The following is a 288358-nucleotide window of genomic DNA, read 5'->3' as shown; positions in this document are numbered from 1 at the left end:
TGTACCCAGTTTAGAGCTAGTATTAGCAATAGTTCTATTGTGGACCTTATCCCACATGTCTTTTGGTGAGAATACATTTCTGTCGGGCATAGAAATATGGGGTTGGAATTACTGGCCATAGATCATCTTTCAGCTCTCCATAGGTACCATGAGCTTTCCAAAGTCCTTTTCTCAATTTACATATTAAATAGCACTGTGTTCTAGCTGTTTCACCTCCTTGATAAAATTTATTATTACCCATCTTCTATGTTTGCTTTTCCAGTGAGTTATATACTAGTTATCACATTATCACTTTATTTTTGTCGCTGATAACTGGCAAAGATGAGCACCTTTTCATATCTTTAGTGGTATTTGAAAATGCTTTCTTGTGATATGCCTCTTCAAACGCCCTTTTATCCATTGGATTGTCTTTTTCAGTTTTATATACACTCATATTCTGGATATAGTCATTTGTTGGAAATAAGAATTGCAAATAATTTTTTGTAAGTCCACCATCTGCTTTTAGACTTCATTAACAATGTCTTTTTAAGGAACATCTAATTAATATTAAACGTTTTTAACTGTAGTCCATTTTATCAAATTTTTCTTTTATGGTTAGTGCATTTTACAAAATCTTTGCCGGCTCCAAGTTTGGGAAGGTATTCCAAATTTTCTTCTAAGAGCTTTATTGTTATACATTTCTCATTTACATCTGCAATTCATCTGGAATTGATATTTGTGTATAGTGTGTTAGGAGTCAAGATTATTTTTTAAAAAAATCTGAATGGATTCACTTTTTAAAAATATTACGCAATATAATTTACTGAAAAGGCCATCATTTACTCACTGCATTAGACTTAACAAATATCTCTCTTATACTCTGAGGTCATTACATTTCTCAACCATTGTCTTATGTTCCCAATACTCATGTTTTTTAATTCATTCAAAAATTATTGAGTGCTATCTAGGTGCTAGGAATAAAATATTGAACATCAGGTAATAATCCCTGATTTCATTTTCATGAATAAAAGCAGAGAAAAAGGAAACTGTAATGTTATATAGTAATAGGTAGTAATAGTTGGTAATAGTTGCTATGCAGAAAAAAATGAGAGAGGATTCTCATCTGTTGGTGGATTGGGTGGGGGGGTGCGCAATATTGCAATTCTTAATAAAATGCTCTGAGGGGATCCCTGGGTGGCGCAGCTGTTTGAAGCCTGCCTTTGGCCCAGGGCGCGATCCTGGAGGCCCGGGATCGAATCCCACGTCGGGCTCCCAGTGCATGGAGCCTGCTTCTCCCTCTGCCTGTGTCTCTGCCTCTTTCTCTCTCTCTGTGACTATCATAAAATTAAAAAAAAAAAATATATGCTCTGGGACATTTTCCCAGGGAAGGTAAAATGAGAGCAAAGACCTATGCAAGGTGAGAGTATGAGTTATATTGAGACAAACAAAGTGCCCCAGGGAGAGGGAGCAAAATAAGTGATGTCCCCTGTGAGGTGAAAGCATGTATTGGGTTAGCCGGTGACCCAGATGAGGTATGTCCATGTCTTAATCCTGAGAAACTGAATGTGACTTTATTTGGAAAATGTACTTTGTAGATGTGATTAAGTTAATAATCTTGAGCTGAGATAATCCTAAATCATCCAGTGGGGCCTAAGTCTAATGACCATGTCCTTAACAGAGGAAGGCCAGGAGGTAATTTGACACAGAGACAGAGGAGAAGGTCGTGTGAAAATGGAGGCAGAGAATGGACTTTTACGTCTACGAACCAAGGAATACCTGGAACCACGTGACTCTGGAAGGAGTAAGAAAGGGGTCTCCCCTAGAATGTTTGGAAGAGCACCACCCTGGGATTGCATAGCTCTGGTCTCCAGAACTGTGAGAAAATCTATTTCTGTGTTTTCAGCCACCAAGTTTGTGGTAATTTGTCACAGCTGCCCTAGTAAATGAACACATGCAGGGGATTTGTATAAGACCATACAGGTTATATGCCTTCATGGGTAAAACCTACAGGGGAGATGTTAGAGATGTGGCTGGAAAAAGAAGGAGCCAGACATATGGAGGCTAATGGATTTTGGATTTTTTTCACAAGTGAGTTAGAAAGTCAATTGGTTTGCATTTTTAAAACATTTTGAACACTGTAATTGAGGTGTAATTAATATGCAAAGAATTGCACATATGTGTACAATGAGTTTGGACAAATATACACACCTTTGATACCATGACCACAATCAAAGCAATGAATGAAACCAACTTTCTTTGTGCTCCTTTTTATTTTTTTGTTGTTTTGTGGTAAGAACACTTAACATGAGTTCTCCCCTCTTAACAAACTTTGAAGTGCACAGTACTCTATTAATTATAAACCCCATGTTGTACAGCAGTTCTCGAGAAATTATCCAGAATAACAAATGTTAAACCTACTGAACGACAATACCACATATTCTCAACCCCAAGCCTCCAGCAACTACTACTGTAATCTCACTTCAATGAGTCTGACTACTTTAGATATGTCATGTAAGTGAAATCACGGAGTAATTGTCCTGTGACTGGCTTACTTCACCTAGGACAGTGTTCTCCAGATTCGTCCATGTTGTCACAAAAGGCAGAATTTTTCCTTCTTTAAAGTTGAATAATATTCCGTTGTATGTATGTATGTGCATGTGTGGGTGTGTATATTAGCACATTTTCTCTATTTGTCTATGGACACTTGAGTTGTTATCTTGGCTATTGTGAATATTGCTGCAATAGACATGGGAATGCAAATGTTTCTTTGTGATTCTGATTTCAATGATTTATTTTAGATGTATACAGAAGTGGGGTTGCTGGATCGTATGTTCTATTTTTTAATTTTCTGAGGAAACTTTACTCTGTTTTCCATAACTGCTGCATTATTTTACATTCCCATCAATAGTAAATAAGGGTTCTGGTTTCTACACATCCTTTCTAATATTCGTTTTTGTGTATGTGTGAAAGCTATATTAACAAAATGAAGTGATATCTCATTGTAGTTTTGATTTACATTTCCCTGATAAATGAAAAGATGGTCAACAACATTGTCTGTTGGCCATTTGTATGTTTTCAGAGAAATGTCTATTTTAGTCCTTTACCCATCTTTTAATCAGGTTATTTTTTTTTAAACTTTTTAAAAAATTTTTATTTATTTATGATAGTCACAGAGAGAGAGAGAGAGAGAGAGAGAGAGAGGCAGAGACACAGGCAGAGGGAGAAGCAGGCTCCATGCACCAGGAGCCCGACGTGGGATTTGATCCCGGGTCTCCAGGATCGCGCCCTGGGCCAAAGGCAGGCGCTAAACCGCTGCGCCACCCAGGGATCCCCAGGTTATTTTTTAAATTTATTTTTTGCTACTGAGTTGCAGGAGTTCCTTATGTTTTAGAAAATAATCCTTTATCAGATATATGGCTTGCAAATATCTTTCATTCCGTAAGTTTGCTTTTCAATCTGTTGATTCTTTTGCTGTGCAGAAGCTTTTTAGTCGGATGTCATTCCACTTAACTATTATTCTTTTTTGCTTGTATTTTTGTTTTTTCACTTATTTTTAGCCTTTAAGTCTCCTAGGCTTTCTTCACTTTTTTTTTTTAAATTTTGCTGTAGTTCATGGAATCTCTTTTTTTGTTTGACCAAGTCTGTTGTTGAAGCCCTCTATGAATTTTTTAGTTCAGTTATTGTAGCCTCTGGAATTTTTGTTTCTTTTTTCAGATTCTATCTCTGTTGATATTCTCATTTTATTCCTGTATCTTTACTTCAAATTTTATTTATCTTGAGAGAGAGCGCACATGCATGTGGGGGAGAGGGAGAGAGAGCATTTTAAGCAGGCTCTATGCCCTATGCAGAGCACAATACTGGGCTGGATCTCATGACCCAGAGCTCATGATCTGAGATGAAATAAAGACTTAGATGCTTAACCAACTGAGCCACCCAGGAGCTCACCCATGTATCCTTTGTTGGTTTTGTTGATTGTCTATCTCTTCTAGTGTTCTCTTATAGTTTACGGAGTTCTTTGAAATGATTATTGTGAATTCTTTATCAGGCAATTCATAGATATCCATTTCTTTAGAGTTGTGTACTGAAGATTTGTTTTGTTGTTTTGGTAGTATCTTAGTTCTTGGATTATTTGTGCTCCTTGTAGTTTTGCATTGGTTGGCACATTTCAAGAAGCAGCCAACTCTTCAAGTCTTTATGAACTGTTTTTGGCAGGGAAAGAACTTCCCAACAACCCAGTTAGACATTCTGGGGGTCTCTCAAATGTTTTCTGTGGATGTGTACACTGTCTCCCGGCTGAGGGAAAAGTTTTAAGGTTGTATTCTTTTTCCCAATCTTGCAGAGCTATGGAGGCTGCCTTAAGGCTCCTGCCCTTTTTCTCTAGAGAAGTGCACATAAATACGGGACATTGGGAACAAGTTCTACTTCTTTCCTTTCCTCCTTTTTTTTTTTTTTAAAGATTTTATTTATTTATGAGAGAGAGAGAGAGAGAGAGGCAGAGACACAGGAAGAGGGAGAAGCAGGCTCCATGCAAGGGAGCCTGATATGGGACTTGATCCCGGGACTTCAGGATCATGCCCTGGGCCTGAAGGCAGGTGCTAAACCACTGAGCCACCCAGGGATCTCCTTCCTTTCCTCTTGAAGGAGAAGATTTTATGTTTGTGCCTTCTCTCTACTCCAGAGCTGTGTCAGCTGCTGAGAGCCACCTGCCCCTTTTCCCTGGGAGAATGTATTAAAATGCCAGGACATTGAGGACAAGCTCTACTTCTCTTCTTCCTTCCTGGGAGAGGTCTCAGGATTGTGTGGTTGGTTTGTATTTTGGAATACCCTTGTATCAAAATGCTTGAAGGAGTCTGGCCCATTTCCTTTTACAAATCAAACCTACTGCACATTTTTTTTTTCCTGCTTATTCATTGCCCATTTCTAGAGTCTAGGGATCTACCAAATCCTGTTAAGGATTTGCCACCTATTCATTCATGTTGCATTTTTCTTACCTCTGAAACTTTTGTGCTTAGGCTATCATATCTGTGGCTCTAGACTTCTGGCTCCATGCTTCCTTGTCCTGGATTAAGTTTGAATTATCAACAACACAGAGATAGTAATATATCCCACTTTAGCCTCAGAAGTTTTCTGAAACATCTCATAAATTTTTGGATTTTTGTATCATAAGTAAACTAAATTGCAGTAGCATCTCTGAACTTTAGTGCTGTTTCACAGTCTATAATAAGATCAACTCATTCTAATTTGAAATATAACACTAGATCCATGGTTTCCTAACAGCAAGATGGCACCATCTGGCACGCTATTAGTGCAAGACACTAAGGTTTTATGTGACATGAATATCATTGGGATATATACAAGTTTTTATCCAAAAGCTGACATTTTACTATGATTAGTTTGTCAACTTACTACAACTCATTATAATAATAGAAAAATATTATGGCTTTGCAAAAATGCAAATAATATGAGTGTCATTTTCTTGATGAGAATTAGTTACACCACATGCAGACCTCACTGATCTTCCCTGGGGGACCTGTGAAAAAAATCAAGAGCAATGAGGAGACTATTGTCTATTAAATTAGTATCACAGTCATATTGTCTAGCAGGAAGGTCAGGAAAACAGGGTAAGTTTTCTGTTGTTTCAAAGTTTTAAGAATTGCCCTCAAAACCATGAAATGGGTGTGACATACTTTCAAATTCAAAATTATAATAGGTTCATTAACTTCCCAATTTCCTCATGTCTTCTGTGCTTATCTTACTCAGCTGTGGCTGAGCTGTGGCTATTTGGCAGTTGTTTTGCCTCAGACATTAGATCTTCAATGCTTGATATTTTTTCCTTAGAGGCCTGAAATAAGTATGACTTAATGAAGTTTCTGGTTTCATCTTGATTTATTTAATTTCAAATATGAAGTTTGGAAAATGCAAAAAAAAAACAAGAGAAAATATATTAGAAGGAGAAAAGCCTAAAAATTTATAGTAAGTAGTTTTATTAAGGTAAAATATTTTTTGAATTTTTTTGAGGAAAGAGAGCATTATTCTTCTGTACATAATTACCTGAAAAATAGGATTACTGAAATAACCCACAGACATTTTTTTTTTTCTTCTAAAATGCTATGAAGATAGCCAGAGGTGAAGGATGGTATTTCCACTTGTCTCTTAGTGATTTTTTTCCCATATAACTCTAAGAGATAGGAGGAAAATATTGATAATTTTGTTAGAGTAGCAGATAAACTTAATTTATAAATCTGTAATCTCCCTCCCCCCCCCCCATACTGGTATCTAGAAGTAGGAAGAATTTGAATGTAAAAAAAATGTTTATGGTAAAATTTTAGTTGGTGCTGATTTCTGAAAAGTGCATTTTATTCAAATTGTGTATTTAAATGTTCTATTTAGCTATCAGGATGATACAGTAGCAAAAAGTATTAGATTCATTTTTGAGATAACGTCATCTATTGACTGTGTTTTCCCATACTCTAGTGAGTTTATTTATTGGTCATTTTCCTCTCTCTAAGGATTTGCTCTAAGAGGCAGGTTTACAGAACAAAATTCTATTAAAGAGAACTGAATGCATTTATGAACAGAGAAAAGCTATAATGTATCCCTGACTCTTTAGACATCAGTATGTCGTGAACCTTCAGTTTGGCATCCTTTTTCTGCTGCATAAGACGAACATATTGGCCCAAACTTTCACTGGGGAGAACACAAAAGTATCACACATTAAATTTCCTCAGATGACTTGTGTTCTTTCTTCATTAAATTTTTTTTTTCATGTAAGAAGGGGAAATAATGAAGACGAAACAAAAATTAACCATTGACCTGTGACATCTGAAAATTAAGAAGAAAGATATGCAGTGGTAATTGATATTTATAAATATGTACATATCATGAATATCACATTATTAAACACATTTAGAGTTAAGTCACAGAAAAATGCTATTGCATAAATTTCAATACTATAGAATGAAAAATATGAGTATTTTCAATGTAACATGAATTATGACCCAAGACCTTAGGGAAGAGAAAGAGCCAACATAGATGTAATATGGATCATCTCAGGAGAGAAGGTGGGACAGTTCTTTTGATTTTTCTCTTAAAACACCATAGTTTTACTTGATAAATTTTGTTGGTACTTTCTGTCTCAGCTAGAGTGAGGAACATGCCCTTTCCCCAAAAAGTTCACAGCTTTGTAATACCTCTCCTTTGAAGTAAACATTAAAGTCCTTGAGGAAACTACAATCCATGTATCTCCTTTCATTGTCTCCAATTTAGCAAACATTTCTAGAGTTGCATAGAGCTAAATATTTTCCTGCTCAATTTGCTGCCCATAAGATGGCTTAGTCCAACCTTCGGGAGATTCTTCTGATAAGATCACATTGAATGCAAACTTTTTGGAGCAGGTATTTGGTCTATCAAATGCCCGTCAAAGTGACTGACCTATAGTGGTCATTGAATAAGTGCTCATTAAAGAGATACCTTGCTGGATCAGCCATTGGGAAGCTGAATTGTAAGAAATGTTTGTTTTTCAGGATCATATACTGGATTGACAGTTTTCATAATTAATGCTATCTAGGTCCCTTTCTTTTAAGTTATCTCTCTCTCATCCTTCATTTCTTTTAAAAGGATTTCCAAGTGATGTTCTTTCACTCCTGTTCACCAGTTGAATTTCTGTAGGTAGTTTTCATTCCAAAATCCCATTATTCCGAACAGGTTCTACATAATATTTTGCCATCTCTGAGTGGTCCCCAGTGTTCTACTCACAGAAGATGAGAGGAAATATATAATCTCCTAGTGACAAGAGTGATTACATAGTCATATAAACTCAATTATCTTAACGTGATCTATAATAGACCACTATAACCAAAACAAAGCTCACATGTCTGTACCAGTCCTTAAGGAGTAAACCCAATGAAGCAATTCCAGGAGTTATAGTAAGTGATGGAGGAAATTAGTCAAAGATTATTTCAAGGGATAGCTGCTGATGTTGGCAAATCGTGGTTTTGTTGCCTCCATTATGCAAACAGGGAATATTATCCATTATTCAAATAGAAAATTAATGGTAATATCTCCATCATCATATTCTTAGAGGATTCTTTCTTCCCTTCCCATATCCTACTTTCAGTTCTGAAAGCCAGAACTGTTACTATCGTTCCTCATTTGGCAATAAGACATTTCATTTAATGTTTGACAAAACATTGACGCTATGCTACTGTGGAGGGAGGTGGGTATTAAGGAGGACACTTGTGATGAGCACTGGGTGTGGTATGCAAGTGATGAATCCCTGAATTCTACTCCTGAAACCAATGTTGCACTGTATGTTAACTAACTAAAAAAACAACAAAAAAACCATGATGCTACTGACAATACTAACAAATAGCATCAATGACTATAGGTGAAATTTATTAAGTGATGGTATGTTCTAAGCACTGCTCTAACTTCTGCTAGATGTAGTTTATCGGTATACAAATACAAAAATCCTATCGTGAAGTATAAATTATTACATACCCATTTTATATTTACAGGTGAGAAACCGAAACATATTAATTACATTCACTTTCACATTTGCTTATTTAATGAGCAAACTATTTATTAATTATACAAATATAATTGGATTCTGGGGAATACAGCTCTAAAACTCATGATATACCCAATACAGCACTATTAATTCCAAGTACCAAAAATCACTGAGACTCCCAAAGTTTAGAAGTAGGCGTCAAATCAGATTTGTACTGCCATATAATTCCTGTGATAGTCCATGCATTCTTAGAATTCTGTACATGTTTTATAATAAGAATGACAATTTTCCAAATGTGCTTTGATCCATTACCGTTTTCCATCTAGATTAGCTTCCTACTGGCTTCTCTATCTTTACTAATGTTCCAGATTTTATGGCTTTAACTTCACCTTCACTCTCATTTACATGATTAAATCACCACTTGGTTCTTGAGTCTTTACATTATGCCTGGCCAGTGACTCTCTCATTTCTCTTAGAGGTTATTAAAACTACTGTTTCCTCAATAGTTCTTACGCTATCCCAATTCTCCTCTCAAAAGATCAACATATGCACTTCACAAATATTGCCAAAGTTCTCAGGTATGAGGGCTCTTGACTCCTCCTCCCATCTGCTCTCCAATAAATTTTTCATATTTTCTCATATTTTCTTTCTAATCTTCTAGTAGGTGAAAATCTTCTTCCTTAATCAAAACTAAGGGTCACCTTATCCCCTTGAACCTATTTATTTCCTCAGGATTTTAATTTTTTTCTATTTCCCTCTCTCGAGTCATATTCAAAATCTCCCTCCGTGCTAGCTTTCTCTTTTCTGCCAATATGCATGTTAAATTATATAGAAGAAAACTCCCACTCCATCCCACATCACCACAGACTCTGTTCTCTTCTTGCCTTCATAGCCAAGCATCTTGAAATTGTAGACTACTTCTTTTCTCTTTCCACTCCTTTGCCTCCCATAAACCTTTCATACATGTAGAATTTGACTTCTGAATTTACCACCTTGTGAGAACTGCTCTTACGAAGATTGATATTTTCTAATTGTTAAAGCCACTGGTTGCTTTTTAGCTTTTTTTTCCACTTGACATCTCTTCTGCATTTGACAATTGAGAAATCTTTGTTCTTTAAATACTTTTTAAAATTTTCTTGGTCAACACAAGTATAATACTTAGTTTTGAAAACTCTCATTAGATTATATCACTAGCTTTTTTTTCTCCCTGTCTTAAGATGTAATATTTCTTTGGTTCTGTTCTTAACTCCCTTTTTACTCAAACTGTGTCCTTGGATGAGTCCATATACATTCATGATATCATGTAAATACATGTGCTGATTACTCCCCAATATTTTTTTGTGATAAAAATTCATCTACCCAATCTACTTTAGATATCTGACCTGGATATACCAATGACTTTAAATGTTTATAATATCTTTGTATTATTTTCTTAAATATCGTACTAGTTTACTTTCCACATAAAACAATGATGACAAAAAACTCTACCTTACGCTGTACTTGATGCACTAAGAAAGTATTACCTGAGAGTTGTTTTACCTATTACACCTATAATAGCATCTGTGTCTCATGTTTGTCTGATGATAATACCTACAGTTCCACATGAAAAAGCATCCCCTTTAAGCTGTTTTATCTTGCTCTTTCATGGTAGATTTTTATTCAGGGCCTTTAAGAAGATGCTTACCTTTCTTTTGTTTAATGGCACTGGATTAGTTTTCTATTACTGCCATAATAAATTACCACAAATTTAGTGGCTTAAGTAACACAAATTTATCATCCAACAATCTAGTAGGTCAGAAATGCAACACCAGTCTCACTGGGCTGACACTAAGGTGTTGGTAGCTGTATTTCTTTCTGGATATTCTAGAGAAGACCTACTTTTTTGCTCATTCGAGTTGTTGGTAGAATTAATTTCCATGTGGAAGTGAGCTCTCTTTTTTTTCTGAGAGAGGCTTGTTGCTCCCAGAGACCTCTTCCCAGTCTGCGCACATTGTTTCTCACCTCTGCAACAGCAACAGGGGCTTTGAATCCTTCTCATATTATCATCTCTCTGACTCAGCCCAGAAAGAATCTTTCTTTTTAAAGACTCATGATTAGATTGGGTCACCCCTGATAACCAAGGAAAATCTCCTGATTTCAGGGTCCTATGCATAATCACACTTGGAAGATTTCTTTTCCCGTGTGTGATACTGAATTCATAGATGCCAGGAATTAGGGTAAGAACATCTTTGGGAGACCATTATTTTGCCGGCCATAGTCTGCTTCCTGATCCCCAACACTTTGCAACTACCATAAAGATTTCTCATTCAAAAGTCATGTAAGGTCTCAACCCATTATTACATCATTAACTCAAGGTCCAAAAATTTCTAAATCTTATCAGCTCAAAAGTTCCAAATTTCATCCTCTATATCCCATAATATGGATATAAATGAAGCTCTGCTTATAATGTCATTATAATTGGGATATAATTTCTACTTGTGCCCCTGTGAAACTAGAGAAATAAATGATCTATTCCCAAATGATGAGAGGCATAGAATGACATTCATAGATATCCCAGCTCTAAAAGAGAGAAAATGGAAAGAATAAGGGAGTTACAGTCCCAACCAATTCCAAATATGTTTAAGATAACTCCATTGGGTATCAAGGCCTGGGAATAACTTTCTACGGCTTCAGGCTTTGCTGGGTTCACAGCTCCACCCTCTGAGCTGTCAAGAGGCTGGTCCACAGACCTTTGGCTTTTTCTGAGATTGTTGAAAGACAATGCCTTTAAGCTTTCTAGATATTATCTGTTTGATTGACAAGATCTGAGTCACACCCTCGATCTGTTCAAAGAGTCTTTCCTATTATTGAAAACTCTGTTCTTTTGATCTTTCTGAGGCACTAGAAGATGATTATTTAGCCAAACTCAACTATTTCTTTAAGGCATGGTTTCTGGATAGTGAATATCTTAGAGTTTTCTGCCTTCTGGTTAGCCTAAAAATTTCCCAAATTATTAAGGCTTGGTTTTGTTTGTTTGTTTTTATTTGATAGTTATTGCTTCAATTTATCTTTCTCTTTTCACATTTTATTTTAGGCATTAAGAATAAACAAGGCCACATCTTTAATACTTTGCTTGGAAATTTCCTCCCCTCTTAGCACTTATATTTCATTTTTATTTGTACATCAACATCTACCATTAGACTGTAGGCTCCCTGTGAATAGGCAATGGGTCTTGGGAATTCCTGGCACCTATCATTGCTTAATAAACACTTTTAATAGAACATTGCTTAATAAAAAGTTTATTGAATAAATACAAATCATTTAATAGCCCTTCTCTGCTTCCATTCTTCCATTGGCTATGATAATCAATTATTTCAACTGAGAATAGTTTTAAGGGTAATCTCTCTAATTTGAGAGGTTATTATAAGCATGCCAAATTTGAAATTACAATCCAAAGAATCTATATAATTCTTAATCATTAATTAATGATTAATCATTAATTCTTAGTCATTTATTCAACTGATATAAATGTGTGTGAAAACTAAAATTTCTTTCTTTAAAAATGCTGTATACTCACTATAAGAAACTTTTAGTTCAATACAACTTTATTGGGTAGTATAAACACACAAATCCAGTAAAGGCTGGATTTTTAAATAGATTTATTTATTTTTTCTTAACGCCATTTTAGGATGGATTTTAATATTCAAAAGAGAATAGCAAAAGTATACAATTGAGCAGCCTTTGTCAGTTGAATCCTTTTATTCACTATAAAATAAAACTTTATAATTCCCTGAGACTTTCTCAATCCTCAAATGATAAATTCTATACTAAATGTAGAATGGAGGTCATCTTGCGCTTTCAAGATGTGTAAAAGAGTGTAACACATGCCTGCCCAAAAGCAAATAATGCAATCAGATTTTTATTCAGTTTTTTATTTAATTTTATATTTTAAGATTATATTTGAGAGAGAGTGTGCATGTGAGAGAGCATGAGCTGGGGGAGAGGCAGGTGGAGAGAGAGAGAGGCAGACTCCCCACTGAGCAGGACGCCTCCATGTGGGGCTCCATCCCAGGACCCCGGGATCATGACCTGAGCCAAAGGCAGTTGCTTAAACTGGCTGAGCCACCCAGGTGCCCTAGTGGTTTGTTCTGTTTAAAGTTTTTCCCTCCTATTTACTCATTTTATAAATACAACTATTAGATATGGAGTTATAGAACATAGTTTTTATTTAATATAAATTTTCTTTGGGGTGCCTGGGTGGCTCAGTTGGTTATGCCTCTTCCTTTGGCTCAGGTCATGCTCTTCGAGTCCTGGGATGGAGACTGGAGTCCTGCTTCCTGCTCAGTGGGGAGTCTGTTTCTTCTTCTTCCTCTGCTCATTCCCTCTCTTCTCCCCTCCGCCCCTGCATTCCTGTTCTTTCTCTCTAATAAGTAAATAAAAATTTAAAAAAAGAAATTTAAATTTTCTTTACCCCAAGTAGAAGGAAGTTTGTTAAACTAAACCTCTATGGTAGTTTATTTTTCAGTAACAAAATATCTTTGAAATATATTAACACTAATTTCATGTGCCATTCAGAATTATTTTATATTTACCAGTAAGAGTATATTTACTTATTTGAAAATTTTATATATATGTTCACATTAAAGAATGGTATATTAGATATAACAGACTTAGAGATTTTAGATATTTTTTTAATTTAAAAAAATTTTTTTAAAATTTTTATTTATTTATGATAGTCACACATTGAGAGAGAGAGAGAGGTGGAGACATAGGCAGAGGGAGAAGCAGGCTCCATGCACCGGGAGCCCAATGTGGGATTCGATCCCGGGTCTCCAGGATCGCGCCCTGGGCCAAAGGCAGGCGCCAAACTGCTGCGCCACCCAGGGATCCCAGATTTTAGATATATAAAAACATTTTAAATAAAAGTAATTTTTAAGTTATTTATGAAAATCAGAATATAACTTTATTCACTTGGTTTATTCCATGTAAAATATATGGTGTATTCTTTATATCACAATCTTTCTGCTAATCAACTAAGTTGATGTTTGTTGATTGTATAGCATTAAGGTGTGACTACTGGTGATTATTAACCTAAGTGGCTATAATATCTGAATCCAGCAGAATGAAATAAATAAAATGAAACCAATAACAAAAAAATTTACGGAGGACAAAGGATTTAACCTTTCCTTAGAAACCGTTAAATGTGGAGAATTAAAAAAGAATATCTACATTAAAAAGGACGTCTTTCCTGCTACTGAATATGTTTCTCAGTTCAGAGGGGGTGGCATTCCATCCTACATCCTAGCTCTACGGCAATCTGTTGCTGACAGGACCATCCATCTGTTTAGCCTGAAGAACCCTGCAGTTGCTTATGTGCTTATTCACAGATGTAAGTAGGAGGTTGACTACAGGTTTTCTGACTTATACTTGAATCCAAGCTAATGTGACACATTTGCAAGCATAGCTGCACATGTTCTGGTTTAATTGGGAAATCTCTCCTTTGACTTTCAGAATAGCACAGAAGCAGAGACTGAGTCTAAACAGACCTACATTCTGAACAGATCTGATGCTGCTTGAAGAATACTGGAGGTGTGGTAAGGAAACAAGGGCTGTCAGGAAGCAGGGATGGCTCTGGAAGGGGGTGAGCAGCTGGCCTCCTTTGTACGTTCTCTGTTCAGCATTCATGGGAGGGTGGGAATCTTGGGAAGAGTCTGTTGATTTAATATGGACTATAAATGATCCAAAATGTCCTAAAGGTACAAAGTAATTAGGGCCCACTTTGTTCCCATAGCTGTGAGAGACTTCTAAAATTCCTGTGATACTCTAGCCACTTTCATTTGATATTTTTGGATCCTAGAATTATTTACACAGTTGGAATAGCATTTTTTGGTTGGAAAATTTAAATGTCTGATGCATAAATCAGCGGACTTCATTCACATTTCTCCTGTAGATCTTAATGAAGACCTCCTATAAGCAATGTTGGACATCACATAACGTTTACAAGTGCAAAATGTACCGAACATGTGTCAAGCATTAAAAAAAAAAAAAAATCTGCCACTGTGGAGCAGCACTTCAGTGTGATTTATAATAATGCATTCTGCCTCTAAAATGTTTTGACTACTGGTGGGAATTGCTTTACAAGTGAAAGCTAGCCTTCTTAGTTCTCAGAATACTTGTAATCCAAGCATATCATACCTTCACATCTTTGCTCATGCTCCTTTCTCTGTAACTTTTATCTTCTTAGGGTATTTAAATAGTTTAAGTCCCAGCTCAAATGTCATCTACTCCATGAAGCCTTCCTTGATCCTGTCAGTCAATATTAATCACTTACCACCTCTGTACTCTGCTAGCGCTTTGTTTTTATCTGTCATATCAGACATCATCACAGGCTAAATTGGGTCATTGCTGTAACTTGTTTACATTTTCTGGTAGACGCGGAGATCTTATTTCTGTTTGTGTAACTCTGTTGCTTAGTAAAGAATCTCAAAGTATGTTCTCTATAAATGCTGATTAAGTTGAATTTTAGGTATTCATAAAATGCAAGTTCCAGTAAAGCTTTGGTGCAATTGTGTCTGGATAGTTCAGTTTTACAAGCAAGTAGAATTCTTATAATTCTTACGATACTTAAATTTGCTTACCCTTTTATGTTTTGAAACTACTTCTATAATAAATATGTATAGGCAAATGTAAGAGTCCATTTAAAAAATAAAAAGAAAACAAAGTTGTTACTAATGCTAGAGTGAGTAGCATGCAATGTGACCTGGGAAAGGAAAAAAAAAGTAGAAATCTAGGAAATGGAGGACTATTGTTTTTCAGGGAGTTCTCAGAATATCAGTTCTTTTCCTCACTAATATTTGGAAAATATGGGAGATGGAGAACTGTAAAATAGCAGAGGGTAGACCATATTCCCCCGTTCTCATCAACTTTACCAAACCTTCCTGCTAAGTTTCCATTAGAGGACATTCACACCTCAGAAGTCCCTGCATTTCCATGGTGGTGTGAGATGACAAGGAACAACAGAAGTAGAGCCCTTCTTTGTAAATCATTCTCTGGGAGGTAAGCTCTAAGAGTTCATAAGATGTACTTCAGCATTTCCCACGGGAAAGGGAGAGGAAAAGGTAGGATTCCAGATATTTGTAACACGCGCACACACACACGCACACACCTCTACTTCAATTTGGGAGCATTCAGTATGTTGATCTCCCTCTTAAAATACATTCAAAGAAATGGTTTCTTGACTAAAAATTGTACAAACCATTGGCCTAAGGGTAATGAAGATACAATTATGACATTCTTAAGTAATCTTAAGTATTATTGCAGCTTCTAGAAAGCAAAGCTCAGGCAAAGGTTGACAGGCTGAAGCTTCATCAGGGAGAATGATGAGGGAAAGGCAAGGGGAGGTTAGGAAAGATGCAGAACAGTGGGAAGCTTGACTCTCTTCACAAGGAGCAGCAAAGGATATACAGGCCACTCAAGGGGTGACCGTTTGTTTACAGAAACCCCTGTAAGAGTCCCTCACTAGCAAAAGGTAGGAGAACTTACCTGCCCTGTGTTCCTTCACACACATTCCATTGCTTGTTTCATTCCACAGTGAGTTGACTCACTGCACCTCCCAGTTGCATCATCACGTTCCTGGATAGTGGTTTTCAAAGGCAGCTCCCACGTCCATGGTGGGCATTTCTTCTAAGCCTAGAAGAAAAGAGACAACCCAGCAAAAGTGGAGCTTCAACCAAGAGAAATAGAGACAGCAGTTGAGGGAATGTGGGAAAAAGCACAGGTCTGCGTCCAATGTAAGTATAATTCTAAGAAAATTTGAATTGTAGAAGGAAATAGATTTACTTGAATAGATGTCAAACAGCACAACATGTAGATTGGCATTATATGGTTAGATGTTGTGGAAGAAATACAGGTAAATGGAAAAGCACAGAGGGTGCCTGGGTGTCTCAGTCGATTAAGCATCTGCCTTCAGCTCAGCTCATGATCCTAGGATCTGATCAGTACCTGTTCTGGCTCCTTGCTCAGTGCAGATTTTGCTTCTTCCACTGTCCCTCTCCTGCTCATGCTTTCTCTCATGCTCTCTCAAATTAAATAAAAAAATAAAAAATAATAAAAAAATAAAAAATAATAAATTATATATATATATATATATATATATATTTTTTTTTTTTTTTTTTTAAAGGAAAGTTGCACAAGGAAAGGCAAAGAGATACCAAAATAACCCATTAAATTGGAATGGGAAATTTTTGGCTTGTCTGAAGTATAGACAATATATTATGCTTGGTTATATCTTCACTTGATTGGATAGTATCTAGGAAAAAAGAAAAACCATATTACGGGTTGGTCAAGTTCATGTAAGGCTGGGACAAAGCCAGTGCTTTAACCATAACTGCCTGGGGCCTACCTAAATGCCTGAATGCCTTATTAAAGAGAGGATGGCCTTTGATACGGAAACAAGTTTCGGAGATGTACTGAGCATTGTGCCAAGTACTAGGGATTCAGGTATAACAGTTCACAGTTCTTACCATTAGTTTTTGAAGCGTTTTACGATAGCTTACACAAAAATATGCTTATCCCCCCATGCCGCTTCCATATACCCAGTCTTACATGGCGTCTGCTAATGGTTTAAAGATGGGTTGGCCCGAATTTGGTTCCCAACTCTTCCACTTTGAGTGTCTTACTCTGCATCATAGTAGAGTAAGCAGCGAAATAGTGATTGGAATACCTAAGCATAATGTTACAGAAAATTCAGAAAGGATCTATAGTAGTGTTCTATCACAGGGTTTAATGGATGATAGATATTATTATTTCATGTTACCTAATATTGTCTCCTCATTTTGTAACTATTTTCATACTTAGGTTAAATACGTGCTATTCTGTGTATAGTTAATTATTGGCGGAAGTTACATTCTGCTCAAGTAAGTAATAACTTTATATTGTCTTTGTGAAATGATGAGAAATAAAAAGTAAAATTACAATGTATCATGATAGGAGAATTTCTTTCTTTTTTTTTTAAGATTTTTTAATTTATCTATTCATGAGAGACACAGAGAGAGATGATGGGAGAATTTCAGAACTGAATTGTCCCACGCGATCTCTGTAGTCACAATCCTTGTGTCCCTGGTGTGAGCTGTTCAGAGGCCAACATTAGACTACAAACTGAAGCAAGTCTCTTCACATCTTACATGGTTCATATTTACATATATTATTTATTGTAGCTTTTACAAGGCTATGTGAAGTGGGTAGGCTAGTTATTGTTGCCTCCTTTTAATAGAAATGATGACCTGAATTATGTTTACCAGCTATTTCTGGGCAAACTCTGATTTCAGAATCAGTGTTTGGAGCTCACAGTACAGTGTGTCTTATCAGAAGCCTCAGATGCAATAATTGCTTTAAATGTAAGGTATAATTAGTCAGCACTCTGAAGTTCCTGGGCAGTTGCTGTTCTAGACACAGAAAATGAAGTAGCACTCCCTTAGAACAGTAGCACTGAAGAACCAGAAGTGTTACATAACAGGCCTATTGTGACCTGCCCTTTTGTGGACTGGATGATTACTAGGGAGTTAATCGAAAATAATTTTTTTCTGTAAACAAACTCTTTAGCAATCCAGGGAAACATAAGCTAACTTTTCAAATTCAGTACATTAAATTCTGGTATAATGACCTGTCTGGTTCCTTGCTTCTAAATTCATCAAATTAAGCCCTAACTGTAGGCACAGATGAATCTGGAGCAGGCTATGGATTTGACATCATTTTTTATACAAAGTAATAAAGAAAAACCCAGCAACTTCAGCAGTACAACAATTTAGCACAATCATATCTTTATTCTTTGTCTCTGACCTTATACTCTAGCTAAATTACTGTGTTCCTATTTTTACGAATTCATTTTAGTCAACATTTATAGTAAAACTATTTGACGAATTTTATCCTAGGCTCTGAAGCCATCCTTAAATTCTAAAAGTTCTTGCTAGACCTCCATGGATATAGGACTCTTTCTCCTAAATTCTGGTTCCTAAGACTTCTTTCCAGAATTTAGTTATGCACTGCTTTAATTGTTCCATTTGGATATAATCTCTACTTTAGATATATTGCTGATTTAGATATAATTGCTAAGATTGCCAAATATTACTCCATCATTATCTAAACCTACCAATCAACTAGCATGGCTGCCTTTGTTATTGATTTTAAATTTTCTTGATGTTAGTGATCTATCTGAACTATTTAATTATCTTCCACCATGGTTATCTGATATTATGCAATATTTGTGAATACTGTTGTATTCTCTTTTATATACCTCAGTTAACAATTTGTAACAGCTGAATTATCTGGGAAAATGTGGGCTCCATCATAATTAAGTTAGGAGTACATGTAGCTGGTTTTGCAACTGTAGCAGAGTGGTGTGCTAAGTAGATAACCCGGAGGGAAGAAAAATCTAGAAACAGAGACGGCATGTTTATCAAATGTGTGCTGAATTCAAAGCTAAAAGAAATAGTACTTGTTTTAAATAATAGTAAATTTTAAAAATTCTTTGTGAAGTTATAATGATGAGTGTTACTAATGCTTTTTTAAAAGGGAAATCTACAGCTTTAATTACATAACTCAAAATGAAAATAATAGTAATCTCTTCAGTAGAAATGTTTAAACAGATAGGAATGTGGTGGGAATCCAGTAGAAAACATTTATTGGAAAGGAGACCAGCCAGGATGCTATCTCGGGTGACTTCCACCAGTCAGATCCTCCAGTTCTATAATTCATGGGAGCCTCATACTAGCCATATGTGGAATAATATTATAGTCATTAGTCCAGTGGAACTAGAACATGTGCTCCTCTTATCATCCCATCTGTTCTTCTATTAAGATTATTTTTACTTATCTAAATGCATAAAGTTGAATTCTCTATCTGAAGGGAAGTCAACTCACAGCTATCCAAAATGGAAAATGCCAGATACTGTTCCCAACATACCAAGGGAACTGCCTTTAAATAGAAGAGAGAACATGTAACCTCAACAAAAAAGATCATACTATGATCTCAGGTTTTCCCAAACTACTATATTTTTTTCATGAGAGAGACACACAGAGAGAGGCAGAGACACAGGCAGAGGGAGGAGCAGGCTCCCTGTGGGGAGCCTGATGTGAGACTCTATCCTAGACCCTGAATCATGCTGTGAGCCCAAGGCAGACAGTCAACTGCTGAACCGCCGCCCCCCCCTCGCCCCCCCGCCCCCAGGTGTTCCCAAACCATTATATTCTTAAGTGTACTTTCTCGTCATCTTATTTGCAAGACAAATGCATTTTTAGACTTGGAAAGTCTTGAATTTTGAAAACGTTTAAATAAGAGAACGTGTTGTACGAGATACTGAAAACGCGATCCAAAAAGCAATGAATTAAGTAATAGGAAATGACTGAATTAATGATATATAGCATGGTGGGAAAATGAAATAAATTACCCTGTAAGGATCAAATGCCATCGGCTCTGATTCTCTTGGCAGTAGACCTATTGGATAACCATCCAATCTCTTCTAGTTGGCCTGGGAAGAATTCCAATTGAGGGCCATTTCCCCAATGGCCATATAGCTTTTCCAGTAATGCTTTACTTTTATAGCCACAGAGAGATACGGTATTTTCCATGGGGGAGTGAGGGTCTTCGTATAAAAATCACCTGAAAATCTCTGATCAAAGGAGTTTTCCCTCAATCCACTATAGCTATCTTCATTTTCACCACCTTCTGAAGTCTGGGTTCTCCCAGGAACTTTAGTTAACTTTATCCAGAAGGTGGGAATATTGGAAACTAAATTTTCCGAACATTCTGAAGAGTCCCTCAGATATACAAGACAAAATTCTAACCAATATACACTTTGAGGGGAGAACTTTATCCGTATCCTGCCATCAGTATTTTCTACCTCTACCATCTTTGGTCCCTGGTGAAAACGCAAGGTAATCTAATCAGCTGTTCTTTCATGCACACTAACCATTTTACTCTAGTATTTCCTCCCTCTGATTGTATCTTTACCCCATTGTTCTCCCAAACCTTCCTGTTTTGAACAAACTCTTCCGTATCTTCAGGATATAAATGAACTATTTCCTTCATCTTTTGCTTCAAGACCCAATTCTGTCTTGTGAGTGATATTAGCTCTCTTACCTTCTAGAGTGGAAATGGCTCAGTCTCCCACTCTAACACACTACAGGGCCAGAGAGAATTACTGGTACTGCTGTTGTTTAATTAACTTTTTTTTCTTACTCAATTGTTATTTCTTCATTCTTATTCATTTCTTCTTATTTTTTTTTTCATGCTGTAGAATCTTTAATTAAGCATAAAGACTTCCAATCACGTCACCTAGGGACCATTTTACCCACTGCTCTGCTTGGCTGCCAGTCTCTTGTCTCTTTCCTCAGCAACGGTGAGGCAGATACCCTTTCCACGGGGAAGAGAAATCCATGGTTTGTTGCCTTTGCCAATAACAAAAATGTTGGAGAGTCAGGTGGCAAAGCTGTTGCCGTTGGCATCTTTCACGTGAACTACATCAAAAGAACCAGGGTGTCTCTCTCGGTTGGTGATCACACCAATTCTTCCCAGGTTGGCACCTCCAGTCACCATACACAGATTACCAGTATCAAACTTGATGAAATCCGTAATCTTTCCAGTGTCCAAATCAATCTGAATGGTGTCATTCACTTTGATGAGGGGATCAGGATAGCCGGTGGTGAGAGCATCAGGAGTCACCAGGTGAGGGATTCCTTTTGTTCCCACAAAGATCTTTCTCACTTTGCACAACTTATACTTGGCCTCCTCAGGTGTAATCCGATGAACAGCAAAGCGACCCTTGGTGTCATAGATTAGGCGGAAATTCTCCCCAGTCTTGTCAATGCTGATGACATCCATAAAACCAGCAGGGTAGGTGGTATCAGTTCGGACCTTGCCATCAATCTTAATAAAATGCTGCATCCAGATCTTCTTCACTTCATCCCCTGTTAGGGCATACTTAAGTCTGTTCCTTAGGAAAATGATGAGAGGAAGACATTCTTTCAGCTTATGGTGGCCAGTAGATGGGCGAGGGGCAAACACACCAGTCAGTTTATCCAGCATCCAGGGCTTTGGAGCTGCTACACGCTTCACATACTTCTTGGGACTATGAGCCATGGCTGCGATAGGAACGAAAAGAGGACCGCCTCTTTCCAGTACATGAGAAAAGAGGGTCCTTATTCATTATTTTTGTTTGTTCATTCTTTATGGACACTTATGAAATGCAGCTTTAGAGTATTTTAAAATTTCCTTTACCATTGTGTCTAGTCCTCCAATTTTGTTTTCCATGTATTGAAGATGGGAGTGAGTTTCCACTTATAAACTTTTTGATGCTACTTCCTACTGCAGTCAGGGAAATAGTCTAACATCCGTGTAGGAAACATACCCAATATTGTACTTGTAAAGATTGACTTAATCTTAAGGTGATAGCCTAGACTCCATTTCAACAGCCTACCTCATGGGTATACCTCGGAACTTAGGGGCTCTGGAGACTCTTCCATTTTTTCCTCTTGATCTCTAAAATCTAAAATAGATGTATTCCCCCAACAAACTTCCTAAATCATTACTACAGCTGAATACTGCTTCAGGAAATTATAGTAGTTTATAAACTGGTGACAGCACAAATTCATCATCTCTAACCTAGTTTAGCTATCACTATCCCTAATCCTGGGTAATCAAACATTTTCTGAGATTTTGGCTAGCTTCTTTTCTCATTTCCTAAAGTATTTATTTCAAACTTCAAATCTTTCATTGTTCTATTCAACTGTCCTACTTCTTTCTTTTTTGCATGTCCTGACATAAAACTGTATGAAAAACATTGATATTTTCAGGAGTAAAAGTTACTAAATCTTCTAAAAGGATAAACCTTGGAAACAGGATCCCTCCAGAATGCAAAGAATGCTTACCTGAGGAAATGCTGCTCCATGCACAATGCTTTGGAAGGAAGACCGGGAGACAGGAGAATGACAAAGAGTCATGCCTGACTGGAATATTTTATACAGTATTATCTGGCAGGAGAAGAGGCTAGAAGGGTAGGTTGGAAGCAAATAGAGCAAATTTCAACTTGCTATATTTACCATATATGCCTTTCACAAAGATAAATATTACCTTTTTGAACTTCTTGTTATCCGTATGAGTAAAGTAAATTTATACAGATCCAAAGAATATTGGATTAACACCATGGACATTTTAGTACCAGGGAACATTGGGGATGTCAGAACAAAAATTTATCAGTTTACAGAGAGAAAGAGAAGGTAGAAAACCTGAGGTAATTTAGCAGTTATATTATTTGAGGCCATTTCAGTGTAGTTATTCATTTAAAAGGTCAGTTTGCGATTTACTTTGTAAATGGAACAAATTAAGAAAATGATAGGCTGAGAGGAGATTACACACTGAATGTTAGCCAAGGGTTCCTGCCAGCAGGGCATTGAGACTTTGAATAGAAGGGGATTAGAAAGTGATTTTTCAGCTGTTAAAATGGTAGCAAAGCAGGTAAACAAGATTGTGTGGTTTGGAACAAAGCTTCATGAATAGCTTCTTTTTATGCTTAATTATTTCTCCTTTTGTAAGTGCTCTGTTACTAAAGCCTGCAATGCTATTTAGTAATTTCTTTTAATAAGGCTTCTCAAAGCATCTTTGAAATTATATTCCATTTGAAATGAAAATAATTGACTGCATAAAAGAATTAGGGAACACCATATTAGAACCACATGTTTAAGGACAATCATTGTGTTCCTTTACTGCTTTCAAAGCATATTCTGTTAAGAAATAAATTAAAACTGACAGAAATGCAATAAATTAACCTGGTTATTTAAATATATAACGGGTAACAAAATTATTTTGTAACAGTAGGATTAAAAAACCGTTCTTTCAGTTGACAAAGTACATACTATTGTGCAATATAAGGTGTTAGGAAAGAAGAGTAATCGAGACATGTTGCTGTTAGAGTATCTTGGTAGCTGATAAAAATGTTTATTTGTCTGAATACATTTTTAACTAAAATGGCACTAAGCTAGATTTGCAATAGCATGTCTTGTCACCTTCTTTCTACCAGTGATAAAAAGGTGTAATGTTTAAGACAGCTTGGAATAAATTAGTGCACTTATTTTTCACGGAGTTTAGTAGACACCCATTATTTTGTCTGTCCAGCATTCATTCATTTTCTTTCCTCCTAAGTGCCCTCCAATTTTCCTTGAGGATCCAGATCCATTAACTGTTTGTGAGGTCTAGGTGATGACATTGGTTCCAGGGATGATCACAGGACATATGAAAAGCTGAAAAGCTGTGGTGATTAGATAAAAGGTGGGTGGGGAGATACCATCATGTGATTCAGAACCAATGAGATTCAATTTGTGGACGGACATAATATGAGCAGTAAGATCCAGGCCTAATGTAAGAAAATATAAACTGAGTACTTCTTTGCTTAGGCCAATTTGAGCTCAATTGCTTTTTTCTTTTTTCTAAAATCGAGTGACTGAACCATTATAGAGGACTTCATGGAAAGAAAAATGTCCTGATATACTATAGTGTTTTATTTTTATTTAAAATTTAAGGTTTTTTAAAGTTATGTTTATGCCCGATGCAGGGCTCAAAATCATGGCCCTATGATCAAGAGCCCCATGCTCCTCCAAATCAACCAGCCAAGTGCCCCTACTATGGTTTCAATTCTTATTCTCTTAAAGGGGAACAGGCTCATTCCTCTCACTTCTTTCTATCGTGACGCTTGGTCTTGATTCTGTTTATGGGAAAGAAATTTAGGGTAATGGCTAGTCCCTTTTTATAATCTTTCATTTATAAGGTTGGATAATGCTTTTAAGTAAATAGATATCTGATACAGGGTGTTGATTCTAAAATTATTCACTTAGTGCAATTAATCTGTGTTTATTCTAATGTTAGTACCTCTATTCTTTTCCCCACTTTGAACTTTATTTACTTCATTTACTTATCAACATGATTCAAAACATAATCAGAGCTTTTAAGAGCGATTCTATCAGATATCATATTGCAAAATCAAATCATTCTAAGGTTAGATTAAATTAAGTATAAGAAGGCTCATCTCTGTTCGTAATCAAATGGTGGGAGAAAAAGAGATTTTGGATGTGATGAAATAGGAAACTACAGAATCAAATCACAGGTAGTTTTCTTAGTACAGGCAAAGAAATGAAAGAAACAAAAGAATAAATAAATAAAACAGTAATATCTGGAAAATATGTGAGAGAAGAACCTGATATATTGACCAAAGTCATTAGCTGGTTTCATCCTAATGAGATGGATTTAAATATCCAATTATTACATTGAGTAATGACAAGGAAAAACAGATATAGGGCCCACAGTGAAACTAACTTAAAATACTTGAGCGGTTTCTTAATCTACTCTTAAACCTCTTTGATAACCTAGAAATGGAAATTGATCTTTTCTTCTAATAAACCTTGGTCTTCAGACAAAGCTTGAATGATTTTCCACTAGATATAATGTGGTAAAAAAGAAACCTTTTAAAAAAAGACTACTCAGTCCGCACTTCATCTTTCTTCAGACAGTTGAAGAAAGCACTCATGCTGCATTTCCATTAAAACATACTTGATAGACAGTAAGCTTCCTGCTAAGTCCTTAAATTAACAATTGAACTTTTGGAATTAGACCTAGAGTCGTCTTCTCATGATGATGTGCTTATCCTTTTTCTTCAACTTTATTACCACCATTGTCATGACATCATTAGCGAAAGAATTTAATTTTGCAATACTCATTATTATTAATTTTAAGTTCTATTAAATATGGCTTTCTCCTTATTCAATTCAATTAAATGATACTGTAAACTTATTAGCATTATGTCTATTTCCATGTAGACTAAAAATATTACTATTATTTTTTCTTTTTGGGTCTTTTTAAAAATAGTAAAGCATACATAATGCAGTATACGGAAAGTGGAATAGGCCTATTTTTGAATCCTTGGATTCTGAATCTTGGCTACAATTTTGGGCAAATTATGTCTTTTAATCTTATTTTTCTCAACAGAAAGAACAATAAAGTATTTAGTTTTTTTTTTTTTTAAGATTTTATCTATTTATTCATGAGAGACCCAGAGAGAGGCAGAGACACAGGTAGAGGGAGAAACAGGCTCCCCGCAGGGAGCTGGATCTGGAACTCAATCCCAGGACCCAGGGATCATGATTTGAGCAGACGGCAGATGCTGAAGCACTGAGCCACCCAGGCACCCAAAGTATTTACTTATTTTAGTGACATAATCCACCCAAAGAATTTAGTGCAGTATTTGATCTTAGTAAGCATCGATAATCATAAAAGTAACAATAATATTCTTTAGACCATTTTATTTTAATGAATGTAAAGTATTTTTTTGAATGTAAAGTATTTATAAATGTTTTGACAGATTAAATTTGGACCGTCTTTCTTCAAGATTTTATTTAGTTTTATTTTGTTAAAAAAACAAACCCATAAGATCAGAAACCTTCAGTCTTTAATTTCTTACCTTTCCTTTAGGAATCTAACTTTAGCAGTAGGGGAAGGTCTACTCTCTATATAACATAGAAATATAAAGGTGGATAGATAGCAAATATAGATATTTGCTATCATCTTTTTGTTTATGAAAAGTTCTTTCGTGAAGAGTGGTAAACAAATGCTCTCCATAGTCTTAGAAGGCTGTATAAATATATGTTGAAATAATGTGCTGGATGAACGATTTACTGGAGAGTGAAAGGAAATATTTGAGATGAAAAGAGTTAACTGTGTATTAAAATAGTCCCTTGAATAATCTGTTTGAAGTTATGGTGACAGATAAGGACCTAAGCCCACATCCTCTATTTGTGAAATTAAAAATTACACCTTAAAAAAATTTACACCTTACACCTTAATAAAAATTAAGGTTTTCAATTAGTGCTCTAATACATATGAACTGTTGACAACTAAATGTACCACAGACCTTATTGTCATATGTTTCTTCAAGATGTTGGTGTGTGAGATTAAGGTTCTCTAATACTTGCAAAAACAGTTTTAGAGCGTGAAACATAATTGTTTACTTGCTCACCTAGTCCACACTGAATTACACCATTTTCAAGGACAAGGAATGATGGTTTGTCTTTTTTCAAATATTTTACTAAAAAATCTTTTATTTTTTTTAAAGATGTTATTTATTTATTTATGAGAGAGACAGAGAGAGAGAGAAGCAGAGACATAGGCAGGGGAATAAGCAGGCTCCACACAGGGAGCCCAATGTGGGACTCGATCTCAGGTCTCCAGGATCACGCCCTGGGCTGAAGGCAGTGCTAAACCGCTGAGCCACCCGGGCTGCTGCTAAAAAATCTTTTTAAAATGATTTTATTAATTTGAGAGAGAAATACAGAGATAGTGACAGAGAGCATGAGCAGGAAGGAGAGGGGGAAGCAGACTCTCTACTGAACAGGGAGCCTGACGTGGGGCTCAATCCCAGGACCTTGGGATCATGACCTGAACGGAAGGCAGATGTTTAACTGAGTGGCACCCCAGCGATGATTTATCTTAATGCCTTTATTTTCCCGCAGGCATTTTAATTTTATACCAAATTTAGTGAGCTATACTTTACATACCATAAAATACAACTATTTAAATTGTACAATTTAGAGGAAAAATTGTACAACTTAGTATTCACAGTGCTGTGCAACTCTCCCCCTTTCTCTTACTCCAGAACATTTTCATCATCTCCCCAAAGAGACCCCATACTCCTTAACAGTCACTCCTCGCCCTCCCCTCAGCCCTGGCAACTACTAATCTATTTTTGGTTTCTAGGGATTTGCCTCTTCAGGTCATTTTGTATATTGGAATAATATAATACCGTAGTGTCCCTTATCCACAGTCTCGTTTTTCCCATTAAACCACAGACACAGTATCACAAGGTCAGTGGTAACTTAATGCTATTCCGCAATGCCTGTGTCATTCTCCGCACTCTATCCCATCGTAGAGGCATTTTATCTTCTCCCATCGTTACAAGAAGAGTAAATGTAATACCATAAGGTATTTTAAGAAAGGCTATATTCATATAACCTTTACTCTAGTGCATTGCTATAATTCTATTTATTATTAGCTATTGTTAATCTTTTACTGGGCCTAATCTGTAAATTAAACTTTATCGTAGGGACATATGTATAGGAAAAAGCAGTGTATATAGGATTCACTGCTGTCTCTGGTTTCTGGCTTCCACCTGGGGTCTTAGAATGTAGCCCTGTGGATAAGGGGAGCTACTGTATGTGTTTTCAGTGACTTATTTCACCTAACATGTTTTCTAGTTTTGCCATATTATGGCCTATATTAGTATTTCACCCCTTTTTATGGCTAAATAATATCCCACTGTATGGATATAATTATTGGCTTACTTATACACCAGATGATGGATATTGGGTTGCTTCAACTTTTTCAGCTATTTTTTTTCAGCTATTATAAATAATGCTAGTGTGAATATTCATGTGTAATTTTCATTTAGATTTATGTTTTGATTTATTCTGGATATACGTCTGGGAGCGTAATTGCCAAGTCATATAATAACTCCACATTTAACATTTTGAGAGCCTGCTAAACTGATTACCAAAGTGACTGCACCATTTTACAATCTCTGCAGCAATGTATGAGAATTCCAATTTCTCTGCATCCTCACCAACATTTACTGTTTTCTGTCTTTTTGATTATAGCTGTGCTGGTGCGTCTGAAGTGGGATCACTTTGTGCTTTTTATTTCCTTTTTCCTGATGACAAATATCTTAAATCATCTTTTTATGTGCTAATCTGGCCATTTATGTATCTTCTCTGGAGAAATGTGTGTTCATATTCTTTGTCCATTTTTAAATTGGGCTATTTATCTTTTTTAGTGGTTGAGCTGTAATAGTTATTTATATGTTTTGGATACATGTCCTTTATCCATTATTTCATTTGCAAATATTTTCTCCGCATTTGTAGGTGCCACTAAATATTGCACAATAAGCATATAGCAAACACAGAATTATTTTTTTGAATAATCGAAATTCCATACATTTCCCCTATTCAGTAAGGAATTCACAAACTGGCGTAAACTCCATGGTATCTATTGCAGGGATGTTTAGTTATGTCCCAAGAGCCTTTCTATGTTTTCTTCTCTGAAATTCAGAAATCTACAATTTTTAGTGAACCTTTTCCAAAAAGAGAACCTTTCCAGCTTCTCTTTTAAAAAAATAACTATTTGATTAAGTTATCGTCGTGAAGATACAAATGAAAGTATTGTGTAGCACTTCAGAGAGATTTTGAAAAATGACAGGGTATAGACTTTCTTCTATCCTGCTGCCTGGAATGCAATTGAGGTAGCTTGAACTCTTGCAGCCCTCCTATCTCCTAGGATTCAAAGCCGTATCCTAGGGTCTGTAGGAGAGAGAAACTAGAGAAACTAGAAGGATGCCTGAACCTAATTTCTTCTTGGAAATCTCAAACCAGTCTATACAACCTACTTAGATACTTCTTTCGCCTGAGAGAAAGAAAGAAATTCCAGTACTTTTTAAGCCACTTTTGTGGGGATCTTCATTATTTTTATTACTGTCATAACCAAGTCGGCATCTGAGAAGGTGTATCCAGTAATTTTCTCCTTTATTTCTAATCAAATGAGCTTTTGACTAGCTAAAAGGTTAAGTAACAAAAGGGCAGGCTTCCCTGATTTCACTCAAACTACAAGACTTTGCATATACTTCTTCATTTAGTTTTGATGGGTAGTAGTACACTGTATTTAGTTGCGTATTGATTCTTCTGTGCCTGAAGTGAAACCTTGTCTATTAAAGAATAAAAGAGGTGGTAGGGAAGGAGTAGAATAAGTGAGAGAATGAGAAAGCTTTCATCAGATGAATTAAGATAAAATGAAGCCCAATTTTCTTATCTTAAAAGGTCTCCCAAAATAAAAAATGGTCTCTGGCAGTAAGTTTTAGTTTAACAAGGTGCAAAAATCAATACCACATCTAAGTTTGAAAACTGGGGCAACATGAAGGATTTGGGTTTCTTCCTCGGTGTTAATGTAATCAAGTTTTTCTTCTGCTGCTGCACTTATTTTATACAAATGAAATTCACTTTTATATCCTTACCATATGTTGTATTTTGGTTACTCCAAGAATTAAATGTATCAGTTTATTAATGACTTGAAATCCATTTGCAAAACTATAAGGTACATTGCTGACCGTATGTCCATTATAAGTTAGATATGGGCAATATATATGAACACCATCCTGGATAGTTTAGACATATATCAATTGTTAGATTGAGTTTAAAGATACAGTGTCTGCTTTTAATAATATTGATGCTTTTTTTTTTTTTTTTTTTTTTTTGTAATTTAAGAACTATTTCTTGGGGGGCAGCCTGGGTGGCTCAGCGGTTTAGCGCAGCCTTTGGCCTAGCACATGATCCTGGAGATGGGGGATCGAGTCCCACGTCGGCCTCCCTGCATGGAGCCTGCTTCTCCTTCTGCCTGTGTCTCTGCCTCTTTCTCTCTCTGTGTCTCTCATGAATAAATAAATAAAATCTTAAAAAAGGGACTATTTCTTGGGTGCTATATACTTAGCACTGTCCTAGCATTTAAGAATAGAAGCAATATTGTTATCTTGTAGAGGATGCATGGCTTATTTTCTCCTAAGCGGCATTTTTTTGAACTTTCTATTTGGAAATAATTATAGATTTACAGGAAGTTGCCAGGAAATGTGTGGGTGGGTCCCTGATGTTAACAACTTGCATAGCTATGGTATAGTATCAGAATCAGGAAATTGGCATGGGTACAATCCACAGGCCTTAGTCATATTTCCCCAGCTCTATATACACTGGTTAGTGTGTCTTATGCCATAAACTGTGTTCCCTCAGAATTCACATGTTGAAACCTAATCCCCGGTATAATGGAATAGAGGTGTGGGGCCTTTGGGAAGTAATTAGGACATAAGGGTTCCTCCCTCATGGAGGGAATGGAATTGGTAGAGACTCCAGACAGCTCTCTTGCCCCTTCTGCTGTGTGAGGACACAGAGAAAAGATAGTGTCTATGAACCAGGAAGCAAGCTCTCACCAGACTCTGAATCTGCTGGCACCTCGAGAACTGTGACAAATAAATCTGTGTTGTTTAAACCACTCAATCTATAGTATTTTTGTCACAGTAGCCCAAATGGACTAAGTGAAATTTTATCACATGTGTAATTTAGTCTAAGTGCTGTGAGAATCAAGACCTAGGCTGTACCATCATCACAAGGCTCTTTGCTCTGCCGACTAACAGCTAGGCAAATACCTGCACCAACCCCCGTCCTAACTTCTGGCAACCACTATCTTGTTTTCTATTTCTGTAATTTTGTCATATCAAGGATGCTATATAAATGGAATCATTACAATATGTAGCCACTCAAGGCTGGCTTTTCCCACTCAGCATAACTGCCCTGAAGTTCACTCAGGTGGTTTTATGTGTCAATAATCTGTGCTTGTTCTGTGTCTCAGCCTATTGATAACTAGCGTTGTTCCTGACTGGGCCTTGTGGTTCTCATTACGGTTCCAAGACATCCTAAGCCATAACTATCAGGAAACATTGGAAGAGGACAAGGTTTATTACAAGTCCTGGAAAGCACACTACTCATCTGGTTCCACACAGTGAGGTTGCAGGTAGAGAGAGAAAGTAGACGTGTGGACCTGGGCCTCTGCTTTTATTGGAATTGGGTGAGAGGTCTAGGGTTTCCCAAGGTCACTCTTTATTGGTATATTCAAAACATGTAAGTGGGAATTTACAAGTGCAGGAAGAGAAAAATGAGCAGTCCAAATGGTCATTATCTAAATCAACATCTCTAAAACAAAGGAGCCTTAATGGGGAGCGGTGGGAGGACGGGGAGGACGGTACCTGGCTCTTGATGTAATGTGGATGGCAATGTGTTTTTGAGATGGTAGTCTTTGAAGAAGACGCCTCACCAATCAAAGCTGAAGTCAGGCACTTAGATTAAAAAAAAAAAAATCAATGGTCAGGGCTTACCCTACAATTCTTTTTATTGCTGAATAGTATTCCATGGTTAGTTTGTATTTTATATAACCATCTACCTCTAGAAGGATATCCTGATTGTTTCCAGTTTTTGACTATTTCATATGTGAACATTCATGTACAGGCTTCCGTGTGAACATAGATTTCATTTTTCTGGGGTAAATGCCTAAGAGTGCAATTACAGAGTCTTATATTAAGATTTATTTATTTTTTTTTTTTTAAAGATTTTTTTTTTTAAAGAAATTGGTGAACTATGTTTCAGGGGGGCTGCAGCATTGTATATTCTCACCAGCAACATATGGAGTGAACAGCTTTCTTTACCAGCATCTGGAGTTATCACAAGCTCTTTATTTAGCTGTTCTGATAAGTATGTGTTGATGGCTCATTGTGGCTTTATTTTACATTTTCCTGATGGCTAATGGTATAGAACACCTTTCCTTCTCCCCAGATTTACTGAGATATTATAGACATGGAACATGTAAGTTTAAGGTATACAACATGATAATTTATATATATATATATATATATATATATAGATATATTATGAAATGATTACCACGATAAGGTTACTGACCACCTCCATCCCCGCACATAATTTACCTTTTTTTTGGAGTGATAAAATTTAAGATTTAGTCTCCTAACAACTTCAAGTATATCATACATCATTGTTAATGATAGTCACCAATGGTGTACATTAGATCTCCAGAATTTACTCACCTTCTAGCTGGAAGTTTGCATCCTTTGACCAACATCTTCCCATTTTTCCCTATTCCCAGCCCTTGTCATTTAGCATTTTGCTCTCTATTTCTATGAATTTGGCTTTTTTGGATTCTACATATAAGTGAAAACATACAGTATTTGTCATTCTCTGTCTCGTATACTTAGCAGAATGCCCTCAAGTTCCATCCATGCTGTTGCAAACAGAATTTTTCTTTTTTTATGGAAGAATAACATTCCATTATACACAAACATTTACATATATGTATATATATATTCCATTATTAATATATATATGTGTACATCACATTTTTTTATTCATGCATTCTTCAATGAATACTTGGATTGTATGTTTCTGTATCTTGGCTATTGTAAATAATGCTGCAACGAACACGGGAATGCAGATGTCCTATTGAGATCCTGATTTCATTTATTTTGGATATATGCCAAAGGGATTGCTGGATCATACAGTAGTTCAATTTTTAATTTTTTGAAAAAACACACTGTTTTACCTAGTGGCTATTATCAATGTACATTCTCACAAAGTTTCTAGTTTCTTCACATCCTCTTTAAGACTTATCTTTTGTTTTTTGATAAAAGCTGTGCCAACAAAGTAAGATGACAAATTTTAATTTGCATTTTCTTGTTAACTAATGATGTTACATTATTTCATATATCTGTTGGCCATTTGAATGTTTGGGGGAAATGTCTGTTCAGGTCCTTTGCTCAATTTTTAAGTGGGTTATTTGTTTATGTTTTGTTTTGTTGTTGAAGTGTAGGAGTTCTTTACGTACTTTGGAAATTAACCCTTTATCAGCTATATGGTTTGAAAATATTGTGTCCCATTCCTTATGTTGCCTTTTCATTCTGTTGATTATTTCCTTTGATGCACAGATATTTTTTAGTTTAATATAATCTCACTTGTCTATTTTTACCTGTGCTTTCCTGGACTTTTGGTGTCATATCCGAGAAATTATTGCCAAGACCAATGTTAAGAATATTTTCCTAAAAAAAAAAAAAAAAGAATATTTTCCTTATGTTTTCTTAAAGGAGTTTTATAGTTTCAGGCCTTACATTTAAGTCTTTTAATTCATTTTGACATGAGTTTTGTGTATGGTTGTAAGGTAGAAGTTCATTTTTTTTTTTTTAAGTGTGAATATCCAGTTTCCCCAGCAGCATTTCTTAGAGGGTTCTCCCTCCTTTGTATATTCTTGGCATCCTAGTTAACGATGAGTTGACCATATTTGCTTGGATTTAAATATAGGCTTTCCCTTCCATTCTGGTGATCTGTAGTTCCGTTTACATGCTAGTGCCATTCTCTTGAAGATACAGTAGCTTTGTGAAATATTTTGAAATCAGAAAGCGAGATCTTTACAATTTTGTTCTTGATCAAATTGCTTTGGCTACTCGGGGTCTTCTGTGGTTCCCTATTTTAGGATTTTTTTTCTATAGAAAAAATAGATATTTTTTCTATTCTATTTTATTTTCTTCCGCAGGGAAAAAACAAAAGATCATGATTTTGATGAGTACTATATTGAATTTGTAGATCACTTTGGTTAGTATGGGTGTTTTATTTTTTATTTTGTTTTTGTTTTTGTTTTTTAGTATGGGTGTTTTAATAATATTAAGTCTTTGAATCTGTGAGCACAGGGTTTCTTTCCATTTTTTTGTACCTCTTTTAATTTCTTTCATTATTGTCTTGTTCTTAGGATACAAGTCTTTGAATACCTTTGTTATTTCATTCTTTTTGGAGTTACTGTAAATAAAACTGTTTTTCTTAATTTATTTTTTAAAATAGTTCTTTGTTAGTGTGTAGGAACAATTGATTTTGTGTGTTGATTTTATACCCCTGAAATTTTCTGAATTTGATTATGAATTCTAAAATATTGGTGTGTGTGTGTGTGTGTGTGTGTGTGTGACAGAAGTCTTTAAGGTTTTTAAAATAAATATAAATATTTATTTCTAGGACTTCCAGTACTGTGTTGAATAGAAGTTTTAAGAATGGATATCCTTGACTTGTTTCTGATGTTTTAGGTATTCACCATTCAGTCCAACGTTAGCTGTGAGCTTGAGGTTTCTTGAGAGAAAGCTAATATTCTGTAGGTTGGCATGTGCTTCATGTATTCATTCATTCTGTAAATACATCTTGAATGGCTACAGTGTGCCAGATACCATTAAGACCTGGTGGACATGTTGGTACAATCTTCAAGATAATAAAAAATACTTTCCAAAATGTAATTTGAATCCTATTCTTATTTTTTTTTATTTTTTTAAAGATTTTATTTATGAGAGAGAGAGCGAGAGAGAGAGAGAGAGAGAGAAAGAGACAGAGACACAGGCAGAGGGAGAAGCAGGCTCCATGCAGGGAGCCTGACATGGGACTCCAGCATCACGCCCTGGGCCAAAGGCAGGCACTAAACCACTGTGATAAATTGGAGTGGAATGCATCACTAGGTAGTAAGTTATCTTTTTGGTTTGATCATGAAAGTATATACTTTTAGGGAAATTTTAAGTATCATATTTAATTACTTAAGTTGTATTTCTATGTTTCCATGTAGTCTTTCACATTTATTTCATATTTTTTTTTAGAGATTTTGTTTTATTTTCAGGGACTCAGCAGTTTGCACTGAGTCATGATGTTTCTTCTAAAGGATTGATGACTGCTATATGCAGAGCAAGTATGTATAACAACAACAAACTACTAATATTAGGAATACCCTTATGTGGCTATGAAATCATCAGAGCTGTGAAAAAATCTAGGGGTATTGTGACATCAATACATAACTTCACAATGTTTGCAAATAATTTCTGGAAATATGTATCATACTGCTTTTATTAGATAAATACTACATTATGGAATGATGGCATAATGTAAAAAGTGAGAATTCTAATCCAAAATAATAAAATTAAAACATGAGTTTAAGTTTCCTACATATTTTTGACTGATCAATTTCTCTTCACAGAAGTCAATGATTTAAAAAAAAAATAAGATATCTTCCCATTAAACATTTTTCCTTCTTCATATTTACCAATAAACACTTCCTAAAGAGGGTACCATCAAACCTTGATGTGTTTCTCATAATAAGCAAATGTGTTGGCAAATTCTTCCTATTTAACCTATTAGTATATTAGAATCTCTGAGGAGGCTTTCAGCCAAGAAACTTATTTTACCTTATTTTGTTCAAACTTAACGGATCACTGAACTTGTTTTTAGAACAACAAATTTCCCCCAAATCATGTAGTCACACAACGTATTATTTTTACAATACCTCAATTAATAAGGTGAATGTTTATGTATCTGTTCATTTTTCATATTTTTCATGTAAAGTACAATAATTCTGGAATATAGACAGCTCTGATTTGCTTAGTAAACATTATGTGCCAGGGACTCTGCCAAGTAATTTAAAAATATTACATCGATAAATGCTCATACTCATTTTATATCCTAAAGACTCTTAAAATTCCATCCTAAAGTTTGGAACTGTACTCAGAAATTTAGGCTAGTTGACTAAAGTTGTACAGTCCACAGATGTAAACTCAAACCATGGCAATCTGACTCAAGAACAAGTAAAATATAGAGAATGTTGAAAAAGAGAAGATTTGGGCTAATGATTAAAAATATATATATTATTGTAAGATTAAGAAAAAAAACCTAAAAACCTTTCTTCAATATTGAAGTAGTGTTTGTTTCTGAGCAAAAGCTTCCCAATGGGAATTATAAAATTCTTTTTTTTAAATGTAAAAACATATTCCAGGATAAAAAAATTGTAAACATTTCATAGAAAGGAGGGGAAAAGGGACACCTGGGTGGCTCAGTGGTTGCACGTCTGCCTTTGGCTCAGGTCATGAACCTTTGGCTCATCCCCGGGATCCTGGGAATGAGTCCCACATTGGGCTCCTCACAGGGAAACTGCTTCTCCCTCCACCTACGTTTCTGCTTCTCTCTCTGTGCCTCTCAAGAATAAATAAATATTAAATCTTGAAAAAAATGTTTGAGACAAAAACATGCAATGATAAAAGTAACTGACACATAATCTGCCAAGGCAGCTAAAGGAAACGTTTAAGATAAAGGGACAGGTATAATCATCTATATATGGAATATAAGGAGATGGCAAAAAAAATTAGGAAGAATCTTTGTTAAAAAAAAAAAAAAGAAGGCTATGTGCTTATATACCAGTAATGAACAAGTGAAATTTAAAATGAAAACCCCAATTTACATTAGTTACCCCAAAATGAAATGCTGAGATGTAGATCTTGCACTATTTTGTTAGATTTACAATGAGGAAAACTATAAATGTCTGATGAATGAAATCAAAGAACAAAATAAATGGAGAGAAATTTCATGTTCATGGGTAGAAATATTCAATATTGTCAAGATGTCAGTTTTTCCTGACTTGAACTATAGATTCAGTGTGATCCTAGTCAAAACCCCAGTGAGTTATTTTGCAAAGTACAAACAGATTCTAAAGTTGATATGGACAGGCCAGAATTGCCAAGTCAATACTGAAGGAGAAGAACAAAGTTGGAAAACTAAAACTACTTGACTTTAAGACTTGCTATAAACCTACAGTGATAATGACAATGTGGTGTTGGTGAAAGAACAAATAGAGCAATGGAATGGAATAGAGCCCAGAAATAGATCTACATAGACACAGTCAACTGCTCTTTGACAAAGGAGTAAAGGCAATACAGGAGCAAAGATAATCTTATTCCAATGGCGTGAGAACAACTGGACATCCACATGCAATAAAACCTAGACACAAGCCTAACACCCTTTACAAAGATTAACTCGAAATGGATCAAAGACCTAAATGTAAATGCAAAATTATCAAACTCCTAGAAGATAACAAGAGTAGGTCTCGATGTCTTTGGGTGTGACCATGACTTTTTAGGCAAACACCAAAGGCACATTTTTTTTTTAATTAAAATTAAAAGAAATTCTCTTTTTGTGAAAGACATAAAAGTCTGAGAACACAAGCCACAGACTGGGAGAGAAATATTTGCAAGAAACACATCTGGTAAAAAAAAAACTGCAATCCAAAATACACAAAGAACTTTTAAAACTCAATAAGACCAACATCCTGACAAAGATCTTAACAGACACTTCACTGAATAAAATATACAGATGGTAAATAAGCATATGAAAGGATGTTTCACATCATAGGTCATCAGAGAAATGAAAATTGAAGCAACAGTGAGATACCACTACACATTTATCAGAATGACCAGAATCTGGAACATTGACAACACCAAATGTTAACAAGGAAGGAAATAACAGGAATACAAGATTGTTACAGATACTGTGGAAGAAGCCTGGTGGTGGTTTCTTATAAAACTGAACATATTCTTGCCATAAAATCCAGCAGTCATGCTCCTTGGTATTTACTCAAAGGAGTTGAAAATTTGTCCCACACAAAACCTACCCATATACAATATTTATAGCAACTTTATTCCTAGTTGCCAAAACTTGGGAGCAATCAAGGTGTCCTTTAGTAGGTGAATGAGTAAAAACAAAAACAAAACGTGGCATCCAAACAATGGAATATTATTCACTAAAAATCAATGAGCTGTGAGGCTATGGAAAGATATGGAGGAGACTGAAGGGTTGATTACTGAGTGAAAGAAACCAACCTCAAAAGGTTAAATATTGTGTGATTCCAACCACATGGCAGTCTGGAAAAGGCAATACTGTAAAAGGATTAGTGGTTGCCAGGGGTTGAGAGTAAGAGAGTGATGATCAGTAGGTGGAGTACAAAAGAATTTTAGGGCAGTGACAATATTCTGAACAATATCATAACGATGGATGCGTGTCACTGTGTTTGCCCACACTCGTAGAATGTACAACACCAAGAGTGACTCATCGTGTAAATTATGGACCTTGGTATTTATGTTATACTTATCAGTTGTAGCAAATATACCCCTCTGGTGGGAGTATTAATTTATTTTAATTTTAATTTTTATTTTATTTAATTTTATTTTTTTGGTGGGAGTATTAATAATGAGAGAGGCTGTGATGTATATGAGGGAGCAGAAGGTATATGGAAAATCTCTGTCCCTTCCCTTTGATTTTGCTGTGAATCTAAAGCTACTCTAAAGTCTTAATATATATATTTTAAATGGATGATATAAAACTTGAATACTTAGAGAAAATGATGGATCAGATTCAAATTAGTGTCTCCTAAAAAGACCAAAAATAAAAGGGGTCTCAATGAAACATTTACTATCAATGGCAGCACTGCCACCTCATACCCCTCCTGTAGACATTATTCCACCTGGAACTGTCTAATGGGGTGGCTTTAATCACAGGTTTTTTGTACCTCAAAAAATGTTGAGGGTATAAGTTTTACTACAAGAATATAATTAAGGAAAAATAAATTGGTACTTATATGTAAAGTAACAAAAGAGAACACACAACGTCTAGAAAAGAAAGTTGTGCTTGTTTGGCAAAAACACAGACTAGTTTGGAAATCTCAAAGAATATCACAGAAATTACAGGTAGTAAACATTGAAGAAAGATCTAAATATGATGGAGTTAAAACAGATCATAATAATCATAGGAAAGATGAACATGGATAGAAGAATCGTTCTACGGACTTAAGATTAATTGTTCAGTAGTATTTGTTAAAAGCCTGAATAAAATCCAGTGTGAGATGGTACAAGTGGAATATGGTTTGTTCCAATACGGAGGATGAATGAAGAAGAATAGCTAATTTTGCCCGCACTTGCGTCTGGAAAATTAATGACATTTCAAACACAAAATGCATGACGGCTTAAAAGAAATAATGGGCCACGAAAGTTCTAGATCTGGGGGTGAAAGTGCCAATTGTTGAATACGGTGATTAAGGGGGAAAATGATTCTTTATTCTAGGAAACTAGATGATTATGCAATGATGTACTTATGACCTGCAGCAGAAAATCCAAGCAAATCAATATGAAGTATTCTGTTTTATGTGATTTCCCATATTTGGCCTATGATCCTTTAATTTTTTTCATTTACATTAAACCTGAGCCTTCATATAAATACTTAATCAGGTTTGAACTGGCTGGAACCAAAGTTCCAAACCAAAGTTTTGCCAAGTTCCTCTGACTTATCATTCTTAAAGAATCTCTCTATGTGGGAATAAATATTTCTAACTTAGGGCACTACTATTCTAGTTGTTGGGCAGGAAACAAGGATTATGGCAATGGGACTACATAGATGTTACAACAAAATGTCCTCAAGAGTTGGTAAGAGCAGATCTGCTCTGAGAGGTGACACAGCTTCCTGAGTTCACCTCCACCATGCTTTTAGATCTGCTACTGTTGGGTTTTCCATCATAATAGACTTTTTTGAAATCACACCTGTTCCCTCAACTTGCTCAAAAGGCCTCAAAGAAAGAAATCTTTCTTTCCTTATCTCTCTATGCCCAAAGCCAGTAAAATGACATTGAAAAAGTATTTGAGTTAAACTAATTTAACTGGATGATTCTGAGGGAGTTTGGAGTACATATGTTCTGAGAAGAGGCTTTTCTCAGAAGATGACGAGAGTTAAGCCAGGTCAGGTAATGGGATGGAAGATTCTGTTCTGTTTTAGAGGTAGTGCCACCCAGAGAGAGTCTTGCATTATTTGGGGCAGGAAATTGCATTGCTGGAGTTGTTGTTCATCTGAGAACTTTTCTTCTTAAAGCCCGAGGCTTATTCTATAAGCTCAGATCTTTCTCCTAAATACTTTAGTTTTATGAAAGTGGCTTTCCACCTTTTATCTTTGCAAAAATCTGTAAGCAGCTAGGGAGTTTTCACCCCAAATGAGATTTCCATCACTGTTTTGAAAAAGAAGACCACATCTGCAGTGCTAGGGTTTTTGTTGTTGTTGTTGTTGTTTGCTTTTTTTTTTTTTTAATAAGGGCAGTACAACTTTAGGATTATGGGAGTTGAGCAGAGGTGTCTTCTGGAAACTGATTTTTCTGGAGAGAGAGAATGGAGTTTGGCCCTAGTGTAGGACTTAATAATAAAATTCATCCTTTTGTTATTTTTGTAATGTTAATTGATCTGTGGAAAACTCTATATATTTTGTTTTTAGGCATATGGTGCATTAAAATTGCATTAAAGTCCACTTCCTGTATTTCTTTTGGAAGTCACTTTTTTAAATATCTGCATCAAAAAAAAAAAGACATTTTAAAGTATTTAAGTGGGTGATTAAAGAATATGTATATTTCATATGAGTTATAAATAGATGTACAGTTGTTTTATTTGCTACTTTGGAGGATAAATATTGCTCCCTACTCATACAAACAATTCTTGAACACCTAAGATTTGCACAGTGCAGTGAAATTTCTCTTTAAAAGTTTTTAATGAAACAAAAACCACCTTGAATTGTTCAGAAATGTTTTTTTCTTGCTGTTACCAAATCTAAATATTCTAAGCATACTTGATAAAAATAGATATTAAACTATTGATAAGCAGTATTTTTTTTACAAAAAAAAAGATTTATTTATTCATGAGAGACACACACAGAGGCAGAGACACAGGCAGAGGGAGAAGCAGGCTCCACGCAGGGAGCCCGATGTGGGACTCGATCCCAGGACCCTGGAATCATGCCCTGAGCCAAAGGCAGACGTTCCCGCCGAGCCACCAGGTATCCCTAAACATACTATCTTTTAATAAAGTCTTCATGTATAGTTTAGAAAAAAACTTTTAAATTTTCATAAGACCTACAAGTTTATCTTAACAGATTTTCCATGACACCATCCCACTCTCAACTGATGCCACCCTGAGACAATCTACTCCCTCCACTTTGTACTCTTTTCGACTCTGATGTGCAAGCATGATTTATACAAAATCTTTGCTCTCTGCAAATATTTTTTACAAACCACCACATTTTAATAGGACTAAATGTACCTACAGAATCACATATATGCCAAAATTGTACATATTGTTTTGAGTTTGTATTTATTTTTTTAGACTCCACATATAAGTGATAGTATTTTGTCTTCCTCTGTCTCACTTCTTTCACTTAGCATTAGTGCCTTTGAGATCCCTCCACACTGTCACAAATGGCAAGATTTCTTTAAATGGGTGAATAATATTCCACTGTGTTATACTGGATCTTCTTTTTATTCATCTGTCGATGAAAAACTCCGTTGTTTCCTGACCTTGGGTATTATAAATAATGGTGCAGTAACTATAGGGGTGCATATAGGTTTTCAAGTCAGTGTTCATTTCTTCAGATAATACCCAGAAGTGAAATTGCTGAATCAGATAGTAGTTCTATTTTTAATTTTTTCACAGTGGCCACACCAATTTACATTCTCACCATCAATGTGCAAGTCTTTTTTTTTTTCTACATCCTTGTCAACTCTTGTTATTCCTAGTCTTTTTGATAATAGCTATTCTATCAGGTGCTTATAATCAACTATAAATTATATATTTGATTATAATTTCTTGTCGAAAAGGCAAGAGAAGATATCAATATTGGATCAACTAGCAAAACAAATGTGTTTTTTTATAATGTAAATTTGGGTAGATGAGAATTTCCTGTATTTAACAAGATACATTCCATTACAAAGGCAATGATTGCCTGCTCAATGCATCTATTTCATTGCTTTTATTTTATTATTATTTTTTAAAGATTTTATTTATTTATTCTAGAGAGACACACAGAGGCAGAGACATAGGCAGAGAGAGAAGCAGGATCCATTCAGGGAGCCAGATGTGGGATGCAATACTGAGACTCCAGGATTACACATTGGGCCAAAGGCAGATGCTCAACCGTGGAGCCACCCAGGCATCCCTCATGTCTTTGCTTTTAAAACATTTTTTTTTTTTCTAAACATTTCTGTTCCTTACAATGAAAAGAACTCTGGCTTGATCCTGAAATCTACTAATCTTTGATAAATCATTTAGTTTCTTTGTAATCCAATTTAAATTTCTGTACATCAGGGATTTGGATGAGATAGATACCATACAACAGCTCAAATTCTTCTATCTTTGAGGTGTTACCTTAGATAGAATAGAGAAAATTGCCACTAAACAGTCTCAGCCTGAAGCTGTGGACTCACTGTCACAGGGTGTAACACAGGAGGAAATAGGTCATGCATCTGAGTTTATTACTGAAGGAGAAGAGGCTGTGGTGTTCACTCATCAACTCTGTTCTGTGTTGGTCAAGGACTTCCCTGGGGTGGTGGAAGCCAAGTATCCCGTAATTCTATGTAGCACATGTACATAGGCTAAATGGTGGTCTATGCATCTGGAGCAAATCTTGAGGCAGGAAAGTAGGGAGTAGACCTGGTAGTGAGTACATGAGAAAGAGCATAGGAGATAAGAGGAGGGCTGAAGAGATGTGATGAGGACATAAAAATGCCATTTACATTGCCTGATTAAGCAGCCAATATCTGAGAGTCTTGTGTGTGGGGGCCACCTGCACACCTTTATGCTGCCAAGAGAAAGAATGCTGTAATCTAGAAGGCCTGAGTAGCTAGAAAATTCTGAAATTTATTGCTTCAGTTCAAATCCATATGACTTCTCACAGAAATTAACTCAATATCTGTAAATTCTTCTATGTTTATAGAGGAGTAGTGAGAGTTCTCACTCTTCATCCCGCTCCTGCCATTAGCCTAACTAAATCCAGTATCATGAAGAATGCAGTTATCAGCATCATAAATTCCTTGTTCTTTGATGACTTCCAATCCATTGATCATCTCTCCCATTCCATTTCAGCAGACCTTTCACCGACACACCAATGTCTAATTAATTGAAACTTCACCACTATAGACTTTAATACATGACTCTTTCCCCATACTTCCTTGTTTATGGCTCATTTCCCAGTACCTCTAATCATGTAACCCACTTAGAAATACAGTTTTGTGACTTCTCCACTTTCTCCCAACTTCCCCCAACCCTTTCTAATACTTATTTTCCCCTCAGTATAATCTGTACCAGTGATCGATGGATATATATCCTATCCTATATATAGGATGGTACAGATTACCACTGGTACCATTATCACTGGTACAGATTATACTGAGGGGAAAATATATAAATCCTTATATATATATAAAAAATATATATTTTATATTTTTATATTTATATATCTATAAATATATAGATATATAAAAGCATATTTAGTTATATATATATATACATATAAAAGCATATTTAGTTCTCTGACTCTAGGATCATTCATTCATTGTGTATTCCTTCATCCATTTAACATTCCAAGTTGCAGAGCTAGGTACTGGGGATATGAAGATGAATGCGAAATTATCGCACAAGCTGCTCATAGTCTAGAAAAAATAGAGGAAAGCAGGCTTCACAAAAAAATAGTGAAAAAACAGTGTGGTAAGTGAAATATAGAGACATGAACAGTATGCATTAGAGCACCATGGGGCACTTAGCCTGGTGAGATCAAGGAAGACTTCCTAGCAGTAGTGCTCAGTGACCTGGGTTATAAATAGTGAGTCGCAATTATCCAGCTAAGGAAAAGGGTGAGGATATTCTGGTTGAAGGACAGAGTGTTAATCAAAACAAAGGCAATATCACAGCATGTGGAGAGCAGAGATTTATAAGCAGGTCAGTATTTCTGGTTACATGAAGAGTTGAGAAGAGGCTAGTAAGAGATAAGGAAATCATGACTTTGGGGAGTTATTTGAATGTCCTGTTATGGGACTAGGGCTTCAGCTTTTAAGCGGTTTTCCATACTCATTTTCTATTTCCTAATGGCTTCACTAAACTTCTTTATTCTGTATGTTGGTAAATTGAACACCAATAAAAAAATAAAAATAAAAAAAAATAAATTAAAAAAAAATAAAAAAAATAAAAAGTCTTCAAAGGTTTTGAATTGCTACCTCCAGTGGAAATTTTCACTTAAAAATGTTTCTCCAGTGCTACTCCCTCTTTCTTAATTTTTTTTTTTTTCCTTTCCCAGCTCCGTGGTCATAAAATCATATCAGAGGGGTTAAGGTGAGGTAAACAGTTTAAGAAAATGGACCAAATCAATCTACTCAAATCTCACACATGGAGGGATTTGGCAGAGGAAATTACCTAATCAAGGTGGACAAGATCAGAGCTCTGAGAGCTCCTCTGGGAGAAAGAAGTGAGTTCATGAGTGAAATGGTAATTTGTCAGCATTTGCTTAGAAGTTCCTTTCACACAGATGTTTGATTCAGAAAACTAGAAATAATCTTAGTCTCTACCCTCTGCGTCTCACATCAACGTATCAATCACAAAAATCCACCTTATATTCTTCACCATTCTTCCTCCCATGGCCTCACTGCATATCACAGAATCTTTGAAACAAAGCTTCTCACACAGTTGTTATTTGAAAAAATAAAGGGATACATTAATGAACTTTATAGAATTTTAGAATAACTGCCTTCAGGGTAATATGGACAGATTTGTAAGTGACATAAACTTGGTCTCGAACTTGACTTTAATATAGAGGCCATCATATTTAGTGATTGTGGCCAAGGTGGTTGACACATTTTTCCCTTTACTAAAAATAAAATGGTTAATAATAAAAAAAGTTCATTAAGTATTAAGCTCCACATCACCAAATTAACCATCCAGACCCCTATTCTCCTTTAAGGACAATGTATAGTTGTTTTTTCATTGTGTTTCATCAGTAACTTTCACTGTTCATTTTAATGGTTGGCATTTAAACAAGGGTGAAGTAGAAAATTATAAATAATGTATGATGCAGATTTATAGCATGATGCAAACGATGTGCAACAGTTAGGGGACAGTTAATCAGGTACTATATAGTTTGAGAACAGTTGTATTGGTTAGTTTAATTATTTATGTGAGCACAGCATAGGAAATGGTATTTAATTAATTCACATTTCTATTTCCCTGTATTTCAAAATGCCCTACACAAATGAAGTTCAATGACCTGCATGTCCTTAGGAAATCTTAGTTCATGTAGCTGTTCTCTATTAAGATTACATTTCTTATTATGGAGACTTATGTATTTTAAAGGTCACCTTTACTTAAAGCATGACTTGAAAAGGATGCATAAAATCTACCAAAGGGAAAGTGCTAGATATGTAGAAAAATATTAACATAAGGATAAGAAAGTAATGGTAATTTTAAAAGACATACACAGGTGGGAGAAATCCATTGTGATAAGAAAGCAATCTTGCTTACTACCACACTGACATAAATTTAAAATATTTAAAAATGATTGTACAAGTTGCTGACAAGCAACTTGGATATAAACAACAAAAAATGTGTCAAAGAACTTTAAATTACATTCTAAGTAACCAGAAAATGGATTTAGGTCTTTTGTGCTTTTGCAGCATCAGCCATGGCTAATAATTTTGATATAAAATGAAGCTTCTTCATAGTATAGAGAAGTAAATATTTCTGAAATACAAAATATAAAGTTATGTTGTAGTTATGGTTGGCAGATCACCAGTTTTATAAAACTTCACAAAATCAAAAACATTCTCAGAATGTTGTTTTTTCTATTAGCACCACTGTTTGCGATCAACCAAATGCTGTGAGCTAGCTTTACTAGAGATTAGGAGGCTATATTAAAAATTAATTAGGAGGCTAGATAGTAAAAACAATAGGGAATGTCAGCACTCAGGGTTTTTTAAGGTTGTGTTTAGATGGATTCATATGTTCACCCAAAGAGTTAGGAACTGCTTTGATGCAATTCCTTGTTATATGCCATTCCCTGTGTTTGGCATTTTGTTAGGGACATCTAAATTTTTTTTTAAGATTTTATTTATTCATGAGAGAGACAGAGAGAAAGAGAGAGAGAGGGGTGGGAGGTAAAGAGAGAAGTAGAGACAGGCAGAGGGAGAAGCAGGCTCCATGCAGGGAGCCCGATGTGGGACTCGATTCCAGGACTCCAGGATCACGCCCTGGGCCGAAGGTAGGTGCTAAACCTCTGAGCCACTCAGGTATCCCAGGGACATTTAATTTAATACTCATAACTTTATGGAGTAGAGACTATTATTATTTCTATTTCATAGATAAGAGAAATGAAGTCTAGTTTGAACTCAGGTCAGCCTTACCACACAGCTATGCTCTTAACCATAACACTACACTGTTTTATGGCCCCATATCACCTATCAAGTCTGACAAATATATTACGTCTATAACACTACAAGCTTAGCTTTTATTTAAATAAGTAAACAAAACTTGTAGTTGTTAGGAATTCCTTATATTAATCTGATACCTAAGCCATGAAACTTTTGAAACTCAGTATCTTCAGTGAGCTCATAAATATGCATGTGCGTGATGTATTAAGGCCTTGGGGTGTTAGGGTTTACATGTATCACTTTCTGCCAATCCATAAGGGAGGTGCTATCATTATCCTGGTTTTGCAGATAATTAAAATGCAACTGAGAGGTCAAATGATTTACTTAGGATCATAAAGCAACAAAATTTGGGGGCTAGCATTCATAAGCACTTTGTTATGTTATGGTGTCTATCCTATAACACAATTTTCTAGGATTTGGAAGTGTAGTCATGAAGCAAATTACATATGACCAAAGCACCAATATTTTGACAATAATGTTAATTTTCATATAGGTATAATTTTTCGAGTTGCTGAAGAACTTTGAATACTCTGCCTAGATGGGACATACAGATATCACACTGCTGGTTGCCCATGATTTCCACATAACTACCTATTATTTTCTGTTGAAGTTTACAGCCTTTGGGGTTCAGAGAAACTTGTACCACAGACGCCTTGGCCAAATTTAATTTCTCTAGATTTGCCCGGGACAGAATTGTATCTTCTCCTCCTATGTATATCATAGTATATACATATTCATTAAAAACATGTCCCTTTGTGAGGTGCCTGTGTGGCTTAGTTGTTTAATTGTCCTACACTTGATCTTGACTTAGGTCTTGATCTCATGGTTATGGGTTTAACCCCTGTGTCTGGCTCCATGCTGAGTATGGAGCTACTTAAAAAAAATGATCCTTTAGAAATTTGGGATAATATCTTGGGGATTATTTTGTGATTCAAGAGTTGCTCATCCTAATAAACATAATGATTTTGTTATTGTTTAAGGGACGAAATGAGTTAATAAGCTGTTAAAATACACCAATTAACTTTTCTATAGTACATGGTATCTCAAATTTTTTTTTGAATGAATAGAATTGGTTTTCATTTTAGTTCATAAACGCTAGCCCTTGAAAACCAATCAGTCTGGTAGTATAGTACAAATGTATCTTTCCTCTCTTTGTGAATTCCTAAGGGTGATTTTTTTTTCCCTCTCCTAACAGTTATATTACTTGACTCTTCTGATGAAAAAAAAATCAGTCATATGATACGTCTGGCAAGAGTTTCATTTTATTATCATTAATTGTCTAGGCCTCAGTGAAGATGGTTTTTGTTTTTTCCCCCCATTTTATACCTTTCCTTTAATCTTGATTTTTTTTCATGTTTCCTGATTTTTGTCTTAGCAACTATATTCAAGGATAATGTGATTAATTAATAAGCAGGAAAAGAGAAAGGATGGTATATATTGTTTTTTTTAATGTTTTGTAGTTGTAATCAGTGGTCTCCAGGCCATATAATCCTAAAATACTTAATATTAAGTAACAATAACAATGATAAAACTATGATACTCTGATTTTCAATTAAAATTTTTCTAGAGCATTCTGGAAAATCTTTAAGGTATTTTATGTGTTTTATGATATCATTCTTTTCCGAGTTTTGATAGTGACATACAGCACTAAATAAGTTCAAGGTCTACAGCGTAATTATTTGACCTACATATACTGTGAAATGATGATAATAACAAACTTATTAACATCCATTTTCTCATAGATAAATGTTTTTTTTCTTGTGATGAGAACACCTAGAATTTGCTCTCTTATCAATATATATATATTCTACATCATATGGAGTATCATGTATATATATTGAGTCAACATATTGTACATTATATCCCTGGTACTTCTTTATCTTGAAAATGGAAATTTGTACCTTTAAACACCTTCTTCCGTTTCCTCCTCCTTCAACTTTCCACCTCTGGCAACTCTAAATCTGATCTCTTTTTCTATGATTTTTTTTTTTTTTTAAGATTCCACATATAGGTGATATTATACAGTATTTATCTGATTTATTTCACTTAGCATAATGTTCTCAGAGTCCATCTATGTTGTTACAAATGGCAGGAGTTCTGCATTTTTTTATGGATGAATAATTTTCCATGGGTTGGGTGGGTTGAAGGCTGTTTTTGGCAATTGTGGGACTATGAATTAGTTTCCTTGCTCAGGCAGATCATAAGAACCAGTTCTGAGACTAGCAAGAATTTTTGTCTGTGGTCTTGACTCAAGCCAACCACATCCCTAGTTTCTTAACTAAAGAGGGCCACTGGCCTTGCTTTGTGAACAATCAGCTCTAACTATCATATTCTCTGCTCAAAAGTGTTGGGATGCACAGCAACTGGGCATTCTGACCAGCTTTTTTGGTGAGACCACGAGATATACTCACCAGTGAGGCAGTTTATGCCTCAGCTTTCCTGTCTGAGTGGGGGCAACACTAGTTTGTAGAGCCAGCAAAACTCTTTATTTGAGGACCTACATCAGGCAAACCTGTACCCTACTGAGTTCCCTGGTCAGACTGTACCAATGTCTTGGTACTGCTGATGAGCAAAAGTGCTGGTTGGGACTGCTAAATGGGTGCTATTGGTAGGAACTCAGTCTGCTAGGATCTGAGTGCTGGACATTTTGAACTTCTACCCCTCTTCTCCATCACATTCAGATTCCTAGTGGTTGAGCTCGGCAGATTCCCCTGCATGCTTGTGGTGTGAGACAAGAATGGAGGCTCCCAAGAGGCAACCCACAATGTTGGAGGAGATGGACATCCATGCTGGGCTCTTTTTCCACTGTAGGAACCATAAGATTATGGATATTTCTTGGTATGATGCTATGCTGGCCTGGAGGTGAGGCAACACGATGAGTACGTAGCTGTTCTGCTTTTGTAATGCAGTCTGTATTGGTCTCTGTGGTGCAGTGGGGTATTTCATCATCTCTTTCATGTTGTAGGATTCTTTCAGTGTTGTCTTGTCCATAAATTGTTGTTAGTTCTCTTTGTGAGAGGAAGTAAAGTCAGGAATGACCTTTGTTGCAATCTTGATGATATCACTCTCCTCTCCTGATGTATTCTAATGAATATCTCTTGAAAATTTTTATTTCCCATTGGGGTTTAAGAAGCATACCCAAATGCAATTGTGCTGAACCATGTTCACTAACCTGAAGGTCAAGAGAAACAGCTTTTATTAGCACATATTCCTTTTCTCTTTGTATCTTTAGAGCTGAATGTTTAAGCTTTTAAAAACGTTTTTGCATTTTATCATTAATATCAATCTGATACCAACATCATTGGATCTGATCCTCACCCAATGATTTTCTTATCTGCATTCTGTTTTTTGATTGAATGTTTAGCCATTATTTTCAGCACTGAGATTTTACTATTTGCTATAAAATAACTATATAATTTTTGAGTTTTTCTCTTTTATTGATGTTGTTCCTAAAATATGTACTTACCCTAAGATGTCACTTGCATCTGTTTTGACCAAAGGGTTTTCCATGGGTGGGTGTTTTGGGTCATGAGACTGTAAAAATCCATGAGAAAATGAGACTACCAACTAAGACTATATAAGGGACCAACATTTCTGCACTGGAGGTAACTTTTACACTACTCTGCTTATTTTTTTCTGCCTCTAATGATACACTACTTATAAAACATAGATTGCTGTGGAGATTGAAAAGAGCAAGTTGAATGTTGAAAGCATAGGACAAATGGAAAGAAATATATCACCCACATAAAATGTTATCAAAGTTTACCCTTCTGCATTGGATTTAAGACATTTAACCGTCATTCCTATGATACAGGCCAGTAAATTTTCCTCATAATCTGAGAGCCATAGAAGTTTGTGTTTTCTCCTCACAAGCTCAGGATACTAGGGAGTTTGGGTCTCCTAAGTAGATGAGGTAATAGGAATAAGTGGATTAAATGGAAATGATCTTGGTAATGGCAACACCTTTTCTTCTACTTCTGTACCCCTCTTTAGTGATGTCTTCTCCCTACCAGTGTGCGTGCACACACACACATGCATGTACACACATACATGCACACACACGCAGCCTCTGATATCATACTTTCTGAAAATGCTACTGGTGCTCCTGAAAACCAGTACCTCTTCTAGTGGAATTTGAGGGTGCTGCTATTACGTTATTAATTGCCAGAAGCAGGGACAATGAAGCAAACGCTGCCTATGTCAGAAGCTGACCGAGGTACCAAGAGTGTTGATTTATGCCATTACTGAAATCATGAAAAACTGCTTTTTCTTTTTTTTTTAAGATGAAGAAATTGAAGCTTGGAAAATTTAAATAGCCTCCTACTGATTACATGTTTATTAGTGTCAAAAGCAGGTTTTTATAGTTCTACTTTGGACTAATTCTAGCCTCCCAAATGCCATTTATTTAGTCCATAACCTTCTATATTTTTAAGAACCATCTCTATTTTGTTTTTGCCTCAGTTTCCTAATCTTCCTCTCCCCCACACACCTCCATTGTAATCTAGTTACAGACAGAACTAGACCGATAGCTCCTAGAAACTATAACCTCCACCTACCCATGTTAACAAGTTATTTTCCTGTGATCCACAACTGTAGGCAGTGATGAATGTGTAGTTCAATGGACTCTTTTTATATCCTGAGCTTAAATTCATAATGGAACTGTCACTCAATAAGACAGTATTTGGTGGTCACATTCTAAATGAAAAATTTCTTTTCTGACTGTCCGTATGTCCCCAAAGATAAAGTCTTAAACTTCTGAATGCTTGGTATATGCCTTTAATGGCATACATTAGCAACCTAACCCATAGATTTCTATAGCTATATTTTCCCCCAGAAATAGTCTGATAAATATTTTTATAACATGAATACTGATCAAAAATATCCAAGTTGTATAGGAAATCACTTTCAAGAATAAGGATAAATGTTCTGTTAAACACAGTTTCTCAGAAAGCACGGCAAATAGGCTTCCTGGGTGTGGAGAAGAGGTTTTTAGGACTGAGCCCAGAAAAAAAATAGCATTTCTGAGTATCATTTATAATCATAGAAATAAATGAAATTGAACTGAAGAGGATATTAAGGTATCTTCTCAGGTTCTCAAGTATAATGGGAAGAGAGACAACAGTCTCCAAAGATACACAAAAGAATTATATCTGTTTTGCTTTGCCCACTGGTACATTGCACATTTTATATTTCAATTAAATTTTTTAATTAGGAAATTTCAACTGTTGTAAGCACACTTTACAACTAACATATTCCTATGACCTCTAAATAAAGTAAGTCTTTAGTAGGAAGTAATGAACTTGAATATTAACAGGATTCTGATCAAAAGATATGGAAATATATTTAAATTAAAATTATGTTGACATTATGTTAATGTAAAATGGTAACTCTCATCTAGTTTGAGGCTGTTTTAATCAGTATATTAAAATGCATTTTAACATTTCACTACTCTAAATCCATGTAAATATGAGAAATTCTGAACTTTGATACTCTTTTAAATAATTTTAATACATAAAAATTTAAAAATAACTTGTGATTTTTTTTTGTCAATTGTAGTACCTGGAGCAAGGATTCACTGAATGTAATGTATGTGTTTTAATGTTACATATTAATGTATTTTTATAAATTTCATCTATAATGCATCATCCTGACCTATCCCTGCCCAAGATATGTCTTAACTTTCCAGTGGGCTGACCTTTCTATCTACATGGTAACTTTACTCCATCTCCTACCTCCTTCATTCATTTCATTCATCAATCATTAATAGCCATCAGTTAAAGAAGTCACAGTCTGTTTTGGGAAGTGGACAGCTGGGCAAATAAAATACTGCCAGTTCCAAAGAACTTGCCCATCCCATGGCTTCCTTCTCTGAACTGACCACCACTTGTATGAATGGTGGGCATGGCCCCTGAAACCAGGTTTTGGTAACTATCCATTACTGTACAATCCTGAGGACAAGTGCTTCCCAATGTCCCAAAAGACATTCTTTTTTTTTTTTTTTTAAGATTTTTATTTATTTATTCATGAGAGACACAGAGAGAAAGAGAAAGAGAGGCAGAGACACAGAGGGAGAAGCAGGCTCCATGTAGGGAGCCCTACATGGGACTCGAACCCGGGTCTCTAGGATCACTCCCTGGGCTGAAGGTGGCACTAAACCCCTGAGCCACTCAGGCTGCCCGCCAAAAGACATTCTTAAGCGTTTTATTAGTACTGCATAAATAGACTCTTGATTTTATTTTCAGGTTATTATTTTGTGGTAATTTTGACTGCAAAAACAAAAAAAATCAAATATCACAGTATTCACATATCCAACAGCTGTGTTAAGTCTACTGCTTTCTATTTCCAAAACAAAATTTGGTCTTTGAATCATTTTTTAACACAATATATTTCCCCCAAGCACTGACTTGGCATTTACCTTCAGTATTATTTCTCCTATTTATCAATTTAACTCAAAATATTAGAGAATCCCAGTTTTTCTGACATGGAGATTTCTTTTCTAATAGAGACTATATTCTTTCTCAGATAATCTTTCTTCCTAAAAGACTGTTAAAAATACTGTAAGAAAATATCCCAAGTTGCTGCAGTATTTACTGACAAGACCTGCTATTAGAATTAAGATAGGAGAGAGTTTAGGTTTCAGGCAGGGCATTTAACTACTAGTGAATTTGAACCTAAGATTCCTCACCAGTAGAAATGATACTTACCTTACTACTTAGCTGTGAGGAATAAACCAGGTTACATGTATAACTGTACCTATGCAGTGCCCAACTTATATTAGAATCTCAATAAATGAAAATATCTTATCTTCTACTTGTGTGAGTTTGCTTCTAATTTGTAAATTATTGGAACATTTATTGAAAGAATTATTTTCTGTGCCCTCTTGGACACATTAGTTGACCTTATTGCCCTCTGTTTTCTTACTTAGTAAGAAACTGAATCAAATAATATTCTCAGTATCCTTCTATCTCAAAAATTCCTTTTTGAATAGGGATATAAAGAAGACTCACATTAGAGAAGAAATGTAACTAATATTCTAGAATAAGAAAGTTCTGGATTTGAATGTAAAATTTATCACTAACTATGAAGCTTTGGATCCGTCGTTAATTTCACTAAGCACCAAGTCTTCTCCTTAATGAAATACAGGTAAATAATATTATATACCTTATAAGTTTCCCTTGAATATTAAATGGCTTAATGTTAGCAGTTGAGGGCTTTTCAATTAATAATAATTATTATAATATTATGCTAATACTATAGTCATTATCATTAACCATTGCCATATCCTTATTGTTATATCAGTATCTCAATTTTAGAATAGAGGCTTGAAAAATAATTAAGTTTATTGTAAGTTTAGTAAAATGATTGTCTAAACAATATGTATATTCAAAATCTTAGGGACTGTGAGCCATTAAGGAAACACATGTTCCTTCATATTTAATTCAGGGCAATATTTATCTAAAAACATTTTAAAAATTTTTATGTATTCTAAAAGAAGTTATTGAAAATCTGAAATTTTCCATACATTGGGGCAACAGTGGGGCGGGGGGAAGCAAACAAACAACTGCTCACAAATAGCTTATAGTCTAGTGTTAGGATTGGGTGATATAATCTATATCAGTTAGATTTTGCCAAGTAACAAACCACTCCACAATTAGTGTTTTAAGACAATAAATTATTATTTCTCATCAATTCTGTGGGTTCAGCCAGGAAATTCTTCTCGTCTGTGCTGGTTCAGCTTGTGGGGGATGATCTAAAACTCGCATGTCTAGAATTTGGATGGAGGTATAGGGGCAATGAGGATGACTTGACCAAGGGTCTTATTTTTTAAATATATATAACAAACTTTCCTTAGGCCTCCTCCACATACTACTGGGTGTAGGATTCCATAAACAGCAAGACAGAGTGAGTCCCATGTGTAAGAAAACTGTTAAGTCTCCACTTATATCATGTTTATAGTTGTCTAACTGAATAAGCAAAGGACCTGGGCAAACTCTGAACTACTATGGGGGTAGAGTACTCAATCTACTATATAACCGGTTGACATGAGATTCAAAACCGGGGAAACTCAGGACAAGGAAAGTGAGCTTAGACTATATGAGCACATGGTCCACCTAAGCCCCATGGTCTGAGGTTGTATGAAAAAAAACAAAAAACAAAAAACAAAAACAAAACCCAGCTACCTCCTAAGGGACCTTAGCAATAAAGAATCATCAATGAAGAGTCAGGTTTTAATTGGGGCAAGAAAGGGAGCAAAATTTTATAAATTGGTGAACAAGAAAAAGTTGAAGGAGTAGGGAATTTTGATAAGGAGTGACAAAGGATTCTCTGAGGAGAATGAGAACAAATGAAGAGATTAAAAGCCACGTGATACAGAGTGATAGAGTTCAGGATTTATTTGGAGATCAATATAAGAGGAATAAATGTGTATAATAAAAGTTTTTCACTTAGAGTTACCTTGCTGAGAAGACATCAAAATGAGATATTATGTTTGCCATAATTGATTCTACCAGATAAAATTATTAGGGGACCAGACAAAAAGTCATTTCAAATTTGTCAGGCTCTTAGTGGACCTAATTGAAGACTTTTCATGACCCTTAACAAATGCTTAAACTAACAAAAAAACAAAAAAACAAAAAAACAAAACAAAACAAAAAAACAAATGCTGAAACTACTGTGTGTCACCCTTGAACATTCTTTTCCATCCAGAGTGCTACTTTTTACCCCTACATAAGCACAGCTACCATAGACTCTCCACCATTCTAGAACTTCAAAGTGTACATTTTATCCCCTTAGTGAACGGAGTGTATTTCTTTATTCAAGTATATGTTCACTTGACTGATAAGTAAAAAACAGCTTTGTCTTTTTTTTTTTTTTTTTTTTTTTTTTTTGAGAGTCTTGTTTATTTTTTGGTAAGAGCCTTATAAGATGGTCACAGATCCAGTGCTCCTGGTCACTTGCTGAGTGTTCCTGGCGGGGGTGGGAAGGGCATCTTTTCAGAGCCTGCAGATGTCAGAAGGGAAAGTTGAGAGCATTCAGACCCCTAAGCCTCATGCCTAACATCCAGAGCACAAAGAAAACTTTTTTTTTCTAGAGGATATCTTTTATAGTGCTCACTTTGGCAGCACATATGCTAAAATTGGAATGATACAGAGATTAGCGTGGCCTCTGCACAAGGATGACATGCAAATTCGCGAAGGTGTCTTTTATAAAATATATGCTTCTTAGTGCCAACAGAATGTTGTATAGAGTTAGACGTTTTATGTATATAGGCAAAGAACAAATCCTCCTGATTTATTTATCCCTACCTTTAGACCTGTATGTCTAAACATTCTTATTTTATCTTCATAGTCAAATATAGCTTAGTCATCTATGAATCTATCTAAAATAATGCAGTTTTACATGCATGAACTACTATTTATTGCTCCATATAAATAGATGATTTTCAATTGAACAGTTCTAATGTTATTTTTAATTAATTCTCTAGAAGTGCCCCTGATTTTAGCAGACTAAAATTTTGAGAATAAGTTCATGCCTACCTATCCATAAACTTCGTGATTTTAAAAGTCTTTATCTGACTCCTCAGCCCTTATCTTTCCAGTTAAAGGAATCCTCATTTGTAGTCTGTCATTATCCAGAAGGTTCCCCATACCCTTGATCAACAGTGGAAAGGTTAAGCTTCACTTTCTAAATCGGGACCTGAAGGAACTTGATAAGAGACAGCTAGAGTCAGGGATCATTAATCACTATCATGCTAGAAAAATTGAGAAAAGTATCAAGAAATACAGCATTGTAATTTGAGACTTTTCTTCCTTTCAAAATTTGAACAATATAGGTTAAGAGAATTATGTTTTAAAATTGAGTTACTAAATCTTGTGATAAAAATATGTATTTGAAATGATATAGTCTTTCAAAATAGCACAGATTTTGTATGATGTCTTATTGGTAAACTTGAGGGTATATTATTTCTCTTCAGGTATGATAGACTCACACAAAGACTTGAAAATCTGGAATTTTCTTATATCCCTCCTTGCCTCTCCATATCCCTTTATATCACTCCCTATCTCCGTCGCCCAGCTGCCAAAAAGCCAACTATCAAATTATATCTAATGTCTGCATGATATTTTTCATACCTGTTTAGGATCTGAGGGGAAAAAACTTTTACAAATTCACTTGCATAACATGTTGTTTGAAGTAAATGATGGGTTATAACGTGCCTGCAACCAGACTGGCACGAGATTGTGGTTGGGGAAAGAGAGGAAAGGAAGGGGTATGTGCATATGCATATGTATATGTTTATGTTAGAGAAAGAGCAAAAGTGGGAGCAAAAGATATTAAGGGTTTTCAAAGGATATAGCACCTCTGTTGGATATGCGGTGCTGGAGAATTTAAACAATTGGGAGATGATGCATGGAAGATTGCTGACGCTATGGGTGTGGTGAGGCGCATTCAAGGAAAGTGTGTGGCATGAGACTAGGAAATAATCAGGAACAATTTTTGTTCACAAATATCAAAACAAGAAGTTTTAAGTACTGAGAGCTTGATCTGGACCCATAGGCAGAAAACTGCTGTCTGGTCACTAAGATATATGAATTTAAAAACAAAGATTTTCTTCAGGTTTCAATGATAGTTATGAAAAACATGGGGAAAAGCAAATGTTAAACATAATTATTGAACATTCCCTACATGCTTTGAAGCATTTAAATCATATCCTATTGGTTCAAAATGAACATAAAACCTAAAATGGATCGTTGGAATAGAAGCAAATATTGCGAAGCGTATTCCGGATCCTTTCCATAAGTAAGCTGAAGGACGAGTAGATGTTCATTTGCAAAGAGGTGGTGATGCTCTTTGATTCTTGATCAATTATCAAAACGTCTGTTTAATAAAATCTCGTACACGTATAAGCAAATACACATAGTGGCTAGCAACATGTAGTTGATTTATATATTTAATATATATGGATTTTATGGATATGTATTTGATACACAGGATTACATTAGTTTCAGGTGCACAACATGGTAATTTGACAAGTTTATACATCTTTATACCATGAAGGTAGCTGCCATCGGTCACCTATTGGCTGTGTTTCCTAAATTGAATAATTTATTCATCCCGTAATTGGAAGCCTGTATCTTCCACTCCCCTTCACCTATCTTGCCCACTCACCAGCCCTTTGGCAGTCAAAAGTTCTCTGTAGTTCTGGGTCTGTTACTAGTTCTTGGTCTGTTTATTCATTTCTTTTTTTTTTCAGATTCCACATACAAGTGAAATCATATAGTATTTGTCTTTTTCAGTTTGACTTATTTCATTTAGCATAATACCCTTTGATCTGAACACTTGTTGCAAAGGGCAAGATCTCATAGTTGTTTTTTTTTTTTTTTTTTATGGCCGAGCAATATTCCATTGTGTGTGTGTATAGATATATATCACATCTTCTTTATCCATTTATCTATGGATGGACATTTATGTTGCTTCCATATCTTGGCTATTGTAAATAATGCTGCGATAAACATGGAGGTGCATTTATCTTTTTTGAATTAGCGTTTTCATATTCTTTGGATAAATAGTAGAATTGCTGGATCATATGGTGATTCTTTTTTTACTTTTTTGAGGAATGTCCATATAGTTTTCCATAGAGGCTGTACCAGTTTGCATTCCCACCAACAGTGTAGGAGGGTTCCCTTTCCCTACATCCTTGCAAACACTTATCACTTCTTATCTTTTTGCTACTAGCCGTTTTAACCAGTATGAGGTCTCTCATTGTGGTTTTGATTTGCATTTTCCTGATGATTAATGATGTTGAGCATCTTTTTTATGTGGCTGTTGACTGTCTTTATGTCTTAGGGATAATGTCTATTCTGGTCTTCCCATTTAAAAAATTAGATCATTTGTTTTGTTGGGTTTATATGTGTGTATGTGTGTGTTGAGTTTTTGGATATTAGCCCTTTATTAGCTATATCACTTGCAAATATCTTTCCCCATTCACTAGGTTGCTTTTTGTTATATTGATGGTTTCATGAAAGGGTTTTTTATTTTAGTATAGTCCCAATAGTTTGATTTTACTTTTGTTTCTCTTGCCCGAGGAGGTATATCTAGAAAAATGTTTCTATGGCCAGTGTCAAAGAAATTAATGACTAAATTTCCTTCTAGGGTTTTTATGGTTTCAGGTCTCATCATTAGGGCTTTAATCCATTTTGAGCTTATTCTTGTGTATAGTACAAGAAAGTGGTCCAGTTTTATTGTTTTTCCAGCACCTTTTGAAGAGACGTTTTCCCCCATTGCATATTCTTGCCTCCTTTGTCTCAGATTAATTGATCATATAAGCATGGGTTTATATCTGGGCTCTGTATTCTGTTCCATTGAACTGTTTGTCTATTTTTTTGTGCCAGTACCATACTATTTTGATTACTACAGCTTTGTAGTATAACTTTAAATCTAGAATTGTGATTTATTTTTCGTCTTCAAAATTCCTTTGGTGTAATGGGTTCTTTTGTGGTTTCATACAAATTTTAGGATTATTTATTCTAGTTCTGTGAAAAATACCGTTGGTATTTTGAAAGGGGCTGCATTAAATCTATAGATTGCTCTGGGTAGTATGGACATTTTACCAATATTTCTTCTCCCAAAACGTGAATGTGGAATATCTTTCTATTTGTCTGTGTCATCTTTAATTTATTTCATGAGTGTTTTTATAGTTTTCAGAGTACAGGTCTTTCACCTCCATACGTTTAATCCTGGGTATTTTACTATTTTTGGTGCAATTACAAATGGGATTGCTTTCTCAATTTCCCTTTCTGTTGCTTCCTTATTAGTGCATAGAAATGCAATGAATTTCTGTACTTTGTTTTTGTATCCTGCAACCTTGCTGAATTCATTTATCAGTTCTAGTAGTTTTTGTTGGTCTTTAAGATTTTCTGTATATAGTATTATGTCATCTCCAAATAGTCAAAGTTTTACTTTTTTCTAATTTGATGGCTTTTCTTTTTTTTGAGTGATTACTGTGACTAGTATTTCCAGTAATAGGTTGATAAAAGTGGTGGGAGTGGACATCCTTGTGTTGTTCCTGACTTTAGGGGGGAAAACTCTAAATTTTTACTTTTGATTATAATATTAACTATGTGTTTTGCATATATGGCTTTTATTATATAGAGGTATGTTCTCTCTGAACCTACTTTGTTGAAGGATTTTATCATGCTATTGGACTTTTTAGTCATGATATTGAACTTTGTCAAGTGCATTTTCTGCATCTATTGAAATGATTATATATTGTTATCTTTTATTGGTGTGATCTGTCACATTGATTTGTAAATATCGAACCACTCTTGCATCCTGGTAATTAATTCCACCTGATTGTGGTGAATTTTTTTTTAACATATTGTTGCATTTAGTTTGCTAATATTTTGCTGAGGATTCTGTATTCATCAGAGATACTGGCCTGTAGGTCTCTTTTTTTATATAGTTGATTTTTGTAAGTTTTTGGTATCCAGGTAATACATTTCTTATCAAATGAATTTGGAAATTTTCCTTCCTCTTTTATTTTTTGGAAGAGTTTGAGAAGAACAAGTATTAACTCTTCTTTAAAGGTTGGTAGACATTCCTGTGTGGAACTTTCTGATCCTGGACTTTTGTGTATTGTGACTTTTTAAAAAAAATTACTGCTTTACTTTTATTGCTCATGATCAATCTGTTCAAATTTAATGTTTCTTCCTGATTCAGTTTTCAGAGGTTATGTATTTCTAGGAAGTTATCAATTTTTCTAGTTTATCCCATTTGTTGGCATATGATTTTTCATAATATTCTTTTATAATCCTTTGTATTTCTGTGGTGTCATCTGTTTCTTTCATTTCTGATTTTGAGTCATCTCTCTCTCTCTCTCTCTCTCTTTTTAAAATGAATCTGGGCTAAAGTTTATTATCAATTTTGTTGATCTTTTCAAAGAACCAGCTCCTGGTTTCATTGATCTGTTCTATTGAGGGGTTGGTGTGTGTGTGTGCGCACGTGCATGTGTTTTTGTTTTTTAGTTTTAGTATCATTTATTTCTACTCTAATATTTATTTCTTCTATTGATTTGGGGCCTTGTTCTTTTTTTTCTAGCTCCTTTAGCTATGAGGTTAGGTTGTTTTTCTGAAATTTTTCTTTCTTCTTGAGGTAGGCCTGTATTGCCGTAAAATTCCCTCTTAGAACTATTTTGCTGCATCCCAAAGATTTCAGACCACTGTATTTTCATACTCGTTTGTATTATAGTTTTTTAATTTCCTCCTTGATTTCTTGGTTGACCCATTCATTGCTTAGTAGCATGTTATTCAGCTTGCAAGTATTTTTCCTCTTTACAGATTTTTTTTAAATGGTTGATTTTTAGTTTCATAGTGTTATGATCAGAAAAAATACATGGAATGAATTTGATCTTTTTGAATTTCTTGAGACCTCTTTTCTGGCCTAATATGTGATCTTCTAGAGGATATTCCATGTGCTCTTAAAAAGAATCTGTATTCTGCTGTTTTACAATGGAATATTCTGAATGTATCTGTTAAAATCATCTGGTCCAATATGTCATTCATTTTTCCTTACTGATTTTCTGTTCAGATGATCTGTCAATGTAAGTTGGTTGTTAAAGTACTCTGCTATTATTGTTTTACTATTGAGTACTTCCTTTATATTTGTTATTAACTTTAAGTATTTGAATGCTCCCATATTGGGTGCATAAATATCTACAATTCTTATATCTTTTTGTTGGATTGTCCCCTTAATTATTATATCATTCTTTCTTTGTCTTTACCCTGGCTTTCTCCTCCCATCCATCTACGTGATCAATACTTCTCTATCCCTTCACTTTCAATCTGCATCTTGTGTTTAGTTCTGAATTGAGTCTCTTATAGGCAGCATATAGATGGTTCTTGTTTTTTTATCCATTCTGTCACCCTATGTCTTTTGATTGGTGCATTTAGAACAATTACTTTGAACGTAATTATTGATAGGGTATGTATTGCATTCTGTTACCTGTTTTATGATTTTTGTAGTTTCTATCCATTCCTTCTCTTGCTTTCTTCTCTCATGATAGTTGCTCTCTTCAGTGATATCTTTGTATCTTTTTTTCTCTCTCTCCTTTTTTCCACATATCTATCACTGGGTTTTGATTTGTGGTTTTCACTTGGTGTGTGTGTAACATCTTCTTATATAGGAGTTTATATTAACTTGATGTTTGCTTAAGTTTGAATCCATTCTTTGCTTCTCTCCCCTCATTCACATTTTAGCTATAGTTAGTATATGGTGTTCTACTTTACATCCTTCAATTTTGTGAGTCCCTTAACTGATTTTTATAGACACACATTTTTTTTACTGTTTTTGTGCTTCCTACTTTCCGTACTCTTGCTTATGGTCTTTCCTTTCTACTCAGATTCCCCTTTAACATTTCTTATACGGCTGGTTTAGAGCCCTTTAACTTTTATTGTCAGAAACTTTATCCCTCTTTCTATTATGATTGATAACCTCATTGGATAGAGTATTCTGGACTGCAGCCTTTTTCCCTTCAGCACTGTCAATACATAATGCCACTTTCTTCTGGATGGTAAAGTTTCTGCTAAAAAAAAAAAAAAATCAGCTGATAGCCTTATGGAGTTTCTTTTGTATGTAACTGCTTTCTTCTCTCTTGCTGCTTTTAAAATTTTGTGCCACTACTTTCTGTCATCTTAATTACTATGTGTCTTGGTGTGGGCCTCCTTGGGTTGATTTTGATTGGCAATCTCTGTGCCTCCTGGATTTAGATTTTTATTTTCTTACCCTGATTAGGGGAGTTTTCAGCTATTTCTTCAGATAAATGTTCTGCCCCCTTTTCTTTCTCTTTACCTTCTGGGATCTCTATAATGCTAATATTATTTTGTTTGATGGTGTCACTGAGGTCTCTACTTGTACTCTCATTTTGCTTACTTTTTTTTTTTCTTCCCACTTAATCAGATTGATTATTTTTTCTTTTTCCTCCAGGTTGTGGATTTGTTCTTCTGCTTCGTCTACTATTTATTCTATCTAGTGTGTTTTTAGTTTTATTGTGTTCTTCATCTCTGATTGGTTCTTTTTAATCTCATTGTGATGGGTCTCACTGATATCCTCCAATCTTTTCTTTAATTCAGTGAGCATCTTAATCATTACTTTGAATTTTCTATCAAGCATATTACTTCATTTTACTTAGGTCTCTTGTGATTTTGTACTGTTCTTTCATTTGGGACATATTCCTCTGTTTCCTCATTTTGCCTAACTCTCTATTTCTGTGTGTTAAGAAAGATAGCTATGTCTCCTGCATTTAAGAGTAATGGCCTTATGAAGAAGAGGTCCAGCAGTTCCCTGCTGTGTAGTTCTCCTGTTCACTAGAACCTGGTTCTTCAGGTATGTCTCTTATGTGTCGTCTGTGTGCTCTGCTGTTGTGGCTGGACATTTTTTCCTTTAGTCATCTGTTGCCTCTCTTTTCCTGCCGTGTGCAGTGCTTGCTTCCTGTGGTGTTATTGGACTAGTCAGAGGCCACTTTAGGCTAGAATTGAATCAGACCAGGTGTTTGGAAGAGATGCATGAGCAGGAAACTGTCAGGCACTTTCCCTGTGATATCTCCTACAAAGCTTTCATTGATGGACCAGGACCTGTAGTCTATTTGTTTTCTTTTCTTTTTAAATATATTTTATGTATTCATGAAACACACACACACACACACACACACACACACACACACACACACAGAAAAAGGGAGACAGAGACACAAGCAGAGGGAGAAGCAGGCTCCATGCAGGAGCCCAATGTGGGACTCAATCCTGGGACTCCAGGATCACACTCTGAGCTGAAGGCAGATGCTCAACTGCTGAGCCACCCAGGTGTCCCTAGTTTCCTTCAGCCTTTGCTGGGGCTGTAGTCTGACTGGTATGTGTGATTATCTTTCCTTCTCTCTGCGGCAATGGTCACTTTGTAGTGGTACTGGCCACTGTACCACCATGGCTTGCACACTGCCATGCTAGGAGCACTGCCCTGGATGGGGTCTGGCCAAGAGTATGGGAGAGGGTGGATCTACACCATTTGGGAGGCTGGACAGCAGAACTAGCAAGCTTTGCATGCCTGTCCTGTGCAGGAAGGGCCTTGTGCCCTGGGACTGAGATGGGCTGTCTGGAGGGGTGGATCCCTGGAAGTACATTGCAGGGAGATATGGGGCACAGTGCTGGTGCTAGCAGGCTTTGTGTGGCCCAGTCCTCAGTGGGAGTTGCCCTGTAGCACCTGGACTGAGGTGAGTTGTCCAGAGGGGTAGATTGGCAGAAGCACACACAGGGAGGTGGAGCAGTATGCTAGCAACCTAGGTAGGCACCTTTCAAATGGCTGCTTGGATGCTGTACCTCTGAGACTCTTTGTTGTGCTGTCTCTTTAAGGCAAGGACTCAGTTTCCTCTTACCTCCCAGCTCCCCCAGAGCTGAGCTTGCTGATTTTTAGGAATTCCATGTTTTAAGTCCTGCTGGTTGTAAGAATTCATGAAAGTCAGCCCCTCTTATATAAGAAGCCAAATGTTATGAGGAATTGTCTTCCCCATGTGGTCTCCCTGGTGTCGGTGTCTGTTTCTCCCCATTTGCCCTGCCAATGATGTCACTCCTCCCAGTGCACAGTTCCACAGTTTTGCTTAGTTCCTGGCCCTGTCTCTACCCTTCCCACCTTCTTCCATGTGGCCTCTTTACATTTAGTTGTGGAGTTTATTCTGCAAATTTTGGTGTAATTTTCTTGGTGATTTACACTGATGGAAGTGTTATCTAGTTGCATCCATTGGAGGAGGTGAGCCTAGGGTGCTACTACTTTGGCATCTTCCCTGGATGTCCCCGATCCTATGATTTTTATCCTTAGTTTTGTTGATATGTTAGATCATGTCAGTTGATTTGCAAATATTGAAACATTTTTGCATCCTTGGAGTTGATCCTACTTGATCATATTAAATGACTCTTAAAATATCGTTAAATGTGGTTTGCTAATATTTTGTTGAGGATTTTTGCATCTATGTATGTGAAGAATATTGGCCTGTAGTTTTTTCTTTTTGTGTGCCTTTGTCTAGTTTTGGTTTCAGGATAATGCTGGTATAAGGATAAATATTAAACATGTTAGGGTGGTTATCTGTGGGGGAGTAGCAGGGCAGTGAGGCTCAGAGAAAAAAGACTAGAAATACTGTGAATAAAAGAAAACAAAACAAGAGAGATTATCTTAATGTGTACAAAATATGTAATGTACTGCAAATAAAGGGATATGATGAACTCAGCATGCTCTTTAGGATCAACCAAGGAGTTAATTTTAAACAGTTGACTGAATGTTAATAAATCATGAAAATTACAAAATTCTATTTTTAAAAGTATTGTTTCTAAGGGATTTAATGAAAAGATATTATTTTTTCTAATGCTATCATTTGAACATGCTTTGTTTTGAATATGTTATTGATCTTTCTCAAGATAAAAAAAAATTCATGCAGGAAAAAAAGTTTGAAAGTTTTAAATCATAGTCCATTTAAATGAATGGATATTTGATATTATTAAGTGTAATTCCCAGCAAAGAATAAAAAATGAACGACCCTTAGATACATGTTAAAATTTGAGTTAGAACTAAATGAACAACATAAACAAAAATGTAATAACACTCCATTCAAAAGCCAAATGAAAAACTTTAACACCTGTGTAATTTCTATTGGACTTATCAGAGTATATGATCCCTCTCTCTCTCTCTTTTTTTATAAAGCAATGAAGTTCATGCACATTCACTTAGGGCTGCAATCAATATTTATTGTTAATGCTCCTATTTTGTTTCTAAAACTTCCAAGTATTCACCATAATGAGATTTTAAGTAACTGCCTAAGGCAATACAGATTTTGTCATAAATAAGAAATTAGCTACAGCAAAAAGAGCAGCATATTAACATGCATTGGGCAACTGTTCCAGTTTTTCTTAGCCTGAACGGTGTATTAATCTCTGCCATTATCACACGTTTTGCAGGCAACTTGTGAAGTTTTGTGGTTGTGTCTTCTCTCTCTCTGGTAAATGAGTCTTCATATTTTAAAATAGTTATTTTTACTCTTTTCCCCCTCGAAGCCATCCTAATGGAGTCTCTATAGTAGAATATACTTTAGTAAAGCTCTAAATAACTATTTTCCAGTATAAGTACCAGTACTAGCTTTTCAGAATTTTTGCAAAGCACAATTTCAAGATAGTAAAGATAAACTGGTAATCTTATTGGCTGGTTCCTTGTTTTATTTTTCTTCTTCACTCAAGTAGTTTAAAGTGAAAGATGTAAGAGAGTAGTTTATTGATATAGCCTCTAAATTCATAGTTTTTCATCTCGTTGAACTCCCATTTGCTAGTTTTTTCTATTTTTTGCTAATAGAAATATTTTCTCAAGATTTCTTATGACTCTGCTATATTTGAAGTTTTCAAACTTTATTTTTGTTCAAGGCACGCAGTCCTCTTCTGGTACTCAAGGCCTTATTTATAATCAAATCCCTATTGCAGTAACATAGTGTTAAGTGGAACTTTCTCTGTGGTTTCAAAGACTCCTGTAGTGATCCCAGAAGCTAAGGAGGAGTGTAGATGCAGTTCAGCTAAGCAGGACAAGTAAACAAATTGCACTGATTTTGTAATCCTCTCACAGTTCATGCCAAAGCTATGTGAGGGGAGGCTGTGTCTCATGGAAACAACCAAGTTCAGTAGTAGGTACATTTTCTCTCTCCTCCCTCTGAGTACTCCTCCCACCCTAAGCAATCTGAGAATTGCTTAAGAGAACACAAATGGAAAGTTCAATATGTGTCTACTGGATTTGAAGAGTAATGATACCAGGAAAGTACATACCCCATACACCTAAAGACCAGAGACTATTTGGAGTGGAGAGAGAGAGGCACTGTGGTGTTAAGCTTCACACCCACCCATTGGAGGCAGAGTGTGTTACTCATGTTCTATAGTTGAACCCCCAGGAAGACACCCATGTTTAGATGATGTTGAAAGAAAAGCACCAGGCTCAGGGGAGACAGCCTTTGTGGAGGAGATTCTACTGAAATCCAGGGGCTAAGGGGGTAAAATATTTATGTGCATTACACATATTTATGGGAAAGAATTTGTGCACTGAGTTAAAAATTCAAGTTTTGAAATTTAAAAATTACCTTTGTGTAGTTTCTCCTACTTTGGCCAGTATCATTTTTCTCTCTGAGACAGTGATTGCCATGGAATACGTCGGGGGTGAAATTCATGGAAAATAAATGGTACAAGAAAGTATGAGAGACAATCGTCATACCTGACTCATCTGTGGAATTTAAGAGACAAAACAGAAGATCATAGAGGAAGGGAAGGAAAAAATAAAACAAGATGAAACCAGAGAGTCAAACATATCATAAGAGACTCTTAATAATAGGAAACAGGTTTACTGGAGGGGAGAAGGGTGGGGATTGGGGAAACTGGGTGATGGGCATTAAGGAAGGCATGGTATGTAATGATTATTGGGTATTATATAAGACTGATGAATCACTGACCTCTACCTCTGAAACTAATAATACACTATATGGCAATTAATTGAATTTAAATAAAATGCAATTTTTACGGTACGTGTGGGTGGCTCAGTGGTTGAGCGCATCTGCCTTTGGCTCAGGGCATGATCCTGGGGTACCAGGATGGAGTCCCACATCAGATCAGACTCCCTGCATGGAGCCTGCTTCTCCCTCTGCCTGTGTCTCTCCCTCTCTCCCTCTGTGTCTCTCATGAATAAATAAATAAAATCTTAAAAAAAATAATAAAATACAATCTCTAAAAAGGGAGAGAAAATTAGCATTGGTGAATGTCTTAAAATTCTGTCAGATTGTGGCAGAGACTTAACTGTCTTCCTTGACTATGTTTCCCCCTTTTTACATATTATGATAGAATTTTAACCTGGGGAAAATAGCCGCTTAGCTAAATAATACATTTTTTCCAGCTGTTTTTCAGCCAAGCTGGCCATAGAATTAAGTTCTGTTGGTGGAAGGTATATAAGATGTTGAATTTTTCTGTCAGTTGAGTATTTAAAGGGAAGAGGTGTGTTCTTTCTGTCCCTCCCTTTTCCACTTTGTGGTCTGGAAAATGGACAAGTGGCAAGCCATCTTGTGCCCTCTGGATGAGGGTAGTGTGCTTTGCCTGCAGAAGGAGCTGCATGCAGGATCAGCCCTGCTTTGTTTAAACTCAGATTCCCACATCAGAAAGCTATAAATTCAGGTATTTAGGTTACTGTTACTTTGGGCCTCCTAGCTAACATAGCCACCAAAAATAGGATGACTTTCTATTAATCTAGCAAGTTGGAAGACTTAGATCAATATGTGTACAATTAATTCCATTTTCAAAATATTGTTACTCTTATTTATGGCTGTTAATTTAATATGGATAATTCCATTTCAGAAAGTAACATCTTGATTTTGTTATTTAAAGGAAAAATAATGAAGTGACTATTATGATAATTATTTCATATTATTCTAGAAGTATTAGCTAATGTAGTATGACAAGTAATATTTATAAGAATAAAAATGTTTAGTAACCAGAAAATAGTCATCTTTAAGGATGTTATGATGAACTAAACAGAAAACTCAAGGGAATAAAATGAAAATCCCTTGAAGTTAAAAAAAAAAGAGTTCATAAAGATGTTTACCATATGAATACAAAAAAAATCAATAGCTTTCTATATACCAGCAGGAATCCCTTTGTAAATCTAATGGAAACAAGACTTCTTTTATGAGTGTAAAACTAAAACTATTGAGAAGAAACTTTTAAACTAAGAAATAAAAGATGAAAATAACATGAGATAGGGGATATTGCTGAATGGGGAGACTAGGTATTGCTTATAGGTCAATTCTTCTCCAGTTTTAATCTATGCTTTGATTTAATTTCTCTAAAATTACTAATGATATGTTCTGGAACTTGAAAAATGGTTCTAAATTGTCTGTGAGAATAAATGACTTTTTTTTTTTTCCCCATTTGGTCCAAATATTTGTGTTTTGGATCCAGATTTAATGAACTAATTTTTAGGAATTGTGAGATGATGATTGGATCATCTATTCAAAGCAACTGGCTTATCAGTTACTCACAATAGGTTGTATGGCCAGTTGGAGAAGAGTTAACAAAATAATCCCAATCAAAACAACTGATGGTGTTTCGGTTATGAATTAAAGGTACATTTAAAATTATCTTGGAATGTGTAGCCTTTTACTTTAATAATGATTATACTTTATATTGGTAATGTCTTCAAATCTACAGTGCTTTGTTACTTATAGAGTATGTTAACTTATTTTATCTGACTTTTTTCTTGATAAGCCTGGTTACAGGGAATGGTTACCATTCTACTGTTATAAGTAAGGAAATTACATATGAGGGAAGTTCAAATAATTGTTTCAAGTGAAAGAGCTAGTAGTAATTTTTTTTTGATTCCGAGTCCAGTGCTGGTTCTATTATTCCAAGTTTTACATCTTCGTGTTCATCCATGAGCAACGAAATGATCAAGGAAATACTAAAGAAGCATCTGTGAAATTGGGCATCAGGAGTCTCTTCCCATCTTTGTTTTGAATTTGACCTGTAAGAGCTAATGATCCTTCCTTGTCTTCTGTTCCTCCAATCTATAGTGATTCTCCATTGATTTATCCTGCCTTGCCTTGTTATTCTATGCCAGCTGCTTTTCTTTTACCAACCCTACAAATGTTGGTGTTATTGGGATTTAAGTTATTGGCTTTCTTCTCTTTTTATTATATAATGTTCTTCTAGAACGCTTTTACTATTATTATTGTCTGTGTCTTCCAAGTCAATGTATTTACCTTCAGATCCTCCTTTGAAATGCATCCAGAGCTTTATTCTCATTGTCTTTTCAAAATATGTGCCTCCTCATTGGCCTTATGTGAAATTTTATATTATCCCTATTTTATATATGAAAAACTCGAGTCTCAGAAAGCCTAAGCAACTTGCTCGAGATCCTTAAGATAGAATGTGGCTGAATCAGCTTGTAGATCCAGACTTGTCTTTAAAGTATATTTTATTCACATTATAATATTCCAGAGTGCACATAACCTCATTCCCCCCCCCCCCTCAGTATACAGCAGACTTTTCTCCGTCAGAAATTATGTCTTAATTCGTTTTGCATCCTAACATATAGCAAGGTGTCTGGTGCATAGAAGGTGTCCTTTAAAAGTTTGGACAATGAATGATCATAATAATTCCAGGGCCTATATTTTATGTCTGTAATGAAATAGGATGATGGTAAAATATAAAAGACCAATTTACTCCTTTTATTTCCCACTCACTGCTAACATTATTTTGTTCCACCTGTTTTGTTCAGCCTATTCCAATGACACACGATATTTATTTCTTTCCAGAATAAAATGAAATACAACCAGAGCTGTGGTTGCTCCAAATTACAGAAGGTAATTGATCATGTACACTTTAACTAAACTGAAGCTAGGAAGTGACCTTTCTGCTTAATTCGGGTGCTTTCTGTAATACAGCTGCATATAGTAACTGCAAATTAGTAGGCTAAAGAAGCAACATAGCTCATGCTCTGAAGGATTAACTTCAAGAATCATCATAGTAGAAGAGTATTATGCCACAGAACACTGTGATTGCCATTGTGGCTCAAGATTTTTACATGGTTTTGCCTTTTTTTTTGTTTTAAATCAGGGAGCTCTTTAGAGAGCTCAGTCTGTGTGAGAGAAAAATGTAAAGCAGTGCATTTGCTACAATTCACTTTTATTGTCCCAGTCACACTACAATGACCTCATTTGTCGATTCTAATTTGCTCACCTCTCCCAACATGCTTCTTGTTCTAAAGTACTAAATCCTCATACAAACATTTTAAGCCTATACCAATTTTCTGCAAAGTAAAATGAAGTTGAGTAACATTTTTCCCACTCTTCAAAAATTGTCTCTTTCCTCAAATATAATCTGATATTAATTTGTCCCTTTGGCTTACCTCTCTCTGTAATTGGAACCAACCATGTCAGGTTCCTGAGCATCATTTATATTTAGTTCATAATACCATGCCATAGGTTTAAAAAAAATGATATTTTCACTAGCTGTAACCAAAGTTTGAAATGACGCTTTTTAAAAAATGCAAGCATATGGTTTTATTTTTTGAAATCCCATTCGTTACATAACCCCTTTTGATAAGTTTATTCATTTACTAGAAAAACATTAAACTAATAAATCATATCTACAAAGGAGGAGGAGGTATGAAATGAATTCAGCAAGATTTGTCATTAAGAATCTTGATCTTGGCTTTAAGGAAGTTTGATTTTTACCTGTTGGTTGGGATATCAAAGTGAAAGAGTTAAGTATAACTTTTTTGAGTTAAGTATAACTTAACTGATTTTAATATTTCAGAATCATGCCAAATCCTCAAGCTACTAAAACATGCACATTTTATTTTCTGAGCAAACTACACATATCACAGTTTATAGAACTTCTCTATTTTATCTCAATTATGAACCTCTATAAATTCCTCATTCTCTCCTCAGAATATCACCCTGATTTTTTTTATTTTACCAGTCCAAATCCCAATCCCCAAAATATTTGTGTGTTAATGTACATTTCTCATAAATTCTATAAGATTTGTTCTACTTGAGAGCAACTTGTATGCTTTCTTTACACTTTTACCTACTATAGCATTCAGCAGAAGGCTTTGAAATAGCTGGTATCCACTCTTAGCATGAGTGGAACTAATTTGTTTTTGTCAATCCCAGAAAAACATCACATGTTGTAATATTGAAAAAACAAATGTGGAATTAAATAGAAATTGTGTATAGAAAAATGATATGAAATCAATAACAAAGTATTACCATTTTATGATTTCAATTAGTAGGAAAAAGTAGGCTGTGGAAATGAAGAGGTTATAGAAACTTCAGCTTGGATGAACTGAAAGAGTAGTAAAAGGTTCAGGATTATAGATTATTAAGAATAAAAGTGGATGAGGGAAAAAAAAGGACATCAATATCTGAAATTATTTGATATTAATTCTTACGGATTCCATTCTTCAGCACTTCAGTAATTTTTTACTTCCCCACAGTGTCAGTAGACTCCAAAGATACAATGTTGAATAAGATTGAAAGCTGCCCTCAAAAGCACATCACCCTGTAGTAAGGTGAAATAAACACAAAGATAACTATTTTAAAAAATCCAAATAAGGAGCGATAAAATATTAAATGCACCTTTAAAGTGGCATGTTTCTTCCCTAACATATTCTAGGCCAGTTGAACAAATGGAAACCGTTACTAGTAGAATCATTAGCTCTAAGTTTGTCTTTTCTTCTCCATGAGGAGGTTCACTTGGAAAGAAAAGAGATCTGTCAAAAAACTTTTGCTGTATTTCACATTAAACTGTTGTTCAGAGCCATCCTGCAGTGTCCAGATGTCTGAGGGTAATAGACCTGTGTATTAGGAAACAAATCTGAGCACTTGGGGAAACTCCAACTGAGAGTTTCCCTGAAGAAAGTTGCATGTGTGGATATACTTTCTCAGTCCTATCAGGGAACTCACAGAGCCATTTCACATTGACAGTGACAGCAGGATGTAATTCCTGTGGTGTACTCTACAAAGCATTGGGACTACTTAGGATATGTGTATGCGTGCCCAAGTCAGATAGCGTGCAGACTAACAATCAAACTCAGAGGTGCCTGCAAGGAAGAGGTAGACAATTGAATTGATGTCATTTTTTTCCCTTCATAATAGGAATAATTCTAGCTGGGAAAGGAAACTAATTTTGATATGACTGCCTTTATTCCTCAAAGTTCAAGGAGGAAGAAAATTTTAATTAAAAAATAAATATTAAATTTATTTTATAGCAGGTGATATCCTGGGCACTTTTACAATGATCAACTCATTTAATACTTATATAAATTTTGGGAGATAAGTGTAATTACCTCTCTTGTATATATATTGAATTCAAGCTCAATTACTGTGGTGAGTAGAACTTAGGCTGAAACCCAGGTATATTTCATTGTAGTCTTCACATTTATTCATAATATGGTCAAAGTTTCAACTGTGAAGAGGAATAATGAATAGAAAATACTTAATCACTAATAAACCCAATATATTAAACAGATAATTTATTTCTGCAAAAGAGGTTATATTCTTTTAAAAATGTCCCAGATCTACAATTATTACAGGCTAATAAATCTTTTGGGGGGATCCTATAATATCATCAGTTACTTATTTACTTCACAGGTAAAAAATTTCATTCATTTGTATGTAATAACAGCCAAAGCTATAGAAGAATTCTTGTAGATTACAGTTAAGAATCACAAGGAAATTTCAGACCCAACAGCTAAGCAAATACTAAACAAAATTACTAAATATAATTATGAAATCTCTTTGCCAAGGGATATCTAAAAGTAAGAGAATTCTCTTTAATTCTCTTAATTAGGATTTCTTAGAATGCTTTACATATAATCCATGGAGATGGTGGAAGATTGCTTGATTTTTCTCTAAACCATTTTTTGTTCCATCCTTCTGAGAATTTTAGTTATTATAAGCTTCTTAGTAAAGATTTTTATATGCTGTATCGTATTCTTAGGTTCTTAAATTTGATATACATTAATTTAAATGTATACTATTGTTACCATTTGTTACAAATGTTAAAAAATAGCTCATTTAAGTATTATTAAAATCATATGAGTAATGGGCAATCTCTCATTTTTGCATTTTATTCTCCAGATTTATTGAAATAAAACTGACATACAGCAATGAATGTGGTTAGAGTGTATAATACAATTATTTGACTTTCATATATCACGAAATTTTTACAACAAGTTTAGTTAAGATCCATCATCTCATATAGATTTAAAAATATATGAGGTATCCTTTTTTTCCTTGTAATGATACTTCTTAGGATTTACTTTAACAACTTTCACATATATCATAAAGCAGTGTTAACTAAGTCATCAAGCTGTACATTTCAACTCTCATACTTACTAATCTTATAATTGAAGCTTTATGCCTTTGGATCAAATCATTCATTTCTGTATTTCTCCACCCCTGGTCTCTGCTAACCACAAATCTGATATCTTCTTCTTTGTTTTGGTTCCACATATAAGTGAGATCATATTATTTATCTTTCTGTCTGATATTCACTTAACATAATGTCCTCAAGGTCCATCCATGTTGTCCTATGAGGCAGGATTCCCTAATTTTTTTTATGTCTGAATAATATTTTATTGTGTATATATATATAAAAATAATTTCTTTATCCTTTTTTTCATCAGTGGACACTTAGGTTGTTTCCATGCCTTGTTGTAAATAATGCTGCTATATTATGGGCTGCAGATATCTTTTAAACATAGTGTTATTTCCTTCAGCTATATTCCCAGACGTAGGACTGTTGGATCATATTGCAATTTTATTTTTCAGTTTTTGATGATTCTCCATACTATTTTCCATAGTGGCCACACCAATTTATAAACTACCGATGGTGCAAAAGAGAGAGTGCACAAGCAGTGTGAAGGGCAGAGGGAGAAGCAGACTCTCAACTGAGCAGAGCCTGATGCGGGGCTCCATCCAGGACTCTGGATCATGACCTGAGCCAAAGGCAGATGCTTAACCTACTGAGCCATACAGGTGCCCCTATTGTCTTTTTGATGCCAACCATTCTAACAGGTGATAATCTCATTGTGGTTTTTGAATGGCATTTCCTTAATGATTACTGATGTTGAGCATCTTTTCATGTACCTGTTGGCCATTTGCATGTCTTCTTTGGAAAAATTCCTATTTTTTAACTGGGTATTTGTTGTTTTTTTACTGTTGAATTATATGAGTTTCTTACATATTTTAAATATTAACTCCTTATCAGATCTTTGATTTACAAATTTTTTTTTCTCATTTCATAGTCTTTTCATTTGTTTCTTTTGCTGTGCAGAATTTTTTTCATTTGATGTACTCCCACTTGTTTATTTTTCATTTTGTTGTCTGTGCTTTAGATCTATCCAAAAAATCCTTGCCAAGACCCACAAAAATGAGATCCCCCCTATATTTACTTCTAGAAGTTTCTGGTTTTAGGTCTTTATTTAAATCTTTAATACATTTCTAGTTAATTTTTGTGAGTGGTGTAAGAGGTCCAGATTTATTCTGTTACATGTGAATATCCAATTTTCCTAGAACTATTTATTGAAGAGACTCACTTCTTTAAGTATTCTAAGCTCCCTTACCAAGTAGAACTTGATGAAATATTCTTGAATTTATTTCTGGATTCTCAATTTTGTTTCATTGGTCTATGTGTCTGTTTTTATGACAGTACCATACTGTTTTAATTACTATGACTTTATAATATAGCTAGGAATCAGGAAGCATAATGCCTTCTGCTTTCTCAGGATTGCTTTGGCTATATGGGCTCTTTCACAGTTTCATATAAATTTTAGAATTTTCTTTTACTTCTATAAAAAATGCCATTGAAAAAATGCCATTGGATAATCAATAGGGATTGCATTGAATCTATAGATGATTTTTGTTAGTATTGGCATATTAACAATCCATGAACATGGGATACCTTTCCATTTATTTGTGTCCTCTTCAATTTCTTTCATCACTGTCTTATAGTTTTTAAAGTAGATTTATTCCTAAGTGGATTTTATTGTTTTTGATGCTATTGTAAATGAGATAATTTTCTTTATTTCTTTTTAAGATTTGTTGTTAATGTATAGAAACATCATTGATTTTTGTATATTACTTTGGTTTCTTGCAGCTTTACTGATTTTTTTTTTATTTTATGTAAGAGTTTTTTGGAGGAGTTTTTAGGGTTTTCTATATATAAAATCATATCATTTTTAAATTGAGACTGTTTGATTTCCTTCTTTCTGATTCTTTTTAACTCTCTTCCTTGCCTGATTGCTCTCTAGAACCTCTGGGACCATGTTGAATAGGAGTGCTGAGAGTGGGTATCTTTTTTGTTCAAGATCTTAGAGGATGGCTATCAGACTTTCACTGCTTAGTATGATGTTAATTATGGACTTGTCATATATGGCCTTTACTATGGAGAGGTACATTCCTTCTATACTTAATTGTTAAGAGTGTTTATTATAAATGGATTTCAGTTTTATCAAACATTTTTTTCTGTATCTCTTGAATGATTCACTGGTATTTTTCTTTCATTCTATTAATATAACATGTTGATTGATTTGTATGTATTGCACCATTCATGCATCCCAGCCATAAATCCCACTTGATCATGGTGAAAGATTCTTTTACTGTGCTGCTGCATTGTTTGGTAGTATTTTATTGAGAATTTTTTAAACTCTATATTCATCAGGAATAATGGGTGATAATTTTCTGCTAGTGTCCTTTTTCAACTTTGGTATCAGAATACTGCTGCCTCATAAAATGGGTTTGGAAATTTCCCTTTTCAATGTTTTAAAAAAACTTTGAGAATAATTGGCTTTAATTTTTTTTTCTTTATATGTAGGGTACCTGGCTGGCTCAGTTGGTTAAGCATCTGCCCTCAGCTCATGTCATGATCTTAGGGTCTAGAGATTGAGCCCCATGTCAGGCTCTCTGCTCAGCAGGGAATCTGCTTCTCCCTCTAATTCTCCCTCTGTTTTTTTTTTTTCTCTCTCAAATAAATAAAATATGAAAACTTTAAAAAAATTGTTAAAATTCACTAATAAAACTATCTGGTCTTGGCTTTTCTCTTTTTGGAGATATCTGATAACTGATTTAATCTCCTGATACTAACTAGTGTATTCAGATTTTCTAGTGCATTCTGATTCAATATCGTTAGTTTTGTGTTTCTAAGAATTTTCTCATTTCTTCAAGGTTGTCCAGTTTGTTGGCAAATAGTAGCCTCTTTTAATCCTTTGTTGCTCATAGTAGTCTCATGATCCTTTGTATTTTTGTGGTATCAATTGTAATATTTCCTATCTCATTTATACTTTTGCTGATTTCTTTTTTCCTGGTTAGTCACGCTAAGTTTGCCAATTTTGTTTATCTTTTCAAAAAATTAACTTTTATTTTGGTTAGAATTTTCTATTTTTCTGTTCTCTATTTCACTTATTTCTCCTGTAATATTTATTTGTTTTCTTCTAATTTGGGGCTAGATTTATTCTTTTTCCTATTTCATGAAGGTATAGTATTAAAACTGTTTATTTGCAACCTTTCTTGCTTCTTAATGATTTATTGCTGTGAACTTCCTTCTTAAAACTACAAAACTAGGTTTTGTTATGTTGTGTACCATTTTTGTTTGTCTCAAGATCTATTTCTATTTCCATGTATTTTGTTTTGATCTCTTGGTTGTTCAAGAAATTTCCACTGATTTGTGAATTTTCTAGTTTGCCTCTTTTTGATTTCTAATTTCATAACATTGTAGGCAGAGAAGGCCCTTGGTATGATTTCAGTTTTCTTGAATTTGTGAAGAAATTGTTTTGTGGACCAATATATGGTCTATCCTAGAAAATGTTCTATGTGTACCTGAGAAAAATATGCATTCTGCTGTTGTTAGATAGAATGTTATATATATGTCTGTTAGGTCCCCTTGGTCTACAGTGTTGTTTAAATTTTCTGTTGTATTGATTCTCAGACTAAATGATATTTTCATTGTTGAGAGTGGGGTATTAAAGTCCCCAACTATTATTGTATTGCTGTTGAATTCCCCTTTTAGATATGTTAGGTTTTTTTTTTACTTAAAAATAATACTTTTATTTTTATAATTTGTCTCAGCAAATGAAAGAATAAAATGATATAAAAGTTTGAGTATAGGGATTATTTTTTATATATGAAATAATATCAAGTTCCAATTACATTGGAATCTGTGTAAGGGAATTTTAATACCACTGGAAGTTTTCTTAAGGTCATTTAACTAGCCTGACATAAAAGGAGGAGTGATCAACAGCAATATTTACTTTAGGATCAAAGAAGTTCAGATGGGAATTTTTTTTTTTTTTTTGCAAAGTAAACAGAAAATGAACAAATAATTGTCTTCTAAGTAATAGTATATTTTTATAAAACAGTTAAATAAAATTTATTTTATATATGAGGCATTTATAAATCCTTTGTCAATGAATACACAAATGGCTAAAGAAACCTTAAAAAAACAGGAACTTTGTGGTTCCTATGAAGAGTAGAATTATTCTTCCACAATATGACTTACCTCCTTTTTTATTAGAACATTGCCTATTTGGGTCCAAAAGCAACAACAAAAGTAATCAAAATTTTTATAAGCTCTGGATCAATTAGCTTTTATAGAAAACTAAAAGATAAATTTATCTGAACAGGATGACTTTTTTTTTTTTATTAGATATTAGAAAAAGGCTTGAGCAGAATCAGGATCAACCTATCTGGGATACTTTCGGCCTTGTGGATCTAATGGCAATTTCTTCCTGGGGAGGTTTTCAGTCTTCATTACTTTAAGTGTACTTTCTGCTCCTTTTTCTATCTCTTTCCCTTCTAGAATTCCCATAATGCAGATACTATGTCTTTTGATTATTTATTATAAGTTTTAGAGGCTTTCTTCACTCTTTTTCATTTTTTTTCTGTCTTCTGATTGCATATTTTCAAATGTCCTATCTTCTAGGTCACTGATTCTTCCCTCTGTATGGTTGAGTGTGCTTTTGAAACTCTGTTGAATTATTCAGTTCTGTCATCACACTTCTCAGGTCTAAAATTTCCATTTTTTTTGTGTGTGAGATTTTAATGGTGCCTATTTCTTTGTTGCAATTTTCCTTTTATTCTCACATAATTTTTCTAATTTTCCTTAGTTCTCTGTGTTCTTGTTGTTTACCAGACTTCTTTAAGAGGACTATTCTGAGATCTTTGTCTGATAGTGCATAGATTATTTTTCTCTAGGATCAATTATTGGATCATTAGTAGTCCCATTTGATGGTATAATATTTACTTGATTTCTCGTGATGCTGATTTTTTATGTTGGTATCTCTTCATTTCAGTAAGCCGTCTCCTTATACAGACTTCACAGGTTCACTTTGGCAGATGGTTCTTCACAAATCGGATCAGTTTGGATTTCTGGACCTGTTTGCTGGAACACCTTTCAGGTGGGGCTTACTATCTGGTTTGATTTGGAGCAAGACTGTTGCTTGAGCTCTAAGGTTGGGTTAAGTAGGTGCTACTGGTGGAGAATAGTTGGATAGGACTACGGCTTAGTTTCCTGACCATGCTAGGCTGTAGGCTTTATGTTTACCTGTGTTCTCTGGTCAGGCTTCCTAGATGGTTGAGCCTGGGTATCATTCTCAGCAGTAAGTAGAACTATAAATTAGTTTTTTTCCTCTGGCAGGGCAACAGGAAGGGTTGGCTTGGGAACCCAAATCAGGCAAGAGTATGCACTGACTTCCTTTGACAGCTGAGCAAAAGCCATGATCACACAGAAAGTGATGCTTTCTGTATGAGTACCAGTGTAAACTAGGCTGTTGGAGGGACTACATCCCTGTGTGTTCTCTTCAGTTTCCTTGGTTGGGTGGGTTGAAGGATGTTTTCAGCAATGAGAAATGTAATGAATTAGCTTCCCTGTGTGAATGCAGTGGGAGAACCAGTTCTAAGGGTAGTTTGACTCTTAGTTTGTGTTCTTAACTCAAGCTGAACTGCACCCCAAATTTCCTGCCAAATAGAACCAGTATTTGCTCTACATTATTTTGGTTCTGCCTGCTGGCCTCAGCTCAAATGTTTCTGAGTAATATAGCTTACAGTTCTGGTCATGCTTTCTGGTTGGGCAGGTCTGGGGCAACCAGACCTCATTATTGGACTGAGCTATGAGTCAGCTACTCTAGTTGGGCAGGAATAAGGGCCACCTCCATGGCTTTCCTAAATTTTTCCAGTCACAGTTTCTGGTTGGGAGGATCAGGAGCTACCTTCAGTAGTGAGCAGGGCTATGAATTAACTCCCTTGCCTGGGTGTAGAAGGGCAACCTGCACACCTGGCATTGCCTTTTATCTCTAGGTGATCCCTCTGCCTGCTGGCCTCTCTGTTCAAACGTGCAACTTCTTGAATTCTTGCCAGACTCCTGGTCAGACAGGGTGAGGGATCCAAATTCAGCAGTAGGCCAGTCTGTAGTTTCCTGGTTAGCTTGTGCTACTGACTTCATTTTCCAAATATGCAAAGGTGGCTGGATGGATCTACTACTTGGGCTCTGCAGGTAGAAACTCATTCTCCCAAGATCTGAATGCTAGTGCTAGTTGTTGTAAGTCCCTCCACCCACTTCACTGTCACAATCAGATTCCCAGTAGTCAAGCCCCACAGACTCTCCTGAAATTCCCATGGAGTAAAACCACAGCAGAGGCTCCCAAGTCACAATCTGTGATACTGGGGGAGCTGGGTGTCCGCCCTGGGCTCTCTTTCCCATCATTGAAACCATATGTTCAAAAGAGAGACTTCTGGGCCTCTGTGTTTGGTGCTGTACTAGCCTGGGGGAAGGTTAATGTGGTCAGCATGTAACTGGGAGTGAAATTAGGAATGGCCTATGTTGTTATCTTTGTGGCATCACTCCTACATTAATTTTAATAACAGGCATAAATGGTAAAAGTCAATATAAATTACAAGTGGACACATTTTTAGTGTGGGAGTATGAAATTTGTATTTTCTTTACATTTAGAGAACAACTTAATCATAGTTAGTCATTGCATTTTCTTTTTCTAGCATCAGAAAAAAAATTGCTGCGCGTTCAACCTTTCACTCTGCTTTGAAAACACCTCTTATTTAAAATGATTTGAAAACAAAGCAACCGGGGATCCCTGGGTGGCTCAGCAGTTTAGCGCCTGCCTTTGGCCTGGGGCGCTATCCTGGAGTCCTGAGATCGAGTCCCACGTGGGGCTCCTGGCATGGAGCCTGCTTCTCCTTCCTCCTGTGTCTCTGCCTCTCTCTCTCTTTCTATGGAAGGAAGGGAGGGAGGGAGGAAAAGCAACCCTCTACGTTTTCTGTAACAGCGGTTTCAAAATATTTTAAAAATGTTTTTTCAAGAAAAATCTCGTTCAGTTATGGTTAAGTCTTTAATCCATGTTATGCTTATTTTTATGTATGGTGTATAAGGTCCAATTGCATTCTTTTGCATGAGGATATCCAGTTTCCATCGATACTATTTGTTGAAGAGAATTCTTTCTATAGAGTATTTTATTGACACTTTTGTCAAAGATGAATTACTATACATGTATGTTTATTTTGGGGTTTCCTGTTCTGTTTGTCTATGTCTGTTTTTATGGCAGTACCATACCATTTTGTTTACCTTAGTTTTGTGATATAGTTTGAAATCAGAAAATGTCATACCTCCACTTTTGTCCTTTCTCTCAAGATAGGACAAAAATTAATTTGACTATTCAAAAATTAATTTTAGAATTTTTTTTATTTCTTTAAAAAATATCACTGGGATTTTGATGGAAATTACACTGAATGTGGTTCATTGAGAGTAGAATGGACATGTCACCAATATTGTCTTCCAATCTATAAATGTGGGATGTCTTTCCATTTAGTTAAGTTTTTCATTTTAATTCCAGTATGGTTAATATATTGTTATATTAACTTCAGCTGTACAATATAGTGATTCAACAAATTTATATACTATTCAATGCTCACCATAAATTTAATCCTCAGTGCCTGTTTCACCCATCCCACCACAGACCTTCCCTCTGGTAACCATTGTTTGTTCTCTATAATTTTTTTTTTTTTTTGTTCTCTATAATTAAGAGTCTGTTTCTCAGTTTGTCTTTCTTCAAAATAATCAATTTAAAGAAGCTTAATGAATTATAAAAGGACACAGATAGCAACAAAATAGGGAAAATTATACTTAAACAAAATGAGTACATTTTTAAACTTAGAGTATTCAATATCTTATTATTGGGTAATCTTCCTAAATTCTTTTATCCACAGAGGATCTGTCTCTATATAATTTTAAGCTGTTTTCTATATACATTTTTATGTCCTTTATTATACTGGGTCATGGTTTAAAATGAAATGCTTCTAATATGCCATTGGATACCTTTTTTCTAATTGCTTTTTGGGTCAAATAGTTCCTATCTTTTCTAATTTGCTAGGAATTTTATCATTAATGCTGGTTTGCTTTTTAAAGTTTTTTTATTTGCTAATTGGGATAGTCATATGGATAATTTTTCTCCTTTAGTTGATTTTATACACAGATATAATTTTGAAACATCTTGCATTTATGGAATAAATCCAATATATTATTGTATTTTCCTTTTTTATAATGTACTACTTTTTTGATTCTTAATAATTTTCTTATTACATATAAATATTTAATAAATTTTGGTTTTGATTTTATTTTCAATTGTTGACCTTGTCTGGGTGGTTTAGCAATAATAACATCATAAAATAAGATTACAGCATACCTTCTTTTTCTATTCTGTGAAGGCACTTGGGAAATTTGATATTATCTGCTCTCTTAATATCTTCTAAAACATGGATGCAAAGTTAATTAGTTCTGCTGATTTGTTTGAATGTGGGCAAAAGTGTGAAAAGGAATATTTTAATTTGATTTTTTTGTGTGTAATAGGGCAATTGAATTTTCCAATTTATTTTTTTCAAAATATCTTTTTAGATATTTATCCTTTTTACCTCTGTTTCTTCATTTCTATACTTTTTGGTTTCTGCTCATGCTTTTACCTAGCAGCTTGACTCTTTATTTAGTGATTTTTGTTGTTGTTTACTTCTTTTTTGGTTATGTTAATCTTTGTGAACTCTGTGGAAATTCTTCAAAGACTGTGTTTTCCCAGAGATTATTTATATTCTAATTCCCATCCCAAACAAATGTGAACTTGAATTAAGAAATTTGTACAGGGATATACTTGGTAGGACCTTTATGTATAGACCTTTTTACACTTCTATGGCCTCACAAATCTCAGGTTTTGGATTTCCAGCAATAGCATCAGATAAAAATTTTTATTGGTTTGTTTCCTGGTACTTTATGGCTTCTGAAGAATTTCTTTGTTTTCCCATATATCCAGATATGAACTAAAATATATTTGAAAAATTATCCAATATTGAGAAGGAATTGTGTTAATTTTGACTCTGCTATAGTGTGGGTAATGAGTTAACAATTATGTTTTTTATTTTTTATAATCTTATTTACCTTTTTCCTTTCCCCTTTTAAACTAAAACTGCCATTTATGCCTGGGAGAATGGAAGAAATAATAGATTATAAAGAACAAAAGAAGATGATTATTTTTGAATCTCCAAAACTAAGACCCTCGAATAAACAATAAATTGAAAATGACTTGTAGATTATTTGACCCAGTTCGCCTACTCACCCAAGGAGAAATGAGGTTTCCTAGTTAGGTATAATTCTGAGAATAGAAACTAGGAACTAGTTTCTGAGAAAAGGTCCTGCATCTTGCCCATCTTGCTTAATAATTTATTTGAAGGGAGATAAAACTCCCTTAGAGTGGATATTTTCTGGAATCCTTTAGGCAGAAACTGGGCTATCAGACAAACAGGTAACATGGTCTGAGAAAGTGGATTACAAATGGCTATTGAGCATGTGTAGGCATATGAAAAAAAATTTCTATAACATGAGACAAGTTTTATTTTTCTGTCATTCTGGGATATGGAACCAAATCTGAATCAGTTTTGTAGTCAAGAGTGAGGACTACAGGATATCATCAACCAGTGACAGGGGACCATTACAGTATAAGGATTATTCCTCAGAGTCTAACTACGTACAGCATGATCCACACCCAGACCAGTAGAAACAGGAGCAGTAGCTTCTTCTGGGAGCTTGTTAAAAATGTAGAATTTTAGGCCCCAGGCCAGGTCTATTGAACCTGATTGTATATTTTAACAAGATTCCTCAGAAGTTGACAGCATGAAGCAATGGAAGACAACTGAAAGAGCAGATGAAATGTAATACATACCAGAACATAATGTCAGATGACATCAAAGTACTAGACAACTTTTCTTTAAGATAAGTGATTGGCCCTATATAAGCTTTCTGAGTAACTGAGAAAAGTAGGGCAAATAACCCTCTAGTTGACAGAGAAAACCCCAATTTCACATGTTTATCCTAAGATTAAATATCTAACTCCAGATAAATTTGGTCTTAAAACAGAATATTCAAGAAAGTTGAAAATTTTCTTTTTTTCATTAGGTAAATTCCATGACCTGAAATGTTTCTGCCATTTGAGCTTTGTATCTCCCATTATTGTGTCATTTAAATCTTTGAGGGCAGACATTATGTTTCCTAATTTTGAAATCACTTTCACTACACTTCCCAGCAGATTCCCAAAAGGATGTGCTTGTTAAAGGTAAATAAAAATAAATATATCTTATTTAACATTTTATTTACAGACAAATAAATATATAATTGCAGCAAGCAATAGTATAATTTATAAACTTTTAAAATAATTATCCCTTACATTTAATATTTTGGGAGACCAGGAAATTTTCTTCAACTGGATTGGAAATGGAAGTTTAGGATGAAGGAAATACCTTTGTGCCAAAAAAGTAAACTTTCATTCACATCCACTATTACTGAACATCTAATATACTTTACAAATGAGGAATATTAATATTAGTGTCTGAATCATGCTGACTTTTTTCATAGCAAATGTTTTCTTAATTTATATGCTCCTTTTTTATATATGTAACTTCAGTGAGAAGAACAGTCAGTTACTCTGAAGAACAATCAGACATTCTCAGATGGTTATTTGTCACCACTTATTTTTCTTCCTTCCTTAGCTCAGTAAGTTTTACTGTTAAATACTATAGCTGAGATGAGTATGCAGCATCAGAGTGTCAAGTACCTACTCTCAAGTGAGAAGAGCACTTCACTGATTTCTGATAAAAAAAAATTCTTAGGCTATTTTTAAAAGGAAGCAAGAAGTTTGTAAAATAGTATTTCCAAGTTATAGAGTTTAAAACCAATCCAGTTTTATTGGACTTTTCACATGGCATTTTGCTCTGAAGAGAGGGAAGTAATTTCTTTAGCACTAACTATTCCATCCCTCCTTTGTTTGTACATAATTGATCCAAATGTCTATGATTTTGCTCGCCATACAAATGTGCCATTATAAACAAGGGCTTCAATGTGTTGATTTGTTATACAGTCAAGAGAAAGCTGTGGCCTATTTTATAAAATTTTACAAAACCACATTTTCAAAATGTAGGCTTTTTACCCAGCAGGGCAAAATAAATAGCTCTCCAGAGTAAATCATGACTAGTGAACATCTGTACTGATTAGAGCAAGATGGTTTATTTACCATTTTGACTAAAATTTTTAAAATTCAAAATTTTGCTTGCATAGTATTATTTTGGGGGAAGGGAACTATAAAAACAAAATCTTTGAGTTTTAAGATGTTAGGAGCAGGAAATACTACCATGGTAAAATATTACATATTTGCAATAGAATTGGTGACAATAATTTAAATTATAAATTTGCAAAGAGAACACAACATTCCTTGAAATATGACAATAAATATCTTTATATTCCCCCCAAAACAGTGAAATTTGATTAGCAGAAAATACATGTCCAGAAAAATTATGCTTTGCATATGATCTAAGGGTGGATTTTGCTGATAATGTTCATCATACTCCATTATGACATTATTTCCTATTATAGTGAAATACCATATATTATAGTATGTCAATTAAAATTTTTTCCCCCAAAACTTATCACAATTGTGGGTAAATTACAAGACAGAAACTTACTTATTACAGATTTACACATTTCTGTGTTCTTAGAGGTACAATTATAAATTCTTTAGTCACTTAAGCAATAAGGAACTGTTTTACTGAATTGATCCTGGTTGGGTAAGAAATGTGCTAATGCATTTCAGCGACTGCTTCAGAGAGTCATTTGTTTTTAATGACATACTTATCAGTGGGATGTAACTTAAACATTTTCCTCCACCCTGTTCCATCCTAACTTTATTTCATCAGAGCAATTCTCTTCTTGTTAATAGACTGAGATACTGAATGACATTTTAATCTTTAACCATTTTATTGAGATATAATTGACATAGAAAAAGCAAACATATATAATATATGCAACTTGTTTGGAAAGAAGTATATATCTGTGACACCATCACCACAATCTATGCCATAAATATACCCATAACGTCTAAAAGTTTCTTTTTATTATTTTATTATTAATTTGTGACAGTAATACAATATAAGATAAACCATCTTGCAAAATTTTAAGTATACAATTTAGTATTAACAATTGATACTATGGTGTATGGCAAATCTCTTAATTCTCAAATTCCATTGACCTAGAACTCCTTCCTTATGTAGGATTTTAGCCTCCTACAGAGTCCCTAATTGTATCTGAGTCTCCAAAGCTAGGGTCCTATATAATTCTATTGCCTTGCTCAGTACTGATTTCTTGCCAGATCCTACATTGCCGTGTTTACTGAAATACATGAACCCAGGTGATAATTCACCACTGTTCCTGTGGGTGCAGAGCCAATTAACAGAATATTTATATATCTGTGAAGGACTAACTGGTAGGAAGTATTGCAAAATTTTGGGAATATTAAAAGTAGCACTTCCTCTTCATGATGTCCGATTGAGGACAAAACATCATACTACCATCATTATTCCCTCTTTTTGTTTGTGTTATTTTTTTTCCTTAATATTTATTCCCTTATGGAATTTCACAAGTGTTCTTTTAACAGTTGTTTTTAACCTTCTGGAAATTCCCCATGCCTGTACTTGGCTACTAAACCCCTGTGGCTGTCTATACACAGCTTTTTAGAAATAATTGAACTCTGAATATCAGTTCATTTTCAGTTGGGACTCCTGTTAAAGAAGTATTCTGGCCCTCAATAAAAAGCAGAATTGCTGAAATAAAGTTATACCATCGATGTAGAGTATTACCTACAATACATAGCAACAGATAGCCGTAGGTTATCAAGTGATAATCTAAATCTTTGTTAAAATATTCCAAACATTCTGTATGGTAAAACTCTGGAAATGGGACAAAGTCTATGCAAATATTCCAAAAAGAAAAAAAATTAAAAAATATACTTAGAATATTCAAATATTCTTTTATCCTCTTTTATTTTCATATTTAAAACATGCTGAAAACAAAGTAGATATTATGTATTTTCAACCAAATATGTGCCAAGAAGGCAAATTTATTCTGTAATATTTGTTTGAAGAGGAAGGTTTTTGCTTAATCCATCAACTTTTCACATCACCAGCTATCTCCTAGAGAAGAAACGATTGAGAGGCCAGTATGAATATCCAGTTATGCTTTTGTAAAGATTTTTTTCTCTTCCTTGCTTACTCTATACAAAAGAAGAAAGAAATGATCAAACATTTGAAGTGTGATCTCTAGTGAAAGCTTCCTGGAGAGGATTTTGTGAACACTGTTTTTATGCTGTTAAAGCAGCAGTGACTTCTGTGAACTCTCTGGTCTCTCATTATCTCTCCTCTGTTCCATCTAATGAACTAAAGGATGTGAGGTTGAGGTCAAGCTGTGGTTGGTGGAAGTTCAGAGTTCTGTTAGACTCTTTCGAAAGCCAGTTGTCAGTCGTCTTTTTTGTGCCATTAATCAAAGATTAAATGGAAGAACCATTTTATTTTGTCCTTCCAAAATATTTCTTAGGTCTTCTGTTATCCTCCATTCTTCTGACATTTATTTTCATTCACTTACCAATATCCTTCCTTGTTTGTATTGTGAGATATCAAAACAAAACCAAAATTAACATAAGGGAGAAAGAGCTTTTTAAAATTAAGTTGATTTAAGTAGAACTATTTAGGAATATCCCAATAAAGTTATATTTACATATAATGGGTACTACAGAAATGACAACTTTGCTGGGACTTTAAACAATCTGGGTTATTGAGAAAATGAATATCTGCTCCTTTATCATTTAAACAATTCAGATAGAAGCCTTGTACCTCTGCAATTATTGATGTGGATTGCAAAATAAACACCACTGTTTATTTGTCCCAGTCAGATTTTATGACTGATAAATATTGCCCCCACCATATTGATTGTGCAGTGATCCACATCAGTCAATAAAACTACCGCTGTAAGCTTCATGCATAGAATGAAGCACAGAGGAGGCACTCAATAGTGATTGATTGATTTCTAAACTTCATGGTGTGCCTTTATTTGTGAGATACATAAATGCAGGTAGATAATTAGCCTAGAGCTATTTTGATAACTGTGTATCAATGGTCTTGCTTCAGAATCTCCATATTTATAAATCCAGATATAAATATCGTAGCATTATTATTCAGGCTGTTAGAACAATTGACCATGCACAAAGATTCCAGCATAATAAATTTCTATTGCATTTCTGTCTGTTTCTTTCCAAATTCAAAGAAGGCTAAAAGCCTGACTGGAATTGCTAAAGTTAAATTTGGTACACTAATATAGCAACAGAAAAATGGGAGAATAGGACACATATCAATGTTAAACATTTCTACCTAAAGATGCTTATAAAGTTTGATCTTCTAAAAATAAGAGAAAGTTGCTATACTGTTTGGTTGTGCAAAATAGCATATACTGTAGAAAGAAAGCTTGTACAATACTGTACAAGCTGAGCCACCTCCAAGGGCCAGAAAAGGCAAAAAGCGCGTGAGTTGGATATAAGATAATCAAGAATGTCGATGAAAATGCTAGCACGAGGAGTACATATCTCCAGTAAAAATGCTCAAGAAACAAACAAAAAGCAAAACAATTAACAAAAACAACATAATGGCGAACACAATAAAATGCTTTTGGAATGTCTTCGGCCTGCCAGCAGACTGATTAAGACCATTGGTTTCAATTGTTAAATGTTGCCCTAGAAATAATGTTTAACTGTGTTATAAATATCACATTAGTTAGATTTTGATATCTTTGAAGTAGTCTAGTGCAGTTCATTTACTATTGTATTTCCCAACTGCTGAGCGAGTAACAGCACAGTATTTGCTCATTAATTGACCATCCCATGAATACAATTATTAAATGTAATTATAACCCTAGCTCCATGGTTGATTTTTAGATCTTCAGTTTTGGGGGCTAATTACAACCCATCTTGCTGAAAAAATAGATTTTCCACAGCAATAAAAAAAAATACCCAGATATGAGATATTGTCTTCTGAGCTTTTTGAAAGAGTAGAGTCCTCAGCTGGAGTAATCTCTCTCTTAGAAAGTAAAATGATGCCTCTAACGGTGGTGGTGGAGGGAGTTACAAAGATCCATCCCTCCACTGAATCACCCATTAAGTCTGGCAAGAAACTATTCCAATGAACGTTTCGGACCCCCAGAATCATATCAAAACCTGAAAACAACCAAAGGAGCACTTAGAGAAGAAAGAGGTTGCTAAATTTTAGCATTGAAAGAAATCTCCATCAAGTCTCTTGCTGACCATCTAGATAATGGAACGGAAATGTCAATAATAACATGAAACAAGGAATAATACATAATAATTTTTTAAAAGTCAGTGAACAAACGGATGACTGTAGTGCTAACAAACAAGAACAAACCATATTATTAACTCTATTGGCTTTTTTTGCTATTAAAAAACATGTACAATTTTTTTGCATTCCAGAAGAAGGAAAGTTTTTTTCACCTCTAAAGCTATGTTGAATCTTTTTCTTTTTTTATAAACCTTGTTAACATAACACTCTTCAGTTTCTAAGCTTCCCTGTGCATGATTTTTCACAATTCTACAAGCTATCATCTTTATTTATAGATGAGCCTAATTTCATATAACAAAAAAAGACAGTAGTATCTCTGTGATGTATTGCAAATGTCATATGTGCATTTAACTTGTGACATTTGCATGAGAAAATAGGTTGTGACTAAATCTAATTCAAAGGGCTCATAATTAGTCAAACATAGAAATTTAACTAGTTTTTCCAAAATCTACTTTCACTCTAGCTTTCACTTTGTAATTTTTTACCCTACTAATAACATGAAATTTAATAGCTTGTATCATCTTCCACAACCTGCACTTTTGTTCCTTGCTAATTAGACCAGTCTCCTTAAATAATCAATGGCCACTAAATGTCCAAGTCTTATGTTCACTCAGCATAAATGTCTATTTCTTTAACACTTGACACTCCAGAACTTGTCTGATTCTAGCCATCCTCTCTTCTCTTTAATTATACACCCTCTCCTTGCTTTCCTCTTACCTCTTTATTTCTTTATTGTTTATTTTCATTATTCTTTATCTACTTGCTGAACATGTTTTTTTTTAGTACTCACTGTTCATCAAGATAAGTGTACTCTTAATCTCTTTTCTCCATTTTTCCTCTCCTCCACCCTATAGTCACCTCTTCTCTGGAAGCTACCAGATTGTTCCCTGTATTTCAGTCTGTATCTGTTGAGATGATCAAATAGTTATTATCCTTTCTTCTGTTAATGTGATGTGTCATGTTGATTGATTTGCAAATGTTGAACCATCCTTGCAATCCTGGAATAAATCTCACTTGATTGTGGGGAATGCCTTTTTTTTCTTTTTAATGTATTGTTGGATTCAATTTGCTAATTTTTGTTGAGGATTTTTGCATCTATGTTCATCAGAGATATTGGCCTATAATTTTCTTCTGTTGTAATGACTGATTTTGGTCTCAGGGTAATGCTGGCTTAGTAGAATGAATTTGGAAACTTTTGTTTCTCATCTATACTTGGAAATAGTTTGGGAATAATAGGCATTAACTTTAATTGTTCATGAGGCCATCTGGTCCTGGATTTCTGTTTGTTGGGAGTTTTTGGATTACTGACTCAATTTCACTGCTGGTAGTTGGCATGTTCAAATTTCTTTCTTCCTGATTCATTACTATGAGATTAAATTTTTCTAGGAATTTATTTCTTCTAAGTTGCCTAGCATATTGGAATATAGTTTTTCATAGTATTCTCTTATAATCCATTGGATTTCTGTGGGGTTTTGGGGTCATTTCTCCTTCCATTTCTAATTTACTTGTGTCCTCTCTAAGTCTTTATGAGCCTAGCTAAAGGTTGATCAATTTTATTTACCTTTTCAAAGAACCAGCTCCTGGTTGTAGTGATTACTTCTCTTTTTTGGTCTTTATTTCATTTATTTCTGCTCTAATATTTGTTATTTCTTCTATTAGCTTTGTGCTTTTTTCTTTTTCTTTCTTTTTTTTTTAGCTCTTATAGATGTAAAGGAGATTGAGAGTTTTCTTGTTTCTTGAGTTATGTCTGTATTGTTGCATTGTGAAGATTTTCGAGCATTGTGTTTTCATTTTCATTTCTCTCCACGAATTTTTTTGATTTACTCTTTGATTTCTTGTTTGGCTCATTTATTGTTTAGTAGAATGTTATTTAACTTTCATGTATTTGTGTTTTTTTCTGAATTTTTTTGTGATGGATTTTGAGTTTGAACCAGTTGGTCAGAAAAGTGCATGATATGATTTCAATCCTCTTAAATGCACTGAGACTTATTTTATTACCTAACATGTGCTCTATTCTGGGGAATGTTCCAGGTGTACTTGAAAAGAATGTGTGTTTTGCTGACTTTGAGTAGAATATTCTGCATATATATATATATATATATATATATTCATATATATGTAGGTCATTCAGAACCACTGTTTTATGCTGATTTTCTGTGTAGATGAACTCTTCGTTGATATAAGTGGGTTGTTAAAGTTCCCTACTCTTATTGTATTACTGTCAATTTTTTCCTTTATGTCTGTTAATAGTTGCTTTATATACATAAGTGCTCCTAAGTTGGGTCCATAGGTATATTATATCCTCTTCTTGGTTGTTCCCTTTATGTAGTGTCTTTCTTTGTCCCTTATTATAGTATTTATTTTAAAGTTGATTTAACCTGATACAAGGATGGCTACTGCAGCTTTCTTTTTGCTTCCATTTGCATAGTTTGTTTTTCCATCCCTTCACTTTCAATCTGTATATGTCTTGATGTCTGAAGTGAGTCTCTTGTAGGCAACATATAGATAGGTCTTCCATTTTTTTTTAATTTAGCCACTCTATGACTTTTGATCAGAATATTTAGTCTATTTACATTCTAAGCAATTATTGATAGGTATGTACTTATCGCCATTTTGTTACTTATTTTACGGTCATTTTTGTAGTTCTTTCTTTTTTTCTTGCTTTCTTGGGGTTTGAAGGCTTTCTGTAGTGTTACAATTGGATTCTCTTATCTTCATTTTTGCAGTTACTATTATGTTCATATATAACAGTAATAATATAGCAGTCTATATTAAATTAATGGTTGCGTAAGTTTAAACTCATTCTAAAAGCACTAAATTTTCTCCCCATCCCTAAAAGCACTAAATTTTTATTCTCCATCCCTGGCCCTGTTTTATGTATATGATGTCATACTTCACATCTTTTTATTTTGGTTATCCCTTGACTGATTTTTAGAGATGTAACTGATTTTACTGCTTTTGTGTCTAACTTCTGTACTGGTTTTATCAGTGATTAATGCATTCTTGTTATGTTTATATTTACCTGTGAAGTTTTCTTTAATAATTTTTGGACTCTTGTTAATGGCTTTTTCTTTCCACTCAAAGAATTAATTTTAACACTTCTTGTAAGGTTGGTTTAGTGGTGATGAACTGCTTTAACTTTTGGTTAGAAACTATCTCTTTTTATAATGAATAACTGCTGTGTAGAGCATTCATGGTATCCAGTTTCTTCCTTTCAGTACTTTGAATATATTATGCTACTCTCTATGTCCTGCAGTTTCTGCTAAAAAATCATCTGATAGCCTTATGGGGTTTTCCTTATATAAGCTGGTTTATTTTCTCTTATAGCCATTAAAATTCTCTACCACTACTTTTTTTTTTTTTTCCATTTTAATTATCTTGTGTCTTGGTGTGGATTTCCTCGGGTTGTTTTTTTTTTTTTTTTTTGAGGGGTTTTCTGTGTTTCCTGGATCTGGATATCTGTTTTCTTCTCCAGATTAAGGAATTTTTCAACTATTATTTCTTCAAATAAATTTTCTGTATCTTTCTCTCTTCTCCTTCTGGGATCTCTCTAATGCAAATGTTAAACTTGATGTTGCCGTGTTCCTTTAACCTATTCTCATTTTTTATTCTTTCTTCATTTTGCTGTTCAGCTTGGTTGCTTTCCAGTACTCTTTCAGCTCATTGATCTGTTTTTCTACCTCTTCTAATCTGCTATAGATTCCCTCTAGTGTATTAAAAAAAAATTCAGTTGAGTTCTTTATCACTGACTGGTACCTTTTAACATTTTTTTTTCTTTTTATTGGGGGTTTCACTGAGATCTTCCACTCTTTTCTCAAGTTCAGTATCTTTACGATCATTACAGTGAATTATTTTTCAGTAATATTGCCTATCTCCATTTCATTCATCTCTAGTTTGCTATAGTTTTGTCCTGTTCTTTCATTTGGGGCATCGTTCCCCCTCTCTTCATTATGTCTAACTCTGTGTTTCTACGTATTAGGAAGGTCAGCTACATCTCTTGATCTTGAAAATAGTGACCTTCTGAAATGAAGGTAGTGTGCCCTATAGTGCAGTATCCCTTGTTCACCAAAACTGGGTGTTTGTTTCAGAGGTGTTTACTCTGTGGGTTGCTATGCCCTACTCTTGTGGCTTACCCATGTTAGCCTTCAGGCTAGTTGACTCTAATGGCCTGCTTTGCCTGTTGTGGGTGCACTGGGCGGGGTTTGGTTCCTGTGGTCAATAAGGGGCAGTCTTGAGCTGTTGCAGCCGTATAGTGGGGGAGAGCTCTCTGACCAGAGGTTTGCCCTCAGCCCCTCTGCCCAGGCTGTTGCTGCACTGACCTACCAGGTGCTCTGCCAGCCTTATTTCTGAGAAGCTTTTTTTTTTTTTTTTTTTTTGGTGGGCGGAGCCGGCAATCTGACCAGCTGCCTATCCCTAGCCCGTCTATTGGGGTTTCAGTTAGAGTAATCTGTAGAGCAATCTCTCTGCACTGCTAACTATAAAGTTTGGCTGCTGGGACCGAGGACACCTTCCCCTTCCCCAGGGCAAGAGTCACTTTGGAGTGGCACAAGTCCATGGCAGGGCTGTTTGCAGGGTATATTTGGACAGGAGCCACTTTGGAGAGATGGCTAATAAGTGGGGTGGGTTTGATGGCATGGATCCTCAGAATGTGAGGGTGTAACACAGTGCTAGCAAGAGAGGTTCCCACAGATGTCCTGTGCTCTAGGCTTTGGGAACAGAAGGGAGGGAAATGGTACCTGCCAGTTCTTTTGCTGTTAGAGAAGTCTCCTAAAGATCCCTACTTCTCAAATGCAAATTCTGAGATAAGCAAATAAATCTCCTCAAAGTCTACTCCAGGCTCTTTCCAAACTGCTGCTGTTTTCTTATATCTTGGCCAGTTTAATTGCTATACTGGCTCTTTAAGAGAGCAGATGCAGTTTCCTATTGCCCTGTGGACCTCCCAGAGCTAAACCCACTGATTTTTAAACTACCTAGAGTTAAGCCCTTTTGGATCTAAAAACTCATGAAGTTAACCCCCACTGTTTATCAAAGTCAGATATTAGAGGGACTCATCTTGCCGGTGCAGATCCTTTTTCTCTGGGTTGTCTGCCTTGGGGTCTGATCCTTTTACTTCTTGCTTCTGGAGTCACTCTCATTTATGATTAGCCTCACCAGGGGTTCCCAAACACCTATCCATTTGTTATGTGGCCTCCTTTCTATGGTTAACTGTGGAAAGTCTGTTTTGCCAGGCTTCAGATTGTTTTCTGGGTTAATTGCACTGTCAATAGACAGTTCGGCATATTTGTTCTTCCTCAAGATCATATTTGTTATGAACTTCAAATATGGCAAGGTGCATAGCAACATAAATGAAGATATTTTTAATTCATTACATGTATAAAAAGCTAAATTTAAATAATTTTAAAAGAGCACTTTTAGCAATTAGGATTTATATCTCTGTTTACTTATCAAATAGTTGATGTAGGGACGCCTGGGTGGCTCAGCAGTTTAGCGCCTGCCTTCTGCCCAGAGCATAATCTTGGAGTCCCGGAATCAAGACCAACATCAGGCTCCCTCTATGGAGCCTGCTTCTCTCTCTCTGCCTGTGTCTCTGCCTCTCTCTCTATGTGTGTGTCTCTCATGCATAAATAAATAAAATCTTAAAACAAATATTTGATGTATTTTCCTATTTTAAACATATGCACAATAGGGTGCTTTTTGTACTTTGCAAAATAATGTGCCTTGGTAAAGAAGTGCACAATCCTTTTGTTTTAGAATGCCTTATATTTTATAATGCCTACATTATGACTTCTTGCATTGTCTATGATGATCTCTCTAAAATAGGACGGTATTTTAAATTAAAAGATCTTGGAAACACAGGTAGAGATGGTACCGTATATATGTATAGCATATACATTCATACCTTGTTTGCACCATATTTATGCCACTCAATGTTAGCAAAGTGTAAAGATAGTCTTATGTTGAACTTCTAAAGACCATACTACTATCCCTTAGATATGAAGAGAATAAATGTGGAAGAAAATGTGCCTCAAATGAAAGTGTTACTTTTACATATTGTGTAACTAAGAGGCTATTTTCTGAGTCTTTCCCACTGATGTTAATAACACATGAGAGTGATGCTGGATAACTGACAGGAAAACTACAAATTCATGTATGAATACAGCCTTTCTTGAACTATATTTATGACAATATAAGAATATTTACTATGGGTACAGTAGGTAGTTAAATGCCTTTTTTTGGAGCGTGCTGGGTGTTGACCAAACATACAAAGATAAAGATCCTATAGGGCAATATACCCAAGATCAATTGTTATTGTCGATGCAAGACTTGAGGCAAAAATGTAGTCTAAATAGGGATGAATTTAAGAGTCTGATACACAAATGAATACTCAATATTTCACTTCCTACTCTCTCTTTCTTCTAGTGAGAGCAGGGAAGGCATACTTGGAAAAGATAGAGACTGATCTGACAGTAAAGAAGGAGAATCTGGAATTAGCTGGGTTTAGAAAAGAAACCAAAGCCAAAAATTTCCTTATGTATAATCTGTTCTTCCACTGAGCTGTAAGGTCCCTGAAAACAAGGGGAAAATGAAAATAAACCTTGACTTCATCATTAGGGCAATATTCAGTGAGATAGGAGATCTACCAATTGTTTTCTCACATATTTATGCAGCTGTGATCAGTATTTTTATTGCGGCAAAATATGTAGAACACGACGTTTATAATTGTAACCACTCGTAAGTATGCAATTCAGCGGCATTAAATACATTCACATTGTTGTGTACTTGTCAACATTAACTATACCCAAAACTTTTTATCATTCCCAAATAAACTCTGTGCCTGTTAAACAGTATCTCCTCTACCTCCTACCTTCTCCCTTTCTTCATCTTTATTCTCAAATTCTATTCTGCTTTCTCTGTGAATTTCCCTGTTCTAGATACCTCATATATATGAAATCATACAATCCTTATCTTCTGTGTCTGACTTATTTCATATAATGTTTTTAAAGTTCCTTTATGTCATAGCACATATCAAAATTTCATTCTTTTTAATGGCTCATTAGTATTCCATGTGTATATACACCACATTTTGTTTATCTACTGACACACATTCAAGTTTTCAGCCTTTGAGCTAGTTTGAATAATGCTGCTATGACACCAGTGTAGAGATATCTGTTCTCTGTTTTCAGTTCTTTTGGATATATACCTAGTAGTGAAATTTCTGGGTTATATGACAGTTCTATGTTTAACTTTTTGAGAAACCGTGAAACTGTTTTCCAGAGGGACTGCACCATTTTACATTTCCACCAGTAATGTACAGCAATTCCAATTTCTCCACATCCTCACCAATATTTACTATTTTTTAATAATGGCCTTTCTAGTAGGTATGAAGTGTTAATCCTCCTGTAGTTTTGATTTGCATTTCCTTAATAACTAATGATGCCAATAGTATTTTCTTGTGCTTATTAGCCATTTGTGCTTAAAGACCTTCTTTGGAGAAATATCAATTCAAATCCTTTGCTCATTTTTGAATTTTGTTGTTTTCACAATTGAGTTGTAGATGTTCTTTATATAATCTACATATTAATCTCTTAATACTTAAATAATTAAAAATATTTTTTCCATTCTGAAGATTGTCTTTTTAATTTCTTGATAGTGTCCTTTGATGAACAAAAGTTATTAATTTTGTAATGTCCAATTTATTATTTTTTTGTTTCTTCAATTTTGATGTCATCCATGAAATCATTGCCAAATCCAAAGTAATGGAGATTTTCCCCAATGTTTTCTTCTCAGACTTTAAGTTTTAGCCCTAAAGTCTAGGTCTTTAAACAATGTTGAGTTAATTTTTGTGTATGGTATAAATTAAGGGTCCAAGTTCCCTCTTTCACATGTGGGATATCCATTTTCCCCCACAACATTTGTTGAAAGACTGCCCTTAGCCCATTGAATGGTCATGGCACCTTATAAAAAATAGATTGATATCTATGTGAATTTATTTCTAAACTATTTTATTCCACTGATCTATATGTTTCCTCTTATGCCAGTACCATACTGTTTTATGTATTTAGCCTCATAAGTTGAAAGTCAAAAAATGATACTGTTCCAACTTTATTTTTCTTTTTCAAGATTATTGGTTATTTGGGGCCTGCTAAGATTCTACATAAATTTTAGAAATTTATTTTCTATTTCTGTGAAAAAAGCTATTGAAATTTTCAGAGATTGCATTAAATCTGTGGATCACTTTGGGCAGTATGGACATCTTAACAATATTAGGTTTTCTTATCTATGAATATGAATGTCTTTTATTTATATTTTAGTTTCAGCAACATTTGTAGTTTTCAGCACACAAGTCATTCACCTACTTGGTTTGATTTATTCTAATTTAATTACTTGAGGTGCTATTTTAAATGAAATTGATTTCTTAATTACCTCTTTGAGGTAATTTCCTTCTGGATTCTTTGGGGGTATTCTATGCATAGGGTCATAACATCTGTGAATAGAGATTGTTTTACCTTTTAAGTCTGAATGCCTTTATTTTTTTCCTTTTTATTTTTCTCAAAGGTCTGGTTTGAACTTCCTGTACCAGGATGAATAGGAGCAATGATGCAAGTGACCATCTTTGTCTTGTTCCTACTCTTAAGGGGAAATACCAGTGACTATAATCTTCGATGTGGGTTTTTATAAATTCCCTTTATCATGTTGAGGAAGTGTTCCTCTATTCCTATTTTTCTGAAAATTTTTATTATGGAAGGGCATTAGATTTTGTCAAATGCCTCTTCTGCATCAATTGAGATATTCATGTTTCCCCCAACCTTGTTCTATTAATTTGATATATCATATGAAATGATTTTCTTACATTGAACTACTCTTGAATTCTTGATATAAAACCCACCTGGTCATACTGAATGATACTTTTTAAAATGTTATTTTATTTTAAAACCAGTATAGTTAACATACAGTATTATATTAGTTTCAGGTGTACAATATACTGATTCAACCACTCTTTGTATTACTCATTATTTATTAAGATAAGTGTACTCTTAATCCCCTTTACCTATTTCACTCATCTCCCCACCAACCCTCTGGCAACCATGCATTTGTTCTCTATGGTTAAGAGTTTGTTTTTTGGTTTGTCTCTTTTGTTTTTGCTGTTTATTTGCTTGTTTCATTTCTTAAATTCCACATATGAATAGAATAATATGGTTATTTGCCTTTCTCTGATAGACTATTTCACTTAGCACTATACTGTCCAGCTCCATCCATGTTGTTGCAAATGGCAAGATTCCATTCTTCTTTAGGGCTGCATAATATTCCTGTGTGTGTGTGTGTGTGTGTGTGTGTGTGTACATGTACCAATTCTTCTGAATCCATTCATTTATTGATGGACACTTGAACTATTTCCATATTTTGGCTATTATAAATAATATTGCATTAAATATAGGGGTGCATATATCTTTTTAAATTGGTGTTCTTATATTTTTTTGGCAAATACACAGTAGCAGGATTACTGGATCATACAGTAGTTCTGTTTATAATTTTTTGAGGAACCTCCATAGAGTTTTCCAAAGGGCTTGAACCAGTTTGCACTCCCACCTACATTGCACAAAGGTTCCTTTTTCTCACATCCTTGCCAGAACTTGTCATTTCTTGTGTTTTTTCAGTCATTCTGAGAGGTGTGAGTTGATATCTCATTGTGGTTTTGTTCTGCCTTTTGCTGATGATCAGTGACGTTGAGCATCTTTTCATGTGTCTGTTGGAATCTCTGTGTTCTTTAGAGAACTGTCTGTTCATGTGTCTGTCCTTTTTTATTATTTTTTTAAGATTTTATTTATTTATTCATGAGAGACACACACACAGAGAGAGAGAGAGAGAGAGAGAGAGGCAGAGACACAGGCAGAGGGAGAAGCAGGCTCCATACAGGGAGCCTGATGGTGGGACTTAATCCCGGGACTCCAGGATCATGCCCTGGGATGAAGGCAGGCACTCAACTCTGAATCACCCAGGTATCCCTCTGCCCTTTTTAAAATTAGCCTTTTTTAGGGGATATTGAGTTGTAAAAGTCTTTATATATTTTGGATACTAACTTTTTATTGGATATGTCATTTGCAAATATCTTCTCATTTTTCTCTAGTTTTGTTGCTTCTAGTTTTCTTGAATTTTTTTCTTTGCTGTGCAGAGCTCTTGAAGAGCTCCTGATTTTGATGTTGTCCCAATAGTTTATTTCCCTTGCCTCAGGAGATGAATCTAGAAAGATGTTGCTACAAATGATGTCAGAAAAATTAGCACCTGTGCTCTCTTCTAGATTTTTATTTTTCCAGTTCTCACATTTAAATCCTTGATCAATTCTGAGTTTATTTTTGTGTATGGTGTAATAAAGTGATCCAATTTCACCCTTTTGCAAACTATCCAGTTTTCCCAGCACCATTTGTTGAAGACTGGCTTTTTCCCATTGCATATTCTTGCCTATTTGTCAAAGATCAACTGACCAAATAATTGTGGACTTATTCCTGGGCTTTCTCTTCTGTTCCATTGATATATGGGTCTTTTTAAAAATGATTTTATCATTTATTTATTTGATTTTATCATTTATTTTATCATTTATTTATTTCTATTTTTTACATAGAAATAAACAAGCATAAGCAGCAGGGAGGAGCAGAGGGAGAGGCAGAAGTAGGTTCCCCCTGAGCAGGGAGCCTGATGTGGGGCTCAATCCAGGGACCCTAGGATCATAACCCAAGACGAAGGTGGACACCTAACTGACTGAGCCACTCAGGTGCCCTCTGTGTGTCTTTTTTTATGCTAGTACTATGATGTCTTAATTACTATAGCTTTATACTATAACTTGAAATCTGGGATTGTGATATCTCCAGTTTTGTTTTCTTTTTCAAGATTCCCTTTGCTATTTGGGGTCATTTGTGGTTCCATACAAATTATAGGATGATTTATTCTAGTTCAAGGGAAAATGCTGTTACTACTTTAATGGATTGCATTAAATCTGTAATTTGCTTTTGGTAGTAAGGACATTTAACACTATCTTTTCTCTTAATTCATGAGCATGGAATATCTTTCCATTTGCTTCTGTGTTCTTCAACTTTTTTCATCAGTGTTTTATAGTTTTCAGGGTATAATTTTTTCACCTTCTAGGTGAAGTTTATTCCTAATATTTTATTATTTCTGTGCAGTTGTATATGGGATTGTTTTCTTAATTTCTCTTTTTGTTGCTTCATCATTAGTGTATGAAATGCAATGTATTTCTATATATTGATTTTGTATCCTGTGACCTTACTGAATTCATTTATCATTTCTGGTGTTTTTGGAGTAGTCTTTAGGGTTTTGTATATATAGTATCATCCCATCTGCAAATGGTGGAAGTCTTACTTCTTACTTACTGATTTAGATGGTTTTTATTCCTTTTCATTGTCTGATTGCTGTGGCTAGGACTTCTAATATTATGTTGAATAAAAGTGGTGAGAATGGAAATTCTCGTTTTGTCCCTGAATTTAGGAGAAAAGCTTGGTTTTTCACCATTGAGTGTGATGTTTGCTGTGGGTTTTTCATATAAGGTCTTTATTATGTTGAGCTATGTTCCCTCTAAGCCTGCTTTGTTGAGGCTTGTTTCGTGGCTTAATATTTGACCTGTTTTGAAGAATGCTCAATGTGTACTTGAAAAGAGTATAATCTGCTGTTTTAGGATGGGATGTTCTGAATATGTCAGATCCATCTGGTTCAATGTGTCATTCAAAACCATTCTTTCTTTGTTGATTTTCTGTTTGTATGATCTATCTATTGATGAACTTGGTGTGTTAAAGTCCCCTACTATTATTGTATTACTATCAATTACTTCTTTTATGTTTTTTATTACCTGCTTTATATATTTGAGAACTCCCATGTTGGGTGCATACATATTGGGTGCATTGTATTTTGTAGGCTACATGTATATAGGTTCTGCTTTTTTATTCATTCCATCATTCTAGGTCTTTTCATTAGAGCATTTAGGTCATTTATGTTCAGAGTAGTTATTAATATGTATGTTACTTATTGCTATTTTGTTACTTATTTTATGGTTGTTTTGTAATTCTATGTTCTTTTCCTTCTCTTGCTTTCTTTCATGGTTAGTTGTCTTTCTTTAGCAATATACTTGGATTCCCTTCTCTTTATATTTTGCATATCTATTACTGGTGTTTGATTTATGGTTACCATTTAGTTTGTATGTAACATCTTCTTTATATAGTAGCTTATATGAAGTTGATGGTTGCTTATACTTGAACCCATTATTTACTCCTATCCCCCTACCCATGTTTTAGGTATATGATGTCATACCTTACATTCTTGTATTTTTTGAGTCCCTTGTCTGATATTTATAGATGTATTTCTACAGCTTTTGTGCTTCCTACTTTTCTTCTACTTTTCATCTGTTGTTGTTGTTGGTTTTTTTTCCATTCAAATAGTCCCTTTTAACATTTCTTGTAGGGCTGGTTTAGTGCTCATCAATTCCTTTAACTTTTGTTTGTCTGGGAAACTCTTTATCTCGCCTTCTATTCTGAATTATAGCCATGATGGGAGAGAGTATTCTTGGCTTCAGTTTTTTCCTTTCAGTATTTTGATTGTATCACACTGGCCTGTAAGGTTTCTGCTGAAAAATCAGCTCTTAACCTTATGGGTTTTCCTTTGTATGTAACTGTTTTCTTTCCTCTAACTGCTTTTAAAATGTTCTCTTTAACATTACTTTTTGCCATCTTAATTACTATGTCTTAGTGTGGACTTTCTTGAGTTGATTTTCTTGGGGGCTCTCTGTGCCTCATAGATCTGAATGTTTATTTTCTTTTCATAGTATTTTTAATAGCCTTTTTATTTTTGGCATTGGTTATTTTTCTTTTATTTATGACGTCATTTATTTAAGAACTTTCTCTTTTTTGTCCTGATAAGTCTGGCTGAGGTTCATCAGTTTTATTGATTTTTTTTTTTTTCCCAAAGGACCAGCTCCTCCTGGTTTCATTGATCTGTTCTACTAGTTGTTTGTATGTTTGGGAAGGGGGGTGTTTGTTTGTTTAGTTCCTATGTGATTTATTTCTGCACTAATCTTTATTATTTCCTTCCTTTTACTGGTTTTGAGGCTTGTTTGTTGATTATCTCTTTTAGGTATAAGGTTAGATTATTTATTTGAGATGTTTTCTTCTTCAAGTAGGCTGTATTGCTATAAGCTTCCATCTTAGAAGTGTTTTTGCTGTATCACAAAGGTTTTAGACTACTGTGTTTTCATTTTCATTGTTGCCATGTACTTTTTATTACTTTTATTTCCTGGTTGTCCAAGTTATTGTTTAGCAGGATGTTTATTTATCCTCCATGTATTTGTGTTCTTTCTAGATTATTTCTTAAATTTTTTTTTAAGATTTTATTTATTTATTCATGAGACACACACACACACACACACACACACAGAGGCAGAGACATAGGCAGAGAGAGAAGCAGGCTCCATGCAGGGAGCCTGATGTGGGACTTGATCCCAGGTCTCCAGGATCATGCCCTGGGCTGATCAACCACTGAGCCACCCAGGCATCCCCTTTATAGATTATTTCTTATGATTGACTTCTACTTTCATAGCACTGTTGGCAGAAAAGATGCATGGTTTGGCCTCAGTCTTTTTTAATGTATTCAGGTTTGTTTTGTGGCCTAATATGAGAACTAGTCTGGAGAATGTTCTATGTGCATATAAAATCTGTATTCTGCTATTTTAGGATGGAAATTCTGACTATATCTGTTAAGTCACTTTGTTCCAGTATGTAATTCAAAGCCATTGTTTCTTTGTTGATTTTCTGTTTAGATGATATCTCTATTGATGTAAGTGGGGTTTTAAAGTCCTCAATAATTACTGTATCATTATTGATTAATTTGTTTTTAACTGTTTCATGTCCTCAGATGCTCCTATGTTGGGTGTATAAGCATTTACAAATTGTTATATCTTCTTACTGGATTGTCCTATTTATTTATTTATTTATTTAGTTAGTTAGTTAGTTGGTTAGTTAGTTAGTTAAAGATTTGATTTATTTATTCATGAGAGAGACACAGAGAGAAAAGCAGAGGCATAGGCAGAGGGAGAAGCAGGCTCCCCACAGGGAGCCTCTTGTGTGGCTTGATCCTGGGACTCCAGGGTCATACCCTGAGCTGAAGGCAGATGCTTAACCACTGAACCACCCAAGCATCCCTGTCCTGTTTATTATTACAGTGTCTTTGTATCTTGTTACAGCATTTGTTTTAAAGCCTATTTTGTCTAATATAAGTACTGTTTGTTACTCCAGCTTTATTTTTATATCCATTTGCATGATATCTCTCCATAACTTCAATTTGCAGGTGTTTTTAGGCTTAAAATTAGTCTCTTAACGGTAGCATATAGATGGGTCTTGTTTTATGTTTTTGTTTTGTTTTGTTTTTTTTTAATCAATTCGGTTGCCCTATGTGTTTTGGAAAGTTTAGTCCATTTTCGCAATTACTGATAGATATGTATTCATTGCCAACTTATTACTTGGTTTGTAGTTATTTCTGAAGATTTTCTTTGATCCTTTCTTTTTATTTTGCTGATTTTCTTTAGTGATATATTTGGATTTCTTTCATTATTCTTTGCATAAAGAAATGTGATTTTTGATAATGTTAACTATTCGGTTTGTATATATAATCTCTTCTTCTACACATAGCAGTCTATATTAAGTTGATGGTCATTTAAGTTTGAACCCATTGTTTTCTCCCTTCCTCCCCACATTTTAGGTATATGTTATTAAATTTTATATCCTTCATTGTGAGTTCCTTGACTGATTTTTTTTTTAAGTAGGAATATTCAGTTTTACTGCTTTTGTATTTCTTACCTTCATACTGTCACTTTTGGTCTCCTCTCCACTCAAAGTGTCCCCTCTAACATTTCCTGCAAGGCTAGTTTAGTGGTCATGGACTCCTGTAGTTGTTTGTCTAGAAAACTATCTCTCCTCCTATTTTGAATAATAGCCTTGCTGTAAAGAGTATTCTTGGCTGCAGATTTTTCTGATTAAGGGAAAATTCCGAATTTATCATGCCACTCCCTCTGGCTTGAAAAGTTTCTGTTGAAAACTCAGTCTTATGGGTTTTCCCTTGTAAATTACTGACTTTTTTGTCGTCTTTAAACAATTATTTATCACTGTTTTGGCAATCTGATTACAATGTATTTTACTGTAGGTCTGCTTTTGTTGATTTTGATGGGGGTTCTCTATGCCTCTTGGATCTGGATATCTGTTTCCTTCTCCAGATTAGGGATGTGTTCAGCTATTATTACTTCAAATAACTTTTCTGTCCCCTTTTCCACTCTTCTTCTGGGACTTGTATAATACGATTGTTATTATCTTTGATGGAGTCACTGATTTCCCTAAGTCTAGTCTCATTTTGTGTAATTCTTTTTTCTTTCTTTTGTTCAGCTTAATTTCCTGTAATCTGTCTTCTAGGTCATCAATTCATTCCTCTGCTTTTTCCAACTTGCTGTTCATGCATCAAGTGTATTTCTAATCTTCTTTATTGCACTTTTCATCTCTGAATGGTCCTTTTTTATCTTTGTATTAAGGGTTTCACTGATGTCTTCTAGTCTTTTCAAGGCCACTGGAAATCCTTTGCTTTAAATATTTCATTAGACATGTTACTTATATCTCCTTCACCTAGATCTCTGGCCATGGCTTTGTTCTGTTCCTTAATTTGGGATACATTTCACTGTCCTCTCCTTTTTGTCTAAGTCTTTGTGCTTATTTCTCTGTATTAAGAAAGTCAGCTATGTCTCCTGTTTGAAGGTAACAGCCCCATGAAGGGGTCCAGAAGTGCCCTGTTGTGTAGGGCCCCATGTTCCCCAGGGTCGGGTGCTTCTGGGAGTGTCTCCAATATGCACTGTCTGTGCTCTACTATTTTGTCCTGGCAGCTTTATTCTTCTGGCCAGTTGCCCGCTGAGGCTCTTTTTGCCTGTCATGCACAGTGATTGGTCCCTGGTCGGAGTGTGGCATGTTCTAACTAGGTGCATTCTAGTCTGCTCATGAAATAAGACCTGTCACCACCAGTGCTGGAACCAGTGCTCCAGAAAACTCCTGGGTTGGGAGCCATGATGTTGATAGGGGTTTGGGCTAGTTTTCTAGGGTAAGTGCCCTGCCATGCTGGGACTAAGGCAAGCATAACAGAATGGTGGTTCTATCTGAGCATTGCAGAGTAGTGTTGGTGTAAGCAAGTTAAGTAGCATATGTAGGTGCTGCATTAGCTCCTACAAGTGTCTCTGTTTATGCTGAAGGGTTGGGCACAGAAATGATGCCTGCTAGTTCCTTTGTTCCCGGAGGGGTATCTCCGTGAATGTTCCCTGTCTGGGGCATGCACTGAGATGAGCAAATAACCTCTCCAGTGAGTACCCTGGTGCTCTTCAGATCACTGTTCCCACCCTATGTATCTGTAGGTTGTTTGCCTCCTTCTTTCCAAGGGCAGCACAGTGACCTCCAGGGTCTTTCCAATCCAAAACTGCTGACCATTAGAACTCCAGGCGTTAAGCTCTGCTGATTGCCAGAATGCACAAAATTCATCCCCTCCTGCTTTCCAAGCCAGTTGCTATCAGGATTTGTTTTCCCTATGCACTCCCTTATGTTGGTCTGTCCCTCACCCTTCTACATGACTGTGTCTCCCTCCCCACCACAGTGGCCACGATCCATTTCTCTTCCAAACCACATCTCTGCACTTCTTACATTCTTCAGTGTGGTCTCTTCTCTACCTTTAGTTGTGGAGTTTGTTCTGCCATAGGTCATTTCTGGAATATTTGGGATGATTTGAGAGTTTCCTAGTATTTGTGGGAGGAGGTGAGCCTAGGATCCTCTAACTCTGCTGCCATCTTCTAAGACCTTTTTCTGTTGTTCTTTCTAAGTCTAGCTGAAAATATGTCACTCCTGTTGATTATTTTTTTTCAAAGAACTAACTTTTGGTTTCATTGATTTTTCTCTACTGTTTTTCTATTTTCTGTTTTGTCTCCACACCAATCTTTTATTGTTTCTTTTTTTTCTCCTTTTGCTAGATTTGGGTACATTCTATGCCTGTTTTTCTAATTTCTTAAGGTATAAAGTAAGGTATTGCTATGAGATTTTTCTTTTTATTCTTTTTTAAAAAGATTCTATTTATTTATTCATGAGAGACACAGAGAGAGAGGCAGAGACACAGGCAGAGGGAGAAGCAGGCTCTTCACAAGGAGCCCGATGCAGGATTCCATCCTGGACCCAGGGATCACACCGTGAGCTAAAGGCAGACACTCAGCCCCTGAGAGCTACCCAGGCATCCTAAGTTTTTTTTCTTTAATGTAGGCATACACCACTATGCCAGCCTTTAGGTAAGCTATAAAGGTAGAAATAAAGAAAATAAAAAAAATTCAAAAATTTTAAAGGAAATATTTTAGAGAGTTTCTTCAAAGAACTCTGTGTAATACCAAGCTATTTGTCATATTTTGAAAAACTGCTTTTCTGCTTGAATTTTCTGTAAATATATCATTTTGAGCCACATTTATGGTTTATGAAACTATTTGGAAAATAAAAATTTAGATCTAAAATCAACTGAGGAATGTATTAATACCATCACCATAATTATCCACTCAGTCAAAATGTCAAGAGGGTACCCTTTTGGGGCTTAGCCTGCTGTAAAATTTATTATAGTGAGTAAATGGAAATCAAGGCAAGGATGTGCCAATCACAAAACTTAGAGTTTGAATGGATTGAATTATCACTTGATGATGGTATTGAGAAATAACACTGGTGAAAGGATGAGATTTGGGTGTTGAGGAATACCATGTTAGGCATTGAGTGACTAATAGAGTGACCCATAATCTAGGATGTCATCTCAATATAGAATGGAATATATTCCATTTGGAACCATATTTATATTTGGTTTATATTTGGAACCATAAATAGTTCCATAATCTATTTGCCTGTGTTGAAAATGTTCATACTTCACTGAGGCACTGATGCACTTTTCTGAAAAAAAAAAAAAAAAAAAAGAAGAAAAAATGAGTATGATGCCAGAATGAAAAAAAAGCCTTTGGGACTCTGCCAGAATTTAGCCATTTGACCTCATACAAAAATTAAACCTTAAAATTAATTAATGCCTACTATGACTACAATCACTCATCTCAGCTGTTTCCTTTTTCTCCGTCAGTGACTACATCTTTTTCAAATCATTTAGTGAGTCAGTCACAGCAGGCTTATGACACAGTGAAAAAGTCAGCTGCTCTTAGTAGCCATAATCGGTGTTCAGAGAATATTTACCCATGTTTTCAAGATTAATACCATGATGCTGAGTTAAAATTATCTAAGATAGTCTGTGTTATCATAGAATTCTGACATCTGATAAGCATGCTAAGTCTGAAACTTTATCATCAACATTATCAACATTATTGATATTATTATCAACATTATCAACATTAACCTATTACCTTCCACATCCATGGTTACCCAGTGATCTCTGATATTAAAGAGTCACTGTTTATTTAGTTTTTAAGAATCACTGTTTAAAATCATCACTCATCTTTTCTACTTCCCAAATGCCTATCTGCAGAAGAAATGCATTTTGTAAATTAGTCATCCATTTGTCATTTTCTTACTCAATATGGCAAACTGCCAATTCAGTAGCCAAAGCTTCAGAAAGCCACTTGACATGTAAACATGTTCAAATCCTCTAATCTTTGAAAACTCTACATTTTAAGGAGAAACTTCCTATACTTCTGCTACTTTGTCACTCTCAACACATTTTTCTTCGGTTTCTACCTGTATAAAATGAAAGGTTTAGACTTTATAACCTTAAATCCCATATGTTGATGGTTCTCTTTTTTTGCTTTCACTGAAGTTTTACTGCTCACTTTGTAAACAGAAGGAAAGTCATTAAGGACCTTGGCAGCTACCTCAGTTGTTCACATTCACTGAAGAAACAGGTTTCCTGAGGTACATACCATAGTTTGGGTTTCTGCCTTCCAAAGTTGGTTGAAAAACAATGTATGATTAAGTGTAGTATTTTCCCAAGGCATCAGACTTAGTAATCATGATGCTCTTTTGGTATCAAATTGTTACAAGGCTACTTAAAAAGAAAATGCAATTGAATATTATTTAGACTAATTTGGGGAGAAATAAAGGCACTACTTTTAATTAGAAGACTAGCAGTTCAACTATGTCATTGAGAAAGAATACAAGCATGGCTTATTGGAATGTGTGGGAATTTAGATTTAGAATGACTATGAGATTTATCTCTGTCTCTTAACAGCTGTATAAACTTCGATAATTTTTTCTTTTAAATCTATCTTCTCTAAGCCTTAAGTAACTCATCCGTAAATATATATATATAATGATGACTAACATAATGTTTCACAGTTTAAATAAAAAAAAAACATAAGTTTATCAATGAGTTTTTGTTGCAAAATCCCAAACAGCTCACACAGTGAGTTGCAAAATCCCAAACAACTCACACAACTCACAATGGCTTAGAAAAATATATTGTTCAGGTTACATGAGGCACATAGATCAGCTGTTGCTCTAGTGGATATTGCTGGGCTTCATATATCTCTTCAATCCTGGCCCTTTATGAATGAATAGCCACTGACGAGGGTAAGCTTTTCTCATAAAGAGGCAGAAACAAGAGAGAGAAAATCAACCACATGCCCTCTTGCTGGGAGTTGGCATATATCCTACTGCTCACATTTATTGACCAAAGCAAGTTACATGGCCAAGCACAATGAGGCAGGGAGGAGTAGTCAACCTACACAGAATCATGGCAAAGGTAAAGAAGACTGAATAATTATTAACAAATAACAAATTCTACCATAGACTACACTTTTTTAAAATAAATTTATTTTTTATTGGTGTTCAATTTGCCAACATATAGAATAACACCCAGTGCTCATCCCATCAAGTGCCCCCCTCAGTGCCCATCACCCAGTCACCCCCAACCCCCGCCCACCTCCCCTTCTACCACCCTTAGTTCGTTTCCCAGAGTTAGGAGTCTTTATGTTCTGTCTCCCTTTCTAATATTTCCTACCCATTTCTTCTCCCTTCCCTTCTATTCCCTTTCACTATTATTTATATTCCCTAAATGAATGAGACCATATAATGTTTGTCCTTCTCTGATTGACTTATTTCACTCAGCATAATACCCTCCAGTTCCATCCACATTGAAGGAAATGGTGGGTATTTATCATTTCTAATGGCTGAGGAATATTCCATTGTATACATAGACCACATCTTCTGTATCCATTCATCTTTCGATGGACCCTGAGGCTCTTCCACAGTTTGGCTATTTTGGACATTGCTGCTATAAACATCGGGGTGCAGGTGTCCCGGCGTTTCATTGCATCTGTAATAGACTACACTCTTGATTATAAATGCTTACCTTTCTCTCACACACATAAAAATATATTCATCTTCTTCACAAGACACTTCAATAATGTTATCAAATCAGTGCTTGACCCTCAAAATCTAGGATCTTGATCTACATAATACTCATAAATTCAGGTCCCTTTAATTTATGGTGCCCTACACACCCAACATGCAGCGAGAGAACAGGAACATAAAAAACAAGCAAACAAACACTCCATTCAGCAAGAGAGGAAATTATTGTTCCTTAGAAATTCTGAAATCCTGTAGTACTGGTTAAAATGACTCCCTATTTTGGCTAAGGGATAATCCTGGATTATACCTCTGACAGTGACTCCCCAGTTCATTGTTCTCTATGGATCTTGTCCTCCCTCTGGGAGATCCTTTCTTTTTTTACTAGCATCTTTGTCTACTTCTGTAAATGTCTTTAGAGAATATGCCCTCTTTGCTCACTCAGTACCTCTCTTAGCCTGCTTTGTGCCCTTAAGAAAGTTGAATGTTCAAGGGTTGTTTTAAATCTCAGTGGCAGGACACCTGGGTGGCTCCGTGGTTAAGCATCTGCCTTTGGCTCAGGGCATGATCCTGGAGTCCGGGGGATGGAGTCTCACATCGGGCTCCCTGCATGGAGCCTGCTTCTCTCTCTGCCTATGTCTCTGCCTCTCTCTGTATCTTTCATGAATAAATACATAAAATCTTTAAAAAAATTAATCTCAGTGACAACACCTTTTAAATCTAAGCTGGCGGCACTCAGGTACTTTTGTAATATTTAATCAATTGCAGTCACCTCAGGGTATCAATAGCTTATACCAGTAATTTTGGAGACACATTTGTCTTTCTGAACCATGGCACGCATCTTTGAAGCTTTCTAAGCTTCTGTGAGACAACACCTTGTTCTTTACCTTGAGCCATTTTGTCCAGCTGTTTTCTGGAGCCACATTAATTTTAGACTTTGATAAAGAATTTGAAAGTCATATCTTTGATTGAATTGTTGCCCTCTAGACATGTCCATTGTTTGGATTTGTTCTGTAACCGTATCACTGAAATTTTTGGTAATTGGGGATGAAAAATAGATGCATATTTCAAGTCTGAAAAGTCATATAAATTCTAAATTTTCTTTGAGTGTTTCTATTCCGGCTTGCAAACAAGCCAATTGTTTTCCTACTAATACCTTTTTTTAAAAAAGATTTTATTTATTAATTCATGAGAGACACACAGAGAGAGGCAGAAACATAGGCAGAGGGAGAAGGAGGCTCCCTGTGGGGAGCCTGATTCAAGACTCACTGCTAGGACCCCGGGGTCATGTCCTGAGCCAAAGGCAGATGCTCAACCACTGAGCCACCGACACATCCCTTCCCCCTCTTTTTTCTTTGAGATTTTAATACCCTTCTTGTAGAAGTATATCAAATGCAACTAAAGAGAACCAACTCACTGCAACTTTTTTTTTCAAGAAAATTCTGTCTCCAAGGCTATAGTTTCATTAGGTATATTTTCTGTCAGTTATTACAATTTTGTCACCTTTATAAAATATTTACCTCAATTCTCAGTCCCTATCTAGAGAAACATATTTAGATATTTGTCATATCATCATTCAACTTTCAGTATTACTTTCTATGTTGTTTAGCTTTTTTTGGAACAATAATTAATCCAAATACCAGAGATTTAAAATAAATATGTATTTTTTGCTCATTGTGGATGAGGTTTAGAGCTTAGCTGAACTCAGCTGAGTTCCATTCATCTTACTTTAGAACCCAGGCTTAATGAGTAGTCATCATTATCTTAGGACATAATGTTCTCAGAGTGAAGAGTAGGAGCAAAAGAATTTGAGGGAAAAAAAAAAACACAAATGCATTTTATTCTTCTGTTGGGATGTGCATATTGTCATGTTTGCTACTATTCAATCAGCCAAGCAAGTCACAGGGCAAAGCCAAGCCACTGAGTAAGAAGGCATACTGAACCTATAGAAAAACATAGGCACAGAGAGGTAGAATTAATAATTGTGAGCAATGAAAACAATCTACCACAATGTGCAGTGTAAATCATCTTATTGAAGGTCAATTTTACTAAGTGTCTAATTAATGTAGCTATTATTATATTATTGTCATTAGATTAAGTTTTAATTATTGGTACAAGTGTGTACATACCAAATTCCCAGCAATTACACAGTAACTTTGAGTCTATAATGTAGAAGCTATTAGTAAAATAATTTGGTATTTAATAAAACATGATTTGGAATGGTTTACTATCAGTCTTATGTACAATCTTTTTCTGTAAACAAATTCATCTTTAAAGATGCAAAGCTTAAAAAGTAATACCTGGGGATGCCTGGGTGACTCAGTGGTTGAGCTTCTGCCTTTGGCTTGTGGTGTGATCCTGGGGTCCTGGGATCGAGTCCCACATCAGGCTCCCCGCAGGAAGCCTGCTTCTCCCTCTGCCTAAGTCTCTGCCTCACTCTGTGTCTATCTCATAAATATATAAATAAAATCTTTAAAAAAAAAAGAATACCCGTGCTTTTAAAATTTAAAGAATAGCATTCTGGTAACTGTTGGTAGTACTTTAATTAGAGAGAATACAATAGAAGGCAGACAGCAATAACTTTAGGGTTTTACACAAGAAATTGGCACCTCTTTCCTGAAATGCATTGGTGGTCCCCCAAGTTATATTTGTGTTTGAGAGATAAGCCAAATGCCATTACTCTGACCTATAGTGGTTTGTATTTTTAGAAAAGATAAAATAACCAACACTTGGATTTTTTGCATCTATGATATGAACCAATAACCCCATGAAATTGGATGAGCACTAACTTTCTGTAAAAAATGATTAGTCTCATGTTCTAAGAAAAAAGTAATAAAATATTAAAATATTTGTAGGAAAAGATTCCCTTTTTCTAAGCTGCGAATTAAATTTCTTTGAGAAAATGTTGAAAGGCACACATTTTCCAGCAGAAGATGAAAAACTTAAAATTGTCTCATTTATTGTTTTGAATTTAGTAGGGAGTGTTAAAAATGGTATTACATATTTCCTCCTATAAACAAACAATTTGCTCCCTAGCATTTTATCCCAGCCTCTTTCATTGCTATGTGCAAAGCGAATAATAGTGCAGAGGCTGAGTGTGCCAATGGTGATGTCAACTACAAAGTATGGGTTGATTTAGAAGTGTAGCTGGCATACAAAGAAAAAAGGTGTAGCTGGCGTACAAGTCACTGCATTCTAAGAACTGTTGAAACCCAAATCAAATCTGATTTTTCTGAAGCAGTGTGTTTCTTTGCCTGAGGCATCAAACATTACGACATCACACTATTTCCAAAAAGAATATTTGAAGAGAAATATTTTTGAACTTTAATAATGGATGCGTGCTCAGAAATTTTAATGTAGAAATTCTAATCCTCATCTGTCACTATGTGTCGATGTAGTTTATAATTTAAATCTTTCATTCTCATCAAAAACATTAATGCTCTGACACCTCCTGTTCACCAATTTAATTTTAAATTGATAAATAAAGATATATGCTCATGACAGTTTTTTAAAAAAATCCATGTCTTCCTATGTGATATACCTCCTCTGTCCTATTGTGGCAGCAGATTCATACAATAAAAGTGAGGATGATGCTATAGTATTATGATTTTAGAAATTCTCATTTCTAGAATTTATTTGGCCTCTTGGTTTGTGTAGAAAAATTACTGGGGAAAAATGTGAAGAAATAATGCTGCAAATTAAGATTATGCAAAACTGCCCCTAGACTCAATAAATTTGGCAACTGTTTAATGAAATTGCAAATAATATGGCAATATGTCTTATATATGGGCTTTTTAAGAGCCAAAGTAAAATACAGACAAATTAATAGCTTAATAAAACATTACAAATTTCCAATTAAATGGATTAAATACATTTAGTTTATTTATGATGTAACTATATGCTTAAATGACAAGAATGCTTCTTGAGGAGCCGGCAATATGATTTAAATCAATCAACTCTAAAATGTTGGTCTAATGAGAGCTTCAAGCTTTATTTCTTTTGTTTCTTATTCTACCTCTTATTAGCTCAAAGGTATTCTTCAAGGCTAAGGCCAGCATTTGACCTGAGGGCTGGGGATACATCTTAGGTATATGAAGAACAAAGAAATCACAAGCTGTTGTGTTTTGGGGGGCAGCACTTTTACAAGGCTTGCCTAAGTGTACCTCTTCAGAGATGGTCTGTGTCTTCCAGCCCTTTTCACTGTAATCCACTCTTACTGTACTTGAACCCTGTAGGTAAGAAGATGTATTAGAGAAGGAGCACTCTCCAGCCTCTTAATGAAATCTGAGATTTTTTTTTTCTTCATTTCTTGTGTTTTGCAAATGTGTCTTCTTGTATACAGTCCTCCATTCAGTAGAACAGGCTAGAAGGGACTGGAGTAAGAGGAAGAAGGCTCTTTCCTCATACCTCTAAGACAAGGTGCTGGGGAGTCGGCTATTGTTAAGGAGGATGTTTTGTGTGTATTTGATAAGGACTATCATTATCTTCCCAGTGCCAGTGCACAAAGAACTCTTTCCTGGATATTTACCTTGAGGATCTGCTGGGATTACTGGAAACTCTGCTTCTCCCCAGACTATATCTGCCAGGAGTTTCTTACTGTCACAGGAGTCCAGCTTAATCTCCAGTAATTCATCATGATTATTAGATTAGTGTTCATAACAGTTTATGACTACAGAGGCTTCTGTTTTAGAAAAGCAAATCTTTGCTATAGCTCTCTGGATTCATCTGTCTCTCCAGATTTGGGGATTTTTTTTTTCTCCTAGTTCACATTTAAAAAAAAAAAAAAAAAAGAACAGTTCACATAAAAAACAAAACAAAAGTCATCGATTTCTGAGTTTGTCCAGCTTTTTCTTTCTGTAACAATGGATTCCAACTTCTAAGCTTTTTACATACTGGAACTGAAGCCAGAGCCGCCTCAAATATCATTTTGAACACTTAATAATATTTATTTTTTAGTAACACATGTATTTATAAGATAATATTTGGAAGTATATACATTAACTATACTAGGGTGCATATTATTGCGGTAAGAAAAACAGACTTAGATGATATAGTATGAAGAGTGAAAATAAACCAAACTTTTTGTTAACTATGGGTTTTAAAAATGCAGAATTATGACCTTACACTCAGAAACATACAGAACACCTCCACTTGATTCTCTTGGCCAGATTTGGTCTCATGAAAATACATGATACTGAATTATGCAGGAAGAAAAAAAGAACCTCAATAATTCCCTTCATGTATACCAAATAAAAGACATGTACAGAAAGACCAGGGCCTCTATGTATAACATGCTTACTTTCATGCTGTCTTATAGGCTCAAACTCATCCTGTCAAGTCTAAACCTATCATCTGATCCCTTCAACAAGGTGCCCATGATCCAATATTTATTTCTGGCACTACCTATTTTTCTGCTTTAAGATTTTATTTATTTTTGGGGGGAGATGGGAGAGGGGAGAGGAAGAGGGTGAAGGAGAGAGACAAGCAGTGCACAGCATGGGGAGGGACAGAGGAAGAAGGAAACGGAGAAGGCAAAGGGGAAGCAGACTTCCCGCCGAGCGGGGAGCCAGACATGGGGCTCTACCCCAGGTCCCTGGGATAATGACTTGAGCAGAAGGGAAATGCTTAACAGAACTGAGCCACCAAGGTGTCCCTGGCAATACATATTTTTCAATCTCTCTTAGTGTTCATTCTATACTGTTTCCACTTTTTCTCATCTTTTTTTTTTTAATTTTTATTTATTTATGATAGTCACAGAGAGAGAGAGAGAGGCAGAGACTTAGGCAGAGGGAGAAGCAGGCTCCATGCACCGGGAGCCCGATGTGGGATTCGATCCCGGGTCTCCAGGATCGCGCCCTGGGCCAAAGGCAGGCACTAAACCACTGCGCCACCCAGGGATCCCCTTTTTCTCATCTTCTATATAAATGTATAGATTTTAAAATATTTCTCTTAGATATCCTCCCCCTTGCCACTTTTTCCATTTCATTTTCCTACACCAGACTAGGTCTGCTTTACTTTAGTCACAGACCACCATTGCAGTCTCCTAGTAGGTCCTGCTTCACATACATCTTACCCTATAATTTCCTCTTTATCATTCCCTTTTTCAAGAATCTAAAACAATCTCTTACTGCCCCAGTAGCTGGCAGAAAGTCCTTTGCTAGCTTTTAACTATTTTTTTTACCCTTTCTCAACCTGGAATCCCATGTCTCCCACTACATTTGAAGCTTGCTTAATTCTACATTCTGTTCTAGGGTCATCTAAATGTTTTACTCCATGAGGTGTAGTAATCATGTGTTCATTTTTATTCATCAAAAGCCTACTTCTGCTACAAAAAAATCCAAATGTTATCTATTTATAAAGATATTTTTGATAGTTCATTATCTTTGCATCTCCATCTCCTCTTTGTTTACATATAATTGTATTTACATATAATTGTATTTATATGTTTACATATAATTGTATTTATAGCCACAGGAGAGGGGGCAGATATTTATGGATCACAGTTCTAGAATTTACATGTTATCTTATTTAGTCTTACAAACAGCCTTCTGTGATATTATGATTATTTCGTATATGAACAAATTACATGATTGTATAGCAAGTAAATATGAGAGCCAGGATTCAAACTGTGGTCTGAGAGATTCCAAAATTTATGGCCTTCCAAAGAAGAAAAGGAAGAAAGGAAGGAAGAAAAGGGAAAAGGGAAAAAGAAAGGAAAATAAAGGAAAGAAACTTCTTAGCATATTTTTCTTTTATTAAAATATGGTTTCACTCTTACATAGTCTCAGGTAATTTCTTCATGTTAGTCTTAACTTCAACTAGATTAAGAGGAAATACAATAAGAACATACCTGATTAATTGCATATCTCATTAATATTCATCACTCTTGATAATTACTTATATGTCTGCCTCTTCTTTATTATAATTTCTTAAGAAATGAAACATAAGTGGGGCATCTGGGTGGCTCAGTCAGTAAAGCATCTGGCTTTGGGTCAGGTCATGATCCCTGAGTTCTAGTATTGGCCCCGCTGGGTTGAGGAGTCTACTTCTCTCTCTCCCTCTGCCCATTCCCTGCTCGTGCTCTCTCTCTCTCTCTTTCAAATAAGTAAATAAAATCTTAGAAAAAAAGATAAATGAACCATAAATGTTTTCTCTTTCTCCATTGGTTCTATAAATGAATTTAGTCAAATAATTAAATAATTAATAAAGGATATAATCTTGGCAAAGTAGGTAGGCTTTAGAAAAAAGTGCTACTGACCCAGTATTAGGCAATATATATTAGTTGATAATGACTTGTAGATATAAATATAAAAATAAAATTAGATCATTTAAGTTAGATGCAAACTTTTTTCACACTTTAAAATAATATTTTAAAATAAAATTCCCATTTTTTAATGTGCCCTTATATTCCCTCCATTCACCTTTCTAACTCCTTTTGAATTTTTGTACTTAAAGAATATTTGTCTGCTATAGGAAAATTACTTGATAAATTTCATGTCATAAACTGTATTGAATTTACCAGCAGCTCACTTAAGAATAACTTTTTTTTAAATCACTGCCTATACATACAAGTAGCATATAGAAATACTAGCCCTTTTAAACCAGATTCCAGAATGTATCACCTGATGACAGTGTAGCATAATATTTCTTAATCCAAACATTTGGAGATAAACTCTTCTGTCTCCCTAATTTTGTTTTCAGAAAAAGTAGCAGAAGCAAAATACGGTAAACTCCTCTCAATCTTGGGAGTTTTGGTTTTAAATCCTCATATTTTAAATGCCCATGGTGAGTTTTGGAGGATGTTTCTCTGTATGATCCAAATATATTATTGAAATATGATATTGCAAAATTTTAAGACTATACAAAAAAGATGAATTCTCTAAAAGTATGTACTTTCACTACTAGTAATAACGTAATAAAACAATATTATTGCAATAGCATGGTTATTATAATTTCATACCAAAGGAAATTAACGGCTGATTTTCAAAACGTGTCTTCTTTTTTATTAACATAAGATTTAAAATTGCTCTTAACTTTAAATACCACTTGTGAAGCTGAGTGATAAAATAATAGTGAAATTATATAACATATAATCTTAATAACCCTTCTTGAGGCTCAAGGTGACCACCAAGCAGCTGTTATTTTAGAAAAAAAGAGAAATACTATATAATAAAAACAAAAGCACAAACTTTATTTCATGTCAGGAAATGTTTCTGTGCTGTCCTTCGTGAGGACTGAAGTAAGGAAACAAAATGTAATTGTGCACATGATATCTAAAGGCTAACAGGAATTTTATTATGTACCCCAGAGATGTAAAACTCTGTTTTTTCAGTCTTAAATTTTAAAGTTAAGCTTCTTTGGATTGGAGTAACTTGTAAAAAAATATTCTTGAATCCTTAATGTTACTTGTTGACATTTAAAGAATTGATATGACTGAAGTTGATAAGGCATATATTTTAAATGGAGAATGTGACCCCAGGTAGCATTTTATTAGTATTAAAGAGTAAAAAGTAAAAATCAACTTGTGTCGGATTTTCGGCATTCCCCTTGAAATATACCGGTCTGGAAAGAGCATTGTTCTCACTCTAACCAAGAAAAAAGCAAATAATCTCCAAAGGATAACTTTTCTTGAACCTGATCTGGCATAGGAAACTATGGAATTTTGACAAAAATCAGTTTTAAAGTAAATGGGACAATCGACATTTATCAAAGCTGGGCAATAAGAACACGAACATCTGTTCAAATATTTGCTGTTCTCTTTATATATTTAAAATAGTTCATGAATAAATAAAAGTCCTAGGGTCCGTTAGGACCAGGAGAGATGAACAGTAGACCCAGAGATGAGAGGTTGTGGTCCAGAATCTGTTATGGGTATGACGTTAGGTATCTTACTTCATTTGTACCACCTTCAATTAGTTTCTCCTTAGGGCACTTCTCTTTGCTTTGGCAAGTTTTCCATGCTTTTTCTAACTTTTCCCGCTGTTTGAAGATGGCCATATTAGAAAAAATGTTACCCTGGAATGTAATTTTTACCTTCTTCATGTAAATGGTAATATAATCCCAACTGATGCCTACAGCTAAGTCCGATATATTCCAATTTGAATAACTACTGAATGAGAAGCTTTGGATTTTGTAACGTTGTGTCATATTCGAGGCTGATATGAAAAAATGGACGCTTAGATATCTTTGTCCAAGTTAGACTAAGTACCATCTGAGAAAGATATCATAATTAGTCTTTAACTTGGTAGAGTCAGCCCACGGATGAGTATGCATTTTAGCTTATTTTTGTGATGATTCCTCACTGATTTTTACAGAATACTATACCTATAAAATTCCCCATTGCATGCAATCTTTAAAAGGAAGCAAAGGCAAAAAAGGAATGTGAGTAAATATATTGAGCATATCCTTATGAGTAGCAAGGAAATAGCAATCTGATTAGGAACTATGATGTAGTATACAGCTGCTAGAAAATGTGACTTCCTTAAAATACTTTGAAAGCTCTTTTGGATATTTCTATAATTAAGATATAGGTTTTAGCCACTTAAATATTTCTTGAACTTTGCAGGCAGTTTGACTCAATAGGCAAGGTTTACAATAATCCTCTTATTTTCATAAATTCCAGCCTGGCATGGGACAAATACCTTTTCCTCAAAACTTAATTCCTTTTATTAGCTCAAAAATATTTGTAGGATTTCACTATTTTCTATTTGTTCAATAACACTGACCAAAAAGAAAGAAAATGACACACATGCAGCCTCTAAATGCCATTTTTATGTTTGTAGGCAACATTTGAAACACTATCAAAAATTGCAATTCCAACTAAAGCATTCTTTTAAAATAATTCTGCAAACCACTGGGCCACTTGGTGCTTTTATAAAAGAATAAATGGATAGTGACTCTAGTTTATTTGGGAGTTTTCATGTTAGAAAATAGGACAGAGGCTGACATTATTCCAAAAGGTAAATTCTACAAACTGCTGATGAAACTATGTATTTTTTGGGTTCTTCCAACCAGTCAGCTATTTCCTGAAGAGAGACTATTTTATAAAATCTTTCTTTTTTAAAGATTTTATTTATTCATTCACGAGAGAGAGAGAGAGAGAGAGAGAGAGAGCGGCAGAGACACAGGCAGAGGGAGAAGCAGGCTCCACGCAGGGAGCCCAACGTGGGACTCGATCCAGGGTCTCCAGGGTCACGCCCTGGGCCAATGGCAGCGCTAAACCACTGAGCCACCCGGGCTGCCCTAAAATCTTTTTTAAAATGCCCACTCAACTCTCAATTATTCCAGCAATGATTCTTTAATTGATGACCATTGAAAACTCTGAAAACCACCTTTGCCTCCTACCCTTGATAGTTTGATTTTTAGTCATTAATCCTTTAAAGAGTATATATGGAACACTGTGTTGGCTTGTTTCTACATGTAAGACATAATAGGACAGGTAAAAATTTCTGAAACAAAACTCAAAAGCACACATTATAAAGAAATGATTGAAAAAATTTGACTACACCAAAAATAAAAAATTCTGGCATAGTAAAAATCCACTTAGGAGAACATATTGCAATGCCTAAAAATGACAGATTATTTGTTTTAAAATTTCATTGCAAAGCCATACTCCTCTCTTCTAGCATTTTGGTATAAGGCTTACCTAGCACTTCACCCCGCCCCACTTTAGTGTCTCCACTGTAGAGGCTGATGTTATTTAAAAATAAAACTTCCAGTTACTTTAGGAGGAAAATTGGGTTTATTTGGAAATAGCAGAGAATAGAAATATGGGTCAAAGAAGCTACGACAAAAAACAACAACAACAACAACAACAACAACAACGAAACCCCACAAAAAACATAGGTAAGTCCACAGAACAAAGGAGAGGTAAACTACTCAGAGGAAAGTGTGAAGTTGGAAAGGTTTTTAGGAACATAAAGTACACTGAAATAAAATGGGTTTTTGAGTTATAGTGGTCTCCTGTTGGCTGAGTTGTGACTTTCTCATTGGTTGTGCTGTTGCCTGGGAGATGAGGAAAGACTTTTCTCCTTCTGCTGGGGTAGCAAAATAGTATCCATGTGCAAGGTTCAGCTGTTCCTGTTGAATTTGCAAATGGGAAGGAGTGGTAAAGTCGAACTTCTCCTGTGGAACATCCTGACTCCATTTTAGTGAGGTTTCTCTTTATAATTTTCACACTGGCCTTCAACCAGAAATTCACAATGTTTTTCTTCTGCTTATATGAAGGACATCACGGATTCCCAAGGCCATAGCTGGCTTAGCCCAGGTCTGGCTTCAAAGATGTTTGCTCTTTCCAGTACGTGAACCTTGGTAATTGAGAACAGCTTTTAGGCCCACCCATTCGCCCAGATTACAACATTGAGCCTGGTTCCAACCAACTGCTTTTGAGAGGGGTGTATACGTGTGTGGGGCAGTCCAATTTTCATTTCCATTACCTCAACAGAAGTTGCATTCCATAATTAGATTAGACTCCACACTGCTCAACTTTTTATGAAACTATTAGTTGTTAAGTGTGGTTATGCCATTTATCTTTTAAATTTTTCTTCCTAATATTTTATCTCTGCTATATGGTTTCCTATATATGTTTAGAATTTTCTTAAAGGATCTATTTACACTACTGAGATGTTTACTAAAAATTCAGTCCTTGACATTTCCCCAAACTATTTCATGTTGTAGAAAAAAAAAAGACATATTAAAATTTAGAACATGAAAGATTGTAGTGAAAAGACTAATCCTTAATTATAATATTCATTTAAACTAATATTGCAATAGAAATTTTCAACAGTCTTACCCTGCTTCATTGTCTTCAATTTTTTGAATAAGCATTTGTAGTACTCAGCATGAGCTGGCATTTAAAGTGAATAATTTTACTGGATGTTATGATTCTACTGCTATTTAAAGTAAATGAGTCTTTGCGATTTCAGTGACAGTTGTGTCAATGGAATGCCTGCGGGCCAGAAACCCATTTGATATGTCTAGCAGGAAGCTCTATAGGAAATTTAACATAAAATAATTGATAGTTTTGAAAACAGAAAAGGTTTAGGAAACAAAAAGTTTTTGGCTTATTGATTCTGCATCTTGTTCCACTATACTGTACTAATAATTATAATTCTATATTTGACTTTGTAACATTTACAGTAAATATATTTTAAAATGTGTTCATATTTATTATTATTTAGAATCAATGGCATCTTCTGATATTCCTACTAATATCTACTAGTGTATTGGAAAGTTTAGTTTTCATCTATAAATTGCAATAAGTTGTTGGAACAACACACTGGAAAAACTCAGAGTTTAAATCTGCCTCTTTCAATGACTAGCTGTGTTGCTTGAGCAAAAAACATTAACCTTCCTAGCCTATGCAAACCCTGGAGGTAGGTTTACAGCTCTTTGAGAAGGAAATTCTGGGGTCTCAGATATGCAGAGCATGGTTAGTATGGGGAGGGGTGCAGGTGGGCATATCTCCTTGACACCATTGTCACATGCCCTATAGGAAGGGCACAATAGAAGAAAGCCAAAATAGAGCTTTCTACAGCTTGGGCCTATGGCACTAACCCCTCTGGCCCTCATCCCAGGGAGGTACTAGATGGAGGGAAATAAACAGGTTCATATACTATTTATTTCAAATAAATTAGGTGTAGGGGAGCAATTTGGCAATATCTTCCAGAATTCAACCTGACAGTTCCACTTCTAGAAAAGTGTCATCGAGATTTACTTGTAGAAGTGCCCAATGGTGAATGTATGTTTACTATAACACTATAAAATCAAAAAGCTGCAAACAATATAAATATTGACCACATGGTGAATGGGTATTTAAATTATGATACACTAAGGCACTGAAATATATTTTGCAGCCATTAAATAGGATAGCCCAGTGTGAAAAGATCTTCAGTATATATTTTTAAAGATTTATTTATTTTAGAAAGAGTGCAAACAGGAGGAGGCACAGAGGGAGAGAAAGACTCTCCAGCAGACTCCTTGCTGAGCATGGAGTCCAACCAGGGGGCTCAATTTCAGGACCCTGAGATCATGACCTGAGCTAAAATTAAGAGTCCAACACTTAACCAACTGAGCCACCTAGGTGCCCCTTCAATATATATTTTTAAGTAAGAAAAGCGAATTAAGGATCTGAGACGTAGTATGACCAGCTGTGTTTGTGTGTGTCTATGTGTGTGGTGTGTGTATTATGCCTATATTTTTAAAAAAATTCTCTAGAAGGAATTACAAGAAACTATGAAGTGATTACCTCTGGTTAGTAAGAGCAAGGGTTATTGGGGGGCAGTTTTTACTTTACATCGCCATCTATCAGAATTTGTCACAGCAGTTAATACTTTCATAATTAAACAATAACAACAAAACAAAAAAAACCCATTACCCTTCCCAGCATTATGTCAGAGGATTATGCATGAGAGATAAATGTATAGCACGAGAAAAATATCTTGCACATAGAATGTATTTCATATGTGATAGCCCTTATTTTTATGTGAATTATATCTTATCTTTAAATCCCCAAATGATCTTTTGCACTCCCTTACATATTACAATTGTTGACTAGATTTTATCTGATTAGATCATTTAAACATATTTTATGGGCTTACAGTTTTTTCATTTCTTTGGTTCTCAAAAATTTCAAGTGAAAACTAAAGCAAGACAGTAAAAGTACCAATTGTGTTGGCATGAACCTTCTTCTAAAGATGGTGATACTATGGCTATAAGGTATACAGGTGGTGACAGTTAACATCCCTAAGTGTGAGCAGCATATGTCCCTCCTTTGCATTGTGTGCATATAAAACTTCTTTGGTGCTGTTGATTTTTTTTTTTTTTTGAGGGTTTTAGGATTTGTTTGCTTGCTTCCTTGATTGTTTCTAAGACTCAGTATTGGCTAGGATGAATCTTACTTTCTAAGCAGTGAAATAGGGTGACTGTGTTGATTTGGTTCACTCTATAAGAAATCTTTTAACTGCAGAACAGTGCACAGGGAAACAGAAAGGTTAGGTAACTTGACAGCTAGCCCAGCCTGGCATTGTTTTCTGAACAGTACCGTTTTCCTTGGCATTAATGCACAAGTGTACTATCCCTCTACAGAAGAAAATGATTTCTATTTAAAATAGATACAAGTTTCCCAAAACATTAAAATTAGTGTCTATGCTTTGCTCCTCTCTTGTCGACTTTACCTGAAATTTCAGCATTTTAAAAGGTTAATTGAGAGGTTTCTTTTCCCGTGTTCTTTATCATACTTTCTATAGATCTTTTCAGAAACAATTCTTCTTAAAATCAGGTTGATTCTTTGGGAACTAAATTACTCCCATCTCTAGGGGACTGATTTTTCAGAGTATAGTTATGATAGTTTTAAAGAAATTATCTTTCAAATCCCTACTATCTTAGATGTATTCTTTCCAAAGATCACTCCCTTTAAAAATATACTTGCAGTCTCATATTCGCTTTGCATTGTCTCCATCGCTATCTTACTTCAGTTTGCAAAAGCGATATAGAACGTCTAACCGTCCTCAAGTTTAAGGAAAATATACTATTCTATCGGTATAAAAAATTCTTTTTTTTTTTTTTTTTGGTATAGAAAATTCTGTGGTGCTAACAAAGGCACAAATTGGGATACATCAGGCTTGAGAGAGTTAATAAGGGCTGAAAAACAAGGTCTTTTTTATGAATTAATAAAGGAGCAACCTCTCATTTATCTAAGGCTTGCTGTATACTCACTGCTAGTCTCCTTGTCTTTCTAATCCATCTGTTTGTCTCTCCATCTCTCAGTGCACGTATGTTAGATTTCGGAAGTGAGATGTCTATCATGGTGACTCATAAACATACTTATTTGAGTAAAAAAAAAAACAGTAAGCCTAATTTTCCTGAATTTTCTGACAATGAGAAATGGTCTTGCCTAAGTTATATGGTAGTGTTTTCTTTAAATTGAGGGAGTTAAAGCCACAATCCCAAAGTCCTAAGGACTGTGTATTTAAAATGTGTGTGTATATAATTTATCATTTATATATTGATATATATTTCCATCTTTTTAAGGTGCTATATATTAGAAAATACAGTACTTCTTATGGTCAATTAGACCTTTTAAATTTTTAATTAATTAATTAATTTTTGCTATAAAGCACCATAAACATCCTTGTATATATCATCCTGGGTACAAATTAAATATAGGGAATACACTTGGAAGAATGCCACATCATAGTGTTTGAACTTTTCCAACTCTATACTAGATATTTCAAATTTATTTTCAAGCATAGCTACTATCAAGTTATATTGCAATCCACCAGGGTTTCAGAGTTTCATTTAAGCCCATTTGATGTTTAGTATGCTGATCATATGTTTTTTCTTTCTTTCTTTCTTTCTTTCTTTCTTTCTTTCTTTCTTTCTTTCTCTCTCTCTCTCTTTCTTTCTTTCTTTTCTTTTTCTTTCTTTCTTTCTTTCTTTCTTTCTTTCTTTCTTTCTTTCTTTCTTTCTTTTTTCTTTCTTTTCTTCTTTCTTTTTTCTTTTTTCCTCTTTCTCTTTCTTTCTTTCTTTCTTTCTTTCTTTCTTTCTTTCTTTCTTCTTCTTCTTCTTCTTCTTCCTTCCTTCCTTCCTTCCTTCCTTCCTTCCTTCCTTCCTTCCTTTTTATTTTCTTTCTTTCTTTCTATCATTATGTTTTCTTAGCTCCAAATCTATCTTGCGATGCTGTAACTGAGACCACCATTGCATTTCTGCTTCGGTTGATGGATACATGGTAGGCTCTGCTAGCAGGGTATATTAGAAGTGACTGCAAGGATGAAGAAGAAAGAGGGTCTTGCTCCTTGTGTGCTACTTGCTTCTATCAGCATCAAAAAGTTCTCCCTGGTGGCAGCAACTGATTCCCATTTAATGTGTATTTCCTAGTCCCCAAACCAGCTGTATCATGCTCCCTTGGTAATAAGAGTGCATCAAGAGGTCTGATTTCCGGCTGCTCAGAACCTCCCTCTGAATTCCTGAAGTCCAAGCTCAGCCAGCCTCCTCCTAGAGGCCTACGCTCTAGTGCTACAGAGGCCCCCTTTCCTGGGCACCAAACAGGAGGCGATTCTTCTTCAGAGATTATTCCAGTCTTTGGAAGCTGCCTGCTACAAATATTTAGGTTGTAATACCCTGGAAATGTTCCATTTGTTTCTCTAGCCCTGGAATGGCAACAGCTTCCAGAAGTTGTTACTTCTATGAAAACTTAATATTTTCCTCTTGCCTTTTAAGCTCTCCAAAATCCAAGTAACCAAACTTTTATATATTAAAATGTCTCTGTTAAAATAAACAGCATATTATTCTGGGTTTATGATTGGACAGTGACAGAAATGATATATTAAAAAGTACCCTAATTTTGTTTTTAATTGAATCTCTTAAATAATGCAGTTGAGGAACTTTTCATATGAGAATTGCTTAATCTGGTTTCCTTTTCTATGTATCTCTTGACCAGTTCCTTGCTCATGTTTCCTACTGATTTTTTTAAGATTTTATTTATTCATGAGAGACACAGAGAAAGAGGCAGAGACACAGGCAGAGGAAGAAGCAGGATCCATGCAGGGAGCCCTATGTAGGACTCAATCCTGGGACTCCAGGATCAGGCCCCGGGCCTAAAGCAGGCGCTCAACCGCTGAGCCACCCAGGCATCCCTGCTACTGATTTTTGATCATTTTTTATTTGATGGATTCTTTACACTGTCTTGTATAAATGCTTCAGCTGCTGCCTGTGTTTGAGGCATTGTGAGGAGACCGCATTCTCTGTTTTCATTTTAATGTAGTCAAGTTATGTTATTTCCTTTTATAATTTCTGCCTCTTATTCTTTCTTTCAATATCCTTCCTGAAAATGAATGGTTCTAGTGGGATGGCAAACCAAGATAATGTAAAAACTCTTGTAGTATAAACATGCAGATGCTAAATAATCTATAACAAAAATGATTTTCAATGCATGCCTGAGTCCACAAGAAAGAAAGAAAAATCTCTAAGAATCAGTAATATAAAAGGAACAGAAGGTAGAAAGCTAAGCATCTGAGTCGAAGCGGGGTCCCAAAGCAGGCTATGGTTGTTAAACCTGAAAAGATTTTTTATCTTTTCATATTTTATGTTTTTATATTTTCATTTTAAAACATTATAAAATACTTTTAAATAAGTAGAAAGAACAAAATGAATCCCCATGTTCATATCACCCAGATCAAGAATCATCAGATTTTTTCCACTTTTATTTAATCTCTTTTTTTAAAAAGCAAGTTCCAGATGTAATGTCATTTCAGTCTTCATTATTCAGTGATCATCTCCAAAAAAGGGACAAAGTTCTGGACAGCAAAAGTAGAGGCGAAATAGGTGAATAGAAGTATACAATTCCAGTTGTAAAATAAGTTATAGGGATGAAAGAGTGCAGCATTACGAATATAGCTGATAATATTGTAATAACACTGTGTGATGACACATGGTAACTACACTTATCCTGGTAAGCATAGCATAATGTGTAGAATTAGTGAATCACCATGTCGTACACCTGAAACTAATATAACATTGTATGTCAACTATACTTCAAATATTAAAGGAAGAAACACAATGGAAAAATATAATGTCTGAGAGGATATAACTCTCAGTCTAGAATTTTATCATTGGATTAGCAATTATTTAAGAAAAAGAAAGACATTAGAAGAATATCTAGAATTTTATCATTGGGTTAGCAATTATTTAAGAAAAAGAAAGACATTAGAAGAATAGTAATCAATATACATCAAGAAGAGTTAATTTTTGGTATTTGTAGTAGTTATAAAGTTGCCAGGAACACTGAATTAGCAAAGACCAAAAACTATTGCACCCAGAAGAAATAGACGCTTGGGTTCCTTTGGGTCTCTGGGCACATTATTTTTGTCAAGCAAAGTGCTATTTGTGTCATATAGGTTTGTGTGTCAGTGTCCTTCTAAAACAAGCCGTCTCATGCGAGCCTTCCACATGACCCTTTCCTGTACAATACATAGCAGGTATTTTAAAAATTCCTCTGCAGTCTCCTGATCTGTAGAACCTGCACTACCTGCAAGTTTAGTGTGTTTCATTCTTCTCATCTTTTGAAACAAGAAATGTTTAACATTATTTTTTACCCTTGGTAATGTGGACCTACATTTTTTTGGCTTTTAGGCTAATGACTGTGCTGTCCACTCTGCTCTTTTCATCATCCATCATCTCATGAAACCACACAATGAGCTGCTTTTCCATCTTTCCCATAGCTTTGTCACGCACTGTAGAGGTTACTTTAGCACTTTCTGTAGCGGCTTCACATACAGATGGGCAAACATCCTCTTTATTTTCTGTTTGGATGGTATTGTTGATTTATTGCCATTGGACTCACAGCCATTGGCACTGTAATTGATGCCTGAAGGAAGCTTATCTGTTGCAAGTATTTTTTTACACGAGGCACATCACAGCCTTTTTATGCTAAAGAACACCATGTAGCACATCAGCACTGTGCCCTGGGACCCATTTCAAGCAGTGGCATCACCAAAATAATCACACAAAAATGTATAAGACAGATGCAAAAAGGAGAGCATGAGAGCAGAACTAAGAAGGCAGAGCATTCCCTTGTCTACCCTCACCTGGGAATGTGTGTGCTGGTAATTTTGTTACCACACTGAGTATGTTTGTGAATGGTTGGAAAAATGCTGTATTAATTTTGGTATTGCAAATGAATTTCAACAAGCAGGCAAATAATGAGGATACATTTGTATGAAGGAAGGAGGGAGATGCAAGAAGACATTACCTGAACAACGCAGTGGTAAATTTAGCAAAGCAGTGGCTATCTTAAACCATAACAATTATAAATAATTTTATATTAAGAAAAAGTTATAATAAATATATTGTGAAATGAAATATATACATGTAATGGGGGAAATAAAAATTAATATTTAATATTTTATCTAGTTAGGGTAGTGACATTTTATAAGAATGCTGAAGTATTGTAGTTACAAAAAAAAAGGAAACAGAATATTTTACATCCAAAGAATACAGGAAATAAAGAGAAAAAATAAGACATAATCAACTAATGATGGAAGGGAAAAAACATGGTAAAGAGAAAGCAGAAATAATGTAGAAACAAATATAAACATAAGGAATGATAAAAAATTTTAAAATAAGTGTAAAAAAAGGTTGGAAAATCTATGTGCTACTTATAAATAAATGGCACAAAAGTTAAGAAACAAGGCAAAAAATTATATCAGATAAATTCTAAGTAAAAGAAAGCTGGACAACAATATTAATATCAGGCAAAATGAAATGCATAGCACAATGCATTAATAGTGATAAATAATAAAGTCCACCAAGAAGGTTAACCACGAACTTGTATTCTATTTTTTTTCTTTTTTAAAATTTTTATTTTATTATTTATTCATGAGAGACAGAGGTAGAGACACAGGCAGAGGGAGAAGCAGGCTCCATGCAGGGAGCCCGACGTAGGACTCCATCCCGGGTCTCCAGGATCACGCCCTGGGCGGAAGGCAGGTGCTAAACAGCTGAGCCACCCAGGGATCCTGAATTTATATTCTCCTAATGTAATCTCATGGAGGTATGGGGGCACTAGCAGGGAAGAGAGCAAATTATTTTAAAATTTTCACTGCAATATAACTGGCTTATAAGTTCCCGAGATACAATATAATGATTCAACATTTGTATGCATTGCAAGAGGAACACCACGATAAATCTGTTAACATTTATCACAATACATAGTTAAAAATTCTTTTTCTTGTGTGCTGAGAACTTTTAGGGTTTACTCCCTTAGCAATTTTCAAAGATGCAGTACAGTTTTATAGACTGTAGTCACCATGTTGTACACTGCATTCATGACACTTTCATAACTGGAAGTGTGTACCTTTTGACACCATCTGTCTTGCTCCCCCTCCCTTTGCCTCTTGCAACCATCAGTTTGTTCTCTGTATCAGTGAGTTCATTTTTTTTTATTTCCACATATAAGATCACGTGGCATTTGTCTTTCTCTGACTTATTTAGCATAATGCTCTCAAGGTCCATCCATGTTGGTGCAAATGACAGGATTTCCCTCTTTTATGGCTGCAGAACATTCCGTTGTATATATGTGCCACTTTTTCTCTATCCATTTACCCACTGAGGCCATTTAAGTTGCTTCTCTGTTGACTATTGTAAATAACACTGCAGTGGGAGGGTACAGATCTTTTCAAGATAGTATTTTTGTTTCCTATAATCTCAATCTATATAGCAAAACAACAGAATGTCAAGGGAAACACAGCAATCTTTTAATACACTTTTAATACACTTTTACCAGAAACTGACTTATCAAGCAGACCAAACAAAAACTTGTAAGAAATAGAAGATATGGAGAACATGTTTTAAAAAACCATATATTACAAGAAGACCTCTTTATATAAGTCACTATCTGTTCTGCTCAAACCTATGTGGAACATTTATAATTGATCATATTTCAATTAATTTAGAATTCATAGCAAAAAAGCTAATTTTAAATCTTTTTCTGTAAATTTTATCCTAAATTTTACAATATTACACCTATGGAAAAAATTACAACATAAAAAACCTTTTTCCCATTTTTCTAGTAACATTTGAGAGCAAGTTGCCAACATGATGCCACATCACACATTGTATATTCCTAAAAACAAAGATAGTCTCTTAAAATACAACCACGAGAATCATGAATTTACATTATTAATACTTTATTAATCGGAATTGAGTTTTGCCAGTTGTTAACAATAATCTGCTTTATAGGATAGAGATCAGGTCTGGAATTATACATTACATTTAGTCATCATGTCAATTGTAGTCCTCTTCAATTTGTAACAATTATTTTATGACTTTGGCATTTTTGAAGACTTTTCATTAATTACTTTGTACACTGTCTCTGCTTGGTATGTCTGATGTTTCCACATAATTAGATATGGGCTATACATATTTGACAGGAATATCACAACAGTGATGCTATGTTCTCATCACACACTCCTAGGTGGCTAATGATTTTGTTTGATTCCATTACTAATGATTACTTGGATCACTTGATCAATGTGGTGTCAACCACTCTTCTGCTCTGTGAAGCTAGTTTTTTTTCCCCTTTCATAATTAATAAGCATTTTGTAGCGAAGTAATTTAAATCTCAGAAGTAGCTCATTCCTATTCAAACTTTGAATTTATTCACGTTAACCTATATTGAGGTGGACTTACATTCCTACTGCCTAAATTCAGTAGATTATGTTGGTATCATTGTTTATTTGGATGCTCAAATTCCCTGAAATTTGGTCAGTGGGAGCCCATTCAAGCTGGTTCTTATGTCCTTTTGACATGACCCTATCACTTCCTTGCTTTGTGGTATAGCAAGATGTCCCAGTCTTATCTTTGTCTTTTCCCTGATATTGGCTTCAAGTCCATCATTTCTGAAAGAAACCTGGTTGGTTTTGGAGGAGAATGGTATTTATAAGCCATGCTCTCATTTGCTCCTCTGAGGCACTCTTCATGAACAAAGGTGGGAAATACACGTACATATGTGTGTATGCATATATAGCTGACCCTTGTGCAAGACAGATTTGAACTGTGCAAGTCCACTAATACATGGACTTTTTTTTTAATATAAATACAGAACCATGTATTTGGTTATACATACCAGATATACTGTAAGTAGATCTTCTCTTATGATTTTAAATAACATTTTTTTAGCCTGTAAGAATATAGTGTATAACATAAAAGTATATGTTAACCATGTCAGCATGTCTTCCACTTAACAGGTTATCAGTAGTTAGCTTCTAGGGAGTCACAAGTTATTCATGAATTTTTGACTGCATCGGGAGGGTCAGTTGCCCAACCTCTGTATTATTCAAGGGTCAACTGTGTATATTTCAATCTGTATTTCCAAATCTATTTATCTAGCATCTGTGTCTCCAATTCTTAATTCAACAGCAGAGGATTTATTTTTGGTTTTTGTGTTTGTAAATACCTCCTTCAAAACGAAAACTAATTCCCTTGTACTCTTGTGTAACTACTGATATAACCAATTTCTGACTGCAACTGCCTTTCTATGTAGGCATTTTGCTTATGCCCAGATACCTGTGTGGGGCTACCGGCAAGAATAGGCATGTTCTCACACCCTTCAGACACTGCTTGTTTACATCAGGACACTGTCCTACAAAAACACCCTATTGAGTTTTCGTGGTCTCTAATACCCTATGGTGACCATCCTCTGAGATGGCCTCAAATGATCTCTGCCTCCTGCTACTTACAAGTTTATATAATCCCTAGTGACATTGTACCAGTATTAGTTTATGTGATGCAACAAGTGATGGAATGCCACCTTTAAATTAGTTTATACTCTCGCAAGTCAAGAAAAAAAATAAATTAGTTTATAAAAATTGTGGCATTCTCTCTTTGGAGTATATATTCTTGCTTTATTAGACTACTCTAGAAGAAAGTAAGCTTCCATGTTGTGAGTAGATAGATGCTGATACCCACACAGGGAGAAACTAAAGCCTCCAGCCAACATACAGTGAAGAGCAGAGGCCGCCAACATCAGTGACTCTGAAAGTGACTCTGCAGCTCTAGATTCTCCAGGTAATAAGACCCACATGTCACAATTGACCCTAAGTAACAGGCACCCTCATAAGCTGTACCAGATTCCTGACTCTCAGAAACTGCATGGAATAATAAGTATTTGTAATTTTAAAATGTAAGTTTCGGGCAAATTCATTACATAGGAATGGATAACAGATAACCATTCCACATTGGGTGAGTGCTATCCTCCAGACTCCACATGACACCATTTCAGCTTGTCTGGGCTCTGAAACATGAAACCAATCATTAACACATACGGATAACTTCCTTACCACACCTGGGCTCTGATGCACCACGCTAAACTGCTCCTTGGCACAGATACTTTACCAGTTGCACCTCTATTAAATACTTTAGAAATGAAAAGAACAAAAATGGAATTAAAGAGGAAAGAGGGAATGGGAGGAAAACAAAAATTTTAATGTATATGGACATTTAAAATAAAAAAAATAGGAGAGATTTTGTTTTCTTTGTTGTACTTTCTATCAAAACCTGTGGGAAGCAGCCAAAGCAGTAACAGACTTTTCAAAGAATTAATTTGTGTGTAAAGATTATGGAAAAACATATATTTATCCAATAGGTATAATACAAGTGGAAAGGATAAATCTAAATCATGTAAATGAAAAAGTGTTTTTAAAGCCATGGCTTTAATAATGTGCAGGGCAAATCAATAAATATGATCAACAAAGCTAAGAGATGGCTCTGTGAAAATACTAATAAAGAGCATTTACCCCAGACAAAGTAGATTAAAAAAGAGAAAGATGCAAAACAGTGAGAATTTAAACGAGGAATACAGTAGATTTTTCTTAACACAAAAACATAGAAGGTTTGTTACATTGAACCTGAAAATAATTAATAAATTTCGGTATCTTATAAATCTATATCTCAGAGACATACATTTATATATTTTATATAAATGTATTATATTTGCATTTACCAAAGTGATTTAGGAAAATATGTAAAATTCAAATTTATCTATGAAAATAAAATTAAATACTTCAATACCTGTTATACATATACCCCTCCCACACACACACCCCTTAAAATACCTTGATAGATTTACTACCTACAGGCTCTTCTTACTTTTTTTGCAGCTTTGAGGTATAATTTTAAATAAAATTGTGTATATTTAAAGTGTACAGTATGATGATTTATATAGGTCTATACATTATTAAATACTATTAAGTTCACTAACAAATCCATCACCTCCCTCACATAGTTACCTTTTTATTTTTGTGGTGAAAACAATATATATTAGCAAAGTTTAAGTACACAATGCAATGTTATTAACTGTAGTCACCATGCTGTACATTAGATCTCCAGAAATTATTTATTTTATAAATGGAAATGTGTACCCATTGAACAACATATCCCCAAATCTCCTAATCCCCAGACCCTGGCAACCACCATTCTGTTCCTGTGAGTTTGGGTTTTTTTTTTTCCCCTTTAGATTCTACACATGAGTGAGATCACACAGTATTTATCTTTCTCTGACTTATTTCAGTCCTGTCACACGCCCCCAAGGCTCATCCACACTGTCACAATGCGTTCCTTCCCTTTTATGGCTGAATACTATTTCATTGTGTTGTGTGTGTGTATATGTCTATTCCAAATTTTTTTTTTAACTATAAATCCATCTAGGGACATGTGGGATGCTTTTTCTATATCTTTACTACTGTGAGTAATGCTTCAATGAACATGAGAGTGTAAATATCTGTTCTTGATGCTGATTTCATTTCCTTCAGATAAAGGCACAAAAATAGAATTGACAGATCATAGGGTAGTTGTATTGATCCGTTCTGGTGGCTGTAACAATATACCACAGACAGGTAGCTTACAAACAGAAACATTTATTTCTCACGGTTCTGAAGGCTGGAAGTTTGAGATCAAAGTGCCAACATGGTCAGGTGAGAGCCCCTGTCAGGAATGTAGACTTGTATAAACACAAGAAGGAAGGGTTTAGGAAGCTCTGTGGGGCCCATATATCCATTGTAGAAGACTAATAACCACTGGTGAGGACTCCACCCTCATGATTTATCTTCTAAAGCCCCACCTCTGGGTATCATCACATTAGAATTAGGATGGATTTGAATATATGAATTTGGGGTGGGGGAGACCTGAATCTCCATAATATGGTAGTTCTATTTTTAGTATTTTGAGGATTCTCAATATCATTTTCCGTAATGCCTGTACCAATTTATATTCCTACCAACATTGTACAAGGATCCTCTTTTCTCCATGTCCTCCCTGACATTTGTTATCTCTTTACTTTTTGATAACAGCCGTCCTGATAGATGTGTCAGGTAATACCTCATGGTAGTGCGTTTCCCTCGTGAATATTAATGTTGATGACCTTTTCTTGTAACTGTTGGCCATTTGTAGGTTGTCTTTGCAAAATGTTTACTCAGGTCCTCTGACCTTTTTAATTGGATTATTTATTTTCTTACTATTAAGTTGTATGATTTCTTTATATATTTTGGATAATAACCTGTTATCAAATATAAAGTTTGCAAATATTTTCTCCCATTCCATTGATTGCCTTTACACTCTGTCGTTTCCCTCTGTGCAGAGCTTTGTAGTTTGACCGTCCCACTTGTTGGTTTTTGCTTTTGTTATTCATGCTTTCAGTATCCGATCCAGAAAATCACTATGAAACCAAAGTCAAAGAGATTTTTTTCCCTATGTTTTGTTCTAAGAGTTTTACGGTTTTAGGTCTTACATTTAAGTCTTTAATCCATTTGAATTAGTTTTTGTGAATAGTGTAAAGAAGATGTCCAGATTCATTCTTTTGTACATGGATATCCGGTTTTCCCAACACCATTTATTGAAGAGACTATGCTTTCTTCATGGTATGTTTTTGCACTCTTTTCAAAGATTAGTTCACCATAAATGTATGGGTTTATTTCTGGGTTTTCTATCCTGTTCCATTAGTCTGTATGTCTGTTTTTATACAAATACTATGCTCTTTTCATGACTATAGCTTTGTGATATAGTTTGATATTAGGAATTATGATATCTCTAGATTCCTTCTTTCTCAAAATGTCTGTGGCCATATGGGGTCTTATGCAATTTTTGGGTTGTTATTTCTAGTTATCTGAAAAACATACTACTGAAATTTCAACAGAGATTTCAGTGAATCTATGGATTGCTTTGGCTAGTATGGAGACTTTAACAACAGTACTTTTTCAATATATGAACATGGAATATCTTTGCATCTATTTGTATCTTCAATAGCTTACATTTGTTAGTGTAGAGGTTTTTAACCTCATTGGTTGTAAATATTCTTAACTATTTGTTGTTCTTGATGCTGTTGCAAATGGGGTATTTTTAAATTTTCTTTCAAATAGTCAGTTAGTGTATGAAAATGCAACTGATTCCAATATACTGATTTTGTATCCTACAGCTTTTTTAATGTATTAGCTCTGATAGTTTTTTTGTGGAATCTTTGTAGATAGTATGATATAGAAAATCCCAAACAGAGAAAATTCTACTTCCTCTTTTCTGATTTGGATGTTTTTGTTTTTCTTGCCTAATTGCTCTGGCTAGGACTTCCCATACTGCATTGAGGGCAAAAGAGAGGCAAAAGTAGACATTCTTCTCGTTTCTGATCTTAGAAAACTTAAAACTTTAAAAACTTTCTAATTTTCACTGTTGAGTATGATGTTAGTAGTGTGCTATCATATATGGTCTTTATTATGTTGAGGTAGATCCTATCTCAAGTTTGTTGAGGGTTTTTGCTATGAAAGAATACTGAATATTGATAAATTCTTTTTCTGCATCTATTGAAATAATTATATAATTTTTACTTTTCATTCTTTTAATGTGATATATCACCTCAATTGATGTGCATATGTTGAACCATCCTTGCATTCTAGGAGGAAATTCTCACTTGGTCATGGTTTATAGTCTTTCTAATGTGCTATTAATTTCAGTTTGCTCATATTTTATTGAAGATTTTTGTATCTGTGATCATTAGGGAAAATGGCCTGTAATTTTATTTTCTTTTAATGTCCTTATCTGCTTTTGGTATCAGGGGTTATGCTGCCTTAATAAAATGAATCTGGGGGTGATTCCTACTCTTCTACTTTTGGAGGGTTCTGAGAAGAATTGGTATTAATTCTTTAAATGTTTGGTAAAATTAACCCATGAACTTGCCTGGTCCTGGGCTCTTCCTTGTTGGTAAGTTTTTGAATACCAAATAATTCTTGTTATTGGTCTGTTTAGATTTTCTATTTCTTCATGATTGAGTCTTTTTCAGTTATATAATTCTAGTCACCTCCCCATTTCTTCTAAATATTCAACTTATTGGCGTATTGTTTATAGTAGTCTTAGGATTCTTTGTATCTGTGGCATTAGTTGTAATGTATCTTTCTGATTTTATTTGAATCTTCTCTTAATGTTAGCCTAACATTTATCATTTTATTTATCTTTTTGAAAAACAAGGTCTTAGTTATATTGATCATTTCTATTATTTTCTAGTATAACTTATTTCTTCATTGTTCATTTTTATTTCATTCATTCTGCTAATTTGGACTCAGATTGTTATTCTTTTTCTGGTTTCATGAAGTATACAGCTAAGTACTTACGTGAAACCTATCTTTTTTTCCCCCCTCTAACATAAGCATACATCATTTTAAACTTCCACCTTAGAATAGTTTTGCTGCATCTCATAAATTTTGGTATGTGTATTTACACATACCAAATATGCACTTGTCTCATAATACTCTTGGTTCTTCCTTTTAATTTTCCAGTTTTCCTACAGGAATTGATTTCTAGTTTTATAACATTATGGTTAAAAAATACTTAAGATATCAATTTTCTTAAATTTGTTAGAACTTGTTTTATGGCCAAATACATGTTTTATCCTGGAGAATGTTCCAGTTGCACTTGAGAAGCATGTGCTGTTTAATAGGACATGTTTGTTTAGTATATTTGGTCTTTCATGTTATTCAAGTCTGTTATTTCCTTATTGATTTACTGTTTGGATGTTCTATCCGTTTTGAAAGTGGGATACTAAAATTCTCTACTATTCTCTCTCTCTCTCTCTCTCTCTCTCTCCTTATTTGTTACTGTTTGCTTAATATATTTAGGAAGGCCAATGTTTGGTTCAAACATAACTCTTATATCCTCATGAGGAATTGACCCCTTTATCAAATTTTTTTTCTTATATAACCATGCCTGTGCTGTTTTTAAATGTGGTATCTTTTTCCTCACTTCACTTTCAATTTATGTGTGTCCTTAAAGCTGAAGTGAATCTTTTATAGGCAGTGTATAGTTGGGTCTTGTTTTTTTAACCATTCAGTCACTATGTCTTTTGATTGGAGAGATTAATACATTTACATTAAAGCAGTTATTGCTAGCTGAGGGTATACTATTGCCATCTTATTATTTTTTTTTCTCTTTTTTGCTGTCCTCCTTGATAATTTGATGATTTATAATGGTAATATGCTGTTATTCTTTTTATCTGCTGTGTACCTCCTATATTATTTATGGTTACCATGAGACTTACATAAAACATTTTAGTTATAGCAGTCTATTTTAAGCTGATAACTTCAATTGTAGGAATGAAATCTCTATTCTTCAATCCACATTTTATATTTTTGATGTAATTTATATCTTTGTAGTTTTTAAAATTATAGATATTAATATTTTTAATAATTTTGTTCTTTAACCATCTTTTAGAATTAAATGATTTGTATGCCACCATTGCAGTATTATTCTATTTTGACTGTATACTCAGCTCCATGTGGGAGTTTTAAAACTGCTAATATTTTCATATTATCAATTAGTGTTCTTTTATTTTGACTTAAAGAATTCCTGCTAGCATTTCTTGTAAGGCAGTCTAGTGATGATGAACTCTCTGTTTTGTTTGGAATAGTATCTCTTCTTCATTTCTGAAGAACAGCTTTGCCAGAAAAAGTATTCTTGGTCAGCAGGGTATTTTTTTTCAGCATTTTGAATATATTATCCTACCTTTCCCTGGGCTACATGATTTCTGCTGAAAAAAAAAATCCATGTATAGTATTTTGAGGGTTCTCATGTATGTGATGAGTTTCTTTTGCTGCTTTCAAAATTATCTCTGATTTTTATCTTGGGTTGAGTCTGTTTTGAGACATATGTGCTTCATATACCTAGATAACCATTTTTCCCCTCAGATTTGAGAAATAAGTCATTTTTTAAAGTAAGCTTTTAGTTCTATTTTCTTTCTTCTCCTTTGAGGAGTCCCATAATACATCTATTACATAGTTCGGGCTGTGATATAATTCATCTAAGTTTTCCTTCATTCTTTTTTCATTTCATTCTTTTTTTCATTCTTTTTTCTCCTTTGATTAGATACTTTTAAATGACTAGTCTTCAAGTTCACAAATTCTTTTTCTGTTTCATCAAGTCTGTTCTCAGTGCTCTCTATTGCAGTTTTTACTTCATTCATTATATTCCTCAGCTCCAGAATTTTTAAATGTTTTCTTTTCCTTGTTGAGTTCATATATAGTTCCTATACAGTTCCCTATTTCATTGAGTAGTCTCTGTTCCCTTGTAGTTCACTGAGTTTCAGTATAACAATTATTTTAAATTCTCTTTCAAACGATTTATAGATCTCCATTTTGGGGCTGGCTACTAGAAAATTGTGTTCCTTTGGTAGTAATTGTTTCCTTGAATTCTCATGTTCCTTGAAATATTTCTTTCAAAATGCTGTATTTGTGTTTGAAGAAACAGTCATCAACTCCAATTTTTGCTAATTGGCTTTGAAAAAATAAACACCTTCACTGGTCAGTCTGGAGATTCTGAAAATTGTTCAGATCTTTTCTATGGATGGACTCACTCCACCTTTTTTATTCCTTCTTTGGCATGAATTCTTATAATTTTATGCTTCTTTTTCTCAATTCTATAGAGCCAGGCAAAGTGCTAAGAACTTCCCATTTGTTTTTCCTAGCATGATGCCCTAAAAATTTTAAGCTTATAAGCTTTCTCTTAATTCTACATAATCAAGCCAGCCTTCTATACATGCTCACTAGCCATAACAAAAGCTTCCACTTAATGTCTATGGGAACACATGCCAAAAGTTGACCAGAAGGTGGGGGGTAATAACTTGGAGCATTGGGTGTGCCCATGGCCCAGTTGGAAAACTCCACAGGAAAGCCATCGCAGAAATTGGTGGATGAGCTTCTTGTTGAAGTTCACAAAGGAATTAGTAGTATTAACTGCAAAGTATTTAGTAATATCCTTTTAATGAGTCCTGGTTACTGTCTTCCCAGACTGTGCTAATGCCTCAACTGTGCAGATAACTTAAGTATTTTGCCTAGAACAAGAAAGTGGGCTTAATTTTCTTGATCTTTTAAAGAGGAAAGGTTTGACTTCATTAATTTCATTAGTTTCTACTGTCTTTCTTTCTGGATTTTCTTTTTTCTAATTTCTAAAGATGAAAATGTAAATACTCATTTTGCAAAGCTTTTCTAATATAATATAATAATATAATAAGCACTGATTTTGTAGTACTCCATTTTTACAAGTTACATTTTTATTGTTAAACTATTTTCCAATTTCCTTTGTGATTTATCCTATAATCTATACAGTTTATTGTTTAATTTATATAACTCCTCAGTTTCTAGCCACTTCAGCATTTTTATGCTTACTGTTGATATAGTATAAGTTTGTTGCTATAGCAAAATACTTTACATTTGTGGCCTAAGCAACAGAAGTTAATTTTTCTCACAGTGTTAGAGGCTGAAAGTCTGAGACAAATGTGCTGGCAGGGTTCCTTTACTCTAAGGCTTCTCTCATTGGCTTGTAGATGGCCACCTTCTTATTGCCTCTTCATAAAGTCTTTACTCTGTGCATACATCTCCCTGGTGTCCCTTTCTCTTCTTACAAGGATACCAGTTATATAGGATTAAGTCTCCACCCTAACAACAACATTTTAAGATAATCACCATTTGAAGACCTTATCCCCAAATAAGGTTACATTTTTTGTTAGTGGATATTAGAATTTCAACATAAGAATTTGAAGGGGATACAATACAGTAGATAACATGTTATATGCTTTTTTCACATATTTACTTTCAACCTAACTATATCTTTAAGTGCATCTCTTGCAAACAACATATACTTTGTCTTGATTTTTAATCCATTATATTTTTAACTTTTAATTGAAGTGTTTACTTTCAATTAAAGCCATCATTGATGTTTGGATTTAATCTTTAATTTAATTCGTTTTCCTCTTTTGTATTTCACCATTTCTAACCTATCTTATATGATATTTTTTGTTCCAGTGTTGATTTTTCTATTTTATTAGTTATACATTGTTTTTGTTTGTTTAGTGACTATCTTTGATAATACAACATATATCTTTAACTTTTCAGAATTTACTTACAATTTATATTGTACCACTTCACAAGAATTATAGAAATCTTAGAAAAGTATAGAGTATAGGCTTATACCTTCCCATTTTTTATGGAAAGGTTAATATAGGCTCTATAAAATTTTGTTTTGAAGAATTATATAATAAAATCATTAAGAGGGGAAAACAAAAAAAATTAACATCTTTTATACTAACTAGACATTTATTATTTCCAATGTTCTTTATTATTTTTGGAGAATCTGAGATTCCAGTTATGTCATTTATCTTAAGCCTGCCCTAACTTGTGTGTATCTGATTACAAGGAATTCTCCTAGTATTCTTTCACCTGAAAATATTTTTATTACACTTTCATTTTTAAAGGATCTATTTGTGGAGTGTCAAATTCGGGTTTTACATATTTCATTCTTTTTCCTTCTTTCTATAATCTTTCATTATAAGAATGATCCATTTTATGGTTTTTGATAAAAATCCCAGACATTAATTTGATTATTCCTTTTCATCCTGTGTCACCTTTCTCTTGTAGCTTTCAAGATTAGCTCATATTTAGCTTTCAACAATTTGACTTGATGGTTTTTATTGTACTTGTGTTGATTAAATATCTTTTATTAAAATTCTATTTTTATAATATTTAGAGGATTACTAATATTACTACAAATATTTTCTTCCCCATTCTCTCTCTATTCTACTTCTAGGACCCAATTATGTGTATGCTAAACAATGGGATACTATGTAACAGGTCCTGATGTTTCTGTTCATCTTCTCAAAATTGTATTTCCTCTCCTCACTTTGAATTCTTTCTGATGATGAATGTTCAAGTTCATTAACTCTTCTATTTTGCATTTAAATCAATGGCATTTATGTTTTTAGTAAATTTATATTTTGGTTCTAAGATGTAATTTGGTTCTTTTTACTTGTTTACAACTCTCTATGGAAATCTCCTCTCTTCTCATTTATTGTGAACATATTTTATTTACCTCATCTATTCAATCAAAATTGCCCCTTGAAAATTCTCTTTTGGAAGTTCATCATTTAACTGATATCAATTTTCAATTTATTTTTGAGAATGTGTCCATTTATAATACTCAAGTATTGTATAAATTTGGATTAAGTTTTGGACAATAAATTGTGGCTGCTTATATTCTATTTGCTTGTTTAATGAGAATAGATTCTCTAGTTTTAGTTTGGCTGGACTTGAATTGCAGAACTTTCATAGACAGCAACTCTATTCTCTGTTCCTTTGTCTGTTGATGAGTTAAACTTCTGTATCCATATCCCTGACTGATTCACTTCTAATTCAACTCAGAGGTGAATCAGATGTATAAGTAAACATAATTTAGAAATGTCTTCTCTACATCATTCCTACTCGGAATTCTACTACTCTCTGCAGCAATTTTGGTTTCTTTGGCTTTAGTTTTCTGGTTCCTTAGGATGGAAAGATTACTATTTACCCACCACCATTACTGACATGTTTTTCATCAATGCCATTGCTGTCACTGACATGTCATACAAATTATGATTCATTCAGATTAAAAACTGCCAAGATGAGAACTTGTCTTTCCTCTAAGAGAGTATGCACTTCCCACCAGAATTTGTCAGTTTCCATCCACTCTCTAATACCTTCAAATTATGTATTTATATTCCACTTTTGTAGTTTTCTCTGAAGACTGAATGGTTATTTTTAAGGTCTGGGTCCATCATTCTCAAGAGTAGGAGTATTTAGTATCTTATTTGTATCTTTATTTTCGATTGTCCTTCTCCCCTGTTATTCTTTTAATTATAAGCTAAAATGTCATAGTTACCACTAAAAAATTACAAATATGTAACCAGCATCTTTGCATGCTTTAATCCTTCACTGAATCATACAATCATGATTTTTTGATGCTGCATAGTTATTGAGCTTTACCAAAACTTTTGCTCACTCTTTTGGTTGTTATTGTCTTCTTTTCACCTATGTTAATTTTTCCTAGTGGAAGTTTAGGAATTATTTCATTTAGATGATACATTCCCTTAACTTTTATTTCTTCATACTTCATTTTAATGATAGTTTAACAAGCAATTGAAGTCTAGAATGAGAAGTATTTCCCATAGACTCTTCACTGGTATGAAATGAGGTATTCAACTCCTTTTAATTAAAAAAGTCCAAAAACTATTTCTGAATTTGCACCTAATTTCAGTCTTATTTTGAAATTGGGAACTTACAGTACTGCTTCATAGAGATATTGTTGTATTTTCACTAGAGCTCTAGGTTTGTATTTATCTTAAAACTGAGAAGTGAGTTTGAAGCATGACTACATAGAGAATTTTTTACTCAAAATGATCTTTAATTACCATATAGAGTGATCATGTGGAAATTTATAGAATTTGCTTTCTTCTACTGGTTTTCAGGCTCCTCTTTCTCATCAGACTTGGTTTATTCATACTACTGCTCTGGCCCAGTTCCAATCCTAGATACTGGGTACAAAGGCATAACACATGGGACAAGGTAGGAAATAGTATTGAGAATAGAAAGGAAGTTCTACATTCATGGGCCTTCTCAGAGTTCCCAAACAAAATGATTCAATCATGCATTCAGCCCCAACAGCTACCATCCAAGAAGGTGGCTCCCATTAGATTTAATATGTAAACTTTCCTCAGCTGAAATGAGCCAACATAGGTTTAATAGCCAGCTATACTTTATAAATCATATATATGTATTTTGAACTGTACTAATAACTTTATGTTTCCAATGTTTTATTTCATAAACTCAGAAAGGCTATTATCACCCAACATTTAAACAACTTAATGTCTTTAACATATTAAAGATATTTTAATTAAGGTGAATATCTTATTCACAATACTTTTATTGAACAAAATTTTTTATAGTTATTTCCATTTCATATTATGAAAAGGGGGAATGGTGTATCCCTTTTTCTCTCATGAAGAATGAAACCCACAGCTTACTTAACATGTACATTAGCACCTGCATTGGCAAAAACAACATATTTGCAGGAGTCTTACTTTCCTAAATATTATTTTATTTGAAGACACTTGTTTTGGTCTAAAACACTACCTAAATTAAAATGTTTATTTTAATCATCACTACAAACAAATGTTTGTTTTTGGCCCAGTCTAAAGGCACAAATGTTCATGCAAATGTTCCATAGGCCAGCTGCTACTAACAGTCCTTTGTAAACTTTCTTCACTAGGAATTTTATCTACACTGGTTACATATTTTAAGACATTTGTAAAATGTATAATAATCTTTACATTTTTTTCTATGTATAAGAATTTTATGTGCAGGATACTTTATTATTGGATTAAATTTTTTGAAAATGAAACCACATAAAATTATTTACTTGGTAAATGGCAGTAAGAAGACTAGTATATAAATCATGACACCTCATTTCCTGTAGTAGTTGGTAGTCTATCAGAGTTTATTTTATATATATGTGTGTGTATCCATATATATATTAGAAAGAATTAAACCTAATGTACTGAAAAGTGAGTTTGAAGCATGACTACATAGAGAATATAGATTAATATAGATTATTAGATACTTACAAATACTTTAGGATGGCTGGGGATAAAGGCTCCAGACTGAATTTCATGAACTATTCTCATAATAATACCGTAGAATCATTCTTTCATCTAAAAGCCAGGAATACAGATGCTGTGATACTAACTACTCATTCCAGTTCTAACAGAGATAGGGAAACAAAACTATAACCTCTAAGACAGCAATTTCTCAGTCTTCAAATGGAAAATACATGTTCAATGCTCACTAATCTAAGGATTGAGCACTGGATTCCCTAATGAAATACCAAATGCATTCATGATGATGAGTACAAATAAATATGAAATCTCTGTATAATTTACACTTTTTACAAGAAATAGGACTTATGTAGAACATAAACTGTAAAGACTTCCAAGAACTTTAGACTTCCAGTGTGTAGAATGTATTAAGTCCTCAAATAGGGCAGCCCGGGTGGCTCAGCGGTTTAGCGCCGCCTTCAGCCCAGGGCCTGATGCTGGATATCCAGGATCAAGTCCCACGTCGGGCTCCCTGCGTGGAACCTACTTCTCCCTCTGCCTGTGTCTCTGCCTCTCTCTCTCTCATGAATAAATAAATAAAATCTTTTAAAAAGTCCTCAAATAAAAGGGTTAGAATTACAAAGAATGCGGTAATCAATTGAAATATTGGCCAGAGGATTCATATAAATAAACCCACTTGTCAACTATATAACCTGTTTTAGAACTGCATTTGTCATTAAGTGCAAGTCTATCAACTAATAATACAAGTTTAAATTTTGAATTGCCAAGTGCCTGCTAATTCCAGCAAAAAAAAAAAAAAAAAAATTATCATGTTGATTTAAATGGTCTCACTTTTAATGAGAACTTAAATTGCTGCCTATGCACTATATCATATTTTAATAAATATTTGACTTATTTTTAATTATTAAATGTTTCCAACATATACACTCAATCAGGAAGCATGCACAATTATAATTACTATTCTTAATGTGGACTCTTTATTGGAACGAGGCTATACTGTTTCTTGTATCTGATGTATTACTATTAGCTTTTTTACCTTTATAGAAATTGCATATTTTTTATCTGACTACCTTGAACTGGGTTGCATAAATTTTTCATCCATATGTCAAAATATTCATATTATCATCCCCATGTCAACCTGTATAGCAGGAAATAGTGGGTTAGAAGCATCACAAAATCGGGTATTCAGGGATTCCACTTGTCTGGAACATGCTATAATATTCTCTTCAAAATAAAAAACAAGCTGTTGTTATTCATATCCCCTTCAACTAAAACACAGCTAATGCTTTGGAGGCCTTGTTGTATATTTGCTGTGTTATTGAGTCTATTTATTTATCAAGGAACTAGTAAACCTGTCACCTTTGAGTTTGACCCAGAGCCTGAGAAAATTTTCTACTTGGTTCAGCATGCTATGCAAAGAAATAGTTCTCTGCATTTATGACCCAGGTGAACCAATAGTATTTGTTGAGTCTGTGGCAGACGAAGATGCACTATGGAAGTTTTTAAAAATCTATAGAAGAATGGAAACCTTTACTATTTCAAAGAAAAAATCCTCACCGGAAAATTCTCATATTGAGAAATCATTCCTGATTTTCTAGTGGGTAGTGATAGCTGACCCAGTATTCCATGTGACCAAAATATCTGAACTCCTGTTAAAAAATGAGTACCATGTAACCAATGTTCACTTTTGGAGGTACTCAGCAGCATTTCAGCATCTAGTGGAAGAATATATGAATTGGAATAGAGTCTGTTCAATTAAATTGCTAAACCAGGTGGCTCATACTCCCAAGGTACCTTCTGAGGCACCTAAGACTACCTGCCACCTCTTCTTCACGTATACTGCACAGACAATCCTTATGAACAGGTTAAGACAGATTTATACATATTACTAGATGATTTGCTAACACCTGGCCTGAGTGGTTCTGTGGGATAATTAGACTCATATGAAGCCCTGAGGTCACTGGGGAATAAAAACTTCCCAATTTTATATCTAGTGGTCTACTTTGCCCGGAAGAGTAAGGACGCTTAGGTATGAATCAATTATGATTCTGAGCAGTGGCTAATAGTTTGGTCAGCAATTTTGAAGGCACAGATCAGAAAACTAGTGCCAAGAAGATCCAAAGAAAGTATGTGAACTTCCAAAACCCAGGATGTGAGAAGAGTTATGTTCCATGTGTATAATCACCAAAGGGCTTCCACTATAGAGGAGTGCCTCTCTGATAAGGTAGACATTTGTTCTATCCACTACTGTTTGCTCAAAAAGCTAATGACTGAAGTGGCTATTTAAACAAGGATGAAAATGATGCATGGATTCAACAACTATGGACATCAATTCATGATATTGATGTAGTAACTAATAGGTCATTTAGCTGTATCTTACCCAGTGAAGATGTCACTCAGAACTAAAGGAGTGATAAAAAGTTTTCCAGAGAATAAAAATCTAAGGACTTCTTCACCATAGTCTGGCCTTACAAGAAAAGTTAAAGGAATGTGTTTGAGTTGAAATGAACAGGCACTAGTGAGTACAGAAAAAATATGTATCCCACAGCAAAAGGTAAATATGTGGTAATAATGTTGTAAAGATGGAGAATCAATGATTTATGAAGCTGGTATAAAGGTTAAAAAACAAAAATAATAAAAATTAACTATATTAGTTAAGGTATACACAAGATAAAGATATAAATTGTGACATCACAAACCGTGACTTCAAATGCATTCAAATTTAAGTTGTTATCAACTTGAAATAGACTTTATAAATGAGTTTTTATATGTATGCTTTCTGTGAAAGAAGAAGTAACACTTCAAAATTCATTTTACAAAAGCCAATAATCACTTTAGAAAGCCAGCATTACCGTGATACCAAAACCAGACAAGGAACCACAAGAAAATTATAGGCCAATATCACTGATAAACCTGCCACCTTAATCAAATGTTACCTAATTAAAGGATTATACATCATGATCAGTTTGATTTAGTTCAGCCATGCATGGATGGTGCAACATCCACAAATAAATCAATGTAATATACCACATTAATGAAATGAAGAAATTATATAGTCATCTTAACAGAGGAAGGTGAAGCATTTACCTAAGATCAATATACATTAATGGTAAAAATTCTCAAGAAAGATTTAGAGAGAACATAGTTCAACATACTAAAGGCCAATATAACAATCCCACAGCTAACATTATGCTCATTGCAGAGAAACTAAAAGCTTTTCCTTAGATCAGGAGCAAACAAAGGATGTCCACTCTTGCCACTTTTACTTAACATGGTATTGGCAGTCCTAACCAGAGCAACAAATTAGGAAAATGAGTAAAACACATCCAAATCAGAAAGGAAGAAGAAAAACGATCAGTTTTTACAGATGACATTATTTACAGAAAATCTAAAGATTTTACTAAAAACTATTAAAAGTAATCAACAAAGTCAGTAAAATTTCAGGATACAAAATCAATATACAAAAATCTGTTGCATTTCTATACACTAATGACAATCTATCAAAAAGAGAAGAAAGCAATTTCATATATAATTGCATTAAGGAAATAAGATGTCTAGGAATAAATTAACCAAGGAGGTAAAAGATGTGTACACTGAAAACTGTAAGACAATGATGAAAATTGAAGATGACACACATAAATAGAAACCAAGAATAATTCAACAAGAAAGCTTATCATTCAGATCTGAAGGAGAGATTAAGAGGTTCCCAAATAAATGAAGTAAAGTTCATCATCACTAAACTGGCCTTACAATAAATGTTAAACTTAAAAAAAAATTTTATTTATTTACTTGGGACAGCATGAGAAAGAGCACAAGTGGAGGGCTAGGGGCACAGGAAGAAGCAGACTCCTTGCTGAGCAGGAAGCCCTATGTGGGGCTTCATTCCAGGACCCTGTGATCACGTCATGAGCTGAAGGCAGACACTTAACCAACTGAGCCACCCAGGTGCTCCAAAAAATTTAAGTACAAAAATACGGGCTGTAAGTAGGATAAAATACTGAAAGTAAAATTATATTGGTAAAAGCAAACATATAGTAAAAGTAGTAAATCAATCTCTTATAAAGTTAATAGGAAATGTAAAAAAGATCAATTTTATAATAATAAATGTATACATAAAAATAAAATATGACATCAAGTAAAGAGAAGTAAATATGTAATGTTTTTAGATGCTTTTGAACTTTGATGCAACCATCAACTTAAAACAAATGTTAACCTCATGGTAACAACCAACCAGGCATCTAAAATACATACACAAAAATTAAAAAAGAAAGTAATCCAAACATAGCATAGTCATCAAATTAAAATGGAAAGGAGCAAAAGAAGAAAGGAACAGAAAAAGCTAGAAGACAAGTAACAAAATGGCAACACATACATGCTGATCAATAATTGCTTTAAGTATAGACTATTCCAATCAAAAACCATAAAATGATGTAATAGATAAAAAAAAAAAAACACTCCTCTTTATGCTGCTTACAAGAGACCTCAAACTTAAAGACACATACAATCTGCAGGGATGGAAAAACACCATGCAAATCGAAATGAACAATAAAAAAATGCCAGGGTAGCAATACTTAAGCCAAATACACTTTAAAACAAAGACTATAGCAAGAGATAAAGAAGGGTGGGTACTAATAATGGTAAATGAATCAATCCAACAAGAAAATATAACAAGTATAAATATCTATGTATCCACTGAAGAGCACCTAAAAACAACAAAAAATATTAACAGACATAAAGGAAAAAATTGACAGTAATGCAATACTATCGGGGAACTATAACACCCCACTTACATCAATAGATAGATCCTCTAGGAAGAAAGTCAATAAGGAAATGGTGGCTCTGAGTGACACATTAGACCAGATGGTCTTAACGGATATACACAAAACACTCCATCCCAAATCAACAGAATACATATTCTCTTCAAGTGCACTTGAAACATTCTCCAGAATAGATCCTATGTTAGGTCACAAAACAAATCTTACTAAATTTAGGAGGATTGAAATCATTTCAAGTATCTTTTCTGATGAAAATGTCATGAAACTACAAACCAATTACAAGGAAAAACTGGAAAAAGACATGAACACATGGAGGCTAACCAACATGTTACTAAACAACCAATGGGTCAATAAAGAAATTAAAGAGGAAATAAATATTTTGTGACAAATGCAAATAAAAACACATTTAAATATCTTTGAAACATGACTAAAACAGTTTAGAGAGATATATCGATACAAGGCCACCTCAAAAAAACAAGAGCAATCTCAAACAGTCTAACTTTATACTTAAAGGAAATAGAAAAAGAACAAACAAGAGCCAATGTTATTAGAAAGAAGATAATAAAGATACCAAAAATAGATGGAAAGAAAAAAAAATGAAACAGATCAATGAAACTAAGAGCTGGTCCTGTGAAAAGATAAACAAAATTGATAAATCTTTAGCCAGATTCATCAAGAAAAACAGACGGGAGACTAAAAATCAGAAATGAAAGAGAAGTTACAACGGACCCCACAGTGGGACTCCTGGGTGGCTCAGCAGTTGAGCATCTGACTTTGGCTCAAGGCATGATCCTGGAGTGTGGGGATCGAGTCCCACATCAGGCCCTGCAGGGAGCCTGCTTCTCCCTCTGCCTCCTGTCTCTGCCTCTCTCCCTTGTGTGTGTCTCTCATGAATAAATAAATAAAATCTTTTTAAAAATGGACTAAAAATCTAAATGTAAAACCTGAGAACATAAAACTGAAAGAAAAAAATAGGCAGTAAACTCAGATATCAGTCTTTTTTGGATGTGTCTCCTCAAGCAAGGGCAACTAAAGCAAACAACTGGGACTGCATCAAACTAAAGGAAAATGGATAACAGGTATATGCTTCCAATTATACAACAATAATAAATAAGTCTCACCCAATTACTTGCCATACCTCTTCATATAGCTTCCTACTAACTACTGGTTGACAGCTGCAGGAAGAATTATTCAGTTTCAATTTTACTTCAAATCCCCAACCACTATTAAAAAAAAATACTTATAAGGCACACCCAATTTCCTAACTTCTAATATGTTGTTACCTACATGTGAAAGATTTTCAAAAGACTGTTATGCTGCTATTTTTCTTTAACCATTTTACATTTCTTTTTTCAGGGGGACAATTTCAGTCATTAAACTTGCAAGCAACTCTAGCTCAGAATGTCATAAATGAGAAATGTTTTTTAAAAATGAATAGTTTTAAGGATTGAGTCTTCTGAAGGGAGCTGTCTATTACCTATCTGACATTTTGGGGGACTTGATTACTTCGGTTCATCTGAGATAACTATGCAGAAAGCCTCGAACTGTTTTTTCACTCACTAAATGAATTTAAGTCACTCCTGGTTGTGTTCTAATTACATATGGCATTTCTGAGTCTGTTGCAAATGACAACTATGACTTAAAAGTGTCTTGAAAGTGTAAATATCCTTGACATGAGTTTAAAAGTAGCATTTCATAATCTTTTCATGCCCTTGGAATTAGATGCGACTTTTATTTTCACACTTTAGGTGAGAAGTAGGCAACTTTAGTGGATTATTTCTTCTCTCTGTTCTCCCCTCAGCTCCCTGCCAATCCCTTAAGTATTTTACCCCACAGTTCACAAATTACAATGTTTTAAAATACTTTTTTGTAGTTAGTTATATATGTTTTTAAAAATGCAATGAAGTTATAAAACTTGTCCTCCAGAAATACTTGCATTCAAAATTACTAATAAAAGTATTAAAAATGATAATCAGAATATTAAAACAAGCTAAATATTTACCAACAGAGCATGAATTCAATAAACTATTACTGAATAAATCTATTTAATGGAGTATTATAGAGCAGATAAAAGTAATTTATTGGTATGAAATGCTCTCCAGTATATCCAGTACAAAAAATATGGTATAAAATGAACTCTAGATATATATTTTATATAAATTCCCCTACACTTGTACCCCTATAATAGCACACCTAGACATCTTTTTACTATATTTTTGTACTTAATATTCTTTATATACATATATATTCCTTTTACCTATTAGCCTATTAATATTTTTATAATATTATATGCTTATAACTGCAGTGATTTTCTGGAAGGATACATAAAGCCTTTATAATCTGTTACCTCTTTGAAGAAGAACTGAGTAACTTTGGAACAGAGGTTGGGGGAATCAGGTTGGAACAGGAAAACTAACAAACTTGTGTAGTTCATCTCTTTTACTTAACTGTTTATTAACTCAGGGTATGGAGAGAGTTCTATGAGGGAAAGCTTGAGAACATTCCATAAGTGCTACCTATGTGGCAGAGGTATTTTTATTTTACTTCCCTCCTCTAACACTCACTGATATAACCAAATAGTGAAGTAAATATCCTTAACCTCAAGTCACAATCAATAAATTATATCTGTCAAATAAAATTTGTGACAAAATCAACATGTTCATATAGAGCTGATACACACCTTCTTGGCTTCAGGCAGCATGCAGATTTTTCTAAATATAGTCTTAAGAAGCTCATCAAATATACCTTGTTCTAAATGCTGTAGTAAGCGATGCAGGAAGCCAGGCAGGAATATCCTTTCATGGTCTCAATTCAGTATAGCAAAAAATAAAGAAAAGCTGAAGGAAGTAAAAGAAATGTCTAATGTCTCTGCTTTATCAGTGCTACCCAGAGGCAGGTGAGTAAGTATAGATAACAGATCATTGTACATATGCAGGTTATACAAAGGCTTTACCATGAGCCAAGACAATCTTTATTGCCCCAGTACGCAATAATCCTCTTCTCAATTCTTCTACAAATTTTCCACTTAATCTGCCCTCATTTAAAACGAAATAATAACTTGAAAAGAACCACCAATATACCAACCCAAAAATATATTTTTAACTGAATTATAAACATCAGCAGTGGTGTTACCTTTCCCAAATCTTCAAACATCTGGTTCTTCATACCCAAAGAAATTAATGATCACAAGGCAGCTGTGTGGAAAAAAATATTTTTTTTCAAAGACAGAGTACAGAATATTAAATAGGAAATGGTAAATAAGATAGGGAGATTGGACATGATCTGACAAAATAATTAGAACAAAAAGAAAATCATTAATAAAACCAAAATAAGAACAATATTGGGGTACATGGGTGGCACAGTAGGTTAAGTGTCGGGCTCTGATTTCAGCTCAGGTCATGATCTCAGGGTCATAGGATCAAGCCCCACGTTGTCCTCTGCACTCAGTGGGGAGTCTGCCTGTCACCCTTCCTCCTACTCCTCTCAAATAAATAAATAAAATCTTTAAAAAAGAGAAATATTACCAAAAGCATACCGTCTTTTAAAAAGTTCTGTAGAACAGAATGAAATTGAAGCAAGAGATAAAAAAAAGATCAGAAAAAATGATTCTAGATATGGAGGGAAAAGCAGATTCAAACAAGTATGATTTACATTCTTAAAAAACAAAAGATTCAGAAACAAATAGAAATTTGAAAAATATAATTTATGGACACATATAAACACATATAAATGTAAATAAACAATGGATGCTACAGATTAAAAGAGAAACTATATCCTAGGAAAAATGGATAAAACATAATTCACTATTAAACATATCTTGATACAATTACTAAGCCTCAAATATAATTAAAGAATCCTCTGGCAAAATGTCAACTATTCAAAGTAAAATTTATTCCCAACTCAGACTTTCCAGTTTCCAAAATTCAATGTCAAAATAAGGTGAACCATTATACAAAAATTTCTGGGGACACCTGGATGACTCAGTGGTTGAGTGTCTGCCTTCAGCTCAGGGCGTGATCTCAGGATCAGGAATCGAGTCCCACATCTGGCTGCCTGTGAGGAGCCTGATTCTCCCTCTGCCTATGTCTCTCATGAATAAATAAAATCTTAAAAAAAATACTTTTGAATACCATGATATATGATCAAGAAAGTCATCATTCATATAGTAACAAAAACCAAAGTTGTCATTCATATATAATTTCACATATACAAGAACTCAGATAAAATATAGAATGGCCCTATTTCACAGTTCCCCAAAATCCATTTATGCCTTATAGTTCAATATTGGCATTAAGAGCTCTCTTTTAATTTTTAAACATATCCTGATTTGGACAATAGTAAATTTTATAGTCATACTAATAATAAACCCTACTTGAAAGAAGAAAAAAAATTCTTGATGACAAAATTTAACAGTCTACAAAATAGATACAAATAAATTCAGAAATGGCAACACAGAACCTCATTTCAGCTCTGACATGTAAAGAATTTGAAGTCCTTATCTGAATCTAAGTAAAATTCTGAACTGGGAACCAGTGACTTTTCTTGGACTCATCAGGGAACCATGCCTATGAAGCAAATCACCATCCTGGACTCTGTACAGACAAGTGAATACAGTGAATTATAGCCAGTAGCTTATCTGGAACAGAAGCTGCTGGAGCCATAAATTGGTAGGCACACTTAAATAGTAACTTTAATAAATTGCTGGAGGCACTATGTGGATTAGCATCAGAGTGAGAAACTCTGGCTGTAGGGGCTGCAGTTTTTGTGGGCTTTGTCTCCAGAAATGCCCAGCAGGTTCTCAATGTGGAAAGTCAAGAAAAAGCCTGTTTTGGCAAGAGTGTGAGAAAAGAATTTTTTTATGAAACAATCACAGAATGTTCTCTAAAATTAAGGCTTATGTTAGGGGACAGGAACTTTGCAAAGCCCTATCCAAAATAGAGAAAGGAAATGATGTAACTCCATCTCTCTCCAGCCTTCCTGTCTCACCTGCAGGAGGAATAAAAGCTGAGAAACTTTTGTGGAGGTCACAGTCCAGGGACAGAGAACCACTGAATGAAAATCATGAGATTATAGATTTCTTCCACCTGTCACAACATCAGCAGGGCTCCAGAATATAATAATGGATTACAGCTGAAAGAACTTCAAGGTACAGATTCTATTTAAGAAGATTTTTAGGGAAACTCAAAAACAATAAGAGAAAAAACAATAGAGACGCTAGAGAAAACTGACAGACTGAAAACTGCTTTGGCAAACTTTAAACACTCCTCTCCTGTAAATCAGATTAAAACCAAACTTTACACTAAAGGTCTTTTTGTCACATTTCCTATTACCTGATACATCATGACCAGCTTTCAATAAAAAATTACAATGCATGCTAAAAGGCAAGAGAAAAACTCTGAAGAGACAAAGCAAGCATTAGAGTAAGACACAGATATGGAATTATCAGAGAATTTCATAGAACTATGACTAAATTTTTAACGACTCTAAATTGTAAAGGTAAACAACAAGCAAGAATAGATGGGTAATATAAACAGAGATGGAAATTCTAATTAAAAAAGAAATGCTAACTCTAAAACATTAAAAAAATGTTAAATCCAAAATGACTATCAGAAATAAAAAAAGGGTTTAATGGGCTCATTAGTAAACTGGACACAGCTGAGGAAAAAAATCAGTGAGCTTGAAGATAGGTCAATAGCAACCTCTCAAACTGAAATGAAAAGAGAAAAGAATAATGAAAGAAAAAAAAAAAAAAAAGAAACCAAACTAGAATATCAAAGAACTGTGGTATAATTCTAAAAGGTGTTACATACATAAGTATAATAACAGAATAAGATTAATAGAGAAGGGAGTAGAAGAAATATTTAAAGTAATAATGGCCGATTTTTTTTTCAAATTAATGACAGACACCAAACCATAAATCCACAAAGCTCAGAGAACACAAAGCAAGATACATACCAAAAAAATGTATAGCTAGGCAAATCATGCTCACAGTACAGAAGACCTAAGGAGGAAATCTTGAAAGAAGCTAGAGGAAAAAAAGTAATCATTATATATAGCGAGGAAATATATTAAGAATTATAGTGGATTTCTCATAAAAAATATAAAGGTAAGAAGATAATGAAATAGAATGGTGAAAGAAAAACCAACCTAGAATATTTAGAGATATACAAGGAAATGTGAAGATAAACTATTCAGATTGCTCAGCAAGTTTCTTCCATTTGGTGTAGTTCATATCTTCTTAATTCAAAACCATTTTTCTACTTCAAAAAAATCATATATTTTCACTCCTATATGACCATTTCAAAAAACTTTAAATTCTGATCACCTAAGACTGATTCATTATTGAGTCAGGATATTCCATAAGTTTTTTAAGGTACCTAAGCGCATTAAATCTACCATTCATTCATGCATTCGTTCGTTCTATACGTTATGCATAGAGGATCAAGAATAAGAATTATAGCAGATTTCTCAGGAGAAATGATGCAGGCTATATAGAGAGATATTGATTGAATGATTGATTATAAGGAATTCACTCATATGTAATTACTGAGGCTAGAAAATCCAAATTTTTCAGAGCAAACATCCTAGTTTGAATCCAAATGTTCGCAGGCTGCTATAGAGCCAGGAAATTCGAAGACCATCAGGAAAAAGAATTCTCCTTTATTGGGGGGAAGAGTCAGACTTTTTATTTTCAGGCATTCCACTGGTTAGATGAAGTTCACCCACATTATGAAGGGCAATCTACTTTATACAGTCTACCAATATGCATGTTAATCTTATCCAAAATCACATGGTAACACCCAGAATAATGTATGACCAAGTAGCTTGAGAGTTTATGTATGGATTTTATAATCATTTTATCTATATCAGAAGCCAATATGTGGTATATATCACGAAAGAAAAGAATTTGACTTAAAAAAAAAAAGATTTATTCATGAGAGACACACAGAGAGAGAGAGGCAGAGACACAGGCAGAGAGACAAGCAGGCTTCCTCCTGCGAACCTGATGTGGGACTTGATCCCAGGACCCCGGGATAACGAACTGAGCCAAAGGCAGACACTCAACCACTGAGCCACCCAGGTATCCTAAGAATTTGACTGTTGCTAGAGAAATTTGATAGCCATCAGCAAGATTTAGAGTAATGAATAAACAATATTGGCTCTTAAAAAATTTAGTCTTTCTGTTATCCTAGATATATTTTATGCACTTCAAACTAATTCCAACAATGGTAATATGAAATAAAGCACTTTGGAAAATAAGTCAAAAGAATTCATACACTTTCTTATATCTGTATTTATTATAGAATACAGTAAAAGAATCAAATAATAGATATCCAGGTGAATCCTTCCTTTTTTAAAAAAGATTTCATTCATCTATTTGATAGAGAGAGAGAGAGAGCTCATAAGTGAGGAGAAGAGGGAGAAGCAGGCTCCCCAAAGCAAGGAGCCTGATGCAGAGTTAGATCCCAGGATCCTGGGTACATGACCCAAGCAGAAGGCAGACACTTAAACATCTGAGCCACCCAGGCACCATATTTGTTCTTCATTTTTTATATCACAAAAACAGTTAACAAACATTGAAATATGGGTAATAGTCACCACCAAGATAGCATTCACTGAGTAGCAATAGATGTCATCCTGCTTAATTTTCACAGCAGTTTTATGGGGTAGTTATCCCTAATTCTATTTTAGTGATGAGGAAACTAAGGCTCAGAGTAGTAGTATGCAATCGCCACCATCAGCAAGAAATGGAATCAGAATTTAATATGGGTCTGATTGTCTCTAAAACCTCTTATTCTCAGTTTACATTAATTCCTTCCCTCATAGGAAGTGTTACATTAATTTTTAAAGGTTTAATCATATTAGTTCATCTGACATTGGCATCAAATGATATTTTATAGAATATTAATTATATTAAAATTTCATGACATCAGAGTTCCCAGAGTTCAACGTTGGGCTTATAGGCAATACGTTCATAAATTTAGCTAAATTTATATTGAATCAATCAGTTTTCATCAACTTTGACTAAATCATCCAAGTTTCTTAATATATATTGGCTATCTTATCAGATTTCCTTTTAGAATTAATTTGGAAGGATAACACTTGTTCCTCCATTTTTTGAAGACTTTATTATTAAATACTACTAGCATGGGTTTCCTGATGGAATGAATGTTGACACTAGTTAGGAAGGAAAATAAAAAACTGAGTCCTAGTTCAAAGAACCAAAGAACAGACTCCCTGAGGAGCCTGCCTCTCTCTCTGCCTGTGTCTCTGCCTCTCCCTCTGTGTCTCTCATGAGTAAATAATAAATAAAATCTTAAAAGAAAAGCACCAAAGAATTATGCTGTGTATTACTACGATCTTATCTCAGTGGAGATTGGCATCATGGACTACACTCAAAAGAGAGTCATCTCCTGGCCATCCTTGCCAAGGATTAGCAATGAGAATCTAGTACCAGATGTCATTTAGGTGTCCCTGCATGTCTAACTGTAGACTATGATCTCATCTTATGAACTATTCTAATATCTTTGTTTTCTTGTTGTTCAGCAGTGAAGCCTGTGGAGGACTGGAAAGCAATATTATTTCCTGTAGTTCACCATCTGTAGACCAAGCTTTTTTTGTGTGATTCAGGGCCTATACTACCCAACTGCGGACTAGCTCTACATCAAGTATCTTGTTTCATCTTTAATTTGTAATTTGTTCAGTGTATAGGTGCAAAAGTATATAAATTTAATTTACAAAATGTGCAGAAGAAACTCAATATGAATACTGAAAAGCTTCAGCTACTGAAATAAAATGATTATCATATAGTTTTCTGTGTGGGTCAAAGTGTCTAACAACAAGAGAAGACAAGATACTTGGTAGAAACTAACATGGGTATGTTGTAACATGTCAGTAATATTGAGTTACTCGTCCATATTCACATTGAGAGAATATAAGGGGAGGGATTTAATGCGAGCATAAATGGACTTAAAAAAATAAACACAAAACAGAAAGTGCCAGTGCCAAAGCAAGAGTTCCTTTTGTTGTGTGAAACTCCCTGGGGACCTGCATTTCAGGGGCAGCAAGTCACATAACTTTATGTCAAAAGCTGTTTATCAAATGTGGGAGTAACAAGCAAGCATTGGTTATCACTGTTGCCTTTGTGGTATACCAACTTGTGCATTTACCTTGTTACATTTATCTAGATTATTTCATTTTTAAAAATGCCCCCTATTGTAAAATCCTCATCTAATTCTATATAGTAAATAAAGCACACTTAAAATTTCTTTTTTGCTTATACAGAGAAAAAGAATTTGACTGGATTTGATTAATTTTTATATCATACATACAACTACTATTTAGCTTGATCAATATCTATAATATAAGCTACCAAGAACATTTTATAATATATTTAGATGAATCCATAGAGGTAATTATTTCATCAGAGCAGTATGATCCTATACTGTTAATGTTGATGACTGCTCATTCAAATTAAAATACTTGTAATAAAAAATCCATAAATATTAAGACATATTTTGAAACTATTTTTTATTTAAAGAATGTGAACTTACATGCCATTTTTTTTAATCCATTGAAATATCCTTTAAATTAAGCAGTTCAGGATTTTTTTTATTTTTTTGGATTCATTTAAAATAACAACAACCACCTTGAATTGCTTAATTTAGCCTGCTAGGATTTCCCTGTGCAAGTAGACTGCATGGAGCATAGACTGTCCTCAAATAAAATAATTAGTGGATTAGGGATGAATGGATAAATGAATGAGTAAATAAACCTACAAATATAGAAAGAAAAGGAAAAAGTTTTCAAAATTTCTTAATGCTAGGACTACGCAGGAAAGTATTAAAAAAAAGCAGGGAAATTCTAAGATACTTGATTATGTTCCACGTGGATATTTGGATGCCTACTAAAGTTTACATACAGGCATACACATCCATATTCACAGATGATGGAGATAAGGAAACCATGACTCAAGGAATATATGAACGAGCCAAACAAAGCTAATTTTCTTCTTAGATTTCATCAGAAAATTTTATTTCCACTTTAAAATTGTTCTAAAAATATGCCAGTGTAGAACACCTGTAAATGTTGAATATCAATATTCATTCAAATAAGTTAAGTACACACACAAGAGATATCCTTAGGCTCCAAAAAGGAAGGAAAGATGGCTACACAGTGGTAAAATGAAGCTTCAGCTAAAGATAAACCTGAGCCTTTTAGATCTTGGTAATCAAGGGTCATGCACATTTAAAGATGTTCAGGAAGAGGGAATATATTTTTGAGTCTCACGTTTTACTAACAGTATGATAAAGGGAAACTCCAAACTGGGAAATGGATCTGGCTTGACACCTGTCCAAAGAACTTGATGGAATAAACACAGAAAGGTGCTCATTCTTGATCCTGATAGCTCAAAATAACTTTGGAAAATGCTCTCTTAATCATAAGCTGATGATTCAAAGTTTAAAAATATACAGGAATAAGGTATTTTAGTAAGACAACAAGAGAAACAAGCAGGAGAATTAAAAATTCTCCATTAGCTGTAGTTACATAGGACTTCTCAAGAATGGCACATGAAATTATTGTGTTTACAATAGTTAACAGAGAAAAGAGGCTATTAGGATTCATACAAGGAAACAAATGAATCTGAAAGAGAACCAAAGAGACATTCTCGAAGTATAAACACTGAAATTAAGATCTCCAAGTCATATAATGCATAGATAAACAATTAAAAAATGGACGATAATTCTCAAGTTCTTACCGGCAAGAGATTTTTTTCTATCTAGAGATAGAAAATATGTCAGAGAAATTAAGAAGGAAGCAATGGCAATAAAAGGCTTAACATATATTTGATTTAATTTTCAGAAGACTAGAGAGAATAAAATAGATGGACTTTCAAAAACTGGCTGAGAAATTTCTAGTCTTGAGGAACTACCTAAACCCTTTGATTCAGGAATCACAGCAAATTCCAGGAAGGATATATTAAAAAGAAAAGAAAACCAAATGCAGGCTTATTAATTGATGCCCAAACCCCTGAATATTAGTGCTTAAACAAGCAAGCCCCAAGTCCTATTTTACAAAGTTGTCTATCTTATTTGACATCCCCAAGGTGATGCCTTCATTCACATGATTAAAGATGACTCAGCTGTCCACATGCTAACCAGTTATAAAGAAGGAAGGAAAAAATATATGTACCTCCCTTCATATGGCATGATCTGGAAGTTGTATATACACAGAGGGTTTTTTTTTGCATCCCTTTAGCAAATCTTAGCTTACCTGACCACAGCCAGACCTAGGCAAAGGTAATTTAGTCATAGTAGTCTTTCACTCAATAGCCATGTGCCCAGAAAAAAAAAAAAATCCGTTTCTCTAAAATTGTGCTGATATAGTAGCCACTATTCACATTTAATTAAAATAAAAATTCAGTTCCTCATTTCCACTAGCCACACTCCAAGTATTCAGTAGGCACATGTGGTTGGTGTTAGAAAGTACAATCTAAGAACATTTTCATAACTTGTCTCCTGCTGCTCTAGACGTGAGTAGAATACCGATTGGAAGAAATTTAGCATTCAGTGTCATCAGTTTCTCCTTTTGTTACACAAATATGTGTATTTATGGGAACCCTTATTTCTATACTTGAAACACATTCTCACTTCCAGAGACAATCCCCAGTCCAAGGTGTTTGAGCTTCCAAAAAGCTCAGCCCTGACTACAAATTCTGGAGATCTCCAGAATTAATGATAGTTGATCTATCGATGACTCCTCCCTCCATACACAGTAGGAGAGCAGGAATAGGAAAACTACATTAAAGGCACACGTTTAAGCGAGGGCGACAGGGAAGCACACAGCAGTCACCGACCCAAAATAATTCTAAAATTCCCCTGAACTGGGAAGTGTTGAACACTCAAAGCTGGATTCAGTTTTACTAAGCTCATCCAGCTGTCCAAGGTCTGCTTTCTGGGACATATTATCGTGTCCATTGTTGTCTTTGGATCTCTGAAAACGTCTTCGTTGGCCCACATATGAAGTAATGAGCAATGGAGAATATTCCTCTTGAGTATTCTGATGATTTGCGGGTTACTTTAGAACTTGAATAATCACAAGTATTTGTGTTCCTTGAGGTCATCTGAAATAAAAATTTGTGTGGGAAGATATGATTCTCAACTCATTGCCACTGGGTTGATTCCTAGTTTTCCAGTCTAAAATTCTTAATGGAAAATACTTGAGAATTACATCATACTAGAGTTGAATCTCCTGCTAAGGCTGCCTCTTCAAAGATACTTGTTAAAATTGCTTCTGTTTGGGGCAAAGAAATAAGTGGATTTCTAAAAACTCTCTATCAACCTATATTGCAGGTCATAGGTAGAGAGTAATAGGACTTTTGAATTATCACTTAGCAATAGCAATATTCAAAATATATATTTTTTGAATTTAGGAATATTGTCTTCCTCTAATCTTGCTAGCCAGTGTATATTAAGGAAATGGAAGGAGTTAGGAAAACAAAAGTATTGGGAAATAAATGAAGTCTAGATTTTTTTTTTTTTGAATATGATGTATAAGTGAGTTAAGTCTATTGGAGGAGACAAACTACCTTAGTGTTTTCTGCTACTTCTGTCAGATTTGATTGAATTTGCTCAAACAGCTTTAATATTATCAGGTGAAGGGCACACTTATAAGTAGACAGATTTATAACAGGAAGAAAGACTTTCACTATGTAGTCTATTATTCTATTTGTCTTTAAAAAAAAAAAAAAGCCTTCAGCTGAATTTCTTAAATAAAATGACAACCTGAAGGTGTAAAACAGCCTGGGTTCTAGTCCTGGGTTTACTGCTGCCTTAGCTGTGCCAGTGCAAACCTTTTTAATTTTTAGTTGTAAGATAGCATGTGTGTTTCAATTCTGTTATTTGGAATTAAACTGACAACACCGCTCATGGGACATGCTTTCAGATAAGAAATCTCAAAGTATTATTGAATTTTCTTTCTTAAAAGAATGATTTCCTTTAAGCCAATGAGGAAAAGCTTAGCTAAGTATAGCCAGGTAAGAACAACAAACAGAAGTCTGAATAACGAGTATAAGTGATGCTACAGGGATGTCTAGTTTCACCAGAGGCAAAGGTAACCATCGCAGCATTTCAGTGTTTTACCCAGCAGTGTGGGTAGAGACTGGTATGTCAAATAAAACTGGGGGATTTTCATGTTAAATATTCTGAAGGGTACTTAGCAGATGCCTTTACCTCAAATTTCTCTAAATGCATCTCCGAAGGGTATAAATAACAGGAATATAGAATGTTTCATGTGCATTTCAAGGTTCATAAAAGCTCTTTAAGAATGGATATTTTTAGTGTAAACAGAATTTTACACTAAAAAATTGTTAACATAGTAAGCTTTATGTTATGTACATTTTATCACAATATTTTTAAAAAGAAAATTCATCAGGTTTCCATTCTCGGAGAAAGCACTTGGAAAGTGAGTATGGAAAGTAACCCTAGTTTCTCAGTTAATATGTTAAGTTAGGTGCTTTCTATTTGTGACCACAATTGTTCTTCAGGAGAACTCTTACAGATATCATTCACATTTATAGGTGAAAAACTGAAGTTCAGAAGGAGCATGCATATGGATGAGACACTGAGATTCACGAAGAACATCTAAACCCATTCTGTCTCTGAAAGCAGAAGCAAAAAAGGATAGTGGTGAGGAAAAGCTCATGGATTCTATGGACTTGGAAACAGTAGAACATCCCTACCACAATCCAACTACCCTAAGAGCTTCACCTTATTCCATTCCTGAGCAATTTCCCAGGTAAGCATTAAAGTAGCAAACCTAGATCCAACAATCAATGTAAGTAAAGGGAAACAAAAATGAATGAAAGAATGGTTAATAGTTAAAGTTCATGATTATTGATGGACAGTAAGAGCCTTTTGCCCTCTAAGAAAAATAAGACTTTAGTGTCGGCTATGGCATTGCCTCCAAATATGTTTTGAAAAAAATCTGCCTCAAGTTTTCTCTCAGGGAAAACTGACTTTAAAAATGTAATTTCTTGGGATGCCTGGGTGGCTCAGCAGTTAAACACCTGCCTTCAGCTGAGGCCGTGATCCTTGAGTCCCAGGATTGAGTCCCACATCGGGCTCCTTGAATGGAGCCTGCTTTTCCCTCTGCTTGTGTCTCTACCTATCGCTCTCTCATGAAGAAATAAATAAAATCATTTTTAAAAAATGAATTTCAAGGGATGCCTGGGTGGCTCAGTGGTTGAGCGCCTGCCTTTGGCTCAGATCATGATCCCGTGCTTCCGGGATCAAGTCCCACGTCGGGCTCCCTGCCTGGAGCTTGCTTCTCCCTCTGCCTATGTCTCTGCCTCTCTCTGTGTTTCATGAATGAATAAATGAAATCTTAAGAAAACAAAAAACATACACACAGAAGGTAACTTCAAAAATAGAATGCAACTATGTTTTCACTATTCTTTACAATTGTTCCCTCTATTAACCTTCTCTCAACTTTATAGCCAGCAATACACAGGAAATATGACCTATGTGAATCTTAATCTTAAAACCAGATTATCTAAAACCCCCAAAATAAATCACTAGCAGAAGTCTGTCTATGGCACTTATCGCTTTTTATAGCAACAGTAAAAAAAAAAACATTCCTCATCAGATTCAAGGAGAACAGTCTTTAACACTCAGGTTTAGAAGGTGACAAAACATACCAGGAGCTGAAGTCTTACATATAATATTTTTTACCAACAGAAACCTCATGCCTAGCTACTACCATTTTCCTAACATGAATGTGATCCAGGAAAGGGGGGAGAAGAAAGGGTTTGACTATAATTTTGAATTGCTATAGAATTTGCTAATAGAATCAAGAACTATGCATGTCACCTCTTTCTAGGAATGGCATCATGACCTTCTCAGAGGGATATTTTGTTTTTTGCAATAATTTTCATCGTCTTTCAAGAAGAATTTGTAAATAGACTATGGAAAAAAAATTGCTAACTACCTATTCATTATATTTGGTGATACTCCATTGCTGGAGCTAGTCAACTTCAAGTTACAGAAATACTCCCCACAAGAGACCACCATCCCAGGTCTGCCCCTACAGTGGACACCAACTATAGATGAAAAGGTTTTTCAAAACCATCCCCAACTTGATAATTTTCTGTAAGGACCCACAGTACCTACTGAAAGCCATTATATTCGTGTTTATAGTTTATTAGAGGTAACAGAGACAGCATAAAATGAGAAGGGAGAAGGGCATAGGATGGAGTCTAGGGAAGTAACAGCCAGGGTTCCACAGTCCTCCTCCTGTGGGTTCAGAACAGTTTTGTTTCCTGGCAACAATATGCGATAACACCTATGGAGTACTGCCAATTACGGAAAGTCACTCAAGCCCTAGTGTTCAAAGCTTTTATTGGGACACTGTCACATAAGTAGGATTGATTAACTGATAGTCCATGTGGTTGATCTCTATCTTCAGGTGAACTGATACCACATGACTATTCCCGCGTGCTGAATCACTTCAGTTGTCTTTTTGTTATGGCCAACCCCCACCTTAAGTCACGTTCTTACCTCCCAGAAGCAATTACCTCCAGAAACCTAGGGCAAAGGGTAGACTTCTTGGAGTCCAATAAGTTTGTCACATATTATGGTGTTAGTTTGCTAATGCTGCCATAGCAAAATACCACAGACTTGGTGGGGTAAACAAAAGAAACTTGTTTTTCTCACAGTTACTAGAGGCCTGAGGTACAAGATCAGGGTGCTTCCCTCAAGATCTTTCTTCCTGGCCTGTAATTCACTACTCTCTTGTTGCCTCTTTACATGGTCTTTACTCTGGGCATTCTCACCCCTGGTACCTCTTCATCTGTTTTCATTTCTTTCCTTTTTTTTTTTGGGTCAGAGAGCACATGGAAGTGGAGAAAGAGGTGTGGGAGAGGGGCAGAAGGAGAGAGAATTTTTTTTTTAAAGATTTAAAAAATATTTAGCTATTTGAAAGAGAGAGAGAAAGTGCACATGAGCAGGGAGCAGGAGAGGAGAAGCAGACTCTGCCAAGCATGGAGCCAAGGAGGGGTAACACTGGGCCAAGGCTGGCTTAATCTGATGAACCCGACGTGAGGGCCCTGAGCCAAAATGAAAAGTGGGTTGCCTAACCAACTGAGCCACCCAGGAGCCCCCATCTGCTCTTTTTTATAAGAATACCAGTCAGATTGGATCAGGGCCCTCCCCAAGTTTTCGTTTTAACTTACTCATCTCTTTAAAGTTCCTATTTCCAAATACAGTCACATTCTGAGATCCTGGGGTCTAGGGCATCAACATGAATTTTGGAGATGCAATTCAGTCCATCTGATCACCTAAACTGTAAGGCAAGGCCAATAGCTTTTATCGAGTCTCCTCCACACCCCACTAGGAATAAGCCATGTGTTAAATAATTAGGTCAGCAATTGAGTATTAATTTGCTGATAAAAATCACTCTAGGGGGGAGGAGCAAGATGGCGGAAGAGCAGGGTCTCCAAATCACCTGTCTCCACCAAACTACCTAGAAAACCTTCAAATTATCCTGAAAATCTATGAATTCGGCCTGAGATTTAAAGAGAGACCAGCTGGAATGCTACAGTGAGAAGAGTTCGCGCATCTATCAAGGTAGGAAGACGGGGAAAAAGAAATAAAGGAACAAAGGCCTCCAAGGGGGAGGGGCCCCGCGAGGAGCCGGGCTGAGGCCGGGGCGAGTGTCCCCAGGACAGGAGAGCCCCGTCCCGGAGGAGCAGGAGCTGCACCGACCTTCCCGGGGGAAAGGGGCTCGCAGGGGGTTGGAGCAGGAACCAGGAGGGCGAGGATGCCCTCGGGCTCCCGGGGACAGTAACAGCAACTGCGCCCCGGGAGAGTGCGCCGAGCTCCCTAAGGGCTGCAGCGCGCACGGCGGGACCCGGCGGGACCGGGAGCAGCTGAAGGGGCTCGGGCGGCGGCTCCGCGGAGGGGGCTGCGCAGCCCCGGGAGCAGCTCGGAGGGGCTCGGGCAGAGGAAGAGGCTCCGTGCGGAGGGGGCTGCGCGGTTCCAGGAGCAGGTCGGAGGGGCTCGGGCGGCGGCTCCGCGGAGGGGGCTGCGCGGCCCGGGAGCGCGAATCCACCAGCGCAGGCTCCGGAGCACAGGGCGCCGGGACACAGCCCAGGATCCCGCCTCCCCCGGGACAGGCAGAGGCCGGGAGGGCCCAGGACAGCGAGGACGCTCCTGCCCCAGCTGAGCAGATCAGCGGCCCCGCCCCGGAGCCTCCAGGCCCTGCAGACGGAGAGCTGACTGCGGGAACTGACTCCAGGGCTGCAGAGCTGGCCCCGCCACTGCGGTTGTTCCTCCTGGGGCCTCACGGGGTAAACAACCCCCACTGAGCCCTGCACCAGGCAGGGGCACAGCAGCTCCCCCAACTGCTAACACCTGAAAATCAGCACAGCAGGCCCCTCCCCCAGAACACCAGCTAGACCGACAACTTCCAGGAGAAGCCAAGGGACTTAAAGTACACAGAATCAGAAGATACTCCCCGGTGGTTCTTTTTTTTGTTTGTTTGTTTTTGTTTTTGTTTTTGTTTTGTTTTGCTTTTTGATTTGTTTCCTTCCCCCACCCCCTTTTTTTCTCCTTTCTTTTTCTTTCTCTTTTTCTTCTTTTTTTTTTTTCGTTTTTTTTTTTCTTTTTCTTCCCTTTTTTTTCTCTTTCTCTTTTCTTTCCTTCTTTCTCTCCTCTCTTTTTCTCTTTTTCCCAATACAACTTGCTTTTGGCCACTCTGCACTGAGCAAAATGACTAGAAGGAAACCATCACCTCAAAAGAAAGAATCAGAAACAGTCCTCTCTCCCACAGAGTTACAAAATCTGGATTACAATTCAATGTCAGAAAGCCAATTCAGAAGCACTATTATACAGCTACTGGTGGCTCTAGAAAAAAGTATAAAGGACTCAAGAGACTTCATGACTGCAGAATTTAGAGCTAATCAGGCAGAAATTAAAAATCAATTGAATGAGATGCAATCCAAACTAGAAGTCCTAACGACGAGGGTTAACGAGGTGGAAGAACGAGTGAGTGACCTAGAAGACAAGTTGATAGCAAAGAGGGAAACTGAGGAAAAAAGAGACAAACAATTAAAAGACCATGAAGATAGATTAAGGGAAATAAACGACAGCCTGAGGAAGAAAAACCTACGTTTAATTGGGGTTCCCGAGGGCGCCGAAAGGGACAGAGGGCCAGAATATGTATTTGAACAAATTCTAGCTGAAAACTTTCCTAATCTGGGAAGGGAAACAGGCATTCAGGTCCAGGAAATAGAGAGATCCCCCCCTAAAATCAATAAAAACCGTTCAACACCTCGACATTTAATTGTGAAGCTTGCAAATTCCAAAGATAAAGAGAAGATCCTTAAAGCAGCAAGAGACAAGAAATCCCTGACTTTTATGGGGAGGAGTATTAGGGTAACAGCAGACCTCTCCACAGAGACCTGGCAGGCCAGAAAGGGCTGGCAGGATATATTCAGGGTCCTAAATGAGAAGAACATGCAACCAAGAATACTTTATCCAGCAAGGCTCTCATTCAAAATGGAAGGAGAGATAAAGAGCTTCCAAGACAGGCAGCAACTGAAAGAATATGTGACCTCCAAACCAGCTCTGCAAGAAATTTTAAGGGGGCCTCTTAAAATTCCCCTTTAAGAAGAAGTTCAGTGGAACAGTCCACAAAAACAAAGACTGAATAGATATCATGATGACACTAAACTCATATCTCTCAATAGTAACTCTGAATGTGAACGGGCTTAATGACCCCATCAAAAGGCGCAGGGTTTCAGACTGGATAAAAAAGCAGGACCCATCTATTTGCTGTCTACAAGAGACTCATTTTAGACAGAAGGACACCTACAGCCTGAAAATAAAAGGTTGGAGAACCATTTACCATTCGAATGGTCCTCAAAAGAAAGCAGGGGTAGCCATCCTTATATCAGATAAACTAAAATTTACCCCAAAGACTGTAGTGAGAGATGAAGAGGGACACTATATCATACTTAAAGGATCTATTCAACAAGAGGACTTAACAATCCTCAATATATATGCTCCGAATGTGGGAGCTGCCAAATATATAAATCAATTATTAACCAAAGTGAAGAAATACTTAGATAATAATACACTTATACTTGGTGACTTCAATCTAGCTCTTTCTATACTCGATAGGTCTTCTAAGCAAAACATCTCCAAAGAAACGAGAGCTTTAAATGATACACTGGACCAGATGGATTTCACAGATATCTACAGAACTTTACATCCAAACTCAACTGAATACACATTCTTCTCAAGCGCACATGGAACTTTCTCCAGAATAGACCACATATTGGGTCACAAATCGGGTCTGAACCGATACCAAAAGATTGGGATTGTCCCCTGCATATTCTCGGACCATAATGCCTTGAAATTAGAACTAAATCACAACAAGAAGTTTGGAAGGACCTCAAACACATGGAGGTTAAGGACCATCCTGCTAAAAGATAAAAGGGTCAACCAGGAAATTAAGGAAGAATTAAAAAGATTCATGGAAACTAATGAGAATGAAGATACAACCGTTCAAAATCTTTGGGATGCAGCAAAAGCAGTCCTAAGGGGGAAATACATCGCAATACAAGCATCCATTCAAAAACTGGAAAGAACTCAAATACAAAAGCTAACCTTACACATAAAGGAGCTAGAGAAAAAACAGCAAATAGATCCTACACCCAAGAGAAGAAGGGAGTTAATAAAGATTCGAGCAGAACTCAACGAAATCGAGACCAGAAGAACTGTGGAACAGATCAACAGAACCAGGAGTTGGTTCTTTGAAAGAATTAATAAGATAGATAAACCATTAGCCAGCCTTATTAAAAAGAAGAAAGAGAAGACTCAAATTAATAAAATCATGAATGAGAAAGGAGAGATCACTACCAACACCAAGGAAATACAAACGATTTTAAAAACATATTATGAACAGCTATACGCCAATAAATTAGGCAATCTAGAAGAAATGGACGCATTCCTGGAAAGCCACAAACTACCAAAACTGGAACAGGAAGAAATAGAAAACCTGAACAGGCCAATAACCAGGGAGGAAATTGAAGCAGTCATCAAAAACCTCCCAAGACACAAGAGTCCAGGGCCAGATGGCTTCCCAGGAGAATTTTATCAAACGTTTAAAGAAGAAATCATACCTATTCTCCTAAAGCTGTTTGGAAAGATAGAAAGAGATGGAGTACTTCCAAATTCGTTCTATGAAGCCAGCATCACCTTAATTCCAAAGCCAGACAGAGACCCCGCCAAAAAGGAGAATTACAGACCAATATCCCTGATGAACATGGATGCAAAAATTCTCAACAAGATACTGGCCAATAGGATCCAACAGTACATTAAGAAAATTATTCACCATGACCAAGTAGGATTTATCCCTGGGACACAAGGCTGGTTCAACACCCGTAAAACAATCAATGTGATTCATCATATCAGCAAGAGAAAAACCAAGAACCATATGATCCTCTCATTGGATGCAGAGAAAGCATTTGACAAAATACAGCATCCATTCCTGATCAAAACTCTTCAGAGTGTAGGGATAGAGGGAACATTCCTCGACATCTTAAAAGCCATCTATGAAAAGCCCACAGCAAATATCATTCTCAATGGGGAAGCACTGGGAGCCTTTCCCCTAAGATCAGGAACAAGACAGGGATGTCCACTCTCACCACTGCTATTCAACATAGTACTGGAAGTCCTAGCCTCAGCAATCAGACAACAAAAAGACATTAAAGGCATTCAAATTGGCAAAGAAGAAGTCAAACTCTCCCTCTTTGCCGATGACATGATACTCTACATAGAAAACCCAAAAGTCTCCACCCCAAGATTGCTAGAACTCATACAGCAATTCGGTAGCGTGGCAGGATACAAAATCAATGCCCAGAAGTCAGTGGCATTTCTATACACAAACAATGAGACTGAAGAAAGAGAAATTAAGGAGTCAATCCCATTTACAATTGCACCCAAAAGCATAAGATACCTAGGAATAAACCTCACCAAAGATGTAAAGGATCTATACCCTCAAAACTATAGAACACTTCTGAAAGAAATTGAGGAAGACACAAAGAGATGGAAAAATATTCCATGCTCATGGATTGGCAGAATTAATATTGTGAAAATGTCAATGTTACCCAGGGCAATATACACGTTTAATGCAATCCCTATCAAAATACCATGGACTTTCTTCAGAGAGTTAGAACAAATTATTTTAAGATTTGTGTGGAATCAGAAAAGACCCCGAATAGCCAGGGGAATTTTAAAAAAGAAAACCATATCTGGGGGCATCACAATGCCAGATTTCAGGTTGTACTACAAAGCTGTGGTCATCAAGACAGTGTGGTACTGGCACAAAAACAGACACATAGATCAGTGGAACAGAATAGAGAATCCAGAAGTGGACCCTGAACTTTATGGGCAACTAATATTCGATAAAGGAGGAAAGACTATCCATTGGAAGAAAGACAGTCTCTTCAATAAATGGTGCTGGGAAAATTGGACATCCACATGCAGAAGAATGAAACTAGACCACTCTCTTTCACCATACACAAAGATAAACTCAAAATGGATGAAAGATCTAAATGTGAGACAAGATTCCATCAAAATCCTAGAGAAGAACACAGGCAACACCCTTTTTGAACTCGGCCATAGTAACTTCTTGCAAGATACATCCACGAAGGCAAAAGAAACAAAAGCAAAAATGAACTATTGGGACTTCATCAAGATAAGAAGCTTTTGCACAGCAAAGGATACAGTCAACAAAACTCAAAGACAACCTACAGAATGGGAGAAGATATTTGCAAATGACATATCAGATAAAGGGCTAGTTTCCAAGATCTATAAAGAACTTATTAAACTCAACAGCAAAGAAACAAACAATCCAATCATGAAATGGGCAAAAGACATGAACAGAAATCTCACAGAGGAAGACATAGACATGGCCAACATGCATATGAGAAAATGCTCTGCATCACTTGCCATCAGGGAAATACAAATCAAAACTACAATGAGATCCCACCTCACACCAGTGAGAATGGGGAAAATTAACAAGGCAGGAAACAACAAATGTTGGAGAGGATGCGGAGAAAAGGGAACCCTCTTACACTGTTGGTGGGAATGTGAACTGGTGCAGCCACTCTGGAAAACTGTGTGGAGGTTCCTCAAACAGTTAAAAATATACCTGCCCTACGACCCAGCAATTGCACTGTTGGGGATTTACCCCAAAGATACAAATGCAATGAAACGCCGGGACACCTGCACCCCGATGTTTCTAGCAGCAATGGCCACTATAGCCAAACTGTGGAAGGAGCCTCGGTGTCCAACGAAAGATGAATGGATAAAGAAGATGTGGTTTATGTATACAATGGAATATTACTCAGCTATTAGAAATGACAAATACCCACCATTTGCTTCAACGTGGATGGAACTGGAGGGTATTATGCTGAGTGAAGTAAGTCAGTCGGAGAAGGACAAACATTATATGTTCTCATTCATTTGGGGAATATAAATAATAGTGAAAGGGAAAATAAGGGAAGGGAGAAGAAATGGGTGGGAAATATCAGAAAGGGAGACAGAACGTAAAGACTGCTAACTCTGGGAAACGAACTAGGGGTGGTAGAAGGGGAGGAGGGCGGGGGGTGGGAGTGAATGGGTGACGGGCACTGGGTGTTATTCTGTATGTTAGTAAATTGAACACCAATAAAAAAAAAAAAAAATCACTCTATTTTCCTGGAATGTATATGTCATTTATGGTGTAGCAAAAGGTTTGCATGTTTTTCATAAAGTGTTTTTTTTTTCTGTTCCAGGATCCCACCCAGTATACCACATTATATAAAGTTATTGTTTTCTTAGGCTCCTCTTGATTGTTAGTATCTCAGACTTCCCTTGCTCTTGATGATCTTTACAGTTTTGAAGAGTACTGGCCAGATGTTTTTCAGGATGTGCCTCTGGAATTTGTCTCATGTTGTTTTTTTTCTCATGAGAAGACCGCTTTTATGGATTTGGGTGAGGCACACCACAGAGGCAAAGTATCATTTTCATTACATCATTTCAAAGATACATATTATCAATATTATTCATGACTGTTGGTGATGATTTTAATCACCTGAGGTAGAGTCTGTCAGATTTTTTCCATTATAAAGTTACTCTGTGTTTTTCCCCTTTCCATACTGTAGACTTTGGAAAGAAAGCACTCTCTGCAGCCTACAGCTAAGAAATGGAAGGTTACACTCTCCTCCTAGAAGGCAGAGTATGTACATAAATTATTTTAAATTTGCCTGCACAGAACATTTGTCTCTTCTCCCCTATTTATTAATTTATTCAACTATTTATTTATATCAGTATGATTATGAATATTTAAATTGGGGGGCTATAAATTAATACTACACTATTTTGTTGTTCACAGTAATTTAGCTTTGGCATAGATCGCTCCTTAGTTCAACTTTGATGCTCCTTTGAGTGATTATTTTTTAAACAAACATGAAGTGACACAATGAAGCCCTCTATGGTAGGTAATAACCTCCCTCCCAAAATACTAGGGATGCCTTCAAAAAGCATATATACCTCCCTGTGTTCTTCCCTCACTCTGGCTCGTGTGTGTTTGTGTGTGTGTGTGTGTGTGTGTGTTTTCCTCCTGTTTCTTCTTAGTATTTTATAGCCATTACTTACTTCTCCTATTGTCAGGCTCAGGGCCAAATAATAACCCAGCAAGAACAAATGTGCCTCAGAATAATAGAAAACTCTATCTCTTCTCTAGATCTCAGCAGTCGTCTCAAATTCTTCCTGTGGTTCAGCTTAGTAGATTATTGTGGCATAACTAAGTTTTATAATTCAGTGCCAAGGGCAAACTGAAAAACACTAAAAAGAAAAGATGTCTTCTATATGCTCTTCTATAAGGACAAATAATCATGTCAACTTTTATTTAGCTTTGTACAGTGATCTGAGTAGAACCTTTTATATCTTGCTGGAACTCATAAATGTTTTGGCACAAGAGTTCTGTAACCTTGGGTCAGCTACAATGGTGTTAGCATGTGTTTAGTAAAGTTGGCAGATAGTCCAGGGGAGGAAAAATATCAACACTAAATGTAATGTTGGCATCTAAGACTCATGTTTCCCTTGAGGCCTAAGAGTAAACATAGTTCCTGAAGACAAAATATTTAAATAATGAACATAGTTTTACACGGGAATTTGGAATTAATACATTGATATATTTTGTACTGCTGAAGAATTGAAAACATCAACCATTATTCTAAGTATTAGGCAGTTCATATTACGCATTGACACCTTTTAAAAACCAACAAGCAACCGATTTCTGATAGCCTGGTTGTTAAAATAAAAGGAATAAAACTTAAAAGTGAGATTATTTTTTTCTCTATAGAACAGGAGAGAGAAATCAGTGACTTCCCTCCATTCTTATATTCTAGACAAACTCCTTAATCTGGAAAAACTCCCATTCTTTTTCCTAACTTTCCTAATGTGTTTAGCCAGAGTTAAATGACGTTTTATTAATCAGTAGTTGCACATTCGATTGCTTTATGCTAGCCAGCAATAGCAAAATTAATTGCAAATATCTTTAAATACATTTCTTTGCTTGAATGACAACATAAAATGTGCTATTTTAGCAGGACCTGATAATAATTAATATTTTAATTATTTTATTTATTCATATATTTAAGTGTATATGTCAAAATCCAATTGTATTTATTCAATGTGTTTAACTCATACCTAGCATCTTTTATTGTGGTGCCTATCTAAATTTAAGTGTTTCCACATTGACTATAGCTTGGTGCTGATTAGCAACCAATACTTCTATTTGACTTGTCCTGTGGTATTTTCACTTTCCAAGTCTTTGTCTTCCTCATGTCGTGTCTAAATAGCAGAGGGATTTCTCTCTGTTATTTCTATCTAATTATCCTAAAGTGTCATTAGCAGTTTTCTAAAGTTTCTTAAAGTTCCAATAGTTCAGTCACATTTATATTTTAAAAAATTTAAATATGATATAAAACAGTTTTTTAAATTGAGTGTTAGAAACATGTATTTTCTCACAACACCTATTATAATAGCTATGAGTTCAGAAATGTAAGCAAGTCTTATACCCAATCTTTACTGGTCTACCTTATGGGCCAATATTTAGAAATTCAAATGTATTGCTTTCTTCCAGTCACTAGGATCTTTCAGGATTTCTGAAAGTACTCAAGTGATGACTATGCCTTCCTGAACTTTGAGGTATCACACTTGTAAGTGACATAAAACCCAAAATAATAAAAGGAGTTTCCTGTATTTTTTGTATTCCGTTCACTGGTCCTTTCTGCAACTACATAGCAGCAAGTTCAAATCACTGCCTTCAGAAAAGTTATGCAAGTAAAAATGCAAAGAGAATGAAAATTTCTTTAAACCAAGTTAGTCAACAGCCTTTCAAAATAGTTGGGAAGATACAATTGTCTTGAGAATGAGAGAAAATTAAAAAATACATTTGTGAAGGTGGTATTTTAATCTAAAAATTAGAGACGACAAAATCTCTCTTGATTTTACTTATAAATAATAGCTCTGAAAATAATAGAAGGCAGACTAATCAAGATCCTGCTTCTAGTTACTGGGGGAAGGTAAGAATAACAATGATGTAATATATCCAAAGCCTTTTCTATAATACAGTCCTACTCTTAGAAATGTGAAGTTTTGCAATAATTTTATCCTACCAGCTGATGGGAGGACATTCTTCCCACTCCAGTTCCCTCTAGCCATCTGTCTCATGAAAAAAATAAAATAAAAATAAAAAGAAATACAGAGTCAACAGAGGTCAAGCCTTCAAAGAAATAGATTAGGGACACTGCAACTAAGGAAGGTTGTGGGGGGTAGAAGGATAGAGGGAATAACTATATCACGAAAGAAACATTTGTGAAAGTTACAACCCCAAGAAGCAGACCACAAAAACATTAAAATTTAATGGTAATATTAGAGAATGCTCCCTCTCCCTCACACTCTCCACCACATCAATATGACTCCATTATAATAACAGTGGATTTTTGTTGAAAGAACATCAAACACAAAGTCTTTTGAGGAGGAGTACTTAGGGAAGCCCAAAGTTAAGAATGAGGACAAAAACAAGGTCACTAGAGGAATCTGAAATCTTTGACACCTACAACTACAGCAAACATTGAACAAAGCCCAACTTCTAGTCATAGTAATAAAATTTTTTGCACCTAATGCCTATGTATTTCAATCTCTTATCTGATGCGAGTCTCACTTTCAATAAAAGATACAAGGCATAGCAAAGCATGCTAAAAATCTGAAGGAAAAAAAGCAATCATACCATCAGACTCAGTATAACAATTATGTTGGATTACTCAGGTAATTTAATATAACTATGATTGATATTTTAAAAGCTCCAATGTAAAATTATATACAAGATAAGCCAGTTCATCAAAGAAATGAAAAACATAAGAAGGAATTAGATGAGAATGCTAGAAACCAAAAAGAATAAAATAGAAATGATGACCTTCAATGGACTTATTACTGGAATCAACACAGTCACAGAAAAAGTCCATGAACTTGAAGATAGGGCAACAGAAATAATGAAAACCAAAAGAAATACTCAAAATGGAATCAGAAAAGAGATCAAAGAACTGAAGGACAATGTAAAACTATGTAATACTCATAATTTGAATCCTTGATGCTAGAAAATGAGAGAATGGAACAGAGGACATATTTTAAAAATAACTAATAATTTTCCAAAGGTAGTGGCAGATACCAAATTGTAAATGCAATAAGTTATAATAATAAGCAAGAAAAATTGCTAAAAATTAAAGAAATAAAAATAAAAATGAAATAAGAAAGAGAGAGAGAGAGAAAGATCTTGAAAGCATCAGATCTTGAAAGCATCCATGGGGGATAAGACACAGAGAAACTAAGTAAGAATTGCAATGCAGTTCTTATTAAAATGGATTCAAGCCAGCAAAAAGAAAGGAAGAAAAAAAGGAAGAAATGAAGAAAGGATGAAAGAAGGAAAGAGAGCGGGAGAGAGAAAGAAAGAGGAAAATTTCTATACCCAGAAAAATTATCTTTCAACAGAAAGGAGACATAAAGACTTTCTCTAACAAACAAAAACAAATATGATTTATTGCCAACACACCTATTTTATAAGAAATGTTAAGAGAAGCTCTTCATGCTAAAAAGAATGTGATATAGGCCAGAAACTTGAATCTATAGAAAACAAAAAGATGGTAAATAGAATAAAGATGAAATATAGTGCTTTTAATGCCATTCTATTTATAAAGAAAAAAATACAGTGAGGTGATAACAATAGTAATGTATTATTTGCTTACAGCATGTGTAAAAATAAAATGTATGACTACAATGGCACAAGGACTGAGACAGATGAATAGGGAATATATTGCTATGATATAATTCATGTGGAATTGTATACTATTTTTTGAAAGGTGCCCCAGATTACTAACAATGTATATTGTAAACCTCAGGAAATTGATTAAAGAGAAGTCAATGGAGGAGATGGAATTGAATCATAAAAAATCCTCAATTAAATCTAGAGGGACATAGAGGAAAATATAGAAAAAATGCAATGAAAAAATACACCAATGAGGATAATTAATTTTAAACCAACTATTTGAATTACCAGTTTACATGTGACTATCTAAACATACTAAAAGAAATTTTCAGCTTTGATTTAAAAAGCAAGGCTTATACTGTCTATAAGAGACTTACTGTAAACATAAAACTTAAATCTGCTAAAAATAAAAGGAAGGAGAAATAGATTTCACAATTATAGTTGACTGATTTTTGACAAAAAGGTGAAGGAAATTCAATGGAGAAAGGATAGTCCTTTCACGAAAATTTCCTTTCTTTCTTTTATTTTTTAAGATTTTATCTATTTATTCATGAGAGACACACACAGAGAGAGGCAGAGACATAGGCAGAGGGAGAGGAAGCGGGCTCCATGCAGGGAGCCTAATATGGGACTCAATCCCATATTGAATTCTAACAAAGCATCTACAATAATTTAGCACAACACAAACACCAAGATGGCTGTAGAAAACATTTTACACATGTCAACCCATCTCCCAGTCTGTCACAGCTCAGTGTAGCTGAGGTTCTGGCTGGCTCCAGGGAAACATAGAATCGTATACTCCAGGAAGCTGGATCTGCTAGAGTTGGTGTTGGTAAAAACTGTGAGTGAGGCTAAGGATATGTGTACATGGTGGTGGTGAGAGCTACTGTGGTCCTTTGTGGCAAAGGCTGTTCTGGTCCTTCCGATTTCCTTTTCTCCCATGAGTGGAAGTCATGGCTTAGAGGATCCCTCTTGGACTTTGAGTCCAGGGTGCAGGCTTGTATATGAGGGCAGTGGTAGTGCTACTGTCCAGTGTAGGCACTAGTGGGGTGGCTATGGAGCCAAGTGCTGGTCATGTACATGGTTCTTCTAGGGCTAGGATGAGGGATGGTGGCTCTAGCCTCATAAAAGTATAACACTGGATCCCTCTCCATAGGGCTAGTGGCATGGACTCTAGGGACCTCTCCCAGCTGAAGTAAGTGGCAGCGAAGGACTCTATGTGTTTTTGGTGGTGAAAGCTATCAGTTCCCACATTGGTAGCAAAGACTACTAGAGCCCTCCTGCTCTGTTTTCTTCAGTGGGGGGAGATCATGGCCTGGGGCACCACTCTATGAACAATTGCGTGAATTCTTTTAAACATTCTGAAGGAGAATTAATATCAAATCTCAAACTATTCCCAAAAATCTAAGAAGCAGAAATACTTCCAACTTACTTTTATGAGGCCAGCATCATCCTAATACCAACACCAGAGAAGGACACTACAAGAAAAAACTATAAGTCAGTACCCTTGATGAATATAAATGTAAAAATCCTCAATAAAATTTGATAGTACATTGAAAGTATCATATACCATAAGCAAATGAGCTTTATCCCTGTGATGCAAAACTGGTTAACATTGCAAATTAATTGATGTGATAAAATACATTAACATAAAAAGAAAAACCGCATGATCATCTCAAAAAATGCAGAAACAGCAAAAATGACAAAAGTTCAATATCCATTCTTTATTGAAACTCTCAAGTCTACAGACTATAAACTCTTATGTCTCCAAGGAACTTGACCTTAACACAAGAAAGGCCATATATGGCAAGGCCACATCTAATATAATTGGGGAAAACTCAAAGCTCTCTAAGATCTATTATAAGGCAAGGATGACCAATCTTGCCATATCTTTTCAATAAAGATATAGAACAATTAGACTAAACAAACAAATATTCATATCCAAAAAGAAAGAAGTAAAATTATATCTATTAGAATATGAAATAGTCATATATGTGCAAAATTCTAACGATTTCTTTGAAAAAAGTTAGAATAAATAAATTTAGTAAAGTTTCCAGATACAAATTCAACATCCAGAAATCTGCTGTATTTTTAAACACAATTAATTATCTGAAAAGAGAATTTAAAAAATTCTTCACTCACAATATCAACAAAAGAAATAAAATCCTTAGAAGTAAAGTTAACCAAACAGGTGAAAGACTTATACACTGAAAATTAAAAATATTGCTTTAAAAAATTAAAGAGGATACAAATAAATGAAAAGACATCCTATGTTCATGAATTGCATGAGTTAGTATATCTAAAAGCCCATAATACCCAAAGTGACCTATGGATTCAATATAATCTCTTCTTAAATCCTAATTTCAATTTTTATATATTTCTAAAAATCCTAAAATTCATATAAAGCCACAATGAACCCTGAATGTCAAAAAATTCTTGAGCAAAAACAAAACTAGAGGCACCATGCTTCTTGATTTCAAAATATATTACAATGTTGTAGTAATCAAAACAGTGTGGTGCTGCCGTAAAAACAGACATATACACCAATGAAAGAATACAGAGCTCATAAATAAATCCACATGTCTATAGTCAATTGGTCTTCTACAACAACGACAGGAACAAACAATGGGGAAATGAATTCTTCAATAAATGGTATTGGAAAACTGGATATCCTCATGCAAAAAAGATGTGGGTGTCCTTAACTTACACCAACACAAAAATGAATTCAAAATGAATTAAATACGAATGAAACCATGAGTCTAAAATAATATCTGAAACCATACAACTACTGACATTGATGTGGGCAATGATTTCTTGATATGACAGCAAGAATACAGGCAACAGAAGCAAAAGTAGTCAAGTAGGATTATATCAAACTAAAATGCTTCTGCACATAAATGAAACAATCAACAGACTAAAAGCAACATACAGAATGGGATAAAATATTTGCAAACCATATATCTGCATGAGATTAATATAAAAGATATGTAAGAAACTCATAGGGACGCTTGGGTGGCTCTGCCATTGAGTGTCTGCCGTCAGCTCAGGGCATGATCCCAGGATCCCAGAATCAAGTCCCACATCAGGCTCCCTGCATGGAGCCTGCTTCTCCCTCTGCTTATGTCTCTGCCTTGCTCTCTGTCTCTCATAAATAAATAAAAAAATCTTAAAAAAAAAGAAACTCATACAACTCAATAGCAAATAATCTAAATAAGAAATCTGAAGAAACACTTCTTTAAAGAAAAAATACAAATGGTACCAGGTATGTGAAAAGGTATTCAAAATCACTAACATCAGGAAGATGCAAATTAAAACCACAATGAAATATTAGTTCACATCTTTTAGACTGTTTATTATCAGAAAGACCAAAGATAACAAGTGTTGGTGATGATGTAGAGAAATTGGAATCCTGATGTGCCATCACATCAATGTTAACTGGCACAGCCTTTATGTAAAATGAGTTTTCTCCAAAAATTTAAAAAGTGATACCATACTATCCATTAATCACAGTTGTAGGTATGCATCTGAAGGAAACAAAATTAACATCTCAAAGATATATCTTCACTCCCATGTTCATTTCAAGATTATGCTCAATAACCAAATGTGGAAAAAAACTAATAATTGTCATAGAATGAATGAAGAAAATGTGGCAACTATATTCATACTTATGTACCATGGAATATTATCCAATCTTTAAAAGAGGGATGTCCTGGCCTTTATGACAATATATATGAATACATACAAGTGTAGTAAGGTAGATACAGAAAGACAGATACTACATGATACCTCTTATATGAGGAATCTAAAATAGTCGAACTCACAGAAGCAGAGAAATAATGGTTATTTCCAGAGGTTGGGAGGTGAAAGATAAGGGGAGATGTTTGTCGGTTCAAAGTTTCAGTTATGCAAAATAAAAAAGTTCTAGAAATCTGATGTAAAACAATGTGACAATAATTCAAAATACTGTATTATTTTAGATTTGTTAAGAGATTAAATCTTAGCTGTCCTATCCCCCAAAAGGGGAAAAAAATTACTACGTTGGATGGAGAGGTAATGGATATGTTGCCTTCATTTTGTTTATTTCATAGTATACACATATTTCAAATCATCAAGTTTTATATCCTAAATATGTATAATTATTGTCAATTATGACTCAATAAAGTTGGGGGGAGTAAACTCCACTGATAAGTCATACTAACTTCATATTGACATCATATAACTCCTGATAAGATATATCTACAGAACTACATTCTGGCAGTGGTTTCTTTCTGTCTTTTCATTGGTATATGCCAAGTATGTAGAAAATATTGAATCTGGTAAATATTCAATATTTGTTTAATGAAAGGTTTAACTATACATATATTGAAGGGTAACATTTTATGCTTATTTAAAAAATAAATCAGAAATTAATTTCATGATAATATCACATTATTCCCCTTCAGAACACAGAACATAAAAAACTGGATCTCCAGATAAGCATGTGCACATGCTTACTCACACACACGCTTCAAAGAATTTTTTTGAGACAGCATCATATATTCCTAGGCAAATATATAATTAATAGCAACTTCAATCAAATCCAGTGCAATTCCCTTGGGACATTATATTGTAAAGGGGGAGTTTTTTCAAGATGACTGTTGAAACTCATTTACTTCTTCTTTTATCCTGAACCTCATTTAACTAAGAAAATAAGTGTTTTCTAGGAATCTTAGAAAAGATGTTTAAATTCCCTAATTAAAAACCTTCTTACAAAGAATACCAGAGAAAATATTTTAAAATAAGTGGAATATCAGATCCACCACTTGTTAACAATGTAAACTTGTTTTAAATATATATATATATATTTAAGATTTTATTTATTTATTCATGAGACACAGAGAGAGAGAAGCAGAGACATAGGCAGAAAGAAGCAGGCTCCATACAGGAAGCTCAATGTGGGACTCCATCCCCAGACTCCGGGATCACGCCCTGAGCCAAAGGCAGATGCTCAACCACTGAGCCACCCAGGCATCCCAACAAAGTAAACTTGTACAACTTTGATAACCTTTATGGATTTCAGTTTCCCTTTTGGTATAGCAGCAACAACTGTCCCTACAGTCTTTGTGGGGACTGAACATGATAATATATGTATAGATCTTAGAAAGCTAATTGGAATATTTTAAGTTTATTAGATAGATAATCCACTAAAAGAAACAAAAATGGCAAAAACAGAATTTTAAAAAATGTTACGGTGAAAAAGAAACATGAAGAAATCTGGTTTAAACAAACAAACATGGAAAAGGAGTAGATAATAAAATTGACCCTGCTACATATAAAATTAGTGAGATGAAAGAAAGGGTTATTTTTCCTAATTGCCAAAGGAAAAAAAAATAAAACAAAAGTTATACAATTAACTTGCTTCAAGGATTTCAACTATTCTTTAACAGAGTAACAAAGAATAGAATTGAGAAAATACATGGAAAAAAAAAGAAAATATACATGTAGACCTATTCCACTGCCAAACTAAGGACTGACACAACAGGAAAACCAATTATAATCCTATAATCTTCCAGGAGGAATGGGAGAATTTATTTTCTAAAGACAAGAGCCAGCAAAGTACAACCATAGCCCCTGGGCTGCATGATTTTGTAAATAAAGTTGCACTGAGACACAGGCAAACCCACTCATTTGCATATTGTCTATGGCTGCTTTCATACTACAAAGGCAGAAACTGAGTAGTAGCTACAGAAATTATCCAATTTACAAGGCCTAACAACCCATTTACTATCTGACTCTTTGTAGGAGCAGTTGACCAACCTTGCTCTAAGGAATGCGATATCCTCAGCTTTGAGACTAGATACTAGCAGACAATGAAGGAAAAAGGCCTTCAGAATTCTACAGGTTTTGAAACTATTACAAGATAAAAACAACTCTTAAACACATAAGGGAAAACTGACAAACCCATAGTCAACTTGGAGAATGTTCATACATATATTCCATATATTAAAGGAAATCACAAGGAAAATAGGCAAGGATATAGAAGATTGAAACATATTTTTCAACAAAAGAAAAAAATCTGAAACTCTAGATCGATAAAACCAAAATCTCTCTTTGAAAAGAGTATTAAAGTAGATAATTTTCTTGAAAGACTGAAGAATCAGGAAGAAATATCAAATACTAAGCATCTACTTATCAAACCCTGACAAAAACCTTTATGTAGTAGCGTGGTAGATATTGTCATTTTTGGGCTGCATTCCATCCAATCCCCTTTGTCATTCCATCCAATCCCCTTTGTAATAGTTCCTAAAGTTCCCTTCTGGAAATTAGCTTTCTTTTATTCAATGAAGATCATTAGAGATAGTATAGGCCTCTTTGTACGGAAGCAGGAATCAGATCCTTCGTTTCCCCATTACATTTTAAGAAGGTAAGATCTTTAGCCCAAAGACTAATTGGTGTGAAAAATAAAGCAGCAGGCAGCTCTTTGTACAATTGCCATTCATAATTTGTTACTGTTCTTCAAAGAGGAAATACATCCAAATAATAGACTCTTGAGATAGATCATTCTCTATAGATTCTCTGGTCAGATTTCAAGAGATCAGACGAGATTGCGCGCGTTCCGGGTGGTATGGCCGTAGACTCTGGTCAGATTTCAAACTCTGTCTTAGATTCACTTCTGACACAGGCCCTTGGTGCACTGGGGTTAACTTTATAACGCCCTCCAAAGTACTGATTTCATAAGAATGAAATCTTGCCAAGGACCTCAGCCATCTCGCCCAAGCCTGCATCCTTCTCTTCTCCTGCGAACCGTCATTTCCAGGGACTGACCTTTTCTTCTAGTTCTATTATCTTGCTTGGCTAAGTTCCCAAAATGACTGGATCTTTATGACTCTCTAATGATGCTTTGACCTCTGCAGATATGCAATCTATTCTGCTTCCACCAAAATTGATGCCCTTTGTTCTTAAACATTACCTGGGTTCAAGTGGATTGGATGTACTGTGGCTCTGTTTGGACTCATCCTTGGTGTCTTCCTGAAGATACTACTCGGCTCCCACTTCCTGAGTCTCAGCTCCTTTTTTCTCTGCTTCTTCTCCCTTTGGCTGTGTTCTTCAGTGACACCCAGCACACCAAGAGGCTGATGGCACCATATATTGTGTTCTTATGCCAATCCCCTCCTGGATGCCACTCTTAAGAGAAGTATATAGGGGAAAGAGTGGAAGACTATATCTCTATTAATCACCTCTGCTAGTTAAATTAAAACTTTTCCCTTAGACAAGCTTACTATACACATGAATATACAAATGAATAAAATTTTTAGTTTGAAACTCTGTTACTATAGAGTTTTCTAATTTTTTTACAATTAGATCTTGCATAAAAATTGAGCTCTATAGATTGAAAGACTGGCATCAAAAAAAAAACTGGCATCAAAACTATAAACAAAGGATAATGATGCATTTGAAGCCTCCACTTATAGATCTAGTAAATACATGTTTATTTCTTAATCTCTTTATTTTTTAGTATATGAGATTTATAGCACGTTATCAAACACCACAGGTGATACTGAAATCAGAGATGTTTTAAACATCTCAAATGTAAATGAGAGAAAAGAGTTAAAGAACATGAACTGTAAAGTAAAATGGGTAAAAATAAGAAATGGATAAAACTGGGTAAAAAGCCATAGATTATTAATTTAAGAAAAAATAAAAGTAAGCATTACTGAAAAGCATGGATTTGGATATGACTTACAGATGGATGTTTGATGTGATTTATATTATCATAATTAGACTAATAATATACTAAGAGTGCATAGCGGGCATGGTGCTACATTCTTTGTGGGACCTTATCTATTCCTTATAGCAACCCTAAGTAAAATTTGTTTTAATCTGATTTACTCATAAGGTCACAGAACCAGAACATGATAGAACTTGAATTTGAAGTCTGATGCTCTTCTGATGGTCTGAATATATGAGCTCATGTATTTGACCCCTACATTCATATACCTTTTATGATTTACTAGACACTTTCTATGAATCATGACTAATCCTATGGAGGTAAATCAAAGTTTTATACCTGATATGCCCCAACTGGTTATAGGCATACAGAAATATGTTGTAGCCTCCCTACACTCAGCAAACTTGAAGGGACATAGGTTTGCTAGAACCCCTGGACTTGGTTTCTGTCAATAGGAAATATGCCATGGAGGACAGAGCACAGCACAGGCATATGAGCAATCTATAATCTTCAAGAAGAATACATACATGCGAGCTATTCTTAATGCCCTGAGCATGGCAGAGAAGATGCTCTCTTATATGGACATCTACATCAATATTTAGATGTAAAATGTACTATTGCCCACCACCCACAAGGAACTGGATCCCTCTGCAAAAGGGATTTAAGTTTTCAGGTTCCATAGATCACAGAAGACATCCACAAGAAAGAGCCACAGTCAGGTGAAGGAATGAGTGGAAGAAGTGTCTTGTGACCTGCAAGCTATGTGTGGTATCTTCAAATCTTTATCTTTAAGTAGTGCAGTGATTAAAGATAGCTGTAAATTCTTTCATACTCCTCCCTTTGAGATGTGAAGGTCTTTGCTCTCTCCTCTGGTATCTGGATGGCTCTGTGACTGCTTCATCAACAGAATGGAACAGAAGTGATGCCCAATTCCTGAGCCCACGAGATAAAAGACCAGCAGCTCCCACTTCCGTCACTTGGAATGCTAGCCTACTGAAATGTAGTCATGACATTATGGGAAGCCAAGTAATCCTCTAACAAAGTTCACATGGAAACAACCCACGGTCCCTGGCTGACAGGAAATGGATGAGCTCCTATCTAGCAGCCAGCACCCACTTGTCAGTTAGGTGAATGGTCCTTCCTGAAAACAGATCCTCTAATCCCATTCAAGTTATCCCAAGTGACACTACTTGGAAAAAAGATGAGTCATCCCTGCTGAGCCCTGCCCGAGTTGGAGATTCATGAGAAAGTGAGACAAATACTTTGCTTTACGCCATAAAATTTAAGCCATAAGGGTGGTTACAGAGCAATATCTAACTGGAACTAATACTGCCTTCTAAAGTAATTAATTGCTCAGAAAGTACACAGAATTCTGCAGAAGTCTTATCTTACTTTGTAAGTATTTATATAAAAAGTTATAATAAAAATATATTCACATTACAATAATAAATTTAATGTCATATTCATCACTAAAGTTAAAGAAAAGTTATTCAACTCCTTACATATAATTTAATTGTACATTTTGTAATGGTTCTAAAAGATTTTACTTTTTTTTTCACCTATTTGTAAAAGGTTTCATATTGATGACAACTAACAATATTTTGAAGACACTATCATGAAAATTTAATCAATATTGAGACTTCATAAAAACAAAAATCCTTATGTTAATGAATCAACTTCAAATTGCTTATGAAACAACTTGGAAGTGTTCTACAAACTAACATTAATATTTTTCTAATATTGTTACTGGATTATTCTAATGAAATTATAATTTTTTTTACCAGGTCCCATATAAACAAATTGCCTCCAGTTTGTGTGTCCCATACATTGAAATATTGACAAAGCCCCAGTGTAAATAATATTATCTTTACTTTAAGGCTTAGGAAACAAACAGAAAATTCAAGTAGTTTGCCTCAGATCACATGAATTCTAAATTATAGACAGAATTTGAAGCCAGGTCTGTTTAAATTCCAAACCAGTGTTCTTTGTAGTATTTTCCCCTTTTGAATAATTTATCTTTGAGAAATTCTTTAGGCCTTTATGTTATAGTAATATTTAACAATATAAGTGTACAACTAGATTGGAGAGTGTATGCATTAAAATTAAAAATGGTAATAATATGGGCATTTTATCTTTGTGAGCCAAGATTTAGCCACAACTTTGTAGATTTCACAATACCCTGCTTCAGATTGACCTGAAACTCATTAGGCAGGAGAGGATTTGCCTCTAGTTGAGTTTTGATCAAAGCCAGTTGCAAACACATTCAACTCAGGGATGTAAGGTAAATCCACTAGGTAACACCTCTGAGTTTATACTGTTAAACCCTGGATTGCAAAAGCTTTTGTGTGCACTTTGTTAACCTTAACAAATAGCATTTATTCTGTGTATGCCAAATTTAAAACAAAACAAAACTTGGTGCATGTGATTGCATTACATTCTCTATTACAAACTGATTATAAAGCACACATGACAATAAATCGTATTTCATATTTTCTTTTTTTATCAAAATTTTCAAGTAATTACGAAAGTCAATTTTGCTGGTAGTAGCTACATTAAGGAGGAGAAGCTTGGGCAGCCCTGGTGGCTCAGTGGTTTAGCGCCGCCTTCAGCCCAGGGTGTGATCCTGGAGACCTGGAATCGAGTCCCACGTCAGGCTCCCTGCATGGAGCCTGCTTATCCCTTTGCCTGTGTCTCTGCCTCTCTCTCTCTCTGTGACTCTTGAGAATAAATAAAATCTTTTTTTTAAAAAAAGGAGAAACTTAATCCTCAAATATCTAATCATATTTATACAGTTTTGGAAACGCCCTTTCTAAATTTATTCTCTTCCTATGACACCAATTTGAGCATTACTGGTTGTTGTGGGTAGCAGCAGTGTTTGTGATGGTGTTGATAGTATGGTTGTGTGTGTGTGTGTGTGTGTGTGTGTGTGTGTGTGTTTTCTTGGATTCAATGTAACTGGCACTTTTTAAATCCATATTTGCAACAAATCCAAAAAAAGACTTTAATGAATAATTAACAAAAACAATTTTCTACTTATCAACAATGAAGTATAGAAACTACATGTTGAAGAATGGGAGAGTAGGAGTGGGTGGGAATGTATTATAGATTGAAACTTAAGGTTTCAAGGGCTCAGCAGAATCTACTGGCCAAAGCTACTACCTCTACAGGGACTTTTCTTGAGAAGTGCCAAGATTAGACCATCTTTTGCTGGGCAGTGCAAAATGAATTGGATAGACCCCACCCCTCTCACTCTAGGCAACCATAGTCTCCTTATATGGCAGGAAATCACTTAACCTACTTGATCAAAATCACCACTGGCTTTCTCTTCTGAGGTCATGTCTAGATTGCCTTCAAAACTGATTATTAGAAGAATATTTCCATTATTATCTGGAAGAGGTAACAATTTTCAGTAGTCTAAAATATTTGTGTGCATTAAACTATAGTCAAGTTCAATGAGGAAATGCATTGAGTTGTCATTAAACTGGCTCCATTTGGAGAAAGAACATTGGGAGCTGGATAAAATTTATTAGGCTGATGGCAGAAACTACATGACATTTCTGAAGCAAAAATCTTTTAGGGATTGGAAATAATCTGTAGGTTCAGACAACCTCAATAGTTTTAACAAGATGAGCTGAAATGAAAGGAATTTCATGACAAGCATTGACAAGCATGCTTAGAAAGACATTTTAATGAAGGAAACATAAAAGCCCAACAAAATACTATTGGTTGCAGGTAGATACCAATACATAGGTTACCAGGGAGATATGACAGTTTGTAGGGAAAAAAAGATAACCCCATGATCTCAAAAATTCAAATCACCAACATTTTCTCAGGTAATAACTAGTGCACACTTGGACAATGACAAAGGAGCCAGCCAAGCAGCTATGGTAACACTAGGTACTAAACAGACACCTAAGATCAGAAAGTGACCTAGCTAGTAGACAATTCACAATACAGTTGACCCTCAAACAATGTGGGGGTTTGGGGTACCAACCCCTGAACAGTCAAAAATCTACTGACTGCTCCAAACCTTAACTAATCGCCTACTGTTGGCTGGAAGCCTACTGATAGGATAAACATTTGATTAACACATATTTTATATGTAATACATATTATAAACTCTATTCTTATAATGATAGTAGAGAAAAGAAAATGTTACTAAGAAAGTTGTAAGAGAAAATACGCTTAACGGTACTCTATTTATTTTTAGAAAAAATCCATGTATAAGTAGACCTACATAGTTTAAACCTGTGTTCAAGGGTTAACTGTATTTTTAAAAATGAGCACCAACAGAATTGTTGGGTCATTCATAATGGAAGCCAGAAACAAATGGTTTGGAATGTGTGATAACAATTACCAGGCATGAAAATGTCCAGAAGAATATCATGAGGAGTATCAAGGTTTGTGTCTCTTCAGGACATTAAAAACATGGCAACTGAGGTGTCAATTATTATATTTACATAAAGAACTATAAAACTATACATATAGCATATGAACAATTTGAAAGGAAGATGAAACATCAATGAATGGATTAATAAGGGATTATTGAGTTTAAATAAAACATCCCCTGTACATTGAATGGTCTCTGGATTTCACTCTAATTGTATCCCTCTTTCTTTCTCAAGATAACTATTGTATTTTTATCTGTTTTTGTACTCTATGTAAATGGAGTGAGATAATATGTATGTTTCTGTATGTCCTTTTAAAAAACTATTTTGGAATTCATCTCATAATTTGTGCAACTATACTTCATTTTTATTTTTTATTTTTTTAAGATATATGTTTTTTATTTATTTATTTATGCTAGTCACAGAGAGAGAGAGAGAGAGAGAGAGGCAGAGACACAGGCAGAGGGAGAAGCAGGCTCCATGCACCGGGAGCCCGACGTGGGATTCGATCCCGCGTCTCCAGGATCGCGCCCTGGGCCAAAGGCAGGCGCCAAACCGTTGCACCACCCAGGGATCCCTATACCTCATTTTTACTGCTCTGTATTTGCTTCAATGCATCCACTATGATTTGTCCATCTGATAATATTTTTCTAGTTTTTTAAAATGATTTTCTGAATGTTGCTCTTTTGAGCTTTTTAGTGCATGTCTCCTGGTGTGTGTCAGATTTCTTCAGACTATGTGCCTTGGAATGGAATTATTGGATCATAGGGTCTGTGCATATGAAATTTTACTACATATTGCCAAAATATTTTCAAAAATTATTCACCGACTCATACTCTTAACAGGCAGTACATAGTCATAATGTATGTATATACAACAGTTGGTACTGTGAAACATTTTAATTTTTACCATTCTAGAAAATATAACCTTTTCTTATTGTATGTTACTTTGATCAATCTGTTTAATAATAATATTCATTATCCTTTTAATACAGGTTTTTGCTCCTTCTCTGTTTTCCTTCTCTGAAGTGATTATATTTTTGCCCATTTCCTATGGTGCTGATATTTTTCATATTGATTGTAGGACTTGTTTATTTAGATAACTCAGTTTTGATCCATTATAAATTATTTGGGTGTGGTTTTCAATTTATGTTTTTTTTTTTCTGTTTGGGGTCTTTAGATGAACAAAATTTGTGTCTTAAGAAATAATGTCTACTCCAAAACCAGAGTTAATCTTCTTTACTGATTTCTAAAAGATTCATAGCATTGTCTCTCATGTTTGTCTTTATTTTACCTGAAATGCATTTTTTTTTGGTCTTTTCTATATGGATAATCATGGATAATCATGGATAATCAGGTGTACTAGCACAGCTACTAACCAATCAGTACTTGCCCCACTGATCTCTAATGCCCCCTCAATATAAATCAAATTTACATACATAGGTTTCTTGGCACTCTATTCAGCTGAGATGATCTATTTATTTATTCAAGCACCAATGTTAAATTACTAGGGTATTGTAGAAAGTATTAATTCTAATACTGCAATTCCTCCCACCTCATTCTTTTTTTTGTTCAGAGTATATTGGCTATTGTTGGACCAATGGTGCCTATATCAATTTTAGAGTCAGTTTGTCAAGTTCTATGGAAAATCTTATTGGGATTCCATAAATATTGTTTTGAAATCAGAGATCAACTCAACAAAATTTCTTCCCATTAATAAAGGACTGTCCATGGATTTGGGCAAAAGTGTTTGAGCAAATGGAAATATTATGCTGATTATTCCTCATGGAAGCCAAGCAACAGAGACAAATTTAAAATCAGTTAAATTTTTTGCCTCAGGCAACAGTCTCACTTGTCTCATCACACAGCTGGCCCTGTGACTGAGTTAGTCAATTAAATGAGTCTCTTACCCAGACATCTCATCCTTTGTTCTAATCTTATTAGACAGATTTACCATTAATGCGCCCAAAACAGTGGACTTATCTAAGGCTCATCTTCCTCTTGGCTTTTCTCTATCATTCTATGAACTGATCAGTAAATTTTGTTAATGCAGCCAACTAAATACCTCTTCAATCCATCACATTCCTGAAATCTGCTTATTCTCCTGGATTTAGCTTATGTCCTAGTTTCCCCGACCTCACATTATGAATAGCACATTCCCACATCTCCCTCCCTCCAGTCTGTTTGTCTTCTAACCATTGCTTTCTAATTTTACTACCAGAGGTCTCTCTGACTCACATAGAGTATCTAATAATGTAAAGCCCTGCTTAAGAGACATTGACTTCTGCCACCTTCTGTAAAATAAAGACCAAAACCTTTAAAAATTTGTATAAAATTCTTTCAGGATTTATCATCTTGTTTATCTTACATGCATTCTATTGGTCTAGAAATACTGAGCTACTTTCATGCCTTAGAACATTCTAAACCTCCTCAAATATTCTTGTCCTTGCTCATCTTACTCCTTCTCTTGGAAAGCCCTTTTTTTGTGTTTAAGTGTATACATGAACTTTTTTTTAAATAAATTTATTTTTTATTGGTGTTCAATTTCTCAACATACAGAATAACACCCAGTGCTCATCCCGTCAAGTGCCCCCCTCAGTGCCCGTCACCCATTCACCCCCACCCCCCGCCCTCCTCCACTTCCACCACCCCTAGTTCGTTTCCCAGAGTTAGGAGTCTTCATGTTCTGTCTCCCTTTCTGATATTTCCTACCCATTTCTTCTCCCTTCCCTTCTATTCCCTTTCACTATTATTTATATTCCCCAAATGAATGAGACCATATAATGTTTGTCCTTCCCCGATTGACTTACTTCACTCAGCATAATACCCTCCAGTTCCATCCATGTTGAAGCAAATGGTGGGTATTTGTCATTTCTAATGGCTGAGGAATATTCCATTGTATACATGAACTTCTAATCACCTTCTACTGTCACAATCTCCGAGCAGACACCTTCCTTGAACTTTCACAGGAATTCTATCACTTAGCTGCCACTGGTACAAACCTCTAGTCTTGCAATTCCTTGTTTATTCATCTTTTCCCCAAATGCATTGTGAGATCTTTAAGGACAAAATCTTGTCTTATTCTTCTACTTTCTATTTCCATTACCCAGGATATTGCTTGGTCTATGGTGAATTTATTAAATGAAAAGTTAAAATTGTATCCACCATAATTATAATATTTGGAATGTCTAGTTTCATCCTTGGATCCCAGAATAACATTTTATGGCAAGAAGTTATTCCCTGAAGAAGAAGCACATATATTCAGTTGACCAGAGGCGGAAGGCTAGTACTCTATCACATTAAATGACATTTAATAATATACTTGTATTAGCATCAAGTTGATGAATAAGATGAAAGTGACTCTGGCAGCAGAGACAGGGGATGAATGAGACTAACAAGACAAATTGAAAGGGTAAAAATTAAATTTAAGTAAATAAGAAAATTTATATCTATATTATGGTTGTCAGATTTGGCAGATAAAATATAGGACACAGCTAAATTTGAATTTCGTTAAGCAATGAATAATTTTTTTAGTATAAGTTTCATGTATTTTTCAGACATACTTATATTTTGAAAAATCATTTTTTAAATCTGAAATTCAAATTTAGCTACAATTTCTGTATCTTATCTAGCAAATCTAATGTGTGTGACAAGTTAAACCTGAATGCTAGGTTAGAAGCCAAAGAGTGTCTGGTGGATACACTTACAATCTTACCACTGGCAGAGTTCATTCTACCCCTGGGTTTAAGTATAACTAGAACGTCCCCTTCTCTGTATTATTTAAAAAAAAAAAAAAAAAAAGGTTTCTGAGAATCCTAGAAAAGAGATTTTAGGGACTCCTTTTCCTTAGACTCCCTGTCCCTGTGCAGTTCTTGTTCTCTGCATCATATTTCTTCCCTAAGAAATTATTGAGCTAAACTACTTTGTGTGTGAGAGAGATTTTTCATATACTCACATATGAATATAGTGCATATAGCTGCACATTTTAGTTTATGTTGTATATTTTCCTGAATGTTTAGTAAAAGGGCAGGGGGCTAAAATTTTAGCTCTTTGCATTTCCACAGAATGATTTAAATATTTAAAATATTTTCTCATCTTGCTTGACTTTCTCTTACTATGGTAAGTGAGACACTTTCAAGGCAGGATAAAAAAATTTCTCCTTTTTTTATATGCAAAATTATTAAGATCTCTTCATGCCCTAGCCCCAAAATGCAGGCTAGAATCATACTTTGCACTTCCAAAGACTCAATGTTGATATGAATATTATTGCTCACACGTGTCTGTCTAAACACATAGACAAAGAGCCTTCTTTCTACACAATGTAGGTTGGCATGGGAGGTTGGGATTTTCTTCCTCTGATTATAGACTCATCTGAATTTTGAGTAGGCTTTCCAACAGCCATTTTCACCCTTATGTACTGACATGTGGAACCCCTACCCCGGCTCTATGTCTTTGAATACCTTTCTTGACTAAATTTTAAGTCCTCCTTTAGTGCCTTGAACCCACTGATTATGGTGGTTTCATTCAGGCCACAGCCCAGATGAGACTTGTCCTTTTTTTCTTTCTTTCTTTTTTCCTTTTTTTTTAATCTGGAATCATTTCCAGCTCACTTCCATGAGGGATAGACCAGATGCTTTGAGATCTCTATGACTTGCATCCATGAGAATATCCAGGGATTTCTGGCCATACCTAATTCCAGGATATCAGACTAGCAAAAAGATTCCTCCTCCTAGTACACCCATCTCCCCCCAAATTATTTTCCTGGAGGCTGCAGACCCTATGGGCAAACCTGCCACCATGTTTTAGGTAAAAGAAAAGAGTATGTAGGCTTTGGAGTCCTCAAGTAGTCTGATATAATTTTAAATGTTCAATAGTATGTAACACTGAGATTTTGAGGGTTAATAAAATGTTAGAAGTGTACTTGGAGTCTAATTAGAATTGCACTGTGTTTTGATTGATGTCAGATTCTTGGAGCACAAGAAAAAAATTCAAATTGTGTTCACTCTTCCACACACTCTGACTATGGGAGAAAATAAATGGGTGAGGAGTGGGAAGGGAGTAATATATTGTTACTATCTAAAAGCGACATATATCAGAAGTGTTTTTAAAAAAAATGTTTGGAAAGGAAGCTAGTTACTGTTGTACATTTTGGGGAATGCTGAGGATGTGGCTGGGTAGTCTTTTGCAAAAAGACTTTCCAGCCTTGACCCACTCACACAAGCCTCTAACATCACAGGGTTCAGAAAAGGAAACTTCAGGGGCCCCATCCCTTACAGATTTTTCCTTTGTGTATACTTGCATACATAAACACTACCATCACCATCAACAACAGCAGCAGCAAAGCTTGTATAGTTCTTGGCCACAGAAAACATACAGACTTCCTAGGACACATTCATGCTTCATTCCTTCTAATCTGGATGACATGGAGCTTTAGGAGAAGAATTAAGAGATAATATCCATTAAACACTTACTTCTGAAGGGGATTTTTAATGTTCAAAGCTTTAGGTTTCTTTACTTTGCCATTCAAATTCAAGTATCTTGGAGGTTTGATTACATCTGCCATATATGAAAAGTCAACATTAAAACAATCTCATAGCCAAAACAAAACTCTTTTCAAAAGCACTTTTTGTGTTACAAGTACATTTCTAAGAACTAAGCATACACTTAGAATAAAGTCAAACAAGTGAAGCGGTTTAGCACAGATTATCTTAATTGCTCCTAACTATGATGAAGTTTTCCGATTATATAGATGGGGAAGCTCAAGCTCAGAGAGCTCATATTAGTAAATCATTAAAGTCAAATTAGAATCTGGTTCTTTAGGTGGTTTTTTTAAAAGATTTTATTTATTTATTCATGAAAGACACACAGAGAGAAAGAAAAGGAGACACAGGCAGAGGGAGAAGCAGGCTCCCTATGGGGAACCCCATGCGGGGCTCCATCCAGGGACCCCAGGATCACTCCCTGAGCCGAAGGCAAATGCTCAACTACTGAGCCACCCAGGCATCCCTGGTTCTTTAGGTTCTTGGCACATTTGTTTACTTACCAATCTTCCCGTAAGGCTACAAATTAAAAAGTGATTTGGTTGTTTCTGCTTGTGATTTCATAATACAAAACGTTTTAACCTGTCATTTTTTCACTACAGAAAACAATTTGTGTTTTTATTTATCTGTACATGTTCTATCTCTCTCTATATATATCATGTTAAGAGAGGCTACCAAACACTGCTAAATAAAATTATGATTTTTTTCTTAATGCCATAATCACCAAGAAGTTTTCTTTTTTAGAAGAGTAGAAAAAGAGTTCCTAAAGGTCTTACAAGTGCAAACATTAAAAATATAGTATTTTACCACAGAAAATCTCTGGTGAGCTAAAAAGAGAAATACAGTAATAAATCAACAGTGAATTGTTAATGCATTTCTTAGAGTTTTAAAATATTTTATGTGTGTCTGTTTGATTGTCCCAGTCACATTTAAAGGAAAAGGATTATGTCTTATGCCTCCTTATGCTCTCCAAACCACCCCAGGTGCTGTTATATTAATTGTTAAATGAGATTTATAGATGTTTACGGATCATAAAGTTGACTCACACTCCAAATACCAGCCACGCACAGAAGGTGCAACTTTCTTTTTTAAATGCAATGAATTACGTGACATTTGATATCTGCTCTGATTTCTTTCCCTTAGTCTCCCTCAGCTGATGCCAAGAATTCCTCTCAAGGGGCTCTAAGTCTTCCATGATGAAGCACTTATCCCCTGGGAAAGGTGACATGTGGATTTATATCCTTTCTGACTTGTAAATGTATTATTTCAGAGCTTTGGGGAGGGCAGCTTGATAAAGTGGTTGAGAGAACTTGAGCTAACTAGAATTTATGTGTGTCGGATTGTGCAATGAGCAGAAAAGAGTGAAGAGGGTGTGTTGAAGTCACTTAATTTTTTTTGTGTGTTAATTCCCTAAGTCTCATTCCCTCTCTCATTCTCTATCCTTCTCCCCCACCCCACTGTTGGTTCTCAATCTCACTAGTTTGTGAAATTCGCAAAATGAGCATCACAACGATGCCTGTAATGTACTTGGGTGGCTTGGGTACAAGTGTCCTTTAATTGTTAAATCTACTGCTGGTTTGATTTTCACAAACTGAATGGAAGGCCACTTACTAATACACAATCTTAAATTTGCTTACTTAGCTTATTATTAAATAATAATTTTGGAATTTCACCAATTTTTATCAAATACCAAAGCTACTTTTGTGGCAGACACAAGAACCTAGGTCAGGGCTGAAAACTGCGTCCTTCTATCTATCAGTAGAAATTGTTTGATGCCTTCTTCTCTCTTTCTTCCAAGGGCCTCTGATATGATCTTAAAGTATTTCACTATAACTTACTATTTCACATTTAACCATCTAACTATGAATCTTGTGTGTGTGTGTGTGTGTGTGTTGCACATTCCCGTATATACAAATCACTGGTAATCTTATAATAGCAAAGCACAAACATCTTTTACTTACAAATATCATTCTTTTTCAAGAATTCATAAGGAAACACTGGAGTCACTCTCAATTGTGCATTTATTGCCAGTTTGATGCAGAGTTGAGCAATATAATGAGTTGGACTAATGAGCTTCCCTGTGGTTAAAATGCTCAGTAACTACATTTCAGGAGGAAGAATGTCAGTTGCTTTCTCCTGACCATCTAAAGGAGTTCAGAATCCTTTTATTTTTCCAAATGAAAGTTAAAACCCAATCTGAGACTGGAGGGAATTGCCTCCCACCTGTCCTGGTTCTGGCCCAGAAACAGCCTCCTCCATTGTCACCAAGAGCTTAATGAACAGAAAGGTCCTTTGAAAAGTGCTGGCATTTACTATTCCTCTCCCTCTGTGATGCCAAATGAGGGCATCCGAGTGTTTTGTTCTTTTGGGCCACTTTTCTTCCATGGAACGTGTGTTGCTCCTTTCCCATTTATCACCACGTGCATTTTGTAAAACACATAAGATGAATATTGCTCTTCTCAACATCTAGGGTATCATAAGCACAGAGTTTAAGTGACTTGTCAGAACCACAGCCACTTAGTTGTCAAGTCTGCATTGAAAAAAAACAAAGGCAAAAGAACATGATTTCCTTTTCTGTGCCTGTAAATTAAACTGTGTAACCTAATAATCGAAGCATCAGTTTATCTTACAATTGGTTAACACAGGCTAGTAAGACTTGGCAGAGAACTTCTTACTCTTCACAATTTCCATGTTGAGTTGAAACTAACAGTAATAAAGGCACAGAATCGTGAATTGTTTTGTAGCTCAATTATTGGCTAGTGTCAATCCTATTTACAAATCTAGTGGAGTTTTGTGAATTCTGGCCCGTAAAGGGAATTGTGTGGCGATGTCCTCTTTACATTTTCTCATGACACACTACTCTACCCTCCATCATTGCACATCACTCATATCCCCGTGCTGGACAATGTAAACTGCCATTCATTCTTGAAGACCTCACCTGAAATTCATGAGTCTGCACACACAAGTTCACATGGATCACAGATGTTACTAAGCGAGTTTGTGAATAATAAGTAGAACAACCCAACGCTAGGCTACATGAAAGAATGAACAAAGTTGTCCTTGTCTCCCTCCCCAGACCCTATCTCAATGTCTCACATGTACTGCACATTCAAATAGATTGTGTTGAATTAATGGATTTCCATATAAGAGGAGGTCATTTTTACCCTGTGATGCTTTTTGGTTCCCCTTTCAATCTCAAAACTTGTAGAATTCAGTTTTCCTGTGACTACTGGAGGATTTGGGAGTGCAGATGAATATTGAATTGGGGTTGTCAGCCTTAAGAGAAAAGAAAGGCAAGGAAATTGCTCCTTGATGTCTGTATACAAAAGGTCAGCAAATATTCCCTTCTGTCTACTCTTCCAGCATCGAAAATATCAGCTCTTAGGTGGCTTTTGTTTAGTTTTGTTCTGTATGTGTTCACTTGCCTGCCTGAACATAGACCCAAAGATATTGGACAAGGCCAATTATATGGTCAAGTAGTGTAAGGAAAATTTTTTCAAGATTTGATAACTTGTTGTCTGTAAAATCTAACAGTGCTGCCATCAGAATGATATTCTTTTAGAAAAATATAATCTTTAATGCCAATCTTGCTAACTTTCCCATCTTCATAATGTCTATTTTAAGTATTGTTTTAGGATATTATCAACACAGTAAAAGTGTTTTTTTCCATTTATCCCTGGGAAAGAAAAATTAAAAATGGGAGAATTACCCAGTATTTTGAAAGAAATCGCATATATATAGCGTAGATATTTACATATAACCTATATTCAAAACTGGACTATTTTCTCATTTGTTTTCATTTTACATTTGATCATAGTTAAAGTCATCATTTTGGCTTCTTTTTTTTTTTTTTATACGAAGACGGACTCAATGAGAATTCCAGAGGTTGCAAACTGTTAAACAGATGTATTGATTTTCAGGGTTTCGCTCCACGGGAACTAGACTAAATCTCAATGCCAAGAAAAAGCAATTTAAAAAGTAAAAGGGGAAATTCTTGAGCTTTCTAGAAACTTTAAGAAAATACTAAATAATCCTTGAGTGCTCAAACCCAAGAAAAAGGTTTGGCGATTCCCCTCATCTCTACATAGTAATCGTGTCTACCTGTTATGGATGTTGTGAAGATTAGGCGGGATAGTGAGTTTCAAGTACTTAGACAAAGGCCTGACACATGCTAAGTACTTAATAAATGGTAGCTATTTGTTTTATTATAAATCAGGAAGCTTTGTTCTTTTCCTTTTCTCACTTATAATTTAAAAATTAATATTGTTTGTTTATATACAATAAAAGATCCCAGTTAAAAAGTGTATAGCAGGATGAAATTTTGACAGCTCTATACCTCCATGTAACCACCAGCACAATAAAAGTATAGAACATTTTCATCACTCAAAAAATTCATTTTGCTCCTTTTCAGCCTCAGGGAACCACTGATCTGCTTTAAGAACTATTGTTTAGTTTTGCCTATTCTAGAACTCCATTCAAATGCAATCATACAGTATAGTTTTTAGTTTTTTTCAGTGTGTATTGAGTCTGTTCTCTGTATTTTATGTATTAATTTCTTCCTTTTGAATGCTGAACAAGTCTTCATTGTTTTACTATATCATAGCTCCTTATCCATTTACTCACCGATGGGTGTATGGATTTTTTTTTCTTTTTTTTGACTCCTGTAACTGAAGCTATTACGGACACTCTCGCACAAGTCCTTTTGTGAAAATAAGCTTTCATTCCCCTTTGGTAAGTAATTAGAAGTAGAATTTGTGTCATATGGTAAGTGTAGGTTTAACTTTGTAAGAAATTTCCAGTTTTCGTAAGTGACTGTAAAATTTTACATCCCCACCCACAATGCATGAGAGTTTCAGTTGCTCTGTATCTTTGAAAATACTTACTGTTCCCAGTCTTTTTAATTTCAGACATTCTTATGGTTGTATAGTAATATGCATTGTGGTTTATTGAACTTACTGTAGCACTTTCTTATTATTGAGCATCTTTTTGTGTGCTTAGTGGTCATATTGAAACCTTCTGTATGAAATGTCTGTTCAAATCTTCTGCCCATATTTAGTGGGTTGATTATTTTTTATTACTGAGTTGTAAGAATTTATTGTCTACGCTGGGTACTAGTTCTTTTTCACATGTATGCACATTTTCTACCAATTTGTACTGGGCATTTTCATTTTCTTTTGGGTCTCTTTCAAAGTGGAAAACTTAAATTTTGATAAATCCAAAATTATTTTTCCTATCTGGTCCATACTTTTGGCAACTCCTAGCTAACAAACAACAACAACAAAACAAATAACATCACAGAGGTTGCAGATGGTTTTTCCCCAATGCTCCTTCAAGAATAACACATTTTTAGCACTTATGCTTGATTTCTATGTCTATTCTTACATCTATCACAATCTGTTCATTATTATAGCTTTATTAAAGTCTTCAAACATGGTTTTCATTTTGAAAATTGTTTTGGCTATTTCAGATTTTTTGTTTTCCTGTATAAACTCTGCAATCAACATGACAACCTTGACAAAAAGCAAAGTGAAACCAAAACACCTTTGAGGACAGTCACATGCAGATCAGTATCTTATATACAAAAAATAACTTAAAATGGATTAAAAATTTGAACATAAAACCTAAAACCATAAAACTCCCAAGAAGAAAACATAGGCGATAAGCCCCCTTGACATCAGTTTTGACAATTATTTTTTGGATCCTACACCAAAAGAAAAGACAGAAAAATAAAAACAAGTGGGACCTTATCAAACTAGAAAATATCTGTGCTACAAAGGAAACCATCAACAAAATGAAAAGGCAACCTACTGAATGAGAGGAAATATTTTGCAAGTCATACATGTATAAAACAGGTCAATACCCAAAATATATAAGGAACTCATACAATTCAATAGCAAGAAAAAACCCAAACAATCTGATTTAAAAATGGGCAGAGTATCTAAATAGACATTTTTCCAAAAACATGTACAGATAGCCAACAGGTATACGAAAATATGCCCAATGTCACTAAGTATCAGGGAGATACGATCAAAACCACAATGATGTATCACCTCACACCTGTTAGAATGACTATTATCAAAAAAAACATAAGAACTAGCAGGTATTGGTGAGGGTGTGGAGAAAAAGGAATGCAAAATAGTATAGCCAGTACAGAGCTTCCTCAAGTAAATAAAAATAAGAATAGAGCTGCCATACAGCCTAGCAATTCCACTTTTGGGTATTTATCTGAAGAAAACAAAAACACTTAAAAACATATCTGCACCACCACGTTCACTGCAGCATTATTTACAAAAGTCAAGATCTGAAAACAACCTAAGTGTCGATCAATGGATGAATGGATAAAGAAAATATGAGAGACATATGTACATCATTTTATGCAGTCATAAAAAAGAATACAATCTTGCCATTTGTGATAGCATGGATGGACCTCAAGGGTCACTATGTTAAATGAAATAAGTAGCTAGAGAAAGACAAATACCAGGTGATCTGACTTACATGTAGAATCTTAAAACAGACAAAAATGCAAACTCATAGATACAGAGAACAGAATGGTGTTTACCAGAGGCGTAAGGTGGTGGGTGGGCAAAATGGATGAAAGGGGTGCAAACTTCTAGTTATAAAATAAATAAGACACAGGGATGTAATATATAACATAGTATCTACAGTTAATAATACTGTACTGAACATATGAATGATGCTAATAGAGTAAATCTTAGAAGTTCTCATTGCAAGAAAAAAAATGTATAACTACACATGTTAATGGGTGTTCACTAGACTTATTGTGGTGAACAGTTTGAAACATACACAATATTGAACCATTATGTCATGCAACTGAAACTAAGATTATATTTTACTTCTACTTAATAAAGATAAATTAATTGAAAACCCCTACAAGCAGTACCTGGGTGGCTCAGTGGTTGAGCATCTTTCTTCAGCTCAGGTCATGATCTGGGGGTCCTGGGATCAAGTTCCGCATCAGGGTCCCCGCAGGGAGCCTGCTTCTCCCTCTACCTATGTGTCTACCTCTCTTTCTGTCTCTCTCATGAATAAATAATAAAATATTTTAAATAAGTAAATAAACCCTCCACAAAAACCTATGGGGATTTTGACACTATGTTAACTCTTGAACCAACCTGAGGATAGTAAGTACTTTAAAAATGTGTCTTGTAATGTATGTTGTACAGCGAAATCTGAAAATCCTTAATTTGCCATTGTGATGCCGACATTTATAATTTCACAATTTAAATATCACCTCTCAGGAGTTACCAGGCAAATGTCAGGGCCAGTTTATCCAAATATGTTACTTGCATAGATGGATAAGTTATATGGATTACATATACTAAATATGAACTAAAATATCATATACTAAATTTAAGAAAATAATCCTGAGCACTACTTAGTAATGTGGGATATGGAGATGACAGCTTAGAGGACTTTTAATAAAATTTTAAAATTAAAAAAATGCGTTGTAATTTATAACACAGGATAGCTCACCATTTATCTTCTTCAATTTCTAAGAGCAGATTTTCATATATTTTATTACACAGGGCTTGCACATATTTTGCTAAGTTAATCCCTATGTGTTTCATGTGGTTAATGTTATTTTAAATGACATTTTAAAGTTTCATTTTCTCTTCTTGCCTGCCAATATAGAAATACAATTGACTTATGCGTATTGGCATTGTACTTTGCAACCTTGCCAAATTAACAATTTTTGTCATCTTAATGATTTTTTGGGAATTTTATCCAAAGACAATATCACCTGCAAATAAATTTATTATATTTTTTTCCTTTTCAATCTCTATGACCTTCTGTCCTTTTTGGTTTATCACACTGGTACAGACGCCCCAGTTTCTGACTAGAAACTGAGTGTAAACTTCCTTGCCTTTTTTCTAATTTTAGGAGAAAAGTATTCAGTCTTTCTCTATTAAGTATGATTTTAACTATAGATTTTTTTTAATCACTGTTTCTTGGTAGTTTTATCATGAATACATGTTGAATTTTGTTAAATGGTTTCCCACCATCAACTTAGGTGATTATATGGTTTTTCTCCATTATTATAATTAATATAATTAATGTGTGAAGAATGATTTGGGTAGGATCCAAATGGAAATGGGTACAATGACTGGAGACTTTTATTTCAGGTGAGAAACAATTTTTGCATGTTTTAGGAGCAATCTTAGGCAAATCTGCCGGTTAGATATGCCAGCACTTCCTGAGTCAGAACTTAAGGGACAAAGAATTGTTAATAAAGACGTCCAGGTTCTAGAATATTCTAGGATGACTTCCAGAGTGTGAATGGAGAGTCACTTACGGAGATGAGCAAGACCTAAAGTAGATTCAGTTTGTGCGTGTGTGTGTATGTGTGTGTGGTTTTTCTTGGATTTGATAAATCTTAGATTCTTAGGAGGGTCGAAGAGGAAGAGTCAGCTTGGAAGTTGGATAGATGACTTGAGCTAGAGAAGAGGTCTGAACTTGATACTTGCATTTGAGAAATTTAGGGTACAGCTCATATTTGAAAGCAATATCTTTCTATGACTTTCAGAGCTTCAGCACTTCCTTGTCACTCCTTGATATTTTTTCTTTTCTCAAATTCCATTTTCCTTCCTTAAATATCTATTACTTAAGCTTTAAGACTTAGCCAAATATTTTCTCTCCAGGAAATCCTTTCCTAAACCCTCCAAGTTTTAGTGTATAGCTGACATACAAAGCCAAAGAAAGAGCTTGAGGTGAGAATGCAGAGAATGAAAAAGACATAGTTTGGGACCAAGCCTTGAAAGACTAACTGTAAGAGTCAGATTTCACAAAAGCCAGAAGTAACGGTCTCAAAAAGCCATTGTGTGATCCACTGTATCAAATACTTTTGAAAAAAATTTAAAAATGAATGGAATTTAAAACTTTTCAAAAATGTTTAAATTAGCTCTCTTAAGCTGTGCCTTTGCAGAATAGTGCAAGAACCTTTGGCATTGAATAGTTCATATCCAGGGCCTATAACAGAAGGAAGTTTTTTTTTTTCCTTATGCCATGCTCAAGTATCCCAAAGAGCACTATTTTTTGGACTGTGACAATGACATACCCATGTAAGCTTAACAATATTACAAGAAAATAGGAAAGAGAAACTTAAAATTGCTACATAAAACTTTGTGAAGGTAAAGCCCATCTGCTTACTAATTAAAAAATACTTTGTGAGTGAAATTCAAAATTAAGTGAAATTCAAAATTGAGTGAAATTCAAAATTGAGGATTTATATAACTCTTTCTCTCTAGGAAGGTATTAAATGTGACAGAAAAAATAACTGCACAAAAAAAAGTTTAAGGTAATCTTAGGGAAGTGCAATGATTTAAGTAAAAGAGATTTATTATATTTATGATTTATTTTATTGTGGGGACCTGAAATCTTATTTTTCTTCTCTGATAAATACATTTTTAACTAGTCATCAAGGTCCAAAGAACAGTTAATACAAATAAACATACACCATACTGTAGCAGAGAGTTTTATATTATAAATGAATGTTTGGGTTCTCTGCCTTCTGCTCTCTGTTCAAAATACTCAGACTCTCTGGAGCCATAATTTTAAATCCCCATGAGTTGACTCAGCTTTTTATCTTTTCAAAGATAGATACATAGTACTAGCAATTTTAGTGTCTGGTATTTGTGGAAGCTTATTCTATAAATGTTTAATTTACTTAAGGATGAATTGACAGTCATTTTTTTTTTTTACTAGAATTTGCACTGGTCTCAATGTTTCTGTTTTAAAAATAAAAGGCATCAGCACCTTGTAAGCTTTGTCCTAAATGTTCTTTTTCAATATCTGATATGTCATATGTGGCATAGTTAGGAGATCAATGCTTTAGAATTATTTTTTTCTGAAAAACGAAAAGCACACACTAAATGTTTTTTTTAAATCTTTCTATGTTTGTGTTATTAAGTTCGTGGCATCTATTTATAATCAACTAGCCTCTTAGGTTCTGGTAAGATAAGTTTGAATTGCTTAGGTGGTAATATTTGACAAATACTGGGAAATTTGGTTGAAATATAGTAGTCTGAAGAAACCCTTTAGCATTGATGATATAACTGGTATTTTCCAGAGGCCTCATTAGCTTATTGATAAATTTAGAATTTAAAAAATAATATCTAACATTTATTGTTGGCTATTTATTTGGTATTTTTCTTGTTTACTTAATTTGCTTGCTTTTTTTCATTGTCAGGCTTCCATAAATTGGTTTGATAGAAAATTAGCTCTCCTTTGCTTCTAAGTGGATGTTTCTTGAATGAAGAGTTTCAGAGCAAATGGTGACCTATCAAGTTCCACATATTCTCTTGATTCTTACAAAGGAAATGTTTACAAATAACAATGCAATCACTTTTTGAAGTTAATGCGACTCCTGAAGAATCCAGGTTCTGTTGTACTTTCCACTCAAAATCTCTAATTGACAATTATCTGGCTATTCCCACCATATACAAAGCACTGTCAGGCTCAGGGCTGGGAGCTAGCCAAAAGAATATCATTCATCTCCCCTTCCTACTACTTGATACCTGTGGTTTCTCTTGTTTCTATCATGCTGAGGTCTATCATGCTTTAAATCTAAATTTTTATTTTTATTGTTTTTAGGTCTTTCCCTAAAATTCAACGTCTCTGGCTTCATATCTTTTTTTATTTTTTGACATAAGTTTATCATTTTTATCATTATTTTTTTATTTTTATTTTTTTTTAATTTATTTTTTATTGGTGTTCAATTTACTAACATACAGAATAACACCCAGTGCCCGTCACCCATTCACTCCCACCCCCCGCCCTCCTCCCCTTCTACCACCCCTAGTTCGTTTCCCAGAGTTAGCAGTCTTTACGTTCTGTCTCTATATGTTCTCATTCATTTGGGGAATATAAATCATTATTTTTTTAAATCTAAGTCATAACATCTCACATGCTAGGCTCCAAGATTTGACAGCCACAGCGTGCCTCTACTGGAAAGAAAGAGGGCACCTGTGGTTCTTACAGACTTGCTTGTTATGTGCTGCTCCTGAAAACAATCCATTGACTGTGAAATGAGATGTCCAAATACACAGTGCGCTCAAGTATATATTAGAGATTTGATCATTTTGCTAACTTTTCACAATATAATAGCTATTATAGTAATCTGAATTTTCCTAATCAATTGTAGGACATCGTTATAAGGAAACTTACCTTAATAGCAATACCTCAGATTGCATTGGACCTCATCTTCATTTCATAACATCTCAATTCCTCCCAAGTCTTCTGGATTTATCTAAAAATTTCTAAAGCTATCTCAGAAAATGGTCGTTTATTTCAAAGCTTCCTTGATGATGTCATCATCCATATAGCCACCTGAAAGTGATATTTTGCCTTGGTTTCTGCTTTAGTTATTAGAAGAAAATTAATTCTTGCTTAAAGTGCTCTAGTTCGGGCTCCCCAGAGCTGCAATATTTATGGAACAATAACTCTGGACAAAGTATGAAAACTACTCTTCTCCAAAGAAGATAAGCACACATGATGAGCTGAACTTTAACAGAAATTTCCCTTTGAGAGATTTTGAAGCCATGGTGCAGAGAAACAGAGTCCAAGCAAAAAGGAGCAGGTTTAGAGGATAGATGAAACAGACATTAGAGTTTGGGATTTCCTATAACAATTTAGACTTGGGGACATGATTTGAAAGGAAGTCAAACACCCCCCCCAAAAAAGAACCCCAAAATCTGTGTAAGATCTACTTAAAATCTTAGCTGAATGCTAAAGATGAACAAGTATAGCTTAAGATTCTGGGAGACTTAAAAAAGAATAGAGATTATAGAGATAGCAGAGAACTGGAAAGACACTGGAAGCATTGCCAACCCAGAGTACAGTATCTTCATGACCACCCACATACTCAGTTGAGACCCAAAACAGGCACACACAGCAGTAAGGACTAAACAATTGCTTAGGACTAAGATAAATTGAAAAAAATCTTTCTGACAAAGCCTAAAAATAAACTTCAACATGATTAAAATGATTTAAGGGTAATTTGACTGTTCCATCGAAATGAAGCATCCTTTAGAGAAAAGTTACATGATGCAGGTATCTTAAATTTGAATAATTTAATTCACACAGCAAAAAAACCTATATACTAGATATACAAAAGAGCAAGAAAAAGTGACTGATAACTAAGAAAGACGAAAAATAGAACTAGATCCAGAGATGAGTTAGACATTAGAATTAGGCAACAAGAAATTCAAAATGCTGATTAATATATTTTTAAAAAGTTAAGGAGATAATAGAAACAATGTATAAAAAGTAGAATATTTCTGGGCCCCTGGATGGCTCAGTTGGTTCAGCATCCAAATCTTGATTTGGCTAGGGTCATGATCTCAGGGTTCTGAGATCAAGCTCTGCTTTGGGCTTAATGCTGGCTGTGGAATCTGCTGAAAATTCTCCTTCTTCCTCTCCCTTTGCCCCTCCTCCCATGCTTGCATATGTATATGCTCTCTCAGAAAGAGAGAAAGAAAGAAAGAAAGAAAGAAAGAAAGAAAGAAAGAAAGAAAAAGAAAGAAAAAGAAGAAAGAAAGAAAGAAAGAAAGAAAGAAAGAAAGAAGAAAGAAAGAAAGAAAGAAGAAAGAAAGAAAGAAAGAAAGAAAGAAAGAAAGAAAGAAAGAAAGAAAGAAAAAAGAAAGAAAGAAAAAAGAAAGAAAGAAAAAAGAATATTTCAACAGATAAGCACACTCTTCAGGAAAAACAATGCAGGGTCTACAATTCAAAAATATATTACAAAATGAAGAACTCATTGTATGAATATAAATTTGAGAATTTAATAGAAAATATCCAAATAGAAAATATCCAAACTGCAACAAAGAAGAAAATAAAACTTTCATAGAATCAAGTACAGAAATACATGGGACCCACTTTAAAAAATGTAAATATCAAAAAAAAATAAAATAAAATAGAATAAAATCAATGTAAATATCATTAATTTTCCACAGAAAGGAGATAATGGGGGAGAGAAATATTGAAAAAAAAACCACATAAATGCATAGTTAATACTGAAATATATAAAGCAACAATTAACATACATAAAGGAAGAAATTGACAGTAATACAACAGTATGGGGCTTTAACACCCCACTTCTACCAATGGACAGACAGATGATCAAGACAGAAAATCAAGAAAACAGTAGCTTTGAAAGACATATTAGACCAGATGGACCAAACAGTTATACGTAAATATATAACATCCCATTCAAAAAAAACCCGAATACACGTTCTTTGCAAGTGCACATGGAACATTCTCCAGGACAGATTACATGTTAGGTCACAAAAGAAGATACAATATATTAAAAAAGATTGAAATCTTACCATGCATCTTTCCTGATTACAATTGTATGAAACTAGAAAAAATAAAACTGCAAGAAAAAATGTGGAAAGATTACAAATGTATGAGGTAGATAACATGTTACTAAACAATGAATGGGTCAACCAAGAGATCAAAGAGTAAGTTCAAATAGAAAAAAATACACGGAGACCAATGAAAATGAAAATATAATAGTGCCAAATCCTTGAGAAGCAACAAAACCTGTTCTTACAGGGAGGTTGATAACAAAACTGGCCTACCTCAAGATAGAGGGAAAATCTCAAATAAACCACCTAGCATTACACCGAAAGGAGCTGAAGATAAAACAAAGCTCAACTTCAGCAGAAACAAGAAAATAATAAAGATTAGAGCAGACATAAATGTAATCAAAACAGTATAGTACTGTCGGAAAAATAGACACACCGATCAATGGAATAAGATAGAGAAGCCAGAGTTAAACCTGTGCTTCTCTGGTCACTTAATCTATGACAAAGGAAGCTGGAATATACAATAGGAAAAAAAAATCTTTTCAACAAATGCTCCCGGGAAAACTGGACAGGCATATGCAAAACAATGAAACTGGACCACTTTCTTTAACCGTACAGAAAAATAAACTCAAAATGGATTAAAGACCTAAATATGAGACCTGAAATCATAAAACTAGAAGAAAACATAGGTAGTAATTTATTTGACTTTGATCACAGAAACATTTTTCTAGATATGTCTCCTCAAGCAAGGTAAAAAAAAGCAAAATTAAATCATTGAGACTACATCAAAATTGAAAACTTTTGCACAACAAAGAAAACCATCAATAAACTGCAAGGCAACTGAATGTGAGAAGATATTTGCGAAATAAACATCTGATAAGGGATTAATATCTAAAATTATTTTAAAGACTTCTACAAGCTAATACTTAAAAAGACAAATAACTTACTTAAAAATGGGCACAGGACCTGAATAGAAATTTTTCCAAATGACATACAAATGGCCAATAAGCATTTGGGAAGATGGTCAACATCAGCAATTATCAGGGACATGTAAAACAAAACCACTATGAGATGTCATCTTATACTGGTCAGAATTTTAAAAATTTTAAATTTTTTTACCAATAACAAGTATTGGTAAAAATGTGGGAAATCAGAACCCTTGTACACTGTTGAAAATACAAATTAGGGCAGCCCTGCTGGCCCAGCAGTTCAGAGCCACCTTCAGCCCAGGGCGTAATCTTCGAGACCTTGAATCGAGTCCCACGTCGGGCTCCCTGCATGGAGCCTGCTTCTCCCTCTGCCTGTGTCCAGCATCTCTCTCTCTCTCTCTCTTTTTCTCTCTCGTGAATAAATAAATAAAATCTTTAAAAAAAAAAAGAAAATACAAATTGGTGCAGCCACAGTGGAAAACTGTGTATGGAAGTTCCTTAAAATATTAAAAATAGAATTATCATATTACCCAAGTAACTCCCAAGAATTATCATATTACCCAAGTAACTTCTGGGTATTCACTCAAAGAAAATGAAAACACTAATTCAAAAAGATACATGCATCCCTATAGTTATTGAAGCACTATTTCCAATAGTCAAGATATGGAAGTAACCCAAGTGTCCATTAATAGATGAATGGATAAAGAGGATATGCCCCCCTACATACACACACTGGAATATTTTTCAACCATAAAAAAGAGATCTTGACGCTTGCAGCAACTTGGATGGGCCTAGAAGGTATAATTACAAGTGAAATGAGAGTTGAACACCTAACCATTTCATTCATGTTTATAATGTAAGAAACAAAAGAACAAAGAAAGAGGGGAAAAAGAGACAAACAAAAATCCACTCTTACATACAGAGAACAACCTATGATTGCCAGAGTGCAGGTGAGTGGGGTGATGGGTGAAACAGATAAAGAGGATTAAGAGTACCCTTACGGTGACGAGCCCTGAGTAATGCACAGAAGCGTTGAATCATTGTACTGTACACTTGAAATTACGATAACACTATGTCAATTATACTTCAGTAAAGAAAAAAAATTAGTTTAAAAAATGTGAAGACAACAATCTATAAATTCAACTAGATCAGTGACTTTGAGCTGGATAAACACAAAGAAAACCATTACTAAGCATTTTACAAACCCTTTGCTCCAAAAAAATATAAAATCTTAAAAGTAAGCAGAGACAAAAAAAAAAAACATAGATATGAGGAGAACAACAGAATCAAAATAATGGAAAAATATCTTTAGAGTTATGGGGTGGGAATGGTGGTAACTGCCAACTCAGAATTCAATAATCAGCAAAACAAAAAACAAAAAACAAAAAACAAAACAAAAAACAAAACAAAACAAAAAAACAAACCCACAACAAACCCTCCAAGATAAAAATGTATTATCTACTGGGACATAATAAAGCACCCCCCAAATTTTGCAGTTTCAAACAACACATTTTTATCTTGTAATTACAGTGCATCAGAAATTTGGGCACAGGTTAACTGGGTCTTCTGATGAATGGATAAAGAAGAGTCACTGGTGATTCTCATAGGCTGTGTGACTTTTTTATTTTTTATTTTAATTTTTTTTTTGCTGTGTTCTTTTAAAGCTCAGCTAGAAAAGGAGGTGCTTTTAAAATTAACTCACATGATTTAGGGTAACGTTTTTGAGCTGAGGGCCTCAGTTAAGCACTGGCTGATAGCTGGAGGTTGTGCTACCTGGGCTTTTCTAACACAGCAGTTGGCTTCACCAAAGCAAGGGAGAGAAGGAATGTGCTAGCATGACAGTAGTCAGGATCTTTGCCATCTAACTACGCAAGTGATAATCCATCACGCCTTCTGTACTCTATTGGTTAGAAGCAAAGACCAGAACCTGCCTACATTCAAGAGGATGGGATTGCACAAAGGTGGAAACCAGGAGAGGGTCATTAGGGCCATCTAAAAAGCCTGTCAGATAAGACAGACATAATGAAGCCTTTGCCAAAAAAAAAAAAAGAGAGAGAGAGAGAGAGAAAGAGAATTATTTAAATTGAATGAAATTAAAACATTAGACACACCTCAGGAATAAACATGTATATTATCTGTAACTTATTGTCAATAATAAAAAGGGATCTAAATAAAAATGACAGAAGTATTTCAAAATATGAGGGAAGAAATAGAGTGAGACCAGCACAGTATCTTTTGAGAAGAGAGTAACTGCTTTTTCCTGAGGACCTATGTCAAGTATTATTTTAGACACTTCACATGAATTATTTATAGTCACAAAATACAGTTAGTAGTGGATGTAAATATGAAGACATAAGATCTCTATAAGAATTCTAGATTAAATTGAATATGAAGTATGAGTATAAAATTAGATTAATATTATCTGAAATGGAGTATCTTATAGTAACACTGTACACTTTTTAACTTCTTAATAAAAACAGGTAAAATTCAATTGGCGGATCCCTTTTCCTTCCCTGGGTAAGTGCATAGGCATAGCAGCAGCAGCTGCTGCTGCTTCTTCCTCCCTCCTTCTCCTTCCTCCCCTCCTCCTCTCCCCTCTTCCTCCCTCCCCCCTCCTCCCTCCTTCCTCCTTCTTCCTTCCTTCTTCTCCTTCCTCCCTCCTCCTCCTTCCTGCCTCCTCCTCCTTCCTCCCTGCTCCTCTTTCCTGCCTCCTCCTCCTCCTTCCTCCCTCCTCCTCCTTCCTCCTCCTCCTTCGTTCTTCTTTCCTCTTCTTCTTCGTGCATAGGCACAGCTTCTGAAGCTGCAATAATCATTTGTGATTTATTTTAACAAGCATGAGGACAAATGCAAACTTTTAAGACTGATGACGTGAAAACAAAAACCAGCCAGATGTAGCCCTAGTCTAACCACATCAGCACTGAAATACCTTTCCCCAGACTACACTACTCCTTATAATAATACTGGATGTTCTTGGTTTTTATTATATGTCAGTGACAGTGCCAAAATGGATCTTGATAATAGCAGATAAATAGCATTTTTTTCACATGTTGATTAGGCCTTCAGTTTTCTTGTTCTAGAAAAACATCTTTAGGCATATATTGGGGATTTATCATGATATGCATCACAAATATCTTCCTTAAACACAAGACTCATTAATTAACTTTTGTAAAAAAATGTTATTTATATATGTTTGTCATTTTGAATATGATAAAATTGACAGTCTTGAACTCTCTGATTAGAAGTTTTCCTACTTCTGATTGTTTTCCTTAATCCCACATCATGTAGATATTCTTTTATAAGCCCTTCATGGTCTTTTAAAATTATTGACTTCATAAGTAGGTTTATGTAATGTATAATATGTATTTTGTATGCACATATTTTTATATGATGTATAATAAAATATAAATGGAGGGATCCCTGGGTGGCTCAGTGGTTGAGCATCTGCCTTTGGCCCAGGACGTGATCCTGGAGACCCGAGATCAAGTCCCATGTTGGGCTTCCTGCATGGAGCCTGCTTCTCCCTCTGCCCGTGTCCCTGCTTCTCTGTCTTTCTCTCTCTCTCTGTGTTTCTTATAAATAAATAAATAATGTTTAAAAAATATATATATAAATGGAAATTTTCTGTGTGTGGCAATGATCAGGATTCTGGTTTTTTTTTTTTTTTTTTTTTTTAAGTGTGGACATCAAAACATCCTGAATATTATATTGGATATGTTCAGACCTCATACTGTCTAAGATACTGATTAAATTGTATTCAATACCCTTCATTCAGTTTACTGTTTATTATTTCTCTGTTGATAGTATAGCCGTTTCACAGATTTCAAGTTCTATTATTAAGTACATAAATACTCAGAATTTTCTTGATGAAATGACTCATTGCTCATTAGAAAATGGCCTTAATTAATCCTTGGAATTTTGTGGCTTTGAATTCTACTTTATCTGATATTAATACAGTCACTATTTTTGCCTGGTATATGTTAATTTTTCATTTTACTTTTAATCTTTTTGTGTCTTTGTATTTAAGATGTAATTGCTGATATACAAAATGTTGGAGTTTGGAGGAAATAGTCAAGGAAGAATTTCTGAGATGTCTTTGGTGCAGGTGGGCAGAAAAAGCTACACTTGGGTGGTGACCAATGACTGATTATCTACCTTCAAGTTGAGAAGAGGCTAAGGACAGCACAAGGTATTTTGGAAACAAAATTTCCAGGATGCTGAGGGGGTGAGCTCTTGTTGTGAAAAGGTCATTTATTACTGTTTAGTAAAAACTCAGTCATGAGATCCTTCAGATGTTTATCAGTGGGCCAGATACCTGGAGGATGATTGCTAATATAGATCTTAAGGGGTAGGGATAAAGGGAGTTGCCAAAGGGATTCTTAGGTTAAGACTCGCAGAGCCTTTTGGTCTTAGCAAAGTATTGGCATGGAGGCAGATAAATTCCTGGAGGAATGTCCCTCTGCCTATGTTGGACTTATCAATGGGCCATAAGTAGTAAGGAAATTTCATTTGTTTTCGCCTTTGTTTTCCACATGAATTACTATTAAGTCATATAAAATCTGCCTTTTTTTTTTTACAACAACTCCTGCCTTTTAAGTGGGATGTTTATTTTTTTAAGATTTTATTTATTTTTCCATGAGAGACACAGAAAGAGAGGCAGAGACATAGGCAGAAGGAAAAGCAGGCTCCCTGCAGGGAGCCTGATGCAGGACTCGATCCCAGGACCCTGGAAACATGACCTGAGCTGAAGGCAGAGGCTCAACCACTGAGCCACCCAGGCACCCCATAATTGGGATGTTTAATCTATCTGCATTTAGACTACTTTTATGGTTAGCTTTAAGTCCGTCATCTTCTTTCTTGCTCTCTATTTGTAGCATCTGTTCTTTGTTCTCTTCTATCATTTTTCTGCTCTTTTGCAATAAGTGAAGAAGATTTTATGCTTCACTTTTTCTCCATTTTTGGCTTATTGTGACTTGATGTTTAGTTATTCTAGTAGTTACTTTACTGTCTACAATATACATCTTTATATTATGACAATTTACCTTCAAGTCCTATTACACCACTTCATATATAAGAATCTTAAAATAGCATGCACCAGAAATGGTGAAATTATGGACCCCTGAAAATTTACTCTTGTATAAAAGCAACAAGAACACAAGACAAAAAAAAATGGTGAAAAACTAACATCAAAAATCTGGAAGTTAACCAGAGGCTTGAAACAAGTTGACGACTACTTATCAAGAAAAAAAGCTGAAATTTGGTATTAACAGTGGGATTTGTGGCAATTCGGCTTCCCCTTCTTCCCTTCAACCTCTGTGCAGCTACTCAATAGATTTGAATATAAACACCCTTTCATTCATGATGGAAATCACCAGTCTAGGAACCTTCGTAGGGCAAAATAGGCTCGGAGCTCTCTTCAAACAAACATTTCCAGAGAACAGTGTTTATCTGAACTACCTGACAGTTCCCTAAGAAAACCTCACAGAGATCATCTTTATTTGACCTGACCTGGAACTTATTCAGTGAAAACAACCTTTTCCCTAAGGGAGGAAGGGTGTCAAAAACCCTTGAAGCCTAACTGAAGCCGTGATAAGAACTGGGGCAAACAAGAAGCTGACCAAACAAACAAACCAAAAGCCTTAATGGAAAACCTGGGCAATAAAAAGAAATCATTCAAAGGATGTTCTCTCACTATAATGGAACAAAATAATTCAAGAACCAAAAGACAATGGGAAAGTCACAAATTGGTAGAAAATAGACTTTACATTCCTAAATAACCAATGGGCCAATGAAGAAATCAGTGTACAAATTAGAAAGTACAATGAGATGAGAAAAATAAAAACACATTATAGAACAATAAACAAACCTATAGAAAAAACCATGCTTAGAGGTGAATTTATAGATGTCAATACCTATATTTGGTAGGTAGACCTCAAATCACTAACCTAATCTTTAAGAAACCAGAAAAAGAAAAAAAAAAAAAAAAAAGAACCAAAGCAAGCAGAAGGAAATCATAGAAATTGGAGCAAAAAGAAATGAAATACAGATTAGAAAACCAATAGAGAAAATGTATGAAACTTTTCAAATTAGTTCTTTGAAAAAAATTGGTAAGAAATACAAAAATGGGGATCCCTGGGTGGCGCAGCGGTTTGGCGCCTGCCTTTGGCCCAGGGCGCGGTCCTGGAGACCCGGGATCGAATCCCACGTCGGGCTCCCGGTGAATGGAGCCTGCTTCTCCCTCTGCCTGTGTCTCTGCCTCTCTCTCTCTCTCTCTCTCTCTCTCTGTGACTATCATAAATAAATAAAATAAAAAAAAAGAAATACAAAAATGAAGTGTCTCAATTTACACAATTAGGAAAGAGGGGACATTATTTACCACTTACAGAGACAAAAAAAAATGATTATAAGGGAAAGCTATGAACAATTTTATGTCAACACATTAGATAATATGGATGAAGTGGACAAAACTCCTAGAAAGATGCAAACTACCAAACTGACTCAAGAAGACCTACATCTAAACAGATCTGTAACAAGCAGAGTGGAAATTACTAATAAAGTACTTCCCACACACACAAAAAAGAAAACAAACAAACAAACAAACAAACAAAAACCAAGCTCATATGGCTTAACTGGTGGATTTATAAAATGTTTAAAGAATTTAACACCAGCCCTTTACAAATTTTTCAAAAAATAGAGGAGATGCTTCTCCATCCATTCTGTGAGGCCAGAATAACCCTGATATCAAAACCAGGAAAAACTCAGGGGCACCTGGGTGGTTCAGTTGATTAAGCAGCTGACTTAGGCTCAGGTCATATTCTCAGGGTCCTGGGATCAAGCCCTGCGCCAAGGTCCCACCCACCCACCCACCCCACTCAGCATGGAGTCTGCTTGTCCATCTCCCTCTGCCCCTCTCCCTTCTCCTGCTTGCTCTCTCAAATAAATAAATCTTTAAAAAGCAAATCTAGCAAAATCATCACAAGAAAATAAAACTATTGGGACCCCTGGGTAGCTCAGCAGTTGAGTTTCTGCCTTCAGCTCAGGGCAGGATCCTGGGATCGAGGACTGAGTCCCACATCAGGCTCCTAGCAGGAAGCCCACTTCTCCCACTGCCTGCCTGCCTGCCTGTCTCTCTCTCTTTCTCTCAATCTCTCTCTGTCTCTCATGAATAAATAAATAAAATCTTAAAAAAAAAAAAAAAGAAAACTATAGACCAAATACCTCATGATTACGGTCACAAATATTGACTACAAAATGCTAGCAAAATGAATCAGGCAACCTAAAAAGGATCTTAGACCACAGCCAAGTGTGACTTATTGCAGAAATACAAGGCTGGCTCAACATACGAAAACCACCATATGATTACATCAATAGCCACAGAAAAAGCACTTGACAAAATCTAATACCAATTTTAAGTGGTGTCATTTTCCTCTGTCTGAAGGCCTTCAACAGTTCTTGGATTGAAGGTCTATGGGTCATAAATTTTTTCAGTTTTATTATGCTCAAAAATATATTCAACCTACAATTTTAAAATATAATTTTGTTACTTAAGAATTCTAGATTGATGGTTTTCCTCCCAATACTTTAAGGATGTTTCTACAGTGTTCACTTGTGTGGACTGTGTCTTTGAAATATCTGTTGCAATTCCTCTATTTGTTCCCCTGTGTATAATGCATTTTTAAATTTCTGGCTTATTTTTTTCACTTCTTTTTTTATTGCAACTGTTCAATTAATTCAAGAGTTATAATGTGCACTATTATAATTCCTACATTTTCTTTTGAATGGGATTCAGTAAGATTATTGGATCAGTCAGCTTATAATTTTTATCAAATATGAAAATATTTTGCCATGATTTCATCACATGTATCTTTTTTTCTGTCCTTTTCTTTCTTTTCTCTAGTTTGAACACTCCAATTACTGCTGTATTTGTCTGCTTCACATTACTCCAGATTTACTCATGTTCTTTATCATAAAATGAAGATAATATTTAGCTCATAAGAAAACAGCATAGTAAATCCCCCATAAATAATAGCTGCTCTTAAATAAAATAATGAAGAAAATACCCATATAAATATTAAAAAGTCAAACATAATTTCAGGGATTCTATACTAGGTTTTCTCAACATATAATCAGGAGCTACATTCTTTCTCAGCTAGGTTTTCTCAACATATAATCAGGAGCTACAAAAAAAAGGTCTTTGTTTAGTGAGGAAAGTATTTTTTTTTTTGTTTTCTCTTTCTTTTTTTACTTGGTACCTCTGATTACTAAACTGTCTAGATTTTAATATTTACAAGCTTTCAAATGTCCACAAGAAAATGTTCAATCCTCAAAAATCTCTAATCTCATAATTAATAATATATACAATATATTGAAGAGAACATTTAAAGCAATTTTCAATTTACTTAACTAGTCACAGAATTAATTATAAAGCATTTTTTAAGTTCTTTGACATAATTTTGTATGACTCTCAATTTTATTTAAATAGCAATTGTCTTCTTAGCACAACACAAATAGTGCACTGGGTAAAAGTCTTCTATATAGTCTCATTAATAGAATAAATTGATATTTTTGAAAGGCCATATTCCAGATGGAGGTTTTCAATTTGCATCAAAGGAAAGTTCCACATATTTTTGGAATTTTGTGTTTAAAAATAAAGTAGAACTTAGAATATATTGTTCAATATTCTACTAAGATTCTAGCCTTGCCACTACAGATTAAAATAAAGTTCTCCACCATGTATTAAGAAAATATAAAAGATAAGGAAAGAGTAATTGAAGAAAAGGAGATTTTCCTCAAAATGAAACATATGATTGGCCTTTACCGCCAATCTGCTCTGTTCTCTGAGACAAAACAAACCATGCATAAAAATAACAGTAATTTTCAAAAAACAAAAACAAAAACAAAAACCAGTAATTTTCAGCACACCTAAATGACAATGAAGAGAATTTAGAATTAAGCTGCACTTAGAAAAAGAAGAAAAAAAATCAACACATGCTTATCATGAAAAATGCATTCTATCCCATTTAACAAAATGAATACTATAGGCTTTATAAGGAAAAATATTCATTGATATCATCTTTCTATACACATTCAGGCAAATTTTCCTCCTCTAGAGCATTTGGTAAATAAAAAGAATTCCTTTAACCTTGAGAGCAATCTGGAAACTACAAAAAAGATACAGTTATAAAGCCATGAGAGTCGGCACTGCCTGTACCTGCTCAGAATTATGGCAACGGCTGATGTTCAGCAGAGCTATTCTGACCCATATCCTTCAGGAAGATCTCAGTAGCCTTAGCTAGGATATTCCATTTGGTTTCTTCGTGTATCAGAACGTATTCACTATGTTACTACTCATCAGTAGTAGCTGCTCATTTGAAAAGAGTATTCTTTCAGGAGCTTTTCCCAAAACTTGAGTAACGCCTTACTTACTTACATCATAGTCAAGCCTTTATTCAAGACCTCACGAAATCCATGGATACAGACCTCCTATGCTGACATCACAGCCCACTGAAGAAAGCAAGCAGAGGTCCAAAGACTGTGTGTGACTATATTACAAAGCACTATAATTTGACTTATACCAAACTGTTTTTACTTCTTTCTCCATAAATTTAATTCTCACTCAAAAACCTTTTCATGAAATAAAATTCTATCATATTATGTACTTAATAATATTGGACCATGATACGCCTTAACCCTTCTGAACCGTTGGTTGGGTGGAAATGAATACAGAAAGCAAACGAAACAAGTATACTTCTGATTTTGGGGTTTGAGTGACACTAAAACTACTATTTTTCTACTGAGTATTTAAGAGAAATCATTCAATAAAAAGGCACAACTATTCATAACTATTGGCTCTGTGGAGAGTCAGTGTTCATCATTTCAATAGATGAAGTTACTTTTTTTACTTCGATTTCTTTTTGAAGATCTTGCAAGATGGTTTTAGTTAAGGTCACTTGGAATTTGAAAATAGCCTAAATTTAACTCATATCATATAACAATAAATTGTTACTTTTCATTTCCTTTATCTTTTATTTCCATGTTGACCCTTGTATTACTACTTTTAATGATTTATTTATTTCATTCACTATCCCAGTGTAGTTCTTGGAAGCTCTTTTTCATGCTAGCAAGCCAGGGCATCACAGAACTTAACAGTTCCATTCCTTTTTTTATTCCATTTCTTAAAACCTTTGCTATAAGTTCTATACTCCCTAGAGCCTATAGCTTTTATCATCATAGTATGGGTCCCAGAGCCAGGCAAATGTTACATGTTTCACTTACCTACTCAGAGGTACGTGCAGAATCGGAGGTAAAACAGTGAACCAACAGACAGTCGTAGTAATACTCACAATTACACCAAAAGTTGTTCCTCACAATATTAAAAACAATCAGATTCCAAGAGTAGAATCTGCTTTTACATCTGGCCAAATAGAATATTATTACCACTAAAATTATTGCTTACATCTGTTTCTTCTCTAAATATATTGTGCTGCTATACAGACACCACTTTACTTGCAATAAGTGAACATAATCATTTTATATATTTCTCTCTTTTTTAAAATTCTCCTGCAATTGAGATATATTGGGTTAGATTCAAATCATATTGCTCTCAAAGCATTTTAGAGTTATATTTTGATACTTCAGCTGAAACAAAAGAAAGCCCTTTCTGGTTTTATTTTAAATCAGTTGACAGATAAACAGCAGGACAAATTCTGCCACAATTAGGGATGAACACATTGTAGAAGGAGCTACAACAAGCCATCTGTAGGTAATAAACATTACCTAGCCTCTAGAATAATCAGCCCTTCAATTATCTGCAGAAACTTGGACCTGGGTATCTTTTCTTCAACAATATGCCTGTTATTTGTCACCAAATCATTCTCGAAGTATTCCTTTTATAACAAAATACGAATGTGAAAAACAGACATTAGACAAACAGAATGTCATTTCCTTTTGCAAAAATATTTCTGTGCTGAGAGTCCTTCTGAAAAATACTCTGTGCCCAAAAAAGAATCTTTTGCTACAAGATTCTGAAAAGAAACAGAGATGACATCCTGCTGTAAATCTTAAAGGCATTATTTCCTTAGTTTCAGAAGAAAGCCTTTAGATGGTAGAGTCATCAGTATTGCTATTTCCTTAATGATGACTTTGCCATCATTTTGAAATAATTATTTTGATAGACAAGTACTCCTTCTCATCTGCACCCCACCCTTAATTTATATTCCAAGAATTGGCAACCCTAAAGGCCTGGCAATCTCATTCTGGCTTCATATTCCTGGTATTTTCAATTCCTGGTACAATTTCAAAACGGAAATTGTAACATATGGTATGCTTTGTCACACTCTTAGGTGATTTCATCTGATCTTCATATTACTTCCAATGGTCTCCTGCCATTAGCTTGTGATATTGAATACTGTGGTAGGCATGGCAATGAACTCAACACTGGGAAATGAGCAAAACTAACCCTGAATGGCTTGTTACTTACCCCAGGGAAATATACACTAAGGTCATTGCTTTGAGTATCCTCCTTCAAGGTTGAGAAACAATTAGTTCGTGAGCCCATAGAATGTGATAATAGCAGCAAATGCTGAAGGTAAATATGTAACATTTAATTAAAAAGAAAAAGAGATTCATATATTTAGGTTTCGCATTTCTGCCAAAAATTTATATTTTCTGTAGAAGTGTAAAATTATATAAAGTTAGGGTGAAAATTCACTTCTTGCTTTCTCATTTACGCAAAAATTAAGAATATTATCAATAGGGTTGAGATTTACATTTTCAGTTAGGCATTAGATATATTTTGGACTTCCTTTTTATCCTACAAACTGTAGAATAAGTAGAGTAAAACCACAACTCCAGTCACATAACTCTTTGCCCTGCAATTTGTTGCTGCTCCTGATAGATTAGATTAGTTTCTTTCTTAGTATATTATTGCATTCAACAAATATCCTTGAGCACCTGCTGTGTGTCAGGAAATACGTTATGCACTGTGACTATAGTGCTAAACTAGAAAGACCAGTTGCCACCACCATTAAGCTGATACATGGGGAGACTCCAGACACAAATAACTACAATTTTGGCAAGTGCTATCTGAATGAAAATACAGGGTATCGATATTTCAAAGGAGGAGGCAAAAACACAAATGAAATAATCTTTTATCCACAAAAGCACGACAACCCTGTCTCAAAAATCAGAGAGACTCTGAGCAGCTGTTAAAACTAAGAATAGAGTTCATCAAAGTGTCCTTCGATATTATCAGTAGAGATGACATGAACGGGAAATTCATAGAAGACAGACTCATGTCAATAACATTTAAAACAAAGCTCAACTAATCACTTACATAAATATGTAGATCAAAGGAGTTTTGTTTGTCTGTTTTCTCATTTTATTACTTTGCCGGGGCTGCAGTAACAAAGTAGTATGACCTGAGGGGGGTTCAAACAACAGGAATATACTGTCTCACAGTTCTGGGAGATGGAAGTCAGATATCAAGTGGTCAGCAAAGTTGATGCCTTCCAAGACTATGAGAGAAAATCTGTTCCTTGCCTCTATTATAACATCTGGTAACTTGCTGCAAGTCCTTGGTGTTCCTTGGCTTCTTCTGCATCACCCTCAACTCTGCTTTTGTCTTCACATGATGTCCTGTGTGTATGCCCACATTCAAACTTCTTTTTATAATGACAGCATTCGTTTTGGACTATGTAACAACCCTATTTCCAAATACTCACATTCTGAGGTACTAGGGGGTTAGGACTTCAACATATGAATTTGAGGGGTGGGGGATACAATTCAATACACAACATAAAACTTATATTCATAAATACCATTAAACATATAACACTTTAATAACCAGTGCTGACAAGAATATGGAGAAGGGGTTGTTCTCATATACTGGCAGAGTTCTATGTGAGAAAATTGTATTTATGATGCCATTTTGGTCAAATTTATCAAAACTTAAAAATGTACTCAATTTGTGCTTTGGACATTCCACTTGTAGAAATCTATCTTGTGTAAATACATATGTGAAGAAAGGTTAATACATAAATAATAAGAAAAATATTTTCTTGAATTCATTCTTAAATATTTCATATTTTGTAAGCCATTATGAATATTTTTATTTTTTAATTTCCCCTTCATTATTAAAAATAGAAATGCAGTTGATTTTTCTATATTGATCTTGCTTTCTATAAACCATGCTAAACTCATTTAAAACTCCCTAAAGATTGTTTTTGTACATTCCTGAGGACTTCCTAAGGGAAAAATGTTAATAAACAAGTTTTGCTTCTTTCTTTCCAATATATATGACTTTTTTTTTTTTTTTTTACTTGCCCTACTGTGCTTGTCTGGGACTTTCAGTAAAACACTAAAGAAGATTGGTGAAAGCAAATATACTTGCTTCATCTCCATTTCTAGAGAGAAAGTGTTCCATCTTTCATTACTAAATATGATGCTAGAGTGCCTCCGTGTTTTGTTGTTTAGTTTTTCATGGATGCCCTTGAGAAAGTTCCTTCATATTCCTAATTTATTGAGAGTTTTAAAAATGTGTATTGAATGCTTTTTTGCATCTATTGAGATCATCACATTGTTTTCTTCTCTCTTCTTTATTGTACTTTGCTGATTTAGTGAAAGACATAGTTTGATTTAAAAAATATAAAACCAAAAAAATAAAAATGTAAAACCAATGTTGCATTCCTGAGATACATCACACTTAGTCATGTTGTGATGATTCTATCTTATGATGTGTTTCAGTTTACCAATATTTTGTTAAGGATATTTTCATCTGTTCTTAAGGGATATTGGTTTGGAGTACTGTACTCTTCTAGTGTCATTTTCTGATTTGGTATATGGAAAATGCTCGTCTTACAGATGACTTATGAAGTGTTTGAGTAGAAGTGATACTATAATTTCTGCAATGCTGAGTAGAATTTACCAGTAAAGTGATCTGGGCCCATGGTTTTTATGTGGGAAGGTTTGTATCTACAAATCCAATTTCTATCAGAGACATATGTCTATTTAAGTGATCTCTTTCCTTTGGTGGGATTATTTCCATTTATAACAACTCCTATCAAACTGCTTTAACTTCTTGACTGGTTAGAAAAAAGTTTTTACAGCTAATTCATAGCCAAGTTACAAGGATTTGATCTTGTCATGTGTTTTTTGGGCCAGACATGAGACTGTGCTGTTGAATAACATCCACTCCCAAACCCTAGCTTCTGATGACCCAAAGGAGACATGTTGACTAAGTGCATGTGTTATCCTGGTAAGGATTTGGGAATAACAGAAAAAGACACTAGTGGAGACTGGTGAAATCTAAATGAATTCTAGAATTTAATTAGTAGTACTGGGCCAACATTCATTTGTTAATTTTGACAAACACATTGTAGTTATATAAATGTCAACATTAAGGAAAACTGGGTGAAGGGACTATTAATTCTCTGTACAGTCTTGGAAGGTTTTCTGAAAATCTACAATTATTCACAAAAATGATTACTGAAAATCAAGACTATGAATTGTCCCTCCTCAGTCCTTCATATCCAGAAGGAGGAAGATGAAAGGAAATTCCTATCTCTATGTTTTAAAGAAGGAATGTATTAACCCTATTACCTAAGTTTTAGAAGAATGTCTGTCATTATTAAACTCTGCTCTGAAACTAGATATATTTATTCCCTTTCTTCTAGTAAGTGAACAGCAGAGGGTTAGAAGTCAGAGTAAAATGCCACATTGTAATGAGAAGTATTTATCATCAAAGTCCTAGCTAAGCAAAAACATAACCGAAAATAAGCAAACAAAAAAACCCCCTATGTTCTCTATTTCATACAGTGTGTTCACATAGTAGATTATAACAGAGTGCCTTGGCTGAGTCCAACATGCGAAATAATTACATCAGGAATGTGGTAGACTGCTGGGATGCTAGCCTTAGGTCCAATCCATTAACGTTGAAGAATTGTGTAGAGGTAATCCATAGCCTAACTTGTTTTTATATTTCCCATATTGCCCAGAAATGCAACAGTTTTTAAATGTTTAAAAATTTAAATTTGCTGTTAAAAAATTTGCTGATATATAGGTCTTTGAATAATCAATTTGTTGGAAAACATTAATAGCTGGGGGATAATTGCATCTTCAGTATCACATTGACGTACACAATTTATGGTACTTGAATATTCCCATATGAGTGTATATTCCAAAAGCTAATCCTAAAAATTAATTTGTTAGGGGTGAATAATCTCTTATAGTGAAAAGTAACATGTATACAAAGCATACTTAATTACTGTATCTAATTCATACAAAAAGTCTCTCATATTGCTGCATAGCCCTCAAATGTTATAAAATATTATCACTGATGATACAATCTTTACAATCATATGATGTTTTTTCAATAAGTGACAATGCTACGGGTAAAATCACCTGATTTTATGAACACACATTCATTTAATGATTTAACAATTTAACAGATATGCATTGAGTTTTATAAAGTATATGCTTTGTGCTAGGCTCTCAGGATATAGTGGTGAAAAAAATGAACATGTCCCTCCCCCTGAAGAACTTACCAAATAGTAGAAAAAGCAAATAAGAAACAGTTTTTTAAAATTACTGAATAATTGAGCATTTATTATATTCTTGTAGGAGCTTAACTGCTCCTGAAATGTTCAAGTGAACTGTCCTAAGTTCTAAATCTATGGAGGACACGGTGATAGATAATAACAGGCAATAATTACCTCGATTATGAGAGGACTACTTTATATTGGAGGTTCTGCCTAAGACAGTAAGAAGATTTATTTAAGGAAAGGTGAAAAAAAAAAGCTAGCCATGCTAAAAGCAGTAAAAGAATATTCAAAAATAAAAAATAAAAAGATCACAGGCACATACTTTCTTAAAGAAAAAAGATTAGAATATAAACAGACTGAATAAAATGTTATAGAAAAAGGTATTCTTATAAGCCATAATTACCCCAGGTCTTGAAGAAGATAAATTAGCACATACAAGGTCAAGAAAGAGGACAAAAGTTGAGGAAAGAATAAGGAATGCCTTGCTATGTGCTTCGTATATGCTAGGCATTATATTAAAACAGTTGTATGTGTTATCTTATTTAAATGTTACATCCACAGTATGTGGATGATCATATTTTAAGGATCATTTATGTAAGTTTTGGAGATGGTATGCAACTTGCCAAAAGCCACAATGGTAATTTTATGTGATTCATCCAGCATTACAACAGGCAATGTAATCATAATTATCACATTATCACAATGACTGCCATGACTTTATTACCACTGACTGGTATTACTATCTGAATTATTTTTATTGAAATATAATGGACATATAATATCCTATTAGTTTTAGGTGCACAACATAGTGATTCAATATTTTTATACGTTACAAGATGATCCCCATGATAACCCTAGTTACTGTCACCTTACAAAGTTATTACTATCTGAGTGTTTGTGACAATCTGAGCTTTCAAATCCTCTTGAATCACTCCACTGAGATTCCTCCAATATCTCAATGTTTTAAAATTCTATTTCAGAGACAAAGTATTGGGATCACTTAGTGAAGGCCCGGAAAGGCGTGGCTTTGGCAACTAACATGAAAAAGGAAAAAAAGAATCCAATGTTAGAAAATTTTACATACTGAGATTATTTTCCTCCAAGGAAATTATAAACATTTTCATCCAGGGAAGATCCTTCTTCTAGTGAGAACCTAAGAGTAATCCCTATCATTTATGAGTGGGTTGGGGGGAATTTGTCTATCCAACCATTTTAAGTGTCACTATCTTGCAGTTTCCTTTTTTTTTTTTTTTAAGATTGTATTGTTTTATTCATACAAGGCATAGAGAGGCAGAGACACGCAGAGGGAGAAGCAGGCTCCCTGTGGGGAGCCCGATGTGTGACTTGATCCCAGGACCCTGGGATCATGACCTGAACCAAAAGAAGATGCTCAACCACTGAGCCCCCCGGGCATCCCTATTTTGCAGTTTTCAAAGTAATACACATGCACACACACACATGCACACACAGACACACACACACACACACACACACACTGCCTTATTTTTCAAGCAGGCCAAACCTTGGTTGGCCTGAATAATAAGTCCTCTAAATCTTTATATAAGGCATAAGAAAAGCTGCCTAAACCTTTTGGAATTTGAACATGTTGCATTCATGTAGAAATAAATAAACAATTGCCATTTATCTGTTTCTTTCAAGTCAGAAACCAAAGAACACTCTGAGAGGACTCATTTCCAATTTTAAGAATTACTACGTATTTTCTTTTTTAAATTTCTATCCTGATTTACAGATAAAAGACGCTTGAAGAAATTCAAAACAGCTTCACATAAGCTTTAGAGTTTGAGAAAGCTTACCTCATTGAATTAAACATTAGCCACTTTTGATGTGTGTGTGTATGTGTGTGTGTGTGTGTGTGTGTTTCCCCTCTCGATCTTAGAAAGAGCCTGTGCTTAAATATTTAAGCCACAGTATAGTGTGTCAGAGTTAAAAAGGAAAGCTTTTAAATCAAACTTGGAAATAATAAATTTAAGCTTAGGTTTGCACTTTGATGAATTTGGGAAGAGTCACAGAGGCTCATGCTGGTCATGGTCCAGTAGAATTAGAGAAGCAATAAGATCTTTCCCTTCATGTGTGGGTTTTGCATGAGGAAAACGCAGACTCTTTTTCTCCTAGCCTTCATCATTTCTGCTACCATTAGCCATACCAACCATATGGAAATAGAGATATCAATTTTAATGTAGCGTGCACACGTTTCTAGAGGATGCAGAGGTATGATAGAGGAACTTCTCTCTCTACCTATTCTTATGACATTAAGTAACATGACTATCATGGTGTTCAGCAAATGCACATTTCCAACTTGACGTCTTAAATTACCCTTCTCAAATATTCACCAGCAATTTCAAATGAATTTACTTCAAATTCTTCAAATAAACTCATCTTTCTTCAATACACTTCATTTCCCACCCTGTCTTTTCCCACCAAAAATACTAGAAAATTTTAAGACATCCTTGATTTTTCTTTTCCTTCAACACACTGTCACCAAGCCTTGTTTTTTTCTTTTTTAAAGTAACATGTTGATTCATTCATTCTGCCCCACCCTCACCATTATCAGACTTCTATCGCTTAACAGTATATTAGAACATCCTGGTAGCTGGACTGATTTTTTTTTTCTTGTTTTCTACACAAGCCTAATAGTATTACTAGATTACTCAGTTTACTAGTTACTACTTTAAATACTTTGTAAAATAGTTCAAGATCACATGCAATAATAATGAAAAGTACCCTTTTCTAACTACTTTAGCCCATGCTGAAAAGAAATCTTCTGACAACGTATATTTAAGGTGGTCATTCACACAACATGCATTTCTTCTTACCTTCTTACTGTAAGTCATAGGTATGAGGTACACACAAAATGTTTTCTGTGAACTCTGTCCCTATGGAATCCAACCAGGGAGACAGAAACAAATTATAGCCTTAACCTCAGTGCTTAGTGTAGTACTGCGAATGCATTAGATGCCTATCTCACATCTGTTCAAATAATAAATGAATTGAAACACAATTGTGAAGGAATTTGAAAAGTGTAACAGAAATTAGTGTGTGTAATGATGGTATGGGAAGCTGGACAGTTGATTTTCCCAAGAAAATTTCAAAAAGGCTTTATAACTTGATATTAAATCTAAGCCTAGAGGGATGCCTGGCTGGTTCAGTTGGTGGAGCGAGCAACTCTTGATCATAGGGGTTGTGAGGTCAGGCCCCATGTTGAGTGTAGAGATTAGTTAAAATGTTAAAACAAACAACTAAGTCTTGAATAATAATAGGGATTAAGGCATTTCAGGCAAAGAGAATATATGTAGATTTCCAAATCTTGAAGTAATGTAGAGGTCTGAGAATGTGAGTGTTCTGATATTGGGTGAGCCTCAGAAACTGTTGATCTATAGATGGGGTCTTAGAGGTCCCCAGAGCCTGGCTATGAAGACAGCTGGAGAACTTCAAGAAGGGGAGTGACAAGAGAAGAGTTTCCTAAAAATACTAAATAATTAACCATCCAGGCAGAGGTAGGGGAGAAATGAGAGGGAGGGAAAATAAACTATAGGCAGAGGAATCAATCAAGCATATGCACAGTGATCCAAGCAAGACCTAATGAAAATATGACATTGATGTTAGGCCAAATGCAGCAGAATTGACATGTTTACAGGTCAAAGAGAAGACCTTGTAAGCATCTGGATGGAGAGCTTGAGATGAAGGATAAATGTAGGGACATTCTCAGCGTTATGACTTGTACAACTCAGTGAATGTTGATGCCCTTAAAAATAAGGGATGGATACATACAAATTCTATTTACAACATTTACTATGGAAATGATTGCCCCCAAATAGATTGCAAATTGAATGAAAATATTAATTACATATTATACTTACTTCTTCCTATGGGGAGGAAACATATACTAATACCAATCTTGAAACTTTCTGAAACAGCATCGTGGTATGTCGGTTGCCAATTCAGAGAGTTGATGATATGTTAATGATATAAACATCTTGGAGGCTGTTTAAGAGAATAAACTTAAGAGTAATGTAGACTTAATTTTAGTCTCACTACTAAATGTAGTGATAAGTATCTTGTCTAAGATGTGACCTTAGACAAGATATTTTAACAGTTTTCATGATAGTTTTCTGAAATTGTAAACTCTTAGTTCAGAACATTATTGTATTTACTGTTGGCAATTTAGGTTCTAATTCAATACTAGAGATCTAGGGAACACGTTAATTCATTTAATGAATGAATGAATGAATGAATGAGAGTTCAAAGAAATTCACTCCACTATTATTTCCTATACAGGTAAAAGGGAGATGTCTTATGTAATTGTAAACTGTCCAATTTGGAAAGATAAGCCTCAAACAATAGGGCCTATGCTATTTAAACAATTCATCCTTCAATCATGAAGATAAAGAAGTTTCTTTAATGTCTAGTAGTCTAAAACTTCAAAAAAGATCCAATTATTTTCAACCAATATTTAATACATCACCATAATAAATATAGAACTAACATCATATTCATCAGTTTGCACGGCTGCAAGAAACAAGTAAGCTAAGTATAACATTGGGATAGAGAAGGAACAAACCTTTCTACAAGTGATGAACCAAGAAAATATCCTATCTTCAAGGAGCAAATATATTAGGTTCTAAAACCTAATCTACATAATCACATGAAATAATTTCTTTTAAAAATGTACTTAGAAAAATCTACAGTGACAAACATAGCTAATGATTTAAGATTTAAGAATAATTAGATCTTAGCAACTAATGGAAACACATCTTACAGTCGAGAAGTCCGTTTTACAGGGGTGCTTAGGTTGGCTCAGTCAGGTTAGCAACTGATTCTTGATTCTGGCCCAGGTCATGATTTCAGGGTTGTGAGACTGAGCCTAGTGTGGAGCCTGCTTAAGAGTCTCTCTTCCTCTCTCCCTGACTCTACCAAAAAAAAAAAAAAAAAGCCAATTTTATACACTACTGATATTTTGGTTAACACAAACGAAGTAATGTAAATTTAACCTGCTTTAATTTAAATATTTTTATATTACTCCATTATTGTGACTCTGCTGTTCAAAACAATAATACACTATTGATAGGTGCTCACTTGGTGAACATAGAAGATTTGTGGGATTTTGCAAAATATGCTTATTTTCAAAGAAATGATAAAATATCCCATTCAGTGTGACAAATTGCACTGATTCTTAACAAAGAGCGACAGCATTGTACATGTGTTGAAAGTATGCATTGACTGAGGAACCAAGGATAACTTAATCATATGAGCCAGTTACTTCCCTGGAAAAAGATAAGGACATCTATAACTCTATATAACTTCTCCTAAGTTTAATAATCATTTAGTATACTTAAGGCACTTAGCGTGGTGGTAGACACTGGAAAGAGCTTTCACCTTTTCTCTTCAACATTATTTATTGGTGTAGTTATATTTATTCTTTTATCCAACAGCTATATGTGCAATTGCTACTTAGCGATGTGCAGTGCCCTAGGGATGGAAGACCAGTAAGGCCCATCCCTATTCAGAGTCTAAAAGTCTACCCCTCTTAAATTCTACAAAGGGAAAAACATTCAGCACATTATTATAGTCGCCAGAGAGAGCCTGTTCATAAGTGTATGGAAAAAGGCATGGTTAATTCCATCAGGGACAATGAGACAGTGGAGGTCAAATAATGATTCATTGAGAAGGTGATGGAAGGAGAATTTTGGACTTGGAAACATGGTAAATGAACATACATGGGCCTGTTTGGACTTTTGTAAAGTTGAAAGATAATGGTAAAAAAGGTGTCCAGAGGGAGAGATCTGTTTATTTATACAAAGTGGTTATGTTAATGTAATGGGGTTGCAAAGCATTCTCACTCAGCAACGTGGATACATATATTAGAAAAGGAGAAACAGATTAGGTGAAAATCAAGTAAGAAAGAAACCCAAAAATGAGAGGTGATAATTAACTGATCAGAGATATATGGGAATGAAATAGTATAAGATTTTATCACAAACTAAAAGTGGGAGGAAAAGAGAAAACAGTATGAGAAAATTTTCAGATCTCTTTGTTGCTTCTGGTGATCTTGGGAGAGGGGTAACTCATGCTGGGATTTACTGAGAAACAAGGATAGAATTAGGAAGATTTACCTGTTTAGTTTTGATTGGGGAAAGGGAAAGACAGTGGGTTGATTTTTGATAGTTCTAACATTCACATGCCTTTTGGGTATCTGGCTGGAAATTTTCAGTATACCTTACTCTAGATGTTTCTCTATGGCTCTAAAATTTTGAAAAAAGTACACAGCAGAAGAAGTCATGATTATATGGGTAGACATTGAAATAAAGGGGATGAATGAGACTACTCAGGAAAATATGGTGAAGAAGAAGAGACTAAGTGTAAGGTAAGAACCATCATAACATCATTATTATACAATGTAGAGTAAAAGGAGCTGACAAAGGACCCAAGGGATGACAATGGGAAGCAATTTGCTGGATCTCTTCCTGCATTTCCTAGGCAGGCAGAGATCCAGCAAAGAATGCCTTCAAATAAGAAATTAATCCCGGGACACAAGGCTGGTTCAACACTCGTAAAACAATCAATGTGATTGATCATATCAGCAAGAGAAAAACCAAGAACCATAAGATCCTCTCATTAGATGCAGAGAAAGCATTTGACAAAATACAGCATCCATTCCTGATCAAAACTCTTCAGAGTGTAGGGATAGAGGGAACATTCCTCGACATCTTAAAAGCCATCTACGAAAAGCCCACAGCAAATATCATTCTCAATGGGGAAGCACTGGGAGCCTTTCCCCTAAGATCAGGAACAAGACAGGGATGTCCACTCTCACCACTGCTATTCAACATAGTACTGGAAGTCCTAGCCTCAGCAATCAGACAACAAAAAGACATTAAAGGCATTCAAATTGGGAAAGAAGAAGTCAAACTCTCCCTCTTTGCCAATGACATGATACTCTACATAGAAAACCCAGAAGACTCCACACCAAGATTGGTAGAACTCATACAGCAATTTGGTAGCGTGGCAGGATACAAAATCAATGCCCAGAAATCAGTGGCATTTCTAAATTTTTTTTATTTTTATTTTTTTATTTATTTATGATAGTCACACATAGAGAGAGAGGCGCAGAGACACAGGCAGAGGGAGAAGCAGGCTCCACGCACCGGGAGCCCGACATGGGATTCGATCCCGGGTCTACCAGGATCACGTCCTGGGCCAAAGGCAGGCGCCAAACCGCTGCGCCACCCAGGGATCCCCCTCAATGGCATTTCTATACACTAACAATGAGACTGAAGAAAGAGAAATTGAGGAGGCAATCCCATTTACAATTACACCCAAAAGCATAAGATACCTAGGAATAAACCTAACCAAAGATGTAAAGGATCTATACCCTAAAAACTAGAGAACACTTCTGAAAGAAATTGAGGAAGACACAAAGAGATGGAAAAATATTCCATGCTCATGGATTGGCAGAATTAATATTGTGAAAATGTCAATGTTACCCAGGGCAATATACACGTTTAATGCAATCCCTATCGAAATACCATGGACTTTCTTCAGAGAGTTAGAACAAATTATTTTAAGATTTGTGTGGAATCAGAAAAGACCCCGAATAGCCAGGGGAATTTTAAAAAGAAAACCATATCTGGGGGCATCACAATGCCAGATTTCAGGTTGTACTACAAAGCTGTGGTCATCAAGACAGTGTGGTACTGGCACCAAAACAGACTCATAGATCAATGGAACAGAATAGAGAATCCAGAAGTGGACCCTCAACTTTATGGTCAACTAATATTCGATAAAGGAGGAAAGACTATCCATTGGAAGAAAGACAGTCTCTTCAATAAATGGTGCTGGGAAAATTGGACATCCACATGCAGAAGAATGAAACTAGACCACTCTCTTTCACCATACACAAAGATAAACTCAAAATGGATGAAAGATCTAAATGTGAGACAAGATTCCATCAAAATCCTAGAGGAGAACACAGGCAACACCCTTTTTGAACTCGGCCACAGTAACTTCTTGCAAGATACATCCACGAAGGCAAAAGAAACAAAAGCAAAAATGAACTATTGGGACTTCATCAAGATAAGAAGCTTTTGCACAGCAAAGGATACAGTCAACAAAACCAAAAGACAACCTACAGAATGGGAGAAGATATTTGCAAATGACATATCAGATAAAGGGCTAGTTTCCAAGATCTATAAAGAACTTATTAAACTCAACAGCAAAGAAACAAATAATCCAATCATGAAATGGGAAAAACACATGAAGAGAAATCTCACAGAGGAAGACATAGACATGGCCAACATGCACTGAGAAAATGCTCCACATCACTTGCCTTCAGGGAAATACAAATCAGAACCACAATGAGATACCACCTCACAACAGTGAGAATGGGGAACATTAACAAGGCAGGAAACCACAAATGTTGGAGAGGATGTGGAGAAAAGGGAACCCTCTTACACTGTTGGTGGGAATGTGAACTGGTGCAGCCACTCTGGAAAACTGTGTGGAGGTTCCTCAAAGAGTTAAAAATAGACCTGCCCTGACCCAGCAATTGCACTGCTGGGGATTTACCCCAGAGATACAGATGCAGTGAAACACCGGGACACCTGCACCCTGATGTTTATAGCAGCAATGACCATAATAGCCAAACTGTGGAAGGAGCCTCGGTGTCCATCGACAGATGAATGGATAAAGAAGATGTGGTTTATGTATACAATGGAATATTCCTCAGCCATTAGAAATGACAAATACCCACATTTGCTTCGACGTGGATGGAACTGGAGGGTATTATGCTGAGTGAAGTAAGTCAATCGGAGAAGGACAAACATTATATGTTCTCATTCATTTGGGGAATATAAATAATAGTGAAAGGGAATATAAGGGAAGGGAGAATAAATGTGTGGGAAATATCAGAAAGGGAGACAGAACATAAAGACTCCTAACTCTGGGAAATGAACTAGGGGTGGTGGAAGGGGAGGAGGGCAGGGGTGGGGGTGAATGGGTGATGGGCACTGAGGGGGGCACTTGACGGGATGAGCACTGGATGTTTTTCTGTATGTTGGTAAATTGAACACCAATAAAAAATAAATTTATTAAAAAAAGAATAACAAAAATAAATAAACATCTCTCTGTAACAACAACAACAAAAAATTAATGTAAACTGGCTTGAGTAACTAGACATAGAGCAGCCCACTGCATCTGGAATCAAAGGGAATAATGGTAGCATTTCCCATAATTGTTTCCCTAGAGTTGTGGGGGCAAAGATCTGATATGATGGGAAGAGGAAGGATAAGAGGTCATGTTTTATGTCTAGTGTTCTCATTTCCTTGTTATTCATTTTCTTAGGTTTCTGTGAAATTAGATGATCATTTCACACTCTCAGGATTTACAACTACACATTTCTCTCCCCTCTCCTCATTTTCTGTCTACTGGAATGAGGCAATAAGCAAGAACACCAAGGCCAGATTGTGATGTGTTATACTAATCCAAACCATGTGTCTGACAATGTCAGACTCTTGAATTAAGTCCAATAAAGTCCCCACCTGACTATAATTCCAACATTCGAGTGTTTAGTCATGTTTAAATAATAGGAGAAGTGTCAAGTGAGGCTGAAATTATTTTTCTGACTCGAATTAGAAATGAGGGATATGAAAATACAAACTGATCTATTTTCCACTCTTTTAATTCACATCTTAGCTGGGTAAACAAAAGAAAGAATTTAACACAATCAACCACATTAAGCAAAAAAACTTCCTTTAAATCATCTCAGTACCAATCAACTACATTTAGAAATTGTGATATTGTTATGCAAAGAAAAACGACTAAAGGGATTGGAATCCAGAGTTAGGGAGTAGCAGTTTAGAAAGTTATGTTTTTAAGGTTACACATTCAGCTCTTAATCTCACATTATTTAGATTATTTTTTATTTTACTTTCCCACCCTGCAAGAACTAATTTCTTAAGTAGAAGACTTACACAAAGAAATTTAAGGGCCAGGCAATTTATATCAGATTACCTATTACCCAGGCCCTAGACATGCAATTTTATGTCTTTGAATATTTGAAAAACACAAAGGCATTACTTCCCTGTTGGAAATCATGAATGTAAATGACTTATTAAAAAAATACGATATTTTATTTAGCATTATTTTCAGTGAGTTACTTCAAAGCAGCACATTAATAAGGATCATATAATTTGAAATCAGGGGGAAGAGAAAGTACACCATGCCTAGAGCTAAAATACATTTTCTCTACCTTTTCTTTTTTTTTTTTTTGGAAAGCTCTTCTACCAATCAAACCTGAATACTAGATTCTAATCATTAAAGAATGTTTAGATGATGAACAAAATGATGATGAGAAGAATAACAGCTAGGTCCTTTTATAGAACTGTATAGATTAAGGCCAGTGGTCCCTAAGTTGTTTGGAGTTTCTTAAATGATCAATAATAGCCTGTTTTCAATATATTCAGGTTTGCCAAAAATGAAACCCCCTGTCCCTCTCCCTACTTAAAATGTAACTCTCTACTTTTAAATTTTATTTTTTTACTTTACACAGAAATTTATTAATTTTGATAGTTTTATAAGACAAAAAACAGTTCTATTATCTCCAAATACATCCATCCATGCTACTAATTTGTATTCCAAAAACACTCCACCTAGCCTGTCTTAAGCAATACTGATCCTTCTTCATCCAGTGATGGGCAGGTTAATGATTTACAAGTGGATATCAAATAAAACCACGTGTAAGCACGTATTTGGACATACATTTATTACAAGCTCTACTGATGTAGAGAATGTATAGCACACAATTTGCAAAAAATAAAAATTATATTACTCTTTATTATAAATTTTGTTGAAACAAACTATTCTCCTCAATGCTTTTATTGAATATTTGCTGAACTTCTGTATCTGAAGTCACATTGCGTGTTAATTTTCGACATGATCACCAAACTGTTAGTTGGTAATGTCATTTAGTCAACAAACAAGGTAAAAACAAAATAACCAAAATATATGCCTTAAGTGACATTTAAACATTCAATATGTGGCCTTTTATGTCTGCTTTCTTTTATATGGCATAATTTTTTGGAGATTCAGCCATATTGTGGTATTTATCAATACTCCATCTCTTTTTATTGTCATTGTATGCATATTATGTTATTGTATTGTATTGTATGGATATACTACATTTTGTTTATCTGCTCACCAGTTGATGGATGTTTGAGTTATGTTCACTCTAAGTATGTCTGCAAATTAAGGTTTATGAGACAGTAAGACTAAAGACAAAATGTCAAACATTAGGAAACATACCAGGATAATTCCATTTTTTAAGGCTTCTTGGGAAACAGTTAAATTGCCTTCTCTAGACAAGTCTTTTTAGCATTGGAATACAAAAATATGTTTTCTTTTTTCCCCTTGGAACTTTAATTCATATCTGTGGGACTCTAGTTCAATCCACCAGCTCATACAGTGTATTTGAATGTCTCCTGAGATTTACTTTAGCAGCACATGTAGAAATAAATCCAATTGAAATCTGTTAATCTTTAATAAATCCCATTACACTTTAATTATATATTAATAGTATCTCAAAATACAAATGCTAATTTTTCATAAATATATCTGTTAAAATAATGCACAGTCCATAAATATGATTCTTGTCTCAAAGGTAATGGATAATATGTTGAGCTCTCTCTAAGAATTAAATAAAACTGAATTGTAATTATTATTTAATAATTCCTTAGGAGCTTTCAAAACCTCAAAATATTGTTCAGCTCCACATTAATTACTTTATTGAAAATACTCAACACTGAGGTGCAGCACTGATAAATCTTTATTTAGAAAAGATGCTTTCTAGTAGTGCTGGCATTTCTAATTGTTTTACTGTGAGTCTTTGTCCACACAAAGACTTAAGAATTAGACATTTGATCACGGTCTATTTTGGGGCATATTTTTTGAAGTAATAATTTCGCTTACCTCTTTCTTTCTTCTTTTTTTTCCTCTTTCTTTCTAGATTTTATTTAGTCATGAGAGACAGAGAAAGAAGAAGGCAGAGAAAGAGATAGGCTCCCCAAAGAGCAGGGAGCTTGATGTGAGACTCAATCCCAGGGCCCTGGGATCATGACCTGAGCCAAAGGAAAATGTTTAACCTCCTGAGCCACCCAGGTGCCCTGCCTTTTTTTTTTTTTTTTTTTTTTTTTGATAAAGAAATCATGAAGCTTAGGCTAAGTCTCAAGGGCAAAAGTACCTTTTAGGAAATAGAGTTGCATTAATGTTTTTTTTGAGAATCTGGTAGACTTAGTGATTAAAAACAATGTGGGTTTTATAATCACAAAACTTTCTTCCAAGGTAAATCCAAATTTTAGTATCAGTTTTACTGGAAGTCATAATATTTCTTTCAGTGATAATATATTCATTTTTTCTCACATTCAATTATAAGGCATTTATGCCTGTGAGAATGTGTTGAGATCTGATCATGCATCTCTCTAAGATTTTTTTTTTCCTCTAAGATTTTTGGACAGCATCCTGGTTTATCCCAGAAAGCTATATTTTTGGGTTTTGCAACTAAAAGAGCTATATGCTTTATTTCTAGATTAGTAGATAATACATTTCAAATGTTTTTGACACTAATTTTATTCCTTTGAATAATCCTGCCTTCTTTCTCTACAAATGACAAGCTCTTATCAAGTGGTCTGTAGTATGTTTCAATGTGTCATTAAAATTGCAAAATGAAAAAAAAAATTGCAAAATGGATCACATGAAAGAAGCTCAGAGAATGTAGTGACCACAATGCCCAATTTCTCTCATGTCCTTTCCAACTTTCTTTAAAAAGCAGAGCAAATATTGATGCAGGCAAAGTAGTAGAGGCAAAACTGTGCATGTGATATAAAGGGTCAGGATAGCTAAATTCTCCTCCCTTAGGCATTGACTGGATTTACTGTCTCACTATGAATGAGTGTAATATAGCAGAAGTGATGTTTCTCACTGTTTCTGGTCCAAGATTGAGTTATTAAAAGACTTGCTTGTGTTTTGAGTATTTTCTATTTCTCTCCCTCTCCATCTCTTGTCATTTGCTCTGACATAGCCATTTTCCATGTTGTGAATAGCCCTATGGAAAAGCCCACCTGGCAGGAAAATTAAGCCAATATTTATAAAGGAAATGGGGCCGTTCAAAAACATGAAGGATCACAGAAGTGGCTTTTTAAAAATCCCTACTCAATCCTTGTGATGACCACAGCTGAGACTCACCGTTTTCAGTCAAAGCCACCTTGATTCCTAACTCTCAGAAACTGTGAAGTAGTAAATGTTTAATTTTTTATGCTGCTACATTTGGGGCAATTTGTTACACTGCAATAGAAACCTAATGCACACTCTGTCAGGCTCTCTAGAACAGAGAAGATATATTGAGTTTGTTCTCCTCTGAGCTGGGAAGGAGGATAAATACAAGGAGATATAAATAATGAGGAAAGGGAGAAAACAATTGATAGCCAATAAACATGTAGAAGAGTTGCTCACCCTCATTAATTCAGGGAAACACAAATAAACATCATGAGATGCCTTTTGGTACCCATTTAGTTGGAAGAAATTAAGAAGCCTGACAATAATAAGAATTGGAAATATGGGAATAGATGGGATCTTCAAAAATGAATGTGGAAATGTACATTTCTATAACCACTTTAGATATTTTAATATTCACATTTCCTGTAACTCAACAATTTTACTCCTAGTTATATATCTGAGAAATACTCTTGCATGTGTGCACCAACAAACATATACAAAGAATTTTCATAATAACAAGGATAGCAGCATAAAGGTAAAAGCTGGAAATAAATGCTTATAAATAGAAGACTGGGAAAAATATTGACAATTTACACAAAGGAAAGATAATACTGAAAAATAGTAAATACATGAACAACATGGGGAAATTTTAATATACAATATGATGCTCTTAAGTTTAAAAATAAGAAAAACAAGTGGGTAGTGATATATATACACAAACATACATACATATATAACCACATTTTAAATAATAAAACAAGAAAGCAATATTTATTCTAATGGTTTGGATGAAAGGATGCAGGATGATGTAATAGAGGAAAAAGCAGTGTGTTCACAGTATTATATAATCAATAAATAAAAATAGCATATGAATAATAAAAGGTTGAATAAGTGAATAGATAAAATGAATTTTAAAAAGATCAGATTCCTCTACTATCAGAAATAAGACAAAAATGTTCACTCTTGCCACTTTTATCCAACGTAGTATTAGAAGTTCTAGCCACAGCAATTAGACAAGAAAAAGAAATGAAGAATCCATATTAGTAAAGAAGAGGTTAAACTGTCACTATTGGTGAATGATGACATTATGCTACACCTAGAAAACTTCAAAGACTCCACTAGACCAGTGGGATTTATCCCCGGGATGCAAGACTGGTTCAACACTTATAAAACAATCAATGTGATCATATCAACAAGAGAAAAAACAAGAACCGTATGATCCTCTCAATAGATACAGAGAAAGCATTTGACAAAACACAGCATCCATTCCTGATCAAAACTCTTCAGAGTGTAGGGACAGAGGGAATATTCATCAGCATCTTAAAAGCCATCTACAAAAAGCCCAGAGCAAATATCATTCTCAATGGGGAAGCACTGGGAGCCTTTCCCCTAAGATCAGGAACAAGACAGGGATGTCCACTCTCACCACTGCTATTTAACATAGTATTAGAAGTCCTAGTCTCAGCAATCAGGAAACAAAAAGAAATAAAAGGCATTCAAATTGGCAAAGAAGAAGTCAAACTCTCCTTCTTCGCAGATGATGTGATACTCTACATAGAAAACCCAAAAGACTGCACCCCAAGATTGCTAGAACTCATACAGCAATTTGGTAGCATGGCAGGATACAAAATCAATGCCCAGAAATCAATGGCATTTCTATACACTAACAATGAGACTGAAGAAAGAAAAATTAATGAGTCAATCCCATTTACAATTGCACCCAAAAGCATAAGATACCTAGGAATAAACCTAACCAAAGAGGTAAAGGATCAATACCCTAAAAACTATAGAACACTTCTGAAAGAAATTGAGGAAGACACAAAGATATGGAAAAATATTCCATGCTCATGGATTGGCAGAATTAATATTGTGAAAATGTCAATGTTACCCAGGGCAATATACACGTTTAATGCAATCCCTATCGAAATAGCATGGACTTTCTCAGAGAGTTAGAACAAATCATCTTAAGATTTGTGTGGAATCAGAAAAGACCCCGAATAGCCAAGGGAATTTTAAAAAACAAAACTCAAAGACAACCTACAGAATGGGAGAAGATATTTGCAAATGACATATCAGATAAAGGGTTAGTTTCCAAGATCTATAAAGAACTTATTAAACTCAACACCAAAGAAACAAACAATCCAATCATGAAATGGGCAAAAGACATGAACAGAAATCTCACAGAGGAAGACATAGACATGGCCAACATGCATATGAGAAAATGTTCTGCATCACTTGCCATCAGGGAAATACAAATCAAAACTACAATGAGATACCACCTCACACCAGTGAGAATGGGGAAAATTAACAAGACAGGAAACAACAAATGTTGGAGAGGATGCGGAGAAAAGGGAACCCTCTTACACTGTTGGTGGGAATGTGAACTGGTGCAGCCACTCTGGAAAACTGTGTGGAGGTTCCTCAAACAGTTAAAAATATACCTGCCCTACGACCCAGCAATTGCACTGTTGGGGATTTACCCCAAAGATACAAATGCAATGAAATGCCGGGACACCTGCACCCCGATGTTTATAGCAGCAATGGCCACGATAGCCAAATTGTGGAAGGAGCCTCGGTGTCCAACGAAAGATGAATGGATAAAGAAGATGTGGTTTATGTATACAATGGAATATTACTCAGCTATTAGAAATGACAAATACCCACCATTTGCTTCTACGTGGATGGAACTGGAGGGTATTATGCTGAGTGAAGTAAGTCAGTCGGAGAAGGACAAACATTATATGTTCTCATTCATTTGGGGAATATAAATAATAGTGAAAGGGAATATAAGGGAAGGGAGAAGAAATGTGTGGGGAATATCAGAAAGGGAGACAGAACGTAAAGACTGCTAACTCTGGGAAATGAACTAGGGGTGGTAGAAGGGGAGGAGGGCGGGGGGTGGGAGTGAAGGGGTGACGGGCACTGGGTGTTATTCTGTATGTTAGTAAATTGAACACCAATAAAAAATAAATTAAAAAAAAAAAAAAAGAAAACCATATCTGGGGGCATCACAATGCCAGATTTCAGGTTGTACTACAAAGCTGTGGTCATCAAGACAGTGTGGTCCTGGCACAAAAACAGACACATAGATCAATGGAACAGAATAGAGAATCCAGAAATGGGCCCTCAACTCTATGGTCAACTAATATTCAACAAAGCAAGAAAGACTATCCACTGGAAAAAAGACAGTCTTTTCAATAAATGGTGCTGGGAAAATTGGACAGTCACGTGCAGAAGAATGAAACTAGACCATTCTCTTGCACCATGCACAAAGATAAACTCAAAATGGATGAAAGATCTAAATGTAAGACAAAAATCCATCAAAATCCTAGAGGAGAACACAGGCAACACCCTTTTTGAACTTGGCCACAGCAACTTCTTGCAAGATACATCTATGAAGGCAAGGGAAACAAAAGCAAAAATGAATTATTGGGACTTAAGATAAAAAGCTTCTGCACAGCACAAGAAACAGTCAACAAAACTAAAAGAAAACCTACAGAATGGGAGAAGATATTTGCAAATGACGTATCAGATAAAGGGCTAGTTTCCAAGATCTATAAAGAACTTATTAAACTCAACAGCAAAGAAACAAATAATCCAATCATGAAATGGGAAAAACACATGAAGAGAAATCTCACAGAGGAAGACATAGACATGGCCAACATGCACTGAGAAAATGCTCCACATCACTTGCCTTCAGGGAAATACAAATCAGAACCACAATGAGATCCCACCTCACACCAGTGAGAATGGGAAAAATTAACAAGACGGGAAACCACAAATGTTGGAGAGGATGCGGAGAAAAGGGAACCCTCTTACACTGTTGGTGGGAATGTGAACTGGTGCAGCCACTCTGGAAAACTGTGTGGAGGTTCCTCAAAGAGTTAAAAATAGATCTTCCCTACCACCCAGCAAATGCACTGCTGGGGATTTACCCCAAAGATACAGATGCAGTGAAACACCGGGACACCTGCACCCTGATGTTTATAGCAGCAATGACCGCAATAGCCAAACTGTGGAAGGAGCCTCGGTGTCCATCGAAAGATGAGTGGATAAAGAAGATGTGGTTTATGTATACAATGGAATATTCCTCAGCCATTAGAAATGACAAATACCCACCATTTGCTTCAATGTGGATGGAACTGGAGGGTATTATGCTGAGTGAAATAAGTCAATCGGAGAAGGACAAGCATTATATGGTCTCATTCATTTGGGGAATATAAAAAATAGTGAAGGGGAATAAAGGGAAAAGGAGAGAAAGTGAGTGGGAAATAGAGGGGGAGACAGAACATAAGAGACTCCTAACTCTGGGAAACCAACAGGGGTAGTGGAAGGGGAGGTGGGCGGGGGGATGGGGTGTGGGGTGACAGGCACTGAGGGAGGCACTTGACGGGATAAGCACCGGGTGAAAACAAACAAACAAAAAAAACAGACTCCACTAAAAACTATGAGAATAAACAAATTCAGTAAAATTGCAGAATACAAAATTAATACCCAGAAATTGTTAAAATTTCTATCTATAAAAATGAAGCAGTGGAAAGAAAAATTAAGAAAATAATCCAATTTACAATTGTGCCGAAAAGAGTAAAATGCCCAGGAATAAACTTAACCAAAGAGGTCTTTCACCTGAAAACTATGAAACAATGATAAAAGAAAATGAAGGGCCATAAACAAATGGAAAAATATTCCCTGGTCATGGATTGGAAAAATTAATATTGTTAAAATGTCCATATTCCTCAAAGCAATCTACAGATTCAATGTAATCCCTATTAGAATATCAGTAGCATTTTTACAGAACTATAACAAATTATCCTAAAATTAAATGACACTACAAAAGACTCCAAATAGCCAATGCAATCCTGAAAAGGAACAAAGCTAGAAGTATCACAATCAGATTTCAACATACACTACAAATCTTTAGTAATTAAAACAGAAAAATATAGATCAGTGAAAGAGACTAGAGATCCCAGAAATAAGCCCACATTTGTATGGTCAATTAATCTATGATAAAGGAAGAAAGAATATACAATGGGGAAAAGAGAGTCTCTTCAACAAATGATATTAGGAAAATTGGAAAGTTACATGCTACAGAATGAAATGAACCATTTTCTTACTCTATACACAAAAATAAACTCAAAATGGGTTAAAGACCTAAATGTAAGACCAAAACCCATAAAATCCTAGAAGTAAACCCAGGCAGTAATTTCTTTGACATTAAGCTTAGCAAAATTTTTCTAAATGTCTCCTCAGGCAAGGGGAAAAAAAAAAGCAAAAATAAACTATCGGGACTGTACCAAAATAAAAAGCTTTTGCACAGCAAGAAAAACTTTAACAAAATGAAAAGATGACCTACTTAATGGGAGAAAATATTTGCAAACCATATATCTGATAAGGGATTAGTACCAAAGTTATTAAAGGACATATACAGCATAACACCCCAAAACATAATCTTATTTAAAATGGGCAAAGAACTGAAGAGGCTTTTTTCCAAAGACACACAGCCAACAGACACATAGAAAGATGCTTAACACTACTAACCTTTAGGGAAATGAAAATCAAAACCACAATGAGATGTCACTTTACACCTGTCAGAATGGCTAGTGTCAGAAAGACAAGAAAGAAGTGTTGGTGAGGATATGGAGAAAAAGGAATTCCCATGAATTATATTGGTGGCAATGTAAGTTGGTGAAGTCACTGTGGAAAGTAGTATGGATGTTACTCAAAAACTTAAAAATAGAAATACCATACAATTCAGTAATTCCATCACTGGATATTTTCTCACAGAAAATCATAACACTGATTCAAAGAGATATATTCACCCTAATGCTTATTACAAACACAGAAACACAAACAGAGAAATATAAGCCAAAAAACGATATCTTGCCATTTGCAACAACATGGATGGATCAAGACGGTATTATACTAAGTGAAATAAGTCATATTGAGAAAGACAAATATCATATGATTTCACTTATACATAGAAACTAAAAAATAGCCAAAACAATAAACAAACAAAAAGAGATTTGGATCTTTAAATACTAAGGAAAAATTAATGGTTGCCAGGGAGAATGTGGGTAGAGGTTGTGCAAAATGGGTAAACTGGGACACACAGCTCCCAGTTATGGAACGAATAGGTGGTGAGAATAAAAGGTACAGTATAGGAAATATAGTTCCTGGTACTATAATAGGGCTTTATGGTGACTGTAGCTATACTTGTGGTTAGCAAAACATAATAGAAGCATAGCAAATGAACTTGTTGGATCCTATGTTGTACACCTGAAACTAATGTAATATTGTGTGTCAACTATATTTAAAAAAATAGCAAGGTATTAGTAAGCTAAAATTTTTTTAAGGATTAAAAAGTTGTGTTTTTTAAAAGATTTAAAGGTTTCAGGGGCTAAAAACACTAAGTTGCTCACAAATTTATTAAACTCATTATTATTTAACCCAGCACAGTGGAACAAATAACCAAAATAACATATCATAGAATTACTTCTAATCCATTTGAATCAGATAAATCAAAATTACACACACACACATATATTCTTTTCTTTTTCTTTTTTTAAAGAAAGACCTTAGATAATATTTAGTAGGACCACTTAGAAAATTCCTTGGATAAAACTCTTCATATAAATCCTCTTTTCTGTATATATCAATTTTGAACTAGAAGGCTACATCTAAAAGGAGACATCAGAGATTTATCTGAAAGGACCAAAAAAAAAATCTGAAAAGTAATATTAATAAAACTAAAATTTATTTTATTTATATATGGCCTTTATATCCCCTGCAAAACTATAGATATTTTTCCCTCAAGAATATGACTATTTCATATGCTTATCCTGTTTGTTTTGTAATCAGTTTATAAGTAAAATTATATAATACATTTCACACTCATTTTGACATCATTCTGTAAATATTTACATTATAATTTGAGCCACGTTTTGTGAGATTTGCCACTTTATATCAGCAGTTTTATGTCAACAAATCAAACTTTTACTTCAGCTAGTCAATTCACGTTATATTCAATTTTAAGCAAATAAAGCAATGTCACACCCTTTTGAAAAGTTCTCTCCTAATATTAGTGCATTGTAGATGACCACTATTAAACCAGGGATTCTATATCATAGTTCAACTGCTGTGCACATTCTCAATTTATTTATTTTTCTTTATGATGTAACACTCGGAGCATAGGCTTTGAATACTGTGTGCAATTTCAGACCAAAGCAGCTTTATATGAAAGATGAATTCATATGAGGTAGCCTTATAATGAATGCTTTAAATCACTGTGAGCCCTGTAAATGAGAAGTCCTACTTTTTTTTTTTTTTTTTTTTTTTTTTTTTTTTTTTTTTTTTTTTTTTTTACTGTCTCTTGAGAGCTCATTAAGACAGCAAACACGTTTTTGAGAACAACTCAAATCATATGCAGAACACACTAGCCCTTGTAGCAAGAAGATCCACTGCAGGGGAAAACACTATAATTTTGAACTAGAAAGTGGCATTAGAGCTACATTTAAGCACAGTGGTTCTTTCCACTAGGACTGCCAATTCCTAGTGCTGGGTTTGAATCTAAGTTAATTGATCCCCTATGTGGGTCTTTAATAATGCGTACCTCATTATAATCCTGCATGCAGAATGCTAGGCTGTGAAGAGATTTATTGATATATATCAGAGCAAAAAGACAATACAAATGAATTCTTTTAAAAATCTAAATGTTGTGAATAGGGCAAAGCAAACACTGTCCATGAACTGATTCATATTTATTCTCCTGAAACCGAAAAAAAAAAAAAAAAGAATATGTCCTCATTCTAAATGTTTCAGTCACATTTATCTTTCACATACCTTATCAAAATCTCAAAATAGATTAGATTGAACGATGTTATGCTATCCAAATTCAAGTATGAAGTATGTTTTCACCAAGCAAATAATTTATCAAGTAGTCAATAAACAAGCTAATTCAAAGTAGTGGGAAGAAATCTGGTATTGTATTCAGAAGCTGGACCCTAAGCATCAAAGCCTTCTTTAGATAGGTTATTGGTAACAATAACCTTACAGTATATTACCCAGAATACATGAGATAATGCATTTGAAACGCCCTTACTTAAAAGTACACTAAATCTTAGTTTCTTGTATTTATATTGCACAAATATCCTCACACAGTGAGATACTTCATGTTAAACTCCTTAAAACTATATGTTCTTCATTAAGCATTTTTATGTAGCTATTCACTCATTGAATGATTATTTAGCAATTCACATATATATTTAACAATTTCACACATTAAATAAGTGGAAAGGCTAATGAGTATTATCACAGGCAGTTCTATCTGACTACAAAGATACTGCTTTTTCCCTACATAAGAGTAGACAATATAGAATATTTTTCTAGTTAGGTTTAGAGTTAGAAGCAGGTAATACATTGGTGGTAAGCACGTAAAACATTGCTATTGACTAAAAGTTAATTCTCTTTGATCTGGTAAGGTAATATTTTTAATAAGTGTATCTTTTGAGGAGGGGATACACATAGAGAAGTTTGAATTAGGTGATGCCTACCTTCCTATTATAATAAACTGAAACTCTGATAAAGGTAGATGTCCAGAGATGCATTACTCTTATACTTATGTAGTTGATAACTGAGCATGGCCATGATGGAGTGAATATAAATTTATCTAAGTATGGTTCTATGATTCTATGAACAGAAATAAATGATATAGAAACCAAAAAAAAAAAAAAAGCACTAGAACAGACCAATGAAATCAGGAGCTGGTACTTTAAAAAAAAATAGTAAAATTGATTAACCTCTAGCCAGACTTATCAAAAATAGAAAGGATCCAAATAAATAAAACCACAAATAAGATAAATAGCAACCAATATCACAGAAACACAAACAATTATAAGAGAATATTACAAAAAACTACATTGCAACAAAATAGACAACCTATAAGAAATGGATAAATTCCTAGGAGCCTATAAACTTCCAAAATGGAAACAGGAAAAACTAGAAAACTTGAACAAACTGATAATATACAAAGAAATTAAATCAGTAATCAAAAAACTCCCAACAAACAAAAGTCCAGGACCAGTTGGTCTAATAGGAAAATTCTAACAAGTGTTTAAAGGGGAGTTAATACCTATTCTTAAACCATTCCAAAAATCAGAAGAGGAAGGTAAACTTCCAAATTCATTCTATGAGGCCAGCATTACCCTGATACCAAAACCAGATAAAGACACCACTAAAAAAAGAGAACTATGGGTAAAATATCCCTAAGAAACATGGATGCAAAAATTCTCAGTACAATACTAGCAAACAGAATCCAACAATACATTTAAAAAAAATAATTCATCACAATCAAGTGGTACTTATTCCTGGGTTGTAAGGGTGGTTCAACATTCTCAAATCAGTCATGATATGCCACATTAAAAAAAGAAAAGGATAAGAGCCATTTGATCATTTTAATATATGTACAAAAAGCACTTGACAAAGTACAACATACAATCATGATAAAAACCCTCAAGAAAGTAGGTTTAGAGGGAAAATACTTCAACATAATAAAGACATGTATGGAAAACACACAGTGAGTATCATAATTGATGGGGAGAAATGGAGAACTTTTCCTCTACGGTCAGGAACAAAACAGGGATGTCCACTCTCACCGCTGTTATTTAACATAGTACTAGAAAGCCTAACTTCAGCCATAAAATAACAAAAAGAAATAAAAAGCATCCAAATCAATAAAGAAGAGTAAAGCTTTAACTATTCGCAGATGGCATGATGTTATATATAGAAAACCCGAAAGACTTTACCCAAAATCTGCTAGAAATGATAAGTGAATTTGGTTAAGTTACAGGATACAAAATCAACATATAGAAATCTGCTGGATTTATATATGCTAATATGAAGCAAAATCAGGAGAAATTAAGGAAACAATCCCATTTAAAATTGCATCAAAAGCAATAAGATACCTACAAATAAACCTAACCAAAGAGGTGAAAGACTTGTCTCTGAAAACTATAAAACCCTGATGAAAGAAATTGAAGATGACACAAAGAAATGGAAAGACATCCTGTGCTCATGGATTGGAAGAACAAATATTATTAAAATGTCTATGCTACGCAAAGCAATCTGCACATTTAATGCGATTGCTATCAAAATACCAATAACATTTTCACAGAACTAGAGCAAACAATCCTAAAATTTGTATGTAATCCCAAAGACTCTGAATAGCCAAAGCAATCTTGAAAAAGAAAAGTATAGCTGGAAACGGCACAATTCCAGACTTCAAGTTGTATTACCAAACTGTAGTCATCAAAACAGCATGGTACTGGCACAAAAATAGACACGTAGATCAGCAGAACAGAATAGAAAACCCAGAAATGAAATCACAACACTATGGCCAAGCTTCAACAAAGCAGGTTAGAATATCCAATGGGGAAAAGAATGTCTCTTCAACAAATGGTGCTGGGAAAACTGGGCAGTGCACGAAAAAGAATGAGACTTTCCTACATAATCCATTAAAATACATTTTAAATGGATGAAAGATTTAAATGTGAGATAGGAAACCATAAAAATCCTAGAACACAGGTAGTTATTTGACATCAGCTGTAGCAACTTCTTTCTAGATATGTCTCCTGAGGGAAGGGAAACAAAGCAAAAATAAAGTATTGGGACTACATCAAAGTTAAAAGCTTCTGTACAGCAAAGAAAACTATCAACAAAACTAAAAGGCAATCTGCAGAATAGAAGATATTTTCAAATGACTTATCCAATAAATGGTTAATATCTAAAATATATAAAGAATTAATACAGTGCAAAACCCCCAAAACAAATAAATTAAAATGAGCAGAAGATATGAACAGACCTTTTTTCAAAGAAGAGATACAGATGGCCAAAAGACACATGAAAAAATGTTCAATATCACTCATCATCAGGGAAATGCAAATCAATACTGCAATGAGCTATCACCTCATACCTGTCAGAAAGGCTAAAATCAACATACAAGAAACAGCAGGTGTTGGTGAGAATGTGGAAAATAGAGAACTTTTTTGCACTGTTGGTAGGAATGCAAACTGGCAGAGTCACTCTGAAAAAACAGTATGGAGGGCCTTTAAAAAGTTAAAAATGGAACCACCCTATGATCCAGCAATTGCACTACTAGGTATTTCTCAAAAAATACAAAAACACTAATTCAAAGGGGTATATGAACCACAATGTAGAGAGGGAACATTATTTAGTCGAATTATGGAAACAGCTCAAGTGCCCATTGACTGATGAGTGGATAAAGAAGATGTGGTGTGTCTGTGTGTATTTATATGTATATGTATGTATATATATATGTGTGTGTGTGTGTGTGCATATATACATTATATTACTCAGCCATAAAAAAATAAAATCTTGCCATTTGCAATAACATGGAGGGAGCTAGGGTGCATTATGGCAAGGGAAATAAGTCAGAGAAAGACAAATACCCTATGACTTCACTCATATGTGGAATTTAAGAAACAAAACAAATGAGCAAAGGGAAAAAAGAGAGGGAGGGGTAAACCAAGAAACAGACTCTTAGTACAGAAAACAAATGGATGGTTAACAGAAGAGAGGGAGTTGGGGGATGGGTTAAATCGGTAATGGGGATTAAAGAGAGCACTTGTGATGAGCATCAGGTGTTGTATGGAAATGTTAATCATTAAATTATATACCTGAAACTAATATTACCCTGTATATTAACTAATTGGACTTAAAAAAGAACAAAGAAGTACAATTCTATGAGATGGTGCCATGTTGAATGGCAGAGTAAGGACCTCTGAAAATATGTACCTTAGTATAATTATGAGAACAGTGCAAATGCTCAAGAAAGTAGAGATAAATGAAATAGATAATAGAAAAATAGAGAAAAATCAATGAAACCGAAAGCTTGTTTTATGAAAAGATCAATAACACTTTTAAAACTTTACCTAGACTGACTAAAAAAGCAATACAATGAATAACTGTGCACCAACAATTTAAAAAACCTATATGAACTTAAGAAATCTCTGAAAAGACACAAACACCTGAAACAGAATTAGTAAATAGAAAATTGGAAACCCTCATAACAAATGAAGAGACTGCAATAGTAAACAATTCCCACAAATAAAAGCTCAGGCCAATTTGATCCCACTCAAAAATTTGGCCAAACACTTAAAGAATTAATAATGCTTCACAAAAGAGTTCTTTAAAAATTTAAAATGGAACACTTCCCAACCCATCATATAAACTAATATTGCCCTGATACCAAAGCTAGACTAAGATATCACAAAATACAAGAAAACTATAGATCAATATCTCTTACAAATATAGAGAGAAAGTATTGAATAAAGTACTTTCACTCAGCAGCATATATAAAGGATTATACATCATGTCCAACCAAGGTTTATTAGAGATATGCAAGATTGATTCAAAATTGGAAAAATCACTTAATATAGCACACCATATTAGAATAAAAGACAAAAACCACATGATAATCTCAACAGACATAAAAAAAAGCATTGGAAAAAAGCTAGGACCCTTTCATGACAGAAACATTAAACAAACTAGGAAAAGTAACAATCTCCTTCAACCTGGTAAAAGTATTATTAAAAATTCACAGTTAACATCATTCATAATGATGAAACAATAGATGCTTTCTAAGATCAGGGTAACAGTAGGATATCTAATTTTGACATTTCTTTTTTTAAAAAGATTTTATTTATTTATTAATGAGAGACAGAGACAGAGAGAGAAGGAGAGAGAGAGAGAGAGGCAGAGACATAGGCAGAGGGAGAAGCAGGCTCCTTGTGGGAAGCCTGATGCGAAACTCGATTCCAGGACTCCAGGATCATACCCTGGGCCAAAGGCAGGTGCTCAGTGGCTGAGCCACCCAGGCATCCCTAATTTTGACATTTTTATTCACATTGTACTAGAGGTTCCAGCCAAGACAGGTGAATGAAATGAAAGGTGTATGCATAAGAAATAAAAGAAAAAATTTAGAATCTACCTATATTTAAATTTGACATTATTTTGTAAATAGAAAACCCCAAATAACTCCCCCCAAAATTATTATAACTAATAAATGAGTTCAGCAACTATGTGGTCACAAGACTGATATACAAAAAATATATTTATACACTTAAATTGAACAGAAAATGCTATGAAGAAAATAATTTATAATAGCATCAAAAAAAGAATTAAAACTTAAATTCATTTAATAGAAGATTGCACAACACAATGAAGACCACAACACATTGGTAAAAGATTAAAAGAAAAGATTCAAAAAAAAAAAAAGAAAAAAGAAAAGATTCAAACAAATGGAAAGATGGCTGCGGTCATTGAGTTGAAGACTTAATTAGTGAAATTCTAATATTTCTCATAGTGTTCTACAAATTCTGTGCAATCTCTACCAAAAGCCCCAGAAACTGATGTTTATCCTGAAATTCATGTGGAAAAAAAGAAATCCAGAATAGTCAAATTAATCTTGAGAAAAGGGATCCCTGGGTGGCGCAGCGGTTTGGCGCCTGCCTTTGGCCCAGGGCGCGATCCTGGAGACCCGGGATCGAATCCCACGTCGGGCTCCCGGTGCATGGAGCCTGCTTCTCCCTCTGCCTCTCTCTCTCTCTCTCTCTCTCTCTCTGTGACTATCATAAATAAATAAAAATTAAAAAAAAATTTAAAAAAAAAAAAAGAAAAAAAGAACAAAGTTGTAAAATTCACGAATTCAAAACTTATAAACCTATAGTGACAAAGACAGTATGGCAGTGTGATACAGACAAAAATTAATGTGACAGAACTTGAAGTCTAGAAATAAATCTTTCCATTTATGGTCGATTTATTTTCTATAAGATGCCAGCACAATTCAATGAAGAAAACATAGTCTTAAAAGAAAATGGTGTTGGGACAATTGGATAACCTTTTACAAAAGAATAACTGAAACCTCTACCTCATACTATTTCCAAAAATTAATTCAAATTGGTGAAAGATATAAAGCTCAAAAATTTGAGAAAAAAAGCACAAGTATAAATATGACCTTGGATAAGGCAATAGTGTTCTACATAAGTCCATTAAAATGCAATCAACTAAAATTATAACCATTTGGACGTCATCAAGTTGAAAACCTGTGTGCATGAAAAGACACTGTCAGAGAAAGTGAATAAACAATGGGAGCATATCTTCTTTGGAAATGTCATTTAGGTCTCTTCTCTATTTTTTTTTTAATTGAATTGTTTTTGCTACTGACTTGAGTGAGTTCCTTATATATTTTGGATATTAACTCCTTATAAGATATATGGTTTACAAATATTTTCTCCCATTCTACAGGTTATTTTCTTCTTCTTTCTTTGTCTTCTCCTTCTTCTTGTCATTTCTTGTGCTGTACAGAAGCTTTCTGGTTCAATGTAGTCTCACTTGTCTATTTCTGCTTTTATTGGTTGTACTTTTCATGTCATATCCATACATTCATTGACAAGACCAACGTAAAGGAGTATTGTTCTGTTTTTTCTTTTTCTATTTTATGATTTCAGGTCTTACGTAAGTCTTTCATCCATTTTGAGTTAATTTTTGTGACTTGGGTAAGAAAGGGATCCAGTTTCTTTCCTTCACATGCAGCAGTTTAGTTTTCCCAAAAATGTTTATTGAAGAGACTATAATATTTTCCACACTAAGTATTCTTGGCTCCCTATTAAATATTAGTTTACCATATATGCATGAATTTATTTAAGTGCTCTCAATTTTGTTCCACTGGTCTATTTGTCTGTTTTCTATGACACCATCATACTGCTTTGATCACTATAGCTTTGTGATATAGTTTGTAATCAGGAAGTGGGATGCCTCCAGCTTTGTCCCTCTCAGGATTACTTTAGATATTTGAGGTCTTTTGTAGTTCCACATGAATTTTAGGATTTTTTTTATCTTTTTCTGTAAAAAAAAAAAAAAAGTCATTACTTTTGATAGAGATTGCCTTGAATCGTTAGATGCATTTGGTAGAATGAACATTTTAACAATATCAATTATTTCATCCCAGGACTATAAGATATATTTCCATATATTTATGTCTTTAGTTTCTTGCATCAATATCTTATAGTTTTCAATGTACAGATATTTCACTGTCTTGGTTAAATTAGTCATAAATATTTTATTGTTTTTGAGGCTACCATAAGTAGGAATGCTGTATTTTCCAGATAATTCATTGGTAGTATATATATAGAAATGCAACTAATATTCTATGTTATTTGTATCTTCTAACTTTATTGAATTTATTATTCGTAACAGTTTCTTGGTAGGATCTTTGGAATAGTCTATATGTAAGATCATGACACTGACAGAGACAATTTTATTTCTTCCCTTCCAATTTGGATGTCTTTATGTTTTTCTTGTTTGGTTGCACTTGCTAGGAATAAGAGCCATGAGAGTGGTCATTTCTGCTTTGTTCCTGATCATGCATATATTATAAGGGATTGGCTCAAGTGATTATAGAGACTAATATATGAAGCTGTAAGTTGGAAATCTTGGGAGAGTTGTTGATATAGCTCTAGTCCAAATGCTAGGTATCAGACACGAGAACCCAGAAGAGCTAGTTTTCATTTGCGAACAAAGGAAGACAAAAAGGATATGTCCTGGCTTGAAGGCAGTGAGGCAGAAGGGGTTCCCTCTTACTCTGTTTTCTGTTTTATTCAGGTCCTAAGTGAGTTGATGAGACCCAGTCACATTAGGGAAGGTGAGTAGCTTTAGTAAGTCTACTAATTTAAATATTAAGCTCTCCTAGGATTTCATTGACATACGAGGAATAACATTTAAACAGAAATCTGAGTGCTCATCTTGAGTCAAGTTGACATATGGAACTAAGTATCATGCCATGATAATTTGTACAACCTTTTGAATAAAACATTGAATTGTCATTTTTAATTGTAAAAATTATACAAAATGATTTATATGTTAGATAACTTTTTTATAGTGTTCATGATGGATTAGAAAATATAGAGGCACTCTCAGTGTTCTGTCTCCATATTTACTTTGTGTTCTTACAGTAGTCACATGGATATTGGTATTTTAATTATTTATTAATATTAAACATGTTCAAGAATTGTTTTACACTAGCTGTTTTTCAGGAATTCAAGTGACAGTCTTTGACTAGAACAAGGTTAAATATATCTGATCAGGGCAGGGAGCAAGCTTTGTCAAAGGCAGTAGCTCAGGAAATATGGATTACTTTCATAAAGATACTAGTCAACTGAAAGCTAGCCTTTGTAGAGTCTCTAAAACACCTTAATCAAAAACATTTAAAAAAAGAAGAAGAAGAAAAGAAAAACATATAGCGCTGACCAAACTGTGGCAAGCCATTGTTATGAGAACCATATCATGGAATTATATTCTTCTACCAGTTTATACCTGAATTAATGAAGATGATGTTATACTGTAAATTTATCCAGGACTCAGAATTTTTTAAATGCATTCAATCATCAATTCAATAGATATTTGTGTTCCTATCATTTTAGAGGCACTTTGTTAGATGCTGAGTATAAAATGGTAGGTAAAACCAGATGTATTTTATGGTTTCAGAAAGCAGCTGTATGATAGAGAAGATAGATATTAAATAAGCAACTGATGAACGTGTAGTTGCAAACTGAGATGCATATTCTGAAGGACAAGAATATCGTTCTATGAGAATATATAAGAATGTAATACAGTAAAACCTAATCAGCACATGTTTTTTGAGGAACTGATTGAGAAGAGACATTAATGATGATTAGAAGACTGTGTAACAATATAAGGATGGATCTGTAGAGAAATAAAAAGGTCAATTAGTCAAGATCCTCATTTACTATGTAAGGGGTTTTTGTCTTTTTTCTCAAAAACAATGAGGATTAAGTGTACAACACCCAAAAAGCAAAACCTTTAATTCCATGTTGCTTTCAACTTGCTGCCCCACCCGATCTTCCTACTCTTGACTTATCTTGTAATATTTTACATTGACCTCATATTTCATTCCATTTTAAACGCATTCAACATTTAACTAATGTTTCTTTGAAATTTTATATTTAATTGCTGTCAATTTCCCTAAAGTTTCCAGTTTTCCCATGACCTTTTAAAAAAGAAATTGTGCTTTCTCTCATATCCAAAGAACCACAGAGCCATGTGTTAAGTGGATCATATTTGAGAAATAATATGCTGGTGAATTTTCTTATTTCTTTCCATAAATTCATAATTGTATATTACTCTGAAGTATTCTATAATTATGGCCTGAAGGAATAATTAAGCCAAATACAAGAAGGAGCACATGACACAAAAGGAATCTATAGCAAAAAAAAAAAAAAAAAGAAAAGAAAAAAAAAAAGAAAGAAAGAGAAAGTATACCATTCCACTTCCATGAGGAAGCAGGAAAGAAAGAGGATGAGGATGAAGGAGAAGGGAGTAAGAGCAAGACAGAGCAAGAATAGAAGAGAGAGAGAGAATGTGAATAAGCAATACTGTTCAAAAATTACCATGCTTGCTTAGGCTTCGCTGAGCTTTGAAGCTCAATTAGAATACTAAAGGAGACTGTCTAGTGACAGTAGTCAAGGAACAGCCAGGAGTCAGTCAACAGGAGGTAGGAGGAAATTGCCCTAGACTTGAGCAGCTACATAGTTCTCTATTGGATGAATTGCCCTCAGGCAAGACAAGGGACAGTGCCACCAAAGCCTGTAAGAATTCAGAGAACGGTACAAGCACTCATGTAAAGTGAATTCCCTGTCTCCATCAGGAAGACACAGAAAGTTCTCCCTTGAGCCAGATTCCATTTTGAAAAGTAGGAAGGGGAACAGAGATCCAACAGAAAACCAAGACTTGGATTTCCTTATTCTATATGTATAATAAGATTACTTTTCATCCAAGGGGATTGAAATACGTAAAATTGGCAGGTTTATGTTTTTCCTTATTATTCCTATTGTAGATGCCAAAGTACTTGAATTGTGTTTGGAGTGATAAGGATGCTGATAGAAAGGAGCAATATGGGAAGAACAGTGAGTGGTTTAAGTTGATGATGTCAACCTCAAATGGGGATGATTTTACATGAGGATATGAAGTTGATGACAGGATACAGGTATTTGAATAAAAATGGCAATTCCTGTATCAGTGAGGATTTAATCAGGAAAACAGAAACCACACAAGTAATTTTAACAGAGTATTTAACATGGGCAAGTCATTTAAAAGGTTTTGACAAACTATAAAGAAAAGAGGAAAGGTGAGGGAAACTGATTGCAAAGTGTAATCATCAACCTTAGTGTCAAGAGAACAAAGGGAAGAGTTTGGATTTATCAAAACCTGAAAGTTTGTGGGGAGGAATTTGGAGGAGCTGAGGCTCAGCCTGCTAAGGAGGAGATGCCACTAAGTTTCCGTTGGAACCTAAGGAACTCTGAGGAGACCTCAGGGAATAAGGACTCCAACTTCTAAAGAGATGGTACTGACTGGCTGCTACTGGTACCTTTGAAAAGACACCACAATGTTGCTTCTAAGAATATTAAAAACAAAGACAAAAAGCCCTAACACTCTAACCATCTGCTTCAGAGCAAACTGCTGTTGTTGAGACCAACAGTAATTGCAGGGGCTTACTAGGAGCAGTAGGCAACCTAAGAAGCACAGGTCCTCCATTTCCCTCCCGCTCCCAATCTCTTCTGGTGCTCACTATTGGCAGAACTTAAAGATCCAACAGGCAAAGAAGAAATGTAGTTTGCTGAGTCTCTCTGCCTCGGTACCACAGAGCAAAATATACTACAGAGTGAGTTTAAAAGTCAAACATAGTAATGAGTGGTATACCTACCACTCCTTCTATTAAGGTATAGCAGGATGAAAACTGTACAGGGAAATGTGCAACACTTCGTAACTTCTGTAATGTTCTACAACAGATTTTGATTTTTTTTTTCATAAACCCATGCTCCGCTGAACAATAGGTAAAGTTAATAATTGATGATTCTGTTGTTGAGGCAGATTTCCCAGTTGCTGGAAAAGAATGAAATTAAATTTAAGATAAAGGGCTTGCAGGTTGAAAGAGAGTGGTGAAAAGTTATTCATTTATGAGAACTAGCACTAAACATAAAACCTGAGCATTATTTTATTTCAAAGATACCTCCTTTAGCAAAGAATACCAAGAATGGGAGAATGTTATTCTTCATTTTACTCCAGACACATGAGACAACTTTTCTAGAACATTAAAAGTAATCCATTTCTGACAGTAAAGCTTCTCAGTGTGTTTAGCAGGTCTGAGAAAGCCAAGCTCAGGCACTTGAGCTACGGAAAGCCAAAATCCATTTTAATAGTTTAAACGGAATATGAAGGGAGGAATAGGATTAGAGAGGAGAAATTGGTTTGAGAATTATTTCAGAGTGTGAATATCCTGTATTGTACTTACCAACAAAGGACTTTTTTTTTTTTTAAGATTTTGTTTATTTATTCACGAGAGACACAGAGAGAGATAGGGACATAGGTAGAGGGAGAAGCAGGCTCCATGTAGGGAGCCCAATGTGGGACTGGATCCCAGGACTCCAGGATCATGCCCTGAGCCAAAGGCAGATGCTTAACCGCTGGGTCATCCAGGCATCCCATTAACAAAGGACTATTAAGAGCAGTAGAGAGGAGCAAGAATCAGGTGAAAATTTATAGAGGGATTGATTGATTGAATTCATGGCCCCAATTCTTCTACCCCTTTACTTCCCTAACTTTCAGTAGGGCCCTCTCACACTGACTCTGGGCTTGTCTATATGACTGCCTTTGGCCAAAAGTGCCTGATTGTGTTAGACAGTTTTCAATATGGCTCCTAATGATACTTGCCTCCTAACATTCACACTTCCGTGTAGTCATCTCCCATATTTATCAGGGCTGGATTGTGTAACCAATAGCATAGACAAGTGATGTCATATATATAAATGCTATCATCTCTGAGGTTAGGTTATACACAATTGGAACTTGTCTTTAGTGTTATTTCTCACACTCTCACAGGTTACTCATTTTGAGCAAAGAAAGCTACCATGTTGGATAGTATTCATGGACAGCTCTATGAAAAGATTCACAAGGAATTAAGTCTCCTTCTATTATCCATGTTATTGAACTGAAAGTAGATTCTCCTTTCTCTTCAGATGACTGAGGTCCTGACCCAAAACTAAACCTCATGGAGACCCTGAGCCAGAGACACCCAGCTAAACTGCTCCCAGATTCCTGACCCACAGAAACTTAGTGAAAAAAAAATTTTCACTGTAAAATGCAAAGTATTGGGGGGTAATGTGTTACTATATAAAAATAATAGAATAATAATTTGTGGCACAAGAATAGAAATAATATACAGATTTTGATACCTGGAAGTGGGGTGTTGTTAAAACTAATACTAAAATGTGGGTATGCCTTTGGAATCAGGTAGTGAGCTCTGAGAATAAAGCAGTAAAATCCTCTTATAAGGTCTTAGGTAACTTTTAAAGAGATCTTTTATAAGTGCTTATAGGAAAGTGAGGCAAAAGTTATTGAAAACCGAATGAAGCAGGAACCTTTTCATGTAGTGGCTGGATGTTTAGCAACCGTCCTATTTGCAATTCTGTGGAAAGTAGAAATTATACTTAATCAACTGGATAGTATAGCTAAGAGGATTTTCAACCCTTTTAAAAAGTGCCACATGGTTCCTTCTTGGTGCTAAAAAAGGAGAGAGAGAAACTAAAGGAAAGACTGTGAAACAAAAGCAAGCCAAGACTTGATGGCTTGGGAAACGTTAAGCCTTTACAGATGTCAAATGGTGTAAAAAATTAAGAAATGACTTCTGAGCAAATATCCAATCCAGGGAATTGCCAGGAAAATATGGTCGAAAGATTAAGTCAAGGTTATGACTGGAAAATCTTTTATTAAGATGTCAGGAAGACACAATTCAGTCTGAGTACTATTCAGTCAGATAAAGAATGTGCCTCAGAGATCCTCTCAATCAAACTATATGGTTTTTAGGTATTGTTCTGTAGCCATCTTCCAGGGAATCCAAGGGAGACGCGGACTTGACTTGAGGCATCTTGTGGCTGACGTTTGTCTACTGCATTAAACTCCAAAGAGAATTATAGAAGAATAGAAGATCCAGAAAGTTTATAAAAGAGTTATATATGCAGAACATCATCTGGTTGAACTGGACAGTATAAGGCAGTAGAAGAAAAGGGACAGAGGTCATGAAGACTTTTCCCTAAATATGAGCGGTAATCAACAAACTTCCTGCTGGATTTTAGAAGTGTTATAGATCAGTTACTCCTTTGTGTCTCCAATTTTCCTCCTTTTTGAAGAGGAATGTCTATAATGATTATCCTACACTTGTCCTGCCATTATGTATTGGGTAAGAAGATGACAGAGGATTTATGTTTCTATTTTCACAGGCCAAGAAGAATTGTACTAAAAAAGCTGTAATAAATGAGGTACATCCAAGGGCCTTCTCAGCACCTGGATTTGATTTAGATAAGATTTTGGACTTAGAGCTGAAGCTGTAATGGAATGATACTTTTGGGGGTCTTAAGAAAGGACAAGAGGTTTGTGAATGTGGAAGGAATGTGAATTATCAGGAGACAGGGTGAACTGTGTTAGGGTACGATTTGGGGTAATTTGTTATACATCGATAGAAAATGTACATGCCGCTCAATTCTATTCTTCACATCTCTGCTATGTGATTTTTCACTTACTGGATTCTATTACACAAATTGGATTCTAATGCTTCCTAAAGTTACTGACTATAGAAAGAAAGGTTAAAATTTCTCTAGCTGTTGATAAACAGGACTTTCTCAATGTAACCTCAATTTATCTGTCCAGGGATATCCTTAAATCTCTTTTATAAATCCTATCTGAGAGCCATGCAGGAATTCTTATCATTCCCAGAATAAGCTCAAAGCCTTGTGTTGATCCAAGATCTTCCCCCTATCTGGTATGTCTTCATCTATTTTTGTTTAGCTGTTTTTACTGGGAAACATCCAAAATTGAGGCTTCGCATACCAACTGCACAATCACCTCTGTGATGCCTCCCTCAACTCTCTTCACCTCTGTACCAGATGTTCCGTTAGCTCTTCCACAAGTTTCAGTGACAGTACTTATCACAGACACACTGACTTTCTTCTGTTCATAGCTAGATCAGGACTGTCAGAGAACAGAGTAAGAATCTCATATTCAATTCAAAAACAAAGGGATACAACTGTCTAGGCTTAGAGAAAACAAATCTCAATTACTGTTAGATATCAATAAAACTCGTCTTGAAGACAAATGTCAGGTACTTGGAATCTAAAAATTAAAACTAATTTAAAAAGGAAAAGTGGAATTATTTGTTGTCCTTCACGTAAGAGTGCTGAAAAATGCTAAAATCCAGAGTAAACTGTTTCAATTTAGTAGAAGAAAAAGCATCTAATTTTTTTGTCTTTTCAAATCCTAAGAATACAGTGATAAAAATCTTTTATCTCCTAGGTCCAGGAGATAAAGAATAGAATAATTCAAATACAAGAGAAGTGAAAAAGAACATACAAAATTGGAATTCAGAAAACATGAGTATCATTTCCTTCTCTAAAAGGAAGAAAAGAAACACATTTTCTAAGCCTGTTAAAATTGTGGTACAATAAGCAAATCTGCCTTCCCCCTTTTTTGGAGTCAAGTAGAATTTACCTTAACTGAAGATCATTCCAGCTTCAGTAAAGACAAAATCAGAATAAAATTCACTGCCATTGTGTCAAATAAAAATTGAAAATTTATGTGTATACATAAATTTTGTGAAGTGATACCATAAAAAAAAAAAACTGTTGATCATGATACTTTAAAACACATTGACTGACACTGGTTATTGTCTCCTTCCTTCTGTCTTAAAAGAATGAATTTATTTGAAATTATATTAAAAAATACATGATATTACTACAAAAGCTTTTATTTGACAACTAAAATTGAGAATTTTTCCTAAACATAACTGCTATTATTTAAGGCTATTTTGAAGAAAGAAGAAGAAATTATAAATGATTTTGTCTAAGACCTTCTGTTTCAGGTTCACCAATTCCAAGTGTTTTTATTTAAAATTAGAAATTTTGGCTACAATCAGTTAGGTCTTTTCCTGGGCTAAGGTGCTCAGAGTAATTCACTTTCTAAATGGAAAATACACAATACAAATGACATGAAAATATAAACAAAGGCTATGACTAGTAGCCTCCCAAACAGTGGATCCATCTGGACATAAGCCCTTGGACATACTCTGTAGGAAAAATGGAGAGAGAACTGAATGACTGTAAGCTTGGATGAAGACCTTAAAATAGCAGAGGAAAAAAATGCCATAGCTATTCAAATTTTGTGAATAAGTTGCAAAGTGGTCACAAAGAAGATTGCTATCGTCTGTCCTGATATTAATGGAAAGGACTGGTCACCCAGGGCATTGAATCAGGGTTGAGTTGCTTACCTTAGTCAAGAGCTTCATTCTCATTGATCTGATCAATAAACACTCATTGAGCTTCTCTGCACCTGAAACTTGCCTTGTTGATGAAAATATAGTGGTGAACAAAACAAAATTCTCATCCTTATGAAGCACGTACTCTATTAGGAAAAACCAACTGTGTGTATGTATGTTTGTTTGTGTGTAGACACAAATGTGTGTGCATATATAAGAATAAGAGTAGCAAAGGAAATAAAATAGGCAAATGGAAGAGAATGTAAGTAGTACTATGTTACGTTCGGTTCCCGGAAAAGCCTATCTAATTAAACAAAAACTAATAGATATCTGAATAAAAAGTATTCAGAAGAGTGCCTGCACATAGTAGGTTCTCAATAAATGCAAAGGACAAAGGAAAGAATGAACAAATGAATGAATGTGACTACTGCTGAAGATAAAATTGCAAAGAGAGTAGTTGTAGGTATGATTCCAACTAAAAATATATAAGCATTACAGTCTTGTATTTGATTTATTTATTTATTTATTTATTTATTTATTTATTTATTTATTTATGATAGTCACACACACAGAGAGAGAGAGAGGCAGAGACACAGGCAGAGGGAGAAGAAGGCTCCATGCACCGGGAGCCCGATGTGGGATTCGATCCCGGGTCTCCAGGATCGCACCCTGGGCCAAAGGCAGGCGCTAAACCGCTGCACCACCCAGGGATCCCTTGTATTTGTTTTAAAGAAGAGGCAATAATCTATGTTCATCAAAATTTTAATCTATAAAACTTCTAGGTCAGGAATGACCTATTTTTTGTTGTAAGAAAACAAGATAATACAGAGCAGTGGAAAAGTTTATGGGTTCTACTGAAATAGTTAAGAAAACATTGTACTTACTGAGTGCCTACTACCTACTGTATGTCAAGTGTGTAAGGTAGGTTTTCTCATTTAATATTTCAAACTTAAAATGAGGTTGGTTGGGGGTTTGGTTTTGTTTTCCATTTTGCAGGAATCAGAAACTTGGAATGGTTTAGTGACTTGTGAATATTGTGAATACACATTTGCCTTATGGATGACAAAGCCAAGACTGGAACTCAGGTATCTCCAACTCCAATGCCACATTTCTAAGATTTTCTATAATGTGAATAAAGCCCTTTAGTATATTTGGAGATTAACACTCAAATTTAAAGGTTTTCCTTGCTAGTACTAACATTCAAAAATCCTTTGAGCAGGTTTATATCAATTTATACCTACTTTTTATAATTCTATAGTCTTATAATTTCTTAGTTTTCATCTAACCAAAACTAAGAGGTTTATTTCATTTTTCTATTAAATTATGTCATCTTTTCTAAACTGAGTTTATTGTAAAGAAACTAAAAAGTTTACATTGAAAAAATATATTACTAATGAAACTAAAAATTAGGTATATACATGCAGCAACATAGATGAATCTCAAATATAATATGCTGAACAAAAGAAAGCACAGAAAGTCCAGAAAATAAAAATATACTTTATGCAGCTAGAAAGTCTACCTGCAGTTACCTGAGAGATGGATGGAGTTGACTGCAAAGGATATTAATAATATATTTGGATAATGAAAATGACCTTTATATCTTGAATGTGAAAGCACCTAGATGAATATATTTGTTAAAACTCATGAAACTGTATACTTAAGTCCGTGTGTATTGTTTGTAAATTTAGCTCAATAAATTTGACTTTTAAAGTAGAAAATGCAATGTATAGTATATTTTAATTTTTAAGAAAATTACCCATGATTCTGAACAAAACGATAAATATTTCTTACATTTGTTTTGTTATTCATTAAAAAGCAAAGCACCGAAAAAATGTACCATATGGGCATTTTTCCCATGACTATACATTTTCCATTTAGCAAATACTTTAAAGTCATGGAGCTTCAAACAAATCATCTAAAATCAATTTAATCAAAAGCTTTATTGGCTCTGTTAGTATTAATATAAAATTTTCTTAAATTTTTGCAAAAAAAAAAAAGCGAAGTCATCTGTAGACAGTGTTGGCTGCACTCACATTTTTAATAATGCTGTCTGGCCTTTATGTGCAAGTGGAAAGAGAATTGCAAGATAAAGAGAAAATGCATTTGGCTTGGTTTTCCTGTCCAGGTAGGCAAGTAATATTGGCTCAAAAGAGACACTTGAATCTAGTTCATTTTCATGTTATAAACCAAAACAATTAACATAGTTTTAATTTTATCAGAGGCTATTTTCCTATAGAGCCATTATTTAAGTCAAATAGAAATCAGGTCAACATTTCTTATAATTATTATTGCTGTATACCTGACCCACAAAAATCTGGTTGGAGCTCAAATTAGAAAACAGTTTCTGAATTTGAAACTTTTTTTATAATGAAGAAGTATTACTATAAAGGAAGTTTCCTTAATTAATTGAGAAGGACAGTTACACTGAATGTGGATATAATCACAACATTTGAATCATGAATTCTAAAATGTTAGGTTGCTCAATGACTCTAATTATCATCTAAAGTTTCTATCCTCAGACTACCTCAAAGTTTGTAACGAGAACACCAAAATTTTTAAAGGGCTAACATGTACCTAAAATTATAATAAGGAAGAAGAAAGCTTAATATGGAACAACTAAAAATCTTATTTGATATGCCACTGATATTTACATGAAGTTGTTAAACCTTCTGTTTTGCAGAGAAATGATACTGCCTATAATGCTCACTTACAATTATGCAGTAAAATCAGGCCTCAGAAGTAGTTAGATATAAATTATCCGAACACTCAGGAGAGGTGTTCACTTTGATTTCCTCTATAGATCTAAGGTACCTACAGATAACCAGTTTTTTGCCGAACTCTGCAGGTCTAAAACATGGCATCATAGAAAACACGGGGCCTTTGAGACTATCAGCTCCAGCCTCACATTGCGCGAGGGAGGAAGACCATCTCTGAAAATGAATTTTGACTACATCTTTAGGTTAAAAAAATTCCCTTTCAGTGTCTAAAATAGCTAAATTACTTTGGCAAAGGAAAAGGCTAATCTAAGATCACTAAGAATTGGTCTTGTGTTCATCTAGAGTTTTATACTTCAATATTTTGGCTTATAAACCACTTCTATTTAACTTCTGTATCTGATATGGCATAAGAGAAGATTTTTCTTTTCATGTATCCATTTATTCCAGAAACATTTTTGAAAAGGTTACATTTTCCCCATTGAAATATTTTTGTACCTTTTTTTGAGAATCAATTGGCTATATATAGATCTATTTCTCAAGTATTCTACTCCAGAGATCTATATTTTTATCCTTACATTAATACCATAATGTCTTCACGTTTACTGTCTAGTTTACTGTTGTTTTAGGTATTTTAAAATCAGCTTATGCAAGTCCTTCAAACCTTTTTGTTGTTCAAAGATGTTGACAATTCTAAGTTCTCATTTTCAGAATGAGGAAACAGAAATTTTGAGATATTAAATAGCTTCCCTAAATTCAGAGTACTAAATTAAGGAATTAAACACTGGTTGTTTAAGTTTGTGAGCCATTAGTAACCATCTATGTAGCTAACGTCTATTCAAAGCAATTCATTGATTATATAAGTATCTAGCCACTGAAGGCATAACCTAAATTTATTCTCTTGTGATTTATTTTTCAGCCAGAAAAAAAAGCCTATGCTTTTCTATCATATTATTTAAACACTATCTGATAAAATAACTTTTTTCATTTCTCTAATTTCCTCTGTGAAACATGCTGCCTGTGTTTGAAAAAAGGAATTGTATCTAGCCGACCCTTGCCATTTATGAGAATGTAAAGAATAGCTGTGCTATGAATATACTGTGATAGAAATAATATTATTAAACGTTATCAAGAAAATATGAAAAATTTCATCGTGATTTCTAGGAATGGTTAACAGAAAAAAAATGCATCTTAAAATTATGTTAGTTCCCTTAATCGATTTTTCTCAATATGTGTCTAAAAAATTCCATTACTTATCTGCTCTAGGAAGGGCCTAGGGAAACTTGCCCAGCAATCATAAATGCTGTATTCCTTCTACCAGCTATCTTACTTTGCATGCCACTGGGCCACAGGTTCATGAGCAAAAGAGTAGAAGGTATGAAGCATAAACTTCTCAACCATAAAACCAGCAGTGGATGGAAAGTCAAATATAGAAAGCACACACTTCCGCATTTAAAGGAATATCATTTTTGAATGCAAATAAAGGGAATATATACTATACTGGTAATTAGATTTTTTTAAAGCAATATTTCTAATAGATGTCTGAAGAAAAAAACACACATGATAAGCAGGAGGAAAGCATCACCTGTAAAACTCATTCTGTGGCTTAGTTTTAATTATAATGCCTTTGCCAAAGTGATTTAGCTATTAGATACTGAAAGGGAATTTTTTTTAACCTGAAGATCTGGTCAGAATTCATTTTCAGAGATGGTCTTCTTCCCTTGTGCAATGTGAGGCTGGAGCTGCTAGTCTCAAAGGCCCCCTGTTTTCTATGATGCCGTGTTTTAGACCTGCAGAGTTTGGCAAAAAACTAGTTATCTGTAGGTACCTTAGATCTATAGAGGAAATCAAGGTGAACACCTCTCCTGAGTGTTCGGATAATTTATATCTAACTACTTCTGAGGCCTGATTTTACTGCATAATTGTAAGTGAGCATTATAGGCAGTATCATTTTCCCTGCAAAACAGAAGGTTTAACAACTTCATGTAAATATCACTGGCATATCAAATAAGATTTTTAGTTGTTCCATATTAAGCTTTCTTCTTCCTTATTATAATTTTAGGTAAATATTAGCCCTTTAAAAATTTTGGTGTTCTCGTTACAAACTTTGAGGTAGTCTGAGGATAGAACCTTTAGATGATAATTAGAGTCATTGAGCAACCTAACGTTTTAGAATTCATGATTCAAATGTTGTGATTATATCCACATTCTATGTAACTGTCCTTCTCAATTAAGGAAACTTCTTTTATAGTAATACTTCTTCCTTCATTATAAAAAAAAGTTTCAAATTCAGAAGCTATTTTCTATTTTGAGCTCCAACCAGCTTTTTGTGAGTCAGGTATACTTTTGGGTTAGGCAAAATTTTATTTGGGGTACGAAAAGAACAAACCATAAATATCTTAAAAAATGACATTTAGGACCTCATCCAAATTAAAAACTTCTGCTCTTCAAACAACATGATTAAGAAAATTTAAAAATACAGATTAAAAGAAACTATTTGTGAAACAGATGTTTAACATATATCTAGAATATGGAAATCACTTTAATATATAGAAAAGGAAACAGGGGCACCTGGGTAGCTCAGTTGGTTGAGCATTTGCCTTCAGTTCAGTTTATGATCCCAAGGTCTCGGAATCAAGTTCTGCTTCAGGCTTCTGCTTAGTGGGGAGTCTGTTCCACCCCCGACTCCTATTCTCTCAAACAAAAAAATCTTTAAAAAAAAGCAAAGCAAAGCAAACAAATTCCTCCCCAATCAACCAAAACACCACACATCTTTATAGGTATGTCTCCTAGGGCAAGGGAAACAAACAAAAAATAAACTATTTGGGCTACATTAAAGTAAAAACTTTTGCTCAATAAAGGAAACAACCAACGAAACTAAGAGACAATCTGTGTAGTGGGAGAAGATATTCACAAATGCTATATCCAATAAAGGGTTAGTATACAAAATAAAGAACTTATACAACTCAACACCAGAATCCCCAAATAATCCAATTTTAAAAATGGACAAAAGACAAAAACAGACATTTCTCCAAGGAAGACAGAGGGCCAGTGGACACATGAAAAGATGTTCAACATCACTAATCATCAGTGAAATGCAAATCAAAACTACAATGAGATATCAATTCATACCTGTCAGAATGACTAAAATAAAAATAACAAATATTGGCAAGGATGTAGAGAAAAGAGAACTGTTTCTGCATGCAAACTGGTGCAGCCTCTGGGGAAGACAGTTTGGAGGTTCCTCAAAAAATTAAAAATAGAATTACCTTATGATCCACTATTTGCACTATGGGATATTTACCCAAAGAATACAAAAGTTCTCATTTGACAAGCTATATACACCCTTATGTTTATTGTAGCATTAGTGCCAAATTGTGGAAGCAGACTCAGTGTTCATCAAGACATAAGTGGATAAAGATAGGTATGTGTGTATACACACACACACACACACACACACACATACTCACACACACCCAATGGAAAAGTATTCAGCCATAAAAAGAATGAAATCTTGCCATTTGCAACAACATGGATGGATCTAGAAAGTATAATGCTAAGTGAAACAAGCCAGAGAAAGACAAATACCCTATGAATTCACTCTAATGTGTAACTTAAGAAACAAAACAAATGAACAAAGAAAAAAAAGAAAAAGCAGATTAATAATTATAGAGAACAAATTAATGGTTGCCAGAGAGGAGGTGGGGTGGGAGGGATGGATGAAATAGGTGAAGGGGATTAAAAGTACACTTATCTCAATAAACACTGAGTGATATAACATTGTATGTTAACTACCATGGAATTAAAATAAAAAAATTAAACCAAGCCAAACAAAAATAAGCAAACAAAAAATATTCAAAGCCAAAGGGATACCTTTTAAAGCATCAAGTGACATCACATACAAGGGATTCTCAGTAAGCTTTTCAGCAAATTTCTCATCAGAAACTTTGGAGGCCAGAAAAGAGTCAGCCTGATACATGCAGAATGATTTTTTATTATTTTATTTTATTTTATTATTTTATTTTATTTTTCAGAATGATTTTTTAAAAAATTGTGAACTAACAAATCTCATGTGGTAATAAGGAACTTTAGAGGGAAAAATTCAGATCTTCCCAGTTAAGCAAATGCTGAGGGAATACAGATTACAGAAATAAAAGGAATTACAAAAGAATACTAAATACAATTGTATACCAAGAACTTGGATAACTTAGTTGAAACGGACAAATTCATAGAAACACAAAACATACTTTACTAAATGGGAAGAAATAGAAAATCTAAACAGACCTATACCTGGTAAAGAGAATGAAGCAGCAAGGGAATTCCCTGGGGGAAAGACTATCTTTTTAACACATGGTGCTGGGAAAACTGGATATTCATAGGCAAAAGAATGAAATTAGGCCTTTACCTAATACTACATCTCAAAAATAACTCAAAGTGGATCCATGATGTAAACTTAATACTTTAAAGCTCATAGAAGAAAACATAGGGCAAAACTTCCTGAGATTGTTTTTGGCAATGTTTTCTTATATATAATACCAAAGGCACGTGCAATAAAAGGAAAAAAGAACTAGCCAAATTGGACTTCATGAAAAATTTAAAAATGCCCTGTACAGCAAAGACCCTATTAACAGTACAAAGGCATCACACAGGATGAGAACATATCTGTAGATCATCTGTCTGATAAGAGGATAGTATTCAAAATATAAAGAAAACTATTAAAAATTAAAAATAAGCCAATTCAAAACTGAGCAAAAGATTTGAATAGACATTTTTCCAAAGAGGATATACAAATGATCAATATGCACATGAAAAGATATTCAACATCAGTAATCATCAGGGAAACACACATCAAAGCCACAATAAACATCACCTCACACCCATTAGTATAGTTACTACTAAAACTAAAAACAAAACAAAAAAGCAAAAAGCAAATGTTGGTGAGGATATGGAGAAATTAACACACTTGTGCACTGTTGTGGGCATATAAAATGTACAGCCACTATGGAAAATAACATAGTGGTTTCCCCCAAAATTAAAATTCAGTTACCATATGATCAAGCAATTCCACTTTTTTTGTATACAGACTCAACATAAGTGAAAGCAGATTCTTAAGAGATATTTGTACACCCATGTTCATAAAACTACTCACAATAGCTAAAACATGGAGGTAATCAAATCCATGGACAGATGAATTGATAAACAGTATGTGGTACATGGCTATAACCTAATATTACTTCTCCTTAAAAATAAAAGGAAATTTTGACACAAGCCACGACATGGATGAACCCTCAGGACGCTATGCTAAATGGAATAAGTCAGTCACCAAGAGACAAATACTGTATGATTCCATTTATTATGAGCGGTCAAAATCATAGAAATTGAAAACAGAATTATAGTTGCCAGGAGTTGGGGAACCAGAGGAATGGGGAAGTTATTGTTTAATGGATACAGAATTCCAGTTTTACAAGATAAAAAAAGTTTTGGAGGTGGATGATTGTGAGAGCTGTACAACATTAGAATGTACTTAATATCACTAAACGGTACATTTTTAAAGGGTTAAAATAGTGAATTTTGTTACCTGTATTTTATCACAATAAAAAAGAATCAGAAAAAAAAAAACTTAATACCTCTAATCCTACTTTTAGTAAAGTTCCATTCTTGATCTAATCACAAGAATTTTACCTGAGAGAAGATAATAAAAATAGGCTCTACCAGATTTTAACTGTTTCACTGTTAACATATGAAAAAAAAAGGTATTAAGATTTGGAAGGTACTTGGCTCTTAACCACTGATCATTAAAACTTTTTAAAATTAACACATGATACTAAGCCCATTAGCAATTACTGCTTGATGAAACTATCCAGTTTGAATGCAGTAATGGTAAATAATTTCAATTATTATTTCCCAATCCATGTTTATTTTACTTCCTTAAAGGACTTCTAGTTTGAAGTGACACTTTTTTAATAGCATAATGAACATCACTAATATTTAAGTTTGTACTCTTAATCTATTTGTGAGTACTTAAACATATGTACAGAGTTTATGAGCAAAACATATAGATACTAACATTTAATGAAATTTATTATTTCTGTGATTTAGTTACTGTAATTTCAATAGGCAAAAACAAAGGTATATCTTCATAGCTATTTAAGGCTAATATAATTTGGAAAGTTATACATATATATAAATAGATATAACTGTCTTAAATATATAGAAAATATACCTATATATTTAAGTTATATTAGAGTTACATTAGCTATATTTTCCCAAAAAATAGCTTCTATGTGACTTTGAAAAATATAAATGATGCTCCAATCAATACTTTGCCACACATTTAAAAGTAGAAATGAAAGCTCAGTTTGTTATAAATCTGCTCTATATTTAGATTTTCTAAAAAATGTCAGAATATTAACAAAATATTTCTAATCAAAATACTGTAAAATCTAGCCTTAATATATTATGACCCTTTATGACTGAATGATCTTTAATATACAGAAATCACATTCATTTTTATCATCTCTGAAAGTTTAAATGAAACCTTACATCAATATAGCTACTAAGTAGAAGAAATAGATTTAGAGCCTTCACTACACGACTGAATTTTATAATCTAAATCATTATTTTATCTATATCTGTCCTCAGAATGTATGATTGAAGTCATTAATAACTCTATTGCATAATTTCTTTATATTTTTCTTGAGGTATAATTGACATATAATATCATATTACTTTCAGGTGTACAACAGGATTCCATGTTTGTATACCCTGCAAAATGATGACAAGAATTCTCATTATCAACCACCACTATACAAGTTTTCTTCTTTTAATGAAAACTTTTAAGATAGACTCTTATAGCAACTTTCAAGTACACAATATGTATTAATAACTAGTCATCATGCTGTACCTTAATATCCTATGACATATTTATAACTAGAAGTTTGGGCCTTTTGACTCCCTTCATATATTTCTTTACCTCCCAACTCCTCTCCCCTCTGGAAACCACCAATCTCTTCTTTGTATCTGAGCTTGTTTTTTAATGGGCATTTGGTCTAGTTTTTTAAGATTCCACAGATAACTGAGATTACATGATACGTGGAAACATGGACCTTGAGGACACTATAATAAGTGATATAAGTAGGATAGAAAAAAGAAAATGTCCATTACATATTTTAAAATGTCAAAGAGAACATCTTTCAAATATTTTATTGATATTCCCATTTATTAAAAAAAAACACTTTTCTAGTTTAATTCTAGTCTTAAGACTTTTTTTTTAGATGAGAATCATTATCCTCGTTCTATAGATGAAAAAGAGGAAGGTCAAGTACACAATCCAAGCATCAGTGTTAAAATTTGACAGACCAATGACTTGAATTTGGGTATCCTGAATCGGGAATTTGCAGGTTCTTTTAGTAATTAATAAGCTTAAGGGAGACTTGATAAAGGCTATGCAGTTAGGGTTCTCAGCTCTAGGAAAGGTTGCCATCACATGAAAAACCCTTTGTAGGAGGGTTGATTCCCTGCCATTTACTTTCAGGATATATTACCAAATCATTTTATCTATCAATCATCATCTACCTATTTATTATTTATTGTTAGTGCCTTATCCTAAAGTCTAAGTTCTTAGAGCACAGAAATGACATGTTTTGATATTTAATCTTATGTATAACACAGTGTTTCAGTAACAGCGCACAAATCATAGCTTCTCAGATTTTGTCTAATTACGAGTTTTGATCTTTGCTCATAAAAAAAAAAGAAATGTGTTTTATGATATCATTATCTGCTACGCAACTTAGTTTCTCCCCGTAGGAAAATAGAGCAGAACCAAATTCTTCTTTCTATAGACATTTAAATTATTTCCAGAATTTTGGGGCACCTGAGTGGCTCAGGTCGTGATCCCAGGGTTCTGGAATCAAGTCCCACATCAGGTTCCCTGTAGGGAGCCTGCTTATCCCTCTGCCTATGTCTCTGGCTCTGTGTCTCTTATGAATAAATAAAATCTTATAAAAAATAATAATTCCAGAATTTCTCTTAAATTGAGTCCCTTTTACTTTATTATTCACCAGTATCAGAGCAAGTTGTGTTACCAATTATGGAGGCTGCTTCTCATTTATTACTTCGGAGATTGAAATCAAGAATGGAGGGTCAGCTCAACTCCTCTGGAATGTTTCTTGAAGCATAAGGCCTGGGCTTTCACAACCCTTGTCACACTGTATTTCCTATTCTCTGCTATACTGGTTAAGAATGTATGCTCTGCAGTCACAGAGGCCTGAGTTTGAATCTGCTCATACTACTAAACTATATAGTCTTCCCTGGTTATTCCCATGTCCAAGCCTTACATTCTGTATTTCCCAGGTGGGGTCAATGAAATGTATGCCATGCAATTATTGGTACTATATTGAGTGCTCAGTGAGCATTATCATATTTTTTGAAAAGTTTATTTCATAAATTGTTTATACTCGGATACAACAATCACAATCCTATACTGGAGAGGTAGAAGAGGAATAGTATCTAAGTAAGGCAATACAATACAAGCCGGTATTTTCATTCAATTTGTTACAAGATACTAAATGCTCGAAGACTATTTGGAGCACTTTATGGTCAATTAATATTTATTTTTGAATATGACACTACCACAAAAGGTAAGATAGTATGTTAGGATTTACATGTTGCACTAGAACATATCTGCTAGGAGGTTACTTTGAAAATATTAGAGACTCTATCAAAATGAAAGAAATATAAAAAACAAATATTTCCTATATTCCATGTGTGAAAATTAGAGAGGTAAACAAACCATGAGAGACCCCTAACTCTGGGAAACAAAGGGTTGCAGAAGGGGAGGTGGGCGAGGGGATTGGGTACCTGGGTGACGGGCACTGAGGAGGGCACCTGATGAGATGAGCACTGGGTGTTACACTATATGTTGGCAAATCGAACTTAAATAAAAAGAAATGTAAAAAAAATAAATAAATAGCCAAGCATCCTAGTTTTGCCTATAAAAATAACACTAAAGAAATTTAGCCACTATTAACCAGGTATGTAATTTCATGAGTAATGCTTAAATTCTTCAGCATTTGTGAAGTAAGATTAAACATCATTTCGACTCCCTTACATCTTTCTAGTAGTTGACCTTCCTAGTAGCAGATCTTTTACACATTTCCTGAACATAGTGGATGTTCATAAACATTTGCTGAGTGAACTTTATAGTGATAACAGCAGTGAAAATTAACATTTAGAATTCCTTAAATATTACAAAGAATATGGTGTTGGTTAATAATTTAGTAGGATACATGTTTCCTTTTGACAGGCAACTCAAGCTCTTTATACAAATGGTGTTTGGCTGTGCTGAAGCTGCCATCTGTCCAGAAAGCTATAAAACCAAAATTCTGAATACTATGGTCATAAATGATTCAGAGAAACTTCTTTTTCTAAGAGGAAAAAAAAAAGTTCTTTTAACTGTATTTGAGAGCATTAGGTGTATAGGAATATGATGATAAAGTTGCCTTTCTTGTGAGTACCCTAGGGAGTAAAAAAGGTTCTCGTTTTTTAGAAACTTTTTTTTTTTTTATCCTAAGGGAAAACTGAAAACAAAACAAAACAAAAACCTAAATTTACTTAGAACTTCTGGGTTGGAATCCATATATGTTACTAATTTTAAAATGATTATTAACCTCTCCCTTAATTTCCTTCATCTCCAGACTGGTAAAGACAGTACCTATTCTGACCACTTCACAGGACTATTTTATTTTAAAGATATAAAGGAGATAGCAAAATATGAGTATTATTAATTTCTACATAATTTTTAAGTGGGACATATTTGTAATCATTGTTATACTTGTAACCATTTTTTGCTTCTGGCTTTTAACGCAAATGGCAAAATATTTTCTCCTTTCTGCTGAGTAATAAATACTGCCTTTCTTCTTTGGGATCCCATAAAAATATTTACAGATCGTATATGTACTTATTGTTACACAGCTGAATTTATATTTATTCCCACTACATGACAGGTATCTTGCAATCTTATTTCTGTGTTTTCCACAGTAAGATGGACAATTTTACATAAGCATTTAATGTTTTTTGCTTAAACTTATGTAAACAAACAGAAACCACAACATAGAAAACATTTTAATTTTCTTTAAAATATTGTAAAGAGCCAGGCAGAGAACGGTGTGTATGAACATGTTACAGCATTGTTTATTGAGTAGCATTTCCATCCTGAAGGAACGAAAAAGTCATGACTGATCAGTAAACAGAGTGGAGAAGTTCAGCATTCATGCTCTATGGTAAATGATAGACTCAAACATTACATTTGTCAGTCACTCAAACACAGAAGAATCATTATGAAAATAAGTGGTTTTAAAATCTGGCTCTCCCAGATTTTCTGTTTCACTGTTAACATATGGGGAAAAAAAGGTATTAAGATTTGGAAGGTACTTGGCTCTTAACCACTGATCATTAAAACTTTTTAAAATTAACACATGATACTAAGCCCATTAGCAATTACTTCTTGATGAAACTATCCAGTTTGAATGCAGTAATGGTAAATAGTTTCAATTATTATTTCCCAATCAATGTTTATTTTACTTCCTTAAAGAACTTCTAGTTTGAAGTGACACTTTTTTAATAGCATAATGGACATCACTAATATTTAAGTTTGCACTCTTAATCTATTTGTGAGTACTTAAACATATGTACAGAGTTTATGAGCAAAACGTATAGATACTAAGGTTTAATGAAATTTATTATTTCTGTGATTTATTTAGTTACTGCAATTTCAATCTCCAAACAAGTGACTTTAAAAACAGCAGACTGTCAAATAATAATCCAAATTACTTGAGTTCTGATTTTGATGTAACCACTGACCTGCAATACGCAGAAGGAATGTTGACTCCCCAGGTCTTTATTGTATTCATTAGAAATGCAGTAGGGTAAAAGGGGGTTTAAAGTAGAAAAGCAAGAAATTAATGGTTTTGATCTGGTAGAGATTCCTGATAGCCTTTCCATGAACAGTGTGGACACCTCTGCCATTGGGAGAATCATCTATTCTCTTCAATTTGAATGAATGAATGAATGTTAAGCTGAACAAATATTCTCTTTTGCTGATTTCAAAATGTGGTGACTCCCATTTTAGATAACCTATATTCGTTTTGGCTACTGTAGCTTCCACCAGCTTTCTGAAAGATTTTCGAATTCCCCAAATGGGGGACTACCGACTCACTGACCAATCCTACCCCTTCATTCCTGCTGCCCATGATATTATACCCTGGCACAATGTGGCTTACTCTACATAATTGCAGCACTGTGAAGATTTAAGTGGACATAACTTCATAACCTCTCTAGCAGCATAAAGCATCGTTTTTTTATGGAGGGCTGAATAAGCAATTTGAACTTCACAAATGAAGTGCAAAGCAAATTTTGACTGCTCGCAAATCTGTATGCTGTAGAAAGCAGTGCTCTGGTGGGCTGAAACTTCTGGGTGGAAGTCTCAGAATTATTCAATCATGTTTTTAAAGTCTAAAGTGTATTTTCCAGACACATGTTGAAATTTGCCTACTAAAAGCAGTATCATGTGAGCTCACTCTTGTTTTGAATCTTATTGGGAATTCCTCTAGGTGACTGGAGTACAGTTGGATGTGTATCCTTTATTAGAAAAATGCCTCACATAATCTAAATTCTCTAACTGAGCTATCGAGGAGGAGGCCATGACCTTTGACGCCAAGGATGTATGAGGATAAAACCAAAATTAACCCTTTTATACTTCTTGATAAAACCAGTGACCTCAGAAAATGAAATCAACAATGTCCATGAGATATCTGTTTCCTTTAACTGTATGAGAAGAAACAGAGCCTATCTCTAATTTAATTGATGTATGGCACTCCTCTTCAAACCCATCTATCATAGATGTACAAGAAATTCAATACAAGTTACATTCCAGAAGAAAACTATTTTTTTTCCCCAAGAGTGAGTGCACACATGGGTGTGAGTGAGGTGGGGGAGGAACAGAGAGAGAATCTTAAGTAGGCTCCATGCTCAGCACAGAGCCTGATGCAGGGCTTGATCTCATGACCCTGACGTCATGACCTGAGCTGAAATCAAGAGTTGGACACTAAACCAATTGAGCCACCCTAGTGCTCCCAAAAGAAAAACAATTCTTCTACAAACTTTTGGATTAAATACCTGCCTTCTTGTTTATTTACACTGATGAATTTGGTTGAGAAACTCTAAGGAAATCTGTAGAATTTTACTTATTTTATTTAAAGCCAGAGTTGTTTTATTAAACCGGCTACTGACACCTGTTCTTAGGTATTTCCATCCTTAGTTCTCTAAGGACAAAGATGCTTTTCAAGAAAAGTCTGTATTTGTCCAAAATTATGAGGAAGAAACACATGAAAAGAAAATCCATCTACATTTCTAGCTTCCAAGTAATACTGTCTTCATTTTTCTACTTCCCTCTTTTCAAATCTTGTGATGCTCTGGAATAGGTAAATGGAAAACAGTATCAGCCCTTTTTTTTTTTGTCAAGATTGTGTATGCTTTCTTTCTCTTTCTCTCAGTCTTCTCTATTTCCCACTTGTTTTACCTCAATTGCATTTGTCCAGTAGCATGATTTACTTTATGGTAAATTGAGTTTTTTTTTTTCCTGAAGAATCTGAGGTGATGAAATAAGATGAGTGACTTCATGACCACCATAACATGTAAAGAGTGATTCAAGATGATGGAAAGGAAAGACACATAGAAGACACAGAAGGCTTCCTTGCTCAAAAGTTCCAAGGAAGTCAAGGCAGTCAGGGTGTTCAGCAAACAGATCAACAACATTCTCCAAGAGTGTAGAGGTGTAAACTTCTACCTCCCCAAAATGTGCATTATTAGTGTAAGTGAATGAAAGTCAAATCAGGCCTCAGGAAACTTTATCGCCACTCTCCGAGCTAAAGCAATTCTGCGTGTAGGCTGAGGACAAGATCACCTAAGCCGGAGGGATGATCATTCTCAGACTTAGCCATGCACTGATGACTAAAAAGCAGATTAAAATACTGTACACTCTCAAGCCTGAGCATTTCTCATGCTGAGCATATTTCAGCATCCCTGGCTAAAGGAGCCTGAACCAGCTATTTCCTGAACTCACAGCTGCAGAAACAGAGCAAAGGTTGGTTTTCATTAGTAACATTTTTGGCGTTCATTTACAAATTTATATATGAGAAGATACGTATTTTATGAGCTTCATTTTAATTAAAATGTTGACAGACCTTAGATATCATCTAGGATACTATGCCATACACACACACACACACACACACACACACACACAAAGGTATAATGAATATATAAAATAAATACATATTCATTTATTATAGGAAATTTTATAGTATATAAAGCATATAAACAATATATATGCATTGTATATTACATGAAATAATGAAACACATAACTATATAATATACATAAGTATAATTTATATTAATATATAATTCTTCATATAAATATTAAATGCTTATGTAATTAGGTAAAGAATTTGTGCTTTCATCTTACTTTTAGTAATTGGTTGAACGAGGCTGTTACTAGACTACAATCCAGATCACTGCAGAACATACAGTCCAGTGGCCTTTCACCACCATCTCGTCTCTTCCAACAGACCCAAGGGTCTCTGAAAAATCTTTTATACTTAAATAATAACATCATCATGAAACCATTATATTTTTATCCACCACACTTAATTTTTAAATAGTTTTAAAATGACTGTATTGTATTAATGTTTTGTTTTTATTGTAGAGGTCAATGAATGGCATATTTGTGTAATTATCACTACAATCTGGATAAAAAAAACAATTCTATTGGCACAAAAACCTCCCTATTATTGCCCCTTGTAGTCAGGTCCTCACCTCAGCAACGTCCGTTCTGTTCATCACAGTGGTTTTGTCTTTTTGAGACTTTCATATAACTGGAACTGTGAAAATTTTTTGGAATTGACTTCTGTCAATTATCCGTTCCTTTGTATTGCTGAGTAATATTAAGTTGTACGGATATTCCACAATGTGTTTATTCATTCACTAGTTGAAGGAAATTTTTTGTTGTAGAAACTCAAACTTTTTCTAGAGTACACAATTCGTACTTCCTCCATCAACACATGAAGAGTTACAGTCACTTGCTTGCACTTGGCCCCTGAATCCTTCGGAGTGGTACCACATTATAGTTTTCATTTGCATTTCCGTGATTAATAATGACCATCTTTTTAGGTGGTCATTTGTCAACCATACATATCCTTTGGTAAAGTTTGTGCTAAGGCACTTGTCCTTTTTAAACTTGAGTTGTTTTTTTTTAGCGTTAAGTTTTGAAAGTTCTCTATGTATCCTAGGTAAAGTCCATTATCAGATATGTGACTTGCAAATATTTTCTCCCAGCCCATTGAGATGTGTTTGAACGTTCACCAAAAATCAATTTTGTCTATTTCTGGAGTCTTTATTCTGTCCCATTGATCTACATATCTATCCCTTCAACAATACTACACCATCTTGATTATTGCATCTTCACAATAAGTCTTAAAATCAGGTAGTGTAATCCCTTCATCCTGACTCTTTTCCAAAATTGTTTTGGCTATTCTAGTTCATTTGTCTTTCCAAATAAATGTTAAAATCATCTTGTTTGTAACTACAAATTTCCTGCTAGGATTTTGTGTGGAATTCTGTTAAATATATAATATGTATTCATCTGCCAATGAACATCTGGGCTCTTTCCATATGTTGGCTATTGTAGACCTTGCTGCTGTAAACATTGGGGTGCAAGTACCCTTTGAATCACTGTGTTTGCATCCTTTGGATAAATAACTTTGTGGTACAATTGCTAAAACTAATGATACACTATGTTAATTGATTTTAAATTAAAAAAAGAATATAGCAAGAATTTTGTTTATATGCAAAAATACGAAATATGTAATAAGTGTAAATATATAGATCAATACGATGAACATTTTAAATTTTACTATATTGAATTTCACAGTCCTTGAACCAATGTGAGTTCTTTGATATATTTCATCAGCTTTTCTAATGTTTAGCATATAGATCTTGTACATGTTTTGGTCAATTTATCTTTTACTTGTTTAGAGAAATTATTAATGGTATTATTTTATTTTTTTTTCTAATTTTAAAAAATTGTTTATAATTATTCTTAGTGTGTTAAAACAGACTGGTTTGTGTTGGTTTTGTATCTTGTGACTTTTCAAACAAATTTATTAATTATAGGAGATATTTTTAGTAGATTAGATCCCTTGGTGTTTTCTGCATGGAAAATCATGTATATGAAGAAAGGTGCACTTTTATTTCTTCCTTTATCATCTATATACTTTTTTTCCTTATTATAATATGTTGGCAAGTACTTCTACAACATTGTTGAATAGGAGTTGTAAAAGTTAAAAACTTGCCTTGTTCTCAATCTTTGGGGAAGACCTCTGTCTTTCAATATAAAGAATGATGTTGGTACGTTGTTCAACTTTATCAGGCTGAGGAAATTCTCTTCAATTACTTGTTTTCTCATAGTTTTTAAATTTTATGAGTGCATACCTTTTTTCAAATACTTTTCACTAATTAATACAATCATGTGCATTTTCTTCTATAGCCTGGTATATGGTAAATGTTAGTATGTTATTAACCAATTCTTGAATATTGAACAAAACTTCCATGTATATGTCATTGGGTTAAGTGTTGGATTCAATATGCTAATAATTTTTTCTAGGATTTTTACATTTAGGTTCATGAATCATATTCATATGTCTTTTCCTTTTCTTAGAGAATCTTTCACCAGTTTTAGTATCCAGTATTATAGTATTGGTTTCATAAAAATAAGTTTCCATTGTCTGGAAGAAATTTTGAGGAATTGATATTATTTCTTTTTAAAATACTTGGTAGAACTTGCCAGTGAAAACATTCTTCACTGAGATTTCTTTTTCAGAGCAACTTTTAGAACATATTCAATTTATTATAGGACTCTTCTAGTTAACTATTTCATCCTAAATAACTTTTGGTAGTTTAGGGTTTTCAAGGAATTGCTCTATTTTTCAAAGTTGTAGTTTTTTTCAATGTTTGTGGGGTCTGTAGTAACATCCATTCTTAATTCTGTTTGGTAATTTATGTCCTCTCTCTTTTCCTGTCAGACTCACTAAAGCTTTATCAATTTTATTGATCTTTTCAAAGAACTAGCTTTTGGTTGTATTGATTTTCTCTACCCTTTTTCTGTTTACAATTTCATTTATTTCTGTTTTCTTCATTATTCATTCTATCTGCTTGATTTATAGATTAAGATAAAAGCTTAGGCTATTGATTTGAAACTATTTTCCTTTTGTAAAATAACCATTTAATATAATTTCATTGTAAGTATTTCATTAGGTGCATCCCACATACATTTACCGTATTTTCATTTGGTTAAAAATATTTTCTAATCTCCCTTGAAATTTCCTCTTTATATTACAGATTATTTAAAAGTATGATATTTACTTTTCAAATGTCTGGTAATTTTTCTATTATCTTTCTGTTATTAATTTCTGGCTTAATTCCATTTTACTCTGTGTAATTTAAATTATCTAAATAAAATTTGTCTTATCCAGAATAAAGTCTACATGAGTAAATGTTGAAAAAATCATGTATGCTTATGTTTTGGAGTGGTGTTCTTTACATGTCAATTAGATCCAGTGGACTGTTGTAATTCACTTGTACATATTTTCTGAATTTCTAGATCTATTACTAATAGAGAAGAGTTGATCCAACTATAATTGTGAGTTGTTTGGTTCTTCTTTCAGCTCTGCTGATTTTTGTTTCTACATTTTAAAACCCTTATGATTAATTTCAGTCTACTTGGAAGAGTTACATCAGATTAAGTTTTTTTTTATATACAGAATTTCATTTGGTCATGATTTTTCTCTTAATCCATTCTGACAATCTCTGATTTAATTGGTTTGTTCAAACCACTTACAGTTAATATTATGGATACAATTGGATGTAGGTCAAACTTTGGTTATTTTTTATAATCTCTGTTTTTCAATTTTTCCCCTTTTGTACCTTTCTACTTTGATTATACATTTTTAGTTTGACCATATCTCACTGCATAGTTTTTGTGGTGTTTTGTTTTGGGGGGGGTGGTGGTGGAAAGAATTGCATTAGGTTGCTCTAGGTTTTACAATGTACATATTTAGCTTTTTACAATCCACTTCAAATCACTATTTTATACCTCAGGTGGAAGAGAGAAACTTGAACCATATAGATCTTTTACCTGCCTTATTTTGTTATGGTTCTTTTATATGTTATACCTACACATATTGAAAATCCTAACAATAATTAGGTTTTGCATTCCCATGCAAGGCAAGATTCTCCAAATTTTCATATGCCTAGTAATTTTCAATTTTATCCTGGATGTTTTGTATATCATGCTATGGGCCCTTCAGTCTTCTTCAAATTCCATGGACAGGGCAGCTCCAGTGGCGCAGCGATTTAGTGCTGCCTGTGGCCTAGGGTGTGATCCTGGAGACCCAGGATCAAGTCCCACGTCGGGCTCCCTGCATGGAGCCTGCTTCTCCCTCTGCCTGTGTCTCTGCCCCTCTCTCTCTGTGTCTCTCATGAATAAATAAATAAAATCTTTAAAAAAAACAAAAACAAAAACAAATTCTATGGACATTTTTATTTTAACATGTAACTGAGAAATACAGCTTCTGGCAACAATCCTAACTTACCTTCTACATATTGTGATTCTACCGCCAATTCACTCATCAAGGCTTTTTCTGTGCTATTAAAATCTTTTCTGTATGTAAGTCACCCAGTGGTAATTCTGGGACTTAATTGACAGTCTGTCTAGCTCCCAAAGTATGCTAACATCACACCCATGCATACTCAGATGAAAGGTGAAACAGGAATTTACAAGCAACATAGGTCAGTTTTCTAAACTCCTCTCTTTATGATCTCCTTGGGTTCCAGTTTTTCTTAGGGCCCTTGTATTCATTTCTCTAGTTAGAAAGCTAGAGATTTAACCTCTCTGAACTCAACACTACTGTGACTACTTCTGAGGCCACATGAGAAGAGGACAGAGACAGAAAAAAAACAATGGGGAGGGGGGAATTCCCTCATCTTCTTGGGACCACAGCTTCTCCAAAAATTCTAAGAATTTTCCCCTTCATAAGTGATGATAGGCTCATGCTGCAGTTGTCAAGTCCCCAGCACTTGACCTTTACTGCTCACCTGCTTGTACTCACTAACCTTTATCTTAAATTTCTCCTTAAATTCTTCTTTCCAGCTTATTTCCTGATCCAGGCAAATGAAACATGAAACTTTACCCCTTAGATGATGGTGACTGCCCTGACAAGACATCCTGCTGGCCCAGACCACCCAAACAAGTTCGAGCTAAAACCCATCTCACACCTGCACAGAGGGACCATAGAGTGACCTCTAGAATGATCTACCATTACCTTTACTTCATATAAGACTAAAATCTCTGCCAAAATAAAAAAAGCCCCAGCCTAATTTACATAACATACAATATATATACAGAATGTTTCCCTAAAGCACATGCATGATCCAATGCCCCCCTCTACATACAATGTCAGGGCTTCTTTATTTAAATATTCACCCTAACCCTAAATAAAAGGAACCCATTTTCCCTTGAGTGAAGAGTCATGGCTTTGGAAGTTTCCCCATGATCTCATTTGCTGCAAATAAAGTGTCCTTTGTGCAATAACTCACTTGGTGTAGTTTCTGTGTCTCACCAAGGAATGAACTCATGTTAGTTCAGTTATATAGCCATTGTTTATGGTCTCAAGTCCTCTTTCCTACTCCTCAAATCAGAACTGGAAGACTTCTCCTAAAGATCTTTCTGTACTGATATCCACTTCCCAGTTTCAAAACTCCTCTGAAATCAGGTTGAGGAATATCAGACGGAATAATATAAATGGCAAATTCTCTTCATTTCAGTGATACTGTGTACTCTATCTTCTTCTAAATTCTTCTGCTACTCTTTGATTTTTGGAGCTTTTTACCTGTTGTGTTATGCATCTGTTTGGATTTTATAATAGTATTCGGTGGAAGAATCAGGATAAGAAGTATTTATCTTGCCTGGAATCAAAATTCCCATAATTTTATTTTAACTTAAATACATTAATTACAATTTTAATTTTGTCTTTTGTAATGTCTTGCACATTTTTGTCTCTTGTAATTCTTGTGATATTTAGTGCACAGTAGTTAAGCAGAATTTAGCTGAGTTTTAGAAATAAAACATTAAATTATTACTCAAGTTATTAAATCTCTTCAGTAGTGGATCTCCCAGTTGAAATTATGCTAGTATATACCATCTGATGGCTCTCCTTATAGAATGGTACGGCCATTTCACTCAAAGTTTAATTACTGTGTTAATAAGTGAGGCAATACCATCCTGAAGTTCAGGCAAATGATCTAACAATCCAAAGTTCCACCACACTGATAGAGATTTCATGCCTTGCACTTAACACTTTGATTGAAAAAGAAATGAGAAAGTGAGGGAATCTGTTTTCTGCTTAATTTTCCAAAGCAGCATTGTTTCTTTTCTCCTAGGAAATCTCCAAAATTTTTACATTTCTCTTCACTTGTTGAGGACTGCCAAATTCACTGTTACAATGTGCATTTCACATGGCAATGAGAAGATGCTCCCTGGAGATCTCTGACAGAAATCAGTGAGCTCAAAGCACTACAGTACCAACGCAGGAAAGTTACACGTGCTCTACAGAGCACCAAGAACTGCCAGGACCAAATGAGTGTGAGAGAAAATGCTAGCTAGAAATCTATTAGCTTCTATATAAAGGGATCATTCGAGTAAGACATAGTAAAAGGTCATACAATATGCAGAAAGTTTTCAGGGTCTAAGTTGTTGAGGTATTTTATTTATCATTTTCTGTGGTTCTTGTCACAATCTTACATTGTTCTTTAGGTGGCTTACCTTTTCAAGAAATGTCAACATAGTGCCTTATCCTTTATTTTTTTTTTTTTTTTTTTTTTTTTTTTTTTTTTTTAAATTTTTATTTATTTATGATAGTCACACAGAGAGAGAGAGAGGCAGAGACACAGGCAGAGGGAGATGCAGGCTCCATGCACCGGGAGCCCGACGTGGGATTTGATCCCGGGTCTCCAGGATCGCGCCCTGGGCCAAAGACAGGCGCTAAACCGCTGCGCCACCCAGGGATCCCTGCCTTATCCTTTAAAATGACAATCCCTTTGAAGAGGACAAATAGAAGGCTATGTGAAGTTCCATAGAAACGACTGTGAATCCGTCCACATGCATAACAACAGGTTGCGGTTACATGTAAGTATTTTGATGAATTTTGGAATTATCTAATCACGTTATTAATAATTTAGGGCTAAGGGTAAGCTGGAATTTCTCTTTACAGTTTTTATAAGAATGGTGAAGTTGCATAAATGTGTGAGAAGGAGATACAAAACATAATTTGATAACCTTATACTATATTGCTGTCATTTAGGCAAAATCTGTATAATTATTTTGGAAATATATGTATATTTTCTTGACAAATGCTTAGAGTTTTCCACACTTCAAAGCTTATATATGACAGCATTTTTCTTCTCTCTGAATGTGTATGTGTGCATGAATCTTTGTATTTATGTATATGTACATATGTGTATAAATATATATATATACACATATATACACACATAAAAAGACATTATAGTCCTAAAACTAGGGCATATCCCTTTCACATATTTCTTAAATACATATTTGATTGTACAATATTTAGTCAGGTCTGCCCAAATAATTTTAATTTGAGAGCTATTTTTCAAGATGAGTGAAGAATCATATTTAGAATCTTAAAATGGAGGGACGCCTGGGTGGCTCAGCGATTTAGCGCCTGCCTTTGGCCCAGGGCGTGATCCTGGAGACCCAGGATAGAGTCCCACGTCGGGCTCCCTGCATGGAGCCTGCTTCTCCCTCTGCCTGTGTCTCTGCCTCTGTGTGTGTGTGTGTGTGTGTGTGTGTGTGTGTCTCATGAATAAATAAATAAAATCTTTTTTAAAAACTAAAAATCTTAAAATGGAATAATTCTCCCAATGTATCAAAAGTTAAAGCTATCTTGCATTCATTTACATATGAAAACATTAGTAACAAAAATAGAATCAACTTTAGGGTTACTCTTAAATATGTGTATATGCCCTTATCAGCACCTGGAGTAGATAGCCATTATCCCAACATATTTGAGAGAAATAGAGAGGGACTCCTTTTTCAAAAGCACTCCTCAATTGTACAGACACATTTTATGAAGTGCTATCTTTAATAATTCATTGCTTTATTTTGAGGCATTTATTCTAGGGCTTTGCTATTAACATGAAATCACCACTGGAAGGTCAATGTCTGAAGCTATTTATCATCTTACTCTTCTTTGATTGTCAAAATGCTTTCTCTGAAAAGCAAAGAGAAGAATTATAAGGAAATATATGAAACATGGGGTCAGGCAAGGCTTGCTAGGGAGAAGAGTTACAGCTGAGGTGCAAATGACAATTTTCTAATTTGCCAAAGCACAACACTTTGATTCTGAATTCAGTAGGAGAGAAGATGGCACCACCACATGCCAGTTACTTCTTAGAATTGGTCAAGATCAGCCACACACAGAGAAGCCAGGAATGACCACCAAGTCAAGCTAATATAATACTTGCAGAACACATAAGAAAACAGCATCGAGGGACATGTATGTCATTTATTAAGATAAACAAGGCATTTGACAGTGAAATATTTCCCTCTTCTCCTGAATACCTCCATTGTAATTGGCTGCAAGCCCCAAAATCATCCTTAAAAAAAAATCAGTCATCATCCTGATGAATGGACCTTAGAAACACGCACATGAAAAAAGATGGAAGACTATATTATAGATTGTTTCACAGAGTCAGCAAAGGATTGTAAGCTTAGAGCCAGCTTAAAAAGGATTAGAGTCATCCATTAGTCTGCTACAGAAGAATTCTAATCACCAAGAAATGTCTGTATTGGCAGTACACATTTGAAGGCTGTCACTGAATAGCACTGTCTTGGCAGTAGCCTGTCAAAGGATATACTTATCAACTGAGAATTAGGACTGTCCATGCATCCATTAGGTCTTTATCAACGGCTAGAAAGATGTGGATATGAGACATCAAGAATGTGGTTAAATTGTGATAGAAAAATTGTACATAATCATTTTCAAATGTGACACTAGGGCCCCATCAAAGGTATTTAAAGAACATTCAAAATAAGTTTGTCCCTGGTAAGTAGACAGCGGATTATGGAAACAAAGACACTTGCCATTTTAACGAGGGTCAACTATCACCACATTTTTACCAACCAGATCTGCCTTACAGAGGCAACTTGATTTGGACACTTCTTCCTGGGGCTGAGCCTAACATATGGTTTAAGGACCCCTTTGAGACCTTCATACCTAGACCAACTGACTGGTGACTCACCTGTTATAAGTGGCAAATCTCGTGGAGTGTCTTATCAAATACTTGAAAAGACAACCCAGTGCTTCGAGTCATGCCATAAAGTCAGGTTTTTATCTGCAACCCCAACACATGCCTTCATCTGGAACATGACCTTCATAGGAATTCTGAATTCTTCATGCTTTCCTAGTTAAAATATAATCAATGTTCCCATATCTAAATAGTACCTAAAGGATGTATGGTTTACGTAGGGAGATATTTCAGATCCATTCTAGCTCTCCATTCACCTCTCCAAGAAATATTTGAGTAACTCAAGGTCTTGCAAGACATTATTAAGGTGTGACAGGGGGTCGGGGGCACAGTCTAGCTTCCTGGCAGGTTCACATTCAGTTTGCTACCATTTGGGAATCTGGAGTGTCATTTCTTATACTACTTCAAGGTAAGCTCAATCCTCTTTTAAATTATGGCAGATTCCCTACCTGTCATCCATCTTATTTGGAAGCTCTAGAGTTTTCCCAGATTTCGCTCAGCACGATCTGCTCAAACTCTCCCTCTTGTGGTGCCCTCAGAGATGCAGTCATGCATGGATTTCAGGTGATGTGCTGAATCCAACAATTCATTATCTCCTCCATATGCATATGACGGTACCTAAAATGTTGCAATGGCTTTTTGTACTGGTAGTCCAGTATTCAGCAAACTGCAAGATTCCTTGACATAAAGGCTTTAGGTTATAAAAAAAAATCATGAGGATCAATAATAACCCTTAATATATGTGAACATACAGAAATGGAATTCAAGGCCACACACCACTTGGCATTTTTGAGTTGTGTTTCCAGTCCCGCTGTCACGTCACCTGGTTCCTCTCAGTGATCCATCAACAAATGTTGGTCCCAAGGCCTCACAGGTGTAATCCAAGTTTCATGCAGAACACAGATTATCTGCAAAATCACTCCATGGGACAATAAATGAAAGTACAGGAAAAGAGTATACCAGTGTGAGTGCTGGTGAGAAACTAAACTGAATTTGGCACTGATACATGCTTACGCACGCAGAGAACATGGTTACTTTTTAAGTCCATGAACAAGGCATTTCTGCCTGTTGCACCATTTGTATTAATACTCCCTTGCTTCTCTCAAGTGCATTTTGTGATAACAGCAGGAAATGCATTTCATTAAGTTAAAGTGTGCTGGCATTAATGTAATGGCTGATGGCATCTCTAATTTGAGGGGCTTGCAGAGTCAGTTTTATGGAGGCATTTTCCTTAGCAACCGAAACAGGACTATAGAATATCTGTGGGATAGTTTCTCCTCGGGGAAGAATTCATCCCTTCGGTCTAGTCTACTTTTTATAGGCTAAAGAGGTATTAAACAAAACATAGTACCCTTGCCACTTCTTCCCCGGAAGTAACACTATATTGTCTTTAGTTGTACAAAAGCATCCTCCACGATTTTAACACTAATTGAGTTAATATTGAAGCAGAGGATGCTGGGAAATGTGTCTGGATAAATTTATATGTAAAATAAAACACAGATACTTCATAACTTAAAAAGAAGAAAATTATCTCGCAGCTCTAAACCTAGACTTATTAGAATGAAAAGAGGATATTCTGGTACTATATTCATAAGACTCTAGAACTTGTCTATGTGAGATTTTAACAAGTTATTAGAATCAATATCCTTTGATGAGTAGGTTTCAGAATTGTCCCAACTCCTACAATGCTGGAACTGAGTATGTGTAGTTCACCGTGACACTGTGCAACACAGCACTGTACACAATTAAGTACTCAGGAAAAGTTTGAGATGTTGTGAAACAGTCTGAAGCAATAGTTTATTTTTGTGATGTGCCTATTAAGTGTACCTGAGAACTTTCTGAAGAATGGAGGCTTCACTGGGCATAAAAATGCACAATACGAGCTCAGATTTACAATCTGTTTTAACAAGCACCAAGCTCCAGGGCTGTTGCAGCTGCTTTGCTCTTTGCTTCAAAGTAAGGGAAAAAAGAAACCGTACAACTGAGTAGGCACTATGTTTCTTCTTAATAGAAAATATGAAAGGCTGTGTTATTGAGTCTTTTAAAAGTGTCTTGAGGAGCACCTATTTATGAACACTTGTTATTTATAAGGCTAGGCTAGGCTGGATGAGGAGCATAGATCTCTAAGAAGGGTTTTCCCTTGTCTTCTAAGGCCCTGTACACGTGTGAGAAAGAAATAAGTAGCATACGATAAAAGGAATTACTAGTACACATAATTTTGGAAATGAGATGAGGAGATAATTAGAGTTGGCTCTTGTGTTCAGAGATGTTTTTGGTATCAAAGCTAGAGATCATATGGTATCTGGGGTTTTCTTAAATGATGCCAAAGATTATGAGACACTAAGATAGAGAAAAAAAATATATCCAGGTGGGTATCCTCACATATCAGCACACACAGGTGGGAAATAATTATAACATAACTCGCCTTTTTTATAGAGTTTCTAACAAAGTATATTAATATTTATTGACACATTTGGCTCTCACCCGGGAGAGAGCAAAAGTATGTCTATACTTATACATATGCATAGATACATATATAATTACCTATAAAATGAGTATATGTTCATATATCTATATTTATAAATGTTCATATATATTCTTTTTACAGGTATAAGACTTCAGGGTAGTAGGAAGTAGTGAAAAGATTATACTCTGAAAACAGAATATTGCACTTTTATCTGCTTACTTGTTGTCTCTCCATGGGTATAGCTCAATTCCTATCCCTCAACCTCAGTTTTTACCATTTGTAAAAAGTGAATAGTAATAACTAAATAAATTCACAAAGTAGGAGGATCAAGGGAAATATAAGACCAGGGTAAGAAAATGCTAATAGAAAAGCATGAACAAATAAGACATTTGACTTCTTTGTGTTCTGTGGCATTGATCAGTTTATAAATCAGTAAATTAATTAATTCAACTAATCATGCTGTAATTCACTCCTGAAACATTTACTACTTGCTTTCCATGTGTCATCAATTATCTTAGGAATTAAGAATTCAAAGTTGAACTACACAAATTTTCCTCTCCACGAAACTTCCATTCTAAACAGAACATACTCTGTGTGGACAGTTTTGTACCTATGATCTGAATCCTTTTTTCTCTTTCCATTTTGAGTATGTAGACCCGGCCTCAAATCTGGTCCAATAGCCAACTGAATGGCCATCCAGAACATCCATGAGCCCAACCAGACAAAGACAATACCTGTTTACTGTGATGAGACACAATTATTTCATTAACACACAGTTTTATAGGCCTCAAATCTCCTAAGATCCTAGTTCCATGCCCAGAAATCAGGGAAGACTCTTAAACCAATAAGGAAAAGCTTCTGTGCCCAAGAAGTGTAGAAATTGATGGGAGTCTATATCCTCATGGTTTAAAACAAATTTTGTGAACTTAAACATAGATTTACTAAAGCTACTTAAGAGGGAAATATATCAAGGGAAACTGAAATCATGACTTCTCCTCAGAAATAATGCAATTTAAGTAATTTGAATTGGTAATATTGCCAAAAATGTACGCAGTGAGCCAGAGGTTAATAGAGATAAAGATAATAATAATATATGGCACTAACTCTTCAATACA

At 34.8% G+C, this 288358-nt stretch overlaps 1 long non-coding RNA gene and 2 pseudogenes across 5 annotated transcripts; 1 reads left to right on the top strand and 2 right to left on the bottom strand.

Annotated features, from left to right (window-relative positions):
- Nucleotides 1-20746: 20746 nt before the first annotated feature.
- On the bottom strand, nucleotides 20747-21601 carry LOC140619938 (small ribosomal subunit protein eS4, X isoform-like; annotated as a pseudogene).
- A 33718-nt stretch (nucleotides 21602-55319) lies between these two features.
- On the top strand, nucleotides 55320-55420 carry LOC140620464 (U6 spliceosomal RNA; annotated as a pseudogene).
- A 15791-nt stretch (nucleotides 55421-71211) lies between these two features.
- LOC140620150 (uncharacterized) lies at nucleotides 71212-216833 on the bottom strand. 5 transcript variants are annotated; one of them, XR_012019897.1, is made up of 7 exons: nucleotides 216620-216833; nucleotides 176958-177003; nucleotides 151280-151341; nucleotides 150828-150984; nucleotides 143382-143468; nucleotides 72113-72231; nucleotides 71212-71325 (listed from the first exon to the last, which is right to left on the bottom strand). It is a non-coding gene; the product is annotated as an uncharacterized lncRNA (long non-coding RNA). The 5 variants fall into 5 exon arrangements; XR_012019898.1 differs by lacking the exons at nucleotides 71212-71325; nucleotides 72113-72231 and adding an exon at nucleotides 112879-113154; XR_012019896.1 differs by lacking the exons at nucleotides 71212-71325; nucleotides 72113-72231 and adding an exon at nucleotides 142169-142292.
- Between the last annotated feature and the right edge of the window lie 71525 nt (nucleotides 216834-288358).

This window comes from Canis lupus, chromosome 28 (genome assembly GCF_048164855.1).
Source record: "Canis lupus baileyi chromosome 28, mCanLup2.hap1, whole genome shotgun sequence".
In the NCBI taxonomy this organism is placed as follows: Eukaryota; Metazoa; Chordata; class Mammalia; order Carnivora; family Canidae; genus Canis; species Canis lupus.
The sequence above is the reverse complement of the archived record's forward strand: the minus strand, read 5'-3'. Positions and strand labels throughout refer to the sequence as shown.